The following is a 257,244-nucleotide window of genomic DNA, read 5'->3' as shown; positions in this document are numbered from 1 at the left end:
AGGAAGAGATCGGCGAGCGTTTCAATGCAGAAATGCATTATTTGGCTGCGCCTTGCAATTTTATTGTCCCCTATAGAATAATCAGCCTCTTCGCGATTGGGCTGAGTATCCAGTGCATCTGAGTATCCAGTGCAGTTTTGATCTGAATAATAAGATTTTAATGTCTCGCACCAGTTATGAATGGTGTCATAATCGTGGATGCTAAAGCACTATTTTCTGTAAATATTTCGTGGTGCTGCTAAACTGAACCGTGCCGCGGAATGGCGCGGAAGTGAACAGTCGGCTAGCCGTCAGTTTATCGAATATGTTTTAAACGTGGAGCCTTTCTCATACTCTCATCTTAAATACCTTTAATAAAAATCTAGTCTTTGCCTCTACCTTGCATTTTGCTCAAATATTCGGGAAATCAAGCAAGGTGCACTAGATTTGTAATAAGGGATTAATTACTTATTGTCATCCACCCAAGCGCAGCAACACGGCTAGAAAGGAAAGCTATACAGCTTTCTTAGAAACCTTTCTTTAACTGCGAAGTTTATGAAAAAGCTTTATAGCTTTTCTGTGTAACCACTGGCTGCACTTGAGTGGATGACTATGACTAATTACTCCCTTATTACTTTCCATTTTCTGAGCTTTTCTCTTTGGCGCAATCGTTTTCAGCGGGCGCTCTCGTAAGACGATGCCCACAGTCTCCAAACGCCTTTCGAACAGCTTGTGTAAGCTTGTATGGAGGTTTTAATGCAGGAATGAATTTATTGGCTGCATTTTCGACTCTCATCTGCCGTCACGGTTCCGTACCCCGAGGCTGAGGGCCCTGAGTATGCAACTTAGTATGCAAGTGCCCTAGCGAAGCTCAGAGGAGTTTCAAAATTGTCGTGTTATTGTATTACTTTAAAATATCGTCAAATGAAGCAGTACTAAAACCCCAGAAGAGGATAAGGAGGAAAACCATTTATTGCGTTTATCCCATATTCGTGACTTTTACAGGCATCACGTGATAATAAATTTTAGGTTTGCTGCTTGGCGACTTTTTTGGCGACTCTTGTCGATGATAATAACTCGTATGCTGTCAGTTTTTCCAGCACATCATTCACACTTTGAATGTAATTAGTAGCTGAATGAAGGTTACGCTGAAACAAGGCAAAGAATTCCGTCGGTAATGTAAATTTTTGAGAACAGGGAGATTGTCAGTGGCACTGAAAAAGGCTGTCACACGACGGATTGCGCCTGAGGGGCGCTATCAGGCCTGCAATTGAAGTTGCGCGTGAAACGGTGCAAAACGTTAGCAGCAATATTCACACCGGAGTTAAGGATGCTGATGTACGTGACGTGCGCTTTTTTAAATGCACGTGTTAGCTGAAAATGTGATTTGCGATAGTCATTTTGTATCCGTGAAAACAGTCAGATAATTACTTTCTTAAATTTTCACATTAGGTTATATGATAACAGTTGTTGTCTATTCTTTGTCCGCAGCATATAGGAGATAAAGGTTCAAATTTTTTTAGATTTCATTTTTTCAAATAAAAATTTACAGCCGTCTCGCCTTCCTATAGGGCGAACAAGTGAAAGCGATAACTGCACTGCTCTTCTCGTCTCTCCCTCCACATCCATCCTCCGCATTATATGCACTCTGACATATGCACACGACGCCTTTTCAACTACTAGATGTGCTGGGCTATAGTGAACAATGAATATGTTAATTCTAGTTCACTATACCACTGGGAGTACGGCGACGCGTTCGCGTAAGAATCTTCACTTAACCTAGTCTGAGACCAGCTTGACTAAACTCCTGGATCACTTGCTAGAAAGTACTCATAAACGAAGACGCTCATATCGTGAAAACACGGAATGGAGATCTTTACGCTGTTTCGAAATATTGCAGAACAATTTCTTTTTTTCTCAGGATAAAGTAATTAATACAGGTATTGCAGTAAACTAAAGTTGAAACTGGTCGCTTTTTTGTATCATGGTGACTTCTTCGGCGACTAATTTAAATGTCTCAAGCAGTTGGCGACGTATTTGTCTACTTTCCAAACTTTTATTCGCTTTTCTTCCCAGACGACCTGGTAACCATGGTGAGCCTCATGTTCAGGGCTATATGTGCCACCGCTATCGAGCAGGCCCATTTGAGGACCTGTCGCTTGCCTTGGCCTATGGCCAGTCACCAGTCACAAACCCTATGGCCAGTCACAATAACATTAATGATATTGCGCCGGAAGATGAGCCCCCCAGGTTGGAAGGCGTCCCACATGTTACTGGGGATGAACAAAGGGCAATTCCTAGTAGCTCCAGGACGAATGAAGCGGCTGGGCTAAAGCCAAAAGGACGCTCAGTTGTGGATGTGTCGGGAAGCGACCGGAAAGTCCGATGTTGCAAGGAGATATATCGCATATCAACATGGAATGTAAGATCTATTGCGCAAGGTAAACTGGATGTCGTCAAGCGAGAAATGGACAGATTGAACATTGATATCTTGGGTATCAGCGAGCTCGAGTGGACCGGAATGGGAGAATTCTACTCCAGCGACCATTATGTCTTTTATTGTGGGCACGAATCCAAGAGAAGGAATGGGGTCGCTCTCGTAGTAAACAGAAGAATGGGCAAAGCAGTGCTAGGGTACAACCCCAAAAACGACCGAATGATTTCACTTCGGATCCAAGGTCACCCTGTCAACATAACAGTTATCCAAGTCTATGCACCGACCACTACTGCTGAAGAAGCCGACGTTGAGAGATTTTATGCGGACCTACAATGCCTTTTAGACCGCACCCCATCATCAGACGTCGTTTTTCTCATAGGAGACTGGAATGCTAAGGTCGGAAGTGAAGAAATATCCGGAATTATAGGCAAGTTTGGTCTTGGCGAGCCAAATGAAGCTGGGCAGAGGCTTGTAGAATTTTGTCTAGAAAACAACTGACCATAGCGAATACTCATTTTCAACAGCACAAGAGGCCCCTGTACACATGGACTTCACTGGATGGTCTGTACAGGAATCAGATCGATTATATTCTTTGCCGGCAGAGATGGAGAAGCGCTATACAAGCAGTAAAAACAAGGCCTGGGGCCAATTGTGGCACCTTGTTGCCAAAATTAAGCTTCGATTGAGGAAAACGCAGAAAACTAGTAGGCCTTTCAGGTATGATCTGGATCAAATTCCATTAGAATATGCTGTGGAAGTGAGGAATGGGTTTCAAGAATTAGATCTAGAAGACAGAGAGCCCGAAGAGATGTGGACTGATGTTCGTGATATAATACAAAAAGTTGCTACTAAGGTAGTTCCAAAGCAAAAGAAATGCAAGAAAGCAAACTGGTTATCTGAAGAGGCTTTGCAAATAGCTGAGGAAAGCAGGATGGCAAAAGTTATGGGGGAAAGAGAAAGATACAAGGTTTTCAATGCGGATTTTCAGAAAATAGCAAGGAGAGATAAGAATGCCTTCCTGAACATACAGTGCCAAGCAGTTGAGGACAACAGCGAATTAAGGAACACAAAAGCTCTGCATAAGACAATCAAAGATATCAAAGGAAGCTTCTGCACTAAGCTGGGCGTGCTAAAGGACAAACGAGGCAAGGACCTCACTGAAGCCTCAGAGATAAAGAAGAGGTGGCAGGAATACACAGAAGAACTGTACAACAAGGACCCGAATGTGCAAACTCAAGACGGTTGTGATTACTGATCTCGAGCCGGGCATCCTGAAGAGTGAAGTTGAATGGGCCTTAGCCAGCCTTGCTAAGAACAAAGCTAGCGGAAATGATGGCATTCCAGCTGAGTTGCTTCAAAACTTCAGCCATGACGCTGTTAACATTCTGCATACATTATGTCAGAAGATTTGGACAACCCTGCAGTGGCCACTGGATTGGAGGAGGCCAGTTTACATCCCCATTCCAAAGAAAGGCAGTGCCAAAGATTGTTCCAACTACCGCACGACCGCGCTTATTTCGCATGCTAGCAAGGTGATGTTGAAAATCCTCCAAGGTAGGCTGCAGCAGTATGTGGATCGGGAGCTTCCGGACGTGCAATCTGGGTTTCGCAAGGGCAGAGGAACTAGAGACCAAATTGCCATCCTTCGCTGGATCATGGAAAAAGCAAGAGAGTTCCAGAAACCCATATACTTCTGCTTTATTGATTATGCGAAAGCGTTTGACTACGTAGATCACAGCAGATTGTGGCAAGCTCTCCAAGAGATGGGAGTTCCAATTCACCCCATCTGTCTCCTCAGGAACCTGTATGAAGGACAAAGAGGCCACAGTCAGAACTGAGCATGGTCTTACTGATTGGTTCCCGATTGAGAAAGTATTTAAACAAGGCTACATACTGTCGCCCTGCCTATTTAACCTATATGCAGAGTGCATCATGAGAAAGGCCGGTCTGGACGAGTCTTCAGCTGGAGTGAAGATTGCTGGAAAACGTATCAACAACCTTAGATATGCGGATGACACCACTTCAATGGCAGAAATTGAAGTGGAACTCAAGAGACTTCTGATGCGCCTACAAGAAGAGAGTGAGAAGTTTGGCCTTAAACTGAACATTAAAAAGACAAAGATCATGGCGTCTTGCCCTATCAAGTCCTGGAGCATCAATGGACAAGAAGTGGAAGCTGTGACAGATTTTCTCTTCTTGGGCTCCAAGATTACCTCGGAAGGAGACCGCAGTCATGAAATTAGGAGACGCCTGCTTCTGGGAAACAGAACAATGGTTAGCCTTGACCGCCTAGTAAAAAGCAGAGGCATTAGTCTGCCAACCAAGATCCGTATAACTCGTGCTATGGTCTTCCCAGGTGTGATGTATCGATGCGAGAGTTGGATTGTGAAAAAGGCTGACCGCCGAAGAATTGAAGTGTTTGAATGGTGGTGCTGGCGAAGACTCTTGAGAGTTCCTTGGACTGCCAGAAGATCAAATCAGTTGATATTGTCGACCATAAACCCTGACTGCTCATTGAAGGGTCAAATTCTAAATTTAAAGCTCGGCTACTTTGGTCATCTGATTAGAATAGAGGAGTCGCTGGAGAAAGATTTGATGTTGGGAAAGGTTGAGGGTCGCCGGAGAAGGGGTAGGCAACGAACGCGATGGTTAGATGGCATCCTCGAGGCACTGCAGATGAAGTTATGTGATGTTAGGAAGATAGTGGGAGACCGGAAAGCGTGGCGTGACATGGTACATAGGGTCGCGAAGAGTCGGACACGACTGAACGACTGAACTGAACCGCTTGTCTTGCGTATTGGCGCCAGTGAGAGCGGTCTCAGGAAAAGATATAGGGGTGCGCAGTCCACCGTCCCGTTCGCCACCGCTATTCTGTCAGCCCGCTCGATCAGTCGGCGCTGAATAGTTGGCTCGGTGCTGGCCAAGGCTTATTCCAGAGAACGAAGTGAGGAGATTTATAGATACGTTCCTGGGGGGTGTCGTACAGGCCCAAATAGTGTAGCTCCGTGTTGTTGAAAGCTGGGGAATTTCTCTTGGCAGCGGATGGGGAAGAACAAGTGTTTATGGTACAGGTTAGTATACGAATGATTCTGTAGCTGACGCCATGCCGCAGCTTCGGCCTTGGTGAGTATTGTGAGGTGACGGCAGTGCTCTTTGTGTGCGGTAATTTTGGGTGATGTGATTGAGTGTACAGAGCTGTGCAAGCAGCCTCTATTTCTACTTCCTCCTCCGCTTCCTTCAACAAAGATCGGAAGGCTGCTGCTTGGGCGAGCGCATATGCGCACTCTCGATGCCAGAAAGAGAGGCGGGACCAGGAGCCCATACGATACGGACGTCGGGAGATGTGTCAGAACATACTGGCGACAGCACGCGCTCACTCTGCAAAGATAATGCATTCTTCTCGAAGGTGCGGCACGCAACTTTTAAATCTGTAATTATTGTGGATATCAGACTGGTATGGTGTTCGTGACGTGTGTCCATGTGATGTATACAACGAGTGCTACCGCATTGGCGCTCTCCTAAGCCTTCCTGCTCGAGCTCCTTTCCCGAACGGAGGTAGTAATTTTCACTGAGTCATTGACGTCTGTAACCGGTAGTCCCTAATTAAGTGTCTCTGTCGGATTAATATTTCGTAGCGTCGACATATACGACGTTTCGGTCACGGCTGTATTGGCACAGGATTGCCTTGACTTTGGCTGTCCCGGAGGTAGGATTGAAAAGTTAATTCAATAAACTCAGTTAAGCAGTATGCTTGACCAGCTAGTGCTCACAACCTCCACGTCAGTGAATGAGCATCGGTGAATATTTTGATTCATTTCTATCCCTTCGAATAGAGCTCGTCTCAGGTTCCGCAGTAAAATGTAAATAAAAAGAGGATGTGATACACGAGCACTCAGCGGCACTGCTAGATTATTGATTCTACTCCGAAAAATTGCGAGTTGGCGTCAGGTGTTGATCATTGCGGTGCTCGTGGTAGCTTGACAGTGTGAATAACACGGCTCCTTAAAGGGCTCACGTCCTCGTCTCGTCTAAATTGGGCGCCATTTTTCAGGCTGCCATAATAACCTCATCAGGTCTGCCGAGGAGGTGATTGTGGCGGCCTCTGAGGCGGTGTCGCGCAAGATGTTTCCTTCATGGCAACCTACCACAATGCCTTCATGCCAAATGTGCTCGTCGTGACCGTGCGCAAGGGATTCTTCTCAGCTAAGGAATGGCTAGAGTACGTTCTGCAGTCCGTCACTTTTCTGAGCGTGGATGGTGCGTTGGCCCAAGCTCCTTGTGCCCATATATGCTTCACTCTGCGTTTTAATCAAAGTGCCCGACGACAAGAAGGGGCTGTAAAAGCTGCGGCTGCATTAACTCTTCTTGAAAGCTTTAGTTTGCTGTGCTTCTATTGAAATGACATATCTCTCTTCGTCAACTGGGTCAAAGGGTTAGCATGCGCGAGAACTTTTTTTACAAACCGTCGGTAACATGCGCAGTCAGAGGAAGCTGCACATAGCTTTCTTGTCGGAGACTGCGATATATATATATATATATATATATATATATATATATATATATATATATATATATATATATTTATATATATATATATATATATATATATATATATATATATATATATATATATATATATATATATATATATATATATCCCCCCTTCATGGATCACTGCCTTGTCGTGGCGGAGGGGCTTGCGAAACTCGATGAAGTCGTGAGCTCTGCTGTGTAGGGCCACCCAAGATAGACAGGTCACGGCAAAGAGTTCTGACAAAATGTGATTCACTGGAGAAGGTAATAGCAACCCACTCCAGTATTTCCTGCCAAGAAAACCCTATGGCCAGTCACAATACCATTAATGATATGACGCCGGAAGATGAGCCCCCCAGGTTGGAAGGCGTCCCACATGTTACTGGGGATGAACAAAGGGCGATTCCTAGTAGCTCCAGGACGAATGAAGCGGCTGGGCTAAAGCCAAAAGGACGCTCAGTTGTGGATGTGTCGGGAAGCGACCGGAAAGTCCGATGTTGCAAGGAGATAGATCACATATCAACATGGAATGTAAGATCTATTGCGCAAGGTAAACTGGATGTCGTCAAGCGAGAAATGGACAGATTGAACATTGATATCTTGGGTATCAGCGAGCTCGAGTGGACCGGAATGGGAGAATTTAACTCCGGCGACCATTATGTCTTTTATTGTGGGCACGAATCCAAGAGAAGGAATGGGGTCGCTCTCATAGTAAACAGAAGAATGGGCAAAGCAGTGCTAGGGTACAACCCCAAAAACGACCGAATGATTTCACTTCGGATCCAAGGTCACCCTGTCAACATAACAGTTATCCAAGTCTATGCACCGACCACTACTGCTGAAGAAGCCGACGTTGAGAGATTTTATGCGGACCTACAATGCCTTTTAGACCGCACCCCATCATCAGACGTCGGTTTTCTCATAGGAGACTGGAATGCTAAGGTCGGAAGTGAAGAAATATCCGGAATTATAGGCAAGTTTGGTCTTGACGAGCCAAATGAAGCTGGGCAGAGGCTTGTAGAATTTTGTCTAGAAAACAACTGACCATAGCGAATACTCATTTTCAACAGCACAAGAGGCGCCTGTACACATGGACTTCACCGGACGGTCTGTACAGGAATCAGATCGATTATATTCTTTGCCGGCAGAAATGGAGAAGCGCTATACAAGCAGCAGTGGAAACTGACCCTGGCAACGTTTAATGCTAGAACCCTAGCTAGTGAAGCTAGTTTAGCAGTGCTGTTAGAGGAACTAGAGGGCATGAAATGGGATGTCATAGGGCTTAGTGAGGTTAGGAGGCCGAATGAGGCATATATTGTACTGAAGGATGGGCATGTACTGTGTTATCGAGGTTTACCAGAGAGGCGACAACTAGGAGTAGGTTTCCTTGTCAATAACTATATAGCGGGTAATATAGATGAATTCTATAGTATTAATGAGAGGGTTGCAGGCATCGTAATTAGGCTTAATAAGCGGTATAAACTGAAGGTTGTACAGGCCTATGCACCTACATGTAGTTATGATGACCAGGCAGTTGAAAGCTTCTATGAAGATGTAGAATCGGCAATGCGAAAAGTAAAGACGCAGTATACTGTACTAATGGGCGACTTCAATGCCAAGGTAGGGAAAAAATAGGCAGGAGGCAAGGCAGTAGGTGACTATGGCATTGGTTCTAGGAATAGCAGGGGGGAGTTACTAGTTGAGTTTGCAGAGCGCAATAACTTACGAATCATGAATACCTTCTTCAGAAAACGGAAGAACCGAAAATGGACATGGAAAAGTCCTAACGGAGAGACTAAAAATGAAATCGACTTCATAATGTGTTCAACCCCCGCCATTGTGCAGGATGTAGAGGTAATCGCGAAAGTTCGATGTAGTGACCACAGGATGGTGAGGTCCCGAATTAGCCTAAATCTGAAGAAGGAACGCAATAGATTAGTAAGAAAGAAACCCATCAACGAATTAGCGGTGAGGGGGAGGGCAGAAGAGTTCAGGATCTCGCTACAGAATAGGTATTCAGCTCTAACTGAGGATGGCGACATTACCCTAGAGGCCAGGAACAATAATTTCAGAGATATCATTACTGAGTGCGCGGTAGAAGTAGGCGGTAGGATAGTTAGAGAGGATACCGGTAAGCTGTCTAAGGAGACGAAAGATTTGATTAAGAAACGGCAGAGTATGAAAGCTTCCAATCCAACAGACCAGATCGAATTGGCCGAGATATCAAAGCTAATCAATAAGCGCAAGGTGGCCGATATAAGGAAGTATAACATGGAGAAAATTGAGCATGCTGTAAAGAACGGGGGAAGCCTTAAAGCGGTAAAGAAGAAATTGGGCATAGGCAAAAACCAGATGTATGCGATAAGGGACAAGGCGGGCAACGTCATCCCTAATATGGACAAGATAGTCAAAGTAGCCGAGGAGTTCTATACAGATCTCTACAGTAGCCAAAGTAGTCAGGACCGTAATGAGATTGGCGTCAGGGAAAAACAGTCAGACGTTCCACCAGTGACGAAGGACGAGGTCAAGAAAGCACTAGAAACTATGAAAAGGGGGAAATCAGCTGGAGAGGATCAGATAACTACAGATTTGCTGAAGGACGGGGGGGATATTGTGCTAGAAAAACTGGCCACCCTGTATACGCAGTGCCTGGTGTCATCGACGGTACCGGAAGCATGGAAGAATGCAAACATTATCTTCATTCACAAGAAAGGGGACTCTAAGGACCTTAAAAATTACAGACCAATCAGCTTACTGTCTGTTACGTATAAGGTATTTACTAAGGTAATCGCTAATAGGATCAGGACAACCTTAGACTGCAATCAAGCAAAGGATCATACAGGGTTTCGGAAACGGTACTCTACTATCGATCATATCCATACCATCAATCAGGTGATAGAAAAATGCGCGGAATATAACCAGCCCTTATACATAGCATTCATTGATTACGAAAAAGCATTTGACTCAGTTGAAACCTCGGCGGTGATGCAGGCATTGCGAAATCAGGGGGTAGACGAGCCGTACGTGAAAGTGCTGGAAGATATACGTAGTGGCTGCACAGCAACCATAGTTCTGCATAAAGAAAGTAACAAAATTCCCATAAAGAAAGGTGTTAGGCAAGGAGACACAATCTCCCCAGTACTATTCACAGCTTGTTTAGAGGAAGTATTCAGAGACTTGGAATGGGAGCAGTTAGGGATAAGGCTAGATGGAGAATACCTCAGTAATCTGCGAGTTGCTGATGACATTGCCTTGCTAAGCAACTCGGGAGATGAACTGCAAATAATGATTGATGACCTAGACAGGAAAAGTAGAAAGGTAGGCTTGAAAATCAATATGCAGAAGACTAAGGTAATGTTCAACAGCCTCGGGAAGGAACAGGAGTTTACATTAGGTAGCGAAATACTGGAAGTATTAGGCGAATATATCTACTTAGGACAGGTAGTAACCGCAGATCCGGACCATGAAAAGGAAATAACAAGAATAAGATTGGGATGGAGCGCATTTGGCAAGCACTCGCAGATTATGACTAGCAGCTTACCGGTATCACTCAAGAGGAAAGTATACAACAGTTGCATCTTGCCTGTACTCACCTATGGGGCTGAAACGTGGAGGCTAACCAAGAGAGTTCTACTTAAGTTGAGGACAACCCAGAGGGCTATAGAACGAAAAATGGTAGGGGTAACTTTAAGAGATAGAAAGCGTGCAGAGTGGGTCAGAGAAATAACTCAAGTTAACGACATTCTAGTGGAAATTAAGAAGAAGAAATGGACATGGGCAGGACATGTAGTGCGAAGAGAGGATAACCGATGGTCGCTGAGGGTAACAAACTGGATTCTAAGGGAAGGAAAGTGTAGCAGGGGGCGGCAGAAAGTTAGGTGGGCGGATGAGATTAAGAAGTTCGCAGGGGTCAAGTGGATGCAGCTAGCACAGAACCGGGTTAAGTGGAGAGATATGGGAGAGGCCTTCGCCCTGCAGTGGGTATAATCAGGCTGATGATGATGATACAAGCAGTAAAAACAAGGCCTGGGGCCGATTGTGGCACCGATCATCAGCTTCTTGTTGCCAAAATTAAGCTTCGATTGAGGAAAACTCAGAAAACTAGAAGGCCTTTCAGGTATGATCTGGATCAAATTCCATTAGAATATGCTGTGGAAGTGAGCAATCGATTTCAAAAATTAGATCTAGAAGACAGAGAGCCCGAAAAGATGTGGACTGATGTTCGTGATATAATACAAGAAGTTGCTACTAAGGTAGTTCTAAAGCAAAAGAAATGCAAGAAAGCAAACTGGTTATCTGAAGAGGCTTTGCAAATAGCTGAGGAAAGGAGGATGGCAAAAGTTATGGGGGAAAGAGAAAGATACAAGGTTCTCAATGCGGATTTTCAGAAAATAGCAAGGAGAGATAAGAATGCCTTCCTGAACATACAGTGCCAAGCAGTTGAGGACAACAGCCAATTAAGGAACACAAGAGCTCTGTACAAGACAATCAAAGATATCAAAGGAAGCTTCTGTGCTAAGATGGGCGTGATAAAGGACAAACGAGGCAAGGACCTCACTGACGCCTCAGAGATAAAGAAGAGGTGGCAGGAATACACAGAAGAACTGTACAAGAAGGACCCGAATGTGCAAACCCAACATAAGACGGTTGTGATTACTGATCTCGAGCCGGGCATCCTGAAGAGTGAAGTTGAATGGGCCTTAGCCAGTCTTGCTAAGAAGAAAGCCAGCGGAAGTGATGGCATTCCAGCTGAGTTGCTTCAAAACCTCAACCATGACGCTGTAGCATTCTGCATACATTATGTCAGAAGATTTGGACAACTCTGCAGTGGCCACAGGATTGGAAGAGGTCAGTTTACATCCCCATTGTAAAGAAAGGCAGTGCCAAAGATTGTTCCAACTACCGCACGATCGCGCTTATTTCGCATGCTAGCAAGGTGATGTTGAAAATCCTCCAAGGTAGGCTGCAGCAGTATGTGGATCGGGAGCTTCCGGACGTGCAAGCTGGGTTTCGCTAGGGCAGAGGAACTAGAGACCAAATTGCCAACCTCCGCTGGATCATGGAAAAAGCAAGAGAGTTCCAGAAACCTATCTACTTCTGCTTTATTGATTATGCGAAAGCGTTTGATTGCGTAGATCACAGCAGATTGTGGCAAGCTCTCCAAGAGATGGGAGTTTCAATTCACCTCATCTGTCTCCTCAGGAACCTGTATGAAGGACAAGAGGCCACAGTCAGAACTGGGCATGGTCTTACCGATTGGTTTCCGATTGAGAAAGGAGTGAGGCAAGGCTGCATACTGTCGCCCTGCCTTTTTAACCTTTATACAGAGTGCATCATGAGGAAGGCCGGTCTGGTCGAGTCTTCAGCTGGAGTGAAGATTGCTGGAAAACGTATCAACAACCTTAGATATGCGGATGATACCACTTTAATGGCAGAAAGTGAAGTGGAACTCAAGAGACTTCTGATGCGCGTACAAGAAGAGAGTGAGAAGTTTGGGCTTAAACTGAACATCAAAAAGACAAAGATCATGGCGTCTTGCCCTATCAAGTCCTGGAGCATCAATGGACAAGAATTGGAAGCTGTGACAGATTTTCTCTTCTTGGGCTCCAAGATTACCTCGGAAGGAGACTGCAGCCATGAAATTAGGAGACGCCTGCTTCTGGGAAAGAGAGCAATGGTTAGCCTTGCCCGCCTAGTAAAGAGCAGAGACATTAGTCTGCCAACCATGATCCGTATAACTCGTGCTATGGTCTTTCCAGTTGTGATGTATGGATGCGAGAGTTGGACTGTGAAAAAGGCTGACCGCCGAAGAATTGACGCGTTTGAATTGTGGTGCTGGCGAAGACTCTTGAGAGTTCCTTGGACTGCCAGAAGATCAAATCAGTCGATATTGTCGACCATAAACACTGACTGCTCATTGGAGGGTCAAATTCTAAAGTTAAAGCTCAGCTACTTTGGTCATCTGATGAGAAGAGAGGGGTCGCTGGAGAAAGATTTGATGTTGGGAAAGGTTGACGGTCGCCGGAGAAGGGGTAGGCAGCGAACGCGATGGTTAGATGGCATCCTCGAGGCACTGCAGATGAAGTTATGTGATGTTAGGAAGATAGTGAGAGACCGGAAAGCGTGGCGTGAAATGGTCCATAGGGTCACGAAGAGTCGGACACGACTGAACAACTGAACTGAACTTATATATATATATATTATAAAAGTCTTCCAGAATCCAGAAATATGTGTAAGATGAGGTAGGGGAGCACAAACGAAAACAATGGTTTATTTCCGACGTTTCGACCCGAAACGTCAGAAATAAACCATTGTTTTCGTTTGTGTACCCCTGCCTCCTCCAATATATATACATATGTGTGCGTGTGCGTGCGTGTGCGTGTGCGTGCGTGTGTGTGTGTGTGTGTGTGTGTGTGTGTGTGTGTGTGTGTGTGTGTGTGTGTGTGTGTGTGTGTGTGTGTGTGTGTGTGTGTGTGTGTGTGTGTGTGTGTGTGTGTGTGTGTGTGTGTGTGTGTGTGTGTGTGTGTGTGTGTGTGTGTGTGTGTGTGTGTGTGTGTGAAGGAGAGAAGCCAACAGTCGGCAAGGCCAAGAAAAGTGTTGGGGATGGTACTTTTTGTATTTTTTAATGTTTACTTGGATAATCACAGAAATTAGTAATGCAATCTGTTTAGGGGAAAGATAATTAAACACAAAGTAGAAGAAAAAACAACGTGCCGATGGTGGGTACCGAACCCACGACCTCCGAATATCGCGTCCGGTGCTCTTCCAACTGAGCTACATCGGCCGCTGTCCCCCCTGCTACTTGGTTGGTTATTTATGTTGTCTCTACACGAACCTTGAGAGTGTTCACCAGCGCCACCCTCAACCATAGCGGCGGACGTGGAACGTCCTTTGTTACCGCCAGCGTCAAGTAGAACGTGATCAAGAGCGAGGGCGAAAGCTGTGCTAGAACCCTCTTACGCTACACCTATGGCTTCAAGACTGCCAGAACCGAGACCCCCGTAAGCTACAAGCAGATCAGTTAAGGGAAAATGAAGGTGCTCGTTATAATACATGAAGGAAAGGAGCCAACAGTCGGCAAGGCCAAGGAAAGCGTTGGGGATGGTACTTTATGTATTTTTTTTTAAGTTTACTTGGATAATCACCGAAATTAGTAATGTAATCTGTTTAGGGGAAAGATAATTAAACACAAAGTAGAAGAAAAACAACGTGCCGATGGTGGGAACCGAAGCTACGACCTCCGAATCAGGGGGTAGACGAGCCGTACGTGAAAGTGCAGGAAGATATATATAGTGGCTGCACAGCAACCACAGTTCTGCATAAAGAAAGTAACAAAATTCCCATAAAGAAAGGTGTTAGGCAAGGAGACACAATCTCCCCAGTACTATTCACAGCTTGCTTAGAGGAAGTATTCAGAGACTTGGAATGGGAGCAGTTAGGGATAAGGGTAGATGGAGAATACCTCAGTAATTTGCGATTTCCTGATGACATTGCCTTGCTAAGTAACTCGGGGGATGAACTGCAAATAATGATTGGTGACCTAGACAGGAAACGTAGAAAGGTAGGCTTGAAAATCAATATGCAGAAGACTAAGATAATGTTCAACAGCCTCGGAAAGGAACAGCAGTTTACATTAGGTAGCGAAGTACTGGAAGTAGTAGGCGAATATGTCTACTTAGGACAGGTAGTAACCGCAGATCCGGACCATAAAAAGGAAATAACAAGAAGAATAAGATTGGGATGGAGCGTATTTGGCAAGCACTCACAGATTATGACCAGCAGCTTACCGGTATCGCTAAAGAGGAAAGTATATAACAGTTGCATTTTACCTGTACTCACCTATGGGGCTGAAACGTGGAGGCTAACCAAGAGAGTTCTACTTAAGTTGAGGACAACCCAGAGGGCTATGGAACGAAAAATGGTAGGGGTAACATTAAGAGATAGGAAGCGTATATATATATATATATATATATATATATATATATATATATATATATATATATATATATATATATATATATATATATATATATATATATATATATATATATATATATATATATATATATATATATATATATATATATTGTGAGGAGGAAGAACTGCCCAAGGAACATGCCAGTCAGTGGCATCGTGATCGCTGCGCGTGCTGGATCTGACTGTGTTCGCTGCCGCTGTGTTCGCCGCTGACCTGCTCAGTCCTGCTGATCAAGTCCTGTTGATCTGCTGAATAAACCCCCCATTCTTACATTTGGTGGAGGTGCCGGTCAAGATCTATCCTCACGCCCTGGAACTCCGCAGCCGTACATTACCACCTCCTGCGATGCCTGAGGACGTCAACCACCAAGCCGTACAAGTTGGCTCGACCATCATCTGTCCCGGCTCCCTCCGCCAGCAAGACCCCGCCATCTTCAGCGGCACTGACGACCACGATGTCGAGGACTGGCTCACATCCTATGAACGAGTGAGCGTTTACAACAAATGGGACGCGGAAACAAAGTTAAGCAACGTCATTTTCTATCTCACCGGCATAGCAAACCTATGGTTTCGAAACCATGAAGCGGACATTCCATCATGGTCTGCGTTTAAAGTCAGCTTCTCTGAAGTTTTCGGCCGACCAGCTGTGAGGAAACTCCGCGCTGAACAGCGCTTGCGTACGCGGTCTCAGCAAGTTGGCGAAAATTTCACGAGCTATATCGAGGACGTCGTCGACTTGTGCAAGCGCGTTAACCCACACATGTCAGAGGCTGAGAAGATCAAGCATATTCTGCAAGGCATCGATGACGATGCGTTTCCGATGCTGCCGGCTCGAGATATCCGCACCGTCGCGGAAGTGGTCACACTGTGTCAAAGTTATGATGAACTGCGGAAACAATGGGCCATAACTCGCGCGAACACCATGCACTCTGAGTTCCTTGCTGGCCTGACAGATGCAGGCGAACATTCTGCGCTCCTGCCACAAATTAAGAGCTTCATTCGGGAAGAAGTTGCTCGACAGCTCTCCCTTATATCCTGCCATCAAGAACCTTCCTCACACCTAGCTCCCAGTTTGCGCCACATTATTCAAGAACAGGTAGCTTAATCTCTTCATCCAGCCCATCAATCCATGCCTGTTACAGCGCCGTTAACATATACGGCTGTTGCGGCCCGACCGCCACCTACATATGCTCCGCCGCCACCTGCCTACGTTCAGCCGCCTCCTGCGCCTGCGCGAGAACGTGCGCAGTTTATGCGAGCGGCTCCAAGACCACGTAATCCCTGGCGCACGACGAATAACCGGCCAATTTGTTACACTTGCGGGCTTCCTGGACACATTTCTCGTTATTGCCGCAACCATCTCCCGGTGTCGGCACCGCCTACTCATGGTTCTGCATACTGGTCTCCGACGCCTCAGTATTCCCCGCCTACTGAGCCTACAGCCCGCCCTCATTGCTCCCCAGACCGCTCAGCCATGTCCGACCGCCGTTCACCGTCGCCGCGACGGTGCGACGTCGACAGAACTCTTCACATGAGGAAAACTAGAGGCCGCAGTTCCTGAGGCGAGAACTGCGACCCAGTCGAACTTCCCAAGTCCTCATCTGTCGCCGACAAACCTAATTGAAGTTTTCGTCGAGGGTGTTGCTGTCATGGCTCTAATTGACACTGGTGCTGCGATTTCGGTAATGAACGCAAAACTATGCCGCACTTTAAAGAAAGTGAAGACGCCAATTGCGGGACTTTCGTTGCGAACGGCCAGCGCTCAGCATATCAAGCCTTTAGCAGCGTGCACCGCTCGGGTAGTTATCCAGAATTCCCTTTATACGATTGAGTCCGTCTTGCTGTCAAGTTGCTCGCACGCTGTAATTTTAGGCTGGGATTTCCTGTCGCGTCATGCTGCTATTATCGATTGTGCTCGAGCTGAAGTGGGGTTCTCGACTGTGCCCGATGCCTTACCAGACGCTGATCAATCAAATTCCGGTGCTAAAGCCCTCTTCGCCGAAGATATCGACCTTCCTCCCTGCTCTTCAGTGCTTGTTCGTGTCGCTTGTGCATCTATTAGCGATGACACCGTTCTCTTCACACCAGCCCATACTTTCCTGCGCCGCAAGTGCCTTCCATTGCCGTACGCAGTGCTCGCTATTTCCGCTGGCCTTTCCATGTTATGGGTCTCTAATCAAGTTACCCCTACTGCTTTGCGCCATGGCGAATGCCTCGGAAGTATCCAGCCAATCGCATCTGTTCTGATCTCTGAGGAACCTGACGACGCGCCGCACTGTGCCGTGACTGCGCTCAGCCCTCCTTCACCTGCGCCCGCTCCCCCCTCTACAGACTTGTTCCTCCGTTCCATCGATGCCGATCTTCCTCCAGAGCAGCGCACTCAGCTTTTGAACCTACTACATCACTTTCGCTCCTCCTTCGACTCTCATCAAAGTTCCTTCGGTCAAACTTCTACAGTCACTCATCGCATCGACACCGGCACCCACGCACCACTACGACAGCGCCCCTATCGTGTGTCTGCAACCGAACGCCAGGCTATTGAAGAGCAAGTCGACCTAATGATCCAGAACGGCGTTATTCAGCCCTCAAGCAGCCCTTGTGCCTCACCTGTTGTCCTTGTAAAAAAGAAAGATGTTTCTATCCGCTTCTGTGTCGATTATCGCCGCCTTAATAAGATTACGCGGAAGGATGTCTATCCTCTCCCACGCATCGACGACGCTCTCGATTGTTTGCAAGGCGCCGAACTCTTTCCTTCCCTAGATTTACGTTCCGGGTACTGGCAAGTCCCCTTGGAAGCGGCTGATCGCCCCAAAACTGCCTTTGTAACTCCCGACGGCTTGTACGAATTCACAGTTATGCCGTTTGGCCTTTGTAATGCTCCGGCAACATTTGAGCGGATGATGGACACCATTTTGCGTGGCCTAAAGTGAAAGACATGCCTCTGCTACCTCGATGACATTGTCGTCTTTTCTCGTAACTTTGACACACACCTCTACCGTCTGAAGCACGTTTTGTCCTGCCTATCTGATGCCGGACTGCAGCTGAATTTGAAAAAATGGCGTTTTGCCGCCCGCCAGCTCACCATTCTCGGCCACGTTGTTTCCAAAGAAGGTGTATCTCCATACCCTGCCAAACTTCGTGCCGTAACAGCCTTTCCCAAACCGACTTCCATCAAAGATCTATGTAGCTTCCTCGGGCTGTGCTCTTACTTTCGCCGCTTTATTAGGAAATTTGCTTCCAAATTGCTGCTCCCTTGACAGAACTTCTGTCCGGCAGTTGCGACCTTTCGTCGTGGTCACCAGCGTGCGACGATGCCTTCAATGCTTTACGACACATCCTCACGGCACCGCCTGTCCTACGTCACTTCGACCCCACAGCGCCTACTGAGGTCCACACAGACGCCAGTGGTATTAGTCTCGGCGCTGTGCTCGCTCAGCGCAAAGCAGGTTATACTGAATACGTGGTCGCCTGTGCTAGCCGTACACTCACGAAGGCTGAATCCAATTACTCTGTCACTGAAAAAGAATGCTTAGCGATTATTTGGGCTCTTATTAAATTCCGCCCTTACCTCTATGGTCGGCCTTTTGACGTAGTGACGGACCACCATGCGCTTTGCTGGCTTTCCTCACTGAAAGACCCGTCCGGCAGGCTGGCAAGATGGGCATAAGCATACAATACCTCGCATACAATACCTCAACAATAAGACGTACGCATACAATACCTCAACGCAGTCTACTACTGGCTTCTCTCCTTTTTTTCTCCTCTACGGCCGTCACACCTCTGCTACAATCGAAACAATACTCCCGTATCAGCCAGACATATCAGAGTATACACCTGCGTCTCAAGCAGCCCAGCATGCGGAAGACTGTCGACAAATCGCCCGCGCATTCACGGCTAACACCCAGTACCGCCATAAATCCAACCATGACAGCCAACACTCGACACCGCACTTCTCGTCTGGCGCGCTTGTGTGGCTATAGATACCTTCCAATGCCCCTGGACTGTCTTCAAAATTTTTTGCTATATACCATGGCCCATACCGTGTTCTGCTGGAGCGCACCTCTCCGGTTAATTATGTGGTGGAACCTGTTACGCCGTCCCATGATCTACGCCGGCGCGTACGCGAGATTGTTCACGTCCAGCGCCTCAAACCCTATTACGACCCTGCCGTCTTGCTCACGCCGTAAGTCGCCAGGATGTCTCCTCTTCGTCCCGCGGGTATTTGTGAAGAGGAAAAAGTGCACAAGGAACATGCCAGTCAGTGGCATCGTGATCGCTGCGCGTGCTGGATCTGACTGTGTTCGCTGCCGCTGTGTTCGCCGCTGACCTGCTCAGTCCTGCTGATCAAGTCCTGTTGATCTGCTGAATAAACCCCCCATTCTTACAATATATATATATATATATATATATATATATATATATATATATATATATATATATATATATATATATATATATATATATATATATATATATATATATATATATATATATATATACACACAAACATCCATCCGTTTCCTTTAGAGGACCGTGTGGGAAAGGTCCATGAAGGTCAATGCCAACTTGCTCAAACGGGGCTGTTGGAGGTGTGACTGGCTGCAGTTTTCCATGTGGGCTTGCAGTCGACAGCTTAAAGCGCTGGCATTGCACACAGCTGGCTACATATCGCTTGATCGTTGAACGCATCTTCGGCCAGTAAAATCGCTGCTGTGTGCGGTGGAGTGTTCGGGCCACTTTCAGGTGACCAGACGTGGCGTCATCATGCATCATTTCTAGAACTGTGATACGCAGGCTTTCCGGAACGACAAGAAGCATACGTGCTCCCCCAGAGGCGAAATTTTTCTTGTACTCCTTCGCGAATGCTAAATGTGTTCTTCAAAGGATCGTTGGCGGAATCCAACAGTGAAGTTAATGTTTTGTCTTTGTGTTGCTCGGTTCGGAAAACTCGGACATCGGGGAAGGTTTGTGAAATTGGAGCCAAACATTCATCGAAATTGTCTGAGTCGTTATCAGTCGTTTGAAGCGGCAAACGCGAAAGACAGTCAGCATCTGAGTGTTTATGGCCGCTTTTATGCACCACAGTAAAATTAAACTCTTGTAGGCGTAAAGCCCATCGAGAGAGCCGCCCACAGGGGTCACGAAGACTCACGAGCCAGCAAAGGGAATGGTGGTCGGTCACAATCGTGAAAGCATTCCCGTACAGATAGGAACAAAAGCGCTGTACAGCGAAAACAACGGCTAGACATTCTTGCTCCGTAGCCGTGTAATTTCTTTCACATTTCCTCAACGAGCGGCTGGCATACGCTATCACGTGCTTATCGCGTCCATACCGATACCACTTGCGTCAGTGTGTGCTTCAATTGGAGCTGATGGGCAGAAGTGGCATATGATTGGGCCCGAGGTCAAAAGAAACTTCAGATGACGGAAAGCTGAGTCACATTCGCTGGTCCAATTGAATGGTGCATTTTTATGCAGTAGACTCGTAAGTGGGTAAGCGATGTCTGCAAACCTTGGTATAAAGCGTCGAAAGTACGAGCATAGCCCCAAAGAGCTCTGCAGCTCTTTTACTGATTTGGGCACGGTAAAACTTTTGACGGCTTCAATTTTCTTGGGATCTGGTCGGACACCTTGTTTGTCAACTAAGTGATCGAGGACAATTGTTTTACGATCGCCAAAATGACATTTATTTGCATTCAGTACAAGACCAGCTCGTTCCATGCAATTAAGTACAATATTCAGATGGCTGTTGTGCTGACTAAATGTTTTGCCAAAAATTACAACGTCATCCAAATAACATAGACAAATTTGCCACTTTCGTCCACGTAGAATTGTATCCATGAGCCGCTCGAATGTGGCAGGTGCATTACATAATCCAAAAGGCATAACGTTAAATTGATAAAGTCCGTCTGGTGTTACGAATGCCGTTTTTTCTTTATCTGCAATGCGCATGGGGATTTGTCAGTAACCGGATCTCAAGTCAATAGAAGAAAAGTATGAAGTATCTAGCGGCAGTATCTAGCGATATGCCCCGCAATGCCACACCTGTAGCACACAGGTTGAGGGCGCCAGCGATCACCACAAGAGTGCTCACTAATAAAGTCGCGACGTTGGTTGTAGCGAGGCTCTCGCTGCTGACGAACCACATTTTCAGAGTAGGCGGGCCTCTTCTCCATCGGCCGGTGGTCATAACGTTGAGTACAGCTGCGCTGATCGTCCATATGCGAAGCGCCGCTAGGTTGAACCCACAGAGTGGACAGGGCGGCAACATTTGCCTGCGGTGCACAACTCTGCCGCACATATTCTTCACTACAGATGGCATCCCTAGATCTTGACAATTCCTCGCGTACAATCTCTCGTATCATATCAGCCATGGAAACTGAAGGACAGGCTTCAACACTGGCTACAGAGGTGACATTGGCCAGTCTTCCGAATTTAGGTGTAATTCGTCGCAGCTTGAGAGCCTCAAATGTTCTACAATGCTTTATAACATCAGCGGTGGTGTTCAGGTTCTCTTTGCTAATAAGAAAATTATAAACGTCTTCTGCTATTCCTTTCAGGAGGTGACCGACTTTGTCTTCTTCAAGCATAGTGGGGTTGACGAGTTTGCATAGCTTTAAGATGGCTTCGATATATGCAGTACAAGTTTCTCCGGGTACTTGCGCCCGGTGAAACAAAGTTTGTTCAGCGCGCTTCTTCTTTGCAGGTTCATCCCCAAAATTTTTCTTGATTTCGCTTGTAAAGATAGCCCATGTACTTAATGAATCCTCGTGATTATCGAACCAGTCGAAAGCAGTGGCGGCAAGGAAGAACACCACATTAGCCAGCTTAGTAGCGGCGTTCCAGTGATTGTATTTACTCACTCTTTCGTAGTGTTTCAGCCTACGATCAGCCATCAGTCATGTCTGATGGCATTGGTGGTAGGTCAGCAAAGTCTACGGCTTCCTCGGTAGATGAAACGCTCCGTGGTCGCTACCCCGCACCTCCACCAAGATGTTACGTGCTTTGTACGCACGGGGGGTTTATTTACAAGGATCGGTCCAAACAGGACTGCGGCGAAGCGTACAAACGTCCCTCTGCCCTTGCTCTTCTTTCTTCTTCACCGATCTACCCGACCGTTCTTCTCGTCGACGTTCTACGAAGGTGACATTATATACACTATATATATATATGTAGGATGCGAGAACATTTAACGTACTTGGCCGCTTAAAAAATAATAGAGCGAAGGGTACGCTTCATTCAAAGAAACATTTTATTAGACTCGACGTTTCGATCGGAGACCGATCTTTCTCAAGAGTGAATCTTCTGGTGTGGTCTATGTCCAAATGCTTAAAAAGCCGCAACACTATCCAAGAAGATTCACTCTTGAGAAAGATCGGTCTCCGATCGAAACGTCGAGTCTAATAAAATGTTTCTTTAAATGAAGCGTACCCTTCGCTCTATTATATATATATATATATATATATATATATATATATATATATATATAGTGTGTGTGTGTGTGTGTGTGTGTATATATATATATATATATATATATATATATATAGTGTGTGTGTGTGTGTGTGTGTGTGTGTGTGTGTGTGTGTGTGTGTGTGTGTGTGTGTGTGTGTGTGTGTGTGTGTGTGTGTGTGTGTGTGTGTGTGTGTGTGTGTGTGTGTGTGTGTGTGTGTGTGTGTGTGTGTGTGTGTGTGTGTGTGTGTGTGTGTGTGTGTGTGTGTATGTGTGTGTGTGTGTGTGTGTGTGTGTGTGTGTGTGTGTGTGTGTGTGTGTGTGTGTGTGTGTGTGTGTGTGTGTGTGTGTGTGTGTGTGTGTGTGTGTGCGTGTGTGTGTGTGTGTGTGTGTGTGTGTGTGTGTGTGTGTGTGTGTGTGTGTGTGTGTGTGTGTGTGTGTGTGTGTGTGTGTGTGTGTGTGTGTGTGTGTGTGTGTGTGTGTGTGTGTGTGTGTGTGTGTGTGTGTGTGTGTGTGTGTGTGTGTGTGTGTGTGTGTGTGTTTGAAAGAAGTAATTCCTTGTTTTTAGCGGCATCAGACTACAGATCGTGTGTGGGTCTGGGAGAGGCGCAGCTGCAGCTTGACCTTCGACATAACGAAAGTAGTTCCTGGAAGGGGTGCAGATAAGATGAAAGCGGCCCCTGCAGAGCCTGCACTTAGTTTTGCGAGGCCTAATAATGGTACATATGGCGCGTTGTTCTCTGCGATTGTGAGCTGAGCTTCGGTTTCTTCAACTGTGCGATGGAAGCTGTTTCTTCTACCAGCGGAAGAGCGCATAGAGGAAGTCGGACGACTACGTTATAAACGATGGTCATTCAACAATTTGTGGCATAACGAACTGAAGTGTAACAAGAATTTCAAAGCAACCCTGAACAGCCGTACGTGAAAGGTCATCGATACCGATACCCTGTACGGCCCCTATAATTTGCTTGCCCGGTCATTTGCGCCACGCCGCTGTTCAAATTTCTTATCTATACAAGTCCGGGCTGCGAGTTCCATTTCGCGAGGCGTGCCGGAAATGAAGCATTCGCATAATGAAGCGCATTTCTGAAAGGCGCTCACATCGCACAGACTTCCCGCTTCACAATTGCTCTCCATTCTTTGTGGCAATCTATGCATGGGATTTTCGCAATTCGATGCGCACGCCTCATTGTAGAGAAGCGCCTTGCTTATTCGTTTATCGCGACAGGCAGCTAGTTTAGTCGCTGGACGCGAAGCGGCGCTTTAGGTCCAGACCGCGCTTGGTTACCGACGCTCGGTGGCAGAGGCAATCCGGCAACGCCGCGAGGTGCATACAGTTTTACGCACGGCGTGGCTGCAGTGAGCATCACCGTACTAAAGGGACCTTTTTCTACGGGCGCTTTTGGCACAAGCGTTTAATTTAGACGCATATACGTATCATACTCGCTTGTTTTGAGCGCTCTTAGGCTGGACGTGCGTCCCTTTATAGCCCTGCGCTTCGAAACCTGTCTCCAGAAGCGCTGGAGTGCGACACCTTCTCCTTCGAGGACGCGTAACCGTGATGCAAAGTACAAAGCACTATTCGAACTGAGCGCATAATTATCCTCCTCTTGCTGTAGCCAAACACAAAAACATTAAAACGAGTAAATCAAGGTACTGTTCTTCAGTTGCAGCTGAAGGGAATGCGCAAGTCGATCCTGCACATCGTCATACCATAATTTGTCAGCTGAGTTACCGATTATAAAGCCAGGGCTTGCTATTCCCGACAGGAAGTTACAAACCGGTTTTTTATTTCGTCCGACGAGGCAGCCTGCCACTGGAGGTTCCTGCAGTGCCGTCTCTATCACTGCTCGAGCAGACGGCGCGTGTTTTTGTGATTGGAAAGTAAGTCATTTGGACTGTAAGAAGCGGCACCACAGCTCCTAGTTGCTTAGAATTAAGCATTTAACTAAGCAAAACAGACGTATTTTAATGTTACAGTGTTTCACCGCGCGTGCGGTTTCTTCGCAGGTGCGCCATCAGAATCAGCAGAAAATAGAACACCTATAAATACCCGGCTCCCATCCCGCTGCGCGGCGGACGCGCCGACGGAGAACAATTCTTCCTTCCATCGTGGCCTTGAACGCGACAGTCGTCATCACTAAAGCTCGGCGCGCCTATGACCGGGCATGGATAATATCGTGGCTATATGTTGATGATACAATCGAAGCTCAAGGTTCCCTGCCGGATCGAACCATCGCTCGCCGTGTAATTTTCTGCTAAAAACGGACCCCGATAATTCTCACAAAATCAAAGATTCACGATTAAAAGCATAGCTGGCGAGCGTAGCTCTGTGTTATCACTGCCATGAGACGGCATACACGAGACTTGTGCAGATTCCGTTCTTACAGATGGGTTTAGGATATATGCTACGATGACAGACGTCGAATGGAATGACCAGGCAAGGTATGAACCGTTTCAGGCAGACTTTCCCTTGCAGCCACTAATTGCTTTCCATGAGCCGCGGTTGATGTACACGTCAGAAGGGTGGCCATCTGCACGTTTTTAGCTTTACTTATTTCCTCCTATTGACCCTTCATTCCGTCGTGAGCCTGCAATAAAGGGCATAAGCCTTATTTTTGCTCTGTCCTGCAGTGAACGGGTCTAACTGCAAGTTGGGCAATTAATACTATTTCAGCTTTAAATCATGCTTTCATCTCTCTTTTGTGCATGTATTATTTTTTGTTTTTGGGTTAGCAGTTGCGCATCAACTTGTCAGGCCAGTGTCCGCATGTCGCATAGAATGCGGAATCATTACGCCGGGCGCCGACGTATACCTTGGCGGGAACCGGTGGCTTGAAGCGGAGCTCTCCAACTGGCGGCTCTGCGTAGGGTATGCCCCTATACTCCTCGATGTCCTGACCTAGTACATGGACGACGTGACCGCCCACTGGTCCCAGCCTGGTGGGTCGCTCCAAGTCGTAGGCGAGGGAGAAGAGCGCCTTCATGATCAGCCCCAGCACCACGACTCCATTCATGGCGGCGGCCTGTGCTGACTCTGCGAGCATGACACCGTGTGGTGCGAGCAAGAAAAAAAAAACAGTCAGCTATTTACGTACTGTGCGTCTCTGTACTGAAACAATTCAGATTTAGCATCGAGTCTGAGGTACGGAGTCCAAGTGATGTTGAAAAAATATGTATACGAATCACTGCACACGTTTCAAGTATTGTGTCAGTGTTGATCTCAGGCAAACAATTAGAGCCTACAAATGCAAGTGGCAAATTCCTGTTCTCCCCTAGTAGCCTTTTAGACCCATAGTCAAACTACATGTGCACGTCAACGTCGTGATACACACGCGCGATTGCCATATGAAGTTTCTAACTGCTCTCCTAGTTTTGCTAGCGCTTATTCCTTTTCAGGTTCCACTTGCTTATAATTAAATATAAAATAAAGCCCAATGGAATTGCTAGTAACTGTTCCTATGTGTGTTACGCATTGTCCAATTTGTTTACCTTTTGTTCAGTGTATATTATTATACCTTGCTTCTATTAAAGACAAACGAACATATACGTGTGCTGCTGCAGGCTATGCCTTGTTGATCTGGTTAAGTTTACGTAGTGGGTTAAACACATTTTATTTATTTATTCATTTTTTTTTACTTCCGACCGCAGCCGCATTCATGTTCTAATAAAAGAAAATATACGTGTGTTGCTATAGGCTGCAAATGGTGCAAGTGGGCGAGTGCCTTCTAAGATTTTCGAGCCTTTGATCTTCCGTCACACACGGGTGTCCAGCTATATTGATTCCTGCAAATAGTGCTATTTTCCGTTTTTCAATTTTCCCATGTATTTCGCATAGTTTTCACACAATTTCCGTATCACGTGCATGAAATCACATGGAGTCTACAAATTCTGGCTTTTCCCACTACTTATAAAGTATACTAAGCCCACATTCACTACGTTCCTTAAGGTTTCCATGTCGGCTACACATGAAACATGCAATACTATCAAAGTCATTATGTGGAATGAAAGCTTCGTCGTAGTTTCCGAAGGAAATTATCATGAAAGAAATTGTCAAATTATCACCATTCATGGTAGGAAAGTACCGGTGAAGTGCAACATGTAAACGAAAATTACAAGGCTTCAACGCTGCTGAACCAAATATTGAACGAAAGCATTAGCTGCAGATGACCGAGCGTTCTTCTTCTCTTTTTCGTCTTCCTCAGCCCACATATAAAGCCCCGCTTTAACCAAGCCGTATGAACGTGCCTTAGTGGCCTATAGGGGTAACGTGAATGCCAGGGTCCTAGCAGGCTGATTCTGACATAACCGTCCCGTGTTAAACGAGAGACGCAAGTTGGCAGCTCCTGCCATCCCGTGTGTCACGTGGGGTGTGACGTCACAGCATCACGTGGTTAAGACGTGGCTGCCGCCTGGTCACGGGAAGGCTTGAAAGTGCGAGTAGTGTTGCTTTCGCAATACAAATCATTGCCAACTAATTCGCTGTGGGGATCCGGATCTACGGTCTCTTACCTGCCATAACTATACCGCGTGCGCCCGCTAAAACAACCAAGATTTAAAAATGCAAAGTCCCCTGCCCAGTGAAAACAACTGAAGGTTGTTAAGAGTCGCGTGGCCTAGTGTGCAGCACTTTTTCTCGAACCGAAATATTTAGTAATTACCGATTTCCTGATTCTATAATTATTTCTCTGGGGAACAATGTGGCAGTTGTAGAACTTATTTAAAAATGGCTAGGGGATTGCAGCGCTTGCGTCAGGTTAGAATTTAGGGAACACATTCACTGGCCTTAACGGGGGCCTTAGCAGGTGTCTTAGAAGGTGGCTATCACAAGCTTGCATTACGTAGAGTGCAGACCACTGAGCGTTCATTCTATCCAGAAGACTTCCAAAGCGAATGGGATTTGAACGAAAGCCCCACACCCATTTTTAAATATGTTTGTACATCATAAGCGATCCACAGACATATTTAAATATCGATGCGGGGCTTTCGCTCAAATCCCACTCATGACTTCTAGCACACGCCACGACGGCAGTGGGGTGATATAATCCAGAAGTAATTGTTTCATAGGTAGTCTGTTCATGGTGCAAGATAAAAACATCCAACAAAAATGACGCTAAAATGTGAGGAAGGCTACTCAGCGATGTGTATGGGAAGTCTTCCGCACTATGTAGCGTATTTTTTGCTGGCGGTTTTCACCTTGCTATATAATTCGTTTGTCAGCGCCACACCGAAGAAGGTGGGGTACTCGGTTGTCTCGGCGGGAGACAACATGGCCGCGTCCTTTTCCACTCTGTTCTCGTGGCTTGGTAGTCTAGCTCACTGTACTTGGGTATAAGTGACAAAGAAAAAAAAGTAAACGATCCAGCTGTGTGACCTTGTGACGCTTTCGTGGGCGGAGCGCAATATCGGTCGGTTCCCTGCGTCTTTCTCGTTCTGCCCGGTGTACGCTAGGTTAGTATCCCCGCGGGTGTATGATAGGCGTGAAATGTGGATTTAATAGTTTGGTCGAACGTCTAGCGCTGCCACAGCAGGACCGAATTTCCAGCCGCAGAGCACAGCTTCAGCGCTAGAGATGGGCGCCGGAGACAAGCAATGGTGATGGCGATGCCGCAGCGCTCTCTGTTCTTCGTCTTCTTTACATTTCCCCCACGTGAAGAATTCGCCATCCTGGCTACTCAAGGGGCGATTCAATTTATATCGATCTCCAAACCTATTCTTAGCCTCGGTGGGCCCCTTTGAGTGCATGTTCAACAGGATCCTATCGCGTTATCAGTTGTTACGAAGTATCGCTCGCCTGGTGTACAGACAAAGCTCCATTGGAGAAGGCACTCCCGAAAAGAACCGATTCTGTTCTAAGAACGTGTCTTTGGACGCTGAATTACCTTTCTCATGTAATTTTATTTTTGTTATTTTAACGCAATAGTTTTAAAGGCCCCGTTCACCGAAAATCGGGCGTCAGCTTTATGAGCGAAAAATCATGAGCATTGCAGTGGCACGCGGTAGCTGGCAACTGACATTACGTTTGGTAGGAGTTATGGGAGGGTGATATGAAAATAAGCCTGCCAGGATCCTTGCATCTACATCATCCCTAGGCCACGCATGCATGTTCATACGATTTGGTTAAAGTGGGGCGATATGTGGGCTGGTAGCTTAAGCTATCGCGTCATACCATTGAGCTAAGTTTCCCCCTTAATTGTTTTTTCCGGATTATGTTTTAAGATCTGTATAAAATTAACTTACGTAAAAGGTTTGCTGAAGATATTCTACTCAGCTGTTTTTCAAAGACGAACTGAAACTTCAGCAGTGACACTTTGTTTATAAAGGAAATAATTAAACAATCAGTTTATCAGGCGATTTAAGCTCCGAGAGCGACAAAAACACTGCAGACTAAGCCACGAGGCCTGACTGGCAAGGACAGTCCTTAATTTTTAAAAAACTTCGTTCTGTTTATCTGGAACACTCAGTATGTATTCCATTACATTTTCCAGCTCTTAACTGCCTATCTTTGATTGATTGATTGATTGATTGGTTCACAGGAAAGGAAAGGCGCAGTATCTGTCACACTTGTAGCTGTGGGCACCTCAACCGCGCCGTAAGGGAAGGGAGGAAGGTGGGAGAGAAAGTGGATAGGGAGGAAAACTGCTCTTTTCAGAGACTATCAGAGATTACTTTGGTTCAATTCTTTTTATTATAATTTTAGGCCCATCGTTCTGATTCCCTTGCCTTGGCCCTTAATTAATCACGATTCGTAATTTGTATCCTGAGTTACTTACATAGCAATGCAATGCAGCTAATTACCGATTACTAGGTATATTCGCCAAACTTTGGTCCCCGACTCTTTCCAATCCAGATCTCTGAACACCTCCTGCAAACATGGTGAATATAGCACAGGACATATCTCATATCCCTGCCTAACACCGCCCCTAATTCGTATTCTGCCACTTTATTTATGGAGAACAAGGGTCGCTTTGCAATCATTGTATATATTAAGATATAGCGGCGACGGCAGTGCCACAGTGAAGTAGGCACTGAACTGCTTCTCAAAGAATTCCCTGCATTGGGATGAGTTCTAGTGGACGTTGAAAGTCCCATGGACGTCCTGCAGGTGTGTTAAACGTCCGCAGGACGTCCAGCACAGTTTGGGTGCTCATTGGGTAGCATCCGCAGAGTACCGGACAACTCGGGGCCGGCGGATCCAGCCAATATGCTCGGCGGTGTCGAAGAATAGAATTCCCGTCGCTCTCGGCCGCACTCAATTTAACCCTGACGAAGAACTATCGAGATAAGGCGCTGAGAAAAAACAGCATTCTCTAGCAACGTAGCCGTACCTGGGCAAAGCCACAAACATTGCAGATAAGTTTGGTTGCACCTATCATCACAAAGGGATAAAGTCGAGTTCCGGCAGCTCTGAGCAAAGATTAAAAATATTCGTGCTAATTTCAGTGTGAAAGCACTTATCCACCCCGAGCAAGAAATCTGTCGTCAATGGTCTTGCGGATCAGCCTGGTTGCCGTAGCACCTAGGCGCACGGGCATAACAACCCTTTATTCATATTCGATGAAAGGTTGTATTGCTAAAACACTATTGCGATGGTCAAACGCAATCAAGAATGTTGCGGCTTGGACCTGCCGAGCTCATGCGAAACGAAACCGTTGGAGCACAGTGCATTCGAACCTAGGAAATGGTCGCGGGAAGCGTGGACAGAATGTCGCAGCTATCGCAGTAACCGATTACCCTGTGCTAAGCTGCAATGAATTCTCTAGCTGTGCTCCGCAAGTCTTCTCCATCAAGCCCCATCTGTGCTCAGAAGCTTTCGCGTGTGTTTAATACCATTTTTCCAGTACCTTTACAAATTCTAGGCCGGAAATTTGCTAGTTTCGCAAATACGGAAATGGACTTTCACACATGCCTCTTGCACTCCCTATTTACGCAATGCCTGCATGAATGATGATTGATTTGGTTTGTGGTTTGCTTTGTGGGGTTTAACGTCCCAAAGCGACCCAGGATATGAGAGACGCCGTAGTGGAGGACTCCAGAAATTTCGGCCGCCTGCGGTTCATTAACGTGCACTGACATCGCACAGCACACGAGCGCCTTGCTTTTCGCCTGCATCGAAAAGCAGCCGCCGAGGCCGGGATTCGATCCCGCATTCTTGGGCACAGCAGTCGAGCGCCGTAACCAATGCGTCACACCGACGGGGTAAAATATGCAGTGTGCATCCAACCGACATTGTAATGTACATGGAAGTAGGCTCTCCCGCGGGGCTTCGTATGTAGGTCAGGTCGATGCATCAATGACCACCTCAGTGAACATATGCATCGTCCTTTGGTGACATTGTCCCCAGAAGCAACCTAATGGTTCATTACAAGCCGTGTAAAGGTTGCGTTCCACTTTTTGAACAGTGCATAATCCTAAAACATTACTCCGAGAAACGTACGAGGAAAATTTTTCAAGTCCTTAATGTTTACTACATTTGTACACGGTGATAAATCACGTTGCTTTTGCGGTCCCGCCCTTACCGGACAGCCTTTCATGCAACATAGGGGATGTAAAAGGCAGGTAAGCGTCAAGCAATTTGGCGTATTTTAAAACTGCTGCTGGAAAGCTTGCCGCCCTGTGTACACAGTCTCTCAGGGCATGGAGCGAGCTGGAAGCTTAGATGAACGCTTACCCTAATCCTACACTAAGGAGGTGTGAGTAATTTCATATGACGGATGTTTAACCCTACTACTATAACGAACGAAAGCACCCACCGCGGGGGCTCAGTGGTTAAGACATTTCGTTACTGAACCCGAAATGCCCGATTGCAAACCCGACCGGGTCGAATCTGCTCAATAAATTTTTTCATTAAAGCATATTGCATGCGAACTAGCTAAATCGCCACCAGAACGACTAAATCCAAGTTAGTTGACCTATATCGATGCTTTGAAGGTCATTCGCCACACGCGGCAAATTCGGCAGTCGCAGGGCGGAGAACAGAGTTTCCGTCCTAAAACTACAGATCGATCGGCTTAAGTCAGTCGGCTAACGTATATGTTTTCGTGTCATCGCTAATAATATTACAGCAACTCTAGACATCAGTCAACCTACCAAGGTTGTTTCCGTTAAGTACACTCGAAAATAAACCATATCACGTCATCATTCAAGTGATAGAGGAATGTGCAGAATACACTACCTGTATCCGCGCAAGCTATCATTGTCATCATCCTGGCTACAGCCACAACATGGCATATAGCCAGGGCATGGCTATATGCCGTGCTCTCCAAGTAACTAGGTTCCAAATCCGAGTACTATACTGTAACTTGTGGTGTTTAGTCTCCCAAAGTGGCAGACGGGCTAATAGTTTGGTTTGGTTAGGGTTAACGTCCCAAAGCGACACGGGCTATGAGGGACGTACGCCGCAGAGGAGGACTCCGGAAATTTCGACCACCGGGCGCCTTGCTTTTAGTCTCCATCTCTAAGCGGCCGCCCCGGCCGGGATTCGATACCGCACCATTAGGCGCAGTAGTCTAGCGCCCTAAACACTGCACCATCACGGCGGGGCACACTGGCTAAGGAAGTTCGTAGTGAAGGGCACGGGGTTAGTTTAGAACACTTGGTGTTCTTCAACGTGGGCTCACATTGCAGAGCAAACGGGCCTTCTTGCATTTCGTCTCCATCGAAATGCGGTGGTCGAGGTCCGCATCGAATCCGCCACCTTGGGATTAGCGGCCAAACGCCAAACCCACCAAGCTACCGCGGCTGGTTATAGTTACTTATTTATTATTATCATCATGCATAAGTACAGTTAGTAGATTAGACAAATAGAGAAGAGCTCCCTGTTCCACATAGGTCCCGCGGGATAGAAGGAAAGAAGAGAGATAATCAAAATAACTCAACTAGTGCCAGAACAGAAAAAAAAAGAATACAAAAAAGAGGAATACCGAGTGGTAGGGCAAGTTTAATAGACAAACATTTATATAAACATGCGATCAGTGACATAAATCAGGCACGTAAGGTTATACCTTACGTGCCTGATTTACGCGACTGATTTACGCGAATAAACCTTTACGCGACATGTCACCAAAATGTAGCATTATGAATTTCCAGCCCTGTCTTTGGGCATGCCATAGGGTGTTAGCTCCTGAATACAAGTGCAATGCTTGGACGGGACGCCGGCACCCAACGACTGCGCCGGGTAGCAGCCTTTCTCTCGAGAACATTACCTTGCGTCTCTTGTGCTGCTACAGTCGATGCACTTGATCGTCTTTTCTGCTTATGTGTGGCGCTTTTAGCATCTCAGTTCCGTTAGGCGCGAGCCAAACCGTAGCGATGTACACTAAGGGCCCCTGTGCTCCACTAAACACACGGCGCGCGCACATAAAAACAGCAAACTGAAGCCACACCACTCACCTTGGCGATCAGGCACAGCTAGCAAGATATTGATGCGGGTTATCCGGCGTGTGCGGCCAGTCGCAAGGGAGAGGAAAAACGAGATCACGTTATGCGAAGGGAAGAGACTGGGAGAAAGGAAGGGGCAGATATGGGGCTCGTCGCAACTGTTTCGTCCGCACGATGAAGCAATATGCACGCGGTGAGAGCAGGATATGACCTAGTGTCGCAAGCAGCGTACGCTGCGGCAGTTCACTTTTGCTCGCGCTTCATGATAAAGTTGAAATAACAGAGAGCAGGCTTGAATGCCATCCTGCAGGGCGTTTTTTTTTTGTTTTTCTCTCCTCCGCAGGTGCGCACCCTACTGTAACTGTTGGGACCCAACCCGCAGTCTGGCTTGGTAATTCATATATAGGACACAGACCAAAACGAGCAAATTTTGAGCAGGAGTCTCCGTGCGCGAACAAATAAACAATGAATAAGCGATATGAATAACTGAGACATGTGCATCTCTCTTGTAGTGTTCGTTTTGCATTGACCTAGCTCAAAACCTTGTTCAATGATTGATTTAGCGACAGAATATAACTAAGGGATTCCATGCTTCCCGTACAGACGTTTGTTCATTTTAATTGCAAGCTTTTTCAACTTGTGAAGAAAAATGCCTCCCTGTATTTTGCCCTCGCAGATATGCTGCCTGATTGGAGAATGGACAGTTCAAGTTCGTTGAAGCTAAAGTCAAGTCAAATTATGCTCTGAAACTACATTTGTTTCTTTTACGTGAAGGACCTTCAACCCTTTAACCAAGAACGAATCATAAAGCAGCAGCCTGAACTTAGCTCTCTTAGAGCTGTTCACTGACTTGTGAGCTGGTGTTAAATCCGCGGAAGCGCGATCTAGACCTCCTCTTCTATCCAGGCGGCACTCCATTGCCGTTCGTGTGTGTGTGTGTGTGTGTGCGTGTGTGTGTGTGTGTGTGTGTGTGCGTGTGTGTGTGTGTGTGTGTGTGTGTGTGTGTGTGTGTGTGTGTGTGTGTGTGTGTGTGTGTGTGTGTGTGTGTGTGTGTGTGTGTGTGTGTGTGTGTGTGTGTGTGTGTGTGTGTGTGTGTGTGTGTGTGTGTGTGTGTGTGTGTGTGTGTGTGTGTGTGTGTGTGTGTGTGTGTGTGTGTGTGTGTGTGTGTGTGTGTGTGTGTGTGTGCGCGCGCGCGCGTGCGTGCGTGCGTGCGTGCGTGCGTGCGTGCGTGCGTGCGTGCGTGCGTGCATGCGTGCGTGTGTTTTAACCATGCAGCGCCAGAAGTCTTCAGAGACAGGCTAGGAGAGACGTCGAAGTGAAGAGCTCCGGTAATTTCTACCGCCTTTGCTTTTTTAATCTGCACTGCTATCGCCCGGTACACGGGCGCCCTGCTTTTCGTATTCATCGGAAAGAAGCTGTCGTGGAAGCGAATCGATTTTGCATCTTTGGTTTCAGTAGTCGAGCGCCCTAACCGCTGAGCCACTGCGGCGAGGATCATAAACTAACAAACATGCAAAGACTACGCGACTGCTAGCGGTCATGCAAGGTGTTCGTACTGTATATAACACCGGTCTACTCTTTATGGCTTAATTGTAAAGGAGTGTTCAGTGTAGGGTATGATGTGTTCTCAATGAAATGTTGCAAAATCGCTAGCGAAAACTTTGAAAAACAACTCCTGTTCAAAATTAACGGCTTCTAAAAAAAGTTCAAGAAAGCCACGTGCACTATAGTTTATTGCAGTCTGAGCGAGTTTGTTTTACGACAGTTAAGTCCGATGAAAGGTACTGCAATAGTAATCGATTCAGTTCAGTTCAGCTCAGTCGTTCAGTCGTTCCCGACTCTTCGTGACACAATGGACCATATCACGCCACGCTTTCCGGTCTCTCACTATATTCCTGACATCACATAACTTCATCTGCAGCGCCTCGAGGATGCCATCTAACCATCGCGTTCGCTGCCTACCCCTTCTCTGGCGACCCTCAACCTTTCCCAACATCAAATCTTTCTCCAGCGACTCCTCTCTTCTCATCAGATAACCAAACTAGCTGAGCTTTAACTTTAGAATTTGACCCTCCAATGGGCAGTCAGTGTTTAATATCGACTGATTTAATCTTCTGGCAGTCCAAGGAGCTTTCAAGAGTCTGCTCCAGCACCACAATTCAAACGCGTCAATTTTTCGGTGGTCAGCCTTCTTCACAGTCCAACTCTCGCATCCATACATCACAACTAGAAAGACCATAGCACGAGTTATACGGATCTTGGTTGGCAGACTGATGTCTCTGCTCTTTACTAGGCGGTCAAGGCTAGCCATGGCTCTCTTTGCCAGCAGCAGGCGTCTCCTAATTTCATGGCTGCAGTCTCCTTCCGGAGTAATCTTGGAGCCCAAGAAGAGAAAATCTGGCACAGCTTCCACTTCTTTTCCCTTGGTGCTCCAGGACTTAGTAGGGCAAGACGCCATGATCTTTGTCTTTTTAATGTTCAGTTCAAGCCCAAACTTCTCACTCTCTTCTTGTAAGCGCATCAAAAGTCTCTTCAGTTCCACTTAACTTTCTGCCATTAACGTGGTATCATCCGCATATCTAAGGTTGTTGATACGTTTTCCAGTAATCTTCACTCCAGCTGAAGACTCGTCCAGACCGGTCTTCCTCATGATGCTCTCGACATACAGGTTAAATAGGCAGGGCGACAGTATGCGGCCTTGTCTAAATCCTTTCTTAATCGGGAACCAATCAGTAAGACCATGCTCAGTTCTCACTGTGGCCTCTTGTCCTTCATACAGGTTCCTGGGGAGACAGATGAGGTGAATTGGAACTTCCGTCTCTTGGAGAGCTTGCAACAATCTGTTGTGATCTACGCAGTCAAACGCTTTCGCCTAATCAATAAAGCAGAAGTAGATGGGTTTCTGGAACTCTCTTGCTTTCACCATGATCTAGCGAAGGTTGGCAATCTGGTCTCTAGTTCCTCTTGCCTTGCGAAACCCAGCTTGTACGTTCGGAAGCTCTCGATCCACATACTGCTCTAGCCTACCTTGGAGGATTTTTAGCATCACCTTGCTAGCATGCGAAATAAGCGCGATCGTGTGGTAGTTGGAACAATCTTTGCCATTGCCTTTCTTTGGAATGGGGATGTAAACTGACCTCCTCCAATCCTGTGGCCACTGCAGGGTGGTCCAAATTTGCTGACATAAGGTATACATAACGTTAACAGCCTCATCGTTAAGGTTTTGAAGCAACTCAGCTGGAATACCATCAATTCCGCTAGCCTTGTTCTTAGCAAGGCTGGCTAAGACCCATTCAGCTTCACTCTTCAGGATGCCCGGCTCGAGATCAGTGACCACAACTGTCTTATGTTGGGTTTGCACATCCGGGTGATTCTTTTACAGTTCTCTGTATTCTCGCCACCTCTTCTTTATCTCTGACGCTTCAGTGAGGTCCCTGTCTCGTTTCTCCTTTATCACGCCAAGCTTAGCACGGAAGCTTCCTTTGATATCTTTGATTGTCTTAGAGAGCTCTTGTGTTCCTGGATTGGCTGTTGTCCTCAACTGTTCGGCACTGTATGTTCAGGAAGGCATTCTTATCTCTCCTTGCTATTCTCTGAATATCCGCATTTAGAACCTTGTATATTTCTCTTTCATCTATAACTTTTGTCATCTTCCTTTTCTAGGCTATTTACAAAACATCTTCAAACAACCAGTTTGCTTTCTTGCACTTGTTTTCCTTTGGAACTACCTTAGTAGCAACTTCTTGTATTATATCACGAACATCAGTCCACATCTGTTCAGGCTCTCTCTCTTCTAGATCTAATTCTTGAAATCGATTCCTCACTTCCACAGCATATTCTGATGGAATTTGATCCAGATCATACCTGAGAGGCCTTCTAGTTTTCTGCGTTTTCCTCAATCGAAGCTTAAATTTGGCAACAAGTAATCGATTACTGTTGTGTAATTATCCGTTACTTTTCTGGGGCCGTAACTGACCGCTGTAATCACATACATTTCAGATGGACGAAAAACTTTTATTGCGTTTGTAGCTTCCTTGCCGAGTGGAGCCCTCCGTCCAGGATGTACCGCCGCTATTCTGCAGGCCCGCAAGAGCAGCTGTCGCTGGTCTTGCGGACGGATGCTGGTGAAAGCGGTCTCAGGAAAAGATAAAAGGGTTCTAAACCCAGAGTCCCGTTCGTCACCGCTATTTTCTCGGCCCGCTCGATTAGTCGGCGCTGACTGGTTGGCTTGTTCTGGCCAAGGCTTGTTCCCAGGAGGACGGAGTGGGGAGATTTATTGGTGGAGCGTTGCCAGATGGTGTTGTACAGGCCCAAACTGATTGATGTAGTGTAGCTGTATTGTTGGCAGATGATACATTTCTCTAGGTAGCGGATGAGGAAGAACAAGTGTTTGTGGTATAAGTTAGGATACGTATGAGTTTGTAGCTGACGCCATGCCACAGCTTCGGCCTTGTTGAGTGTTGGGTGAAATGGTGTCAGTGTTCTTTGTGTACGGTGTGGGTGTAAGAGTACAGAGCCGCGCAGGCACCCTCTGTTTCTTTTTCCTCCTCTTCCTTCGACAGCGCCAGCAAAATTGCAGCTCGGGCGAGCACATGCGCACTCTTGTTGCCAGGAAGGGAGGTGTGACCATGTGCCCAGGTGCCAATGTATCTGGACATGGCGACAGCGTGCGCGCAACCTATAAAAATAAACTGAAATTTTAATCGGTTACTTATTTTCTGTAACGTGTACGTCCAGTCTTTTCCTGGCGCACTAGGAGTCTACGTGCTCACAGCGGGAAATTGATCTCATGCGTTGAGGAAATACATAATCTACAATCTTCTCCAGGCACATATACGAATTGAGTCAAATATACCCGGAGGGGATGCAGTCCGAATGCAGAGAGTACAGAGGCGGCTGCAGCGTACGCTATCGTGCAGTGTTGACCGTGTTGTCGTTGTGCAAGAATGGCGCCAATCTCGTGGCCACTGGCGTCGGTGTGAAGTTCCGTCGGGGCAAAGGAATTGAAATGGGCCAGGTCATGAAGGTTGGCGAGAACAGCGATGAGGCTGGAGAAAGCGTTAGCCTGCTCTAGCCCCCAAGAGAAAGCAACGCCTTTCTTCAGCAGATTAGTGGGAGGGCGAGCGACTGCTGCAAATTTCGGGACGAAACGGCGAAAATAAGAAGTCCTAGAAAACAGCGGATATCACTGGGTGAGCGGGGAGATTGCAAAACACTGACAGCGCGAACTTTATCGGAATCGGTCTGGACGCCGGTAGCATTCACCGAATGGCCAAGCAGTATTTTAAGTTCGCGGCGACCAAAGCTGCATTTCGTTCAGTTCGGCACGGCGAGAAAGAGCCAAGAAGGACGAAAGGTGACGAACGTGGCTTTCAAACAAGAGTAATAAAACAATCACTTCATCCAAGTAACATAAACATGTCGTCCACTTGAAGCCCCATAGTAAGGAGTCAACCATCCGTTCAAACGTGGCAGGGGCGTTACAAAGTCCAAAAATGCGTTCCATTAAATTGGTGAGGTCCGCCGGGTGCGACGAAAGCAGTCTTCTCGCGGTCTTGTTCGTCAATAGAGATTTGCCAGTAAATCCGCTACGAAAGAAGATGGAAGAAAAGTAGCGGACATGTAAATAATCCAAGACATCGTCTATTCGCGGAAGCAGGTAGACATGCTGCTTTATGATCTTGTTCAGATATCAATAGCCAACGCCAAAGCGCCATTTATTGCCTTTCTTTTTAAAGAGCACAAGAGATGACCAAGGGCTGTTCGAAGGTTCGGTGATATCGTTGGCCAACATCTTGTCCGACATCCCGCTGGATAACTTGGCGATCTGAAAGGGACACACGATAAGGCCTCAGATGTATAGGTCTTGCATCGCCGGTGTCAGTGCGGTGAGTCACAACTGATGTTTTACCCAAAGTACCGGTGGCAAAGTCAAAAATATTGGTGAAAGACAAAAGGTTGTGAAGATCTTGAGCGTGCTCAAGGCTGAGGTCAAATAAATCATCGCGAAAATAGGGTCTGCAATGAAGGTAGGGAGTTCGGGATGCTCGAGAGACGCCTGAAGGTGGGCCAGGTGCGAGAGCAGAGACGATGCAGTCTGTGAGAGGGGGAAAAGGTAGCAAGGGGTATGTCTTCGGGGGGAACTTGTGGTGACACACCGAAGTTGAGGACAGAAATGTAGGTGCTATTTGGGTGACGCACACGACCAGGTGGGGAAGAACGATGTTGCGGTGGAGAAAGACCTCGGTGATGGGGCATGCAGCATAGTCACCGTAAGGCACAGCGGTAACGGTGATAGAGGTAGGTAAACAGAAGAGTCGGGGACAGGCGAGCGAACTCGGTGGAGCGAAGGCGGAGTGTAGAGTGAGGGTCACCTGAGCAGACAGGCAGGTGCAATCAAAGAAGACCGAGGCCGCTGGGGCAGTCGATAAGGGCAGAGTGGACAGTTGAAAAGTCAAGACAGAGGATCACTTGTGAAGGCACTAGTTGAGGGTGATGAAAAAAAACAGGGACGTGATAACCAGCAGCGGCGACTCTGGTAGTGCATAGGCCAGTGACGACAGCAGTACTACCATCGGCAACACAAATGGTGGGCGAAGCGGCAGGAGTGTGTAGTTTTTTGGGGCGGCGGCAAAACGGTGAACTGAGGACCGAGACTTGGGCGACAGTGTCAATGAGGGCCGAGACCGCAACACCATCCACTAAGATGTCTAGGAGATTACAGGGCGAGGAAATGGGCAGCACAGGATTTCCAGGTCGGGCTACCAATGCAGCGTCCCCTCCAGCCGGGAGCTGCATTCGCTAGTTTCCCGTGAAGCGGCCGGCGGATGAATATAAGGATCTGCGGCGAGAAAGAGGTGAACCGGAACAGCGGGCTGGCGGGGAGGGAGAGCGGCTGGACCCAGATGGCGGCGGAGCGGTCGCGATGCAAGGCGGCTCATAACGAGGCGAGAAACGGCGAAGGCAACAGTTGAAATAGCGGTCAACATAGGGGAAAGGTCGGGTTGGTAAGGACCAGCTGCTGCGGCAGTGGCGCGAGATGTGGCCAACAAGCGAACACCTGAAACAGATCGGCCGATCGTCAGGGGTACGCCACTCATCAGGATTGCGGTATCGGTAACGTTGTGTGATTTAACCTATATGCAGAGTGCATCATGAGGAAGGCCGGTCTGGACGAGTCTTCAGCTGGAGTGAAGATTGCTGGAAAACATATCAACAACCTTAGATATGCGGATGATACCACTTTAATGGCAGAAAGTGAAGCGGAACTCAAGAGACTTCTGATGCGCGTACAAGAAGAGAGTGAGAAGTTTGGGCTTAAACTGAACATTAAAAATACAAAGATCATGGCGTCTTGCCCTATCAAGTCCTGGAGCATCAATGGACAAGAAGTGGAAGCTGTGACGGATTTTCTCTTCTTGGGCTCCAAGATTACCTCGGAAGGAGACTGCAGCCATGAAATTAGGAGACGCCAGCTTCTGCGAAAGAGAGCAATGGTTAGCCTTGACCGCCTAGTAAAGAGCAGACACATTAGTCTGCCAACCAAGATCCGTATAACTCGTGCTATGGTCTTTCCAGTTGTGATGTATGGATGCGAGAGTTGGACTGTGAAAAAGGCTGACCGCCGAAGAGTTGGCGCGTTTGAATTGTGGTGCTGGCGAAGACTCTTGAGAGTTCCTTGGACTGCCAGAAGATTAAATCAGTCGATATTGTCGACCATAAACCCTGACTGCTCATTGGAGGGTCAAATTCTAAAGTTAAAGCTCAGCTACTTTGGTCATCTGATGAGAAGAGAGGAGTCTCTTGAAAAAGATTTGATGTTGGGAAAGGTTGAGGGTCGCCGGAGAAGGGGTAGGCAGCGAACGCGATGGTTAGATGGCATCCTCGAGGCACTGCAGATGAAGTTATGTGATGTTAGGAAGATAGTGAGAGACCGGAAAGCGTGGCGTGACATGGTCAATAGGGTCACGAAGAGTCAGACACGACTGAACGACTGAACTGAACTGAACGTTGTGTGAAGGTGTTGTGGGGCGTAGCGGCAGCGATCATGGGAGGCAATGAGCTTGAACTGTGGTGTTCCACGATGCGGCTTGCCCAAGTTGTCAACTTCCTGGCGGACAACAGCCTGCATAAGAGATGTAGCGGCAAGGTTGTTTTCCAACAATGGCAGGTCGGATGCAGCAGGAGTGACGGCTTTCAGTTCACAGCGCATGCTATGCAAGCCAAATTCTCAGGATTCGAGGACTGCCTCTTGTGCATTATAAAGTTAAAGCGCCGAAAAACAACCACACACAGACAACGTTGTGGGGGAAATAGGAACCGCAACACAAACAAGAAGAAAATGAGAAGTGGACAGGATGTGCCCCGCAAGTCCTGTCCACTTCTCGTCTTGGTCTTGTTTGTGCCGCGGTTCCTATTTCCCCCACAACTATATCGAACCAACTGGCCCAAACCTTTCCCCTGCTGAGACAGACTAACGACACTAAGCACAAGCGCGGGTTTCACACTTTATAAGCACTTTATAATGTACCGTCTTTGCCAAAAGTAACCGGGCTGCATGTTTGCTTCTCGTTTGTATTTTAAAGTTAACATGAATTTCCAGAGGATGACAACTTGTTGAGAAGTGAGGACAAGAGATCACCTTTACATTGGACAGATTTGCAGCTTCAGAAGTGGTACGAATTCACTGCAACCCGACTGGGAAGCAGAACGCGCAGCCTGGTTACTTTTGGAAAAGACGGTACAATATACACCAACTCGCCCAGGAAGAAGTCATACTGAGGGCTGTCTGAAGGTCAGCAGACCTTCGCACGTGGAGCTAGCAGCGGTGTTGGGGAGCCGGAGCCGGTCAAAGCGGTGCGCAGTGCGTCGGTAATATGCCACACTTTTTGCATCTCGTAGGCTTTTTCAGTTCAGTTCAGTTTAGTCGTTCAGTCGTGTCCGACTCTTTGTGACCCTATAGACCATGTCACGCCACGCTTTCCGGTCTCTCACTATCTTCCTAACATCACATAACTTCATCTGCAGTGCCTCGAGGATGCCATCTAACGATCGCGTTCGCTGCCTACCATTTCTCCGGCGACCCTCAACCTTTCCCAACATCAAATCTTTCTACAGCGAAACCTCTCTTCTCATAAGATGACCAAAGTAGCTGAGCTTTAACTTTAGAATTTGACCCTCCAATGAGCAGTCAGGGTTTATGGTCGAATATATCGACTGATTTGATCTCGCAGTCCAAGGAACTCTCAAGAGTCTTCGCCAGCACCACAATTCAAACGCGTCAATTCTTCGGCGGTCAGCCTTTTTCACAGTCCAACTCTCGCATCCACACATCACAACTGGAAAGACCATAGCACGAGTTATACGGATCTTGGTTGGCAGACTAATGTGTCTGCTCTTTACTAGGCGGTCAAGGCTAACCATTGCTCTCTTTCCCAGAAGCAGGCGTCTCCTAATTTCATGGCTGCAGTCTCCTTCCGAGGTAATCTTGGAGACCAAGAAGAGAAAATCTGTCACAGCTTCCACTTCTTGTCCATTGATGCTCCAGGACTTGATAGGGAAAGACGCCATGATCTTTGTCTTTTTAATGTTCAGTTTAAGCCCAAACTTCTCACTCTCTTCTTGTACGCGCATCAGAAGTCTCTTGAGTTCCACTTCACTTTCTGTCATTAAAGTGGTATCATCCGCATATCTAAGGTTGCTGATACGTTTTCCAGCAATCTTCACTCCTGCTGAAGACTCGTCCAGACCGGCCTTCCTCATGATGCACTCTGCATATAGGTTAAATAGGCAGGGCGACAGTATGCAGCCTTGCCTCACTCCTTTCTCAATCGGAAACCAATCAGTAATACCATGCCCAGTTCTGACTGTGGCCTCTTGTCCTTTATACAGGTTCCTAAGGAGACAGATGAGGTGAATTGGAACTCCCATCTCTTGGAGAGCTTGCCACAATCTGCTGTGATCTACGCAGTCAAACGCTTTCGCATAATCAATAAAGCAGAAGCAGATGGGTTTCTGGAACTTTCTTGCTTTTTCCATGATCCAGCGAAGGTTGGCAATTTGGTCTCTAGTTCCTCTGCCCTTGCGAAACCCAGCTTGCACGTCCGGAAGCTCCCGATCCACATACTGCTGCAGCCTTCCTTGGAGGATTTTCAACATCACCTTGATAGCATGCGAAATAAGCGCGATCGCGCGGTAGTTGGAACAATCTTTGGCACTGCCTTTCTTTGGAATGGGGAATTTTTGAAATTTTTACTTGAATGTAAAAATATGTTTGTCAGACTGGTGATTTCCAACAGGCACCTTGTATATTGCTACTTTCTATTTCGATATTGCCTTTAGAAAATTTATTTTCTTTAATGGTATGCTTATAGTTATCATTCATAACATACAATAATTTCGTTTTGAGCTTATTCCATCACAGCATGATGCATAAGGTCCTTTTTTTGCTCTGTAAAAAACGAATTGCCAGTTTCTGTAAGGCACCTCATATTTCTTTATTCACTGCATCGTGTGCATTACAAAGTAAAGATGCACGAACTGACAGTTAAGCAAATAGCTGAAGTTGATACATCTTTTTTTAGAGCGCAGCTCTTTGGCGCTCGTTCCTGGGTTTCGCGTCGGCGTCGGCGTCGTCGTCGGCCTCGTAACCAGCGCCTCCCCACTTTCATCCCCCCAGTTCGAGCCGGCGCTTGGCAACCGAAGCCTCGCAGGAAGCGCGGAGCAGCCGGAGAACACAAGGAAAGGAAGGGGGTTTTAGGGGGGGGGGGGGAGGGGTCGCCGGAGGAAGCGCTAGCAGCGACTGTCTGATGCCGCTGCCGCCGCTAGCGAGTCAAGACAACGTGACCGCGTAGATAATAATAATAATTGGTTCACAGGAAGGGAAAGGCGCAGTATCTGTCACACGAGTTTGTGGACACCTGAACCGCGCGCCGTAAGGGAAGGGAGGAAGGTGGGCGTCAAAGTGTAAAGAGAGAAAGAGGAGCCGTAGTGGAGGGCTACGGAGTAATTTCGACCACTTGGGGATCTTTAACGTGCGCTGACATCGCACAGCACACGGACGCCTCTTCGTTTCGCCTCCATCGAAACGCAGCCGCCGAGGTCGGGTTCGAACCCGGGTATTCCGGACAGTAGTCGGGCGTCTTACCACTGTACCACCCCGGCGGGGCATGACCGCGTAGAAAAACTGATTTATTTTTGATAGGAAGGGAAAGGCGCGGTAACTGTCTCACTTGTTTTCTGTGGATACCGCTACCAAGCCGTAAGGGAAGGGGGAAGGCGAGAGTGAAAGTGGAAAGAGAGAAAGAGGAGTCGTAGTGGAGGGCTACGGAGTAATTTCGACCACCTGGGGATCTTTAACGTGCGCTGACATCGCACAGCACACGGACGCCTCTTCGTATCCCGTTCCTCTCGCTCGTAACGCGTCCCACGGCTGTGACAACCTCGCGAGGCACTTGTATAGATCTCGTCTTTGGTTGGTTGGTTTGTGGGGTTTAACGTCCCAAAGCGACTTAGGCTATGAGAGACGCCGTAGTGGAGGACTCCGGAAATTTCGACCACCTGGGGTTCTTTAACGTGCACTGACATCGCACAGCACACGGGCGCCTTGCTTTTCGCCTCCATCGAACAGCTGCCGCCGAGGCCGGGATTCGATCCCGCGTCCTTGGGAACAGTAGTCGAGCGCCGTAACCACTTTTGAGAATCAAGCATTCGTGTACCAAGTCGAACATATATCAGTCTATTTCTCCGACCACAAAGCTTCCTTCATGACTGTCAAGAACTGTTAGTGGAGTCTTTGTTAAAGGAATACGTGTGAAAAATAAAAAAAAAATTCTGTGATAGCGCATGCATGTGTTGCTCGATTTCTTTGCCTCAATCTATCGAAAAGGTGAAACAGCTTATTTGCTGCGCTCAAATTTCGCATTAGGAAGTAACGTAATCGTCGGTAATTTTTTTTACCCCCAATACATCTGTTCATTGCGGCGAATTTGCAATACGCCGGCCAGGTCCTCGGGCACAAACTGCAATGTGGTGCGCTATCTAATACTGCTTTCTTTTTTCTGGTGTCTACTTTTGCAAAACCTTTAGAGTAATGCAGTTGCAACAACCTACTCCTCTGCATAAGCAGATCGGGGGCTCTTTTTTTAAGAGCTTTCCTAAGTAAAGGGCATCGTGGTTGGTCCCGTCATTACTAAAGTCCAGGTGCTGTTACTCCTCTTTAAGTCACCAGTCTTAGTATCTGCGCCGGTTTGATGCTCGTCTGATCATGACTGTGGCAATTTTTGGTGTATTTTATATTTTTACGAACGAGCAAGGAAGAAGCGGGCATAGGCGCGTGCAGGAGTGCTCGCGCTACTCATCCCATCTCATGGTCATCGTTCCTCTCTGTTCCCTATTCTCCCGTTTTCATCGGCCTGCCGCTTCGTAACATTTGGTTGGAGGTGCTGGATATGTCATTATCACCCCTATCTTGGCCCGGAGCTTCGGTGCCCTGCGATTTCTTGCGCCGTTGGCTGAAGGTTAAGAGGCATCGCATGGCTGCTCCCCAGCCTTCCGGACCCAGCAAGACCTTGCCGTTCCTCCGCCCCGTCACCCCCGCTCCGAAACAACAAGACACGACAAAGGAGAGAATAACCCGAGACGCCACACATGACCACAAGACACGAGAAGAGACCCGAATGACCATATGTGACCGCACTAATCAGATGTACCGACCAATGACCCCACGACCCAAGACACCACTACACTCGAAGACATCCTCCCCTGCCTATGCCATGCGGTGCGTGCCTTGGCCTCTGCCATCGAGCTGTGACAACGTGTGGCCCGAAAGTGTTCTGGGCCAAGGTTCATCGGGAATCATCGTGCCGGCAGGCCGTTCTATTCCTCCTTCTTCCTCTTTTTCTTCAGGCATCCAGACACACCCATCATCATGCCATGGAATCATCAATATCGGTAAACTTCTCGTCCACGATCGGGACGATCGCTCGGTGGCCCCATGTCATGTTAGGGACGAGCAAGGAAGAAGAAGCGGGCATAGGCGTGGGCAGGAGCGCTCGCGCTAAGCCCTCTAACATTTCATTAAACATCATCTCATGGTCATCGAACATCTTCTCTATGTTCCCTGTTCTCCTGTTTTCATCGGCCTGTCGCTTCGTAACAATATGTTTAAATCACGTAGTCATTATTCGCATTTCACGCCTGCGCAAAAACTTGGAGAAAAAAATTGCATTGTATGGCATGTTCGGTTACTGCAACTATAAACTGATCTTTCGGTGGCAAGCCTTATTGCTGCTGTATATTTTAAACGGTAATACCTGCCTGCAAAGGCGGTGGTCCGTTAATTACCTTTCGTGATGCCTTCGTGGTGTTGGCACTATTTATTCACTGTATGCTTTCGGGGATTCATCCATCTAAATTAAAGATATAATATGATGACATGCGAGAAAAAAAAAACTAACGTTTTCATTTCTGTTTCTGAGGAACGTTTTTAAAAGGGAGGAAAAATAACAAAAAAAAAGCTATTCTACAACCGATATATAATTCTAGTGTAATTAAAGTTCCGGCAGAGCTCTTGGTTTAGCACCTGCGCAAGATAGTACGTCGATATGTTCTGACGGACGCACATTTGCATCAGTCTCCCCGATTCATTGCTCCGCTCTTCGCTGTGCAGCGGACACACGCTCCCCTTAAGCTTAGTGTCCACATTCTCTAGCACAGACTAGTTTTGTTCACAGGCCACAGAAGACAGAGGAATCTGGGGTACGCGACACTCGACAGAACTCAAAGGCTGAATGGAGCACATTTTTTCCAGACACGTTAAAATGTTTCTAAATGTGAACCACAAACAAACAATAGAGAAATATTGAAATATTTGACTAATCCCTCTACGGCGAAGTACAAAGCAATAATCGAACCATCAGTTCAGTCGTTCAGTCGTGTCCGACTCTTCGTGACCCTATGGACCATGTCACGCCACGCTTTCCGGTCTCTCACTATCTTCCTAACATCACATAACTTCATCTGCACTGCCTCGAGGATGCCATATAACCATCGCGTTCGCTGCCTACCCCTTCTCCGGCGACCCTCAACCTTTCCCAACATCAAATCTTTCTCCAGCGACTCCCCTCTTCTCATCAGATGACCAAAGTAGCTGAGCATTAACTTTAGAATTTGACCCTCCAATGAGCAGTCAGGGTTTATGGTCGACAATATCGACTGATTTGATCTTCTGGCAGTCCAAGGAACTCTCAAGAGTCTTCGCCAGCACCACAATTCAAACGCGTCAATTCTTCGGCGGTCAGCCTTTTTCCATAGGCTTCGATATATCGAAACATGAAAGCTACAGTGCGCCATTCGAAAATTAGGATGACCAGTATTTACCAGTTTCTAAACTGGTAAATACTGGCGATTAGACAGCGAAATAAAAATCGCGGTCAAGAATGAGCTCCACTGCAACCCAAATTATTATATGCAGGAAAGTTTTCTTTTTGTAATGATATGCAGAATCTAAAAAAAAAAAAGAAGAAAAGCGTTCCTATATATTTTCATTGTTCTAATCTGACCGATTACGCCGGTAATCTAAATATATCACTTCCAGTGTCAAATACTTTTGTGGCACTATTATGCTTCCTCCTGAAAAATTCGAAAAAAAATTCAGTTGCGAAAAGAATTCAAATAAAAAGGAGGAAAAGAAAATTGAGGGGTTGGGGGAGGGGAGGGCTGGTGGTTCGCACAGGGGGTTCATTGAGGTAAGGCCGGCCCTGGTCCGGAGCGTCACTCTATATGAGGAGGAGCCGCGCCCCATTTCTGCTAGAAAATAAAAGTTTATTCCTTCTCCTCAACCATCTGGGAATCTTTAACGTGCGCTGGCATCGCACAGCACACAGTCGCCTCTCGTTTGAGAGCAATAAAAGTTTTCGCCACCACCACCCCCACCCCCACCACCTCTTCCTGGTTTCACTCGACCTCCTTCAATCCCTTCGCTTATGGTGGTGGTTGTGGGGGTGATGGTGATTGTGATGGAAAATATTGATAGATATTCCATAGTCCCGAACAAATTACCCCTTGATACAGCTTCTCTTCAGTATGCGACCTCTTACTAACACAGTTTCGTAAAAAGCAGACACCACCTGATCATATAGTACAAGAGTTCCTAGCCTTGAAGGAAAAGTACCAAAACCACACTTCATTTTATACAGACGGTTCTAAAACAATTTTTTTACGTTGGTAGTGGTGTAGATGAGTAAAAACTTGAAAAAACAGTTAGGCTACCTCTATGTGCAACAGTTTTTACTGCCGAATGTTATGCCATCTCCTTAGCTGCGGAAAAAGTAGTAATGTGCAACATCAAAAAAAGTATAATCTACACAGACTCACTTACTGTGATCACAGCACTACACGCCATAAATGCAACACAACCCTTATTAGTAAATATAATAAATTGCATAAAAACAGCTGAAACACGGAGACATGAAATTAAATTCCGCTGGGTGCCAAGTCACGTAGGTATAAATGGAAATGAAAGAGCTGATGCATCTGCTGCAGCCGCCCAGAATGCAAAAATAGAACAAGTAAATGTAACTCATATAATGTAATAAAATATATACACAAAATTGAAAGAGAAATGGCAGGATTCATGGGACGAAGGAATTAATAAGTTACACGTTACAGGAATTAATAAGCCCGTGGTAGAGGAATGGAAAACATGTAGCCACCAAGAGCGTTTCACTGAAGTGGTTCTATGTTATCTTCGTATCGGTCACACACACCTTACACATATTTTTTTTACTAACGAAACACAATCAGCCTACTTGTTAAGAATGTGGAGACGTGCTCACAATCAACCGCATCCTAATAAGTTGTACAAGACTTGAAGATCTACGACAGAAGCACTTCCCACAACTTTAAAATGAACATATATCATTCCACCCAAGCTAACTTTTAGGAGAAAGGCCACTCATTGACATTTCCTGTAGATTTTTGTTCCTAAAAGAAGCAAAGTATCTAAATAAGTTATAGAACCTATAATAACTTTTTAAAGCCCTCAAACAAAGTCCAGATTTTAAGCCTTGCTTTTGGCGCATGATGGCCTTAGTTACCTATGCGCCATAAAACACAACACACCAACACCAACCGAAAAGACACATATACAGGAGATTATGCACGAGCTGACCTTGAGGGGGCCATCCTTCACAAACACTAGGCGGAGCTAGGTCCCTAGTTCGGAACCCTACTGGCGTGACGTTCTGCCGCTCGGAGATCTGTTGAGCCTGCAGGTCACAGCAGCCGAGCAGGGGTATCCCCGTCCTCCCGGGCTGGGTTGGGGTGAGCGCAGATAACGAGTTTGGAGGGGTAGGCCCACACCATATAGTAGATGTCGGAATTAAGACACCGCCTCATAGTGCGGGCAGCTACCAAAAAAAAATATCCAATTGTCCACGAAGAAATATACATGTGACCTATACTGCGCGATTCCGTCCTTAGACCATTCCGTTGGAGGTAATTTTCATAGCCCGATTTGATATTCTGTTCCGCGCTATAGAAACATGACCTCTAACGGAATTGTTTGTAGGAAGGAATTCAAGGTGCGGTAGCTGTCACTTTTTCCGCTGACACCTAATCCGCGCCGTAAAAGAAGGCGGGAGTGAAACCAGAGAGAAAGAGGTGCCATAGTGGAGGGCTGCGGAGTAAGTTCGACCACCTGGGCAGCACACGTACGGACGTTCCTCCCCCCACCGCCCTCTTTGAAACAGCCGCCGGCGGTCAGGTTCGAATCCGCGGGTATTCGGATTCAGTGGTGGTGGTACAAACTTTATTTACGAGTCGACAAGGTGAAGCACTAGGTCTGGGCCGACTCTTGATCTCGGCAGGTGGCCGGCAGGTGGTGCCCGGCGGCGACCTTTCCCGCCCAGTCGACCAGCCTTTTTTGGCTAGCCCGGTCCGAGCTGGGGACCGCGATCTTCCATCCCTCGTGGTCCGTTAGGCCCCATTGTGCCGGAGGTTGAAATTCTCTACAGATAAACATGATGTGCTCGAATGTAGCCCTCGGGGCCCCGCAGAGGGAGCATTCGGGTTGATATTGTGTCGGGTGGAATAGGGCGAGTAGTGCTGGTGAGAGGAACGTGCGAGCCTGGAGTTGTCTCCATGTGACCTGTTCTAATTTAGTGAGTGATGAGGTGGAGGATAGTACATTCTTTGGGCACGGTAGTGGAGCGTAATCTCGTTGTATGTGAGTAGTCTGTCCCTGGCACTGCCTGGGTCCACGATACCCGCCGCTCGGTTGACGTGTGCTCGAGCAGCAGCGTGGGCCGCCTCGTTACCGGGGTTACCCGAATGGGCAGGGACCCACATTAATTGTATGGGTCGGGGCGGTTGTGAGCTAGAGGTCAGGATGCGGTGGGCCACTGTGTGTAGCCGTCCCCGGGCAAAATTTTGAAAAGCGGTTTTCGAGTCAGTAAAGACGAGTGTGGCAGTGGAGGTTGCAACAGCTAGTGCCACAGCCGCCTCCTCCGCTTCCTCGGAGGTGCGAGCTCTGACTGAGCTAGAGGTGATTTGGTCAAAGCAGCTTGAGAGAACAGAGATTGCATACGCCTGTTCATTGCGGTACTCAGCCGCATCTACGTAAGCCGCGTCCGGGTCCCCTGCATGCGCTCTGTGCAGTGCCTTAGCTCTGGCTTCCCTTCGAGCTTGGTGGTGGATCGGGTGCATGTTTTTCGGCAAAGGGTGGAAATTGAGATTTTCCATAATCGATGCCGGTATGCGGTGAGTATTCTCGGGAGGAGTTCCAATCGGCCTAATTTGGAGGGAGGAGAGAATGTCTCTGCCAGTGGGTGTGATGGAGAGTCCATTAATCTGCGCGATTCGGTGCGCCTCCGCCAGTTCGCTGAGGGTGTTATGCACTCCCATGTTTAAGAGACGCAGTGTGGGCGTGTTCCTGCGTAGTCCTAGGGCGATCTTGTAAGCTTGACGGATTAGTGAGTCTACTTTCTCTGTTTCTCTTTTCGTAAGAAACAGGTAGGGTAGAGAGTATACTACTCGGCTAATAATAAACGCCTGTACTAAGCGTCGCAGGTCGTGCTCTCGCATACCGCGGTGTTTGTTGGCTATGCGTTTGATCAGTCTAATTGTTTGCTGCGTGGCTGTAGTGAGCTTGGACAAGGTTTCTGTGTCAAGGCCATTGTCCTGTAAAAACATACCAAGCACACGGAGCCGATGCACTTCGCTTATCGGCCGTCCGCTCAGTGATACGGTCAACCGTGGTTGGTCTTGTCGCTTGGGGCCAGCATGCATGACCAGGAGCTCTGACTTGGCGGGGGAGCATGCGAGGCCCACCGTGGCCGCATATTTCACCACCGTGTCAGCCCCTGCTTGTAGGGTCTCTTCTATGTCTCCGAGATTTCCTGTGGTGGTCCACAGGGTGATATCGTCAGCATAGAGAGAGTGGGAGAGATGCGGTATTTGTGAAAGTTGTTTAGCCATAGGAATGAGAGTGATGTTGAACAAAAGCGGGGATAGCACGGAACCCTGCGGTGTACCCCTATTGCCTATAGAGAAAGTTGGGGACTGCAGCGTTCCGAACCTGAGCTCGGCCGTGCGGTCTCGTAAGAAGGCCGTTACGTAGGAGTGCGTCCGGGCGCCTACTTCCAGGTTCGTGAGTGACTCCAATATGGAGGAGTGTAGGACATTGTCAAATGCCTTTTGCAGGTCAAGAGCCAGACGAGCTCTGGTTCGTTTGCAATGTCTAGGGTGAAGTATGTCTTCTGAGATTTGGAGCATTACATCCTGGGTGGAAAGGTGGCTTCGGAAACCTAGCATAGTGTGGGGAAATAAGTCGCGGGCTCGCATGTGCTCGAGCAGGCGATTGAGTACGACGTGTTCGAATAATTTACCCAAGCACGACGTGAGTGATATCGGGCGGAGGTTGCAGAGGGCCAAGGATTTTCCAGGTTTGGGAATGAAGGTAACCTGAGCGTGCGTCCACTCCGGGGGCAGCGTTCATTCTCGCCGGTGTTCGTTAAACAGATCGGTGATGGCTTGGATGGAATTTTCGTCTAAGTTTCTAAGAGTTTTGTTCGTTACTTTATCCGCACCCGGCGCGGAGGTTGTGCGGAGTTGCAGCATGGCTGCCCTTACTTCCCATTGCTCGATCTTAGCGTCTCGATCCGGGTTGGGGGTACCTAAATACGGTGGGAGGGGCGTTTTTGGTGCTGTGTTAAGGTAGGTGTCCTTAAGAGTGGTGATTACTTCGTTGTTATCCATGTCAAGGCCATGAATAAGGCGGGCGACGTTTTTGTGTTGTATATTCTTTGTCTGCTCTGGCTCTAGCAGACATCGTAAGAAACGCCATGTATCCTTAAGGCCAAGGTTTCCCGCGAGGCGATCGCACACCTGGTTCCATTGTTGTTGTGTGAGCTGCCTTGCATAACTCTCCATCTCCCGTAAAAGGGCAGAGATTCGAAGCCTTAAGGACCGGTTTCGTTTGCACTTCAGCCATCTTTTCTGGGGGCTAGAATGTGCTTCCCACATGTGGAGAAGCCGATTATCGGTAACCTCAGCATTTTGGACGCTAGGCATCTCTTTTGTGGCCGAGTGAACGTCACCTTGGATGCCAGCCAGCCAGTCTTGTAGGTTATCTATGCGCTCTGAGGCCGCAACACGAATAGCACGAAAGCGGTCCCAGTCTGTGATTCTGAGTTGGCGGTTAGTTCGGGCGGTGATAGAAGACAAGGAGAGGGAGGTCTGAATTATGTAATGGTCGCTCCCTAGGGAGTCATAAGTGTTTAGCCAGAAGCACTCTGTGATGTTCCGCGTGAGGGTAAGATCCGGGGAGGTGTTCTTCTGAACACTATTCCCTATACGGGTGGGATGTTGTGTGTCATTGACTAGGGTGAGACCCTCACTTTGGAAGAATGACCACAGACGTGAGCCCTTCGAGCAATTCTTTGTGTACCCCCAGCTGCAGTGGCTTGCATTCAAGTCCCCTATTATCATTCCACATTCGCATGCAGAGCTGGAGGTCAAATCAGGTGTGTCTCTGCCACAGCTGTGCGCTTCCCAGCCACGTCCGCCGCAGGGTCGACCGTCGCTCCATCCTCTCGCTCTCGCCATTTTTTGTCACGTGATTCACTCAGTGACTCGGCAGGTACGTGGAGCTCGCCGCAAAGGTGTATGGTAGCGCATTTCACCAGATGCGCGCGCCGCCGAGAAGAGGGGGAGGGTACGTGCGCGGACGTTTTTTGTAGTGTAGTTGATGCATTACTGAAATTTGTTTAAAGCGCAAACACAGGAAGGAAAGAATATGCGACAGGACACAGCTTGCAGAGCTGGACAATAAAGGTTTATTCCCTCATTCACACTTTCACTTCATATTAGGCTCAGCAGCGCTGAACCTCTCTACATTTTTTCTTTGTCATGTTGTCTCGGCATGTGATAGTGTCACTTTAATAGCCAATATCTTCGCTGCTAAAGAAGCTATAGCTCACAAGTCCTTTCGGTAGTGGAAAACCAAAATTATATTGCCATTTCACATTCCCTTCAACATTCAAACCTAACGCTAGCTGTTCTACTGCTGTGTTCTAAATGCTAATGGAATATAGACACCAAAGTTTTATTGCATTTTTCTACTTGTTGGTATGCAAGACATTTATATTGTATATGGATCACTACATGGCTTTCGCCTATATGAAGGTTAAATAATTTCACCTGTCTCGCTTTCGATTTCAAAAGCCAATCGATTGCTTTTACGACAAATATCTAGGTCACGTGGTGGAATCAAAAACAGTGATATTGTTGCGGACGAGGAAGAGGTGGACAGTGGCGCGGGCAGGAGCACTCGAGCTAGGCCCGCCGCAATTCATTAAAATTAGTTGTGGTTTAGGTCTGGTTAACCCCAGTTGAATTGCGAAAGTAACGGCGGAGGTTGTTTTTGCCTGCTACTTTATTCCCCTATCACGCCCTATCAGTGTAAGGTGCTACATTATTAGGGACACTTAAGCTCATCATTTAATGGTATGACGCGAGAGCGTAAGCTACCAGCCTACATACAAAGTCACGCTTCAACCAACCCGTATGGACGTGCCTGCGTGTCGTAGGGGTAACGAGAATGCAAACGGTTCTGGCAGGCTGATTTTGATATCACCCTCCATATGAAAGGAGCGACACGAGTTGGCAGCTCCTGTCCGTTACATAGAGGTAACGGGAATTCATATGTCATGACAGGCTGATTCCACCGAGGCGAAGCGCGCTTATATCCGCGAAGCGTCACCGTCTCTCCTCTTCCCGCGGAGCACACATCATCCCCCCCCCCCCCCCCGCCGCGGAACCACCGCAGAGCGAGCGCAAGTTCGAGAGAGGAGAGAGTGAGTGAACGTCATCGCAGCTGTCAGATGTCCTTCACCCCCGCCACGCAAAGCGCACCCAAGCAATTCTTACCCTGCACCTCACGAAGGCATTTCATGATGTCCGTCACGCCGCCATTTTAGATGCACTTTCACGCTTCAAGTCGATTCGTGTGTCCACCAGTACATATCCGCCTTTCTTCGTCACCGCACAGCAGAAATCACCGTCGTCTCCCTCTCATCTCCCTCTTTCAAGCTCAGTAGCATTGGCACCCCTCAGGGCTCTGTCGTCTCTCCACTGCTCTTTAATATTACTCTTATCCCCATGGCATACACCCTCAACCAAATCCCTGCCCTGTCCCACTCCCTCTACGCCGATCATATTACACTATGGACCACCATAGGTAACATTGGCGCCATACATTACAGGCCGGAGCAGACCTTGTAGTACCTTGTGACCCAAATGTCGGCTAGCTTGTTCCCCTACCAAATTCGAGCTTCCCATTCTCCGACTTCTTGGATGTCGCACAAAGGCCCTCTTCCCCCATCTTCGTGACAATTGACGACACCCAGATACCAGAAATGAACAAAATCCGTATTCTTGGTATTCTGATACAAAACAATGGCAATAATACTGTGACCATCACTAAGCTGACGGTTATGGTTCATCAAACAATCCGCCTCATTTGCCGCATGCCAACCGCCATTGTGCCATGCTCGAGCATGACCTCAGACGCCTGTTACAGGCCTTTGTCCTGAGCCGTGTTGTATACTCCCTTCCCTACATCTTCCTCACGCGGGCGGAGGAAGACAAGGTTAACGCGCTCATATCCGACAGGCGTACAAGGCCGCCCTCAAATAACCCCGCTACACCTCCAATTAACGCCTTCTTCACATGAGTATCCATAACTCCCTAGCTGAGCTCACGGAAACCCAATGCTCAGCCCAGTTGGAGCGACTATCATCTACCCTCACCGGGCCGCTACATCCTTGCTCGAATCCATATCTCGCCTCCCGGTCACTGCTCTACACAACATACACTTCCCCCTGCGATACACCTCGCACTTAAGGTGCATCCCCTACCTACGAATATGCACCCAGAGCAACATGTCGCTCGCCGCAAGGCACGCAGAGAAGCTCTTCACAGACCTATGGCTTCCAGCCAGAGACCATTTACGTGGACACTGCCTCATACCCCTCCCGCCCTGCGTTCGCTCTCAGCGCCGTCTCGAACTCCCTGAAACTGGTCGCGGCCGGTACTGCTCTTGCTTCCACTTCTTTGGAGTCGGAGGAGGCGGCGGTTGCCCTCGACATATCTACTACCCGAGCCACCACCATTTTTAGCGACTCTAAATCCGCCATGCGGAACTTCGCCCGTGGTCGGATCTCTGGCCCAGCCTTCCGGTTCCTCGTCTTCCTCGTCCACCCGAACACCCTATTAAATTAATATGGGTGACCGCTCATACGGGTCACCCAGGCAACGAAGCAGCTCAATCTTTTGCTTGAGGATACATCAGCCGAGCAGGGACTGCCACCGCCTGGGGAGATGCTCGCGAGCGCATGGTATCCTATCACTAGATCTCTCTCCATTACCGTAATCAACGAACCATCTACTCTTCTCAAAAATCTGACTAAGCTACAACCGGTGACGTGGCGCCAGCTTCAGCCTCGTACATTCCCATCCCCTGCTTTCTTAGCTTTGATTCACTCAGGGCTGTTCTCGCCACAGTGCATCATGTGTGGGGCACCTAAAGCTGATTTTGAACATATTGCCACCTGACGGTTCGAGGTAGCGCTTGAAAGACTAAAAGGTGGTACAATCTCGCGCACTTCGGCTAGCTAGGACTGTGGACTCTTGAACCTGTGTCTCTGTGTTACCGTTTCCCGTGAACCCATGTCTTGACTGTGAGTCTCTGCCCGTGTTGCCGATTCCCATAAATCCCTGTCTTCGTGACAGTTTTGGTGGAGCCGGCTGGGTAATTGTCCTCTCAATGTCGCACAAACCTCTGCGAACCAACGACACCGAGCTTTTGCCTGTGGACACGCCAGTTCATCGCGTCAGCCGGAGGAACATGGGCCTTCCTCTCGAACACGGGCCCTTAGAGTCCACTTCAACAACGAGCCTCCGGCCAGCCACGCAAAGCTCTCCTGTTTACCTTCAAAACCCCCGAGTGCCGAAATCGTTCCATGGCACTGCGCATGAAGATGTTGACGACTGGCTAACTCAGTTCGAACGAATCACATCCTTTAATCAGTGGGACGACAACTTAAAGCTACGGAACGCATTTTCTGCCTCGAAGACCATGCTTTGACACGGTATGAGAACCGAGAAGGCACATAACATCATGGCCTCAGTTCCGCATTTTTATCATAGAGGCGTATGTCAGCCTGGATAGGCGCGAACGAGCAGAACGTGCTCTACAATCTCGGAAACAGATGCCAAACGAGTCCGTCATGATGTATGTTGAGGACATGACGAAACTATTTCGACGTGCGGATCCCAACAGGTCTGAAGACAGAAACCTGCGCCACCTGATGCGTGGGGTTAAAGCTCAGCTTTTTGCTGTTCTTGTACGTAGTCCACCAACTACAGCTACCTCATTTTTAACAGAGGCGGTCACCATGGAAAAGATCCTACACCAGCGCTCGGCTGTCTACGACGGCCCAATCCTCGCTACGGCTGCTGCCGAGCCTCTTACAGCTGCTGTAAGCAATACTGATCACCTCTGAGATCTTATTCGTGCAATTGTACACGAGGAACTGCAGAAGCTTTGTGGCACATTCCAACCCAGGAATGATTCCCTCGCGCATATAATCCGCGAAGAGATTCAGCATGTCACGCAGCCATCTCTGCATGTTGCTGAAGCTCAAGGTACCCCTGTTCCTGATTATTCTCGTCCGACTTACGCTGGCATTCTCCGACGCGCCGTTTCAGTCCAAGCTCCGTTGTCTACATTACCACCAACCCAGTGCATGCCCGTCCAGCAGCCAACAGCAACCAACGCGGTACGTGCGGCCACCGCGGTGATACATACGACGAACGGACGTCTGGCTGGCCCCTGGGAGCCGCCGCCTTAGCTACCACTGTGGGGAACCTGGTCACATTTTCCGGTGGTGCCCTTATCGGTAACTCGGACCGGAGGGTTTTTACACCAACGCACCTAGACGCACGTTCGGTCAACTACCTCGTGACATTGGAGACAACCTCGCACAAGAGAGCCTCCGGATGGCACGCCGACAATCCAGGCCTTCATCCCCACGTCGGCCATCCCCTTCAACAACTGGTGACTTCCCGCGAGCACCGCCTGGTCGCTCGCCAAGCCCCCGCCTGGAAAACTGCGTAGAGCGACCTCCGGAGGCGGGGCCGCTAAATATCAGCACAAAGATGTCCCCCCCCCCCTCCCCAATGAGAACAGATATGGATTTTGGAGCAGAAACGACAGCATTTGGTCCACGAGACCGGCTATCGCTGGACATCCTTGTATGCATCGACGGTCATTACGTCAGCGCTTTAGTGGATACCAGAGCAGACTTTTCGATTTTGAGTGGGAAACTGGCAGCGCATCTCGGAAGGTTATGACACCATGGTGTAGCACGCACGGCTGGGGGGCATCTCCTATTGGACAGTGCACGGCTAGAATCCAGATTTGTACGTCAACGTTTGTTGTCAGCTGCGTCATTCTCTGGGAATGTTCCCGTGATTTGATTCTCGATGTGGATTTCCTGCGGGAATATGGCGCCGGCATCGATCTCCGACAGCGAACGGTCTCGTTCTCAACGGAGAAAGCGGCTGCCAGCCCCACCGACGGCCAACGTACGTGCGCCCTACGAGTTTCAGCCGAGTGTATTTCAGTGCCTCCCCGCTCCAGCGCGTTTGTGAGTATTGTGTGCGACGGGCTACGTGACGGGCCGATAATTGCTGAAGGCAACCGTTCGCTTTTATTTTCTCATGGCATCTGTGCAGCTCGAAGCTTAATTATTCTCAGCAATGATCACTCTGAGCTTCTCGTCACGAGCTTCACGAATGAACCTCGCCACCACTATCGCCCTACTGCCATCGCTTTCGGCGAACTGGCAAACGAAGTTTCCTAATGCTTTGCGTCTGACATTATTGATACTCCTGGTGTTCTAGACCACATCGATGTTAGCAGTGACCTTTCTGCCTGTAAACAATGCGACATGCGTGCCTTACTGCTGGAGTACCCCCGTGTTTTGCCTCATCATCGAAAGTCCGGCAAACCTCTATCACCAAATATCGCATCTTAACGTCTGACGATGCCCGACCTATTCGACAGCAGCCGTACCACATTTCGGCCAAAGAACGTGAGGCAATTCGGACACAAATCCAGGAAATGCTTAATGATGTTATTCAGCCGTCTAAAATTCCGTGGTCGTCGCCAGTCGTGTTGGTTAAGAAAAAGGATGGCATGCTGCGTTTTTGCATTGATTACAGGAAACTGAATGACATCACACAAAAAAAAAGATGTATATCCGTTGCCCCGTATCGACGATTCGCTCGATCGACTTTGCAACGCCAAGTTCTTTTTTCCATCGATTTAAAAAGTGGTTATTGGCAGATAGAAGTGGATGAGTGCGATCGGAAAAAGACTACCTTTGTAACACCCATTGGCTTATATGAATTTAAAGTATTGCCTTTCGGTCTGTGTTCAGCGCCAGCGACGTTCCAGAGAATGATGGACACCGTACTTGCTGGTCTTAAATGGCGAACCTGTTTGGTTTATTTGGAGGACGTCATCGTGTTTTCAGAAACGTTTGACCAACATCTTAAACGGCTGCAAACGGTATTGGACGCTCTTCGCTCGGCCGATTTGACACTCAAACCGGAAAAATGTCACTTTGAATATCAGCAGCTGAAATTTTTCGGTAATGTGGTTAGCGCTGATGGTGTCCGGCCTGATCCTGACAAAACAGCCGCTGTAGCCAACTTCCCCATCCCTACCACGAAGAAAACAATCAAACTATTCAACTTCTGAAAAGGAGTATATCGCCGTCGTTTGGGCCACAATGAAATTCCGACCTTACCTCTACGGCCGTAAATTTAAAGTTGTGACAGACCGTCATGCTTTGTGTTGGCTGGCTAGTCTCCGAGACCCATCAGGACGTCTTGCACGGTGGAGTGTTCGTATGCAGGAATTTGATTACTCTATCGTTTATACATCTGGACGAAAACATGAAGATGCTGACACACTGTCTCGATCACCCGTGGAGTTGGTCCATGACAGTACGGACGACGACGTCCATTTTCTTGGCATTATCAGTTCCTCTGATTTAAAGGCCCGGCAACGGGCTGATCCAGACATCAAAACTGTGATCGATCATCTGTAGGGTTTCGATTCTACAGTATCTCGACTGTTTGCTAAGAACTTAATTGTCATCCTTCTGTACGCGCGACGGAATCCTCTACAAGAAAAGCGCCGGCAACAGTGACCGAGGCTATCAGTCATCCCTGCAGATCTCCGCGATGAAATCCTTCATGCTTGCCATGATGAACCCACCGCTGGACACTTGGGCTTTGCACGCACTCTTACCAGAGTGCGCCAGGCCTACTACTGGCCCAAACTTACCGCCACCGTTCATCGATATGTTAGAGGTTGCCGCGAGTGCCAGCGACGCAAGACACCGCCATTGAAGCCAGCGGGTTTCCTGCAGCCTATTCTCCCACCGCTAGTACCATTCGACCAAATTGGTATGGACTTTCTCGGCCCTTTTCCTCTACCGTCAGCTGGCAATAAGCGGATTATCGTGGCTACAGATTATCTGACACATTACGCGGAAACTGTGGTGATGTCACGTGCAACATCCTCCGAAGTGGCACAGTTCTTCATGACGCAGATTGTCCTCCGCCATGGCGCCCCTTCATACGTCATCACTGACCGTGGCAAGGCATTTACAGCGCGTCTTCTTGAAGAAAATTTCCAACTAAGCCAGACACATCACTGAAAGACTACTGCTTACCATCCTCAGTCTAATGGCCTTTACTGAGCGACTAAACAAAGCAATAGCGGACATTCTCGCTATGTACGTAGATGTGCGGCGTAAAACATGAGACGAAATATTTCCTTATGTCACATTTGCATATAAAACGGCCGTCCAAGAAACAACTCGATTCACTCCGTTTCGCCAAGTATACGGACGCGATGTACAGACCATGCTCGACGCTATGCTGCCATATGTGCGGTTGACGACCAGCTGCTTACCGCTGACGTAGAAGAATTCACCAACTACGCTGAGGAAGCTCGCCAGCTCGCCCGTAATCACATTACAAAACAGCAAGCAACAGATGCACGCCGATATAACGACCGACATCGCTATGTCGTGTTCCAGCCTGTTGACAAAGTCTGGCTGTGGACACCTGTCCGGCGCCCAGGCCTGTGCTCGTCTGACCTAGTGCATGTGCTTCGCATGAAGCCGTATTTCACCCTCTGAAAGCCGTATTTACCATCCGGATCAGTTTTTTCTTTGAGCTTGCGTTTGTTTGTTTGTTTGTTTGTTTGTTTCTTTGTTTGTTTGTTTGTTTGTTTGTTTGTTTGTTTGTTTGTTTGTTTTTCGAGGGGGGAATAATGCCACCTGACGGTTTGAGGTAGCGCTTGAAAGACGAAGTGGTACACTCTCGCGCGCTTCGACTAGCTAGGACTGTGGACTCTTGAGCCTGTGGCTCTGTGTTACCGTTACCGTGAACCCCTGTCTTGATTGTGTGTCTCTGCCCCTGTTGCCGATTCCCATAAATCCCTGTAGTTTTATGCTCAAATGCTCGGAATTCCCCCCTCCAGCCACTTTGCAACTCTCCGACCTCGAGCGATGGGAGGCTGCGGTGTCCAGCTCTGACCGGGCCATCCAAAAGCGGCTGACGGAGTCGCTGGGAGGCACCAGCTTCCGGCCACAACAACACGAAGCCAAGAGCCGACCTGTCATTAGGATGCAATTACTTAAGACTCCCAACATGGCACAAAGTTTTTCACCACCGCCACTGATTCTACCTAGCGTAGTATTGCTTTCGTAATAAAATAATAATAAGCTGCAACGCTCACGCTGCATCCACAGCGTTCTGAACTGCAGGTCATTGTGCCCAAGCAGTGACAATGTTTCAAATTTCTGATTGTGAGGGTTTTTTTTTTCCTTTACAGAGTGGTTATTGGCGGTTAGGAGCAGGTGTCGACATCTTCTCCTCCAGGGGACTTCCCCCTGGTCGGCCAGCCTTCCCATTGACGATCTTCCCCTGGACGCGTTCTTTCGAAGTGGCATCAGCAGAGTTCCTGTTTCGCTCGTCCCATTGGATGGAGGCGTCATTAGGTTGAACAACCCTGATTCAGTGCAGACGGCGTTGAAAGGCATATCAGCTCCACCACGGGAGTACCAGTCACTTCCTGGACTACACTCTACAACAAACAGTGATCATCTTCCAGTCAGTTTTCAAATTGTGTAACCAATATCGTGTTGAGCGGTGGACTCAGCTGCTCTCTAGTGAATTATCACAATTTTGAAGGTCACTACCTAGGGAACTGAAAACAGTCCCGAATTCCTCTAATCAATATAAAGGTTCTGAACTTGTGGTCCGGAATGGTAAAGTCAATTCTCCGAGGCCTTGGTGGAACGCAGAATGTACTAGGAATTACAGACGACGAAGGGCAGCCTGTAAAAACCTCATTCACAATCAATGCCCCCAAAATTGGATAGATAACAAATTTATTGCAGCAATGTTTAAGCGAACAGTATCTAGGGCAAAGGAAGAATATGATGAACAGAATTATGAGCATTTATCCCGATCACAAAACAAACCAGCCATGTTTCGCTTCTTGAGCTCGAGAAATATATATTGCCGATGCCGTACAATATACCCTCAATTATCCTGGCCCCGACGCAACGTGATAAGGTAGAGGTCTGGGGCGTCGCTTTTCTGCGGTTGTTCCCCGTGCCCTCACAACGGGTAATCAGTATGGCGACATTGTGAATGTATTTATTTCTGAACTCTACCAATTGTGAATAAATTACCTGCTGCAGCTCCTCGCCCTGGCAGCGTTACCTCTCGGATGATTAAACTAACATTTGACAATCACCCAGAGATTTACTGCAGCTTGTAAGTTACTCTATTAGGACCTCATGGATTCCAGATGTCTGGCGTCTATCAAAAGTTGTCCCTGTTCTTAAAGGGGCGCCGTGACGTTCGCCAGACTACTAATTCCAGCCGGCCTCGATAGTTCTTTACACCTTCCCGATGCCCCAAAGCCCAATCATAACGGCGAAATCGTAGCGCCTAATATTTTAATCCGCTTCAATAATCAGCGTTTGACACCGATGTGAGCGACACACGACGGCGAAGTGCGTTAACGGATATGACGTTTCCTTCTGGCTTGGGCGCTGCTTCGCTGATTGGTTGGGCACGCACGTTATATTTTACATTCGAATGTTCTTCAAGTTGCTATGCAAAAAACAAATAAAAGGTGTTTTAATGCCTTGTATATTCATGGAGTGCTTGTAAATATGGGAAGCGTAAACTCAGGTAAATCCGGTGTTGTCAACAAGCGCGATGGAGCGTCTGCTTGCTGTGACGATGGTGATGGTGGTTTTGCCCTTCGTAGCGGGTAGCCGCTGCCTCAGTTCGCTGTCCATTGCCTTGCTAAGCAACTCGGGGGATGAACTGCAAATTATGATTGATGACCTAGACAGGACACGTAGAAAGATAGGCTTGAAAATCAATATGCAGAAGACTAAGGTAATGTTCAACAGCCTCGGGAAGGAACAGCAGTTTACATTAGGTAGCAAAATACTGGAAGTAGTAGGCGAATATGTCTACTTAGGACAGGTAGTAACCGCAGATCCGGACCACGAAAAGGAAATAACAAGAATAAGATTGGGATGGAGCGCATTTGGCAAGCACTCGCAGATTATGACTAGCAGCTTACCGGTATCGCTAAAGAGGAAAGTATATAACAGTTGCATCTTACCTGTACTCACCTATGGGGCTGAAACGTGGAGGCTAACCAAGAGAGTTCTACTTAAGTTGAGGACAACCCAGAGGGCTATGGAACGAAAAATGGTAGGGGTAACATTAAGAGATAGGAAGCGTGCAGAGTGGGTCAGAGAAATAACTCAAGTTACCGACATTCTAGTGGAAATTAAGAAGAAGAAATGGGCATGGGCAGGACATGTAGTGCGAAGAGAGGATAACCGATGGTCGCTGAGGGTAACAAACTGGATTCCAAGGGAAGGAAAGCGTAGCAGAGGGCGACAGAAAGTTAGGTGGGCGGATGAGATTAAGAAGTTCGTAGTGGATGCAGCTAGCACAGAACCGGGTGAAGTGGAGAAATATGGGAGAGGCCTTCGCCCTGCAGTGGGTATAATCAGGCTGATGATGATGAGTTCGCTGTCCAGGCTCTACGGTCCCAAGCAAAAAGGTCACTCCCACAGGCTCTTCACATCCCAAGGCAGCTGACAACATTCGGATCTCGGAGATCGGAAAAATCGCTGGACAGGCCAAAATCACGTGGTTGATCGTTTCTGCCAACGCTCCACAGATGGCATTAGTTGTGTCGATATCGCTCGTAAAGCGCACTCGCTTCCCTACCCTGTACAGGTACAGGGTAGGCTTCGCCTTAGCTCGTGTACGCCATTCCCCCGTCTTCGCCTTTCGCACTCGTTCTCGAACTTTTGCTCAAGTAGCGCTCGAGTGATCCGTGACAGCAACAGCGATGGACACCGGCGGAACACCAAAATGGCAACGCAGATTTGCTGACCATCGGGTCCACTTCGTCGACACCACCGCAATGTATTGGAAAACATTTATTGCCAGCATGGCCAGCACATATAAATGTGGGCACTACACTTAGATGGCAAAGATGGTTTGGAACAGCGTTTGGTGGGCTAGGCTAGCTTTGAGCAGACGAAGAAGCCGGTCCTCATAGCTGTGCTTCGCAACGTCGTTACCATGGTAACGACGCTGCCAAAAAGTGCGGCTGCAGGTAAGGTTGGACAGGCAACCATGGTGGCTAGCTTCCGATATGTCAGCAGAAAGCTGCGTTAGGTTCCGCCCAAGTTGTTGGCTGGAATTAACGGCCTTAAGCACGTCACTGTGCCTCCTTAAAGAGCAAAGTGAAGGGTTAGTCTTTGATAATATTAGACCAATTCGAATCTGGTGACATTGGTGGAACATGTGTTATATGGCCGAGTCATGCCCCTAATCACCAAAAGGGGAATGCTGAGTCCCTGTCAAATTAGTTTTAAGCTGTGTTGCTCAACATGTTGTGCGCATACAGATTTAGAAAGCCATGTCCGATTATCCCGTCGACGTCATCAATATGCTGCACTGGCTTCTCTGGACAATAATAAATTGCGTACGACAGTGTTGAGCATAAGCCCCTGCTGCACAAACTGCAACTTCTAGGCTTACCAGGTTACTTTATCGCATGGGTGTCAGCATTCCTGACAGACAGGAAATTTTACTGCTGCCAACGTGGGGTATCCTCACCTAAATTCAGACAATTGCGAGGGGTGCCCCAAAGCGCAGTGCTCTCTCCCTTGCTTTTTAATATTTTACTCAGTTCTATTCCGACAACTCTTTATGTGTCCACATATGTGTATGCTGATGGCATAGCTTTCTTTGCAGCGGCAGATGACTTACATTCTCTTTGCAGGCCGGGTTTTGCAGTCACACTTAGATGCATTTGACCAATAGTTAACAGATATCCACTTATGCCTCAATATAGATACATGTGCGTCGTTAGTATCCCCCATTTCAAATAAGGCTCAGCAAGTTAACATCTCCCTATCTTATCGGCCCCATAGCGTGATACTACAGATAAGCTCATAAAAGCACCTTGGTATTACATATGACGCCTCTCTGTCAGACTCATATAGAGCAAGTTGCTGCGAAAGGATTCAGGATCGTGGGAATGCTACGCAGGCTGAGCATACCCCCGGTGCGGTATGCACAGGCATGCTCTTTTGATGATTTACAAAATGTATGTTCGCCCTACTTTAGAATTTGGTTGTGTACTGTTTTCTGGAGCCGATGCATATAAACTTCATCAGCTTCTACTCTTAGAGAGAAACTCTTCGTCTCTGTTGGGGACCTTGAAGCACGGTTGCCACTCCTTACCGCGAGGTTTCGCCGTCTGACAGTTCATTCTTAAAATTATGCGATTCGGAGAGACATGTGACCAAGTTGATTTTCCTTACTCATACAGGGGAATTCTTTAGTGTAAGGTGGTCTCAATTTCAGTCTCCTCAAATTTGTTTCGTTGAATCCTTGCTGGGACCACTAAATGTGCGAATGGCTGAACTTGTTCCTGTAGGACCAATCATATCATTTGTGAATATAATCGTAGGTGATATTTATCTACTTAATGCCAAATTAAAACCTTTTCCATTGGTAAGCGCCATACTACAGGAATACTTGAGGACCTTTCGCTCACATATTATAATTGCGACTGATGACTCGGTATGTGAAGAAAAGGCGGCACATGTGGGTCTTTTCTATCACTCCCTTGGCTGGTCTTTTTCTCTCTATCTTCCAGATTTCACCCCAATTTATTTACCAGAGTTATTAGCTGTAGTTCTTGCCCTGCGTATGGTCCCAAATTCTTATTCAACAGCTTTAATACTTCTCCGACGACCTCCGGCGCTGCATGGTTATACACAAAAAAAACAATATACACATAAGAGAATTAAACCAGGACGTTAACACAGACGTTACTACTGAGCTTTAATACTTACGGACTCATTATCGATGTGCACTTCCCTATCTGCGTGTATTGAGTCGCAGTTACTTCACACATTTAAATTTCTCATTCCTCCTCATGTTCAATCGATTAGGATAGTTTGGGTTTCTGGTCACATGGGCCTTCATGTCAATGAGTCTGCTGATGTTTTAGCGAAAGCAGCCCTTAGTGGTCCGATCTTTGACCTCCTCCCAACTTTTGCGATCGTCACGACAGCACGGTTTCGTAATTATATTTTAAGGCGAGAATTTCGCACTAATGCCCTTACTTCCCTGAATGATTTTCCTCACATTCTATTCCCTTGGAGGAGTAAAACCTGGCGGTCTCGCAAACTTGTTTCCTTTAACTAAACTTTTACCTTTACAGGCCTGATCTTGCAACTTCTCTCTTGTGTCAATATTGTGATGAGCCAGAAACAACTGAACATTTTTTGCTCTTCTGTCACCGATATACATCGCTATGAAGGCGGCTTTTAGAAATGCCATAACAGAAACTTTGCTTGCGCTTGTCATCAGCAGTTGTTCTGTCTCTTGGTGATTCGATGCTGGGACGTGCTGATGGGAATGTATGCTCAGCCGTACAAAATTTTCTACTAGAATCAAAACGTTTTCAATTATAACTGGTTGTTATGATTTTTGTAATTTATTGTTGATATACGTCTTGTTATTCCAAATTATGTATTTATTTATTTATTTATTTATTTGTTTGTTTGTTTGTTTATCTATTTATTTATTTATTATATTGTTATTATATTAACCTCATTAATAAAATTTCAGCAAACCCATGCACCACCCTCAACCATCACTGTCAGTAAACAGGATTTTATCAAAATTCTATTCTTAGTTCTTCAGAATGGAATCTCAGAAATTGTAACAGGGTGTCTAGCAAACCACTATATTCAAAATCCCCGACTTTTCCAGGTTTTCTCTGATTATTGCAGGGCGAATTCCCTGACGAGTGAAGAAGCTCAAAAATGTAGCTGCTGAGGATAATGAGCATAGACGAATAATTCCCTACAAAAAGTATTTATTAATCATAATCTCTAATTTACAGTAGTGAAAGGCTATTATTAGTGTTAATTGCGGTTAAAAACGTCGCAAGTTTACTGAAAATTAAAAGCGCACTTATACCAGCCTCAGCAGAACTCTTTGATACTAACAGTTGCAAAATTTTCTATAGGCCCCGTGTATAAAAACGCGGCGGTTTTGATTGGTCAAAATTCGGGTGTATATAGGGTGCCTCGATGCGAGACACCCTATAGGTAACGACCGGTCTCGAGGGAGAGCGCGCTCCCTCGAGACCGCGGTCGTGCTTATGTGTATAATAGTGGCGGCGCCCGCGGCCGTCAATCTAAGTTGCAAACTTTCAGCACGGCCGGTCTCGGGGGAGAGCGCGCGCTCTTTCTTACGGCCTTCTCAATCGCCGCGTGAACAATGGGAACTTTTCACCTTGAGTCACGCTCTCCGCCGCCGCAAGGGGCGCGACCTGCTCACTGTTCGCTCCGCATCTGCTTCAGTGGCGGCGGGTGGCTTTTGCCTGGTTTCGCGCTGTCGCCCGCGGGTTTCGTGGTGAGTGCAGCCCCTAAATGAAAGATTACAGAAGGTAGATGCTGCAGCGGCATCCTGTCAGCGTGCTACACACGTGAATAGAGTCTTTATATTTAAAAAACACTGTCGCTCAGCAAACGCTCGACAAGCACATGACATGTATTGCGGCATGGTGTCTACTTTTATTCATTTTAATCTGAATTTTCGCCCAAGCCTGTACAAGAAGATGAATAAAAAAAAGTGAATGAGCAGTGATCACATCGAAGCTTCTTCAAGGCAAACATAACAGCAACAATGGCAAAACCGTCTTTCAGCGCTAGATGAGAAACCATCGAGGTAACACCGGAGATGAAAATAATTTTATAAAAATGTAATGTAAGTTGCACAATGCTTACATGACATAAAGTATTAGTAGTATAACGTCAGAGTAAACGATTTTAACTTTTGTTTTCAATTTTGCTATAATTTATAGACCAGCCAATGTTTTATGTTGTAATATAAACATTATTTTAATTTTGCAAATAAACGTTGGTTTAATGAAATGTTTGCATGATATCATGATTATTTCATGAAAAAACAGGAAATATATTTCAAGCACTAATTCCTAGCAATATTTTCTTGCTTTTTCTAGTATGTTTTTGAACTAATAGTTCCTTGTAACTATCTGTGCAGTAATGCCTGCCTTAGAGAGCAATCGCTGCCCCATTATTTTGGTAGAATGTTGTGCTTATTACACATTCGCCACTGTTACTCAAGGGACACTCCTCAATAATGGATATAAAAGCTTTTCTCTGTGCTATTTATTCAGAGGTGACTATAGGAGTTGTATATGTCGCGCTGTATTGCGCGCCTAGGCACCTAGTGTCGACACCGACGAAATCATTTCAGCTCTAGCGCAATCAGTAACCGAGGAATTGAAAGAAGTGATGGTATCTCCTGTCATCCCATTACCCACTGTCACGTATTCTGGTTTAGCTTACGTCGCTGGATACATTGTGAAGTTAATCAGTGACTTCGGGTGTGACGCTTGTGCTATCCTTCTTGAAACCAGTGAAAGAAGCAGCCCCATGTACACTATTCTGCGAGGACAAGATTCTAGCGGACTGCATTATCCAAAACCAGAGTTTGTAGCCCTCTTGGACAAGGTTGCCTCTTTTTTTGAAAAAAGCTGTCGTGCACCTACCACACACAAATGTCCTTGAAGTCCTTCAAATCTTAATCCAGCCAGCACTTGAGAACTCACCTTTGCTGAGTTGCCCGGAAGGCATTGACAATAACCAAGGTCCGCTTCTTTAATATGTGAGAAATTTCTCAGACTCCTTCTTGTCAATTATGCTAAGAAGGTGACAGACAGGAAGGAAAGGCAAGCTCTTTATGTGCACAAACCGTCCAGAAAGATTTTGAGTCTTTAATTTTCTAGCCGCATGTACCGTTTTGATGAATGAGTGCAATGTGTTAACTTTGAAGGACATTTTTTTCATTGCTTGCTGCTCTTTTCAATTATGCATATCTGTTTATGCCCATTTCCTTGATTGAATGTTTTTTTCTTTTTATCACTGGTATTAAACAGACTACGACTGTCTACGTGCGCGTCAGTCGCGAGACTACGTATACATCTGCTGTCTTTCAACCTACTGATTTGTTTTAAACGAAGCTAGAACAGCCCACTTCACTAGACAACTGAAATTTTAACTGTATGCGTAAATTTTTGTTCCTTACTCTGAATCTGAGACGTGCTATGAATTTTCGTCACTGCCTGTTTTGCTCTAAACGAAAACGGCAGCGGTTGACAGAATACTTTGAATATCCACCGAACAGTTTGCCATGCACAAGCGTCAGGTCGCGCTATACCTGCTTACAGCTTTCAAAGGCACACTGCATAAAATGGTACATATAGTTTTGTGAAAAATTTAGGAGCAAAAAGTGTTGATGTAAGTGCACCCGAAACTTCATTCGTCCGTGCGCGACAGCACTGACGAAGGCGCGCGCGCTCTCTCGCGCGCATTATTGACTATTTTATTGCTCATACACGATAAATCAGACGCTGATTACGGCTTCTTCCTATAAGCCATAAGGGGTGAAATATCAGAACCTGCCGGTTGCAACCGATGCGGGCGGAGCGAAGAGCGAGCGCGCGTTTCCCTTGCGCATGAACGGCTGTAGCGGAGGAGCAGCAGTGGGGCGGTGGCGACCCCACCGAGGCGCGGCGGGCGGTGGAAACAGACCCCATTGGAGAGGCCGTAAGAGAAGAGAGAAACGCGCTCTCCCTCGAGACCGGCCGTGCTTTCAGAATGTTGATAAATGCGCAATCAGCTGAAAAATAAAATTATCTGAAGACTTGCCGTAGCGAAAATTCTTAAAAGTAACAGCCATACAGATAATTAAGAGGAGATGCTCGAAAATGGTCAAAACTCGATTTAGAGAAAAACACATTTTTGGTGGTGGTGGTGGTGGTGAACTCTTTTATTGCGCCCAAAAACAGGGGACCAGTCAAATGGCCGGTTGCGCTGACTTAGAGCGGCGGGGATCCTTTGGGATGCCGCGGCCTCCACCGCGCGTTGGATAAGCTAGCGTTGGTCTGCTGGCTCGGAAGTACACAGGAGAGACTCCCACGTCTCTGGGGTGTTTGCGTTGTCTGTGTTGTAATGTGTACAAGTCCACACCATGTGTATGAGTGTGGCCGGAGTTGAGCAGTGTTTACACATGGGGGCTATCTGATCCGGAAAGAGCCTGCTGTATAAGAGGGGGTGTGGAAAGCTGCCAGTTTGTAATTTGCGCCATTGGACGGCCTCGCGTCTTGTTAGATAGCGGTGTGCGGGAGGATATGTGCACCTTTGGAGTCGGTAGTGCTGGAGTATGTCCGTGTAAGTGGTGAGTAGAGAAGCGCGTGATATATTAGTGTCAGCGGAAGCAGGGTGGCTGATCATACTCTCGGCTCGGCAGCTGAGATCTCGAGCGAGTGTGTTTGCCTGGGCGTTTCCGCTGAGCGACTCGTGGGCCGGAGCCCAAAGAAGTAAGCGAGATGTGGAAGAGGGTGCTGTAGGACGTAGAATGTGTAACGCCTGGCAAGAGATACGGCCAGCATCGTAATTGCGAATAGCCTGTTGAGAGTCACTGATGACGACTTTGGTATTAGGGTCGGCTAGCGCTAGCGCAATGGCAACCTCCTCAGCTGCGGTGACTGTTTCTGCATTGCGAATGCTGCAGGCTGTGTACCAGCTGCGGTGAGGGGCGAGAGCTACCGCCACCATCGCTGGCCTCGATGGATGGTAAGAGGCGTCCGTGACGTCCGGACGTCCACTGAAGCGTTTCTCGAATTGACGAGCCCGATCGGCCCGTCTCTCGACGTGGTGTTCCGGGTGCATCCGTTTGGGAATGGGAGGAATGCGGAGATTTAGGCGATATTCCGGGATCTCCCCGCCGAGATCGGCCCCAAGTTACGCTGAACTAACACATTTTTGGAACGTTTATCCTTTCGAGCACCTGCACTGAAATTATTAACGCTGAATTCGGTCACGAAATGTGATAAAATCGACTTTAAAAACGTCACGGCAGCCACGAAATACCCCCCAAGATTAGGCCGGCCAATCGCCGCCATCTTGGGCTTGGTGTAAAACTATTTTCTTTGTGCGCAATTTGCGCTATCTCAAAATGGCTTAGCTCAAAAGGGATTTTAAAGAGGACTGGCTGCGCACGCCGGTTTTCCAAAGGCCGTTTATGGTCTCTGATTAGCACTCACGCGGCGCGCTTTTCAAGCGCGCCATTCCGCGTCTCCCATTGGCTGGCGTGATCGGCCCGTCGTTTTTTTTTTTTTTTTTTTTTCTTGCTGGTTTGCGTTTTACGCTGTGGCCGCCGTTCATGGAGGAAGGACAGAACTTCCGCCGTTTAAAGCGCGTCTCCGTTCGCGCCCGTGTTTCTCGGTGCACAACTTTGTGCAATGCTTTTCCTTGCGATCGAGATGCCGGAAAACAGTAGATTGTTACCGTGCGTGCAACGAGCCTTTGGAAGCCGGTAAGAAACAGGCGTGGAACAAAAGCCGGAATCGACACCGGCCACAAGCGTGCCGTCGGGACCTGAGTTACAGACGGTTGCACACTTGTTAGATGTGCAGGGAACATCAACCACGCTACCCGAACCGTGGGTTCAAATTACAGCGCGAATTGCATCCCGGGTCACGGTACGCTTAGTTGACGCCGCCGCCGCGTACCACTCTACGACAGAAAAAGTCTGTCGAGAAAGTTCGCGATCCAACGCGAGTTTCACATCAGCGTTAGCGCGGAATGCGATGCTGGTACTGAGTTTGTGATCGCGGACATGAAAGTGTTAAGCAATTTTATCGGTCAACCGCTAGAGTCTCACAACGGACCTCAGCTGTAGCTCAGCTCGCCGGTCGCTTTCTCGCTTTTCCTGCTTTTTGTCGCGTACTACTCTCACGCAGCGCTTCCACATATTTTATTAAGTACCCAACTCACGTGCGCATTGGTTCTTCTATTGTGGCAGCTCAGCCATGCGCTGGCGTCAAAGTAATATATCGCGCCTCGCCTATAGTGTGGCGCGGCCACGGCAGGTGCCGCGCACTCAGCAAGGAAAAAGATCAGTATGAATGACATACTTGCTGCGTGTGCCAGCTTAAAATGAAAATGCACCGCAGAATATATCGTGCCATTTTCCCTGACTTTGAGAAATGTTTGATGGTTTCCCTGACATTTCCCTGATTTTTCCATTTTCTGATTTTTCCGATTACACCCTGTGTAATCCCCGCCGGCCAATCCCCCTTGTGAGTATGTGCAATTTTTATGAGGACAACAACACCAACAATCTCAATGTCATCGGCCATCCTCTCTGTTCTCCTTTGTTCATCGGCTTGAAGCCGCGTAAAATGTTGGTCGGGGGTGTTGTATACGTCACCGTGATCACTCGTCATATCATGGCCCACAGATTCGGCACCCTATGTCTGCTTGCGCCGTCGGCAGCGGGTTTCATGAAGCGCCTCGCCTGACTGGATCGATCTTGACCTATCCTGCCGGCCCCCAACGCGACCTTGCCGTTCCTCCTCCCCGACAACGAGGCGCGACGAAGGAGAAACCAAATGATCCCACCGGCCCCGAGACGCCGCCCACAACACCACAGGGCAGAGATCGGACTGACCTGATGACCCCATTGCCGAGACGTTGACCGGACTCCACCGACCCGAGACGACACCACATATGGGAACATCCCCTCATCCTTGCCCTCACCCATGCCATCCGTTGCGTGCCTGCGGCTTCGGCTATCGGAGAGTGCAAAGGGAGCACCCTGCTGTTCACCGACGGCTCGGTCCTGCCTTCCACGGGCCAGGCTGCAGCGGCTATGACGGCCCCACAGATGGGGGTGTCCAGCTCCTGCAAGCTCTCCTTTCCAGGCAGCTCTACTGCAGCCGAGCTGGCGGGACTCCACCTGGAGGCAGACTACCTGGAGACAGGTCAGACCCCAGGCCTCTATGCCATCTTGTGTGACTCGAGGCCGGCACTGCAGCTCCTGCTCAAGCCATCCTGCTCCCAGCTATCGGCTTGCCACCTACGAGCGCGCCTCCAGGCCCTGGAGGATGCCGGTTTCGTTCTCTCACTGCACTGGATCCCGGATGAGGGCATCCAGGGCAACGATGAGGCCGACGCACTTGTCAAAGCGGCCCACTCCAATCAGGTAAGTATGACTAACCATGTATCTGTCTGACTTTTCCAGGCGCCCCCTCAAGAAGGCAGTAAGGGCCCTGCACCCTGATCGGCGCATCGCCGAGGGGAGGACGTTCCACCGCCTGTCCGACAAGCTCGCCCGCAGGTAGCGAGCTCTTCTCCTAAGCCTCCGCACCGAAGGCTCCTGAACGCCCACGGAGCTGTACATCCATGGCCGGGCTCCCTCCCCTGCATGCCCCTCCTGTGGCGACGCAGGAACGCTGGGGAATCTCCTTTGTGTGCCCAGCACACGCCCACCACCGTCGAAAGATGGAGGCAGGCTACCGGGCCCTCGGAATCCCTGCTGCCACAGAGGACCAGGTGTTTTTTACGGCCAGGAGTCCCCTGGCAACCCACCGGCTCCTTCTGGCCTTCCTGGAGGAGTCCAGCCTGGCTGCACATCTGTAGCCTCCCACCGGGCCTGCTGACCTGCTGACCATGGCGCTGGCGAAGAAGCTGACGACGTCGAGAGCGGCTTCAAGACGATGACCCCCCCTCCCAACATCCCATCTCCCCTTCCCCTGGACGCCAAGAGTGCCGCCACGACATAGGCCGGCATAACCCGCGTCCAGTATCCCCGCCCCAAGAATACCCCAAAGACCTCATCATCATCATCATGGTGACCTACCTGAAACAGAAACAGTGCCTCCGAGTTCTCCAGGAGGCACTGCCTGAAAGCGTCCTGGACCATGGATGGATGGAAAAACTTTATTTTCGTCAGAGAGCATGTATGGATGGTTCCGTGTTAGATGGCCATCAACCCATGGCTGACGGCGACCTGGGTGGCCCACTCCACGGCCCTGGTCTGGACGACCGGGTCTGAGCTGGCCAACATGGCCTCCCACTGCTCGAGGGAAGGGTCACGCATATCCGCCGGTGGCGGTGCTATGCTACAGCTCCATAGTATGTGGTCATAGGTTGCCAATTCCTGACACCATTTGCACTCCGGCTGAGTGTCCGGGTAGATTTTGCTCAACACGTATGGGTTGAAGAAACATCTAGTCTGCAATCGTCGCCAGACACATTCCTGCGCCTTCACCAATTGCTTGTCCGGGGGTGGGTAAATCCTCCGCTCAAGTTTGAAATGACTAGTAATGTCATGAAAGGATACCAGCCCATCTCTCGTGGACCTTCCCGGAACGTCCGGCCCACCTACTCGGCTGACGAAACCTCGAGCATTCATGTGAGCCGTCTCGTTCCCAGGATTCCCAGAGTGTGCTGGTACCCAGACAATTTCCGCCTCCGTAGTACCTCGCCTCGTGGCCCGATTCAGCAATCGCGCCGCTGTGACAGATATTCTGCCCCTCGCCAAATTTCGGATGGCTGTTTTGGAATCGCTGAAGATCAAGTCAGCATTACTACTAGTAATAGCTAGTGCTATCGCCGCTTCCTCTGCAGTTTCTGGGGAGCGGGTTTTGACTGATCCGGAGGCGATCAAGCGTCCCCGCCCGTCCACCACCGCAACTGCAAATGCGTCCTTGTCCCTATACTCGGCGACATCTACATAGACTGCCCCGTTGTACTTCCCGTACTTAACATGTCAGGCTTTGGCTCTTGCCTTCCTGCGGTACTCGTGATGTATTGGATGCATGTTCTTGGGCAAAGGTTTTATGTACAAGCCCTCGTGCATTTCCCGCCTAATCTGAATTTTAGTGTCACCAGCTGGAGCGTCAACTCCAATGCCGATCCTTTCCAAAAGCCTACCGAGCTGCATCACCAAGTGCGCCTCCCGTAGTTCTTCTAGGGCGTTGTGCACCCCTAATCCCAGCAGCCTTTCGGTAGACGCATTGTGAGGCAACCCAAGGGCCGCTTTATATGCCTGCCTAATCATAGCCTCCACCTTGCCTTTTTCTGTCGCGTCCAACTTCAAATAAGGCGTCGCATACACTATTCTACTGAGCACAAACGTCTGCACCAGCCTACACAAGTCCTTTTCCTTAACACCTCTCTTACGATTAGCGATTCTCCTGATTAGCCTCACGGTAGCATTGACTGTATTTTTAAGCCTTTTCAAGGACTAGCTATTTTTCCGTTAGTCTGCAGATACATACCCAGGATCCTGATCGTTTGGACCTCAGCGACCGGTACGCCCCCCACTTTGACCTCTAAAGGCGGTGGCGGCACACGCCCCCCACTTTGACCTCTAAAGGCGGTGGCGGCACATAGTGCCTCGCATGTATCCCCCTTGGTATAGTGCTCTAGAAGATTGCACTATACCCTTGGCTTATGTATCCCTCTTGGCTTGTCTCTCAGCACAAAAAGCTCGGACTTGGGCTGAGAGCACGAGAGTCCTGCTTCCCCTGCTAGCTCCTCAACAATATCCACCGCGTGCTGTAGAGTTGCTTCCAAATGTGCGTCACTGCCTCTTGTTACCCACAGGGTAATGTCATCCGCATAAAATGTATGTTTAAGTCCCGATATCCCTTGTAGCCTGGGTGGTATCTTGATCAATGCGAGATTAAATAGGAACGGCGATAATATGACCCTTGCGGTGTCCCCCTGCTCCTCAATGGGAAGAGATCCGATTTCATTTCTCCGACTATAATCTCCGCAGTCCTACCCTCCAGAAAGGATCTGATGTACCGGAAGGTTCTACCCCCCGGTCTTATGTCCGATAGATTCCTCAATATTGCCTCATGGGTAACATTGTCAAAGGACTTAGTTAGGTCGAGCCCCAAGATAGCTTTGGTGCCCGTGCCGTACCCAGGATCAACCACGTCTTTTTTTAGCTGTATCATGACGTCTTGCGTTGATAAATTAGCCCTGAAACCAATCATTGTTTCAGGTATCAACTCCTTGTCCTCTACATAACCCTGAAGCCTGTTCAGGACCACATGCTCCATCAATTTGGCTAAACACGACGTTAGCGAGATGGGACTCAGATTCTCAATGCAGAGCTTCTTCCCTGCTTTAGGAATAAATGTAATCCAAGCATGCTTCCACTCTGGCGGAATCTCCCCGGCCACCCAAAATTTATTCATCAAATTCGTGAGTGCCCCTACTGACTTGAAATCCAGGTTCCTCAGCATCTTATTAGAAACCCCGTCCGGACCCGCTGCTGACGTGGTACGAAGCTGACCCATTGCAAACTCCACCTCCGCCACCATAAAGTTTGCATCTAATTCAAGGTTTTCCTCTCCCGAGTAATCCGGCAAGCAACCGCCCGCCTCTGCGTTTATGTAACGTCTTCGGAGTTCATGTATAAACTCCCCAGTCGTGCCTTGATACCGATGCACTAACCTAGCCATTTGCCCCTTCTGCGCAGATTTGGTTGCCGTCGGGTCTAGAAGGTGCCTCAATAACTGCCATATTTTTTTGCATCCGAATTGCCCATTCATCCGGTCACAAATCTGTCCCCACTGTTTGCACTGCAACTCCAATGTGGTACGTTTCGATTTCTCGTTCTAACTTGGCCATCTTTCTATGGAGCACACCATTATGCTTTTGTTTCCTCCACCTCCGAAGGAGACTCGCATGTGCTTCCCACATGTGTAACAATCTGGAGTCAGCCGTAGAGCCCTCCTCCTCCGCTGGAACCTCTTTTGTGGTACTCTTCACGGCCTGCTTGAGTGCCTCAACCCAGGCTCCTAAGTCCTCGATTTCCCCGGTCCCTGTATCATTCCTGACTTCCCGAAATCGGTCCCAGTCCGTCACTCGAGTTCCTTTCACCTTGTCTTTGTGCTTAGCAGCACTAAATATCGTGGAAATGATATAATGATCACTTCCCAGTGGTTGTCCCGTGTTTACCCACTTTGCATCCCTTATACCATTCACAAATGTGAGGTCTGGAGAGGTGTCTATGCTCACGCTGTTGCCTATCCTTGTATGATCTAGCGGGTTGTTCAAGATCGTCCATCGCAGGTCCTGGGCAACCTGCCAAAGTTTATTTCCCTTCGGGCTGGCTCGAATGTAGCCCCATTCCGGATGAGGCGCATTGAAATCCCCCACCACGATGAGTTGAGACCTAGCCGCTAGCCGTTGCGTCTTTATCAGGAGGTCTGGCAAGCCCACCCCCTTATCTTTTGGAGAAGAGTATACATTAAGAGCAAAGAGACTCTTATCGCCTTTTCTTTTGGGTAAAATCTCCAGCAGGACGTAGTCCTCCCTGCTGCTATCTATGGTATGCTGAATCACTGTGGTGTTACGATGGACTAGCATGGCCGTAAAGACGCTCGATACGCCCCCTCGATCAATCTCTGGTGGTGTAAATGTCTTAAATCCCGGTAATTTAACCGAGCCGCTAGCCTCCTGCAAAGCTATAATGTCCGGCTTACTATCTAGATTTTGTATGTGCAACTGCAGGTTCCCCCGCTTGTGACGGAAGCCCCTGCAGTTCCACTGCCAAACCTCAATTTGCTGGCGAGGGGCCATGGTGAGGCACTAGGTTCATTAACATCGGCTCCTGGCCGACTACGGGAGGCAATCTAGCCTCTAGCATAGCATTTAGGTGTTTAAACATACCCATTACTTGGGTCTGGAAACCCCTTAAGTCATTGGTGAAGGCGTCAAGACGCTCCTCAATCTTGCCTAGTCTGGCTTCGATCTTGTCGACCCGACCTTCCAACCTATCCTGTCTTTCTTCCAGTTTTCCTACTCTCTCCGCAAGGGTAAGCATGTCCCTCCTAAGACTAATGACTTTAACTACTGGCTGCGGCGTGTCCGCCGCCGAAGTTTCTGCTATTCTCTTTGCATGAGCTCCCTCATTTGCCGGCGGCGGCCTTTTGGCCGTCCCCCGATTCTCCACTTCCATAGCTGTACAGTTATCGTCCACGCTAGAAGCGTTCGCCCGCGCCGCTTTCTGTGGGGCGTCCACGCTAGAAGCGTTCGCCTGCGCCGCTTTCTGGGGTGCCTGGGCCAGCGGCGTCTGTACCCTTTCTACTCTGCCGGTTTTAAGCGCGCGTTCCATCTCTGCCATCCTAGTTTCCATCTTTTTGATAGTTTTGGCTTGCTGCAACACCTGCCTTTGTAGCTCCTTCTCTCGAGCAGTCTCATTTTGGGAGCCCGCGTTTGGCCAGCTCACCTTTTTCCTTGTGGCACTTGGACTTCTTCCATAACAGGAACCTTGCCCTCCTCCTTTGCCAGGCTCGGGTCCGGGCAGTGACGGGAAGGAAGCTGACCGGTCCCTTCTCTTGCTATCGCCTCTCGCACCGCTAGATGACCGCTTCCTGGGCCTCGAACGCCGCTCTTCCTTGCCAGTTTGGCTCTTGTCCTCGTTGCTGTGCTGCGAACGTCGCTCTTCCTTGCCAGTTTGGCTCTTAACCTCGTTGCTGTGCTGCAGACCCGTCGGCTGCTGACGGGCTAGACGAAACTTGCAGTTGCGGCTTCCCGTGCTGTGCGCCCCATGGCACACGATGCAGTCCGGCATGCAGGTCAGCGACTCTCCGTCCGGTGGTGCAGGATGTTCCTTCCCGCAACGGCGACACAGATTAGTCTTCGGACGATAGCAAACGTCCGCCCGATGTCCCACTCGTCTGCAGTTATAGCAGGTCTCGACTAACTCTCTATACGGGATCACAGCGTACAGACAGTTCCAATAAATAACTTGCCGGGGAACGCGCTTCCCGCCGAAAGTGATCTGAATCGCCTTTGACTTGCCCAAAGGTTTGGCATCCAAAATGTCCATGTCTTCGTTCTTCTTCAAGAATCCTGCGCGAACTTCTGCCAATGGGCATCCGTTGTACGTATTGTAAATTACTCCGCGCACAGAGTTCTCCGGCGCCGCCACGTACGCCGAAACCTCAAGGTCACGACCGCCCAGCTTGAGCGTCTTTACATTCGCATATGCCCCACTACGATTCATACACGGCGTGCTCACCATCATCGTGTTGTTTGTCTCATTGACCCGCACCAGGTCTTCTTCCACCGCAGTCGCGTTCGTCAGCTCCGCTGCCGCTCTCGAGGCACATCCGAGCTCCCTCGGCGTCACTATACTCAAGTCCCAATTCTTGGGCCGGCAAACAACCTTGAAATCCTTGGCTGGCATCTTCAGAAACGGTCCCCGTTTCTTCCACACCGGCGCTTTCCCCCGCTTGACTTGGGCTGCTCCGTGCGTCTGGCGTCCGTCGCTGCCCGCCTGTTTCTCGGTAGGCTTACTCTCGGAGTGATCCCCGTACACAGACTTCTTGAATCGATCTTGCGCCTTCAAAACCCAGGTCCATTCTCCCGCATCGAACTCTTCGGGCGTTATAGATTCTCCCTCAACGGAGTACTCCATTGTCTTCAGCCTCGCAAAGGCCCACAACCACAAGTCACAGCCCCGGAGCCCGGTGCTGCAGGCGTCGGCTCGGCCTAATGATGGCCTGATTTGCCGCACCGTGGTCGAGTACAAATCGTGAAAAAACCCCTAAAAGGGGGGAACACTTGCCAAAATATGGTGTCCACAGGTACAGGGCAACTGCCTGCAGACGATTCCACAAAAAGCAAGTCCACGGCACAGCGCGTTCCGCCGAAAATCGGTCTCAAGGCGGGAGCTCATGCGGAACACGTCCGCACAGCGTGCGCTCTACAACAGATCTCCCGGAAGAAAACCCGTCCGGGACAAGAATTCATTGCGGAATCATGGCGACAAGCCGTTGTCTTCTTCCTGTTCTCCATCCAGTCCCGCCTATCGTCATGCTGTGGATATTATGGACATCGATAATTTTTGGATTGAAAAACATTTATTGTCAGCAAACGATGTGTGGGCGCTACACTTAGACGGCCTCGAGACCGTGGCTTTCGGCGAACTTGTAAGCCCACTCAGTAGCCCGAACTTGCGTCAACTGGTCTGAGCTCAAGATCTGGTAGTAAGTAGATCCGCTGGTGGCGGTGCTTTTTTACAGCTCCATAATATATGTGATATCGTATCCGGCTATCTCGCCGCATTCTTTGAAATTTGTATTGTGTTGGGTACACGTGTGCTAATTTAGACGGGCTAAAGAAGGCTCGCGTCTGAAGCCGACGCCAAATTACTTCCTGCCTTTTGTCAAGTTTCTTGTCGGATGGACTGTATCCGCCTTTCTAGCTTAAAGTGATTAGTATAGTCGTGAAATTATATGATTGAACCCCCGAAGAATTCGGGTAAATCAATCTGGCTCACTACTCGGCTGACAGTAACATATCGCAACTTTCACGAACAGTGTCGCCGCCACGCGGCCGCTTCCGGTACCGCCCTTGGGGGGATACTCGGAGAACGGCTCGTGCTTCTCCAGCTTGGTGCTGCGTCTCCCGCGGAACTTCTTGCGTGGAGCTCGGTCGAGCAGCGTTTGTAGTGTGTAACTGCTTTTTGAGTTGGCTTTGGCTCGCAGCCATGATAACAGATTAATAATATAGCTTCTATTTTGGTCTGTGGAGCACGCAGTACGATGGGAAAAGCAGTCGACTCTTCTATACATCGGTGGGTTCTGACTGTGCGGTCAAAGGCGGGATAAGCTTGCACATGTTACCTCCAGATTAAATGCCCAGGAAGGAGAGGATAAATAAGTTAATTAATATCTCCGTAAGATCAAGATAGTTACTTTACCGTGAAAAGCATCGTGCTAATCCTGCTCGACGAAGAAACACCCCCTTAGTGAGAGTACGAGGGGCGTAACTGTCTTATTTGTGATGTTATGCATGGGTCTCGTTTTTCCTTGCCGCTCTAAACTGAGCAGAACCAAATTTCGCAAAAAAAAAAAAAAAAATTGACCGCGACTAAATCTATGACGGTTTTCAGTGCGCATTTCTGATAGGAGATGTCATACGTGATAGTACCATTTTTTATTGCCGATCAATTCATGGCCCGCACATCTTTGAGAAATTAAGAACGTTTGTTTCCTACCGGGTTGAATGAATGCAGTGTTTTCAATCAGCAACTGTCAGATGGACGTTAGATTAGGAGCTTGTATTTAACGTTACGGAGCATACACTCGCAGTCCATATGCGGCTTGTTCTCGAAGCCGGAACTCTAGCTGTCCTGCTTGCAAGTAACTGTTCTCGAAAAAACGTTTGTGTCAGCACTGGGTCATCACTTGCGAAAGTCAATCCCTATCAGATGTACTGCAAAAAAAAAAAAAAATTATATAAATAATAAAAAAACAGGTTGGTTAAAGTGATCACAGTAGACAATCATTATTACTTTGTAGGGATGTTTTCTTGTGCCCAAACTAGGTATAGTAGGTACTTCTATGCATATTTCGAAGTGAAGGGAAAAATTAGGCCACGTAGAATGCGGGGTTGGCCGCTCGGCATGCCTGTGCTATGCGCGTGAATGCACAGCGCGACATCTTGAAATACTGCAGTTCGCGAGTGCCAGTGATCCATGGAAAAAAGTTGAAACTTTTATCTATATTCATGCTTATTCTGTCTGCGTTGAACATTTCTCCGTAGCATTAGAGTCTCCTGGGAACCTGTCTTGCTTACCGCACAACACAGTCAGCAGGATGTTTCACATACCTGACTCGCCACGCTCGAGGGATCTTTTGTATCGCACCCCTGCTACGCATGCTCACAAAGGGCTTGTACGCTGACTGACAATACCGTGCATATCTTCGCACCACAGAAACCTCGCGCGAGTATTTTAATGGAGCTTCAGAAAACATAGCCCAGCACAACGCACTTGAAGCCTGACAGCCGATCCCCTCAAGGGCAGCCATATTGGATTTCCAGTGGCGCCGCCTATAGCCCGTGAAAGCTGAGCCAACTCGTTTCCTTTGTCCCCAGAGTGTGCCGGCACCATATTATTTCCACCTCTTTTTGGTTCCAGTCTTGGTATTATAAAATTAGCTGTCTCCTTGGAGACCATGCCCCTCGCAAAATTGTTTATAGCGGCTTTGGAGTTGCTAATTATGGTAACAGCTTTAATGCTGACCATCGCCATAGCGATAGCCGCCTCCTCCGCCGTTAGTGTATTCAGAGCATTCAGAGCACAGTGTATTCAGAGCATTCTAACTTGTCTTCAAAAGCATTTGCTCAATTACTTTTCTCTCGCGTTCATAAAAAGCAGGGTGCACGTTTTTTTGGTACCAGTTTAATAGTGAGTGCGTTCCTCACTAATTCGGTCGACAGTTTTACTTAATTGTGCATTTCTTTCCTGGATTCTATCTCGTAGTCCTAGATTACCCAGGATCTTCCGTCCCGTGGATGTGGTGGCGAGCCTCCTTAACTGTGTTATATGTGCCTCGCATAGTTCCGTGGTGTTATATTGTAGACCCCTCAATTTAAGAAGTCTTTCAAACTTCCTCGTCCACGATCGAGACTATCCCTCGGGGGCCCCGAATAATGTTACAAATCATGAAGTGGGCAGTAGCGCGGGCAAGAGCGCTCGCTAGACCCATCGCGATTCATTAAATAATCTGTCATCAGTCATCTCTCTGTTCTCCTGTGTACATCGGCTTGCCGCCCCGTAACATATAATTTCACTAATTGTATTTATTTGTTCCACAGGAAAGGAAAGGCGCGGTATCTGTCACACTTGTTCTGTGGACACCTGAACCACGCCCTAAGAGAAGGGAGGAACGTGAGAGTGAAAGGGAAAGGGGAGTCGTGGTGGAGGGCTCCGGAGTAATTTCGATCACCTGGGGATCTTTAATATGCACTGTCACACTTGTTCTGTGGACAACTGAACCACGCCCTAAGAGAAGGGATTTATTTGTAGGAAGGGAAAGGCGCAGTAACTGTCTCACTTGTTTTCTGTGGACACCGCAACCGCGCTGTAAGGGAAGGGAGGAAGGTGGGAGTGAAAGTGGAAAGAGAGAAAGAGGAGCCGTAGTGGAGGGCTACGGAGTAATTTCGACCACCTGGGGATCTTTAACGTGCGCTGACATCGCACAGCACACGACGCCTCTTCGTTTCGCCTCCATCGAAACGCAGCCGCCGAGGTCGGGTTCGAACCCGGGAACTCCGGCACAGTAGTCGGGCGTCTTACCATAAGAGAAGGGAAATGTGGCAGTGAAAGCAGAAAGAGGGAAAGGGAAGCCGTAGTGAAGGGCTCCGGAGTAATTTCGAACACCTGGGGATCTTTAACGTGCACTGACATCGCACAGGGGGGAGGAGGTGGTGAAGGGCGGCTGTTTCTGGCCCTACGGGGCTGGGACTGGTAGGTCAACGCCGCCTGCGGCGGGAGCTAGCCTGCCACCGAATTTTTATCTGTAGTAAGCCGTCATTGCACCCGCCACCGCTTAGGTGGTGGACGATGGCTGTTGCGGCGCGCGTCTTCTCTCCCTCTTCTTCTTTTTCTTTCTTTACACACTCCTGTCTGCATGAGCCAGCGAAGGTGGCTCAGCTACAGAGCCAGTAGCAGGCCCGTGCCTCCATCAAAACGCAGCCGCCGACGGTCGGGATCGAACCCGGTAACTCCGGCATAGTAGTCATAACTATATAACATATTACAAATATATTTCAAACATTGCATATTCTTGAATTAACCCAATGGAATAATGTCTTGAATTAACTAGCCCTGGAGTTCGTAGAGTGAATTCTCTGCAAAGGCAGTGGTACCGTTTTCGAAACCCGGACCAGTATGGACTTTTATAGCTACTAAGCTCCTGGGAAGCTGTTTAGCTTCCCTTCGGAGCCGTATGGCAGCACTTGGGTGAATGCTATATATGAGTGATTAATTCCTTCTTACAAATCACATGCACTATGCCCACTATACATTACATATCCAGCGTCATTATATTTGGAGCGAAGCTCTACTTCTCGCATGCAGTACTGAAGGTCAAACAAGTCTTGGAAATGACTTCTAACGGGAGGCGCGCTGCAGCCACAGCTGTGCGCTTCCTTGTCACGTGGTTCGCCCAGTGACTCGTCAGGTACGTGGTAGTCGCCGCAGAGAGGAGAGCAGCTGCTTCCCAGCATGGATGGAAAAACTTTATTTTCGTCAGAGAGCATGTATGGATGATTCCGTGTTAGATGGCAGATGCGCGCTCCGGCGCGTAGAGGAGGAGGGCACTTTCCGCACTGTACGTGTGCGCACCGCTGCGGGCGGAGCTGACTGAGTGGAGTGGAAAAGCGTCTACTAGCATTGCATGTGCATGCCATGAAAGTGGGTTCTGCATAGAACGCCGGTGCATTTTGACGTGTTCAACGGAACGTTGGTTGTGTTCGATGAGACACTCGGTCACCCACAGCCAAAGCTTTCGATCGACAGCAGTGTTGAACCCCCCTAACTTTTTGATTTTTTTTTTATGGTGTGTCGGCATGAGAGTTCAAAGGGGAGCAGTGGATCACTTGCAGAACTCTTAAACCGGCTTCTCTGCAAGGCTTGTTTTCCAACTGAAAGGTCTCGCGTTTCCAGACGTCGCGTGCATTATTTGAAGAAAGCAGGGCAGTTCTCCCGAGTAAACTGAGAAATATGTCCAGTTGACTTCAAGATGACTCAGGGAGAGGTGTCCAAAGGGCATAATGTTTTAATAGCACTTCTTCAAATATGAAATAGAGGATGAATGGTGGTGGGGATTATTCAACACCTTGCTCTTCTGGTGTTATTGGGTTCCGCCCATTCGACCCGCTCCCTCCCTGTGAAACGTTCGCGACTCGCAATATTGTGAATGCGCCGTAGATAGGTGGGCGCTTTTTGTTCGAAAACTGCTTTATACTCAATCACCACAATCGCTCATGGGCCACTCCTCAATGGTAAATATATAAGCTAGTCTCCATGGAATCCATTCAGAGGTAAGTTGAATGTATTTGTTGTGCACTGCACTAGTCTGACCTTGCAGAGGATTGTGTACCTTAAGATGGTAATACTTGACTAATTTAGAGAAGGTTGCATTTATTTTGTTAAACATGTAGTTAAGGTTACAAAAGGTTATTAATTTATTTGTAAAGTTTGCTAACATTCCAAACAACACACTAATTAGATGTTTGACCAAAAAAAATGACCTTACTTTAGAGTGTTGCAGTGAAACCTTGAAAGTTTGAAAGGAAAGTCACATGCCGCAAATTTTGTGAGAAGTCGAATATACTGCTGAAGCAGAACAGTAGCGTCAACAAGATACAGCTGTGAAAGCCCTTTTAATTAGCATAAAAATACATAAATAACAAAAACATTATTAATCGCAGAACTCACCCACAGCAGCTTCACTGTAATAGCACATTTGATACAGCTAATTTCTGTAATATTTACAACCGGATCAAATCATGATGCCACCACAGTGGCATTGCCAACCTGATCTCTCCAACCACGTACCACAGCTCACACGCACAACGAGAACTAGGGGCAAAAGTGCAGCTTTAAACATCAAGCATGCTTACTGCCACAACTGATAATTTCCACATTTTGATGGTGCACAAGTCGTGCATCTTTAAGGAAAGCACCGATGTAGACTAAAATTCGGAAATACCATAATTCAGCCCATACTTGCATTCCATATCACTATACCTGTCACACGTTTCTAAAAGGGGCCATGATGTTTATTAGCACACTGTGCATGCATTCATAGAAAAATAAGCACACGAGATCAATGATGGCCATCAACAAAATAGCCACATACATTTTGTAAAAAGAGAAAAAAGCATGTAACTTTTCAGTTGACATGCATTTCACTTGATAGCTTTCTGCTGTGCTGGGTGGCTGAGGGGTGATCATGTGGTTGAGTGTGTTGGTATCTATCATGGATGTTAGTGAAACAATAAACAGTACTGGTTTTTTGTTTAAATTTACTGGATGTGTTCTACCCCCTCAATAGAAACCATTCCTTATTTGATACTTCTTAGATAATGGCAACCTGTTTTGACGTGTCTGAACACAAACTGCACATCCTGTGGATATCTGTGGTCGAGTGGGCAGTAAAGAAGGAAATGAAAGCACACACAGCACAGATGGTAGCAGAAAAGAGGCACATATCAGCAGAATTTAAACAGCACAAACAGCAAAAAGTGTTAGCTACGCAATGTTACAAAGTAAACCATGTTCATTTTTCATATATAAGCATTGTAAACAAGAAAACCTAGATAAAAATAGGCAGAAACGGTTTCCAAGTTCCTCTTTGTTATAGGTTAACAGTGAAATCTGACAACCAGCTGCACATTCAATCCAGCAAAAGTATCACTGTTTCTCTCAGTATCAAGGCCACTATAGCTACTTTGAGTGTACTGCACTAAGACAAGGTGACTTTCTATTTTCAAAAACTGCCACAATGACACTCCATCTGCCACAAGCGAGTGCTGCTTTTCGTCCCAAAATGGTTTGGTTTATGTGGTTTAATGTACCAAAGCGACTCGAGCTATGAGAGACGTTGTAGTGAAGGGTAACTGAAATTTCGACCACCTGGGATTCTTTAATGTGAACTGACATCGCACATCACACGGGCACCTTGCTTGTTGCCTCCATCGAAAAGTGGCCACCGTGGCTGGGATTCGATCCCGTATCCTTGGGCACAGTAGTTGAGCGTCCTAACCATTGCATCGTTTTGAACTTCACCACAAAACGATGCATCTTAATCATCAGCTCATCTTCCCTACGGGACAAAGGTTCCTCCCATTGGCTTCCAGCTAAATATGTTCTACACCAGCTGGAGCCATTTTACCCACCCCCCTACCACCCTTCTTGACCTTCTGCCACCTTTTGCTCTATCTGCCCCCTCCTGGAACCTGCTGCGTTATGCTGAGGGAGCATCTCTTTCCATTACAGCAAAAGTGAAGAACTAGCCCAGTTCAGGTGTTTCCAGGTTGGTGACACTCGGTGCACACTCTATAGCCAGTAAACTGAGGTATAATGCATCTGTGGCAGCAGTGACGATCTCACGTGACATAGGCGGCAGTGTCTTCCAATAAAAACGACACCAAGGAGCAGCCGATTTGAACTGCTGCCTCACTCGGTGCCTTCAGCCAATATGGCTGGCTCGGTGCAACATATCATTCACTGGCACCTCTAATATCCTGCTACTGGCCTCAGACCTGCTGACGCGGCACATTCAGCACAACACAGCAGAGCCCAGCAAAGTATTCAAAGCTAAAAGATGTGCACGAAGAAAAAAGAAAAAAGGGGACACCAAGCATTCTATATGACAATCTCAAATTCCAGCCATAAAAGATAAATTCCTTCCCAATACGTAACTTTGTTGTGAATGCAGAAAACACCTATTGAAATTATATTGCTTGGAAAGGAACGTAAAGAGAACAAAGGGAAGACAATGCATGGTTACTTGTTTGCAAAAGTCCAGAGAGGAGAACTGCTTCAACAGTTCACCTATCCTGACGAGCAGTCTCTCCTCCTAAACCAACTTCCAATCCATTCCATTACCCTTCTTTGGACAGTGTAATTGGCAACAATATGGCTCACGTCTACTTTGGAGATTTTACTGTCAGGCACAAGCAATAGGGTCTGCCTCCTTCGGCCACGTGACCCTGCTTGCTACATGGGACTGCCTCCTCTCCTTTCATGTCACCATTAACGCCTCGGTCACCTAATGTATCCCCCTGCACACTACAAAACCTCTCGTCATTGCGAGATTCTATCACATCCGCTTCAGATCCGCACATTTCCCATTCCTGCCTTCTACCATGTCATCCACCCAACTATCTATCCCTCCTCAGCTTGTCATTTCTGCCCGGCCAGAGCCAACCTCAGCCACATTGTGTGGGGATTCAAAGAAAGAGTGGCAGGCTTCCCTGCACAGCCCATTGCCTGATCTTCAAGACAAAATCCTAGATTGGGCTCAGAAGGTAGCAGAGGCCTCCTCCCTTTTAGGACAAAAAAGTTATTACTCACTCACTCATGTCAGCTCATGTTGCCTGCCTTGTTTCATTCCCCAAGCGCCACACATTTCAATCACTTCTTCACCCATGTACGCCACGATGAAGTGCGTGTAAGTCACTTCCACATGAAATCTTGCGTGAAATTAGAAGGCAGGAGGAAAAACATTTTGGAACCACAAAAAAACATTTCTGCAAATGAAAAAGCAACATCGGAAGATTTTCCGTTTCAGGAAGAAGCATTTCATAATATTTTCACTTGCTTTCATCGTATAAGCCTGATCAGTCAGGAGTCTTCAATGCACATGTGGTTGGAGTCAACATCAAGAGCAACGCAGGCCCGGCACTCATGCACTTATGACCACTGAATGAAACTGACAGGTACTCTGCCATGCCTAAGTTTCAAAGCATTAAACCTAAGTTGCATGCTTTGTGCTTCAAATTAGTACTCTGAAGTGCAAACTTGTGCGGTCATTGCCAGTGCACTAAAAGTCTTGCTGGGTGCAAATCAAGCCATGCACTGTGCATCACTCAAGCGCTAAAGCATGGCTGAAATCACTACCAAAAATGCAGCCAAGCTAGCGCTGGTGAAGTGAACTGGTGTTACCTTTTGTACCGTTGCCGTAATGTCAATTTCGGACTGTTTGATGTTTGTGCATGCACACCTTTGTTCGCGGTTGGGTGCACTCAAATTTTAATCACTTGCTTAAAGGGACCCACAGGTAATCAAAACGTGTCACGAGATTAGGGCGGAAATGAAAAACCTTGCAGTGTATTTAAAGACTGAGCCTGAATCCAAGAAACGAGGATTAGTCATTTTAATTTTGCATTCGAACTTGCATTAAATAAACAAGTACAGCCTTGACCCTGCCATTATAGCTGTATCCCACCACATGGCCACGTCTCAGTAAAATATCACCGACTTCTTTGAAGTGCACCATTTTTCAATGCGAAAGCATTTCCTTGGCTCATGAGTGGCATTAACAGAGCATCATCAGTGCGTGTCAGCAGAGTTTGTCCTCCTGAAATGGTGCGGAAAATCAAATGGATAGCACTCTATAGTATTAAAAATATCTAAACGCTGTCCAATGGGCAAGACATTAGTTCTTGGTGGATTGCGTTTGCTGACATTTCATTGCCATCGCACTCGGCAATCGTTTCCATCATTGTCTACATAACAATGGGCACATACGCTTACTGAAAAATTATCTGCAAAAGCCTACATCATTTCTAACAAAACTGTAGAGAAATTGGGCCCATTAAGCCAGCGAGTTTTACATTGTGTCAAAAAAAAAAAGTTGGCCGACCTAGTGTGAAGCGATAGCGGAAGCATGGTTATACATTATAAAGTTCCTAGACACGTGGCACGCCTCTATATATACTCGAGATCGACGTCAGCGATCACTTGTCTCATCACGCAACTGCTCACGCGTTAAGCTACTTCCCATGTCAGTTGACCTTTAGTGAGAACATAGCTGCCCAAAGTGGTTGTGGCTTAAGTTCCAACTTGACATCGAAGCTGTTTGAAGGTCATTGGAAACATATGGTGACCTTGGCTTTACCTAGCATAGTGAAGCTATTGCTAAAAAATAAACTGAGCATGAAAATTCATTGGTTGCCCCTTTAAGTATGCGGTACCCTCCTGGCTGAGTCGTTTCATTTTAGCATAGCTTTTTTTGCTCATTTAATTGAGCAAGTGATTGCACTGATATCTTGGTGGCAAACCAAGAATTGTTTTTAGTACCCGTACTGTTATTTGCTCAACAAACATTTGTTTGACTAGCCCTACAAGCTGGACCCACAAGTGCCCCAAAACACAATAACAATGGGCACATACGCTTACTGAAAAATTATCTGCAAAAGCCTACATCGTTTCTAACAAAACTGTGGAGAAATTGGGCCCATTAAGCCAGCGAGTTTTACATTGTGTCAAAAAAAAAAGTTGGCCGACCTAGTGTGAAGCGATAGCGGAAGCATGGTTATACATTATAAAGTACAATAACAGTACGGGTACTAAAAACAATTCTTGGTTTGCCACCAAGATATCAGTGCAATCACTTGCTCAATTAAATGAGCAAAAAAAGCTATGCTAAAATGAAACGACTCAGCCAGGAGGGTAGATTGCACCAGGTTTTGACAGCAGCAAAGGGTCAGTTTGAATAATGAAAGTGCATTGTAGAGCGCAAAAAGCCTTCATATGGGCCATCATTGTACGGAATGCGGTTTAACCCTCTAGCGGACAAGCAGGACTTGTCAAAAATCATCATTTCCAGCTCCCGACGAGTCCACCGCATTGTGTGTTTTGGGGCACTTGTGGGTCCAGCTTGTAGGGCTAGTCAAACAAATGTTTGTTGAGCTTCAAACACAAAACACGGGTCTGATGTTCCGTAAAACCACTCAGTCAATATGAAAAGGAAAGAGGGTCGCCCTGTGGCTACAACTGCTGCTGAACATTAGCAGGCACAACAGAACTACTGTCATGTACTGCCTTTAAGCGAAAGGTAATTTCGAAAAATTATTTTGTGTGGAATGGCTACCACAGTTCAGGACAATAGCTACACACCTAATAATACAATGGTATGCTGGGTGAGAAGTGTGTGTACGGGGCAACCTGGTTGGACATATATTTATGCGACTTTCTGCCGCCTTACAAGACCACCTCGACGATTGTTCATAGAAGCCTATGTACAGTCGACAGTCACTTTTTGCATCTTCACTGGTAGGTGCAGAGACCTCTCAAAAGCACAATTGAGATGCACACACTCGAAGTGGATAGCAATGGGCAGACACGTGGCGATACCAACAGATATGGTGTCCCAACACTTGGTGGGCACTTCCAAGGCAGTGGATGAAACCGACAATGAAATTCGCTGTAGGTGAAAGGAAGAGGCGTCCGTATGCTGTGCAATGTCAGCGCCCGTAAAAGATCCCCAGGTGGTCAAAATTACTCCTTAGCCCTTCACTACGGCTCCCCTTTCTTTCCACTTTCATTCCTACCTTTGTCCCTTCTCTTATGGCACGGTTCAGGTGTCCACAGAAAGAAGTGACAGATACCGCACCCTTCCCTTCCTGCGAACGAACAAATTATTATTTCCAAGAATGAGGGTGGGAACCCAAGCAGCAGTGACAGACAAAAGTTTCTTGACAAAGGTATTCGCAACAGTGCAGTCCACTTATGAAGATATTGAGAAAACCTGAAAATCCGATCGTCATAACCAATTATCGTTATATCTAGACTGGCAGGGGAAAAAAAAAGATTAAAAAAAAAAAAGCATACCCACATACTTTCCCATGCATGTAGGCTTGCCTACTTACTAGCGATGAGTAAATCGGGTTGAACAATGCTAACCATCGTAAGGAGCACTAAACACTTTATTACAGTATACATCAATAGCCATAAAATAACTCAAGCATACTTAAAGAAGTTGGAAATTCGCGCTGGCTTGAGCAGCAGCTGAAGCTTGACAATCGCTGAGAGTATTGCTTCCAGCAGCATGTACGGTGGAGGCAGTCCTTTTGTGTGCACGACACCGATTAGAGACTAAACTGAAGGTCATCCCCAGCCTAGATGATCATTAAAATCGTAGAGTGCGAATGTCCGTATTTTTTCACGAGGCTTCCAAACTAGAAACCCTGCCACAGATCTCGATGAATCTGCCGTTTCATCTCGTAAGCTATCGCGCCGTCCGTCAATGTGGCCACCGCCATCTTCCATGGCCGCAGAATCGGTGATGGGAAACAACTTAGGAGAGGCCCTTACCATTCCCAATGCATCGGAGAAAGTGTGGCGGAAGTGACATCGAAATTTAGGGTTAGCCAAGTCGGCTACGCTGTTGCTATGAAAACTCGGGCCACTAGCAACAGCGTTGCTAAGAGCCCTAGGTATGTGAGCGTCGCGGAGAAAGACAATGCGGAGGGTAAAGGAGGGGAAGAGACGTTGCAGCGTCCGGTCCGCACCGGCTTCAAAAAAATTACGTCAGGGCCTCTCCTAAGTTCTTTCCGTCCTCCATGATACGGCCGCAGCAGCACCCTTTGCGCGGCTGCGATTGCAATGATGATAGTGCTCATTTCCTTCCGTTTTCGCCGCATATGTAGAGTTTTCGTGTCATTGTCTCCTTAACATTTTATCTTTAATGAATATTCAGTTACATTTTCGTGGTAAACACCTACCGGGCGGCGATAAAGCGATCGTTGTATCCGTAAGAAAAAAAAATGCAATGTGTGGTCCTTGCAAGAGTATATACTTATTGCTTTTATGTGAGATGACGAAGTGGGCAGCAGCATTGAAGGAGGAGCTTATGCTCAACAATACAGCTAACTATCAAACTCTTTGTTCCCCTCGTAGTATGTATGATATGCTGGGTTTAACATCTCAAAGCAGCACATGCTAACATGTGCTCTTGTCCTTCATCTTCCTTTCCAGGGGCAACCCTAATCGTGCAACATCTGTATACACAAAACGACGTATGAAATAAACACCAATATACTTGCAATGCAAATGAACAATCCATAGGGCATGCTTCAAGGATCTGACAAGACAGTGTTAATGACTGTTTGCCTGCTCCCCTTCTCGTTTGCGTTACATGTACGTTGGTACCAGCTTAATCACTTATCTCTTAATTTGTACCTCTATCGTTCCTCGTGCACTCATTAGCGTACAGTCGTAATTTACAACATTATATGAAAAACCACCGGGCATGAAAACAAAGCCCCGCTTTAACCAAGGTGTACGATGTGCCTTCATGGCCTTCAGGCAGCTTGTCTGACTTGATCCAAGGGTCCTGGAGGGCTCTATTCCAATTTCACCCATCTCAAAAACAAAGCCTGAGCTGGCAGCACCTGCAACTTGGCCATGTCATGTGGTCTTGTGACGCTACACAACCTGACGACCAATCACAGACTGGTCAAGTCGCCTACCAACTACCACCTGCCTGAGACATGCCAGTGATTTTTCGCTCACAATACCGACACCAGATTTTCTGGAAAATCACATTAAAAGGCAACATCAAATTTCACCTTGGTAGGAACAGCTAAATAAAAAACCTTTTGTGCAAGAGCTATAAATTTATTTGATATGAGAAACATAATATATAAACCCAGAACGAGCAGTAGCTCCAAAGAGGTTTACAACTTAAAAATAGCATGACATTTCAGCAGAGAGATTGAACCAAACAAGACGACCAAAATGACCACAGCTTGCAGAAAACAGCTCTTTACAGATCAGCATGAATGATGATGGATGGCAGAACTGACAAGCAGCTCCATAACAACAGGAAACAAGTTTGGAGAGTTTGACAAACACGGGAGTGGCTAGTGGCCTTCAAACAAAATGAGATGCAGTTATAGCCTCAAAAGTAAAAAGACTGCAGCTGGATCTCCTGATCAGTTGCTGAGATCAGTTGCTGACTGTTTAATCATACTTTGTGGGATCGCAAAAGTAGTTCAAATTATTGAAGACACTGAACAATTCTTGATTGAATATTTAGGGGAATCACCCATAGTAGAGTAGGTTCGTAACAAGGGAGTAATTTTTCATCGACGTCCACCCGGATCAGGATAAATTTTTCTTTAACTACGAAGTTTCTGAGAGAGCTGCATAGCTTTCCTTTGTAGCCGTGTGGCTGCATTTGGGTGGGCATCAATGAGAAATTCCTCCCTTGTTACAAATCTACTCCACCTTGGGGGATTCCCCAAAATATTCAATCAACACAATTCCCAGTTCGAGTTATTGATCAATTCGCTCTTGCCCTAGAATATGATCTGCTGACCATCCCGGTTAGCTTAGTTAGTAGAGCGACTGTCCCAGAAAGGCGGTGGTGCCGGGCTCGATCCCTGGACCAGGACGAATTTTTCTTTAACTAAGAAGTTTCAGAGATCCTCTGTAGCCATATGGCTGCACTTGGGTGGACGTCAATGAGCCCGTATTACTAAACAATTTTTAAGCTTAAAGCGCCCACAAAAAACTACTTACTAAATTATAAAACGCACACTAGAAATAGGTACTGTATTCCATCAATCTTTTCTGCAATGCAAAAATCTTTAAGCTAGCTTCATTAGCACCAAACATATCAGCAATAAAAAATTATGCTTCTCCTTTCCCCCCTCAACTCAACCCTAGCTAGCATGCAAGAAAAAAAAGAAGTAAAGAAGCTGCGATGACGCCCTACCCATGCCTCTTCATGGCCGCGCAACTTGGAGCGTCAATGAGTGAGGTGCCTAGCAGCCCCACTGGCATTAGTGGGGAGGTTAGCACGCGGGGATGTGTCACACCAATCTATTTCAAGCAGTCGCCAGGAGCATTTTTTTTAAATTATTTGTAAACTATCGGCTCCACGAAAAACTTTAGAATTTGAAGTGCTTAAAAAGACGACCTCTCGGGATTTTTTGCGTTAGAATTTTACCGCAAGTAGCATTTCAAGCGCCCTTTAAAATTCTTGCTGAGAAAAATCGCCTAGACAATTCAAACCTTGCCATTTCTGATTTCACGTTTGCAAATAATGATATCAGCTCATATTTCAGTGCGGGTCATACTTTTGTCATGTCCGCATGACACTTGTCTGCAGCACACATTGCTTCACAGATTCCTGAATATGCACTGCAGCTATGGGTCATGCCAGCAACCACTCCAGCAACCAATCCTGTGCTGTCATGCGGTAACCCCGCCTCCTACTCCTCCTGTCCACGCTCCTTGCCCATGCAGCATGTGAAACCAAGGCAATCACCCCCCCCCCCCCCCCCCCCGCACCGGATGATGTCGCAGCCCATTATCAATGTGACTGCATGCTCTTTGCAGGCAATTCAAGGACCTACACTGGTAGCAACGAACACTGTGCTGTTAACACGAGTGACAGGAGTGCGGCTAAACCTATCTTAGCCAATCAGATGCCCCCTTCTAAGATAGCGAATAGCTGGCTGGTTGTGACAACAACGCTGGCTCACACGTCAAAACTTTTCAACTGCGCTGGATATGGCATACTGCTAACGAATATGTATACCTTCCTAAGACGTGCACAACAGTTCCTTAGAGAAGTAAACAATATCATTATCATCATCATCATACCCCCTGCAGGGCGAAGACCTCTCCCATTTTCCTCCAATTAACACATAATGCCGATCTCTCAACGGTAGAGTCCAGCAACTTCTTTCTCCTTGCTGGTTGTCTCTAGTCAAGTTCAACTGCGATTCTTGCAGAGCTGTCTCTGAACACAACCTAAAGGTAACATACACTCACTGAACGCACGAAATAATTACAGTAGCATAGTGTAACCGTTGCCATACAGTCACCTCCTGGCTCTGTTCACGGCTGTTTTTTGCATCTATTAAGAATCAAAAACATCACATACTGCAGCCTAAAAGGAGCACAGACCTCAAGAAAAGTGTTAGCAATTCATTTGATTATTGCAAATTGTAAAAAGAATATGAAAAAAAATTACAAGGGTTCAGCGCTGCTGAATCAAATATTGAGCGAAAGAATTAGCTGCGGGTGACCGAGCGTTCTTCTTTTTTTTTTCTTCCTCAGCCCACATATAAAGCCCCGCTTTAACAAAGTCGTATGAATGTGCCTATAGGGGTAACGTGAATGCCGGAGTCATAGCAGGCTGATTCTGACACAACCGTCCCATGTGAAATGAGTGACCCCAGTTGGCAGCTCCTGCCAGCCCATGTGGGGTGTGACGTCACAGCGTCACGTGGGTAAGACGTGGCTACCGGTTGCGCTACGCTGAAGGCTCGAAACCTACAGTAGTACAGTCGAACCCGGATATATCGAACTCGAACGGGATCGCGAAATAGTTCGATATATCGATAATTCGATATACAGAAATTGGCTTGGGACGGCACTTACGATGCGAAAAAACGATACCGTATTTGTAGCGTAATCAACTCACTCGCATAATGAACCCACCCTCCACTTTTGCACTCGAGAATTTGGAAGAAAAAAAAAGCGTTAAGGCCAGCTCGCTCACATGCAAGCGATTAAGCGACCTCAGCGACAAGTGGCAGTGACAGAGCAAAAAATTTCCAACTTGTTGGAACTGTGTCCCTCTGCAGTTCGAGCCACCGCGGCAGCTGAAAACAAGGTTTCTGTGTCGACATGGCAGAAATCGCCAGCGTTTTCGCTAGCATGTCAAACTTCGTTTCGGACGTCTTATCCACAGCTCATTTCTTGGCAGCGTGCCAAGATGCTGCGCAGCGATAACGTGTGTTTATCTTTTGATAGCTCCTACGGTGGCGGGGAGCGAACTTAGCAGAGTGCCCGTGATGGCTTGATTGCACAAGCCTGGTTCGATTTATCACGCCGCGCTTGGGGCGGGCACAGTCCACTGCCACAAAATCATTGGAAAGCGTGATACAGTAGCTGCAAATTCTGTTTGAAGCGATAAATGCTAAAAGCCGGTGTCATGATTGCAGCTGACCGCATGCTTTTGTCGATTCATACATGCAAGAGTAAACGACTCCCACAAAAAAAAAAAAAGAAAAGAAAAAAATGCCACTTCGTAACGCTATATCTTACGCTGCGCCGCGCGTAAAGCACACCAATAAAAATAGACAACTCTCGCAAAAAAAAAAAAATCTGCCGCTTCTTAACTTCCGCAGGTGTCATAGCCACGTCAGCCGCCGCGTGCAGAGGGTTCGCAACCCACGTACGCTGGAGAAAGCGTCCGACGTTCTGTCTGAAAACGGGCTGAGCTGGCTTGGGGCATGTGTAGCGCGTGCTACTGCGAACGAAGCCCGGGAAGGAGGAAGGAGAGAGATAGGTCGGCAAAAGAATGGGCACACCCTTGCGCTTCGCTCTGTCGCGTTTTCCCCCTCTCGTTCCCACCGGTTCTCTCTGGTTCATTCACGCACATGGCTTGCAAACATCACATACTGGCGCTCGGGAAACGATAACCGCAAATGCGCGCTCCTTTAAGGAATGGGCGCGGCGCTGCCCTAGCTGAACTGTCCCCTCTCATTACTTCCGCGCGTGGCTTGAAAGCGTCACGAAGCAAACGGCCGAGGGTGATGCGATCGTCTTTGGGAAAGGCACAGTTTCCAGTGCGTGGTGCGGAGTTCGATATATCGAACGACCGGTGAAATCGAGTTCGATATATGGCACGGCTTTCCTATACTTTTACATGGGATTTTCAAGGGGATATTCTGTGAGTTCGATATAACCAAAATTCGATATATCCGGGCTCGACTGTATTGCTTTCGCAATAAAAAAGTTACACTCAGGAGATTCGAACAGATGTTTTGAATGTTGAGATGTAATCCACTGCGCCACGGCAGCGATGGGAATGGCGGGCCTCAAATGCGGTCTTATTCGTTTTGACATTTCCGCTATTTGTCGCCAATTGCTGTTGCTCAGAGCACCCTATTGTTGAGAGAACAGTATCACACCCAATTAACCTGGTCCTGTGCTAGATGCATCCTCTTGAGCGGTGGCCTAAAGGTAAAGCATCCGCCTCACATTTGGGAGGTACCACACTTCCCACAATATCATACCTGTCCTAATTACTGGGTTAGGAAAAATTTGTTGGCTGCTACATACCCGCCTTTCGTCTTTGTTAGTTCTCTATGCGCTTCCTCTCAATGAAGTGTCAGTACCGCACGTCAGTTTTTTTTTTACCTTGTAAAGCTTGAAATGATGGAGAGCTGTGCTGATGACTGACCATAAAAAAAAAAAAAAAAAAAAAAAAAAAGGCATCTCAGTACACACAAGTGACCATGCCAGTAGGCAAAAGTGTAGCAATAAAAGTTATTGGCTGGTTTCTACAATAATGCAGTCAGACCCAATTATAACAATACTGGTTTTAATCTATATCAGATATAACAAAAGGCAGCCACTGCACCGTCGGGTTTGCCATGTGTTCTATGGTAAAGTAAACCACTTTTTACAATGGTGTCATATTGTATTATCGGTTATAACAATCAAATATAGTCACTGAAAGTCAACAAAAACGCGATGACCACAAAAGCATGCGCGTAAGCAGAGACGCCAATAATGCTGATGTAGCAACAATAAAAAAATAACAAAAAAAAAGAAATCGGGGCAGAGCGCGTCTGTGTCGTTTATAATGTTTTCTTTTGTTGTCAGCCTAACCCGGTTATAACGACATTTCCATGGCACTTCAATACTGTTATAAATGGGTTTGACTAACATAATCTGAAGAGAGTACAGACAGCATATGACAGTGTGATAAAAGTTGATAAAGCACCATGCCAAAATCTGCACTGCAGTCAGGTCAAACCATCTGTGAAAAACTGCAGTCCGAGTTGAGGGCTGTGTCAACGCCGTCTTGCGGTTAAGCGCAGAGATCCAGGATCCACAGAGAACCCCATGAATTCGGCCATGTAAGCAGAAAATCTGTGCACACAATTACACAACACAAACCATACAGTGTATATTAAAAAAAAAAGGCAGATCCCGAGAAACCTCTTTCAATTAGATGGCAGAGCTCTAAAGCATGCAGTCTTTCTGCACAGGGGCTGCCCTTATCTTTGTATACAAATTGTAAAAAAAAAAAAAAAAAAAAAACCCCTTTGACAACTTGAAACCTCAATAACATCACTATGCGACCATCTTACAAAAACCAACATCTCAAATTCCATAAAGCGCTCATAAAAAGCAGCAAACTGACCTATTTGAACTACAGTTCATGCAAAACTGTCCCACCAATTACGACAGTTGCATACTGATTTCATCGTTTCACCGTATCTCGTCGCCTTTCCACTGGCCTTGGGTTGAAAGGCACTCTGCACAATGCCTGCACCACTGTAGAGAAAATCGTGCCAGCTTGTCGACTCCACCACTTCCGAGGAGTTCCAAAATTCACTGGTTCATGTCTACACCGTCATTCCACAGTGCAATGAGCTAACGCGTAAAACGGGCACCCCACCACACTTCCTCACACTGGTGAAGACACACGCATGCCAGCACCACTCAGCTGGAGCCAAACTGACCATTATCCATGGCACAGCTGTCTTGTGCGACTGACTTGTGAAAGCTTTTGTGATGTGATTGGAGCATAATTCATCCCCTGGAGGTACCAGCTAGCAAATTAATGTTGCTCCATGCTGTTTGTTGCCGCTTCATGTCCATTGCAACGTACTGTTCAAATCCCTCTGGGACCGTTCTAGCGACGAGAATGTCATGTTAACGAGCGCTCGCCCTGGAAGATCTCGGGCGTGATGGAGAGCGGCAGAGCTGCTTCGGAGCACGACTCATCTCCGGAGCCTGATGCGTTGGCAGTGTTCCGGTTAGAGTGGTGGTTCTCCACCAGGAAGAGTACCAGCTGTGACAGTGCATGACTCTGGTCCTCTGCTGCCTGCGCCTGCCGCTCAGCCGCCTGTGCAATCCGCTGCTGGGCATTCAGAAGATCTTGCAGCAGCGCAGTTTGCTGCAAAGAGGGCATTTACAATGCTCATTACTCAAAATAACTCACAGCCGCGTTTTACATAGGAATATTGTGCGAGTGGGACATAAAAATGAAGTATCATGATGTTAGAGCAAATACAACAAATAAAGAGAACCGTTAAAGAATAACTACCACAAAGCGTTGAGCACAAAACATTAGAAGCAAGGAAACAGAACACAAATATAAGTTGAAGCTAACAAGAGCGCATTTATGTGCATTTTATACAATTTAAAAAATGTTTTTTTTTACGAGCGTATAGATCCAAGAGATTAAGGAATTACCGTATTTTCTGAAATGTAACGACACTTTTTTTTTTTTCAAGATTTTTAGCTCTCAATGTCTACCTCTGCATTATATAATCGAACACTGCGATTCAGTTGGCCTAAAGTAGTGCCAGAGTTCAGCTATATTGAATCTGTTACCACTCGGTATCGGTTTCCACAGTTTTACAATATTATCTTGGCAACCTAGATACGAAGGAAGCCAAATCAGCCAAATCCCAATCCATCCAAAGTCAAAATGTTGCCCTTTTTGGTTATAGGCTAAGGCCCACGGGCCTTTATCCCGCGCTTGCCGAATCTGTTGCCGCAGATTAGTGCAGTTATTTCTCTTATAATCGCATTTCGCACGACTGCAACGAGCCATGCACAGTATGATGCTCGCTTCGAAAGAAAACCTATTCTGATAGAAGAAATCGGAAATTCTGTTGCAGCTCGACAGCTAGACGTTAACTAATCTACCATATGTGGGTGGTGGATGCAGCTGCAGGTGATTTTTAAGTGTGAGCCTGACTACAAAGGCTTCCGATAATATCATCTGGGAGGACGACAATGAAAAAGAAGACTCGGTTGCCGAGAACTCGGCCTCCCCTTCCGACGACGAATGAGCGTTTTTGATAAAATTGCAAGGGCCACAATTTCTATTAAAGGTACTTTTTCAAGCGCTTATCTTAGGTTAGATTCGTGGTTTTATTTTTTCCCACTGGGCAATATGCGAAGTTGCCCCTCACGTTACTTCTGCGGTCGCGTAACACTGGAGTAAATACGGTATGTTGGTTAACAAATCTCTTAACGCTGCATTATCACTGATATCAGTAACATCATCAGGAAGGTTATTCAAGCTAAATACTTTGTTTGGTACGACCAAAAATGTGCATGAAGCTATAGACCAGTTGCAAAGCCTACAAGTCAGTCTTCCTGTATGGCAGAAATTCCTGCACAATGTCGACATAGAGTTACTTTGGAGTAATAATTTGGAGCAGCGCTGGACCATCGCGTGGCGGGCAGAGTAATTGCCGCATGTACCATTCGTCGCAGCATTCCGAGCGTACGCCTTGTCGCGCCGCTATTACCCTAATTAGAATAGGGTCCCCTATTCTAATGCTCCTTATCTCTGGACACACTTTCCTCATCCTCAGGGTTGCAGTGCTCTCTCTTTGTTCCTGCATCAAGAACGGCCGAAAACCTGTTCTCGCACAATGGTTTGTGCAATGGGGACTGCATCTGAAGCTGTGTGAACTGTAGTAGATGCATGCGCTGCACTTCATTATTATCCCCGAGTGAGGTTCTGCTACTGTAGTGCATGAATTTCTACCTCATAGGGAAGCTGGCTTGTGGGTTTTGCAACTGGTCTATTGTGATTGTGAAGGCAATGAGATGTACAACCTGGCTGTGACAAAGGCAACATATTTCTGTGAGGACTGAACACCATTCTAGCAAGTTAAAGTGCCTGGTGCAGGGTATATGCAGATAAGGCTGGTCACACAAATGCCATGCCTATTTTTTACAATCAAGGCTACATTTCTACATCCCACAGCAAAAACTGCACAGACAAGAGAACCTAAGTTTTGCATGATGGAACACTGTTCATGCTGATTGCTTTCAGAGCGTTTAGCAACTCTGGTAAGTAGATGATGCTGACACAATTTCTTTTCAAATGTGCCACAAACAGCTGTTGCTGAAAAAAAAAGCTTCCATAAAAAAAAAAAAAAAAAATAGAGCATCGCCTGCCCACCCGTATTGTCTGGTGCAGCATCTCTGAGTGGAAGTGCTCCTCAGCTGTGATAGGCTCCAGTACAGGGATGCTGTCTGGGTCTGGTGGGGGACCTCCATTGACCAGCACGTGTTGTTGCTGCTGTTGCTGAGGCTGTGGCTGGAGAGGCGGAGGTGCTGGAAGGGGAGCAGCCTTGGGAGGCTCCGGCTGCTGCTGGGGAGGTGCTGGTTGCTCCACCAACATCCCATTCAGCAGGGACTGCGCTTGCAGAGGAACTGCTCCTGCACAGAAGGGGTGGTGACGCCACCAATGTCCCATATTCCTTCACAACGCAGTTACTGGGTGTTCGTGCCTGGGCTGAGTAAGCACGAGACTTAATTAAAAGAGCGCAGCAGAGGGAAAATGAAAAGAGGTACTACATTTTCGGTTTATAAGACACACCTCTGCATAAGATGCACTCCTCATATTTAGAGGCTTTTAGCGAAAAAGTCTGTATATATAAGATGCCCCTTCGCATAAGACGTGCCTCAACTTACTCAATTAGGGTAACGAGAAAATTAGGGTAACGAGAATTGACTACATGATGCTTGAATGATGATCGCAAAATGCTCTGTACCAGTGAGATAGCTCATTACACGGTGCGAAATGATCGAAAAGGAGAGGCAACAATCACACCCGGAAATACTCTCGCGAAGGCAGAGCACCACTGCTATTTTTAAAGCCTTTAAAGGCTTTATCTTCCAATGCGAAAAGAAAAAGGTCACTAATTTCTGGCAGCAGCACAGCAAACATCCGCTTTGCACTCAGAACTGCTGCACTGATCGCGGCCGTGTTCGGACGTCGAGAAGTGGAAAACACACATGCAGTAGCAACCAAACACTGTTGCAATAAGCAATTGGAAAATAGAGTCTGCCTGCCTTGGCAGCGCGGGGGGTTGAGAAGAGCGCAGGTCATCATGCTGTGGCCTTTCACATTGCTAATGTTGTGAGATAACCATCAGTTTTTTAGTTGCGGAAGTCCTTACTATCGCTGTTTCACATTGAATTTTACCTTGCAATGTAGCGAAAAAAGAATGCATTAAAGATTTACCGTTGTGCAAGACGCACCAGCAAAAATTTTGTAAAAAAATATGTTGGAAAATACGGTAAGGTGAGAGCAAAAGACAGTGTGCGGTACTTTTACCTGGGGCAGCTTTCTGCTATCACCAGCTAACCTACTGCCATCTAGTAGCCCAAATGGCAAACACTAGCCATGCACTAAAGAAAACAAAGCCGTAAGCATACTGCCGGTGCATGCAACCACATCAGCTTCAGATGCCTAGCGATAGCTAGGGGGAAATCCGCGAACCGAGAGGAAAGACGGCGAGAAGAAGAAAGAGATCGTGAGACACTTTGGATTCTGTGCTCAGCCTGTCACTCGGCAGAAAGCAGATCAAAGTGTCTCAAGAAAGAAGCGTACGAGATTCCGATGGGGTGAGTTGTAGAAAACGCTGTTCTGCAAATCATACGAGATTCCGATGGGGTGAGTTGTAGAAAACGCTGTTCTGCAAATCATTATTATTTATTTATTATGATACCCTTTGTTATCATGTAGTCCTGTAAGTGTTCATTAAATTTGTTGAACTGCGATTAGTAGTCATCGTTTAAGACAACCCGCGACCAACAATACGCAGGTATAAGCGCAGGCATTGCTAAGAGCGACTCGTAGTTGAACTTCATTAAAACACATGATGGTTTAGTTTGATTTGTGGAGTTTAACGTCCCAAGGTGACTCAGGCTATGAGAGATGCCATAGAGGAGGGCTCCAGAAATTTTGACCACCTGGGGTTCTTTAACGTGCACTGACATCGCACAGTACACATTTAATTAAAACACATGAATGAGCAGACAATCTGGAATAAGGGACATCTTTCACTCAGTTGGCAGCCCTACCCTCTCTCGCTAAGCAGGACTCTTTTGTAACAGATGTAAGGTATAAAAGATATGGAGTATTAGAGGACAAGCTATGTTTAAACTTAACTTATGAGTGGCTCCTTCCTCGCTCTGCGGGTGCAATGCCATTATTTGCAAACTGCGATACCCCAGTCAACAAAAATGGCACAGAACGGGCCAGCTAGACACAAAGTATTTACGAGGACACATCATTTAAAAGTCCTCAGTGAAGAACAACTCTCAAACCTACCAGTGGAGATAAAGCCGCGAGCATGCTAGTCACAATCTATAAGTCATGATCAGGTAATGAAAAAAATATTCAGTAAGTCGAACCCGAATATATCGAATCCGGATAATTCAAATTTTAATTGTATCGAACTAAGGGAATATTCCCTTGAAAATCCCATGTAAAAGTATAGGAAAGCTGCGTCATATATCGAACTCAATTTCATCAGTCGCTCGATATATCGATCTCCAGACCACGCATTGAACGGCGCGCCTTCCCCAAAGATTGCGATCATCTTCATTGGCCGCATCATTGGCCGTTTGCCGCGTGACGTTTTCAAGCCACAAGCAGAAAAAAATGAGAGGGCACAGTTCGGCGACAGCTGGTCTAGGGCAGCGCCGCACCCTTTCACCCAAAGGCGCCCGCATCTGCGGTGATCGCTGCTGATCCAGCACGTGATGTTTGCAAGCCATGTGCGTGAAGGAACGAGAGGGAGCCAATGCAGCAGTGGTGTTCAGAAGAGGGGAAAAACGGAATACAGCGAAGCGTAAGGAGGTGCCCATTCTTCTGCTGCGCTTTATCTCTCACCTTCCTCTCTTTTTCCTGGTCTTCGTTCGCAGCAGCACGCACTACGCATGCGCGGACAAGCAAGCTCAGCCCGTGGCGGACGCTTTCGCCAGTGTGTGTTGTAAACGCTCTTTGCGCGGCGGCTGACGTGTGATGTGCGTCCATGGCGTGTCTCGTGTTGTCGTGCTGCACGTGCAAAACTACAAACACAAATGCAGCAGTTTTTTTTTTTTTTTTTTTTTTTGGAGTCGTTCATCCTTGCCGTCGTGATGAACGTGCGGCATAGCGTATGCTGTGACGGCTGCGGACGTTAAGAAGCTGCAATCTTTTTTTTTTATTTTCGTCTTACTTGTTGTGTTGAAAGTGCAGCGCAGCATAAGCAATGGCGACTGCAGATGTTAAGAAGCGGCAGGCTTTTTTTTTTTTTTGCGAGAGCCATTCTTACGTCTATGAATCGACAAAACCATGCGGTCAGTTGCGATCATGACACCGACTTTTAGCATTGTTTTCTTGAAAAGGCATTTGCAGCTATCACGCTTCCAATGATTTTGTGGCAGTGGACTACGCCCGCCAAAAGCGCAGCGTGATAAATCGATCCAGGCTTGTGCAATCAAGCCATCACGGGCACTCTGCCATGTTCGCTCCCTGTCACCGCTGGATCTATCAAAAGTATAGTCAAAAGGTAAACACGCCGTGACGTTATCGCTGCGTAGTATTTCGGTGCACTGCAATAAATGAGCTCTGGATGCGACGGTCGAAAGGGAGGGACACACCTCCGAACGCTTTTCTTTTTTTTTTCAAATTCTCAAAGGCAAAAGGGGAGGATGGGCTCTATGCGACTGGGTTGATTACGCGACAAATACCGCATCATTTTTCACAATCCTAAGTGGCGTCTCAAGCAGATTTCTGTATATCAAACTATTTTGCGATCCCCTTCGAGACTGTTATAAAAACTGCATTTATCCCAAATATTTCTGGTTTTTAAGACTTCAATTTACCATGAGCTAAGCTTAAAAAGATTTGCCAATAGTCGCAGCTACGGTAAATGGTAAGTATATGGCGTCTTAATGTGCCAGGCGAAAATAAAAACAGCTTACTTTTGCATTTAATAAGCTCTTGTAACAAGGTGTAGACTTTGTGAAACTCCTAGTCACTGGGTGACAATGTAAGCATAGTGAGAGGTCAGTTAGTGGAAACAGAAAACCCAACTAATAAGACACCTCTTTCATAGTAGAATAAAAGTCCTCTCCAGTACTTGTCTGTTGCGAAGTGGTTCAACTGTATGCTTATCTATTTGGACACACCTATGACCTGATTGCACCAAAGACAAAGTAGGACGACCAGCGCTGAATGTGCGCTCTGACACGTGGCAGCTCCTGCTCACTGATTGCCGGACATTTGATCTATGAAACGAGCAATGCCAAGGACTGTACAAGCACATTAAGACAGCTACAAAGAAAAGGTCCAGTCATGCTAACTGCCCACAACCGGCTGCTGTAAGAATTTATTATCTGTTGTTTATGATCCTTCCATAGACTGGGTGGCAACCAACGCTGCAGCCTTGAAGAGGATCAGGAGGGAACAATGAGAGAAGTAGAGAAGAAACAATGTGCGAAGGGCAGTAGCTAAAATTTAAAAGACGGCAGCATGCAAATGACGCGTTTGCAGGTGTTGACATCAGCCTGTTCCACCTGCTTGTGTCGTGCTTGCAGTCAGTGACTGAAAGCAATATACCACACCTACTGACAAGCAATATACCCACTCGTGTGCACTGTCCATTCCTATTATCGAGAATTTGTAACAATTTTTTCAACCTCAAGAGGTCCCAGTAGCTTTTAAAAGGTGCGGAGGTTTTGCACTGACGATGGAAACTGAGGATTGAGTTGCTACTCTAAAACATTGATATCGTAAGGCCTTTGTTCTTTTCGTTCCCATTCTGAGTCTTCAGGCAGGCTGCTGTTTTTAGAAGAAGAAAGTTTGTTTATTCATAAAAACAGGTATTACATATATAATACAGAAGGAGGTCCCAGAGCTCAAGGCTGTATCGGGACCTCCTATGGATGGATGTATAAACTTATGATAAATATTATTGGTACAGCAGACACAGTCAAAAGAGGCAAAACCGGCGGACACAATATGGTAAAAGAAAAAAAGTAAGAATGCAATACCAGTTCAAAAATTTCATGCGCGGCCGGTACTGTTAAAATAAATTACTTGAAAATTATATACAATTTGATACATCTTCCTAACACACATATGAAAACACTCATGAATTGAATGTGAATAAAGTCGTATATAAAGTGAAAAAACTTGTTTGAAAGTTGAGTTACACTATTGCGATAATATGAATAACAGTTGTTTTAAAACCAGACAGAGATGGGGATTGCTTGATATGAGAAGGGAGGTTATTCCAAATTTGTAAAGAAGCAAAAAGAGTTGTGTGCTTACCATAGTTTGTTCGAACGGTTGGTAATAGAAAATTGTTGTCCATAGCAAATCTTGTTTGATTATTATTGGTGAGGGCCTCCCTGTTGATTACATTTGAGGGTATGGTATTATGCACAGCTTTATAAAGTAGGATTGCGAGACTAGAGGTAATCAATGAAGCAATCGGTAAAATGTTGTGGTCGTGAAGAAGTGATAGCACATTGTTGTGGTATGAACTGCAGGTTATTATACGTATAGCCTGATTTTGAAGATGTTGCAGTTGATATAAATGTGATGGGTAAGTGTTTCTCCACAAAGTGATGCAGTAATTAAAGTGACTATGAATGAATGCGTAGTAATGAGCTATTAAAGTGTCACGATTGAAAAAGGAACGCGCTTTTAGTAGTGCTCTGATGCCAAAACCACATTTTTGTTTCAAGTTGGAAATGTACTTATTGTATTTAAAGTTAGCGTCCAGAGTAACGCCAAGAAATGTGCAATGTTCTGAAAGCTAAATGCAATAAGAATTAAAAGTACAGTAGAATCTCGGTGATACGAAATTCAAAGGGAGACGAAAATTTTCGTATCACCCGAAATTTTGTATCACCAAAAAACGAGCAAAATCCGTTTTCAAGCCTTCCAACAGGTATGAAATATTTATTTTTGTTGAAAGAAATCGCGTATATCCTTCCGCACCTTCTTTTCCACGAGATCTGATAACAGAGAGTTTTGAAAACTGAAAAATTGGGCCGCTGTCTTCTCCCGCACAGACTCGGAGGTCACGGCGCGCCGCAGAACATCGATGGCATGCATCGTTTCTGCTGCCGTCGGCGGTGGGTCATCAACGCGTTGGTCGTCGTCACCTTCGTCACTGCATGGAATGCCAGGCTGTGATGACACTTCCTCCGCAATATCTTCAACCGTGCGGAGACCACAGGTGGCGCGGTCGTCGTTCGCGGTGACGAAATCGTCGACGCAACAGTCGACGTCAAGTTGATTCCAGACATCGATGGGAATCGGGTCTGGCACTTGCGAGGCAGTAGCCACAGCGGATTTGAAAACCCCACACTGCGCGAAACAATTGGCGATGGTCGTAGGAACGACGCGATCCCAGGCAATTGCAAGAAAATGCACAGCGTCCACAAGAGTGATCTGGAGATTCGCGTCCTTCCTTTCAATCTTCGCGAGGAGGCTGCGCACCAACAAAGCTTTGAAATGGTGCTTAACATTCCTTATAATCCCAGCAAATGACTTGTTGCGTTCGGGGGCAGGAACACCACCTCAACACTCTGTAGTGTCATTTGTTTTGGATGGGTGGTGCACTGGTCCAGCAGCAAACTATTTTTCTGTTGTGGCAAGACATCTTGTGGTCAAGGTACGTGACGAATTCCATAAACAAAGAAGACGTCATCCATGCTTTTTTGTGCACCTTGTAGACGCAGGGCAATCGACCGGCTGCCTTAAAGCATCGGGGCTTTTGATATTTGCCAATGACTGTCAGCGGCATCTTTTCCGATCCGTCGGCGTTGCAACAAAACAAAACTGTGATACGTTGTTTGCTCTTTTGTCCGTCCGCAGGCATCGCCTTTAAAGCACAAGCTTTTTCCGGGCTGGAGATAGTAAAACAGCCCTGCTTCATCTACATTAAAAACATCACGTGCCTCATATCCCGCTATGTAAGACGGCAGTGTGGTTGTCATCCAGTCTTCCACGGCGGAGGCGTCGACTTTTTTTCCTTCGCCACAAACGGTCTTGTAGGAAAGATTGTGACGCACCTTGAACCGGTGAATCCATCCACCGGAGGCCTGAAAGTCACCAATTCCAAGTGTGAGTGCGATGTCCGCTGCCTTCTCACGAAGCACTTTTCCGTTGATGTTGACGCCGGCCGCCGTGACCTCTCTCAATCACGTTAGAAGAACCTCTTCCAACTTCACATGGTGGGCAGTTTTGGCTTCTTTAGAATTCATCGTGAAGTGCTGCACATTCTGCATAATTTGATTGCGCTGACCAACAATCGTTGACAACGTTGACAGCGGCAGGCCTAGCTCCTTGGCCATGTCCGTGCGCCTTTTCTTGGGCTCTTTGTCCACCTTATTTAAAATTTCCAATTTGTCTTTAAAGGTCAGCGCCTTTCTCTTCCGTGACATTGCAGTATGATGTAACTTTCCGCATTGCCGAGATGATCACAAAACGACGCGCTATCAACGTGGTGTCAGCCTCAACAAACGAGAAAACGAAGCAACGTGTTGCCGCTGCAGCGGAGACTCCGGAAAGCGGAAGAGCGTGGCCTGCGGGGCGGCGGAGAAATGTGGAGAGGGCCGCAAGGCCGTGCGCACAACGAAAACAAAAAAACAAAACAAAATACGGGAGGGGGGGCAAGATATCGCCGCCTCCTTTCGCCAACTTCGCTGCTGCCGCGGGTTGCCAAGCCGGTTTTTTCCCGCTGTAATTTTTTTTTTCTTCTTTCGCGCACGTGTGCGTGATCCGTGCTATCAGTGCTGCTCCGCTGCGCACGCTTTTCTTGCTGTGCGTGTGTGCGTGGGCCTCGACCGGTCGTGATACCGAAGTTCGTATCACCCGTAGCGAAAAGAAAAAGTGTTTGGAACATCCGATCATTTGCCCACTGAACGCAAAGCAATTCGGCCGGGGAATTTTATGAATTCGTATCACACCGAATTTCGTATCAGCCGAGTTCGTATCACCGAGATTCTACTGTAAGTGGTGGGATGTGCACGGGAGCCTTGCGATTGGAGCTGGATACCATGAATGTTGTCTTTGAAGGGTTGATCTGCAAGCAATTACGATGACACCAGTGTAAAATATTACTGAGATCAGCAATCAGCATAGATGCTAATGAGTGGATTGATTTATCAGTAGCTAATATAGTGGTATCATCGGCATAAAGAAACGGTTCTGATTTAGCAAGACAACTAGGTAGATCATTAATATATATTAAAAACAGCAGAGGGCAGAGAATAGAACCTTGAAATACACCTGTATTATATGTATTAGAAATCGACACGGCTTGTTCTCTGTATAATAAGGAACTTTTGATGAGATTGAGAGGTGGCCCTACTACCGCTACAGCTTCTAGTTTAGTTAGTAATATAGAGTGGATGATAGAATCGAAAGCCTTGGTTAAGTCAATAAATACTGTCCCAGAAAAGCATCCGTTATCAATGGCAAATTTAATTTTGTCAGTGACGGCAACCAATGCTAAGTTAGTTGAATATCCCGAGCGGAACCCAAATTGATGAGGTGAAAGTATATTGAACTTTGAGAAGTAACTAGTTAGCCACTGTGCTGTGCACCTTTCGATTACCTTGCTAAAAAAAGGTAAAATGGCAATAGGGCGGTAATTCGGGATAAAATGAAGCGACTTAAACATTGGAAGGAGTGATTACATTGAGATCTTTAGGCACATCATGTGACATCAACTCGGCCCCGATATTGCAGGCGCCGTCTCACAGTTGAAACCCATGCGACACACCAGGAAAAATTTAGTCTATTTACTGGGAAGAAGCAAATTCCCCAGAGTAGAGTGAGCGTTCAGGAAACTAAGCAGTCCACATGGCCATTCATAGCATAACAAACATGTGGATATATAGAAGGGAATTAGAGTTGTGGAACTATTGACATTTTTGAATACGAACCAATTAACAATAGGGGTAAAAAAATGCCTTCGAAAGTCGGATCAAATATCGAATGTCTGATCAGTCAAAAAAGAATGAAAAATTATAAATAGCAGACATTGTTCACCTTGTTTATTTCAAAATTCATGTGGCATTTGCAATAACCTGGGGTGTCCCCATTCCAAAATACCTACATCGAAGTCTTGCGCTGCAAGGAAAGCAGGGCATCAACTCACTAGAATTGCACAGAAGCATACAGCTGACTGAAAAATCCAGTACTACAGTGAAAGCTCGTTAATTTGAACCTCAATAATTTGAAACTTCGGATAAATCGAACTACACTACTTGATCCGGCTATGCACCATAGAGATCTGCGTACAAAAAAGCCTGTTAATTCGAACACCAGTTGATTCCACTACGGATAATTAGAACTAAGCGGCGCCGCATCTGGGCGGCTCGGCGCACAGCACGTGGCGAAGAAAAAAAAAATTGCTTCCGCAAAAGAGCGGCATAGTTAGAGGCCACGCACATCAGAAACGAAGACGGAACTAACCAGGCAAAACCATGGAAGACTGGGTGGCGCGGCGGCCGACGCCGTCGGTGGGTAGGGGCGCGGCCGCCCGCTCTCTCTTCCGCACAACCTCTGAAGCTCGCAACTTAATACTCGTTAATTCAAGCCCAGTTAATTCGAAAATATGCATAAGTACTGTCAACGCATTCCCAGGAAATGCGCATGAACGACTATAACTTTGGACAGGCGCTACAGGTTACGCATTTTTGTTTTTTGTTTTCAGAGTCATTCATCCTTCCACCCATAAGTCGTCAACGGAAGCAAGCGCGCGGCCCCGATCAATGGCGCCAGCTTTTAGCATCATTCACTAAATAAAGAGCATTTGTTGCTACTGCGCATTCCAATGACTAAGTGGTAGATAGTAGACGGTGCATGCCCTAATCGCCCATGACATGAAAAACTGAACATAGTGAAAACAAGGCTTGCACAACCGGACAAGCGCTGGCACTTTGCCAAGTTCGTTTCCCCACTTTGTTAGAGCTAATGTCAAAAGGTAAACACACTGTGATGTTGTGATGTTATCGTTACGCAGCATCTTGCCGCACTGCCAAGGGATGAGCTGTGGATAGTGACGGCGCGAAACGGAGGGACTCGCTAACGACTGACACCTTTTTTTTTGTCATATTCTTAGGCAAAAATCGAGGGTGGGCGGGTTCATCGTGCGAGTGGGTTTTTATGCGAGTAAATATGGTAAATTTACTGTAATGCAAATGGTCCTCGTCAGTCAGTTTTTTCGAGGTAGTTCAAAAATTCGAGCATGGCATAATTCGAATTTTTCCCCTGGTCCCGTGAAGATGGAGTTATACTACATACGAGCTTATACTACATATATTTTATACAGGATATTGCATCCCGATTTTAAGGCGAAAGCCTTTATCAGCTTATGAGTGTGTGCTTGTCCGTCCATGGAAAGTGTCACACTCAGCCTGTCAAGTAATGAAGATGGGGGTTCTGTTTAACCTTAAAGAAAAAAATCATCCTCCACCAGGAACCGAATTCCTACCCTTCCGATCACCAGCTGAGTTTGATAACCAAATAAGCCATGCTGGGAACGTGAGAAACTCATAATTACTCGCGTATACCCGCCCCTGCATATAACCCGCACCTCTAACTTTCAACTCTGCGAAATAAAAAAGAAAGTCCTCACATATAACCCGCACATTTATCTGAATAGAAAAAAAAGACCACTAGAAAGATACAACTGCAGACTCTATGATCATTTAGTTTTCAGAACACTTATTCAAACGACCGCCACGTCACGAGTTATCCGATTCTCAACTGTCGTTGCTCTCACTGCTACCATCCGAGGCTTCATCGCCACTCTCAAAGACGTAGTCGTCCTTGGAGCCATCTAAGCTGTTACCGATGGCACATTTTTTTGAAGCTCTTATGCACCTCGGCCGGTATCGCTTTCTACCTGAGACAGCAAATGGTTGTGCTCCTTCTGAAGTCTCATGACATGTCGTTGAAAGCTCAACAGTTTTCAGGAAGCCACTGGCACACTGTTGTTCACTGCCGCATCAAAAATTCATGTCGTGTTATAAAGCATTGAAGCCATCCACTGCTTGCACGAAACTCGTGTGCAATGTTCATTTCCCAGGCCAGCCTCAGGGCTTCCATTTGAGCCATCTCTGTCGAAACAGCGTGGCTACCACCCCTCTGCTTCTCAATGAACTTGACAAGCTGCATCTCGAGGTGGGGGCACGAGCTAGTCTTCAGACCACGAAACGCTCGCCTGTCCCAGTTTGTTGTTTCAAGACTATCTTTTTTTCTTCCTCCAGTTGCGAATGTACGACTCGTTGACATCATGTTTTGCTGCAGCTCTGTTGCCAATTTCTTCTGCAATAGCTACAATGTTTAGCTTCTCTTTCACTGTGAAAGACTGCCACCAAGTCACACTCATGGCGGCAAAACAAAGCAGGCCAACAATGCAAACTTGGTTGACGTGGTGACCTAGCGCCTGACAAAAGGCCCAACAACCACTGGCTCAACAAAGCACAACCAACGGCATGGAGAATACCGTATTTACTCGCATAATGATCGCACTTTTTTTTTTAAAATACTGACGCAAATTTCGGGGTGCGACCATTACGTGGGGTAAATTTTCTACAAAAAATTTTTGAGCACCGAAAACGCAAACAAGTTGCAGGTCAGACGTCTTAGAACATATATCTCGATTACAACCAAAAATAAAAGCTGAGTAAGGCTTACCTTCGCAATAAACACGCACATTAAGCATCACATGGAGTGCACAATGCCCATTTATTTTTTTTCGTCAGTACTCTTATCAAAGTCTGAATCCTCGCCATCCTCGTTTTCACTGCTGCACGACTCATCGGAAACGGCAGTGTCGTCGCTGGGAGCATCTTCACAATCCCACAGGAAGTCATCTTCCGTTCCATCCAAAGCGTTAGATATGCCTGTCTTCTTAAAACTTTTAGCCACTACCTCGTCGGGGATACTGCTCCACGCTTCTGTGATCCACGAGCACGGCATCTCCACGGATGGCCTTCTAATCTTTCCGCTCGGCATCAAATCATGCTGGCCCATCGCCATCCACTCAGCATAAAGTCGTCGAACGTTGTCCTTGAACGGTTTGTTCAAAGACACGTCGAGAGGCTGCAGCAGCGAAGTCAGGCCGCCAGGAATGACTGCAATGTCCGTGAGCAGCTCTTTCAGCTTGGCACGCACGCTGTCCACAAGGTGACCCTTAAAACTGTCCAAAACCAGAAGCGAGGGAAGCAGAAATGCTCCTGGTCTTCTTCTCCAAACAGTCTTGATCCAGTCGACCATCAGGTCTGCAGTCATCCACCCTTTCATCTGTGCACGTATATGGATGCCACGGGGAAAGTTTCCCTTCGGAATAGTCTTCCGTTTGAAGATCACATATGGTGGCAGCTTCCGCCCGTCGGCCGTCACAGCAAGCATGACTGTGCATCGCTGTTTTTCTGCGCCAGACGTCTTCACGAGGATGCTCCGAGCACCCTTCTCGTTCACAGTTGTATTCCGGGGCATGTCGAACGTCAGTGGAGTTTGATCGGCGTTTCCAATTTGCGACATGAGGTAACCGCATTTTTCGCGAAGCCTAGTGACGAAGTGATGGAAGTCTATCACTTTGCTTTCATACGCGGCTGGGAGCCGCTGGCACAACGACGCCCGCCGCCTCAGGGAAAGTCCATTCCGTCGCATAAAGCGAGTCGTCCAACCGGAGCTAGCGCGGAAATCCTTTGCGGCGATTCCCAGCTTCCTGGACATTGTGCGCACCTGCGTCTGTATCATTTCTAATGACACTGAACAACCATCCTTGCGCAGGTCCCTCACGTATTCTAGGACCGCCTCCTCAACACGAGGGAACTTGCCCGTTTTGGGTCTACGGAAAGCCCGCCGTGTCTTGTTCGTAGCCATCAGCTTCTCGCGCTGCTTCTTCCAATAGCGTATCCTCATTTCGTCCACGCCGAAATGCCTACTAGCAGCGCGGTTGCATGCTCCAGTGCATAGTCGACAGCCTTGAGCTTGAACGTGGCGGTGTAACTGGCATACCGCCCCATGGTGAAATGGCGTAAACTCGCACAAAAACACAAAGCACGCTACGACGCTGCCGAATTGCAAAATGGCGAACGACGCAAAGCATGGAATCATGGGAACTCCATCGTTACTAGACTAGTTTGGGAACTCGTCGGAATGCATGCGGGATGACTGCAGATCAACCACCAGGTGGCTCCATGTTCGGGGTGCGATCATTATGCTGGGAATTTAAAAAATGGAATTTTGACCTCAAAATTCAGGGGTGCGATCATTACGCGAGTGCGATCATTATGCGAGTAAATTAAACAGGCTATGCTATAGATGTGGATTTGGCTATGCCTTTTGTTGGCTCCTTATCGGCTTGACAGCCATCGATGGTGGACTACATGGGGAGCCCGAGCATTGCCATGTAGCCGACAACCAGTGCAGTACAGTGAAACTGTGGTGAATTCGAAATTCGACCACTGTCCTCCCCCCCCCCCCCACCCCAAATTATTCGCAGTTAACCCGCAACCCCACTTTTATTGCGATAGCAATACTACGCCAGGTATCGGCCCGTTGCATAGTCATTGGCCACAGTCATGAAAGACCTTGAACAGCCGTGAAGATGACGAAGAATACGAAGAAGACAACGAAGAAGAAGCAGACGACGAAGATGAAGACGAAGAAGAAAAAGACGACAATGACAACTGCAAAGAAGTAGACGAAGAAGAACGCATGGTCACCCGCAGCTAATGCTTTCGCTCCACATTCGGTTCAGCAGCATTGAACCCTGCTCATTTATATGTGGGCTGGTAGCTTACGCTCTCGCGTCATACTCTTAAAAGATGAGCTTAAATGTTCCAATAATGTAGCACCTTACACTAATAGGGCGTGATAGGGGAATAATGTAGCAGGCAAAAGAAGCTTCCGCCGTTGCTTTCGCAATTCAACTAGAGTTAACCAAAGCCAAACCACAACCAATTTTTTTAAATGCATTATTTCAAATTTTTGGTGCGGGTTATACGTGAGTAATTATGGTATCTTAGTTCTCCTTGTCTTGCGTTCTTGACAACTTCATGGCAACTTGGCATGGTAAAAGGGGGTGCCGCTAGTGTTGACGTCATGCCAATGCGCTTGCCATGGAGACCACCATCGCTGATGTCATAGACATTCTAGCAACAATGCGACGTCATGGGAGAGGGCGGCGGCACGATGACGTCGTAGGAGAGAAAGCGGTAGCACAAAGAAAAAAAAACAGTTTGTATGCGTTGCCTTTGCTTCAGGTACTCCCGGCTTGTGTCAGAATGTCATGTGCCTATGAGAGCGCCGCACGATAGAAACGACGCTGTACCGCCAATCCCACCCTTGAACGAGCACTGCAACGTATGCACACCAAAGAACACCACTCAACAGGAGTGACGACGATGTACCATCTAATCTCACACTTGCAAGAGAAAGTGTGACAGATACTGCGCCTTTCCTTTTCTGTAAACCAATTATAATTATATCAGCACTTCAACGAATGTGCACCAAAGTAAGAAAAATTACATTGTGCAGCACGAGCATGGCCTTGCTAGCAAACGCTCTGCAAGGGGCGCGCGATATACCATATGCAGCAGCAAAGCTCACGATTTCAAACTTCTTCAATGCAGATTCCGGAGCGCTCTAGGATTTTTTGTGTTTAGGGCAGACCTGCGTGAAATCGGTGGAGCTGTCAACTGCTGCTGAACACAATAAATTCTTATTAATATGGCCTTCAGGGTACAAAAAAATTCTCCTAATTAGCCGAAAGCTGAAATCATCAAATGGGCTTGAAAAATCTGTCAAAAACTGCTTGCATCACAGCAATTTTATCTGATGATTGCCTGCATTTGAGATGAAACCCTAGTGTGGACGATGTTTTTGCCTGTTTCGTCAAGTGGTTCTCTTTGCGCACACTGACGGGAAGGCCCTGTTCACAAAGCAGAAGGTTCCTCTTCACAAAATGGCCCTGTCACGTGTTGAGGATGCTCCATTGCACAGTATCAGTTGCGGTGAAGCGTGCAGTACTGTAAAACTGCGGTGAATTCGGAAATTTTGTAATATTTGAAAATTCAGAATACAGTAAAACCTCGTTGCAAGAGATGCTCAAGGGACCCGAAAAAGATGTCTCTTGTAAGCAAGGTATCTTGTAAAAAAAATTCTAAAAGCACTATATTGATCAGTTTACTGCACATCAGCATATAAATGCATTCACACGCATTACCAGGAAATTGTTCAGGAAAGCTTAAAGAAGTTATTCATATTATGTAGTATGTGCTTTTGTGAATGCAAACTGTATTCTTTCTCAGGTTCTGGAGGCAAAGCACATCACTTTGCAAGCCTTGCTGTTGGTCTAATACCTTTGAAGCACTGTTACAAGCTTGTTACCCTCAGATGCTGACACTTTTCCTCTGAAATGTCCTCATAGTCATCCTCTATGGCACATGTGCCATTTACTTGCGCGAGAATTGCACACTCTGTAAGCTCTTCGGAAGCACACAAGATCCACATCTGCAGATACGAGTTCCTCAAAAGATTCTGATACCTCAACAGTCTCTTGGATGCTGGACCAAGCTTTATCTTCAAGGAAGCTTTCCACAGTATCCATATGTGAGCCCTCTTACAGCATGTCACTACATTTAAAGGCTGCTTGTATGAAACAGTTTTTCACTGCTTCGCTTCTCAGGCCATTCCAGACACCTGAAATCACCTGAACAGCAAACTTTGCATCAATTACTATTGTACAGTCTTGCCTTGCCAAGCAACAGCCTTTCTAACAACCTTGTTTTGTACAGCAACTTGACAGAGTGCATAATGCCTGTGTCTGTTGGTTGAAGGTAGGGTGTGGAGTTCGGAGGGAAAAAATAACTTTGGTGGCATTGAGCACGAGACTTTTTTGCAGCAAGAAGCATTGTGCACAAAGAGAAAGGCATCAGGGTTCTGAGCTTTCATCTTGTGATCAAATTTTAACGATGAGGAGTTAAAAATGCTGGATGTCATTTATGCATTTTGATTTGCTTCGTAGGTGACAGTAATGCGATGCCAGTGACTGAAACAACGAGGTCGCTTTGACCTTCCAATCATGGGGAAGCGCTTCCTTCTCAGTTCCTGAGGCATTACAACACAAAGGATGCTAATATGGAACAGAATTTAGCTAAGGGAATCTAAGCGCATCATGTATGAGCTGATACTCTTAAGCTGCATTGCATGAGCCCACCTGGGTTGTGTCTCTTCTAAATAGTGAAGAATTTACTCTAGGGACTATGGGGTTGTACTAGGGGGATAAATGCGTTTTCCCCGTCTAATCGCGATTGACAGTACAAACCGCCGACCCCATCCAGTGATTGCGTGCACTACCGAGCGCACACCGACCACTGCGGGCCGTGCTCTTGGGAACAAAGGAACAACACGTGCTGACAACAAACAGGCATTTATTGCTGCAGTAACAACAAGAATACAAAGCACACTGAAGGCAAGCAGTAACAACATTGCCAGTACCAATAAAACACGCTAATGAATACAGGTCGTCTGACTCACCAGCAGGGCTACAGGCGAATGTTCGCCCACGCTAGGGCAGGGGATAAGCTCCGAGGCTAAACAAGACGGGTAAGCGGGATAAGTCCTCGCCGGCGACTGCGGAGTGCCGCGAGGAGACGTCCGCTTGAGTCCCGTTGCCGATGCCGAAGAGAACTCGCTTTCCAGCGTGCGCGACGCTGGCGCCATCTCTCGATAGTTAATGGTAACCACCAATGTTGACGCCATTTCGCGATAGCTAGTGTCACTACCACGAGGGAAAGCCGACTTTAAAGGGGAACGAGGGGGACCTGAAAAAGTTGCCCTTAGTAACCGAGTGTCTCTTGTAACCATGTCTCTTGCATGCAATGTTGTTAACATGGCAGACATAGGAAAACCAACCAAACCATTTTCAAATGTCTCTTATAACCAAGTGCCTCTTGTAACGAGATTTAACTGTATCAGTTTTTCGGATATGAATCAAATAACAAACACATTCAATTCATATTCGAAATTTAGAATATTTGCACATCCCTAAAGAGAATACAGGAAAACATGGGTGTTCATGCACTCTTTACTGTTCTGCACCTGCAGGTTTATCGCACTATATTATTTGCAGAGTCAATCGCATACGTCCTGGCCATCCTTCTAAAGGTGAAAACACAGAGCCAACAATCTGCGGTGTCCTCATTCCAACATATGCACACAGGTGTCTGGCACTGCAAGCAAAGAGGGGCATCAACTCACGAGGTGTGGTGACTTCCTTGCGGATGGCTGGCTGCGGAGGGCAGTCTGCAGCGGCCATAAACATGGTGGCCGGCTCACCGGGGGCACCCACGTGCAGCAGGACCTGGCACCAAGAACATCCAAGTCACTACCGTTATCCCAGCCAAGCTACCAAGTGAAGGACGAGGGTCTCCAGTCTACCACATCCGCTAAACTTCCTTCCTGCTTGCTTTGCGAAGTCACTCTATTATGACAAACAGCACGAGTCACCAGAACTTTCTTTAATACATAAAGTAGTCTGATATAAATAGATTGCTTAGAATGAGTTTCATTACCACATTTATTAAATACAATTGCGAACAGGCAAGAAAAAAAAAAAAACTCTGCCCTGTGGCTATCTGCATTATGTCATTTTCTGAATTGGACAACTCTCTTTTTAATACACAATACTGAACGTGTTCCTGGCAATTCTGAAGTGGCCTGTAACACCGAATTTCTTCTACTTGTGCTAGACATGGCAAGTGATATCCACTTTGCTGAAAAGTGGCATGGCCTGCCAATGCTTTATCCTCATATTAACCATGTCATGCTTGGCGCACCGAGCACCCAAAGGCAGAAGGTGCAGAAATCGGCAGCAACACAGCAACAACTGAAATCTCTATAGCTGCAGCACAGATAGAGTGCACGATAAGAACCTCAAACTATCCAGGTACAGAGCGGTCCTTAAGTACACTGACATGACTGTAGGTCATCGCTTGGCTAAGCGCAAGCCATGCGGAAGTGGTCGTGATCACAGCACCACCTCCTCACACACTACAGCGGCCACTCACAAGCCTTACACCATCAGTGGCGCAAAATGACGAGGGGAAGCGAAAACCATTGGTAGAATACAACTGGTGCTCTGTAATTTTTTTTGTACATTCTTAAAGGGTTATGAGGATTTCTCAACAAGTGTGCCAAGCACTCGTGAAAGCTTGTCCGACTATGACACAAACCTGTCGGTTCAGAACAGCGAAGCGATGACAGCCTAGACGTTGCGGAGGGTAGTACGTCTGGCACTACAACATTTATGGTGACGCGGTACTAAAGGCGAAAACTAAGAAAGTCTAGACTGATAGGTGAGTAAAACGTGGTAATAAATATGTTATTCTCACAGAGAATAAAGTTTTAATCAGCCGGAAAAATTGCGTAAAAGCAAGGTACTTGAGGCACCACCACTAGTGGATTAACGCAACTGCAGAAATGATATTTTCAACCGCTTTCCCAACGAATGCTATTCCACCACTGATGGATAACTACACCAAGCACAGCGAGTGTAGCCAAGAAGATAAAGTCTCCCGATTAAAATGACAGAAAACTGACCAGAGAGAGAAATGCTACATGCAAACACAAGCGCTGTGTTGGCCCTTGTGACACAATAAGTTCAGACCCGCAAGTTCTTAAAGGGATAGAGACACCAAATTACAAGATTGTGCAAAGCTTGTCACGCGCTTCATTTGTGTTCAAAGACCATCACAGTCAAGTATTAGGCTCAAGGAAGGCATAGAAAATATTTTAATCCTTTTTAAAGTTTGTGAAAATGCTCGCTCCCGCATTCTGGACTCATCGCTAGTGCAATGACTGTGACATAGGTTCACTAAAAAAACCATAATCAAGTATATTTGTGAAGTCATTACACAGTTTTCTGACGTAAGAGACGATGCTGCTGGTCGACTCGTTTCGACTTTTTTATTGCACCCGTACACAGCGGCTCACTGCAGAGTCGTCGTAACAGAGAACAGAGTGGCCGGCAGCGAAGCAGTGAGGCATTGTCTTCTTGGCTCTCTAAAGAGACAAATGTTATCAGGACCACTGCTAAACTCGCGTAATAGTAGTGTGCCTGCACAAGAGCGGAGCCTTCGGCAACGGCGCCTCCCGATGGTGCGCCAGGCGACGAACTGCACTGCTCTCTTCTGCCTGCCCTACTCATCGCTAGGCCTAGTCGGTTTCACCAGACGCCATTTCGTAATGGGTCAGCGACTCAACACTGTAATAAAGGTTTGCATCTGATAATAAAATAAGCTCGATAAAATGTGTGTATGAGTCCTCAATCGGCCTAATTTGCTCTCCACAAGTAGCGCCAATGACTGTTCCAGGCCGCTTGCAGCATTGCTCGGCACACCGGCGGTCACACCGGTGCTTCGTAGAGATTGTAAACGCGCTCTGCGATGTAAGCAATTGTCGATTTCAGTTCACTGTTGCCAAAACTATGCTCTACAGCCATTTTCATTCCCTAAAATTTGCTACTTTTTTTCTCAACAATCGTCAAGTTCGCACACATGAAAGTGGCCTTCAAAACGACGTACGAAAGCGGTACCTCAATCAGTGCGATTCAAACTACACACTCGAGAGCATTTACATGCACTCCTTCAAAGTCAAACCCTCTCCCTCTTTTTAACTCTCTCCAGCCGCTCGCATAGCCTAGGAATTTCGGCGAAATTGTGGCAAAGCGAGCGGCCGACATCGGCACTACTACGAACAACAAGCTGTCCGAGTTGGTGACAGCTGTTCGCAGGCAACAACGGCATGTTTCCGAATAGTTGGCGTGATGTGACAGGATCTCCAAAATGACGCAAACATCATGTTTACGCCACCGGAAGCAGTTGACCAACTGTTTCCATAGTGTGACTCTGCCATGAGAACATATGACGGAGTCGCACTGCAAAGAGAGCAAGACGATGGGCCTACTCGTTGACGTCATAGGTTTTTGGTCCGCGTGACATTTCAATGTTATGCCTTCTGTTTTTTGATGTCAAATAAAAGCCTGGCAACTACGAACCGAAACCAAAACTGCTGCAAACTAATAATAGGACAATAAAATTATGTAATGCGCTTTTGTGCTTCTAACACCATGCTCTATGCTTACAGAACCACTACGCACTATTTACAACGCAAAAGTACGGCATAAAAATTTGGTGTCCCTACCCCTTTAACAGCAATCATATCTGCTGTGCTTGACAGGCGGATGGCGAAGCGGTTTTGTTTTCACTTCAGCCGACTAATTGGCTACTTTGAGCAGGTGAAAGGCATTATGAAATCTCTAAGCAACTTCTTTTTTAGTATGCACTTATGCAGATATGTGCACGTGTGTTTGTTATCAGCACGAGAGGCACAATGTCAGCGCACAGTCTTCCCAGTTTTTGCACAGTGGAAAGGCAAATGTGCTTTCAGATATGCTGAAAAATATCACCTGCATGCTCCATCACCTCTCATTTGTCTCGTTAAAGAAAAACTTCCCAGCATGGATTAGGTGTTGGCACACAAGAGAGCATTTGCTGCAACAAAAACATTCAACCAGCTGATGGGTGTTATCAAGGTTATGGGCAATGGGTATTCGTCAAGGTTATTCCCTGCCAACAGCTACAGTCAAATCTCGATATAACAAATCCCGCGGGACCGCGAAAAATCATTCGTTATTTTGAAATATCGTAACGAAAAATCTGCGATTATAAGCCAGCGCTCAAACCTAGGTATGAAAACGATGTACCTTGGCAGTAGGCACGTGTGTAGACAAGCAAAACCTCAAGCGAAAAGGTTGCACTAACTCCAAAGCTGATTTATTTGAAGAAATCCATTGTTTTCTTCTGCCGCATGCAGCAAACACGACCGCGCACTACATTACACCACTACAGTACATACACCGTCCACTTTCCGGAACACCTCATCGCGTGCATGATTGCACCGAGCGATGAAAGTACGGACTTTGCCCATGTGCAAAAAAAAAAAAAAATGAGTTTTTTTATGTCCCCATCTTCAATGCTCCCTCAGCTTTGAAAATCTTGTCGCGGCCTTTCATAATGATTGCGGCAGTCAATAGGGCAATGCTAGCTGTCTGCAGAGGCCGAATCGCTTTTTCCCTGCGTCGATTTCTTGCAGCGAAAGCAGCTGCGTTCATATCTCCTTGGCACTTCGCTGGCTAATATCATCGCCAACCTCTCACAAACTTCGCAATAAGATAATCAGCGGGAAAAAAAAAAAAAAACCGTCCCGCACACGCGAACGCACGAACGACCGAGTCGCGTACGGCACACAACACAGGTACAGTGCTCTAGAATATTGGGCAGTGTCTCGTGCGAGGGCGGAGCATGGGCTCTTTTTGCGATGACTGCTGCGCCATCGGCCAGGGGGCGCTTCGTGTAACAGGTGTGCGCAGCGAGCCGTCCGCTGGCTGCGCTGCCGTGAGCGTCGGCTCATCGTATCTGCACTGAGTGGTGCGCTTAATTCGATATTTAATGCTTGGTGATCGCCTATTTGCTTAAGAATTTTAACATTTCAACCATAATGCATTGTTCCATGGTCTGCGCGGCTGTATGGCGCTGTAATGCCAGCGACGATATTGGTACAGTGAACTAGAATATTTCACTGTAATATTGGTGCGGTGCGCCCTATTAGCCACGAGCTAAATACAGCTTAGGTCGCACTTCGCGTGTGTTATGAGTGCATCTCCTGTTTCCGAACCTATGTGAGTCTATTGCACACAATTGGATAAATGTGTTGCACAGAAAGAAATTAATTCGAAGCCTGCGGTGTTTCGAAACTCGCGAATCTGTCTGATTAGCAAAATGTTTGCTCTTGCGTTGTGGAAAAAAAAAAAAAAAAAAAAAAGAAAACAAAAAAAAACAAGGAATGTCATTCTGCAGACAGTCATTTATTCAGGTTCCAAACATGGCACAGCATGCAAATAATTGGTAGGCCGTACCGTCATTGACCACAAGCATACACTTCTGGGAAAAGAAATTTCCGCTTAACGACGAGCACTCACCAGCAACTGGTTGTATGCCTGTACCAGCTAGGGCACTACTGTAACCCCCTAACATGTTCAATTAGTGCCTCCGCCTCTACTGGATTTGAAAGGTCTTGCGAACAACTTTTTTCCTCTTATAGAAACTTCTGCCACAAGAGCCTCCTCACCCGATTTTGTGGCCGACATATCAATTTTGACAGCCTTTTCAGGGCCAATTTGCTACTGTCTCCGGCAGCATCCACCTCACATGCACTCGGCGTAGTGGAAAGCTTTTTCTCAGCGTGGCAAGGCGATCCTTGACCACATTTCGGGTGTTTTAGTAACCAGGCGGCAGGATCTGCTTTTCAGCCATGTAGTAGTGGATTCATACTAAACTTCTGAAGCTCTAAATCTCAAATGCAAAGGCGAGCACCTGTCCTCACTTCTTAACTAGTTGTGATAAAGTGGAAATCCTCATTGGCTTTTAATACAAGTGAGAAGCAAAACATGCAGCCTGGTTACTTTTGGTAAAGACGGCACATCCGTTTTTCTTGGCAAAATCCCCCCTGTTGGGATCCTCGGGACTGTCGCCGTCAGATGCCGGCTGCTCTTCATGAGCTAGCTTGTAAACACTGTCTCCTCTTCGCTGCATGAATTGTCTGTTCACAGATGTTCCCCACTTTCATTTTCTTTGGCAGCGACTTTGAAACAAATTTTGATGCGTCCGGAAAGAAGGTCGGAATGGCGTCATCAGTTAGTGTGTGACCGGCCTCTACTCTAGTTCACCGTTGATTGTTTTATACGTGCTCTGAATGAAAACGTGTTCTAAAAAGCGCTCGCACACATTGCTTGCTTCGTTCAGCACTCTGTCTGCTTTCTTGATGTTCTGTGACCAAATCTCACAGCGATCGGCGTCGATGGATACACGGAAGAGAGAGGAACTCCCTTGCACAAGCTGTAACCGCTGTTGCAGCCCGGCACTGTCCCTTGTGTCGCGTCGTCTTTCCGTCGTCGTGCACGCATTGCTTAGATGTTCCAAGTGGAGAGCACAGACGAGGTTTCAACAACACACCAAGGAAGCGCAACAAACGGCGAAGAACATGCAGAACAACGAAACACGAATTCCTCAAATCAACGCACGAAGACGGTCTGCGCTCGTCTTTGCATGCAAGCAAATGGAGCTCGGCTCGGTGCACCGCACCCCTTGGCACACCTGTTACTGGCAGCACCCTCTGGGTGTCACGCGCGCTTTCATCGCGGCGGCGACCTCGCTCCTCTATTGTTCCCCGGCGCGGACGACACACTGCCTAAGATTCTAGAGCACTGTAACACAGGAAGAAAAAAAAACGCAGGCAGCTAGGCCTGCTGGCTACTGCGTAATAAACCATAGCTTCATGGTGGCGCTAGGAGCTGGTCCTAGATGTCCTGATGATGATAGCTACAGCCCACGGACCATACACACAGAAACGGCGGTTTCTGTTTCGTTTCACGCGAGAGTTGCATGCTGCGGTGCTGTTAATTTTAGCCAAATTCGTAATACTGATGTTCCAAAATTATAGAACAAGAAATAAAATACGTTCGTTATTCTGAAATATAAGCTATTTTGAAATTCGTAATTCTGAAATAGTTTTACGTTGAAAACATGGCAAATCTGCCGGGGATTCTTAAAAAATTCGTTAATTTGAAAAGTTCGTTAATGTGGTGTTCGTAGTAACGAGATTTCACTGTATAGCAAGCAATCAAGACTACGGTTTGTGGAACGTAAAAACTGCAATGACCACAATAGCATCAACCACAAGGGTTATCTGCCGTTATACTTATTGCATAGTTAGTCAAAAACCGTGCAATAATCGACAGCCCAATGGGCCATTCGATGAGCTGGTACTTGGAAGTTCTATGCACACTTCACAACAACGCACTGAAGGCCACATGCTCATATCATTGTTGCTGATGTATACACGAATGCGACCGTCCATTTGTTCGACAATTCGTAACTGTCGTTAATAACTTCACGTAATTTTCTTCGCATTCGAGCAGCGTATGTCTACCATGCACATGCAATGCAGCAGACAGCAGCAGTCATTATGTGGGGGCTGAGTCGTAGTGGGCCAGCTGAAACACCTTGCCATCCGATCTGTGGAAGTGGCTCTGACTGGTCACAGCTATACTGCAAATGTATCATAGACATGATGTCACTGTAGCTCATTTCTCGTGGATGCTTTGAATGAGAAAATGTTTCAACACTTTCATTTGCGATTTTGTCTGCCAATGTCGCCATCTTTGCACACCGAGAAATTCGCCAGGACTGTTCTAGACTAACATTCTATCCATTTTACTTCCTTTAATATTTTCTTTCAGCAGTCCCTTTTAAAAAAGATATGAGCTTTGAATTGTTGCTGCATGCTTTTGTTGTTTAATGTACTCAGCAGCTATTACTAAACTGATGCCTTCATGGATTTGTGAAAATATCAAATAAATTGGTTAAATTTTGGTTAATCTGGCTCTGTGGGGGGCCCTCCTGCCCTGTACCCCCAATAGAGGTAACTCGTTGACGCACATATTGTGATGGTCTAAGAATACATTGGCTCTGAAGTGACGTTCCATTTTGCACATTCCATTCTGAGGTATAGCCTTCATCAAAAGTGTAAAGCCCGGGGGGTCCGCTTCTGAGCTGTGTAGTGGCGCTGATGTAGCATTAGTGGAGGTCTTAACCATTGTAGAGGGTAAGACAGAAAATCTTCTAACCACCAAAAGATTCGGAACACTGGAAATGCATTACAAGCCGCACGAAGTAACTCAGAAGCAGGCCCCCTGGGCTCTACAATTTTGACAAAGACCGTACATTTGGCTTTTGCTAACAAAGATACAACCCCAAAGGGTGTCTAAAGTAAAAAAACTATTGAAAATTTGTTTACAACTGTTCCTATGTCATACTTCAGCTTTTACATCCAAGCAATAACAGCACCACCACCACGTTTGGCTTTCCTCACAGAGAGGGTGCAATGGAATGCATTGTGAAGTACACCAAACTTGAGCAGGAATTTCGCAAGAACAAGCAGCTAAAGGATCTTTGTCAAAGCAATAGGACACACTTCACGAGGAAGTGAACTATTTTCTTTGCAGGGGAGCAGGGTGTGGTGAGCGAGCGTCCACAAAGGTGGACGCTCCACACGCTGCTGTGGACACCTCTGTGTGCCCCTTACTGAGAGCGGTCAATCCTCACCTGATGCTGTGGTGTGGGTCCCGGCCTAGGAAGCAGGAAACGCCCTGGGGCATTGACAGTCGGTGTCCCTTCCTGCTTGACCAGCAGCAGGATCTGCTCGGTAGGTGGGCGCGGTGGTGGCGGTGGTGGAGGGGGCCGCGGCGGCTGCCGGCTCTCCTCCCTGCATGCGGTGTGGTAGCACTGCTGGGTGTCGTAGCGCCACTGCCATGCCACAAAATTGTTACCACTTGGCACCACTTGAGATGCTGCTCTGAGGTGCACGTTGCCTCCATTATGTCTGCTGCATGACACAGCTTTTCTACTAATCTACAATATTCCCAGTCGTGATGAAATAAACCTAGCCCTGTGTCACCTGCAGACCCCTTGCACCCAACACAAACCTACTACACTCATTTAGCCATCCAAATGTATGCACACCACCCTGTAAAGTCTGCAGACAAATGACCAAGCCAGCACATTACTCAACACAACTGCATACTAAAACTGAGGAAAGCAATGGCAATCCTTCAAAGGGACCATCAATGGGTTCTCTTCCTTCATTATAAAGCAATCATGAGACCAGTTCTGGAATATACTCTTCATTAAGCATTGCCCGTAATATGCCAAGCTGCTACAAAACCTCAAAGTTAGTTTAATCTGTTCAGCAGGTACTCTGAAAATGAATTTTTTTAGTTCCTTCATGAATAGCTTGCTGGTCTGGCAACTGGCGTAATCACTGCCGACATAAACCTGCTCTGCTGCATGCCACAGAAACCAGTATTGATGTAACCGCAGTTAGGCTATGTTGAGGCTCAAACCATGGTTAGGCCTCTAATTGTGGTTATCACAAATCGAACACAGCAATCTTTGTCAGCATCATTAACCAAGAATGGCGCCTTAATGCAGCCCTCGACAGCACAGCAACAATGCACTTCAGTCCCATCAGCCCCATCCTGTGCTTGCAGCATCGTTTGCATGGCGTGCTGTACAATGCAATGCGGAAAAAAGCCCGACCCAAGTGCATAATGGAAGTATAGAAGTTCACAACAATTACAACATCATATGCCACATGCTTACTACAACTATACTGGCTTGCACACTGCCTACAAGCACAGCAGACGGTGCTCTGGCCATGTGCTACTCCTTCTCCTCATTGGTAGGCCTAGACTGTTTCACATCAAAGCCACTGTGAAGAGCACTTTGGAATTGATTCGTGCTATAGTAAATGATCAGCTATTATGAAACTGCCCAACTATCAATCCAACTGTCTCGTAGTATTGGTAATTTTAGTGATGCCTAGCAGTGAAGCACATGCATAAGTATACCGGATGATTCAGCGCTGCACCACCTGCATCAGCAGCAGCTTCAATGCGGCTGCAAACAGAACTTTGTTTGCATCACAGTTATCACTCACTGCAGGTCAGTGATCCATTTATTTTTTACATTCCTTTATGGCAGAGGCAAAACGTTTTGGCACACTTTTTTGATGCTGGCGCAAGGGATCCGCCACATCAATGACGCTAACGGCTTCTAGAAGGCGTGGTAGTGCTACAATCAGACGAACACGAGACATTTAGTATCATTTTGTGTTATTTTTACTTCACTGCCCATCTCCTTCCTGCCTTAAATTGACTGTCAGCACCCACCTGTGGGCCCTTCTTCCTGTGCCTTCCCCATGCACTTTCCACTTCCCAAGTTCCTAAAATGGTTTCTTGGAGAAGTCTATTACATATTAAAGTCTCCATATGTTTCTATTGAAAAAGAATATTGAGCATTCTGGAGGCCCATCAATGCACTAGTCAGTAGGAGGCGATTTTTGGCTCTCCTCAAGGACCTGTTCCGCGAACCACATGTACAGTCTTGGTCAAAAGTCCTGAAGCCAAAAGCTTTTCGCCCCAGCCGCAAAATGGAGCATTACAGCAACATTAAAAGTCCAAGGGCTTTTAAAATGCTAGGATATGGCTTTTTTATTACCGCAAGAAACTATGCCAAAACATTTCACGGTCTTTTAGTCTTTAGCAATGCCGTGAAAGCTTCATTTTATAGTTGATACGAAAATCCTTTGGCTTCAGAACTTCTGACCAAGACTTTAGTACATGCAAACAAGCATGCAGTGAGCTGACGGGAACTCCAGAAACTTTACCTTCCTGAATGAACTACTGCTGGGATGCTTCCATCTTCAGCCCTTTTGTTCAAGTAATCAGGTATGACTGCCGCAGACAACTAGCCCAGTGACACAACTAAACCAAACTTACTGAGCCGTGATGAGCACTGTCCTTCTATTCATGGAAATTCTATGTGTAGCATCAGCTTTCCCTGGCCCTTGGTTAAGACGGAAAGCTTCACTACCTTCATTTATGCTCCCCTTGAAAGAAGTCGAGCATTCCTTGTCAAATGCACTGTGGCTCATTACTGTACTGTTAAAAGAATGTTCCAAAATATTTCAGACAAAAAAAAAATCCTTTGGTACATGTGACCGTCCTCAGGATCTTTGTGGGAGAGAGCAAAACTAGACCTCATTAAAAACGTAAAAAAATGCCATCTTTGTATCCCATGACTTAAACTTCCACTGCTTCTTTTTTTGCAAACAAACCTATCCTTTGCATCAGCATGACAAGAATGGCAGTATGCAATTTTTTATCTATCTTTAGCTCAAAAGTATTAATCACTTTTGCAATCCCTATATATTGTGAGCCTTCTGTGGACCTTCTTTCATTTCTACATGCCATCATCATCTTCTTTCATTTGTACATACGATCATCATCGTCCCGCGGCTCCGGCTCCGGCGCGTGCCTGGGTTCGTGATCGGATTAAAACGCTAGACAAGGCTTGGCTGTCCTTGCCGCCACGACCTCGCCGTCTTGACCTAGCCTTCTTCCCCAAGTGGTGGAGGTGAGAATTGATCCCCTTGCTGTTTTGTGCCCTGCCTCTCGCTGGAGCTACGTTCCGGTCACTGTTTACCGCCTGCCACCATCGTTATGTCTACCGAGAGCACCCACGAATCGGCAGGACCCTCTACCTCGGCTGCACCACCCCCTCCAACTGTGCCCACACGACAACGCGACCCGCCGCTGTTCGCTGGTCGTCGCGACGAAGACGTCGACTGGCTGGACACGTATGAACGCTGCAGTAACTACAACCGGTGGGACGATGCTCTAAAATTTCTGAATGTTTCTTTCTATCTCATTGAGGTCGCCAGAACCTGGTTTATTAATCGCGAACCCCACACCACTAACTGGACAACATTCAAGCAGCAGTTCCGCCAATATTTCGCGGACCCAGCAGTTCGGACTGAGGTCGCGAAGAACAAGCTCGCCTCTCGCCTCCAAGGTCCCGATGAGTCGTATGCGTCTTACATAGAGGCCATACTTGCACTCTGCCGGCGTGTTAGTCCCACCATGCCGGAACCTGAACGCGTACACCACATCTTAAAAGGAATTAATTCTGTGGCTTATAATACCCTGATTGCCCAGAATCCGTCTACTGTTGACGCCATTATTGCGACCTGCCAACGCATCGATCAGCTGCAGTCCTCCCGATTGCAGCCCGGCATTGCTACTGGCCCGACCTATGCTGACCTGGATCTACGGGCACTGATTCGAGCCATCATCTGGGAGGAGCTCCAAGCCTTCAAGCCTGTCTGTCGACATGGGTGCGATCATTCTTCCGTACCTTCTAATGACGCCGGTCTCCGCAACATCATTAAAGATGAGCTGGCAACAATCACGCGACCTATGGCGTCCGACCCTCCTGCACCCCGCCCAGCATCGACTGACGCGCATGTTGCAGCATCACCCCCTCCTTTTGTTCCGCCGCCCCAACTGGCATCGCCCTACAACCACATCAACGCCCTGACGACGGCTCAGCCTACGCCACCCTATTACGCACCCTGGTGCCCCTCTCGCCCAGTGTGCTACTACTGTGGAATACGAGGACATATATCCCGCTTTTGCCGTCGACGTATTCAGAACGAGCGGCGTGGTTATGACGCCTTCAAAAGTGACGTACCCTCATATTATCAGCGACGACCTATTTCCAGCCCACCTCGAAGATCATCCCCACCTCCAGAATCCTCGTCTGAGCCTCGTGGAACCCATGCATCCCGACGTCGGTCCCTATCCCTATACCGCCGCTCAGTTTCCCCTCTCCAACCCGCAACAACTATCCCTGTCCGCCATCCGGAAAACTAAACGTTGCAGTTTCCGGAGGTCAAACTGCAGTCTGCGAACTTACCAAAAGTCCTCCAGATCGCCCGTATAATGTGATTTCTGTTTTCGCTGAAGGATTACCGGTCGAAGCATTGATTGATACAGGGGCTGCAATTTCTGTCATTCACGCTGATTTGTGCTACCGTTTGCGAAAAGTTACGACACCATATGATGGGCCTGAACTCCGTGGAGCCAATGACGTCCCTTTGCGCCCTTTAGCAAAGTGCACCGTACGAGTTGTTATTGACGGCGTCCGCCATCATGTGCAGTTTGCTGTGCTCTCACCATGTGCGCATCTGATGATTTTTGGATGGGATTTTTTGTCAACCGCTTTGGCGCTAATTTCTTGTGGCGACCGCGTTATCCATATGGCAGACAGCGATTTTTCATCTGAAGTTTCTGAACGACATCATCCCCTCGTTGCCGCCGCTGATACTGTTCTGCCTCCTCAGTGCGAAAAACTGCTCACCGTTGTTTCTGACCACATCGCTGACGGGGACGTACTCATCGCACCATCTTATCGTCATCTTGCACGCGGTATTGCCTTCCCGTCTAGTCTTGTGAGGTTGTGAAGGCTCAGCGACAGTAGCGGCTACTAACACTTCACATGAATCCCTCGTGCTCCGAAAAGGAACTTCTCTCTCCTGCATGGTGGATGTTCAACCTTTGTCCTTGATGGTGCTCACCGCCCCTCAGCCTCAGCACCGTGTTTCGACAGACGTCTCTCTGTTCTCCCAATGACTATTAATCCTAACCTCACGCCGAACCAACGCCGAGAACTGCTGACATTGCTTCGACAACACCAAGCCATTTTTGATGCCACTTCCCCACCACTGGGACGGACTAGTATTGCGCACCATCGCATCATTACTGAAGGTAACTCTATCGTTCGCCGACGGCCTTATCGGGTTTCCCTCTCAGAACGAAAAGTAATTGAAGAAAATGTAAATGACATGCTCCATCGCAATATTATTCGTCCCTCGACAAGTCCATGGTCCTCCCCAGTAGTGTTAGTTAAAAAAAAGGACGGCTCGGTACGTTTTTGTGTTGATTACCGCGCACTCAACAAAATTACCCGCAAAGATGTATACCCAATGCCAAGAATTGATGACGCCCTTGACTCTCTCCAAGGCGCCGAATATTTCTTGACTTTGGACCTCCGCTCAGGTTCTTGGCAAATACCTATGCACGAGGACGATAAAGAAAAAACCGCTTTCGCAACTCCCGATGGCCTTTACGAATTTAATGTTATGCCTTTCGGACTTTGTAACGCACCAGCGACATTTGAAAGGATGATCGATACTGTGCTTCGTGGCCTAAAATGGAGAACCTGTTTATGTTACTTGGATGATATTGTCATCTTTTAGTCAACATTTAACGACCATCTCACGCGCCTGAATGAGGTCCTCACGTGTCTCGCTTCAGCGGGCCTTCAGCTCAACACCAAGAAGTGCCACTTTGCACAGAAGGAAATTAAAATATTGGGCCATCTAGTCAGCCATGACGGCATTCGTCCAGACCCTGAAAAAATCATCGCGGTCTTGAAATTTGCTCGTCCACAACGGACTACAGAATTGCGCAGTTTTCTCGGCCTGGCGTCTTATTTCGGGCGTTTTATAAAGCATTTTGCAAGTATTGTTGCTCCACTTCATCAACTACTTAAAGCACGCAGCCCTTTCGTGTGGACTGAACAGTGCGAAGCTGCTTTTAATAGCCTGAAGCACGCCCTCACATCAGACCCTGTTCTTGGCCACTTCAGTGACAGCGCTCCAACCATCCTGCACACTGATGCCAGTGGTCTCGGTCTTGGCACTGTACTTCTGCAGCGCGATGCAACTTCGCGTGAGAAAGTGATTGCCTTCGCCAGTCGGACTATGACTCCAGCTGAGAAAAACTACACTATTACCGAACAGGAGTGCCTTCTGGGCTATCCAAAAGTTTTGCCCTTACCTATACGGTCGGCACTTCACAGTTGTGACCGATCACCATGCTCTTTGCTGGTTGTCTTCGCTCAAAAATTTGACAGGCCGACTTGGCCGTTGGATCCTACGCCTGCAAGAATACAATTTCGACGTCACTTATAAATCGGGTCGCCAACACCAAGACGCCGACGCTCTTTCTCGCTGTCCACCTTCGGAATCGGCTTGCTGTTTTTCTTCCCAATGCATTTCCACCTATGACCACAGCCGACCATCTCTTTCCCCTACGTATATCACAACAGTTTCATTTGACGACTCTGAGAACAAACACGCTCTCCGCTCACAGTAATTAGCCGATGCCTACTGCCGCCCCATCATCGACCGCCTTATTGGCGCTTCGGATCCACCCAATGCTCGGCTTCGCCGACAACTTCGCAATTTCAAGCTCGAAGATGGCATCCTACTCCGCTTCGTGTATTGTCCTGATGGAACTCGCTGGATCCCAGTCGTGCCGCGTGTGCTTCGCCCACGTATACTGGCGGCTCTCCACGATGACGCTACTGCAGGTCACCTTGGTGTTGACAAAACCTACGACCGCGTGAAAAAACGATTCTTTTGGCCTGGCCTATCTTCCAGCGTTGCCAAATACGTCGCATCCTGCCCTCTATGCCAACGTCGCAAACGGCCGACTTCTTCACCCGCTGGCCTTCTACTACCTGTTCCCTGTCCCGCCACGCCATTCGACGTAGTCGGCATCGATTTATATGGTCCCCTACCTCTCTCCGATGGGGGTAACCATTGGATTATAACAGCTGTCGACCACCTTACACGCTACGCTGAGACAGCACCTGTACCGACCGGTTCCGCTCAAGAAGTAGCAAATTTCTTTTTGCGATCAATTGTATTGCGTCATGGAGCTCCTCGGGTGCTCCTAAGTAACCGCGGGACGGCCTTCCTATCGACAGGCGTTGCCGAAGTTCCTTACGCGTCATCCACCCTTCATAAGACAACTTCGAGCTACCATCCCCGGACTAACGGGCTGACTGAGCGATTTCACCGCACCTTATCGGATATGATCTCCATGTACATCACACCGGATCATCGAAATTGGGACATTATTCTACCATTCGTCACTTTCGCCTATAACACAGCAGTACAGCGGACTAAAGGTTATTCTCCATTTTTCCTCGTTTATGGCCGTCCTCCCACTACAATTCTCGACGCTTCCTTCTTCTCCACGCCCGACTACTCCACATCGGTGCCTACCCAGTTCTTATCTCGTGTGGCCAGATGCCGTCATCTTGCCCGCCTCAACACAGCAGCGTGCCAGGAAGACCGCAAGAGTCGCTACGATTCTACGCATCGCGTGGTCTCTTATCGTCCCGGTGACGAAGTACTGCTTTATACTCCACTGCGCACCCCTGGCCTTAGTGACAAATTCCACCACCGCTACCTTGGTCCCTACAAGATCATCGGCCAAACTTCTCCAGTTAACTACAAAGTCCCGCCTGTTGATCCCCCAGCCGATCGACGCCACCGTGGAACTGAAACTGTTCATGTTTCTCGCTTGAAACCGTTTGTGCGCCGCGGTACATCGGTTAGTTAGGAGCGGCCAGGCTGGCCGCTTCCGACCCCCCGGGCAGATTGTGTGAGCCTTCTGTGGACCTTCTTTCATTTGTACATGCCATCATCATCTTCTTTCATTTGTACATACGATCATCATCGTCCCGCGGCTCCGGCGCGTGCCTGGGTTCGTGATCGGATTAAAACGCTAGACAAGGCTTGGCTGTCCTTGCCGCCACGACCTCGTCGTCTTGACCTAGCCTTCTTCCACAATATATATATAACCACCTCTCGTAGTCATTATCAATAAATAAAAGAATAATGTATATACACACAAGAAAATAACTAGAAGCTGTGAAAAAGGATATTTTGCTGCATACTCGGCTGCAAAAACATAAAAGACTGCATACTTCCTTGCCAATGTTATTGGCATCTCACAAAAAAATACTTGATTAGGCAATTTTAGCATTGGGCAAGAAAAGAAATTTCTTAATTTGAGCGTCTGTACTGTCAGTCACTGTTATGCTATTATTCCCCAGCACGGTACACCCGCACCAGTTCTAGAAAGGCATCTGGTGGTATGAGAAAAGCCTGTGCTTCTTGCGTGAATTTCTTACAGCATCGAAAACTCATGCTCCTTCCTTCACAAGGGACTGAAAATGTGAACTGAAGGCAACTGAAGGCAACTGAAGGTACCTACAGTAGCTGCAGGCAAACGCTAGTGTAAGGTTTTAGGAGGCTAGCAGGAATTAACCACAGATTAACTGTGTCGTGAGAACTGGTCAACTCCACTGGCTGGAGAGAACCTTAGAGCACCACTGACAATTGCACTCGAGTTCACCCGACTGACACTGTGTGGTTGGACTTTTGTTTTTCCTTTTTTTGCTTATATCCTCCTGAGACTTGGCGACAGGAAATTTTTCCAATATTCCGAACAATGAAATCGCAGGATATGGCCTCTGCTGAGAGTCTAGTGCTGCAAAAAGCCCTGGTACAATTTTTGTGAAAAGTGCACAGACCAAGGGGTTTCCTTCTCAGCCCTGTAATGGGGCACACTGCTCATCTCCAGCGTTTGCAAAATCTCAGTCTTCTAGAACTTAGGTATTCCGGGCTTTGAGCAGCCTCGTAGAGGGGATTAAAAGCAAATCCCTTGGGCTGTATATTTCTTTAACAATGACTGTATAGCTGGTTCTACCTTTTAGTGAGCATTGCTTCAAAGCATCATTTCCCTCCTCTTTCCTACGTCAAAAACATGGTGGCGGTAGTCAACGTTAGCACAGAGTAGTATTGCCCTCTCCTCCCCCCCCCCCCCCCCTCCAGAAGGAACAACAACAATGGAGCCATGCATGATATTCAAAGTGCTAAATCCCTTTCAAGTACCTATGAGCACTTGTAACAAAGAAGCCAATTCGTATAGGCACACATATGAGCAAATAAGGGGGATCTAATTTTCTTCTGCACCTTGGCGATTCCGTTATTTTTCACAGCACTGGACACTTCCTAGTACAAAGCCCAAAGTTTAAAATAAGACACAAGATTTTTTATTCGTTGTTTAGAATGCAAGTTACTGTATCCCAAATTCGCGGGGGAAAAAAAAAAAAAAGAAGACATCAATGGTACAATTTACATTCGTGGTGTCCCAGGAGGATATAACTCACAGCACGTAGTAGCTCATCTTTAGAGGTTCCACCCCTCACGGGAAGTAGGCCTCAGGTGGGAACTCAACAGACAAGAGCGGTTCGGGGGTCGAGTTTCAGCCCCAACGGCTATGCCTGTGAAATGGACACACAGCCATTACAGCACACTACCAGGCAACACGAGCTTTAAACAAAAATCCCACCACCAAGGATTTGAGTATCCCCTGCACTGCACGCAACAAAAGGCCATGAAAGAGCATCCCTTTCAATAAAAAAAGACTGTACAAAGTGCTGACGACAGGAGACAAGGAACCAGTTCTAGTTTTAAATGCAACCAAATAGCTCGGAGAATAAGCTTTCATGACGACATGCCAGCAAAGCACGCTGTTAAATGCATTATATCCCACAAGGATACCAAATGTCACCATATTGGCACGCAACCTAAGAATGAACCCATGGCTTGAAGCAAGTATGCCCCGTATTTTCCGGTGTACAAGTTGCAGCCTTCAACAAATTTTTCCCCTGTGCATCTTGTTCAATGGTACAATGTACAGCCTAGAAATAACTTATCAGTGGGCATCATCTCTTGCCATGCCCAGTAACTATGTTTGAAAAAATAACATTCAATTTATTTATTTACAAATACTGCTATCGTGTGAAGCTAATAAAAACATGGGCAAAGAGTTTGGACAAAACATAAAAATAATGTAAAAGTGTTCATGGCTGCAGAAGTGTGTGAAGTGATTTTCACAATTACAATGAGAAAGAACATGATTACGCAAATCTTGTACGAGCTAATCCCCAGACAACTAATATAACATAGTATCTAAATTATTTCATAAGCAGAAAAAGGAAATTAAATGTAATAGAAAGGTAATAGCAGCAGCAGGGGCTGCAGTATGTAGAAATATATAAATAAATAGATACAGCACTCTAAACACAGCATAAATGGCAAGATGTTCAGCAGGTCGGAAAAGCAAGTGATTCTGAACAGCCCGCGAAAGAAATGGGGGAATCAACATATATTTGCTGGTTGATAATCATGTGAAGCAGAATAATGCATTCATTCATGCATCTGTGTAATTAGGTGTGTAAAGAGAACGCCTGAATGCGAGATGAGGGAGAAAACTAGGTATTGTAGCATTGGTACATGAACCAATGATACATGAATGCCACCGCTTTTTTCGGAACATTTTCAAGTTTAACTATTTTTTGGAAAAGTGCAGCAACCAAACTACCATACATATTCAAGCACTGGCCCAACTAAGCATTTGCCCAGCATCAACTTAAAATCCTTAGTAGCATTTTTTAGCACATATTCTAAGAACGTGTTTTTTACATGCCCTGGAGTAAGTTAAATCTATCTGCATGTTAACACACACGTGTTCTGATTAGGATAGTATGTTACACTGAGATTCTTGGCATGTGCTCTCGCATGGTCTAGTTGATGCATGCTGATGGCAAATTGAAAATAATGTTCCTTATCAATTAAAGCCACTGATGTGGCTTTGCTAAAGATTATTTTTATTTTCCTGGTATTGCTCCAATAATGCGGCATCAATATCTAGATACAGTAGTAGTCAAGGGCACATAACCAGAGTTTAGTCGATCTAGATACAGTAGTAGTCAAGGGCACATAACCAGAGTTTAGTCGATATACTTTTAATCTCAATGACATCTCATTAATATAACAGAGAAACAAAAGCAGCCCTAAAACAGATTCCAGCGGAAAGCCGGACGTTACACGGATACATGATGACCGGGAAAGATTAAAACATGACAAACATTAGATTAAGAGCACAATCTCAATCTCACCAAGGCCAGAATGAATGCAACGACCACCACATAGAGCCCAGCCACGTCCTCAAAAGTTGATTTCCATCTCACTTCTGCTTGGCTTTGTTGCCCATTGTTCTTACTGAATGTCTACACGCTGAAGAAGCTGCCCTCTGTTGAATATTTCGGGGAGCCTTGTCAGGAGTGCCTTGCACCGGAACTGGGTCAATACGTATTCTTACTGATTCCTTTGAAGCTTTCAAGGAAATCACTACTCCGGGTTCACAAGATGCAACAGCTACGGCTATACAGCGCCTCCTTAAACGCCACCAACTCGCGACCAGAACTGTCGCTATTCACTGGACCCCAGGTTACTCGGACGAATCAGGGGGCAATGTAGCGGCACACGCCGCGGCTGCCTTGGCAGGTGGTATGTCCACATTTCCTTCCCCACCCCCCTTGCTTCATCCTTATTCGACCTTGGGCGGGCAACTCACCCCTTCTCTTGCCCTTATGCACTATACTCGGACCAGTCTTCGTAGCCTCAGTCAGCATTGCATGCAGGTGGCCACACCAGACCCACCTTTTACGAGAAGAACCCACCTCACCCAAAGTCAAGAAGTATTTTTGAATAAGCTCATCTCCCATGCAGCTTACACGCCACGTATTATGGCCCGCTGGCGTCAGTATACGGAGAAAATGATTACGTGCCCCCACTGTACGACTCTAACCTGCGGCGGCATATCTCATTTACTTTGGGAATGCCCTGCTTTTTCTACTGGACGCCCCGAGATCGAACCCTACCGCCTGAACTACCGTTCCCTTCTAGAAACTGATGCTAACACACAGATGATATTTGCCAAGTATGGCTCGCTTAGTGGCCTGGTTAGAGCAATGTGATTCGAGTGACGACCTAAACAATGAAGATTATGTCTACTCCCCTTTATCCCCATCCATGGCCATGAGCCTTCCCATTCAATAAAGGACATTCAATCAATCCCTGGTAATAGAATCAAGCAGCAGGAAGACGGCTGACCGTGACAAAAAAAATATTCTGGCACTGGTGCAAAGCTCACCCAGTGCACCACTGGATAGGCAAGAAAAAAGAAAAGGCACATCACAGGAAGAAGATGTGTTAGCCAGAGCTCAAGGATCGTCTGTGTAAAACAACTGCTACAGAAGTGCATTTTTTCTTTTTGTGCATTTCAACGAAGGGATCCTCAGCACGTTTGTACAGTGCTTACTAAATTAACAAATGCGACTTCATGTGCGTTTTTGTTTTTTTAAAAAAAGCTGCGATTTTCAGGGCACACATGAACCAACTATACAATTTTTTTTTTTTCCTTTTCCCCTGTTCTTCCTCACACTTTACTATTTCATTGCTGCTCCAAAAATTTTTGGCTCCAAAATCTCTAAGTGGCTTAAAGGGATGAAAATATTTTCTTCCCCTGTGAGGCTTCGCCTTCAGAACGCAAGGCCAGAAAAATGGGACGTGGAATTGTACCCAGTACCAGGAAGAAGCTAAGTCTGGGAGGATCCCGCCGCGACTGGAAGCAGCCGCAGTGAGCGACAATCAAGAGGAGCAACTCTGGGCCGTCCAGCAGGTCATCAAGGCACTGGCCCGGCAGGGAACCAGCGAGCTGGCCACGGCGAGCGGGGACCCAGGCCGCGCGGCCGGTGCCCAGAGGACGACGTAGGCCCCGTCCGGAGCGCGCGCGTTCTACTGCAGGCCCCGAATAAACGTTTTACCAATCCAATCCAAATCGAAAAAAGTGACTAATAACACAGTTACAGCCACCGCAATCACTCTCCTGCCCGATCGTCTAGCCTCCGCAAGCTAAATTCCCCTTCCTCCTCTGCGAAAACTAAACGTGCGAGGAAGCGCGTGTCGCTGCATTCTTTGCATTCAGTCCGGCCGTGGCAAAGGAAAAGCATGCAGCGAATGGTGCACACACCTAGTCGTGTGCACCCATCCTTCACCCATCAGTCAATGAGACTGCCCAATGGATGTCGTCGCTGCTCCGACGTCAACCTAGCGGCTCGTAGAGAACGGGGAGGCTGGTTTCCCAAAGGGGAGGATAAGAGCTTCGATTTTGTATTTCTACTGCTTTGCGGCACTCATATCGCTGTAGCATTTTGCACAGACCATCTCTGGTACCTGACCGAAGCATTGGGCTCCTTTGTTAAAAAAAGTCATACCCTGGACAGTGGCTCTTTAAAGCTCATTAACTATGCCTATTATAAAGGAGACAAAAAAAAAATTTTATCCCATTTGCAAGCAAGCTTGTGTGCACACTCAAATTTTAACATGCACAATTCAGATGCAGCACCAGAGCATAAATTTACACAGACAAAAGTTATCAAAACTCTCTGGTGGGCAAAACATATGGATGCATGCATTTTGCCTTTCTTCCACTATCTGCCTTAAGCACAAGTGTCCCATTCTCCAGAAAATCTGGTGCCGACAACCTGAGTGAAAAATAACGAGCATGCCTTTGGCATGTGGTAGATGGTAGGTGACATGGCCACGCACTGAGTGGTTGCCGGATTGTGCAACATCATGACGCCATGATGTTAAGATGGGCAAATTGGCAGGAGCTGCCAACCCAGGTTGCTCTGCCGAAATGGGAATTGAGCCCTCCAGGATCTTTGGGTCCTGACATGCTACTAGTCCTAGGACAAGCGCGTGCGTCCATTTGGCATGGCTAAAGAGGAACTTTATATCTTTGTCGGGTGACCTTTCAGGTGAATTGTTGTATATATTATGCTGTATGTATTATGTATATCATCTTGTATACATTATTGTATATATTATTGTATCTGTTATATATTATGTAATACTTCCGGAAGGGGGTCTTTAAGGTGAATAAAGTGAAGTGAATGTAGTAGCTTACAACTGTACTGAGTACTGAGTAGCACAGTGCATGCACATGTACACGCATCTCCAAGCATCCAACGGGAGTGATTCTCCACATTATACTATGTGAAGTTAGGTGTCCAATAGGTGTCCTATCAGTCCTTTCCACAACACAAAGCATTTAAAGCTAATTTGATAATTGACAAGCATATAGACAGTCGAAAATGATGCTCCTCCTCTCCCCCCTCAACTCGTCCCACACCATCACGCAAGAAAGAAAGAAAACAAGTTATGACGGCACCTCCCATGCCCCATTCCACTCATGTAGCTTTTGAGCATAAAATCAGCAGGAGTTCCTAGCAAGCCCCAATGGCGTCATAGGGGAGGTTTGCATGCAGGGATGTGTTGCCCTAACTAACTGCGAGCGGCTGTCAGGAGCACTTTTTAAATATTAAGGCGAAAGCCTTTAATGCCTCATTGTCGTTGACAGAAGGTTGTCAGCAGAGGTGCCATGCTTTTGAGTGCGAGAGTTAAAAATAAATTAATGAACCTTATCTCCACCGGGAATCGAACCTGCATTCCTTGGATCTTCAGCCCAGTGCTTTACCACTGCGCCACACCCTGTATCATGAAATGCTCTTCAAAATTCCCCTTGTCTACCGTGAGGATAGCACGATCCTGCGAGTGACAGATACCGCACCTTTCCTTTCCTGTAAACGAATTATAGAGCACTGGTGAACTTTGATGGGTTCAATGAAATGCTGGTTGTGTTCGACAAGGGGTGCCCATGTACTGTCACGACAAGTCATGACGTCACCAGGCGATTCACGCATATATGAAGCTGTCCCCACCAGGCGTCCAATCCAGGCATCCGTGCAGCGCCTTTCATTTGCCGCTTCCTCGAACGCCGCATCACACAGCAAACAGAAGCAGACCCAGATGTCTAGGAGGCATTAGTACAGCAGGCATCAGCGGCGTTTGAAATTGATTTGCAGGATAGAAAAGGCGCAGTATCTGTCACAATTCTCCGGACACATGTACCACACCGTAAAGGAAGGGAGGAAGGTGGGAGTGAAAGAAGAGGAGATAGAGGTGCCGTAGTTGAGGGGTACGATGCACGGCGCTAAATGGCTTTCACCTCATTGCACTTTAGTGGTCCAAAGTGCCCTCTAGAATTTGTAAGTAAATTATAGACTCCACGCACAATTTTTGAGTTTGACTCGAACACTCACGAAGAACTCCTCTATGGATTTCTTGTATTAGATTATTACCGCAAGCAGCATTTCAGAGGTGGAGTTTAAGTGTGTCTTTAATTTCCTTTTTTACCTCCAATCACATCCTCTTCATGAGACCCTGTACCAATCATCACAACAGGAACCCTTTCTCACGATCATGCAAATCACCCAGAAAGTAGCACTTCTGTTACTAGGCTACCCAAATAATGTGTGAACTTACGCCCCAAAGAACTTGAAATGTCGGACATATTTTGTATACTTGTACGATTTTACATCAAAACTGAATTTGAAAAAGTATTTATGTGATACAAAAAAAAGAAAAAACATCATTCACAACCTGTCCAGTTAAGAACAAGTGTCGCCTTACTTTGAGAAGGATGGTGATATATAGTGATTTGCTTTTGCAATTATTTAAATTATTTGTTATATTCAAGCACCTAATGCAGGGTGGGATGGCCAAAACAGGTTTTACAGCAGCTTTTGGCACAGAAACAAATGAGCTCTGTAGCATCCTATGGAGTAGAAAAATTGGAACTTTTGGAGCTATTAAGATAACAGAGTAGATTTTTGTAAGAACAAACCAGGACACTTCTAACCACCACAGTGGATGAAATCTTTTTATGCTGCCCAATAAAAAAATATGAACACTGCATTTATCAATGCTTACTTCTGCCGGTGAAGATTCGAAGTGCAATCATCCTGTAGTGGGTGTTAATGTCAAGTCACACAGCATATTCTGCAACAAACTAATGAATTTCTGCAGCACTGCATACTTGAGACAGCTTTGGCAAATGTGCACCTCGTATATGTTCACAGACGTGGAACTAAAAGAGAAGACGCCCCTGACCCGTGACTCACGTTCAGTATTTCAGAACAAGAACCTTTGAGCTTGGGAGCACCAAATATGTTTTGTTTCGGTATAATATTATTTGCAATACGTCTGAACATGAGAAATACTGGTAGCTGAAGCAAAAATTTACCGCTTTTTTAATATTAAATATGAAAGAAGGAGAGGGGGCATACAGTAATCGTCACTACAGTTTGTGAAGTAATAACTCCAGAACAGATAGCAGAAAAATATTACTTGCACAACGAAAGTTATAAAACTTTATGTTAATGCTTACAACAAAATAGACAAAATGCTGAGCAGTTAAGTATTCGTGGAGCCTTGGATCACTTTAATGAAATGAGATATTTAATCAAAGGCATTTTTCTAAAACTCTGAAAATGGTGCAAAAAAAAAATTACGAGTAAAAAAATACACTTAAGAACTGTTAACTGCCATTCTTTTCCAGGCAGCTGATGCACCATGCCATTAAATGCTTCCATAATTCAACTATATCAGGCAAAAATGAAGATTTAAAGTGCAGGAGATTTCCATTAAGAATTTTCCAATGAGAAGATGCGTCCGCTTTTATGTATCCCAAAGCTGAATATCACAATCTGCGCAATACTTACTGCACGCGACCAACAGTAACGAACAGAAAAATTAATTCCTATCTGCCCCGCAATAATTAGATGCTTTAGAATAGAGCAGTGTCCAGTTATTTATGTTTGTTTTCTTTGCTTCAATTTTGATTCAGCAAAATTTGATACTCAATACTTAAAAACTTTTTCTTTACAAATAGCCTTAGTGGTGATAGCAGCAAACTTTCATAACAGGTATAGCCGTTCCTGAAACATGTGGTGTTGCACTGAAAATAAAATACATGCATGTGCAATGTCCTTGGCGGTTTCCTACACTTAACCATCATTATTCCTGACAGCCAGTAAATGTAAAGATACTATAAAAAATGCAGATTTTCCAAGCTGCTATAGGAAAACAAATTTGCTGGGGTTCAGCTTTAGTTAAACCCGGTAGGTTGCGTAAGCAATAGTAAGCATACTCTGAACGTCGCTGTTCTTCCAAATCGCCAGTCTGTACTGTTAAATCGGCTTTAGCAAGCGACTTCTCCCGCCTCATATTTAAACGCTCAGCCCGTTCTTCCGGTGTCACTTCTGCACGCTGTTCTCTATTGTCCTCGTTACGTTTCAACTCCCTGGCAGCCCTTTGCACTCGCTCCTTTTCAAGTCGTTTCTCCCGCTCTTCAGCAGTCTCCAGGGCACGCCGTTTTCGCTTAGTCGCATTGCGTCGTTCTTGGCTACTCTCTGAACACGATGATATGGAGTCTTCACTCTGCAAGGCAGACAATTCGGTTTCGAGAGAATCACGACGCGCTCGTCTAGCAGCGTCTTGAGCGCGCCGTTTGGCACGGCGTTGTTCGCGTTCTTCGTCCGTCTCTTGAGACCGTTGTTGCTTTCTGGCTGCAGAAAGCCGACGTAGCTTCTCTCTAAGTTTAGACAACATGTCGAATGGTCGGGCAGCGTCTGCATTGGCGTATGCCAATACAGAAAGGACTTGCTTACTTGTCTACCGTGGCCAATACAAGCAAGCCAAGCCTCGTACCCAGGTATTCAAGCGTTGTCAAGTTCCGGTACTAGTTCATCTAAATGCAAATGCTAACTCAATACAGCGCTTAAACGTTGAATACAATTATCAATTGCACATACTATCTAAACGGCCAAAAGCTTCTAACAAATTTTCATGTTGTCCATGACGATACTGGCGCGCATGAACGCTGCAGAAGCCAAAATGGCAGCGCTCATAAAGTAGTCTTCTAGGTGGTGTTGGTAGAAGACAGCTGTGCCTACAGGTCGTTTACAAGTTTCATTCGCACTAGTTACCTATGATACCGACTACAGTACGAGTGCGGAAAGGTGAGCGCTTGAAGAAACTGACAGTACGCTAGTTGGACTTACAGCGGCAAACGAAATCCCAGCCGCGGGCCGCTCGCTGCCACAAGTGTCAAGACAACTTGCAGTGCATGGAATGTGTTTTATATCTGTATTTCACCTTCCTGAGCGCACACATTTATGTCCGTCCCTCCGTCTTGGCGGAATGACTGCTCACCTGGATATCAATAAACAGCGCGAATGTACTTCGTATGCCGGTCTCGCTTTAGGAGTGCCCTTTCGCTCGAAACGGTGCATCCGCTTTCGTCCGCATTGTGTTTACCTTCATATCTCTAAGTGTACATCGAGCCGAACAGCTGCGGCGCCCGAATTCCACTAACGCGCGCACTGGAAAACGCTGTTCGATCACCCAAGCATGTGTGCCGAAGTTGTTGCATGCCTACATGGTTAATCGACGGCAGCAGAAAAAAAAAAAAAAAAAAGTGTTCATAAGCATGTGCACGTCAGCATAACATCAGATAGCAAGTGCACATTTCTCTCGCTGCAGGCTACTGTCGGACGTAGCATTATTTAGTCTGGTAGTTTTTGTGCATCTCTATCACTATTTCCTAAACTGGCCTTCCCTTAATTACCAAGTATGCCAAAATAACTAACTTGCTGTAGAATAAGAATACAAAAGTAAAGATCTTTAACTTGAAAGTGCAAATTACTGTGCATATGTATATTAGGCCACCTATGATGGGGTCCATCAGAAGAGCTCGACATTATTCAGTTTTCTCTTGTTGACATTTATACATAGCTCCTGCATGGTGCTCTTAAGCCATATACATTTAAGAAACAGTATTTCTCATAGCCTTCACATGTTGCATCTCCATTATGATAAAAGATCCCCACTGACTTCTCATTTCAGTATGCATTGCACTTACCTGTTCTAGGTATAATCATAGTCGGGGAAACTAAAGGCTTGGGAAACACGAAAAATTGTTTCCTTGCCTTCTGCACACAAAGAGAAGAGGCGGACAGCTCAAGGGAAATGTGAAATGTAGACCCTTATTTGTTCTTGCTCTCGTTTTCACACATGAAGCTTTAGCTTTCAGAATTTAAATGAGAGTTTCAGGATTGACACATGCGTGTCCAAGGCGATGCTTGCAGAATGTCTCACTGCGTCAATTAGCAGAGTCACCTGCAGCTCTACATCTGCCCTGAAACTGATATTTAAAGTTGTGATTTCTTACTATCAGGCCATCCCTGTAGCTCGCAGCCTATTGTACTCGTGACGGCTGTCTGAAGAGCCGCTGCCTGTGCAGATTCCATACACTGACTGAAAGGAGCTGTCTGAGTACCCACACCACTGAACAATAGTGATTTCCCATGATTTCATATGTAGGTCACATCAGGAAATATATAGCAGCACTGCCTTTTTTTTCCAAGTGGCACCAATTGGTTTTCCCAGTGTTTCAGCCCTAAAAGCTAAATCAGCACTATCGCCTCTTTCCGTTCGTCGTCGCATAGCCACGCTATCACTGTACCACAAAATCTTTCACACATCACTTAACCGTGCCCCCTACATCATGCCAGCATTTTACATTTCCCACCGCACTAGCCACACGTTTCAAGTGTTTCGCCCACGTGCCCGAACTGTTACTTTTTCAGCCTCCTTCTTCCCACGTGCAGCTAAAGATTGGAACGGCTTTCCCCAGCATATCGTCGACATCACCTGCCCTTTATAATTTGCTAGCAACCTAAACAACATTTTTTGTATATGATCACATATATTCCATTGTCTTGTACCTTTTCTGCTCATCCCACCACTTATGTAATACCTCGCGAGGGGGTCTTTAAGGTAATAAAATGAAATGAAATTGGTGCCAGCCAGTAGAATGCATGGCTTTTGTGCCACATATAAATACTACAGTATGCACCCTGTGCCAAGAAAGAACACAACAGCAATGAAAAGGAAGCACCTCACCTTTGAGACTTGTAGTGAAGGGCTCTGAATTAATTTTGACTCTGTGGTGTTCCTTAATGAACAAAGTACACCAGACATCCTATAGTTGCGCTCGTCCTGTACCGTCTTGTGTGTGTCTTTGTTTGCGTAACTATAAGATGTCTGAAGTACTGCACCAACTAGGCCGACAACACATCTTACTGAAACAAAGTACACATGCACTTTTCGTCTTTCCCTCACTGAAGCGGCCAAAATCCAATTCACATCTTGAGGCTCAAAAGCCAAGCGCCCTAATACTTTAGGCATTGAAGCGGGGCCATTTATGTAAGCACATGTAAAGCAAGCAGAAGAGCACGGGGGCTTAGAAATCCACATCAGCTTCATATTTTATAACAATATCTGCAAGAAATAGAGCAAGGACGGGATGTTGATGAGCTACTGACTAGTTTTTATGCAAATCACTTCTGCTTTCAGTATTTTTTTTTTAAGTATTCAGTCCACTTTTCCTTTCAGCTTTTAATTTTTGATCTGTGTCATTTTATAGTTGGTACTTCTGTAAGTTGTTTGGAATAAGTTGTAAGTTGTTTGGAATATGTGCTGAACTTTCTCAAGGCAGGTTTGTCAAGCACATCTGTACAGATCTTGATGCAGAGCAAGGAAAATGTCCTCTGGACTGCTTCATACCAGTTCCATTGCTGCTTTCACCGCACTACTTCCAGGTGCACAGAGCAGTCTAGCGAACAATATGGCAACATCCAGTGAACACCAGTTGGACAAGTGTACACTGCACAGAGTGAAAGTATCTATATAGGTCAGCCCCATCTTCATCACCAGTTCTGATAAATGGCTCAGCAGCAGGTTCGAAGTCATAAGAACTGTATCAATGTGCTTCTCAGAGAAATTGGAAATGCCTGTTTGTACAGTCTGTAGACTTGGCATTTTGCTGAAACTAGTGCAATGAAACACTGCTCAGCCTCAACTTTGTGCTCCAAAACCAAAGTGCAGTTAGAACCACTGCACAGTAGCATGAACCATTTTTAAATAGTAAAATAAAGGGCGAGCCTGCGCACACAGTCATGTATACACGCAGAAAACCTGACAAGCGGAAAGGAAGGAACTAAGGTGTTTGCACCTTCTGGATCTTCTGAGAGGTCTTGAGATAAAAATAATAGTTAGAGACGAAACACACCTCTTAAATAAAAGATGATCAGGATGGGGTCTCAAGTAAATGTTGATCCACAAGGTTCCCTGCACGAGCCATGACCATATGCTTCACCCTGTGCAATACGTTTACTTCTTCCGTCAGTTTCAATGCAACTTATACGCTCTTTATAAAGAGCTACATTAAAAAAAAAAAATGGTTTAACTCAGTTAATCACGGAATATCGTGCAGCAGAAGGGCTTTTTGTGTTTGCTGTGTCTCAATTATTAAACATTATTTTGCTGTTTTAATCAGGCCGCCATGCCTCCAGACCACACACTGCATGTGCTTCACAGATACGTTCTTAAAGTAATGCTTTCATTAGCGATGGTATTGAATACAAATCACACTTTGCACGAAAGCCTGTGCGTTGCTGCTGCACACAATACATCAAGCGCCCCTTGTCGAACACAACCGCTTCCATTGAATTCATTAAAGTTCACCGGCGTTCTATAATTGGTTTACAAGAAAGGAAAAGTGCAGTATTTGTCACACTTGTTTCTGCGGACACCTGAAGTCCCTTGGAAAGGTCAAAGGTCAAATCGGCTTCAGACATCAGGTTTTTGCGAGAATGTGGGTAGTAGTGCTGCAGCACTAAAAACTGTCACAACAGCTAAATTTTAGCAGGCATTAACACACAAAGACAAAAATGTTCTGAGCATTAATGGGTTTCGTCTGCGGCTCCTTTTGCAGATCCTCATTCAGGTACCTGGACTTTGCTACTCGCTCAGTTACTAACCCCTTAATTTGTGCCTCTATTATCTCAAAACTCGTTAGCATACTCCATGCAAAATTATATGAAAGGCCACCCAAATTAGATACTTACAAAGATCTGCTTTAACCATGCCATACATATGTGCCTGCACGGCTTAGGAGTAATGTGTCTTACTCTTTGTCCAGGAGCTCTGTAAGATTCGATTCCCATCTCATATGAGAACCCCATGTTGGCAGTGCCTCTGATGTCATGTGGTCTCGTGATGTCACACAACCCGCCAACCAATAAGTACCTGGCCATGTCGCCTGTCAACTACTACCTGTCAGAGCCAGGCCAGTAATTTCCCTCACAACACCAACAGCAGCAGATTTTCTGCACAACTGGGCCTTTAACGATACTGCACTAAAATGTGCCCCTGGTAGAAGACCTTACACTCAAGGCGTGTGGGATGCGAGGCATTTTTTAAATGAGAGCACATCCAACAAATTTACATAAAGTGCTCCAGGAGAATTGCACTGTGCATACAGGCTTTGCTGCCAAATAGCAGTTACGGCTCCATCATCAGATTGGAAGCCTTCAACGAAATGTGTGAAGGTTCTGGGAAGGTAGATTTGGGTCACGGAGCAAGAAACCATTTAGGAGGTGAAACTCCCGTCAGCGCGAGCAAGCGCGGGCGACCAGATAAGGTCACAATTGTAGCACCAACAGCACGGAGCATGACGCGGCCGTATGCAGTGGCGGCGGCATGCGGCGCATCGTAGAAGCCGCAGCGACAAAAAAGAAACCTGGACTGGTTGCTTTGGCAACCAAAACAGCGGTAATTTCTCTCCACGCCGACAGGCGCCACGAGCTTGTGACCTTTTCTGGTTGCCGCAAACAGCGTAGTTTCCACTGCTCCGTGATTTGGGTATAATGATAGAAACGGATTGATTCATGAAAAAAGCGCAGGAAGGAAGACAGTGTAAACAAACAGAACTGATTTACATGTGACTATCTATATACCACAGTTAGCATGCAATAATAATGATGGCATTGCAATGGTAATGAAAACAACAAAGTGACACCAAACAGCTGTCGACATTGTAGAGGAGAGCTATGTGCATAATTATTATAGTACCCACTTTTTCTTACACTCCAGGACTCTTTGTGGAGGTTGGAATTGTTAGTTCAGAATCCCTGCACAGTTTTTCACTTTTGTCTAAACTAAGGTGATATTAAAAAAAATTGCAACACACTGATCAATCTGACTTAGTTGGATGAAATTTATGGACATACTCCACTTGGGAAACAGTGAGGTACAGTGATGAGACACTGCATGTTGAGACAAATGAAGAACAAGCGACATACACTTGCCGTTCGTCTTCCTTCCACCCTGGTGTTTGTCAGTGCACATAACGATTAAAAAAACTCGCAAACATTTAAGCATTTTCAAGCAACATTTAGAACTTTTTCTTTGCAATACTCACTCTTATATGTGGCAGTGTAAAAAACCACTCTAGATAAAGAAGGCACGGAAAACACACTTCATTAAAAAAAAAAAGAATGTCATCTCAGAATCCAAACAACTTAGCTTTTCATATGCAAGACACTTAGATCAACGCTGGATGAAAATGAGAGCAATTTATGTGTAATACTTAACAATGCAACTTGTTCAACAACATCAAAAGATATGCGGCTAGTTTTCCTACAATACAGAAGATGGCACACAAAGGCCAGAAAAGCTATGGACACAGCAGCACATGGAATGCACAACTGAAGCGTCTCAATAGAGCCAGCAGACACTACAACAAGAAGTTTTCCCCATCAGCCATCAACAAGACGTAACGCACAGCATGACTTATAAAACAAAGGTTTGTGAAATGAACACCTTTCTGTCTGTTCCCCCCCACTTCCCACACCACTTGTGACAGTCAAAGTCGACAGGCCAAAATTCACCATGTTTCAGATACACTACTAAACTTGAAAACTGCCTTTTTTTATGTCTTCCACTGGCATGGCATAATTATCATCTCATTTTAACTCTGTTAATTGGCTCTAGTCGCCAGCCTTTTTTGCAGCTTGCACATTAGCATTCAGGAACCCCACAAACTCGCACAGGTCGCATTTCGCACATGTGCATATGTGTCTACTAAGGAGTTGCAACAGAAGGGTCCTGGGCTCACCCTTGCCTTTTCGTTGTTATTCGAGCTTCAGAGTGCAGATTTTCACCTTCCCAGTTCCCGAAACCCTGCTTGATCCTTTGCTTGATTGCAGTCTAAGGTTGTCCTGATTCTATTAGTGATTACCTTAGTAAATACCTTATACGTAACAGACAGTAAGCTGATTGGTCTGTGATTTTTAAGCTCCTTAGAGTCCCCTTTCTTGTGAATGAGGATAATGTTTGCATTCTTCCATGGTTTCGGTACCGCGATGACACCAGGCACTGCGTATACAGGGTGGCCACTTTTTCTAGCAAATCTGTAGTTATCTGATCGTCTCCAGCTGAATTCCCCCTTTTCATAGTTTCTAGTGCTTTCTTGACCTCGTCCTTCGTCACTGGTGGAACGTCTGACTGTTTTTCCCTACCGCCAATCTCATTACGGTCCTGACTACTTTGGCTACTTTAGAGAAGTGTATAGAACTTCTCGGCTACTTTGACTATCTTGTCCATATTCGTGATGACGTTGCCTGCCTTGTCCCTTATCGCATACATCTGGTTTTTGCCTATGCCCAATTTCCTCTTTACCGCTTTAAGACTTCCCCCATTCTTTACAGCATGCTCAATTTTCTCCATGTAATACTTCCTTATATCAGCCACCTTGCGCTTATTGATTGCCTTTGATATCTCGGCCAATTTGATCTGGTCTGTTGGATTGGAAGCTTTCATACTCTGGCGTTTCTTAATCAAATCTTTCGTCTCCTTAGACAGCTTACTGGTATCCTCTCTAACTATCCTACCGCCTACTTCTACCGCGCACTCAGTAATGATATCTCTGAAATTATTGTTCCTTGCTTCTAGGGTAATGTCACCATCCTCGGTTAGAGCTGAATACCTATTCCGTAGCGAGATCCTGAACTCTTCTGCCCTCCCCCTCACCGCTAATTCGTTGATGGGTTTCTTTCTTACTAATCTGTTGCGTTCCTTCTTCAGATTTAGGCTAATTTGGGACCTCACCATCCTGTGGTCACTGCATCGCACTATCCTGATTACCTCTACATCTTTCATAATGGCGGGGGTTGAACACATTATGAAGTCGATTTCATTTTTAGTCCCCCCATTAGGACTTTTCCATGTCCATTTCCAGTTCTTCCGTTCGCTGAAGAAAGTATTCATAATTCGTAAGTTATTGCGCTCTGCAAACTCAACTAGTAGCTCCCCCCTGGTATTCCTAGAACCAATGCCACAGTCACCTACTGCCTTGTCTCCTGCCTGCTTTTTCCCTACCTTGGCATTGAAGTCGCCCATCAGTACAGTATACTGCGTCTTTACTTTTCGCATTGCCGATTCTACATCTTCGTAGAAGCTTTCAACTGCCTGGTCATCATAACTACATGTAGGTGCATAGGCCTGTACAACCTTCAGTTTATACCGCTTATTGAGCCTAATTACGATGCCTGCCACCCTCTCATTAATACTATAGAAGTCATCTATATTACCCGCTATATACTTATTGACAAGGAAACCTACCCCTAGTTGTCGCCTCTCTGGTAAACCTCGATAACATAGTACATGCCCATCCTTCAGTACAGTGTATGCCTCATTCAGCCTCCTAGCCTCACTTAGCCCTATGACATCCCATTTCATACCCTCTAGTTCCTCTAACAGCACTGCTAAACTAGCTTCACTAGCTAGGGTTCTAGCATTAAACATTGCCAGGGTCAGTTTCCAATGGCGGCCTGTCCAGTGGAGCCAGGAATTCTTAGCATCCCCTGCTGCGTCACAGGTCTGACCGCCGCCGTGGTCAGTTGTTCCGCAGCCGCTGGTGACTGAGGGCCGGGATTTTGTGGAGCTTATCATTAGAGTTTGCGGCCAATTACTGCACCAGGGTGGCCAACTCCTGTTCTGGTGAGGGAGTGCGTTGTCGGAGGTGTTCACCAGCATCAGGTCGCACCCCAAACCTGTTTATGCAATTCCGTCGACACGCGGATTTTTTTTCTTCAATCCGGTGGAAAATTGCGCGGCACCGGGATTTGAGCCCCGGTCCTCTTGCATGCGAGGCGGATGTTCTACCGCTACGTCACCGCTGCACTCTACTCCACCGCAGTAGCAGCATTAGGAAACTCATAAAAAAGGAAATTGGGTTGCAAGCAGTGGAATTGAACCTCTGATCCTAGGATCTCAAGTCAGATATGCTATACCCTTATGCCACCGAGGCATATTTTTATGACTGAGTTAGAAAGCAGAATGAGATGAAAGGCATGTTCAAGTCTGCAAAATCGTGCACCAGGGGTGCAGCCGCCGGTAACTGAGGGCCAGGATTTTGTGGAGCTTATCATTAGAGTTTGCGGCCAATTACTGCACCAGGGTGGCCAACTCCTGTTCTGGTGAGGGAGGGCGTTGCCGAAGGTGTTCACCGGCATCAGGTCACACCCCAAACCTGTTTATGCAATTTCATCGACACGCGGATTTTTCTTTTTTTTTTCAATCCGGTGGAGAATTGGCCCCACTTGCAAAGAAGCAGTGATGCTATGTATTTCACAAGGTGACCTGCATATGAAATCATGAGAAATCACTTTTTAAACAGTGTGGGTACAAAAGGCTGCAAGCTACGGGGATGGCTTGCCAGGCGTAGCAGTAAGGCATCACAACTTTCAATTTCAGTTACTCTGCTAACTGAAGCAGTGAGCCATTCTGCAAGCATAATCTTAGACATGTATGTGGCAATCCTGAAACTCGCATTTAAATTCTGAAAGCTAAAGCGTCATGTGTGAAAACGAGAGCAAGAACAAATAAGGGTTTACATTTCACATTTCCCTTGAGCTGTCCGCCTTTTCTCTTTGTGTGCAGAAGGCAAGGAAACAATTTTTCGTGTTTCCCAAGCCTTTAGTTTCCCCGACTATGATTATACCTAGAACAGGTAAGTGCAATGCATACTGAAATGAGAAGTCAGTGGGGATCTTTTATCATAATGGAGATGCAACATGTGAAGGCTAAGAGAAATGCTGTTCCTAAATTAATGTGGCTTAAGAGCACCATGCACGAGCTATGTATAAATGTCGACAAGAGAAAACTGAATAATGTCGAGCTCTTCTGATGGACCCCATCATAGGTGGCCTAACATATATGCACAGTAATTTGCACTTTCAAGTTGAAGATCTTTACTTTTGTATTCTTATTGTACAGCAAGTTAGATGTTCTGGTGTACTTGGTAATTAAGGGAAGGCTAATTTAGAAAATAGTGATAGAGATGCACAAATACTATTAGACAAAATAATGCTATGTTCAACAGCAGCCTGCAGCGAGAAATGCGCGCTTGCTGTCCGATGTTATGCTGACGCGCACATGCTTATAAACACTTTTTTTATTTTTTTTTTTTCCTGTTGGCGTCGATTAACCATGTAGGCATGCAATGACTTCGGCACACACGCTTGGGTGGTCGAACAGCGTTCTCCAGTGCGCACGTTAGTGGCATTCGTTGCCGTGGTTGTTCGGCTCGATTTATCTTTTGAGATATGAAGGTAAACACAATGCAGACGAAATTGGATGCACCCGTTTCGAGCGAAAGGGCACTCCTAAAGCGAGACCGGCATACGAAGTACATTCGCGCTGTTTACTGATATCCAGGTGAGCAGTCATTCCGCCAAGACGGAGGGACGGACATAAATGTGTGTGCTCAGGAAGGTGAAATACAGATATAGAACACATTTCATGCACTGCAAGTTGTCTTGACACTTGTGGCAGCGTGCGGCCCGCAGCTGGGATTTCGTTTGCCGCTGTAAGTCCAATTAGCGTAATGTCAGTTTCTTCAAGCGCTCACCTTTCCGCACTCGTACTGTAGTCGGTATCATAGGTAACTAGTGCGAATGAAACTTGTAAACCACCTTAGGCACAGTCGTCTTCTACTGTATGGGCGCCGCCATTTTGGCTTCTGCAGCGTTCGTCCACGCTTAGTATCGTCTAGGACAACATGAGAATTTGCTTGAAGCTTTTGACCATTTAGATAATGTGGGAAATTAATAATTGTATTCAACGTTCAAGCATTGTATTGAATTTACATTTGCATTTAAATGAACTCATACTGGAAGTTACTTGACAACGCTTAAAGACCTGGGCACGAAGTTTGCTTGTACTTGCCAGGGTAGGCAAATACGGGGTCAAAGCATTGTTGTTGCGACTGTAGGAAGGAGAAAAAAAGAAAACTGAGCGAGCACGCATGTTTTATACTCAGTTTCCACCTCCTCTCCACATTCCGAAACATCTGGCGAGAGCACAGCCCCCTCCCCCCCCCTTCTCTGCGACGCCAGCGCCTTCACTCGGCAGCGGCAGCAACGCAAGCTGCGGCGCGGTGTGGCTACCGACCGGGTTTACCCGACGGCTTGAGCAGGGGCCCCATCAGCGGTCGCTCTAAAGGTCAAACGTGGCTACCGGCCGGGTTTACGCGACGGGCTGAAATCTGGCGTAGTATTGCTTACGCAATAAAAATGCCCAAGATAAATGCTTGGGGGGCCTGCATATAGGAACTTTCAGTTACAGAACACCAATGTAATAACTAGGGGGGGGGGGGGGGGTCTGAATCTGAACTAGTCGGTGCATATTAAAGATAAAACTACAGCCTAACATGAAGACACGCACAAGGGAGGCAATAGGACACAAGGCTCGCGTCGCGTTGCCTCCCTTGTGCGTGTTTTCATGTTGTGCTGTAGTTCCACCTTTATTAACTAGGAAAAAGCACTATTCATGCTCACAGTTTCGACCACAAATATGAATACTGCTTCTCAAAGGCTAGACAGTTTCCTGATCAGACATGCAGGGGTAGTACGTTTTGCAAACCTACTCTCTGATATCAACAGTTTACTGAATTGCCCTGAAGCCACCTGCAAGAATGTACCATAGCAGCATGACATTGGTTTTGGTTTCTGTTTCGTTTTCATGGACGTCATGGACAGGCTATGTGCTTATTTATGCACAAGAGTACTTGATAACTGGCTCTTTGTATCAGCCGAATTACACCACGATCATATATGAAAACTGTCGCAAGCCGATCGACTAGCCCCACTGCTATTGGTCGATTCTGACCGGCGGACCTGTCGACCAATGCGAGCGAGGGTTGATTGACAGGTTTGAACGTAATCACGCTACGATAACATCACAGAAGCTTACACAAATCTGTCAGTCAGCCTTCTCGCCGATTGGAATCGACTGACCAGATCAGAGCTAGCCGATCAGAGATTTGTGAGTTTTTGTGATATGATAGCACCTCTGGTCGAAAGCTGAATCTCTGCTCTCTTCATACAACCGCCTCGGACGATACAATCCTTGATGCTCAAGCATGCAGCTTTTATTCACAGCTGGAAGAATTCGCTGAAGCGCCGTGACCACTTGACATCTGGCTCCCTATAATTGAAATTTATGCGAGGAAGCTTTCGCATGGCCTTCTGAACGTAGAACCGCATTTGAAATTCCCGCACTTACCACGCCACGTAAACAAAGCGATTGCGGGACATATGACTCCTGCGGATTTCGGCACGACTGTTGCCTCTTGCAGCGACCAAGAACCAAACTACAACAACGCGACGACGGCTCCCACCCGCATTCCCACATTCGGGCAACAGCCAGTTTCTGGCCACACTGCAAAGCTTCTATTGGCCGCACGACGACTGACGTCAGTCAGCCCCAGTGACGCCAGGGGCGTGTCGACCAACGAGCGGCGGACAAGATTGCATCTGCGACGAAGGCTTCATGATAATGAGATTCGGCAGAGACCGAGCTACAACCACAATAATGGGGGCTGCGAAACGCAATAAACTTCGACTAGCACGGGCCTCCATCAGAAACGAATGCGACCCGCCATAGTCGGTCCCGTGAAGGACCGCGAGAGGCCCCGAGGAGGCAATTTCAAAAGCACTTGAGGACGCGCAGGGGAACGAGCGATCGCGTGGGTACCGCGGAGCCTCACCTCATCTTGGCGACACGCGCGACAGTCCTCTTGATCTGAGTCGATCGGCTGGACCAGAACTTTCGCCAGGAAGAACGGGACTTGACAGCAGGTCCCTTGGCGTTCAGCTTGCCGGCCACCTCTTCCCAAAGTCGCTCGCGCACCCACGGCTCAACTTCCTTGCTCTTCTTTGAGGTATTCGCCAGAAACGGGTTTAAGGTCAGAAAGTCCACCAGAATCTCCATTTGCCGTGGAGACACGCGTGGCCCCAGTTTGCGCGTGCCGATCTCGGGCACCGAAGGTGGCGAGGCCGGAGACGAGCCATCCTCCGCCGCCATAATGTTCTCTGATTGGCAGTCGCTGGCTTTGGTATGGATACACACTACAAGCAAGTTCTTTGGGCGGAAAATTCAAAAAATAAAAGTTACAAACATTTTATTTTTACAACAAAGTTTTTTTTATTTTGTTATGTTTCATATTTGTTTTGTTGCATTTTAATTGTCTTTGTAAGCAAACCAACAAAAAATGCTGCTGCAGTTTTGTGTATTGCAAATCGCAAATCAGCCAACTCGATCCAGCCGACAAGTTATTTTGTATTTATATGTTTATATCATTCGCATTCATGCAAATCTTGGATTAGGTGTTCTGAGCCACAGGTTTATAACTTTGGCTCTTATCGTGTTGGTTCTGGTAACGGTCGCAGGATTTGGCCATTTGTGCGCCGCCTTACTTCTGCTGCCGCGTCGGCAGTTTGCATGGTGAGTGTCAGAATATCTCTTCGAGCTGTCGTTTCCTCTGACGCGGAACTTGGAGCCATGTTTTGATCCTTTGACAAGTGTGGGTCGGTGTCACCGTGTCGCTTTAACGCCGCCGGCGCAACAGGGAAGTTTCGGGACCGTCGCATTCCTCAGGCAGCGACGGCCTTTAGCTACTTGGTCACGTCCGCTCTCGTTTCGACGCCCAGCTGTTGGTACCACAAAGCAGTTGGTGACGCGCTGACAGCAAAACATTCTTTTCAGTCTAGCATCCATTTATGTGTGGCCGCCGAATACGTGACACGCTTGGATGATTTTTTTTTTCTTGTTTGGCGTGCTGAAAGTGATAAATATATGTGTCTGATTTGTGAGTGCTTTCTTCCCTTAGTCCGAATGGCGTGATAGCGTTGTCTGCACGCAAGGAAAAGAGGCGGGGTTGACTCAGCTCTGGCGGCGGCTATCAGTGCCCCATCTGTCCGTCCTCCAAATGGGGTGTTAATCTCCAAATGCTTGGCCTTTTTCGCGTCCCTCGGAAAAAAAGAGAAGCACAGTGGTTGTCGAGACTCTCCACTTCTTCAAAGCCCATCGCCGGGACACATCAACCGAAACTTCCACAAAGGTGGGTTGCATCAGGCAGTGACTCTTTCAACGAATTTTGGTCTGAGGGCCAGTTACTTCTCTTCTGAGTAAAGTGGTAATAATGCCGACTACGTTCTCCATTAGAAATATATTTGGGTGTAGAAACTACTACGCTTGCTGATGACCTGTTGGACAGGCCATATCTTTATCCGGAATAATTGAGATGAAGTACATTTCAAGCTGTCGCGAGACAGGCAGGTAAGCTTTCGATAAAATATTTACTAAGCGCGCCAAAGCGTACATAACGAAGGATGTGCAGGCGGCGAAAGGTCACGGAGCAAAATATACAAAATGAACATGACTGATAGGAAATCAATTGCTATTGCAAAAATTGCATGTATGCAGATGGGTAACGTTAATAAGTTGCCCTGCAGTTTCATTCTTGTGTATGTGCAGTAGCTTGACATAGTGATATTTCAAACGTCTTTTGTTTAAATGAAAGAAACAGGCTGCATCGGCAGCACATCCTTCCAGCAGTGCGACAATGAAGCGAATTTTCTTGACACTGCACCTATATGATTTTCTTATTGGTGCTGTTTATTTTTTGCATGTTTTGACAGCTGTCTGTGCCACCTGTGCAGTCTTTGCTTAAAACAAAATTCAGATGAAGAGTTGCACTGTCCTTTCTGCCTCCTGATTGTATCAAATGGGCATCCCACCTTGCTGATTCTACTTGCGACAACCTGCCCAGCAATGCATCCTACTGACGCCGCCCCTAAATGTGTGAAATTGAGATGCCTCAGGGTCGTACTCTTGTGTTGGTAGTATCGGCAAAAGAACTCATCCAACCATTGTCTAATGGGGCACGTTGAAGAAAAATTATCTTGAACTCCACACACATTTGACATTTAATGGCAACTTTAATCGAAGTACACACTTGATTTGGCAAGGGTTAATCATTCATTCCTCGTCTGCAGCGACGGCAGCTCAAAACAATCAAGTTTTGCAGCCGTGGTACCCATAGTGCTATTTGCGCCTACATAGGAACGACTAATTCCACAGTGAAGGCTATGTGGATATGAGCAGATTTGACCTTTGACCTTTCCAAGGAACTTTCAGTGTAGGTACTGCGCTTTTCCTTTTCTGTAAAACAGTTATAGAACGCTGATGAACTTTGATGTGTTTAAAGAAAGACAAGGGGCGTTCCACTAAGACACATGATCGGATGCTGAGAACCAAAACCGGAAGTTGGCTGGAGGCCATCTTGGCTCCCTATTACTTAATTGGCTCTAATTAATTGCCTAATTAACCCACAACAACCATTTTGTCATGTGCATGCCTTTCCTTGATGTTCTATCCGATGATACCATTCTTTTTTTCGATATACCAATTAGTTCCTCCTTCAAAGCTCCAACAAGGTCACACCCATGCGACTCTCTTACATAGCCTATTAATGCTTTCGTGTCATTAATTGGTTGGCTGAAAAAGAAAGCCACAGTATCTGTTACACTTTTCCTGTGGATAACTCTGCTACATAGCACTAAGGTTCTCATATACAGTCATGGCTTCACTTTTTGCATCCAGATTTCGTGTCCATGTTTTTGCCCGCTTCAAGGTTATATAAGCTTGCTTTCTGTGGAGGCAGCCTTTTCATTTTTAGAATGCAATATTCTATCACCACCAACTTGACACCCGACTACTCTGCCGGACTACCCAGTTTTGATCCCGACCACTGGCAGCTACATTTCAATGGAAGCGAAACAAAGAGGCGTCTGTCCGTGTGCTGTGCGATGCCAGAGCACGTTAAGGATCCTCAGGTGGTCGAAATTACTCCATGGCCTCCGCTATGGCTTATCTTTCAATCCCATCTTCCCCCTTCCTCTACGACGTGGTTCAGGTGACCACGGAAACAAGTGTGGCAGATACTGCGCCTTTCTTTTCCAGTGAATCAATCATTGTTGTTATTATCATCATCATCAACCTGACTACAGGACACAGGCCTCTCCCGTATCCCTCCCCTTCCTAACCCCCTACTATGCCAGCTCATCATCAGTTCATCACCTTTTCAAAGCGCTAGCTTCTTCATATTGCTGATTTCTGCTGTCATCATCATTACGCAGGTTACACAGTTGCTCTAGCCCTGCTTATACGGTCTCAGTGTTCCTTTAGCATTAACAAATGGCAAGCAACCCATAATGTTTACGCCTCTGCCCAGCTAGGTGTAATGTGGTATCTAATGCATCAGGTCCATGACTAATACATCTGTCACACGGGCAAGTCCCAACTCCCTCGAACTTCTTTTCTATAAACGACCACGGAGGAAGTTCAGCCCCAAGGGAGTTGTCGCCGCGTCACACAGCTAAGAACGAACTTCTCAGAGACGCTGTCGGGGTCCCATTAGGCGCTGTTCGTTTCGTGTATGCATATAAAATAAGTTAAAAACATGTAAAAAATCTCTTAACTGCTTTCTTTTCAACAGTTTGAAAAAATTTAATATATAAATGGATTCTTCATTCATCTAAAAGGAATGCGCTGTTACTTTTACTAGCATAGCGGGTTTGTCCGTTCTGCTGGCCACAATGTGCCTGCAAAATTCTTCCATGCATGCTTGGATATTTGCACGTTTACTCTTTTCCATGCTTTGCTTTGTGCTACAGTATTAAAATTAGTTATAAACACAAAATTAATGCATATGTGTTTTTCTTTTTAAACTTGCATTGAAGCCCATGGGGAACCAGAGTACTCTCTTTGCCTGCTTGAGGGAGATGATTGCAACTCCTTACGCTAGGAAGTTCCTTAAACTTCCTTTCCGAAAGGACTGCCGTGTCACATGCCACGTATCTCCATCAGGTAAAGACTACCCTGGTTGAAGGGAGTTAAAAGGAGTTCAGCCATGGCCGTGTGACAGCAGTAGGCATTCTGCAGTGTTAAGCCACGTTCAGCTACAGTCTTATCCGTCGTGTCTTATTTATCACAGTGCTCATAGCTACTGGAACTCTCGTAGCTTGCGACCACGCATGTTCACACTGGGCCGTTCGATAAGATAAGTTCTTTACGACTAGCCAATCACCGCTCTGGGCCAACTGGGTCTCGCTTTTCTCAACATGGCGCCGGTGAGCAAGCAGCTGATAGTGGAGATCGAGGCTCTTCAAGCTCAGAATGAGCTTAGCCTCGTGTGTGCACTCAACCTACGCAGACGGAAGAATAATAGAAGAATTTTGGTTTGTCAAATCTTCTCCGATAGCGCATGTCTGTCCGCATCGTCCAACAGTGGTCTTGCACGCCAGCTTCCGTCCCGTGCTGATGGCCGCCACAGTGCAACACTCGGTCAAAGGAGCGAGGCAGCTCTTTTTTTCCAACAACCCACCTCTCACACGTAGTTCCAGCGTGCGGTCCGCCTGGATTCCTACTTGCAATATCCAGTTCACCAGTGCCCCGGAACGATCTTGGAGACGATTCGGGGCGGTGACTCAAAAGGTCATACTATTGGCTCCAAACAATGAGCCAGGGTGAGCGCGACACACGGAATCGTCTGCGGAACCTCGTCCCCCCTCAGAAGACGCTGTTTTCTTTTTCTCTTTTATGGTGAGCTTCTTCCAAACTTCGATGGGTCCGCGCCAGCTCCGTTCTGAGACCCAACCGCAACGTCGCCCCGCATCGGTCTTTCGCTGCAGGCCAATTGTTCCCTCACTTCTCAGTGGAGCCAATGGGCTGCGAGAATGCGCTGGGATGAAGCGGGCATCTCCCGCCTCTATAACCTCACTTTTCTAAACTAGAGCAAGCACTTGCTTGTTGAGAGCTTGTTCGCACATGAAAAAAGAGATTGGAAAACCGCTTACTGCTTTGACTCGGCGCACTGGCAATTTGCAGCCAGGCATCGTTTTGCACCTCTCTCTGCGATTTCAGCTACTGGTAGTAGAGAGCCGGCCTCTGCCGAATTTTTTTTTTATCTAAGAGGCTGATAATTCCACAGCGAAGAAGATTCCACACTGCACATGATCAAGCTGCGGGCAGACACAATCACTGACACAATACAAATAACACCGGCAAGCTGAGACACTGCAGCAGCGTATGAGCGTTGGATGATGTCGCCTATACCAGCTGGTTTGTGCACAAAATCTGGGAGGACCGGAAAGGGAAAACCGAAATGGCTGTGTTCATTGGTCGCACAGTAACAGACATATCTGTGCTAGTCGTAAAAGTTGCAGGTTCTCCGACATTCATGCCCACGCTGGCTGCGGGTGTTGCTTATCTTACGCTCAATTTGACAGCAGTCTGAACAGACAAATTACGCTTTTTGCACTTACGATCCTTATGAACGGTGCGTACGTTGCGCAGGTAGTCTGAACGCGGCTTTGCATGAGGTCAGGTGATCAAATCCTGACCAGCTTGTTTTCAGATGCAAATAATTGGAGGCACACTTTAGCTCCATCTTTAAGGGCATGAGATCAGAGTGTTAATGGGCCCATCTACGAGTCGTCTTGTGGATCCTCCTTCGCGTACATGCACTTTGCTACTTGTTTAATCAGTGACGCCTTATTTTGTTCTGCTATTATACTGGGCAGATTTATTGGCATGCAGTCCTAAGCTACTCAGATATTTAAAAGACCACCTACCACTGATGCCTAATAAGCCCTGCTTTAACCAAACCGTACAGATGTGCCTGCATGGCCTAGGAGTAGCGTGTCCGACTCCTCGCCCAAGAGCCCCGGAGCGATTAATTCCCGTCTCAAAGTAGAAGCCAGTGTTCGCAGCTCCTGCTATATCATGCGGTCTCGTGTTGCCACACAACCCGCCGACTATCCAGTACCTGATCATGTCACCTGCCAAATACCATAGTCAAGCCCATGCTTTTTGTTCGCAACGCCAACAGTGCAGCTTAACACTATTGTTAAAATTTCTGTGTGCAGTGCGATGCCAGCACATCCTGATGATCTCCAGCTTGTTAACGGGATTAATCTGGAGGCATAAATGTGCCTCTCTCATTGCCCAGGTGCAGGGAGCACATTCAAACCCTGAAAACTTCCAGAGCCTACAGTGTACTTCGACAGCTGCAGCCAGCAGTATCAAAGGCCTGGTGCACTGAAGGGAACACATATTGAAGCCTGCTTGTATCAACGTGTTGATGAGATTGATACTGATCAGACAGTACATTCACTGAAAATGGAGCTAAGGAGATGCCAGTGAGTGAAGTACAGTTATTGCCTTCAGGGACCATCTTCACTGGCAAACCACGCTGACATGGAGACTTTTTTTGAAGCGAAAGCTTCACTACCCCATCTCGGGCCAAGGCCAGCGACAGCTCATTTTTGACCTTCAATGAGCCAGAGGACAAAGTGTGGCTATAAGCAAAGACCGTGCTGACAGAAAAGTACTGACTGTCTTCGTCGGGAATCGAACCACTATCTCTCCAGTCCACAGCTGAGCACACAAACCATCACTTCACACTGGGCTCCTGGGAAAAATCGTAATTCTTGTCTAGCTTGAGGATAATAGTAGGATGGCAATGACAATGCAGTTATTGATAATGATGATGGTGATGCTAGCAATGATAATGATGGTGAAAATAGCAATGACAATGACGATGCATTCAGCTGATAATGATGACTGTGAGTAACAAGAAACGATGAGTAACAAGAAACGTAACCAAGCTTAACAAAGCTTTTGCTTTGTCTGGGCTTAGCAGGTTTAAACCACAGTAATAGTGTGTGTGTGTGTGTGTGTGTGTGTGTGTGTGTGTGTGTGTGTGTGTGTGTGTGTGTGTGTGTGTGTGTGTGTGTGTGTGTGTGTGTGTGTGTGTGTGTGTGTGTGTGTGTGTGTGTGTGTGTGTGTGTGTGTGTGTGTGTGTGTGCGAGCGAGCGAGCGCGCGAGCGAGCGAGCGCGCGTGCATTTGCGTGCGTGCATGCGTTGATCCCCGAGGCTAGGCTGCGCTACCATTAACTTCCACAGCATCGGTCCACACAGTACCTTCCACTCAGGATGTTGCAGCTCGTTTCGAAGGGAAAGCAGTGGTAATAAGACTACTCGATGAAGAACAAAAATTAGCGTCTTTGCCAAAAGTAACCAGGCTGCGTATTCCGCTTCTCAGACGAGTAGTAGAGAATTTGTACCACTTCTGGAACTGTAAATCTCTGCAAAGTAAGGCGAGCTCCTGTTTTCATTTCTTAGCAAGTTGTGATCCTCTGAGAATACTTATTGGCTTTACAAGCGAGAAGCAAAACATGCAGCCTGGTTACTTTTGGCAAAGACGGTACATGCTGCAAGCACTGTCTAGTAGCTGGTTTTATTCTGAAGCAAACAACATTTATCAGCTGCGAATATGCTATGTCCAGCAAGCATACAAGGCAATCGGCTTGATGCACATAATCATCATCATCAGCCTGACTATACCCACTGCAGGGCGAAGGCCTCTCCCATATTTCTCCCCGGTTCTGTGCTAGCTTCATCCACTTGACCCCTGCGAACTTCTTAACCTCATCCGCCCACCTAACTTTCTGCCGCCCCCTGCTACGCTTTCCTCTTATGATGCACAAGGCACAACTAAATTTCTGTTTGTTGTGGTCTGTGAAACAAGTGATAAACCATGTATCCAAGAGAAATGTAACCAAATAAGGTGAAAGTTCTAGCTCGGTGAATGCAACTGAAGGCTGTTGGGAGTTGCATAACCTACTCCGCAGTATATTTTTGTGTTCAGAAGTAAATTAATTTAGCTATTTTTAAAATTATTGCCCTTGGAAGCAGAATGTCAACATTTTAAATCGTCTTGAAAAGCAGCTGACTGAAATGTTTGCACCAAGCACCTTTTTTTTTAATAATGTTGTTTATTGTCTCAGGGCATACAGGAATATGTAAAAAGAAAATTAAAAGGGGTAATAAATGAAAGCATGCACGGTTAAAGGGTTCCTGCAGCATAAGCTGCATAACGAATGCATTATTATGCTTGTCGGTTGCAATTGTTGCATTATGGTAATGCTATTATCGCAGATTACCAAGGTATCTAATGTTTTAATTTACTCGAGAACCAAAATCATGGTACAACCAGTGTCGTCACACAGTAGTGGTTCTTTGCAGCGGATATGACTTCAACAAGTGAGCGTTTAACGATTGTATAAAGATAAATTAATCAATCCAACATGTTTGCTTTACGCAAAGGCACTACAAAGCAAATTACACAAAAAGTACCAACAGAGGCACTGGTTACTACTTTGCATCAAAGAATTTCACGACCTGCACACGTGAACAGCTACTTGGGGCTATGCAGCCAAAGTTAGGCACGAGAGAATTTAATGACCTTGGCAGTCACTTCTCGCTATTGTAGGACGCCTGCTGATGGAGAGAGAGGTGCGCTCGGGGAACAGGCTCAGGAGAAAAGCACAACAGTTGGCGGTACATGGTGACGAAGGAATGTCTCCTTCACCTGCCTGCTCCTGGTCTCTATTTCTCATCCTATTTTTGCGAGGCGCCCACGTGGTTTCAACCATGGAAGAGAGTTGTCAGCTTTAGGAAAAGCCTGTTACCGCGATGACAAAGCCATAAGAAGCCATCTTCCGCAACGTTGTAGTTGACATTTTTGGTTGTAGTGATGTCCAGATAGGGTCATTGTCAGTGAGCCCTTCCTTATCTTTTCTTCAAGCCCTTTTGAGCCAAAAGGAAAATAATGGAGCATTGGAGCACTCTTACCTGCATTGTGAAATCTTAATCCTGACTGATTTGTGTGCTCTTTGAGAATTCCAGGCTAAAGCTCGGTCTTCCCTCCCAGCCGCAGGTTTTCCTTGCCCAGGTGTGATTGGCAGTCAATCGACCAATGGGAGACAGCCACTGCCCCGATGGGGGCGGGTTGCCAGCATCCCTAGGTGGAGGGTCACGGGGCGGACGCCCCTCCAGCCCCACAGAAGAGCGGCTGCTTGGTGGTGGTCGTGCGGGTAGCGATGGTGCCGGTGCTAACAATGCCGGCGGGGAGTCCTCCTATGGGGAGCTGAACCATGTGGGCTGGCTGGCCGAGCACATTGGGCGCCTCTGCCTGCAGCCCGAATACAGCGACGTCACGCTGGTTGTCGAGGATGTTCGCCTGCCAGCACACCGGCTGGTGCTGGCCTCCTGCAGCAGCTATTTCCGGTAAGGGGCGCCACACTTCCACGTGACAAGAAAATATTTGCTGTGGTTGAGCTCTGGTTAAACCTGGACGGAAGCAGAAGCTTCTTTTGCTTTCTACATTATTTCCCTATCACTTCCTATCAGGGTAGGGCTCTACATTATTGAAGACACTTAAGCTCAACCTTTAAGGGTAAGTCACTGTGGGCTAAAAAAAAAGTAGTGTAATTGACACTACTTTGTGGCTTTTCCCAGATAAACACCTCTGCCGCAGTCACTGTGCCCTTATGCAAGTAATGCACTTCTCCTGGATCTTTTATTTTCAAATGTCATTAAAAACAGGCTCCTCACACGTGTGTCGCATTCTGTGAGCTCTCAAGTGTTCCATTCCTTCAGTATCATACCCGTCCTGGATCAACACAATCCTTCGCCATATATAACTGGCATGGCTGAGACAAATCCGTCAATTATCTCCAGTATAGTATTTATGCATCTTCTAATTTTGCCTCAGGAGAGCGTGGTAGCTTACACGATGTGCATTCTGGCTTTTAGTGCACTAGCACTACAGCTTCCACTCGGCCATTTATTCATAATGTAATTACTTAAACCTCCAGGATCATGCAGCAAGAGTGCTTGTGCAACGCGCTCATGTCCATGCCAGTGGCTTGTGTGACGTCATGGGACCACATGTCATGGCCAGATTGACAAGAGCTGTCAATTTGGCAGTACCTTTGAGGTGTGAATAGAACCCCTTTGGGACCCTTGGATCCCCAATCAGATGCGCTGCCCTTAGGTTATGTAGGCAGGGTTTTATGGGGCACCTTAATATCTGGGTCGACTCCGTCGAGTGCTCTGTCATGTAAAGTGTACTAGTTTATCACTCTGTCATAAAGAGTATGTGTGACCTGAAACCAAAGTGGAAATGAAGTGCCAGGGCATTTGGCCTAACTACGCTAAATCACCCATCATTTTTTTCAATCTGTGATTTCTTGCACAAAGCTTGTCAGGGCCTGTAAATATGACCTCTTGTCACATGGTGTTAACAATGCCATGGAGCACAAATAAAGACACTGAAGCATTCCTGTAAAGAGCTCTAATCTGGGATGCCTTAGGCTGACTTGTGCCTGCAAAAAAATGAACAGTTCAGTGGCCGTGGTAGCAACAGACATATTGTACAGTTGTCAAAGAACGGAATTGCCTGCCACTCTTGATTGCACTCAATTTAATGCTGGCAAAGAACTTTCAAGATAAGGCATGGCAACTGTGTACAACAATTTTGATCAACATACAGTCAATTCTGTGCTGCCAGAAGCTTTTTAAATAAATCTGGTATCATCTCTCATGAGAAACAAAGCAATAAAGTTACGTGTTTCATAGCTGGTTGATAAAGGGCCCCTTGATAGCTGGTTGATAAAAGCCCCCTTCCCCTTTTGATCTTCCTTTAGCCCTGTCCTGTGCCAGCTGCAGTTAGGTTTATTCTTACTATCTTCATCTGCACACCTGAGTTGCTATCATAGCTATTAACAGCCTATCTGCTCCTAGAATCCACCCTGTTACCCTGAAGGTCCACTGGTTATCTTTCCGTCACACTATATGGGCCCATGCCCATTTCTTCTCAATTTTAGCAGGGATGTGGAGAATACATAGTGCACAGTAGTTAGTAGTAGTTAGTGGTGGTAGGGGTGGTAGTAGTAGTAATAGTAATGGTAATAGTATTAGTAGTCTACTAATAATAGTCTATTATTAGTAGTCTACTACTAGTAGTAGTACTTAGTCTGCTGCTGGTAGTAGTAGTAGTAGTAGTAGTAGTCTACTATTAGTAGTAATAGTAGTACATGAATGCCTCACATTTTGTCTTCATTAAAACGGGAATTTAACATGCATTCTCAGGCTCAGCAGAATCCTCGCGAACTTTTTAATCTTACCTGCCCACCTGCCTTCCCTTGGAACCCAGTCAGTTACCCTCCATGACCATTGGTTACCTCGCCTTCTCATCGCATACCTTGTCCATGCCCATTTCTTCTTGTTGATTTTAACCAGGACGTCATTAACTTGCATTTGTTCCCTGACCCACTCTGCACGCTTCCTGTCTCTTGATGTTACACCTACCTTTGACCCTTTTATACTACTCTGCATTGTTGTTAGCTTGAGTTGTACCCTCGGCTCAGTGTTTCTGCCCTCTAGGTGGCTATTGGTGAAATTCAGCTGTTTTGTACTTTTCTCCCATTACTGATCTGAGGAAGCATGGGTTGGGTGCAGTGCACTGCTGTTTGGGGGCATGCGGGAGTCCCAGCAGCAGGAGGTGGAGCTGCAGGACACTCCGCTTCGGGCCTTTGAGCTTCTTCTGCGCTACATCTACACGGGCCAGTTGCGCCTGTCAGGGCTGCAGGAATGTGTGGTGCTCGAGGTGCTCGAGCTGGCCCACCAGTACGGCTTCCTTGAGTTGGAGTCTGGCGTCTCAGGCTACCTGGAGCGGGTGCTGGGCGTGCGCAACGTGTGCCGCATCTACGACCGGGCCTGCCTCTACCAACTGGCACCCCTGGCCAGGGCCTGCCGCCGCTTCGCCGACCGTCACGCACCGGCCATCCTTCAGAGCGACGCCTTCCTGCAGCTTTCACCTGTGCGTCCCATTCGCGCTTGGGTCATGGCACTAGCTGCGTGAGGTCTCGTTTTCGCTTTGTCGCCAACATCTTTAATGTCCTATCTGCATGCCCCATTTTACGAGGGAAAAATTATGGACAGCCTTATACGTATGTATAAGATGTGGGCTCTGGTGCACGTCCATGATGAGCAGAACTACACCGTCCTGCGAATGCCAACCCTCCAACCAAATTTTAGCGACCGATTCTACAAATTGTTTGCCATTCTTTATCCATTGGTGTTTGATCACTTGCAGTCATATGTGGAATTCTCAGTGTAGTATTCATTTTGCACACTACCAATAGTTGTCAACAAAAAGGCATGTCGTCCAGGAAGTGGTACAGACCAATTGTCGTAACTCCATGTCGCGGTTAGTCCACTTAAACCATGATTATTACGCCTTCTTCGTTGTTATGCCAGCAGGTGCAGAAGCATTAACCACTGTTGGGAAGCCATCTTAATCCAGCATCACTGCACATAATGCAGACTTTCTATTAAGTTTCATCAAGTTAGGCTAGTGCACAACCAAGATACAGTGCAAAACAAGTTCCGATTCTCTATATAAAACTTTCACAAAATTAGTCTTTAAAAGGAAATAAAAATTACATGAAATTCGAAATTTTAGCTTATTTTATACACTGGGTTCTATGGGGCATGTACAATGGTGTGAAAAAGTCTGAATTGTCAAGCATAGCCAGAAAATTTACTAGAGGGGCCAAATGTTTGATCCACATTACCAAGAAAATAGAGGTTTAAAATTTCTACTCAAATCTGTCGTCACTTTACATCAATACGCCTGTGAGTAAACCAGAGTGTGGTGGCCCATACATTTCTTCATTTCTTTATTTTCTTTTTTTTTTCTTTTTTTCACTTTTCTAGCTCGTATGAGCTTTAATTTCAATATAAATGGCCCATTTGTAATCGGAAGGAGCCAGTCTTGAGGTTGAAACAAGCACTCCGTGAACTAGGTAACAAGGTGCATGCAAGTAACTATGTTTAGAGGAGGGTTCCTGATGTTCACCAAATCACTTGTGCACCTGCCTCGAAGTGCTCGCGAGCGTGCTTTCCTTCTGCTTCCTGCCCGGTGTGCAGTCGGTGCTGGAGGAGATGATTGGGCGCGACTCATTCTTTGCACCGGAGGTAGACATCTTCCGGGCCGTCTGTGCCTGGGCCAGCCATAACCCCACTGTCGAGTCCCGGCCCATCCTGGACAAGGTAAGGAGACCATAACTACATTTCCCGGCAATTTGCTGTGTTTTTTTATGCTGTCTGCCAATGATTCACACTGGCTGTGCTGAAACAGTCTGATAAGCAAGTACTGATGACATTTCTTTGCCGTTTCGTTGAACACATTCTGTAAGTTTTGTAGTCTGCATCCTTTTCTGGCCTGGACAAGGTAGTTTAGATGCCAGTTGCTGTTGTACCGCATTTTAGAGGTACCTAAAGAAATTTAGTGCATAAACACCAATAATTTACAGACAGCAGATGAATTTCAGGTTGTACACCCACCCAATTTTTTAACAATATCAAGTGTTGCGTCTCTACCTGCAACATAGAATGCTTCTCTCAGCTTTGCAGGTTCCTCATTTGTACAGAAATTTAACGCATGGCGTTGTAATAACTGGTTCCTTTACTGTAATAACAAATTAGAATCGGAGGTTTGCTTGAATCCGTCAGAATTAACTAAAATCACCATCCTTTACCGCGACATACAGACAATTCAAGCAGAATATGCAGTAGCGGTTGCCATCCATTTCGCTTCATTTGGGTAAAGGATCAGTCTAAAACTGGAAGTGCCTGCGAATTTACTTTGATAAGTTATGTTAGGGTAGATGCTCTGCAAGAACCACCATCCTTTGTCGCTGCAAAGGATGGTGATTTTTAGTTAATTCTGGCGGATTCAATCCGGTGGTGTAGACAGGGAGCAGCCGCAAGAAATGTCTGCATGGACTCACACTTAAAAAAATCTGCCTCCACTGGGTATCAAACCACTATCCCTCTGATCCCCAGCCAAGTGCACAAACCACTACACCACACCGACCTCATGAGAAACTGATCATGATTGTTGTCTAGCATGAGGATAATAGTGCAGCAATGACACTGCAGATAGTGTAATGATAATGACAGCAATGACAGGCACAATGCGATTTGGGAGAACAGTCCTGTAAAGTAGCTGTTGCCTTTTCCGCTCTAACAGACTTAACTGCAGTCTTCTAATTTAAGCCTGGGTTGTATTCAATCAATCAATGCATTCATTGGGGTATGGTGCCTTACTAATGCATGCTTTGCACCTTATCTCAAAGCGATTGGCCTAACAAAGTGGGGGCCAAGATGAAAAGTGAAACAGGTTATAGTATTGGGGTGCCTTCACTTTGCGTGTGAAGGTTTCAGTTATGCGAATTCGAATGGCAAGCCCGATTGTAACGAATTTGTTTGACGTTATTTGCTCCACGGTAGTTAACGATAGCTAGTATATCAGTTACTCATGCTTTGTGAAATGGCGTCGCTGTTTTTGACTCATTTTAATGCCATCATGTAACTGTAAGGAAACAAAGAAAGGGAAGTCAAAGGAGTTCTGTTGCATACCATTTTACGTACCTTCCTGCTGGAAACTCTGCGCAATAATTTGTTGTTTCCCAGGTAAGCAAGCGACATGCCTCTGAGTATGTTATGGATGAAAAAAAAACAGTAATTGAAAAAGATGACTGTGTTCGTCGATTTGTTTGAACAGTTTCATTCGTCACAACTTCTTCCTTCTCGGTAATCATTGGCTTGCATTATTTATTTTATTTATTTACAAATACTAGTAATCCTATCCGATTTTATTGCAGGAAGGACACATAAGAGTGTCTAGTTACTAGTACATACGTATAACACGTTGTAATGTACCAAGTTGGGCAACATCTTTTTGTGAGCAGTAAGTTTGCATAAAAGGCTAACAAAGCACGAAAGAGGATGTGTTTACGCATACATTTTTGTAATATTTAACATTTTGAAATTAGAAAATTAAAATTTGCAAGCACAAATTCTGAGGAAATAATAAGTGACGTTGGGTTTTGGAATGAGTCTTCTAAAGGATTCGCAAGCAATGAAGCAAAGCTATCAATTGATGTACTGCTAAGAATTGGTAGACCTGTGCTATTCCATTCCTTTATGGCTCATGGGAAATATTAAAATTTGAAACAGTCAATATGAAGTGGTTTGAGTGCTTATGCTTGTGGTCCTTGTCATATTATATCTAATGTAATGTAATGTTGCAAGGAGATATATCACATAGCAACATGGAATGTGAGATCTATGACGCAAGGTAAACTGAATGCCGTTAAGCGAGAAATGGACAGATTGAACATTGATATCTTGGGTATCAGCGAGCTCAAGTGGACCGGAATGGGAGAATTTAACTCCGGCGACCATTATGTCTTTTATTCTGGGCACGAATCCAAGAGAAGGAATGGGGTCGCTCTCATAGTAAACAGAAGAATGGGCAAAGCAGTGCTAGGGTACAACCCCAAGAACGACCGAATGATTTCACTTCGGATCCAAGGTCACCCTTTCAACATAACAGTTATCCAAGTCTATGCACCGACCACTACTGCTGAAGAAGCTGACGTTGAGAGATTTTACGCGGACCTACAATGCCTTTTAGACCGCACCCCATCATCAGACGTCGTTTTTCTCATAGGAGACTGGAATGCTAAGGTAGGGAGTGAAGAAATATCCGGAATTACAGGCAAGTTCGGTCTTGGTGAGCCAAATGAAGCTGGGCAGAGGCTAGTAGAGTTTTGTCAAGAAAACAACCTGACCATAGCGAATACTCATTTTCAACAGCACAAGAGGCGCCTGTACACATGGACTTCACCGGACGGTCTGTACAGGAATCAGATCGATTATATTATTTGCCGGCAGAGATGGAGAAGCGCTATACAGGCAGTAAAAACAAGGCCTGGGGCCGATTGTGGCACCGGTCATCAGCTTCTTGTTGCCAAGATTAAGCTTCGATTGAGGAAAACGCAGAAAACTAGAAGGCCTTTCAGGTATGATCTGGATCAAATTTCATTAGAATATGCTGTGGAAGTGAGGAATCGATTTCAAGAATTAGATCTAGAAGACAAAGAGCCCGAAGAGATGTGGACTGATGTTCGTCATATAATACAAGAAGTTGCTACTAAGGTAGTTCCAAAGCAAAAGAAATGCAAGAAAGCAAACTGGTTATCTGATGAGGCTTTGCAAATAGCTGAGGAAAGGAGGATGGCAAAAGTTATGGGGGAAGGAGAAAGATACAAGGTTCTCAATGCGGATTTTCAGAAAATAGCAAGGAGAGATAACAATGCCTTCCTGAACATACAGTGCCAAGCAGTTGAGGACAACAGCCAATTAAGGAACACAAGAGCTCTGTATAAGACAGTCAAAGATATCAAAGGAAGCTTCTGTGCTAAGCTGGGCGTGATAAAGGACCTCACTGAAGCCTCAGAGATAAAGAGGAGGTGGCAGGAATACACAGAACTGTACAAGAAGGACCCGAATGTGCAAACCCAACATAAGACGGTTGTGATCACTGATCTCGAGCTGGGCATCCTGAAGAGTGAAGTTGAATGGGCCTTAGCCAGCCTTGCTAAGAACAAAGCTAGCGGAATTGATACCATTCCAGCTGAGTTGCTTCAAAACCTCAACCATGACGCTGTTAACATTCTGCATACATTATGTCAGAAGATTTGGACAACCCTGCAGTGGCCACATGATTGGAGGAGGTCAGTTTACATCCCCATTCCAAAGAAAGGCAGTGCCAAAGATTGTTCCAACCACCGCACGATCGCGCTTATTTCGCATGCTAGCAAGGTGATGTTGAAAATCCTCGAAGGAAGGCTGCAGCAGCATGTGGATCGGGAGCTTGCGTACGTGCAAGCTGGGTTTCGCAAGGGCAGAGGAACTAGAGACCAAGTTGCCAACCTTCACTGGATCATGGAAAAAGCAAGAGAGTTCCAGAAGCCCATCTACTTCTGCTTTATTGATTATGCGAAAGCGTTTGACTGCGTAGATCATAGCAGATTGTGGCAAGCTCTCCAAGAGATGGGAGTTCCAATTCACCTTATCTGTCTCCTCAAGAACCTGTATGAAGGGCAAGAGGCCACAGTCAGAACTGGGCATGGTCTTACTGATTGGTTTCCGATTGAGAAAGGAGTGAGGCAAGGCTGCATACTGTCGCCCTGCCTATTTAACCTATATGCAGAGTGCATCATGAGGAAGGCTGGTCTGGACGAGTCTTCAGCTGGAGTGAAGATTGCTGGAAAACGTATCAACAACCTTAGATGTGCGGATGATACCACTTTAATGGCAGAAAGTGAAGCGGAACTCAAGAGACTTCTGATGAGCGTACAAGAAGAGAGTGAAAAGTTTGGGCTTAAATTGAACATTAAAAAGACAAAGATCATGGCGTCTTGCCCTATCAAGTCCTGGAGCATCAAGGGACAAGAAGTGGAAGCTGTGACAGATTTTCTCTTCTTGGGCTCCAAGGTTACCTCGGAAGGAGACTGCAGCCATGAAATTAGGAGACGCCTGCTTCTTGGAAAGAGAGCAATGGTTAGCCTTGACCGCCTAGTAAAGAGCAGAGACATTAGTCTGCCAACCAAGATCCGTATAACTCGTGCTATGGTCTTTCCAGTTGTGATGTATGGATGCGAGAGTTGGACCGTGAAAAAGGCTGACCGCCGAAGAATTGACGCGTTTAAATTGTGGTGCTGGCGAAGACTCCTGAGAGTTCCTTGGACTGCCAGAAGATCAAATCAGTCAGTATTGTCGACCATAAACCCTGACTGCTCATTGGAGGGTCAAATTCTAAAGTTAAAGCTCAGCTACTTTGGTCATCTGATGAGAAGAGAGGAGTCGCTGGAGAAAGATTTGATGTTGGGAAAGATTGAGGGTCGCCGGAGAAGGGGTAGGCAGCGAACGCGATGGTTAGATGGCATCCTCGAGGCACTGCAGATGAAGTTATGTGATGTTAGGAAGATAGTGAGAGACCGGAAAGCGTGGCGTGACATGGTCCATAGGGTCACGAAGAGTCGGACACGACTGAACGACTGAACTGAACTGAACTTTAAGTATCTATGGTAATATGCCTATGAATTAGCTTGCACATGAATTTCGAACGTGTTAATTTGGCTCTGTTTTCGAGAGATGAATTTCAGCGTTCTAAAGTAGCTCAGTAGGGGAATTTGTTGATTTAGGTTTATTAAAAATGAATCACTGCTTTTCCTGTGAATGTGTTCTTTAATAAATGGGAACCAAGTAATCTTGGTGTACTCTCAAGAGGATCTGATGAACGTGTTGTAAACTAGTAATTTTATGTCAGACGGTGCGTGTTGTAGGCACCTTTTAAAGAATAATAGACATTTTAGGGCCCAAGATGTGATGCTATTTACATGGAAGTCCCGCCTAAAGTCTTCTAACGGTATCACACCAAGATATTCGTATTCATAGACTGCATTGAGTTCGGTGTTATTGATACTATACTGGAAACGTGACCGTTTTTTTTTTTTGTTATTCTTAATACAGCTGATATTTTTTCTTTAGTAGCATTTGCCAGTCAGTGCATCATTTTGACACCTTCTACAAGGACCTGTTTAGTGTTAAATGGTCTTTGAAAGAATGAATTTGTTGATATAATACACAGCCATCAGCAAAAAGCCTGAGGTCTGCATCGATGGAGGAAGCCAGAAGAGACCCTTTTGGAACGCCAGACTTAATGGGTACTGTGTTAAAGAGCCCCTGGAATGCTACTTTGGGGCAAAATTTTAATGCAAGCAATTCATAGAGGTGGTCTTTTTGAGTATTAGTCAAATTTGAAAGCTTTGCGTGGAGCTGATAATTTGCAAATAATTTCCAATTGCTTTTTAAAACCTGTCCTGGCAACAGCTCACAGCCGGTTTGGCCGACACTTTGCCGTATGCACACCTCTCCTCTGATGTCAGCAGGACTGCTAGGCGCGCCCGTTTATTGGACGCGAGCGGGACAGAGCAGAATGGGATGGCATCACAATTCTTTTTTTTTTTTGCTTGCGCACTGGCCTGGGTTTATTTGAGGGGGAGAGGAGGAGCATCATTTTCGATCGCCCATACCATACTTTCAATGCTAATGAAGCTAGCTTAAAGATTTTTGCAGTGACGAGAGTGTTGATAGGATACCAATTACTAATGCGCATTTTATAATTCTAGTGAATAGCTTTTCATAAGCCCTTTATTAGAGACAAGCTGCGTAAAAATGTACAAGTATCTTGATACCAATTCTGCATACCTCCAAAGAAAACTGCAGTAAAATCTCTGTGATACGAATCTGGTTGATACGAATTTCGGGATGATACGAATTCGCGAAATTCCCCGGCCGGAGTTCATTGTGTACAATGTGCAAATTTTCAGATGTTTCGAACTTACTCCCGCGCCACTGTGGATGATACAAATGCCCGAACTGCGACCGTAACTTTGAGCACTACGCATTGCCCGCACGTTGTTGATTCACGATCGCCAGCCGCTCTGTATGTACGCATCACGGGCAGTTTGCGGTGACCCCTGGTCTGCACCTCGCCGATGTCGCGATTGTTGAGCTCACGCCTCGAAAAGCTTTTACAGTGGAATCTCGTTGATACGATTCCCACGGGCTCTGACAATAAAAACGTATTATCCGAAAATCGTATTATCCAAAACGGACTCCAAAAGATCGCGAATAATACATACTTGGCACAGAGCTTACTTTTATTAAAGCAAGTTAAAATAATCCGTCACTTTGCGTTGCACTTTTTGCTTTTCGAGGTCCTGAAGAAAGCTTTTTTGGAACTCGTAGAAACGAGTAGCAGTTTCCTCACTCAGCTCCGCAGACGCGACAAAGCCACGAAGCTCGTCCAAAGCTTGGAGTGCACCGTCAGTATTTAATGGCCGACGATCGCCGCTGCAATCTCCGGCGTTTTGGTTGTCATCGTCGTCGCTCTCCTCTTCAGTGGTAACATCTGCAATGATGTCTTGGACGGTGCGCAATTCGCATGTCACCAGTTGGTTGTCCGCCGATACAAACTCTTCCGGAGACACGTCGACATCGAGGTCACCCCAGTCCGGGATGTCAATCTCTGCGCTGTCAGCTCCATGTTCCTCCGTATCGCCAGATGCAGAAAAAAAGCCACACTTCTTGAAGCAGTTGGCGATGGTGTCGGGTTTGACGCGATCCCATGACATCGCTAGAAAATGAATGGCATCAAGAAGATCCACCTTCAAGCTGGCATCTTTCCGGTCAATCTTGGCCAAAAAGCGTCTGACCAACAAGCTCCTAAAGTGAAATTTCACGTTTCTAATGATTCCTGCATCTAGGGGCTGCAAGTGGCTGGTGCAGTTGGGCGGCAGGAAAATTACTCTGACGTTTTGCAGCCACGAAGTATCGGCAGGGTGCACGGCACAATTGTCGAGCAATAGAAGAATTCTACGGTTCTCGGCACGCATCCGGGCATCCAGATGGGTGAGGAACTCTGTGAAAAGGGCTCCGGTCATCCATGCCTTCCTATTCGCTTTGTAAACGACAGGAAGGCGTGGGTTGCGCGAGAAGCAGCGTGGCTTCCAGAACTTGCCAATGACGGTAGGCTTGAGCTTCTCGGTTCCATCAGCGTTGCAGCACAACAATACGGTGACTCTTTCTTTGCTTTTTTTTCCACCTTGACACGTCTCACCTTTCATGCTGAGACTTTTCTCGGACTGGAGGTTGATGAACAACCCAGCTTCATCTGCGTTGAACACGTCCCTTGGCTGGTACTGAGCAATTACCGCCGGCAGAGTCGAAAGCCAGTTGGAGACCTGATCTTGGTCGGCAGACTTCCCTTCGCCGGAAACGGTTTTATACGACAGGCCATGTCGCGTTTTAAAACGATAGAGCCACCCGCCCGAAGCTTTAAAATCTTCAATGCCCAACGAGAGTGCAATCTCATCAGCTTTCTCGCGAACAACTGTCCCGTCCACGTTCACGCCCGCCGCCCTTACTTCCCTGAACCACGCCAGTAGAACCTCTTCCATCTTGCCATGCTGGGCGCCCCTTGTTTGCTTCACGCCAATGCCGAAGACTTGAATGTTTTTCCGAATTTCTTCTCGCCTGCCGACGATCGTGTTCAGCAAGGAGACAGGCAAACAAAGTTCGCGTGCCAGGTCGACACGTTTCTTCTGCGGATTGTCGTCGACTTTTACGAGAATATCAAGTTTTTCTTTCAGCGATAACGCTTTACGCTTCCTAGACATGGTGAAGCGCGTGGGTGAAACGCGGCACCAAAACAAAATAAACGATAAGTGCGAAGTGCAAGCTGAACGCTCGGAAAACCAAAATGGCAACGAGAAATGGCAAACACAAAGTATAGTGTTCTAGAATTGGGAAGTGGGCCGTCTTCGGCGCGCGGCTATGGAAGCGACGTGGTCGCCGGAGTGATGAAAAGCGTAGGTGGCGCTGTCAGCCGTAGGAGCGCATCACAAGCGCGCGCGCCGCAGAGCAAACGCTTGGGGCGTCTGTTTCTGCGGCTCGTTTCCTGCGTGATTTTTGTTGCATCGCGTTGCTTCTCTGGCTGTTGTACTATGGCGCGTTGTTGAGCGAAGCGCGATGATTGGTCAAGCAGGAAAACACACGTTTGCAGAGAGCACAGTAACAGTTCCGCCCGTGACTTTCGCCCCCCCCCCCCCCCCCCCCCCCTTCTTTTACTGAATGCTCTTTTCCTTCCTTTCGTTCTTTCTTCTTGCTCATTGCGCGCTCTTTCTGCTGCCTTCCCTATTCGAACCTTTCCCTTCTCGAAATACACTCAAAGCATGGTTGACTCAAAGCATGGTTTCCTAAGCAACAGCACCGGAAGGCCTTCGGGTAACTTTGCAGTTCACAGTCGACCTCGTTGACTACTTATCTGCAAAATGCGGTTTTACATACATTATCACATCGAGACTAAGCCAAGACAAACTAGCAAACCTCTTCGGCATCGTGAGGCAATTTAATGGCAGCAACGATCATCCCACGCCAGCTCAATATTTAGTGGCAGTTAATGCCCTGGCATTTTACAACTTAGCGAAGCCCCCCAAAGACAGGAAATTGTAATGCTGAAATTGTAAATGCCTTACTTGGAATTAGCCGTACAAGCGAGAAACCTACCCAGCTTCTTTCAAATCCTATTGATGAAATCTGCCAAAATACGTTTCGTCCTCTCGTTCCTGTTCTTTTGTGCTGTTTTAGAATGAAAGAACCTATTGATGAGCTTGACCATTTGGTTGACGAGGGAGGCTCGAGGATGTCGAAGCTACTTTGAATTCCCTTCTTTCAGATGACCACAGATATGTCACTAGGCACAGTTCTAGCCGTCTCATAGCTTATATTGCAGGATATATGTCGCTAGAAAGTTCATGAAGAAGTCAAAATGCAGTACTTGCTCCGCTTATCTCATTTCAAGCAAATCGTGCGCGGCACAAAAAGAGGAAAATAAATTAATTTCTCAAACTTCGACCACGGAGGTCCTCTTTATCCGTCCTCGGAGCTTGCAAAGCTCGTGCACACGCTGGAAGAGTCTTTCACGTTTTTTTTTGTTTTAGTTCAAGAAAGATTAACGCAAATAGCATGTGTGAATTTGCTTTGTGTTTGCAAAGCGCAGAGGTTTCCAAGTGTGGTTGCCCCACTCATGACAAAGAAATGACACTTAACATAGCGAAGTTCTACGTCCTCATGCGGTTGCATTTTTATGCCAAGTCGCTAAACCAAGAGCAGACCTCTAAAGCAGAGCAGGTAAAGCACCTAAAGCTGAGGAGGTGCAAGTAATCGTGTTTGAGGACTTTAATCATTTGCCTTTCTCTTGTGTGTTTTCAGATTTAGCAGCTTAATTTATTCACGGCCTAGTACAGTGCATTAATATTCTCATATAGTTCTGTACAGTTTTATACGTTTGTACCATATTCTTGCACTAAGTCGCGATTTTTTTTTCACGTCCATTATGTGGTTTCGTTCATTGGTATGTGCTCTCATTCATTCATTTCGTTTTGAGTAGGACTGCCAGTTCATATGTATTCGCCCACATTTAAATAAAGTCATCAGTAAGCGCTGGCATAATTTCTGTCTTCAAGCAATCTTCGCATACCTCTATTTACATGTGGCGCAAAAAGTACGCTAGCCTAGCCTAAAACACCATTCACTGTGTTTTCAGTACGTGCGAGCGTTGATGGAAGACTTCAGTCTAGCCCGCATAAACCGGTGCATCCAATAATAAAAAATTATGTGATCATAGAAATACGTTAGACATTCGTCATTGAACCTCCCGCTAGTGTTCGAGAAATAAAGCACCCAATACGTTCAGGAAATATATCTTGCCGTTGCTTGTCAGTTCGTCAGCAATCTGTATCTTACATTGCCTGTATTTGTATTGGCGTTTCCTGACGGCGGCCGATTATTTTATAGGGAACTAGTTGTTTTGTTCATGAACATAACCGTTTTAATACATTTAGACAATCGTGTGGGAGCTAAAGCGACACAATTTCTTGCTACGCGCCTTCGGAGTCCGATTGAACTAGCGGTGACAAAGGCGGTTCACCCAGCTGTCTGCTCTGCGCTCACTGCGCTCCTCCTGCACACAGCACCCTCTCTCCTGTCATCGCTGAAACGACCAGCTCGCCGGCGGCAGACGGCACACTTCTCAATTCTAGAACACTATACACAAAGCCTCTACAGCATCGTCAATGCATGCGCCAATCACTGCTTCTTGGTCACGTGATTTTACCGTGATTACTATGTCTTAGGATAGATGGCGCTAAAAACCTTCGGCGCGCTTCGGCGCTTTTGGTCACGGCCGGTCTCGAGGGAGAGAGCGCTTCTCTTCTCTTACGGCCTCTCCAATGGGGTCTGTTTCAACCGCCCGCCGCGCCTCGGTGGGGTCGCCACCGCCCCACTGCTGCTCCTCCGCTACAGCCGTTCACGCGCAAGGGAAACGCGCGCTCACTTTTAGCTTCGTCCGCGTCATTTGCAACTGGCAGTTCCTGACATTTCGCCCCTTATGGTTTATACAAAGTCCGTCATCAACATCGAACATTTATCGTGTACGAGGAATAAAATACAGTCAACAATCCGCCCACGCACGCGATCCTTCGTCAGTTCGGTCGTGCACGGTCGAATGAAGCTTCGGGTACACTTCAACATTTTTTACCTCTAAGTTTTGTACAAAAATAAATTTAACAGGCTATGCAATCTGCCTTTGAATGTTTTAAGCAGGTGTAGCGCAGCCTGACGTGAGTTCTTGGTGAACTGTTGGGTGGAGATTCTGTCAACCGCTACCGTTTTCGTTTAGATCAGAAGAGGCATCGGAAAAAATTCATGGCGCATCACAAATCCAGAGTAAATAACAAAAACTTACTCATAGTAAAAATTTCACTTGTCTAGTGGACTGGGCTGTTCTAGCTTCGTTCAAAACGTATCAGTCGGTTGAAAGACCGAAGATGTACATGTAGTCTCGCGACTACTTTTAATCGATGAAATGGGCATAAACAGTTAAGCAGAATCGAAAAGAGCAGCAAACAATAAAAAAATTTTCCTTCAAAGTTACACATTGCACTATATATTCACCAATTCATCAAAATGCGACCTGCGTCTAGAAAATTCAGGCTCAAAATCGTCCTGCACGGCTTGTGCACATAAGGAGTTGGCCTTTCGGTCTTCTCTGTCACTTTCCTGATATAATTAATTGAGAAGAAGAATTCTGAGAAATTTTTCAAATATCAAAGAAACGGACTTAATAACATAGCTGTTGTCAATTCCTTTCTGGCAACTCAGTGTTGAGTTCTGAAATGCTGACTGAATCAGGATCTTAGTACTTCGAGAACATTTGTGTGTAGTAGGTGCACGGCAGCTTTTTCGAAAAAAAAAAAAAAAAAAAAAAAGGTTTGTCCAATAGGGCAACAAGCTCTGGTTTCGGATAATGCAGTCCACTAGAACATTGTCCTCGTAGAAGAGGGTACTACATGGGGCTGCTTCTTTCGCTAGTTTCAAGAAGAATAGCGCAAGCGTCAGACCCGAAGTTGATTAACTAAATGATATATCCAGCGAGGTAAGGTGAACCGGAATATGTGACAATGGAAAATGGGATGGTAGGAGATGCCATCACTTCCTTCCGTGCCTTGATTTTGCTCTCAGATGAAACGTCCGTCTTGACAATGTAGTCATGTAGTCATGTGCCGCTAGCTGTTACGGCCCTCGCATCTGGCATATGTCATTCCCTTCCGCCCATTAACCTTACTTTCCCGAAGAGAACCTCAATGGGTCGCTATATAAGGCTTGAAATGAGTCTTCAGTGAGGGTGTCCTCTTTTAACGCTTTAGAAGTTTCTTGCATACTTTCGATATAGCAGGTGAACTCATTTGTAAGTCACTGCATCGAGTATCACCTTCATCATTTATTGGCCTTTTTTTACCACTTCGAGCACAAGTGGTGTCATGAATATCAACAATTTTTTGTTTTCATATTAAGCATAATATCATGTAAAAAGTTCATTAAAACAATGTTTATTTGCAAAATTAAAATAATGTTTATAATACCACATATTGCCAAGTATATGAATTCTAATAACACTTAAAACTCAACCCTACAATGTTTACTTTGACTGTTATACTAATACTTTATATCATGCAAGCATTTTGCAATTTACATTACATTTTTATGAAATTATTTTCATCTTCGGTGCTACATGAATGGTTTCGCATCTAGCGCTGAAAGACGGTTTTGCTGTTGCAGACGCGTTGCTGTCATGTTAGCCTTGAAGAAGCTTCGATGTGATCACTGCTCATTCAGTTTTCTTTTTGTTCCCATTCGTGTACAAGCTTGGGGAAAATTCGGATCAAAATGAACAAAAGTAGCTACCGTGCCGCAATGTATGACATGCTTGTCGAACGTTTGCTGAACGACAGTGTTTTTTATATCCGTTCACGTGTGGTACGTTGACGACATGCCGCTGCAGCATCTACCTTCTGTGCTCTTTAATTTCGGGGCTGCACTCACCACGAAACTCGCGAGCGACAACACGAAACCAGGCAAAAACCACCCGCCGCCGCTGAAGCAGACGCGGAGCGAACGGTGAGCAGGTCGCGCCCCTTGCGGTGGCGGAGAGCGTAGCTCAAGGAGAAAAGTTCCCATTGTTCCCGCAGTGATTGAGAAGGCCGTAAGAAAGAGCGCGCGCCCTCTCCCTCGAGACCGGCTGTGTTTTGGTGTGCGAGCTTGCGAAAATGGCTCCCAGAGGCCGCCACACTGCTGCAGACGCTGTGCTGAGGCACGGCCGGACTCGAGCCGAGCCGAGCCAGGCCAAGCCTCGAGCATACGAAGCGCATGTCGTCGCGTGTTCAGTCTTCCGTGCCTGTAGTTTCGCTCGATGCGATAATTTCAGTAGCTTTGCCCACCCTCTGCAAAGGACTGGCTCTGATGTCATCATCATAGTTGGAGAGATGTGATTCCTACACGTGTCTTGCAAAGGTCATGTCCAACATCGAAAATCGGCCACGAGTGCTAGGGGAGTTACGACCACTGCAGCTACTGTCAGATCCCGCTAGGACACTTTTGCTGCCTCCTGGCGCGAAAATCGAAACTGCACGAGATTTACGGAAGACGTTTCCACGATCGTATTATTCAAACCGACGTGGAAATACGATCGTATTAGCCGTACAAAAATGCATTACCTCTATAGGGCATCGGCCGGGAACGAAAAAAAAAACGTATTATGCCGAAAAGCGTATTTAGCCTAATCGTATCAACGAGATTTCACTGTAGTGGCGCGTAGCCTACAAACCGCATATATCACAACTAAAGCAGTTGGCGGCGGCGTGCGCGTCGGGCACGCACGGACCACACATTGCTGGCTCCGCGATTGCGATCCGCGAGCAGTGTGCGGCGCCGCGCGGCCGACACGTCACCATCTCTTGTCGTGCTGTACGCGCCGCGAGAAGTCCGCGGTGGCATGGCCCATATGTCACCGATGTCGCGATCGCCTGACACGCTTTGTGCGGTGCGAGTGGCGAGCTGTGACCGCGCAACCATAATAAACCTTCTCAGACATAAAAAAATCTGCGCAATTGCCTTTCCCATGCTTCTGCACACTTATTTTCTTTTCTTTCGTTTTGATGATACGAACGTGCGGATGATACAAATTATTTCGTTTCCTCGTGAGATTCGTATCGCCGAGGTTCTACTGTATTAGGTATGCCATCAGAACCTAGACCTTTCTTAATGTCTATGGTTATGAAGAAGTTCAAGACTCCAGTCTAGGTAATGGCAAAGTTTTTTAACTTTTCATCATATTGGTCTAAGGGCGGGAGGTTGCCGTCACCAACTGTGAAAACTGACTGGAAATATAACTTACAGGTTGGTCGTGAATCGAAGGCTTTGTTTTTGGGAGGCTTGGCTTCCTTCGTCTGACTTTGGGTTTATGTAATCCCAGAACTTTCTAAGAAAGTGTTTTAAGAGGTTACGAAGTGTACCAGAAAAGTAATTATTTTTGGCTAGAGATATTTTCACTTTCATTTTCTTGAAAACAATAGAATTATTTTAATACTTGGTTCATGTTTTACGTTTTTCTGTAGGCACTTTACTCTTAGTTTTGCATGAAATATATTGCATGTTGTCCAAGGGTTAGTGTCCTTTTTTTTCCTGTCATGATTGGTACATAGTAATGAATGCAGTAAAATGCGATGCTCTTGAATCTATGACCTAGTGTTTCAATGTCTATAGCTGTATCGTTTGCTACGTCGTAAAAAAAAAGAAATTTGTAAAAGATGGTTTACTACGTTTGTATCATCGGTGCTACTGAAATCTTGATACCTAGTTTTCGAAAGGAAGGTATCGTGCTCACATGAGCTGGCAGGGTGCAAAGTGTTAATTTGTGGTCTGATATGCCATCCATGATTGCAGTTTTTTTTTCCTCTAAAGAAAAGTGGTCGCGCAAAGAAATATCAGGTCTAGTATGTTAGATAAACGTTTTTGAACATGTGTAAGGTTCTGAAACAATCCTACTGAGGTTGCTGTCACATACAAATGGAGCATTATGTCGGAAACTATGTGTAGAGAGAAATATCATGGCCGGCCAGTCAATTTTTGGTAGATTTAGGTCCCCTAGCAACATCAGTTAGGACCCATGTATTTGGCATTGCATATATCTAAAGAGTTTGTTCAAGGTGTCGTTGGCTGATGCAGAACTACGAAAAATACATCCTGCATAGAAAGTAAGTGACCAGAGAGTTAGTTTACAAAGTAATGCCTTGGCATCTTCAACTGGAGGCATATTCACAAAACTAGCGCCCTTTTTATTTGGGATGGCTACTCTATAGATATAAACGACTATGTAACTTGGAGGGATTAATCAGGCATCATTTTGACTGCCGGTGAATAGGCCAACCGCTCATACTCAACCGGGAACAGCTGCAGTGGAGCGAGAACGAGCTGCATAAGGAACGTGAATGGATTATTAACCCGCGTGCTTGTGGTGCCGCTGTGCCCAATGGTCTCCGGGACTTTGTAGCGTGCTTTTATATCTCGTGGTGTACACTCTGCCGCCAGGGTAGGATTGACAAGGATAGGAAAGGTGCGGCCTGTCCACTTGTTCCCGTGTTTTGACCTTCGCGCGGTTTCTGTTTTAAGTTAAGAAAGGCATGTGACATGGGGGCTAACAGACAGCTCAAATAGCTATTCACAGAACAGTGAATTTTTGTCCCCCAGGAAAATGAACTAATTTTGTTTCTATGGGAATGAAATATTAAATTCCTCTAGTTATGAATAAAGATTTCAGTTAGTAATCTCTGCTTGTGTCACGAACGACTGATGTTCTCCCTCCCCACCTCTTTGTTTTGAGATATGGACACTGTGCTGGGTATCATCTCTCAAGGATTGGATTTTTGATAGCAGCATCAAGCGAGACTGCACAGCAGTTGATTCAGTATCATAGACCTCTTATCAAGGGTGCTTTAAACATTTTTGGAGATCAGTGCATGACGTCCTCATTGTTCACTGTTGCGGCCTTGCGGTCAGTGGTTCAATGCCATTTTGCGGTAAACTTGCTGGAAGTGATAGAACCAATTGTTTTTCTGGCTGAAGTTGAGAATGCGCTCTAGGAAAGCGAATTTACATATTCCAGAAAGTGTCAAGTGCAGTTATAGGGAGCAACACTGGGTGAATAGAAACCACTTTGGAGGTGAATCTTCAACATGTGCACACAGGTTACTCTCTGAAGGGGCTTTCCGTTTGTTGAGTTAGCACTTATGCTCGCACACATGCAGCCAATATTTCTGACAACTGCCAATTCATGCACAATTAGTAAGTAAGTGGCCGTCTCGACCATAACTTAGGCTTCCTCCTAGTCCGGCAATGCATCAATCTATTGTTGTTATTGTGTTTTCTTTAGTTTCACGCCAGCGTTCTTTATTATTACCAAAATTTAAATTATTACAATTTCACCATTTACGTGCCCAGAATACAGTTAATCCGGTTATAACAAAATTGTAAAATGTCCGCGATTTTTTGTTCCATGCAGTTTTTGTTTGAAGACCCAAAAGGTCAATGTAGAAAGAAAACCGGATGAAGAATTGATGCAAGGGAAATCACTTTGAAAGTTTTTACAGTAAATCAGATAAGGGGATGTTTCGCGATCGCGCTATTAGCGCATCGCAACTGCGGCGGCAGCTCCACCTCTGCCTCTGTGACTCGCGCGACGAGTCTATGAGGGAGTGAGAAAAGAGGGTGGAGGAGGAATCAGTCTCTGGAGGAGAGCACGCGCGTTGGCGCCGCCGCCCCGCATGCCATGCCACACGTGCTCGCCCACCACCGTTGCCCAAGGAAACAGACTCTGCCTCGCGTCGCCTGCGCACTCTGCTGTCCCCGCTACTGACGTGGGGGAGCCCGCGAGCAGCCGCGTGGCAGCGATGGACGCGCGCTGCTCGCCCCATGTCTTTTTTCTGTTATTTTTTGCAGCTTTTAAGCATGAACTATTGTAGTGCCATGTTCTGACAGCTAAAGCAATGGAAACTTGTGTCTGCCAAGCAGATGCAGCGTCTGCCCTGAAACACGGTGCATTGTATCAGCTGCGGTCAGTTGTTGCTGTAGTAGGTGTTCCTGTCACTTCAGTTCGTGTTTTGTCGCCCTGAAACTTGCGGAGTTCTGAAAGATTTCCCCTAACTCAGCACTAGCTAAGACAGTCGGCGCTGTGAGTTCGTTATATCAAGGTGAACTGCCGCGACATGTTCGTTACATGGAGTTTTGAAATACATACACTTCAATGGGGGTGGCGTTGGAGAATTGAAAAACTTCGTAATATCAAGGAATTCGCTACCGGGAGGTTCGTTACATAGAGGTTTAACTGTATATCAACTGAAAAACTTCCAGTTAAAAGGAAATTAACCTGTCAACTGTGAAAGAGTGCAGCTTTGTCTTCTGTCCATTTCGGGAGCCTGGGCGAGCAGTTTTGGAGGCGGCCTTTTTGGTTGCAGGTGATGTTTAGTTGAATGAAGTTAATTAGAATTGGTTAATTGTTCTGCAGTCAGGCTGTTGCTGATGGTGGTCTCTGGTCATGCAGGTGCGACTTCCCCTGCTGACAGTGCAGGAGCTGCTGAACGTGGTGCGTCCGACAGGGCTGGTGTGCCCCAACACTCTTCTGGACGCCATCAAACTGCGCACGGAGACACGCGATGCTGACCGCCCCTACAGGGGGTACCTGCGTCAGTCTCCCCTTTTGTACTCCATGTTTCTTCTCTTTTGCACACAGCCACAGTTGATCCCCAGTAGATCAGGCTAATGGCTAGTGTAAGGCAGTTTGACATGCGAGATGTGACAGCTGATAAGTTTATCTGTGACCTAGATGCCAGCATACAGTGCAGGGACGCTAGGGTGGGTTTATTATAGTGACATATCACTCTCCAGCTTACTTTGCCGTCATGCGAGATGTGACATTGTTGATGGTTGTGTTGAACATAAGCACACCTCATGGAAGCTTATACACAGCCACACTTTGCATTTACCTCTTCACAGGGTTTTTTTGTGTGGCTAGTGCTCTCAGTAGGAGCATGAGGTGGCCATGGGAGCACCGTTAAGTGAAGGGCAGCTGGTAGGGACGCAGTGCACTGTTCAGTATATATTCAGCGTTCTGCTAAACAAGAGTTCAGTAAATGCCAACATTATCAGTACAGTGCAAGCTCGTTAATTTGAACCTTGATAATCCGAACTGCACTACTTGGTTCGGCCAAGCTCTATAGAGGTCTGTATATCAAGTCGGTTCCGCTGCTGATAATTCGAACTACGTGCTGCAACATCTGGGCGGCCTAACGGCCAGCACATGGCCAAAGAAACGCCTCCGCGATAGGGAGGCATAGTTAGATGTGGCGCACATCCAAATTGGGGGACAGGAAACGAAACCTGATTGCATCGAGGTACAGCACCACGACTGTACTGGGATGAAGAGGGGGTCATTGCTGCGTTCTTGTGTGCAGTGCCCGGGGAGAATGTGGCGACGCAGCTGCACGGGGCACAGGTGCTGCAAGGGGAGATGCGGTCGGCCCTGCTGGACGGCGACACACAGGGCTACGACATGGAGCGCGGCTTCACGCGGCATCCCATCGACGAGGCACAGCCGCCACAGGGGATCCTGGTGCGGCTGGGCGCCCCCTGCATCCTCAACCACCTGCTGCTGCTGCTGTGGGACAAGGACAACCGGGCCTACTCCTACTACATTGAGGTGTCCGTCGACCAACAGGACTGGGTGCGCGTGGTCGACCACTCCCGCTACCTGTGCCGCTCCTGGCAGAGGCTCTACTTCAAACCCCGCGTGGTGCAGTACATCCACATTGTGGTGGGTGGTGGTTCGCTGTTTTGAGGCAGTTATGGCTGCACATGACAAATTCCTTGGTGTTACAAAGTTCTTTACTCCCACAGCGCAGCAACCTCTTTGATGTACATGTATTTGTCATCTCATGTAACGCATGTGGTGAGGCAGTTGGCTTATAATGAATGTGCTACTCAGGCTCTCTGTTAGCTATTATTCCATTACTAGACATTAGGCCGAAACACGCCTAAGTTTCTTGACAACAAAACACACACTGCCACGGGAGGATTCCCTACGATTGCAGCGCACGAATAAGGTTCCCAGAACATGTTGTGTTCTAGCGCCACGCACGCCTTTCTGTGGCATTCGCAACAATCTTTGTGTAGCTTCCTTTTTTGTGGTTTCACATCCCAACTACAGATGATGTTCAGAAGCAGTGGAAAAACAACGGGATGTAGCAAAGGGAGTTCGTGACGAACAGTACACGCCCATCACCACTGCTTAGTCTCGAATTTGTTTTGACAGCAATGGCAAATGCGTGGTGTGGGTGAGGGCGTCTGAGGGCGTCTACTACAGGAAGCAAAAATGGTGGTTGGTTTCATGGCCTAGGCATCGAATTCGAAACAGATTCGTCCAAGGCCCTTCGCGCCAGAAGAGTGAACACCAGGTCGGGGGAAATGTTTTGCGCATCGGAAAACTGGTGGGTACTCAGGGAATCGAAGCCACCACCTCCTGAATGTGAGCAAAATGTTCTACTATGTGAGCGAGCACACAGTAGTATATGATGATCAGCAGAGATGTGTAGGTAGTGGTGTAGGTCTCGAGCCTTGAAGCAGTGCATCAGAGGTAGCTCTGTGTGTTTGAAATTTCGACTGTGGATCAAATATAAGATTGCAAAAACCAATTTTTGAGCAAATTTTAGAATACCGCCGCAATATGTGCACCCGCTACCAAAACTCTGACCTTTGTTGTAATGCTAGAGCATTACTATGCCCACTAGGCAAACTAGTCTCGCGCATTGCGTCAACAGATGGCACTTGCGTATAGGGTGGCATCACAGCACTAACTCGGCTCATAGGCAGTCCCACTGACTCATGGCGGAGACGAGAGGCTGTGACGATATCGCTTGAGAGTTAACAGCTGCCACACTTTAATTCTTCTCCAATCATTGCTCTGCAGCTTGAAGTTGCAAGCATGTGCTAGTCTTCATGCACAACAAACCACGGACACAATCTAACAGAAAAGGCCCGTTCACACTTGCGACTTGCGGAGGTCACGCGAACGTTTTGGTCAAAAAGCAACTGTCGCAAATGGTCGCATCGGTCGAAAAGCGACAGTCGCGGGCCGTTCGGGCACTGTTCGATTTTCAGCCGCGTGACTGCTGGTCGCAAACCGTTAAACCAATCAGCGGCTCAGCTGACGTGAGCGTAAGTTAGCTTTGTGTGGTGAGCAGTCAAGGTAGGCACGATGTGCAAAGCAACCCGCAGGTCGCATTAGCAAGGGTAAACATCGATTGCGCTGCACGGCTCTCTGGTCGCATGTGACAGCCGGTCGCGTGCCTTTTGCGACTCGCTTGTGTTAACAGACTTGAGATGTAATGAAAAAAATTTGGCCACACAAAAACTAATGCTTTCGCTCTCCAAAATTTAAGCAGGCATAAGTGTCTCTGTAAAGTTTTTTTTTTCTTCTTTCCGTGGCAACGTTGTGTGGATGCTCTCTGATCGCCATTACGCTAGGGGCATATAAATATTAAAATTTTCGAATACAAATATGGGGAAGAAATGTGCCTGCAAATATTCAATATTTGAAAAGTGAAAAAAAAAGTAAAAGTAAAAAAAAAAATAATAAGACACTATTCGTCTTGTTTATTTCAGAATTCACATGATATTTGCAAATAAATTAAACTAGAATAACGCACAGGTACTGAAAAATCTAATATAAATATTATACAGGATTTCATATACATATATTATGGTGAGGCTATAAAAAAACAAAAACAAAATAATGTGCCTCTAAAACCTCGTTAATTTGGCCCCTGTTAATTGATAATTCGGCCTGCTCACTTCCTCCCTTCAAAAATGTGCATAGGTCTATGGCAGCGAACTCTTGTTAATTCAGCGCTAAATTATGTGCGTACCGGTTAATTCGTTCTGGAGGCGGGCCGAGGCTGCCGCAGAAATTAGTTTTCGGAGCACGAATTGCTACGGCCATCATTCCCAAGGACCGGACGCCACTATTTCAAAAACGCATGGAAGGCGGTTCTGCACGCACGCACGCACACATACACACAAAATAGTTGGTTTCAGGCACACATCGCTACAGCCACCATCTATCCATCCGCAACTTTGCTGCTGTGCCGACGTTCTGGCTCGTGTTTCTCCTAATACTACCGCCGCGCTTCACCCTATGGATCAAGGAGTTATCCAATTATGTGAAAAAAAGTATCGTAGGCAAGTGCTGGAGCGTATGCTTCTTTGCATGGATCGGAAACAAACATGCGTCATTATGCTTCTGAGTGCCATTCCATTCATATTCCGACTCGCGTGTGGGCACACACGCCAGGCACTGTGGATTTGTGCAGTCTGTCACAAGCTTAATTCGAGCCTGCAGTGCCAGCAGCAGAGTAAGACGACGACGATGAGTCATTCGTCAGCCTGCTGCCCACCGAAGCAAATCTCGCAGAATACACTTCCATCGATGAGAGTTGTTGTCACTGGCCAGTTACCGTGTTTACACAATTGTAAGTCGACCCCCTAAATCGCATGTCCCGAAAAAAAGAAAACATACCGCGATAGATGCTCTCGACTAAGAAAATTTATTGCCTGGCTGTACAATTCGTCTCCATTTTAAATCATGTATTTTGGCGATATAAGCGGCAAGCTTGGCCTCCAAGCTCTGGATAGCTTACCATCTGTATCCCTTGGAAGCAGCCTCTTTGCTTTGCATCAAAGTTCAAAATTTTGTCTTGCTGCCCCCGCTACCACCGCCACTCCTGCAACCCGTTTAGAAGCTTCGAACTTCGCGTCCCACAGCGCAGTTGTTTCTTCGGCATAAATGATAGCCGCCTTCTTGAACTCTGCACTGAAACAAGCGTCGAGTGCTTTTTGGACTGGAGAGCTCGTGACGAAGCATGTAGCCAGTCGTAAAGTTAAAGGTGTGAACGTGCAATGAGCCCGAACTCAAAGAATGATCGGTGTCGGCTCTTTCATCAACCATCACCATCGGCACTCCCTGGAAGTGCCGCCGTGTTATGTGACCCGACTCGACTGACTTGCAAAAAGGGAGTGTCGCTGCGATTCGAACAGCAGCTCTTCTGTAAACTATCGACACTCCCGCAGCTGTAGTTTGTGCTGCATAGTAAAAGTTAAAGAAAAATTCTTCCCAAGGAGCACGCACAGTAACTGAATGTTGCACTTAAAGCCGTAGAGCAGACAAATTCGCCGTAGCCTCCCTGATATGGTTATTGTCTTGCTCTTGTTATCAGTGCCATGCTTTGGAATCAACCCCACAATTTCGGATTTTCCAATTTTAAAAAAGAGTCTACTTACAGTCGTGTAAATGCGTAAGCGATGATGAGATGATCAGCGATGCCCTCGATGTGGCAGATGAGGCGCCCGGCGAAGAGGGCTCGCTCAATAATGATGAGCCCCCGGTGCGTCGTACCGCTACAGAGGTTGCGGATGCTATAGCAGTTTTAGAGGGCTTCTGTTATGATGCTCCTGGCAACTTGCTCACCCTGAAAGGGTTGTCCCATGTCCACAAACTGGTCCTCACTGCTCAGCTTTCCACGAAAAAGCAACTGCATTTGACTTCTTCACGAAGTAAAGGTATGCAATAACAAAAAAAAATTCACATGCAGGTTTTGTTGCTCATTCGATAATTCGACATTCGGATAATTCGGACATTTTTTTCACTTCTGTGAGATCCGAATTAACGATGTTTTATTGTACCAGTTCTTTGTACAGGGAATGAAACCAACCAATGACCATTAACTGTTTGTATGAAGTTCACGACTGTCTGATGCATGCATCATAACTGAAAGTGACTTTGATATGCGCTAACAATGCTGCTGCATGTTGATCAACATTTTGGTTATGGTGAGCATGCTGGTGATGTTGCTCTATTTTAGTCGAGGCAGAATGGACAGCAATGCAAAAATGCGCTAAAGAATGCAAAGACTAGTTTAGGCCACTGTACATTCCTGAATGTTAGATATAAAGCACTTTATATGACACTCTTCCTCTGGAGTCTAATCTGTCATGGTTGTTCATGAGCGGCCGCCATTTTGGTGTGCATGGTTAATGGCGGAAGATCGTGTGCATTTATAATTGACTTCTATACCATACTAAGTACCAAAATGGCACTCGTGGCTTGATGTGATTGCTTCCTGTGAGGCTGTCTTGTGTATTGTACCACCAGTGATACATGGTGGTTGCCTCCACCAATGCAGGGCACGCACAACACTGTGAACAGGGTGTTCCATGCGGTGTCCCTCGAGTGCAAGCATGTTGGGGGCGGCGTGGTACTGTCCCTGGAGGGTGCAGAGGAGGAGCCATTCCCTGACCTGGAGGAGGGCTTGGTGGTGCCTCGGGAGAATGTGGCCACTGTGGCCCGGTCGGCCTACGTGGTGGAGGGGGTGAGCCGCAGCCGCAATGCACTCATCAATGGGGACACGGCCAAGTATGATTGGGACTCCGGCTACACCTGTCACCAGCTGGGCAATGGGGCCATCGTGGTGCAGCTGGCACAGCCTTACCGCGTTGACTCCATGAGGTCAGTCTTCCCTCGCTGAGTGTCCTCAGTAAGCAGAACTACGCTGTGTTGCTATGTTTTGGCTGCAGCTGGCACAGTTCTGGGTTATGGCTTCACTTGACAGCACTTCACTAGGTTGCTGCTATGTTGTGACTACAGCTGGCACAATTCTAGATTATGGCTTTGCTTGGCTCTTAGCACTTAACTACGTTACTATGTTGTGGCTGCAGCTGGCACAGGATTAGGTTAATTGGAAGGATATGGAGAAACTTTTCCCGTTGCAGTTGGTGTGGCCAAGTTGATAATGATGCTGCTCTATTGTTGCTCTCATTGTGTGTTGTTTGGATTTGGTCTCAAACCCCTTCTCTTATCGTACAGCACGGTTCAAGTGGCCACCGAAACTGTCAGATACTGTGCCTTCCTATCCAAAAAAAAAATGAACTTAAAGAAAAACATCTTTAAAAAATTGTGGAATAAAAATGCGATGTTAAAGGAGGTGTCGCGTCTACTCTTTAAAAAAAAAAAAAAAAGGCTTGAGCGTCTCCTTAATTTAAACCGTCAGATTGTTACAGCCTTGCTAGCCCATGCAAAGCCATGCTTAACAGAGCTTCTGTTCATACAGTAATAGCTCGTTAATTTAAACTTCATGGGATCGGGAAGAAAGTTCAAATAATCTGACATTCGAATTATCGAATGGCCTTGAAATACTGACAAAAACCGTTTGCATTGAATTTGAAAAAAAAAAAAGAAAAGAAAGAAAGAAAAATAAGCTTTAATATTGCGCCGTTTCGTCGGCTCGCGCGACAATGAAGGATCATTACATGATTTAGCTTCATAGGAGCGCCGTATTGTGCCTTCGCTCCCGTGGAAACAAGCAGATATTACGCAGTTTTTTACTGTAAAATAAATGCCTGAAGGGCGAGTTCACCTTCACTGATATCTGAAGCCTTTCGGTTTCGTTTCTGCATCATTCATGCGAGCCTTCATACAAAACCAGCATGTAACGAGAAATTGCGAACTTTTGTCAACTTCGTTATATCCAGGTTCAACTGTAATTCGAATTTTTTTGCCGGATATGTGGCGTCAGTGTCACGAAATGCCGTTTATTAGATTTTGATAGCATATTTGGGTGTCATAGTGTCCCTTTAAATGGGCATCAGTTGGGACTGCTCCGACTGAAATACTTATCCATGTTTCTGAATTAATGGGAGTCAAAATTAAAGAGCATTTAGTTGCAAGTCTCGGAGGTCACGTAATACAGACAGCAAGCAGCCACAGGCCCGTTAAAGAACCCCAGGTGGTCGAAATTTCAGAGTCCTCCACTACGGCGTCTCTCATAGCCAAAGTCACTTTGGGATGTTAAACCCCATGAACCAAAGCAGCCACAGGCCACTGCGCCGCTCATGGCGCCATTTAAGCTTTACCCATTCTTCCATGGTTTTGCCTGGATTTATTTTTTTCCCCATTTTAGGCGTGCACAGCCTTGTAACTGTGTTGCCGTATCACAGGGGCATTTCTTTGTCTATGTGCTGGGCACACAGCCACTCCGACGCGGTGGCGTGTAATTCGAATTATTACGTAGCCTAACTGACTTTCGTTTGAATTAACAAGCTTTTTGTACAAAGACCTCTATGGAGCTTGGCTTGACCAAATAGCCTAATTCATTTTATTCGAAGATTCAAATCATCGAGGTTCGAATTAATCAGCTTTCACTGTGTAACTAGATTCAAGCCGTGCTTTAATCCGCACCATTGTTATATATATATATATATTTCATTACACCACTCAAGGCAGGGCCATTGAAATTTTATTGGCAGGGACATTTTTTTTCCTCGTGAGGCTTCTGATACTGTCGCTCTGATAATTGCTTCGAATTCGCTTTGAACCATAAAGAGCGCAGTACACATGAGCCTAATGTTCAGGTTTTATTTTATTTTAGTTTTTACAGAATATGGAGCTGCCAATAGTGAAAATGTAATCATCAGCACCATTAGTTTAGCCACTGCAAGACAAAGACCTCTTCCCGTTGAACTTCCTAGTCTCATCTGCTCACCTATTGCCACCTGCTGCTAGATTTACCTTCTCTTGGAATCCACTTTGTTATCCGTAGCAACCATTGATTATCTTGTTATTACATTACAAGCCGTGCCCATTTCAACCAGGGCGTTATTAACTAACTTGCATTTGTTACCTGAACCGGCCTGCTGTCTTTCTGTCTCCTAATGTTACGTTTGTTTTCTTTTCCAGCCTTTTTGTTTGCCTCCATGACTTGATGGGATCCTTTGATTGTTGTTTGTGCTGGGATTAAGACCCCTTCAAAACCTGCCCTGCCATGGTGGTGCACTGGTTAGGGCACTTGATTTGACTGCTGTGCTCAGATGCGGGATTGATTCCAGACCGGCTGCTTTTTGATCGAGGCGAAAAGCAAGGTGCCTGTGTGCTGTGCAATGTTGGTGGACGTTAAAGAATCCCAGGCGGCCGAAATTTCCAGAGCCCTCCACTGCGGTGATTCTCATAGCTTGAGCCGCTTTGGGACATTAAATCCGACCAACCAAACCAAGCATTTAAAACCTTGTTGCTTGCTGATTGAGGTGTGGCAGCATCCACACGTGTGGTACAGCAGTTAACTGTTGTTGGCCTGCCTTGTGCCTTGCTGCAGGCTCCTGTTGTGGGACTGTGACTCTCGCCAGTACAGCTACTACGTCGAGGTGTCCGTCGACCAGCAAAACTGGAACATGGTCGCCGACAAGCGCAACGAGCTCTGCAGGTGAGGTCCTCTTTAGTCTTATAGCTCACGCACCGCTGTGAGCGTGCGCTCATTTTACGGCGCGCGAGTTGTCATGAAAGCCCACTCTGAGCCGTCGTGTAATTAAAGTCCATTATAGTTGTAGGCTTGGCTTGCATTAGGGGCCAAGGGGACTGGTACCAAGCCACTACGAGGCAGCCAAAAGTAGAGCCAAGACATCAAGAAGAGTAAGCGGAAGAAAAAAATGGAGAGGTGGGGCTTCAGACCTGGAAGTAGGCCTGATATATCTGGCTGAATGTTTCAATTTAGTTTAGCTCAATTTAACCCTTTTTTAGCATTTTTACACAGAAAAATACGATGAATGAGGACAAAAAGGAGAAAGCTGCTTTCAGGTAACTTTGACTGGGGCCCTCGCCTCCATTACATGGCTTGCAACAGTTCTTAAATAGCCATACAGTCGAACCTGGTTATATCGAATTTTGGTTATATCGATCTCTCGAAATATCCCCTTGAAAATTTCATGTAAAAGTATAGGAAAGCCGCGTCATATATCGAACTTAATTTCACCCGTCGTTCGATATATCGAACTCCGCACCACGCACTGGAAAGTGTGCCTTCCCCAAAGACGATCGCATCACCCTTGGCCGTTTGCCGCGTGACGTTTTCATGCCATGCGCGGAAGGAATGAGAAGGAACAGTTCAGTGATGGCTGGTCTGGGCAGCGCCGCGCCTATTCCCCAAAGCCGCACGCATCTGCAGTTATCGTTTCCCGCGCACCAACACATGACGTTTGCAAGCCATGTGCGTGGGTGTGCCCATTCTTTTGCCGAACTACCGTATTTACTCGAATCTAACGCGCCCTCGATTGTAACGCGCACCCGTTTTTCGTGACCCCCACCCCCGAAAAAAAAAAAAGCTCCGATTGTAACGCGCACCCGTTCTCCGCTTAAAAGAGTACCGCGCACCTAACGCTTTCATACAGCAATACAACTTTGTCTCATTTGGAAAAGCAAAGATTTAATCTCGGTGCACTAAAAAACACACACACAAAAGGAAACGGCTTATCTTGCCAAGATTGTCACTATGCCGGCACAAGGTTCACTCGTCGTCGCTGTCAGACAACTCCTTGTCACTGCTGACGGACCAAAGCATCTCATCCTCGGTGCCGTCCATGGCATTCGATATGCCACATTTTTTAAAGGCCTTGATGACCATGGCAGACGGTATCGTGCACCACGCATCTTTCGCCCATCCAGTGAACTCTTGCAGCGAGGCACGCTTCATTCTGTTGCTGGGAGTGAATTCATGGCAGCCACTCACAAGCCATTCGGTGTAGAGCGCCCGAATCCTATCTTTCACTGGCTTGTTCAAGCAAACATCGAGCGGCTGGAGCTGCGATGTCATGCCACCTGGTATCACGACAAGGTCGGTGTTGCACGCAGCGAGCTTGTCCTTGATGCGTTGGTCGAGATGGCACTTGAAAGCGTCGAGCACAAGCATCGCACGCAGGCCCAAACTGCCGCCGGGTCTCTTGCGCCAGACGTTATCGATCCAGTCGGCGACCAAGTCCGTTGTCATCCAGCCTTTTTCATTGGCGCGCACAATCACGCCACTCGGAAACACGATTCCTTTCGGGAGCGTCTTGCGCCTGAATATGAGATACGGGGGCAGCTTGTGTCCATCCGCGGTGCAACAAAGCATTGCGGTGACGCGTGTTTTTTCGTGGCCGGAAGACAACACGCACACTTGCTTCGCCCCCTTCTTTTCAACGGTTGTGGTGGCAGGCATGTCAAAGTACAGCGGTGTCTGATCGGCATTTCCAATCTGGCCGAGGTGGTAGCCGTACTTGCGGCGCAAACTTAGAACGAACCGCTGAAAACTGTGCAGCTTTTCTTCGTACTCTTCAGGCAACTTCTAGCATATCCCTGTCCGCCTTCGAAGAGAAAAGCCTTTTCTCTTCATAAAATTAGACAGCCAGCACCTGCTCGCTTTGAAGTCGCTCCGCGTTAGCCCTGTTTGTAGGGCTAGCTGCATCGCCCGGACTTTGAGCAGGTCCGTCGTCACTGGCCGCTGCGCCGCTCGCTGCTCTAGAACATATTCTGCGAGCCGCTCTTCTATTTCGGTGAACCGGCCCTGCTTCGGTCCACCGAAACCTTTTCGTGTAGCCTTGCTGCCGAAAATCTTTTCCTTCTGCTTGCGCCAGTCCCGCACGCATGTTTCCGGAACTTCGAATGCGCGTGATGCGGCCCGATTTCCGCCCGTCTCTGCACACACGATGACTTTCCTTTTAAATGCGGCATCATGATGAACTCGACGAATCTTCGGCACGTCCATACTGGTCGGTCAATCGCAGAAAACGGGTAGGCTAACCAAAGCACATGTACCAAAGCACACGAAGGACGCTACTGCAGATAGGCATAGACAGCTAGACCAGCTAGTAGGCTCGAAGTGCATACCAGGCGGCCATTTTGAAATGCCGATGGCGATATGATATCGGAGATTTAGGGTCGTACTCGATTCTAACGCGCACCCAATTTTTGGACACGATATATCGGAAAAAAGGTGCGCGTTAGATTCGAGTAAATACGGTATCTCTCTCCTTCAGCACGCATTACACATGCGCCAAGCCAGCTCAGCCAGTTTTCAGACAGACGTCAACGCTTTCTCCAGCGAGCGTGTGTTGCGAACCCTCTGCGCGCGCGGCGGCTGAGGTGGCTATGGTGCCTGCGGACGTTAAAAAGCAGCAGCTCTCTCTCTCTCTCTTTTTTTTGCGAGTCAACCTTTCTTATCGTTGTGCTGTTTGGACGTTAAGAAACAGCAGGATTTTTTTTTTTTTTTTTTTTTTTTTTGCGGGAGTCGTTTATCCTTGCATGTATAAATCAATGAAAGTACGCGGTCAGCTGCTGCAGTCATGACGCCCGCCCCAAGCGTGGCGTGATAAATCGAACCTGGCTTGTATGTGCAATCAAGCCATCACGGGCACTCTGCCAAGTTCGCTCCCCGCCACCGCAGGAGCTATCAAAAGATAAACGCGCCCCGACGTTATCGCTGGGCAGCATCTTGGCACACTGCCAAAGAATGAGCTGTGGATGAGACGACCGAAATGGAGTGGCGCGCGCTTCCGACATGCAGCGAAAACGCTCGCGATTTCTGCCATGGCGACATAGAAACCTTGTTCCGAGCTGCCGCAGTGGCTCGAGCGGCGAGAGGATCGCAGTTCCAACAAGTTGGAAATTTTTTGCTCTGTCGCTGCCGCTCGTGGCTGAGATCGCTCAATCACTTGCATGTGAGCGAGCTGGCCTTAACGCTTTTTTTTTTCTTTTTCCAAATTCTCGGGTGCAAAAGTGAAGGGTGGGTTCATTATGCGAGTGGGTTGATTACGCGACAAATACGGTATCGTTTTTTCGCATCGTAAGTGCTGTCACAAGCCGATTGCTGTATGTCGAATTATCGATATATCGAACTATTTCGCGATCCCCTTCGAGTTCGATATATCCGGGTTCGACTGTATAGTAAATGAGTAAACCATTTTCAGCGCGAGCCATTTTCTTGCATCACAAACACTCACATTACATCATTATTAGAGACCTGAGCAATAATCATTTCTTTATTTTCATGAATGTTGGAACCAACTACGAGTAAAGGTCACTTCAAAACCAAGCGACTTCATAGTATCCTTCACAGGACAAGCAACGATAGAAGAGGATACAGACATACATAGGAATTGCCTTCATATGAAATATGCGTGAAAAATAGAAGCCACAGAAATGTGCAGATGACCTGAAAACTGCTTTTAAATTAGGATGGCAATGATAACTTGAGCAAAACTCCAGGAGAAAGATGAGAAAAAAAAAAAACATTGACTGCTCTGTCATATGCACAGCACAATCTTATGGCACATTCGGTTAAGGGGACGAGAGCAGAGGCACTGAGCATTGCAGAGCAGTACAGGAGCACACTTGGAGGAAGTATTCAGAGACTTAGAATGAGGGCAGTTAGGGATAAGGGTAGATGGAGAATACCTCAGTAATCTGCGATTTGCTGATGACATTGCCTTGCTAAGCAACTCGGGGGATGAACTGCAAATAATGATTGATGACCTAGACAGGAAAAGTAGAAAGGTAGGCTTGAAAATCAATATGCAGAAGACTAAGGTAATGTTCAACAGCCTCGGGAAGGAACAGCAGTTTACATTAGGTAGCGAAGTACTGGAAGTAGTAGGCGAATATGTCTACTTAGGACAGGTAGTAACCGCAGATCCGGACCACGAAAAGGAAATAACAAGAAGAATAAGAATGGGATGGAGCGCATTTGGCAAGCACTCTCAGATTATGACTAGCAGCTTACCGGTATCGCTCAAGAGGAAAGTATACAACAGTTGCATCTTACCTGTACTCACCTATGGCGCTGAAACGTGGAGGTTAACCAAGGGAGTTCTACTTAAGTTGAGGACAACCCAGAGGGCTATAGAATGAAAAATGGTAGGGGTAACATTAAGAGATAAGAAGCGTGCAGAGTGGGTCAGAGAAATAACTCAAATTACCGACATTCTAGTGGAAATTAAGAAGAAATGGACATGGGCAGGACATATAGTGCGAAGAGAGGATAACCGATGGTCGCTTAGGGTAACAAACTGGATTCCAAGGGAAGGAAAGCGTAGCAGGGGATGGCAGAAAGTTAGGTGGGCGGATGAGATTATGAAGTTCGCAGGGGTTAAGTGGATGCGGCTAGCACAGAACCGGGTTAAGTGGAGAAATATGGGAGAGGCCTTCGCCCTGCAGTGGGTATAGTCAGGCTGATGATGATGATGATGACAGGAGCACGCCGAGCAACGGTGTAACTGTCCTCTGCGTGTAGAGAGCACCGTGCCACGACCACTTGACCGCCCTGCTCTCCCCAGCATTCTCTGCCTGCCCACAGCGGTGGCAGTTGCAACCCGAGGAGAGGCCAACGCTCAGTGAAGAACCGCTTGTTTTAGTATACCTTTGTTCTCACAGCGCGACGATCTGCCTCCTTTGCATACAGCACCTGCATACAGCACCTGAGCAATGCTTTCCGCTCGCCGAGGGCCGACGCTTTGCAGCCGCCATTTCGAGCATCGCTGACTCGAGAGAAAAAAAAAAAAGGTTGCCTGAATATGACACTTTATGCCCTGTGACTTCCTCTACACTCGCTTTAGACGAGAGAGCAGCCCTCCTCCTCTAGAATTGGAAGCCAGTGAGTGATTCTACTCCTGCTCTCCCACTGGAGGGCGCCCGATTGTCTTAGAGCACTTTCGAAGTGCTCTCGATTGCACCTGCTCTCCCACTCGAATTCGCCATTTAGTACTGTTTGGTGAACAGTACTATTGATGGGGAATTGCGCAGATCTTGCTCATGCGGGTGGCTCACAGTGTTCAGAGTGATCAAAATGGTTGATGAGATGAAGTTTCATATTAGCCTTATATGCTGTTTGCAGGTCAGTTTTCATGGCTTTTTTTGGTGCTATAGAGCCCATGTTTTATTCTGGAGAACGGCGCATACCATGTATTTTCATCCCTTAATGTGCACATACCTCCTACCTGGGAGCTTTTTCAATTCTCATAGAAACAAAAATGCACTATTGTGGTTTTTACGCTCTGTTCAAATCTCATGTAAAGGTAGAAATTGCATAACATTGGAAATGCTGTAATTTTGCATGCATAGCATGTACAATCAAATTTATTTATTTTATTCATTTATAGACTCTAAAGGCCCTTTCAGCCCTTACATAGTGGGGGTGGAGTCACGTGACTGGAATTGGTTATAATAGGCACATAAGTAACAATTGCACTTAGGATCAGAGAGGAAAAAACAAAGTCATTCAGGTCGCTATTTTTTATATGCAGTAGAAGCAATTTTACACACTCTTAAAAAAAACGAGGTATGCGTGCGCATAATACCGAGCCCTAGGCCGAAATGAACAACAAAAAACACAGCACTACATATCAAGGAAAAAAAGTAATGAGCATCGCAAAATATAAATAAGAAAGTGAAGTCAGTTTAACATTCAATTCCCTCCAAAGCCTTGAGGAACGAACTATGGTCAGGTATGGTAGCGACATCTGCTGGCAAACTGTTCCATTGTGAAATAGCAAGTAGCAGTGGTGAATATTTAAACAGATTTGTGCGCGCATGTATGCGGTTGATTTTAAATGGATGGTCTATGCGAGCAGATATGTGGGGGGCAGGGCAAAGGAACGTTTTTCGAAAGTCTGATGAACCATGATATAGTTTGTGCATGAAAGATAGTAGACGGGCATTTCGTCGCCTAGTCTCAAGGGGCAATAAGTTAAATTGTTGCTTGAGACTGCTTACACTAGTTGGGTAGGAATAATCGTGGGCAATAAACCTGGCTGCTTTACTCTGTAGTGATTCAATGGAGTTTGCTAAGCAAGCTTGATGAGGGTGCCAAATTATGGACGCATATTCAAGCTGAGACCTGACAAGTGTTCTATAGGCTAGGAGTTTCGTTTTTTTCATTAGCTTGATACAGAGTGCGTTTTAGAAAGCCTAATATTTTAGCAGCCTTGTTGATAATGTGTTCAGTGTGAATATTCCAAGTAAGGTCAGAAGATAAATGTACTCCTAGGTGTTTTATGGATGAGACATGTTCAGTGGCATCGTTTCTAATGAAGTAGGTATGAAGGACAACTTGTCGCCTTTTACTAAACGTTTGAGCTTCAGTTTTGTCAGTATTTACTTGCATTAGCCACGTTTTAAACCAATCAGAAATCACGTTTAAGTCATCCTGTAAGATAGTGTGGTCACGAGGACTTTTAATGAGACTGTAAATGACACAATCGTCTGCAAACAAACAAATACTAAAGGCAATGTTATAACATAGGTCATTTATGTCCATGAGAAAAAGATAACACTGAGGTACACCCGATTTCAATGAAACAGGAGCGGAGGCGTTTTTGCTAATGATAACAGATTGAAAGCTATCAGTTAAAAAATCCTTGATCCAGTCAATAACCCCAGGGGATAAATTTATTGCATAAAGCTAAGCTTATGGATTAAGCGGAAGTGAGGAACACGATTGATGGCTTTAGCGAAATCAATAAAGAAGGCATCAGTGGAATGAGTCGAATGAACAGAATGGTGAAGATCAGTGACCAGCTCAAACAGCTGCGATTCGCAGGAACGTCCATGTTGAAACCCGTGCTGACTAGAAAAGATGAGCTTAGAATTCACAAGATAGTGCATGATTTGAGATGCTATAATGTGCTCAAAGAGTTTACATGAAACGCAAGTGATATAATCCCGATACAGGAAATCCCGCGGGACCACAAAAAATTGTTCGTTATTTTGAAATATCGTTGCTATGAAAAACCTGCGGTTATAAGCCAGTGGTCAAGCCTGGGTATGAAAATGACATACCAGGGCAATAGGCATGTGTGGAGACAAGCAAAACCTCAAATGAGATTGTTGCACTAACTTCAAAGCTGATTTAGTTGAAGAAATCAGTTATTTTCTTCTGCCGCGTGCAGCAAACACGACCACGCACTACATTACATCACTACATCACTACAGCGCATACACCTTCCACTTTGTGCAACACCTCATCGGGTGCGTGACTGCACCGAGCACTGAAAGTACGGACTTTCTCCATGTGCACAGAGTTCTATACGACCTCATCTTCAGTGTTCCCTGCAGTTTGAAAATCTTGCCTCGGTCCTTCAAAATGATTGCGGCGGTTTATGGGGCAATGCTAGCTGTTTGCAGAGGCCTGCTTTTTCCCTGCGTGAAGCTGCTTTCCCATTTTCTTGGCACCTTCGCTTGGTGCAATCATAGTCAAATTTCGCACAAACTTCGCAATAAAATAATCCACGACAAAAAAAGACTTCTTCCCGCACGCACGAATGGCATGAGCGACCAACCGGCAAATGACACGCAACACAAAAAAGGCAGGCAGCTAGACTTGCTGGCTACTCATATGAAACCACAGCTTTGTGGTGGTGCTAGGAGCTGACACTAGATATGCTGTTGGTGAAACCTATAGCCCACAAACCACACACATAGAAATAGTGGTTTCTGTTTCACGTGAGAGTTGCAGCGCTGTTAATTTTAGCCGAATTCGTAATACTGATGTTCCTAGACTATAGAAGGAAAAATAAAATATGTATGTTATTCTGACATATATGCTATACAGTCGAACCCGGATATATCGAATTCGAAGGGGATTGTGAAATAGTAGTATGATATATCGATAATTCGATATACAGAAATTGGCTTGTGACGGCACTTACGATGTGAAAAAACGATACCGTATTTGTCGCGCAATCAACCCACTCATAATGAACCCACCCTCCACTTTTGCACCCGAGAATTTGAAAGAAAAAAAGAATGCTTAAAGGCCAGCTCGCTCACATGCAAGCGATTGAGCGATCTCAGTGACGAGCGGCAGCGACAGAGCGAAAAATTTCAAGCTTGTTGGAACTGCGTCCCTCTCGCCACTCGAGCCACCGCGGTCACTCAAAACAAGGTTTCTGTGTCGCCGCAGCAGAAATCGCGAGCGTTTTCACTTGCATGTTGATGGCGTGCGTCACTCCTTTTCGGTGGTCTCATCCACAGCTCATTTCTTGGCAGTGTGCCAAGATGCTGCGCAGCCATAACGTTGACAACGTCCGGCGCGTTTATCTATTGATAGCTCCTGCGGTGGCGGGAAGCGAACTTGGAAGAGTGCCCATGATGGCTTGATTGCACAAGCCGCGCCGCACTTGGGGCAGGCGTCATGATCGCAGCAGCTGACCACGTGCTTTCGTTGATTCATACATCCAGGATAAACGACTCCAGCAAAAAAAAAAAAAAAAAATGCCGCCAGTTAATGTCCGAACAGCACAACGATAAGAAAGGATGACTCAAAAAGAAAAAGCAAAAAAAAAAAAACACAGCTGCCGCTTCTTAATGTCCGCAGGCGCCATAGCCACATCAGCCGCCGTGCGCAGAGGGTTCGCAACACACGCTGGAGAAAGCGTCCGTCTGTCTGAAAATGGGCTGAGCTGGCTTGGCGCATGTGTGATGCGTGCTGAAGGAGAGAGATATAGTTCGGCAAAAGAATGGGCACACCCACGCACAGGGCTTGCAAATGTCATGTGTTGGTGCGCGGGAAACGATAACTGCAGATGCGTGCGTCTTTGGGGAATAGGCGCGGCGCTGCCCAGACCAGCCGTCACCGAACTGTTCCTTCTCATTCCTTCCGCGCATGGCATGAAAACGTCACGCGGCAAACGGCCAAGGGTGATGCGATCGTCTTTGGGAAAGGCACACTTTCCAGTGCGTGGTGCGGAGTTCGATATATCGAACAATCGGTGCGGTGAAATTAAGTTCAATATATGATGCGGCTTTCCTATACTTTTACTTGGGATTTTCAAGGGGATATTTCGTGAGTTCAATATATCCGGGTTCGATATAGCCGGGTTCGACTGTATTGAAATTCGTAATTCTGAAATAATTTTACATTGAAATAAATCTAGCGGAGATTCTCAAAAAATTTATTAATTTGAAAAATTTGTTAATTTGGTCTTCATACTATCGAGATTTGACTGTATAGTGAATTGGTTGCCATTAGGAATATTAGCAACATGCTGGAAGGCTTCTTTTTTTTTTAAAAGCCTCAGTTTATTTTTCGTTCTGATGTTCCCCATTAGAGCCTGCAGTAGCCTAGTTTGGCATAAAGCAGTGCATTAAAGATTATGAACTTTAATTTGAATGAGAAAATGTAATGGATTCTGCACAGTACTTCTGACATTCTAACACAGTCGCCCAACATCTGCAGTGTGTGCGTGTTCCATGTACCTATGCTGTAACGTTCTTCAAATTTTTTAAATCTTGTTTTTGCTTTTTGAAGGCAGAAGTTCAGCAACAGCAGCATTGTTTTGCTGCACTCCATTCATGGCATCCGTGCTTCTATGTTCTCACAGGTCGTGGCAACTTCTACGCTTCCCTCGGCAGCCGGTGGTATTTGTGCGCATCGTGGGGACCCACAACACCGCAAACGAGGTGGGTGCCACAAACAACCCAGTGTTGGTTGGTGTGATGACTGTGCTCTACGAGGCGAAGTGCACAAAAGGCACGACACGCTTCTCAACCTGTCGTGTTTGTGTTACGTACGAATGGCGGATGAATGAATGGTGCGTGGCATGTGCTCAGTTTGAAGCTGGGTTGTGCCGTCTGGTGGCAGTGTGTTACACTGCTAACATAAGGCGAGGGCTGACAATTAAAACTGTCACATTGTGCAAAGCAAAGCAAAGAAGCCACAAACAGTGGCAGCTGTGTGGGTACTGACTGCACGGAGCATTCAACATGTTTACCTGCGTTGTCGCGCATTCTGGAGTTAGTAACCAGAGCCAGATCACGTCAAATTTGGTGCCGTAAGTGCTGTACCTGGTGCTGAAACATAGGCTTTATGTAACCTGAAGCAAAAAGCGAATGAGGTGATATCATGCGAGCACCAAAAACAAGTATTGTAGGTCTCTACCGTATTTTCCGATTTATAATACTCACCTTTATATAAGACGCACCCCAATTTATTTAGATAGGCTAACGAAACTAATTAAACACGGTTTTGCTACCATCGCGAAATGCACCATACCTGTTAAAAGTCCTTATGCAACGCGATGTGACACCCACCCTCCCCTTAGCAAAAAAGAAAAAAAAAACAAACTCTCTCATACGCCCAAAACATTTTATTTCTACTCAAAACCTTCGAAGTCTTCATCTTCGGACTCGCTGTCAAAAAGTTCCGCAATTTCTGGCGGCAACTCTGCTGCGACAGTCTCTTCACACTCAGAGTTGCTCAGGTCGTCGTTGTCGTCTTCATGCTCAGGCAGCGCTGGCTCAGGTGGCGATGAATGTAGCAGGCCAGCCTTGCGGAAGCCTGCAGTTATGGCTGCCACTGTAATTGCACTCCAGGCCTCATGGACCCACTTTGCAACTTCGCTAAACGAAGCGCGCCTCATGCGCCCAGTTGCGGTGTAGCTGTGCTTGCCTTCCGTCATCCATGCCTCCCAAATGCATCGCAAAACAGCTTTAAAGCTGCAGTTTACAGATATATCTAAAGGCTGTAAAATCTTAGTCATGCCGCCGGGTATTATCGTGGGCATGCTGTTCTTCGCCTTCACCTTTCTTAGTGTCAAGTCTGTCATGTGTGCCCGCATGCTATCCATGACTAGAAGGCCCTTCTGGGCATGAAAAAATTCATCCGGGCGCTTCGAAAAGCAGTTTTCGATCCAGGCTGCCATCATTTGCTCGTCCATCCAACCCTTCTCGTTAGTTTTGACAACGCCAGGCAGAAAACTTTCTTTTGGCATCATTTTTCTTTTCAAAATTAACATAGGTGGCAGCTTTGTTCCGTCAGCACAGCACGCTAGTACAACTGTGAAGTGAGACTTTTCGTGAAGTGTGACTTCCTTAGCGCCTTTCTGAGCAACACTTTTTGACATAGGGATATCAAATGTCAGGGGCACTTCGTCCATGTTCACAATGTGGCTGTCGCTGATGTTATTCTTTTCGACTTCCTTCTTCACAAATTCTTTAAACTTCTCCACTTTCTCTGCGAAGTCGTCTGGGAGTTTCTGACACATTGTCGTTCGCGCTCTGATTGACAAAGCTTTGCGGCGCATAAATCTATAACATCATGACGGCCCACCAACAAAATTGGCAACACCCATTCCACTGGCCAAAGTGCGTGCTTTCAAGCGCAACTGCACGGTTGACAGTGCCCTACCTTCGGCCCACTGTTCGAAAGCCCATTTGACGAGCCGGTCTTCAAGATCAGGCCACCACACCTTCTTTCCGCGGTCAGCCTTTTTTCCACTCTTCATCGCCTGTAGTTTGGTGGAGGACTGTCACCATGTGCGAATCATCTTTTCAGTGACGTCGAAACGGCGACCTGCAGCCCGGTTACCATGTTCCGTAGCATACTCGACCGCAGATAATTTGAATTTTGCAGTATAGCTTTTGCGCGACTTCGGTGGCATACTGAAGCAAGACCGAGCACGACACGGGCAGATAGTGGGAAAACACACGCCGACATACACAGTGCCCACAAAGATAAAAATGGCGACTGAAAAATAGCCGGCTTGTCCTGGCTTGTCTTAGCGAGAAGCATGATTGTCGCTATCTGTTGGCATCTAACATTACTGACGCTTGGGGCCTCCGCAACGGCTGCATGTTTGTAATGTTGGAGTTCACCCAAGACGTTGCACGCATATAGAAGTAGCACCGTGTTACAACCACGAGATCGCTAGTGATATTTTTTTTGTGAAACAAGCTAGAACATCAACCAAGTAAATTCCAGATTTCCGAACTCGCAAAAAAAAAAGAATTCGAATATAAGACGCACCGTTGTATAAGACGCACCAGCAGGATTTTTGAAAACAAGCCGCGTCTTATACACCGGAAAATACGGTATTTTTTTTCTATTAAGGCTAGGACTGCTTGAGTTGACCATGAGAGATCAACTGGGGGCTTAAATTATCACTGTATCTTCACATATTTTGCTTGGAAGGCTCTCTGCCAGTGACAAAGTAGGAAGGGCGTCATGGTAGGTGATCATTGAAATGGATGTCCAAGCCTGTTAGTACTATATTATAGTTGACAAAATGAGCTAGCAAAGATGGATGAATATCCACTTGTGGAGGGATGATGCAAATGCTTCTTGCTTTGCAGGGCTACCTGTTCATACATATCCCTTTTTTGTTTTTTGCCCTTTCATCGACTGTCTGAGGAGTGCTAACATTTTTTTTCTTTTGTGGCCATTAGTGTAGTATATAATGTCGGGCTAAGTGCAGGGACTTGGGAGTGTGTGTGTGTGTGTGTGTGTGTGTGTGTGTGTGTGTGTGTGTGTGTGTGTGTGTGTGTGTGTGTGTGTGTGTGTGTGTGTGTGTGTGTGTGTGTGTGTGTGTGTGTGTGTGTGTGTGTGTGTGTGTGTGTGTGCACGCGCGCGTGCGTGCGTGCGTGCGCATGTGCATGCAAGCATTTGCATGCACGCTTTTCTTGAGGGAACCCTTGCTTTTTGGTTGTGGGTTTTTGGGGTTTTAATGGAAGGAATAAATCTGTTTTCCCCGCTTGTCGCGGCTGGCAGTCCAAACCGCCAACCCACCCAGTGATCGTATGCTACTGAGTGCACGCCGACCACTGCGGGCCGTGCTTTTGGCAGCTAAAAGATATGTGCTCACAATAAACAGGCATTTATTGCTGCAATAACAATGCCAGCTAGCTATAAAACACTAATGAATCTAGGTCGTCCGACCCACCAGCAAAGCTACAGGTGACAGTTCGCCCATACTAGAGCAGGAGATAAGCTCGGAGGCTGGACAGGGCGACCAGATTGGAAAAGTCGCGCTAGGCTTCGCCTCGCCAGCGACTGCGGACTGCCGCGAAGATGCGCTCGCTCTTGTTGAGTCCTTAAGCCTAATAGCCTTGGCTTTCCCTGCATGCGCAGGGGCGAGGCCTTCCTTGATTCTCGTGCTGCTGCGATGCTGGTGCCATCTCTTGATAGTTAACATTAGCTATTTTTGCTGGTACCATCTTGTGATAGTTAGGGTAACTACCATGGGCGAAAGGCAGCTTTAAAAGGGATGATGGGAGATCATTCCCCATAGGGTAGAGTGCCAGATTTGCGTCTACTGTCTCTGAAACCCAGTAATTGTCGAAAGTGCTGCCCGTTTGTCCATAAACAAACCAAAGCTTTGCCAGGGGAAAACTGTAATGCCTGCCTCCATGCGTGATGATATGCCACTATTGAGTGTGTGCAGTTGTCCCTCTATTAGCAATTTTTTATGAGCAAAAGTTAAGTATATAATGGAGCGTTTACAAAGGAGGAGTGCAGCTTCATCGTAAGACAACTGGAATTGTGGCTCCATCATGTAGTGTATTCGGTACTTTGACAGAAATGTACAATAGAAAACCACTGTTGTGCTCCCATGTACTGCATTTTCTCGGCCGTGTTTACTTTAATGGGGCTCAGCTTGGCCTGGCCTTGAGTGTTCTAAGATTTACCCGCATGCTGCAGCAGCACATTGTGCTCCGTGTTGGGTAGCGAGTGTAAATTCGCTTTTTTGTTTTTCTTTTGCACCTTTACTTGTTTGTTTTCTTTTTTTCTTTTTTTTCTGTGCTGCTGCCTTGGTCACCATACTTTGTCACATTGCTGGCATCACTTCCTTTTGTAGCTTGCACAAATGGGATCACTTGCAGTGCGCTAACGTGACATGCAGTCTCATTTCTCTGGATGATGGCGTTATGACCTCCGCGATTCTGACTGTCGACGAGATTGTGGGCAAATGTGTCGATGCGCACAACAGTGGTGACAAAGGAGACAGTGAGCCACTGTTAGAACTGACCTTTGCATTGGCAGTAATGGCGTTAGACCTGCTCAGGTGTATGTATGCTCAAGTGAAGATTGCCTGTGTGATGCATACCCCCTTCCTGCTCTCCCCTCACCCATTTCTTCCCACCCTCTCATCAACCCCGCTGAGGTGGCGCAGTGGTTACGGCGCTAGTTCCCAAGGACGCGGGATCGAATCCCAGCCTCGGCGGCTGTTTTTCGATGGAGGCGAAAAGCTAGGCACCCGTGTGCTGTGCGATGTCAGTGCACGTTTAAGAATCCCAGGTGGTCGAAATTTCCGGAGTCCTCCGCTACGGCGTCTCTCATAGCCTGAGTCGCTTTGGGACGTTAAAACCCCCAAACCAACCAACCAACCACCCTCTCATCATCCCTCTCTTGCTCCTCTGAAAGCTGAGAGGGGAACTTTCCTCCCTGCTTTGCCACCTGGCACACCCCCTAGGTGCAGAAAAGCTGATGGCGTGTGTCAGGCAAAACCTTTATTGGCTGAGAGAGCCATCTCGTGGCATTACCAACTGGCCGCACAGTATACTTTGTTAAAGGGGCACTAAAAACACTCAAATATGCTATCAAAGGCATTTCGTGACATTGTTGCTGCATATCCGGCGACAAAAAATCGAATTATTGCTGAGATATTGTGATAAGTTAAGCTTGTTTTTTTTGTTCCCCACGGACGAATTCAAACTGGTTCGAATTCAAACTGGTTTTCTCCTACTAAGTAGTAGGGTAGAATGACGAACAATATTACGCAATAGAGGACACCGTGATTGCTGGCGTACGGGGAGCGGAGAATACTTCGCAGGTGCATGCCGAGCATGGAGAAAGAAAAAGCTAGTAGGGAGGGCGCGCAGCCTCCGCAAGCTAACCTCCTCTAACGCAAGCTAACGCCGTTCCCTTCTCTCTCGTGCGCGCAATGATTCTTGGGAATTTAGCCAACATAGTTGCCAGACTCAAAAGCAGCAGGGTACATGGTATTCTATAGTGACTGTGGATGCCCCAGCGAAATGCCTACCGGAGTGGACTACCGAAAGTTGCGCGTCTCGTTGTAACACACAAGTTACTTTGTTTACAAGCATTGCATTGTACTCGCGTGTTTATAGGCACACTGGTGAGAACCGCAGGTAGGTTTTTTCAACTACAGGTCTGAAGACTACGGATTCGAAATAACATGCGTTGCATGCTGGCTGCAGCAGTACACGTATTTGAGGTCTGCGTTTCATAAATGAAGCAGACGATCTCGAACAATATGTGCGCATACCCTAACAAGCAAACGTCTCGTTTCTCGAGGAGTGTGCATAACAGGATACTCACCGTTGGAGTGACAGCCCTGGGCGATATATCCGCCTAGCATCCCGGCACGCAGCATTTCATATGGCAGCTTTTGTTGTTGGGCTAGTTGGTTTGATTCTATGTTTTGCGAGGCTCAGCGCACAAAGGCGAAGCACAAGAACAAGAAGGACAAAGCGCCAAACAAAAGAACACGGACTACTGGACGAAGCAGATCAGCGCTTCGTCCTTTTTGTTCTTGACTATGCCAAGCCCCGCAAGTCGCAGCTCCTAGGGCATCTGCCCGTCTAAAGGTCCAAATTTCCATCCATCATCTGCGCTCGGCGCGCGCCTCAGATTTCTTGTGCAGGTGTCGCGTAGCGAAGGCATTCCTCCAGAGCGGAGCGTGCGAAACCCCAATCGAAACCAGCTGCCATCTACCGCTTGCTGTGTCACAGGACGGCGAAATTCCCATGATGCTTTCCATTATATTTTTTATAACTAGGCTTTCTTCCCAGCCCATGGCGCTCCCTCCTAGTTTTTTTCTTTCTCTGTGGTGCCAAGTCAGGATCTTCCTTCTATAAGCACTTAGGGTAGGCGCATCTGCTGCTCCGAGCTCGTATTTCAGGCGCCGCAGGTCCGAAACGAAACTATCAGAGCGCGCACGAAGTGCCTGAGCCGGAACATAACCGAAACTGAAGTGGGCACCTGTGGCACCGCCACTTATATTTTTGTATTTGCCTTGCAGCATTTACGTTGTCGTTTCGCTGTCGTTTACATGTGATAAAAAATGCATGTTATCATGTTGGAGGCAAAACCTACTACCGCATTCAAACGGGCAACGTAATTCGCATTTGTCAGCCTCCGGGATTTCTTGCGCGTCGCGTGATTTCTAGTTGCTAGTCTCAGCTGTTTCGGCTATTTCGGCTGTGGCGGCGATACCTGTATTTCTATTCTTCCTCTTTACTACCTTATAACAGCTCTGTTTTCAGTCAGAGTGGTTTTTTTGTAATCAGGAACTAGCATTCTATCGATGCAAGCCCACTTCAGGTGTTCACAGAAACAAGTGTGACAGATACGGCGCCTTTCCCTTCCTGTGAACCAATTATTAATTATTATTATGGGATAAATTATCACATCTATGTAACCGTGTTCTAATAATTGGGTCTACAAGGCTATTTTGATTTTGTATGAGATGTTTATGAGACAACGGCACAACGAACGCAATTGTCTGATCGGCCCTCGTAGCCGCGCGTACCGGTGGCTGGCTTCTGCTCCAGGAGTTGACGCCAGCGCCGCCTCATGGCAACTGCCTCAACAGCCTCACCAGGAGCGCGCTGCTTTTGCCACTAAAAAGCCTTCTAGAACACTGTAGTAATGTGAAAGCACACCGCGGCATCTTGCATTGGCTTTAGTTGACTAATGTTGCAAGTCCTTATGCACTGTCATTAAGACGTTACAGTAAAAGCTCGTTAATTCAAATTCCACGGGGCCGCCAGGCCAGTTCGAATTAACCAAAATTCGAACTAATGAAAGTGAGCAAACATGAAGGCGTTTGATGCCCGGAGGGCACGAAAAACATTTATTTAGCAAAATAGTCTGTTATCATCTTCTGCTTCTTCTCTGTGAGGGCTACCGTACTCACTCGGTCTTCTAGCATGCGAATGCGACGCAGGGAGTCTTCTTCCCCCTCTTCAAAGCTGAAGAAAAGGCGCGCGACATTCAGCGCTCCCATAACTTCTGCCGCGGATGGACGCACGGGCTCTTGCTCCTCGTCGTCGTCGTCTTCTGCCTCTTCTGGGACAGACTGCTCCCCAACAATTTCAGCGACAATGTCCTCATCACTTAGGGCACCGCACACTGCTGCATCGCTGTCTACTCCAACGTAATCATCAAAACTGACGTCCTGCAGCACAGCACGCACAGCCGCAGGCAGAGGCTCCGGACTCCCATCGTCGCCACTTTCTTTCATACTTCCGGCAGCAAAGCCACAGTGGTGGAAGCAGTTTGCAATTGTGGACGGCGTGACCTGCTCCCATGCACGCACCAACATGTGCATTGCTGTGAGCAATGTGATGGTGCTGGTCTTCTGGTTTCCAGTGCACAAAGTCATGCGCTCGATCATGTGGCGCCTATAGAAACATTTGATGTTTCTGATCACCCCCTGATCCATCGGCTGCAAGGCCGCAGTCGTGTTGGCGGGCAAAAAGACGAGCCTTGTGGCTTTCAGCTCGGCGTCAACTTTGTGTGCTGAGCAGTTATCCACAATGAGGAGAACTTGACGCTTCCCTAGCTCCATCCTCCGATCGAATTTCAAGAGCCATTTTTTAAACAATTCGCCCGTCATCCACGCCTTGCTGTTGGCGGAGTATTCCGTCGGCAGCGTCCTAATGTTCTTGAAACATCTAGGCTTATGTGCCTTGCCGACAACAAAAAGAGGGACCTTCTCCGTCCCGGTCATATTAGCAGCGACCAGAACAGTAATCCGCTCTTTGCTTCGCTTGCCGCCAGCGCAGCTGTCCCCTTTAAATGTTACTGTTCTGTCGGGCTGGAGCTTATAAAACAAAGCCGTCTCATCAGCATTGAATATATCATGTGCCGAGTAGCTTTCTAAGTACTGCTGCAGAGCACCACTTCGCCACGTGGCACAAGTTTCTGCATCCACTTCTTTGGCTTCTCCAGACAACACCCGGAAGACAAGATTATGTCTGTCTCTAAAGCGGTGAAACCATCCTTCGGAGGCGACAAAATCTTCCACATTCAAGCGCAGGGCGAAATCGGCCGCCTTCGCCATGATAATTGGGCCGCTCAGTGGAATGTCAGCGCTTCTCATTTCTTTCACCCACGTGATCACAGCGGTCTCAATTTCCAGATACTTGGCTAACCGAAGCCTTTTTCTGTTGCTGGCGAAATCTTCGGCTTCATAGGCATCCTCGATGGCCTTCCTATTTCGGACGTACGTCGACAACGTGCTTGGTGGAATCCCGTGCTTTTTCGCGATTTCCACTTTGCTGGCCTTCCGTTCATCCACCTCGCGTAAAATAGCCACTTTCTCCTTCACAGTCTTGGCACAGTATTTCCCACGCGAACACATCTCGCGGACACAAGCTCACAACAAGCGGCGTGCAAAACGAGGGCTCACGAAATGCAACACGAAACAGTGGTCGATAACACTAAAACGTCGTTCCTCGAAGGAGTCGCGGCAGGAAAGACTGTTTAGTACTTGTTCCAGCACCCTAGCGGCGCCCCGATGGTTGTGCCATCTATCGTTCTGCCGTGAAAGCTTCCAACGATGGTTTTTAACAGCGCCGCTTGGCGGCGCGCAGTTCGAATTATGGGTGGCGGCGCCAATTTTTGAGTGAATTAACGAGCTGTTACACGCATAGACTTCTATGCACTGCGGACTGGACCACGATGACTATTTCGAATTATCCAAAATTTCGAATTAACGAGTTGTGAATTAACGAGCTTTCACTGTATATCCAAATAATGACTAGATTCAGTATTGGCTTGCTGTGTGGATTCTGGATTGGACTTCTAGCTTTGACTTAAATTCAAGCTACGGCTAATGGGGTTAGTCATTATGCAGTGTTATTAAGGCATTGTAGCCAAGTTATGACTGGAGTCGATATATTGTCTTCTTTGGCTTGTTATGTGGATTGTGTTGGATTGGCGTTGTATCTATCTTTCGGTCACGCATTCCGCAGACTGTCCCTTTTTGCGCATGCCACTGATGAGCCAAGAAAGGCTTTCGTCTTAATAAAGTGGCTGCCTGGTGGCTCACGCAGGTGTTCCACTGCGTTCACTTCGAGTGCCCGGCACAGTGCCTCGAGACACCTGGCTCCACAGCTGCGCCAGCAACCTCCAAGCAAGGCAGCAACGCCAACACCGACCGGCGTAGTTCGTCATCATCGTCGAGCCATGACAGCGATCTCTCTCAGCAGAAGCAGCCACAACATCCTTGAGAGGGTGGCCAAATGGAGGATTTCGGCCTCCTCTGTTTGGCGTTTTTGGCCGGGAATCACAGCTGGCTGTGTTCTGCTTCCCTCCTCGTTTGCCCCCGTCTAGCAGTCGACCTTTCCTGGGCTCCAGGCCTGTTGTTTCAGGGGGAATATGTGCATGATGACCGCAGAACCAAGCAGTACGCAATACAGTGATATCTTTGTGTTGTCAAGCTGTAGGTGTGGACACTGGCACTTCCGCGGACATCTCGCAAGCATCTCAAACAATCTCAGGATGTCCTTAGAAGTATAAATGCCAATTATTATAGATATGCACCTGTTGGTGCCCAATTGCAATGCATGTCATGGAAGCTTGTGAAATACAGATGCTATGCTAGACGTGTAACCTCGTCTCCTCGAGGATACACTACTCCAGGGTTCTGGTGCCTCCTCCTGACTTGTATCTTTGCTTTTTAAACAGGGAGTGAATGTGAGAGTGGAGGTTCATTTGTGGCCTCCAATAGCATTCAAGAAATTTTAGGAGTAGTAAGCTTGTCATTTTTTATTTTTACTATTTATTCCTATGACAAAACTCCTACATGCCAGATGTCATGCTTCAGAGAGGTTGTCTACCAGCTGTGGAAGACGGCGGAAAGGCAACTGGAAAGCATCTCCCTTCTGTTGGAAATTTTTTTCGGTAGTACAGAAGATTACGTGTGACTAAGCTTTTCAGTATTTGGTGCAAAGTTTCAAGCCTTTCCAGAGGAAGTATGCCACTAGGGAAAGCCACTGCTGTCTTGTGAACTTTGACCTGGCACCAGAGTGGGTAGACCTCTGAACTGCTTGGCAAAACGAGAGTGTTGACAGAGAAGCATGATTGTGTTTGTGCATGTGGGCGTACACATGTTCGCGAATTTGTTATTTTGGGATTCCCTCTGCAGGGTATTTATTTCAGTGCCATGATGCCTCAGGGTAACATCAGTTGGAGGACTCTAACATGAGGTTCTCAAACAGGTGTTCCAAAGGTTCTGCGAGCTCCCACTGCACCCTTGTGACTGTATATTGCTGTGTCCTTGTTTCAAATTTATAGGTCCAAGCATGAGTGAGTAATGCTCATAAAACTGAATGGAAGGACAGAAAAAAACGAGGGCAGATAGGGAAGATCTATGCACGAGCAGCATAGTCTCCTGATCGTGACAGAAATGTTGGGGTAGGGGAGAAGGAGGTCCAGAGGGTTTCCTAGTCACATGATGGCTGTTGGTGTTCCTTGGAGCAAAAATGTTTGAGAATCCTCCCTGCTCTTGAAATTGGGCTTTTTCATCATCGCCATACTCTAATGCAAGGGAATGACGATGATGATGCATTCGCAGGCATGCTCTTGCATATTTTTGTGCAGTTTTGATCAGCAGTTTTTCATTACTTGAGGCAATTCAAAAGGCAATGATGGCATCTGCTTCCTCGGCCACACAACCATGGCCTGTGGCTCTGCATTCACTGCTTGTTCAACACTTGTCATTCAGTGCATTTTTATGCTGTACTTTCTTTTACCATTGCTGTTTTTATTTAAGCCTTTTGAGGGGTATTTTATCGGTTGAATGAAAATGTAAAGCACTAAGCCTTTTCATTTTAGTAATTGACAGAGATGAGAGAGAGAGAGCTCTGGTGTGTCTTCAGCGTCGCTTCATGCTTGTCTCTGTGTGCTTCAGTGTAATGATGAATGCACCCCAATTTACCCAGTTCAGCATGCTCCTGCATGGCTGTACATAATGTTTTGGAATTTACCACATGCTGTGACCCCTGCCTGCCGCTTGGCCACTTGTGAGCGTGACATTGACTGAGGTACTCAGTAAATTTTGAACCTGCAGTTCAGAGAAGCAGTATGCAGTTTCAAAATGTTTTAAAAGGTAATAGAAAAAAGCAGAAACGTTATACTGTGTCATATGTGGTCATTAAATACAGGGGGAAAAGAATCGAGGCACCTGAAGTTTCTTCCAAAAAAATATCTGTATTGCCCTTGATCTTGTTCATGAAATGTAGTACTACGGGTGCCCCCGAAAGTAAAACTGAGCACATTTCTATGGAAACATGGTTGCTTCACCTGCGCTGATAACAAAGGGAACATCAAAGGTACGATAGTGTTCAAGGCGATGTACCAAGGCTGTACCACTTGCTCCCTGCTGATAAAAAAAACAGTGGAAGTTAAGCTTAATACAACTCTGTGCATTCTGCTGCAGTTGCGAGCCAAGTTTTAAGACCCGATGGATCCTGCCACAGGATTAGGAAAACGTTACGAGCTGTAGAATAATAATTTGGAGTGAAGAAAAAGTTGTTTGGTTTTAATTTCTGGGCAGCTCAAGGAACCTGATTTGCTTTCTGAAAGTGAAGGACGACTATCTCGAACTGTTGCAAAGCCAGCATAACTGCACACTCCGTGGGGATTTAGTGTAATGTTCCTTCAACCAAAAATAGTGTTAGAAATTTCATTAATTAGTACTGTGCCGTTTATATTTTTCACTAGTGCAAATGAGATGAGACCGAAAAGCCAACTGCTGCCAATACTGCAGTAAAAAGGTCTGGGTCACAGAGCATGTTCTTTCAACATTGCGGTTTTCTTTTCTTTTCCCACACCACTTTAATCGAACTTGAAGCGTCAACGCCAAAAATGACCTCATGATTACCATCTTGAGGCAAGTAGCGCTAAAAAGCCAGCTGTTTTCAGTTTAGTTATGTAGAAGTGTAAAAGTAGGAGGCAAGCTTATGGTAATTGTCCTTGATGTCTCCTCTGTCTAGGTGAGGAAAGGCATTAACTGCGATTTGTTGCTGGTTTACTATGATTAACGATTAAAGATTGGCTTTCATTTTTAAAGGATTAATAATTAACTGTGATGAAAGGATAATTCATAAAGGAGAACACTCCTCTTGAAAGGAATCTGCCAGATTAATAATTACCTGTGATGAAAGGATAATTCATAAAGAAGAATGCTCCCCTTGAAAGGCATCTGCCACTTTTTTCTTGAGATGTATCTTACTGTAATTACTGAAGAGGTTTAAACAACATTTTTAAAATGGAGACATTAAGAAACTGACTTTTATACTAGCTCTTGCTGATTTTCTGCAATTGCATGATGAGCATAAACGTCCTTCATTTTTTAAATGCTCATGTTAAAAGGGGTAAGAGAATATACATCTACTTAGGACGGGTACTAACCGCAGATCCAGACTATGAGAGTGAAACAGCCAGGGAAAAAACAATGGTGTTGGCTTCATTTGCCAGGTACTCTCAAATTAAGAATGGCAGATTACATGTATCCCTCACAGAGAAAGGTGTATAAGAGCTGTATTATTGCGATAGCAATACTGCGCCAGGTTTTGGTCCCACGTGTCGTCCCGGGAAGGGCCACATTTGACCTTGAACAGCCGCGAAGAGGAAGAAGATTGCTCGGTCACCGGCAGCTAATGCTTTCACTCCACATTTGGTTCAGCAGGATTGAGGCCTTATCATTTATATGTGGGCTGGTAGCTTACGCTCTCGCGTCATACTCTTAAAGGATGAGATTAAATGTTCCAATAGTGTAGCACCTTACACAGATAGGGAGTGATAGGGGAATAATGCTGAAGGCAAAAGAAGCTTCCGCTGTTGCTATCGCAATTCAACTAAGGTTAATTAGAGTTAAACCACAACTAATTTTCTTAATGGTAGTCTGTGGGGCAAGAATATGTCTAATAGAAAAGCCTCAGCTTATATTGGGGATAGTGCAGACAGAAATGGAGGGAAAAATGGTAGGTATAACATTAAGAGATGAGAAGGGAGCAAGGTTGGTCAAGGAACAAATGAGAGTTAATGACATTCTAATCGAACTCAAGAAAGAGTGGGTATGGGCGGGACATGTAAACTGTCTGCCCTTTAAGGTAACATACTGGATTTTAAGGAAGGACAAGTGTATAGCATATAGCGGGAGGCACGAGATGCTGGCGTTTGTTGATGAGATTGCAAAGCTTGCGCTGATAAGCTGGATTTGTTGGCACAGGGCAGGGTTTAGTGAGAGGGTCTTTATTCCGCAGATAACCTAGCTAGGCTCACTAAAGTTTCAGCTTGGGCATGTTGGTCCTCGTCCTTTGTGCGCTGTTCTTTCCTGTCATGTCTAGCTAGGCTGATGATGATAATCGTGACTCTATTGCATACAGTGTCCAAACACGCCTGCAGAGGCTCAAGATAAGCACTGAAGCTTTAGATGCTCACGTGGCTCAATTTGGAATGGCCGTGTGGCTTGGGTGCCTGGCTTGGGTGCCTGGCTCGGCTGCGGGAGGTGGTTAGTTCGAAACCCACCGCTGGACACCCTCCGGCAAAAATGGCTACAAGTGACCCCCAGTGTGACGAAGAGGCTCTGCAAACCTCGCTGCACTCTTTTAGGGTCAAAATAGTTTTGAACACTTCAACCTGCAAAGGTGGTTCGAGTTACTATGTCTTACGGGATTCAAAAAGGGCCACGTATGGTCTTCTGCCGCATGAAGCCGACTTAAGGTTGCCTAATGGCGGAACAAGTGACTGGCCCATAGGCGCAACATTTTTGGTCCATGACCCCTTTTTTAAGCATTTCACCCAAGAAGAGCTGAGCATCGGGTTGGGTAAAATTTTGAACCCATTGAAAAACCGATGGGTACCTTGCGGCACCAGTACGTCCTGAATGCGTGTGTGTGTCCGCAAGAAGTGTCACACATTTTTGCGAGATTTCGTTTCTCGGATATATAATATACGGTAGCTTATACGATGCAGGAATCGGCAGCATTTCAAATTGGTTTGCAGCAAAGAAAAGGCGCAGTATCTGTCACACTCGTTCTGTGGACACCTGAACCGGGCTGTAAGGGAAGGGAGGATGGTGGGATTGAAAGTGGAAGGAGAAAGGAAGAGCCGTAGTGGAGAGCTGTGGAGTAAATTCAGCCACATGGACTAATGTGCAGTGACAGATCAAACGGTGCAGCATACAGAAGCAGATGCAGTAAAGCAGGAATCGGCGGCGTTTCAAATTGCTTTACAGGAAAAAAAAGGTGTGGTATCTGTCACACTTGTTCCGTGGACACCTCAACTGTGCCATAAGGGAAGGGGGGAAGGTGTGAGTGAAAGGGGAAGGAGAAAGAGGAGCCTAAGTGAAGGGCTGCGGAGTGACTTCAACCACCTGGGAATCTTTAATGTGCAGTGATATCGGGAAGAGGAAGTGGTGAAGGGTGGCAGTTCCTGGCCCTAACAGTAGGTCAACGCCGCTTGCGGCGGGGCCTAGCCAGCCACCGAATTTTATCTGTTGTAGGCCATCATTGCACCCGCCACTGCTTCGATGGTGGACGACTGCTGTTGTTGCGGCGCGTGTCTTTCTCTCCCTCTTCTTTTTCTTTTCTTCTCTATTTTCTCTCCTGTCCGCACAAGGCAGCGGAGGTGGCCCAGCTACAGAGCCAGTAGCAGGCCCGTGCATTTTCTTTTCCTTCTTCCTACAGCCTCAACAACTGATATCGCACATCACATGTAAGCCTTTGTGTTTTGCATCTTTTCGGTACAGAAGGTGCAGGTTGAAGCATCACAGTTTAGCAAGTGTCGTGCTAATTAACTCTGCAACCACCTTAAGTAAACATCGTGCTAAAGGCTCAATAACCACCTCATCACACTTCAGTGGTCCAAATGCCCCCTAAAATGTTTTAAAAATTTTTCTCCTTTTAATGTTTTCAATTCTCTCAATGCCTTCCAGTATCCTTACGATAGAGGAGGAAAATTAAGTACACGTTCACAGGAAGTCTGCGAAGAGTAGTAGTTAGTGTGCTCAGCTGGGACACATAAGGATGGTGGTTTGATTCCTAGCATGAACACGATGCTTTCTTCGGTTCATGAGGACACGCTTCGGCACCACGCTTTGATGTTGCCACTCATGAAGCAAGAAATGCTTTCACATTTTAAAAAACAATGTTGGTACCATCTTGACAGGTAGGCAATCTTTTTTACTGAGGTTGTGTTGATTGGCACAATTGTGGCTTTTTTTTTTTTTTTTTTTTTTGAGAATTCAGTATGCCTGGGAAACCTCTCGTGCCTTCTCTAATGATTTATGGTCATGCACGGATTGAAAAGCGATATGCAATCATGTTCGCATTTTACTGCAGTGTGGAGCAGCAAACGTGATCCAAATCTCAAGCTGCAGCCTGTACAATACACGTTTGTTAGCAGGCTGCAAAGTGTTTGTTATTGCATTCATATTTGTGTTTTGTCCTTGTTCCTGTGTATAAGCTGCCTGATCTAGCATTGTCTGGAAAGAATGTTGCTTTTGCTAATTTATTAAGTGAGCAGAAAACACCTCTTCACTTTTATTGATGGCATGTTTGTCTCTGGAAGCAGTGGTCACAAGTAGTACCAGAGTAGTTCCATTGCCTGCCTGCCTTGAATAACATATCACTGCAACAAAGCTGTGCATGTTATCTTGTGGGGCACCACGCCCCCTTAAGCAAAATATTTGGCCTGAAGCGCTGTTTCATCTCAACCAGTGTCTGTTGAACCGAACAAGTGTGAATGAGTTTTTGTGCATGGTATATGCATGGAAGATGTTTTGCTTTGCTTGTGCTGTACCACGTTAAACTAAGCTTATGTTACGTGGTATTTCCCCTAATTGAAGGTATTTGTGTTTGATTCTACTGGAGGAAGTGCAGAAGGTTTCTGTTGCTCTATTGTTCTCAAGTGCAATAAGCCAGAAATCATTTCCCTAGTCTCGGCCATATGGAGCCCACTGCGGTTGTCTGTCCACATCTGTGCTTGTAATAACACAAGTCTGGGCTGTTACTGTGTCATTACAAAGTCCAGAGAGAGCGCACACATGTGTACCATATTTTCCCCTGTATAACACACCTCTGCATTTAACATGTGCACATAATTTTGATCCCTATAATGATAGGGAAAATAACATCCCCTCATAAACTGCAGGCTTATTTTGCTTTGATTATCTGAAATAGGGATAGATCTTCTTATAATGGCACAGTAGCTGCTTCTTTTTAAATAAGTTTAGTTTACTGCAACGCATGATTAACACTATTCCGTTATCACTCTCACTCCAATCTTCTGAGACAGCGCCATCTTCCAACCAAGGATGTCAACTAATTGCACACCAGTTCTTGGGCAAATGACTGCTGCCAAGAAAATTTCAAAATGTTAAAAAAAAAATGCCAGTCAGCACACAGTGCAAATTAGGGTCTGCTAAAGACCACATTTGGTGATGGTAGGAATAGCTATGGATGGCTGTAGATTTGGCTATGCCCTTTGCGGGCTGTTCGATAATCCGACGTGCATCATTGACTATTACGATTGCGAACATGTTGCTGTGAAACCAGTCCATCCCCTGAAATCCACATGAACCCCACACCCCCACTTTTTGATTGTGTTCTGACTTTTTGGTGTTGGCCATAGGCAACAAATAATGGTATATGTGTAATTTTGATACATAACTTTTCACATTTCTACTTGATTGTTTGCCCCTTGAAACTGCATCTGTTCTGTTAATCCAGAAAATATGATAGGTCACCAGCCTTGCTTGTGGGCTGGTGTGGTTACATTTGCTTCAGCACAGTTTTAGTTTGCATTAAATAAAGTGGAGAGCTCATGGTACATTGACCTCCTTGAGTGCATTGCACTCAATGGTGTTGTGTGTTTATAAAAGTTGCCACATGTGAAATAAGGTTCTATGCCTTTGCTCTAACCACAAGTTCGTCCTGTACAGAAGGAGGAGTGTGCCTAATTGGCATGCGGTCTTCAATGAGGATGTTTGCTTTGGGACTGAGATGAGTGGCTCTATTGCGGTCTAAAAAAAAAATAAATGGCAGGAGCCAGCCTTGTGCATGTCTGAAGTGTGAAATGTGAATGTACATTTAAGTTTGTTCATTTTGCAAGTGGTGCAAGCCTTTATTCCAGTGTGTTTGTAGCACTGCAGTTTGTTTGTTTTTCTACGATTATGTCGTTATTGTAGTGCCAAAGAATTTTAGGACTGTTTTGTTGTACTTAATATCCTTGTATAATAAAACTGTGGTGTAACCCAACTGCTTTTTCTCGCATGCTTGTGCGTCTTCAAGAACCGATAGTAGTCGTAGTAGCAGTAATAGTAAAACACTTTATTTTGGAGCAGAAATCAACTGCTCAAAATGAGATTCGATAAAAGCTGAGGATAACAGTGAGTGTTTACAAAGCCCAACTCAAGGGACTGTGTTCTGTGAGCCAGATGTCTACAGCCCATTCACAATTGGTCACAGCAGCTTCTCATGTTTATGGAGAACCATCCTAGGCCGCCTCAGCGTCATTGGCTGTTGTGCTTGCTGATGCATGTGCATGCATTTTTTTCTCTGCAAGCAGTCATGCATATGTGCTTTTGTGTTTGTGAACAAAAATGATGTGGAATGTTATGGGTGATATTGCTTTTTAGTATACCAGATGTCCGAGCTAAAGTTAATGAAGCTTTTTAAAAAAGTTAATCCTTATTACAACGAAATTGGCTCAGGAGGCTTTTCATCAGAATTTTTTTTATGTTTCGAAGTTTGGCAGCTATACTCTTGGACAACTTTCTGTGGCTCTGCGTCAGAGGCTAAGCAGGAAAGGGAAGGAGACGCTCCTTTGTACCCGTCCCATGGGAAGTGGGCTATGTCATCACTATTGACCCCTCCGCACTTCTAGCACAAACAACGAATAAACTTCTCTTCTTGGAAATGGTACAAAGGCCCATCTGCTTCCCCTTCCTGCTTAGCCTCTGCTACAGAGCCACAGAAAGTTGTCTGCCGGTATAATTGCGATTAGCTAACTTTTTAATTATTGGCTTTAGGGAGAAACTGCCAATCCACAAATTGTAATTTGTTTTGTACGTTCATGTAAAGAAGATTTTATTGAAATATGTGTTCAAGAGAAATGTTCCCAATGTGACAGTGGTGCTGCTGCTCCAGCATTCTAAGGCGACTCTTCGAAATGATGATGACAATTATTGAAAGCCACATTGGCTTAGATGAAGAGTCTTGGAGAAGAAAATTTGCTTTTTTTTTTTTTTAGCACTCCTGATGGACAGGGCAGTAGGTGAGCTATATGTGCTGCAGCAGCTGGTCACATGGTAACTGTCTTCTAAAGCCAGTAAATAAAGTTCGTGCATAAACAGTACATTGCTGCGAATATTTTATATGGCTGATTTTAAGACAAATAGATTCTGAATTGGCATTGTGTTCCTAAAACTAATTAAAAAGTTGACTAATATGACCATACTAATTGGAGAAAAGTTTAGGGGACATTTAAGGTTTTCTGTTAGAAGTATGACAGGACAGTGTTAAAAGTGGCTCCCAATGCAGATCCTCATACAGATTCATGAACGATTGCTAATTTCTTAATTTACGCCTCTTAAACATACTCGTCAGCATACAGCCCATAAGCTACTTTATTATCTGTGATACACCACCCAATATCCCTGCTTGGCCAAGCTGTACAAACATGCCCGTGTTGCCTTAGGGTAGCATGTCTGACTTGGATACTGGGTTCGATTTCATCTCGCCTTCTCCAATGCTCCTGCTAACTAGACCATGTCATGTACGGTCTCGTGTCATCACGCAACCCGCCGACCAATCAATGCCTGGCCGTGTCACCAGACGGTGGCATGCTCATGATGTTTTTGCTTGCAAAGTGCCAGTAACTACAATGCCAGTGCCTTGTTTCCACTAGGAAGCCATGCATCGCGCAGAGTAGGTGCATAGACATTTCAACCGAGAGACACCATGCATTTTCTGATGGAAGATACGCCATGAACGCGCTTTCAGCACAGTAATTATCTTTATATCGTCTGCCTGAGTGATAGCAGCATTGACGACAGCAGTAACATTACTTTCTATGAAGGTAATATCATTTACTGAACTGAACTTGTGCATATATTTAATTGAGGTGTAAATGCTATTTGTATAATTTGGTTGGTATCGCTGGCACCAATTGAATGACACAAGAAAAATTTATAGAGGATGCTTACAAGTGCTTACATAATGTGAAAGCGAAAGCATTGACCATTATTCATCCACCCACTAATTCACTGCTATTCACCCTAATTCAACTGACATAACCATACTGATAGTTCAATTGGTTCAATCCACTGTTGACCTACCGCAGTCCACCCTCAAATACTCGATGTAATCCGCAGTCCACCCTTACATACCCGATGTAATCCGCTAGTGCCCCGTCGGGGTGGTGCAGTGGTAAGATGCCCGACTACTGTGGATGGATGGAAACAACTTTATTTAATAAAAAAAAAAAAAGTCTTCCAGGGTGGTCCCCTACTAGTCCAGGAGTACACGGGCTTTTGCTTCACACAGAGCCCGATCTACCAGCCATATCTGACCGGCGGGTTGAGCTGTCCGCAGAGCAGCCTCCCAGGAAGAAAAGGTGGGATGGGGGAAGGGGGGCACTGCCTGAGGGGAAGGACATTCCCACAGGTAGTGGAAAAGAGGATTTGGGCTCGCCACAGGTGTCGCAGTGAGGGGGCAAGCCAGGGTGAAGGCACGAGAGACGGTAGGGGGAAATGAAACAATCCGTCTGCAATTGTCGCCATGTTCCACTGGATAAGGGTGAAAAGGTGCTGTGGGGTGGTGGCAGTGTCACGCGTTTGTGTTTGTAGAATGTGGTGATTTGGTGGTATGTAGAAAGGACCGATGCGGCCTCCTTCGCGGAGTTGGGTGCCTGATCATCCGGGGCTCGGGTAGAGTTCTCGAGCCAGCGCATGATGTGCCGGTGTACCTGGGTGGAACGCATCAAGAGGACCACAGGAATACCGGTTTTTCCGAGGTGGGACTTTGTTTCCGATTTTTTCGGACTTTGTTCGGTGGACTACGTGCTGAAGCTAGGCCTAACGTGGCCTAGCGTCTCGCGGCGCCCTGGGATCGCGGCGGCCCCGTCGGGGACCCACCCCTAGCCTCGTGAAGCTGACTAAAGCTTAAAAAAATGGAAATTGTCGAAGGAACACCGGTAGATCCGGAGGAATTTCAAGTGCCTGGCCAATGGTATACCACCAAGAAGAAGAAATATGTGCCGCTCGAGAAGACCGTGCAACAAGTTGAGAAGCAGCGAGCTGCTGAGAAGAATGCTGGAAGAAAAATGGCTGCGAAATCGGTGGAAAGGCAGCATGCTCGCCTACCCGATGGCGCCGAGAAAATCATTTTGAGGCCACGTGGCGGCCTCGTGCGTCTCCTCAAGTTTGGCAACGCAATCTTGGCTGACGCAATAATCAGCTGGTATCCACCCAGGCGAGGCCGGGGAGGACGTCATCTCGACGAATATTAAGCAGCACTCGTGGCAACTACAAGCGCCGAAAGGAAGAGACGCTACGCGTGCCTAACCCACCTCGTGTTCGAGGGGGAGAAGATTGAATTGACTGCCTACGTGGCGACGCCGGAAGATTGCGGCAAGGGCGTGGTACATGACGTGCCACTTACTTATACTGACGAGATCATCATGGAGAGGCTGAGAATCCACGGCAACCCGCCAGTTTTGGGTGTGCGGAGACTCGGCAAAAATTCCAGAACTGTACTAATTCTCTTTGAAGAGAGAGAAGTACCACGATGGGTTCGCCTGACTCCGATGGCGCAGCGGTGTCAACTTTACCGCAAAAAATATGAGGTTTGCAATGCCTGCGGAAGACTCGGTCACAGGGAGGACGTCTGTCCGGACCCGAGCAACCTCAAGTGCAGAAGCTGCGGAATGGAGAGGCCACCGCAAGGTCACCAATGCGAGACAAAATGCCAGCTATGCGGCAAGGGCCACCTGCTTGGTGACCGAAAATGTAAGGAAATGTTCAGGACTCCGTACGAGGTGAAGAAGAAGCAATGGGAGCGAAAAGTCAAGGAGAAGCCAGCGCATGACGACAACAGAGGGCGACCGAAAGTCAAGCAAGAAGGAGGAGGAGACTTCCGCGTTAGAGAAGACTCCTTCCCAAGTTTGGAATCCACCGCTAACGAGACGCCACCGCAGCAGCGAGGGCGTTCCAGTTCTCGCTCCATGGGACGCTCCAGGTCTGGGTCCAGGAGACGGTCGAGTTCGAGGGACGCGGCCAACCCATGGACCAAGCGGAACGCCAGCGGAGACCAGAAAAATGTAAGCTTCAACAGCGGGGCCTCCCAGGCTAAACCTAGGAAAGATAAGAAAGGCGAGGAAGTCGAAATTCTTAAAAAAGAAATTGAGGAGCTTAAGGGGGTGATTAAAAAGCTAACGCAAAATCAAAATTCGAAACAGCATGCGGAAAAGCAAGGGCCTCCCACTCCCGCGAAGCAGCTGCCACCTGCTCAGCCAGTCGCCCCGCCACAAGCGGCGCCACCGGCGAAAGGGGATGAGCAAATGGCGACTGAGGCGTCTCGCCCGCCCCCGGTGAAGCGCAAAATTAATGAAACCGACCCGTTCCAAGCCCTCGAAAATAGGCTTGACGAAAAATTGAATTCATTCATGAGCCAAATGACCCAATTCATGAACCAAATTCAGAGCCAGGTACAGGCACTTGCAGGGGAAGTGCAAAGAGTTCGAAATGAACTCGTAGCCGTCAACACGTGGCAGCAGAATGTCGAGCAAACGCTAACCCAGCTGCAAAATGGCCAGGCGCGTAAATGAAAACCAAATTTGGCAGTGGAACTGTCGCGGCTTCCAGCGCAAGAGAGCGCTACTGCAGCAGTACCTTCCAATCATAACTGAGACCCCCCTCGCAATCGCCCTTCAGGAAGCAGGGAAGGGAGCCAAACTAATGGGATACCAGGTGTTCAACAGCGATAGAGGCGTGAAATCGACCGTGGCGACCTTTGTCAAGCGCAATGTAGCGGTGATAGAACACGATTTGAATTCGAGAGATATCGAGAACGTATTTCTCGAGGTATTAACGGGACGAAAGAAGGATCCCAGTCTATTCCTTCTTAACCTTTATAGCTCACCCAAGCAAAAGAAAATTAGATTTAGGGCCCTTATGCGCAAAGCCATCAAGGCGGCCGGGAATAATCCCTTGCTGATTGTTGGTGACTTTAACGCCAGACATCAAGAATGGGGCTATGCTTTACAGGACACCAAAGGTAGGCAGCTATGGGAGGACACGCACGAGCTAGGTCTCACCCTCCATACGGATCCCGATCATCCAACGAGGACGGGTAACAGCGTATGTGCGGACACATCCCCAGACCTGACATTTTCAAAAAACTTAGGCGCCGTCTGCTGCGACCCGGTTGCAGCAGCGAAATGCTTCCTACAACCGGGTTGCAGGAGCAAAATGCTTGCTGCAACCCATGACGTCTTATCCGGTTTAAGAAAAACGTCACATCCGGCTATTGTTTTGTGGGTTTTGTGTTGCTTTTAGTAGCAAAATGGCTGGTCGTCGTCGTCCATGGTGGGAGCCGTGAGAGCTGGGTGCTCTCGTGTTGTACGGTACGTAAGCAATTTTTTCTATTCTTTAGATACTTCAGTATGCATGTATTGAGTCATTGCCCGCTGTCTGGAGTTCTACATTTAGTTTTCAACTTCCGTGCGTCCGAATGTTCTGTTGACGACCATTGAGCCTGCTTGGCCGGCAGTGGGCCCGAACGGCCCAAAGGTGTATTATAGAAAGTTTCAATCGAAAGCTCAACGTAGTTCGACACCAAGGAACATGCGGTTAAATACCGTTTATTAGGCCAACCGCACGAAAGTCTCAGTCATGTAAAACACGCCTGACTACCAGTCTTGCGTGCGCCTGAAAACGGCGGGAAACTTGGGTAAGCTTTCCTCAGCGGTCTGGATGAATAATTAATGATTGTAACGTCTTTGAGCTGATGGAGGGACTTAAGGAGATACTAGGACATGACAAAACAACGCATAGAAGCAGGAAAGGTGAGGATCACACAGGCCTGTGTGGGAAGCTTTTGTTTCGGTGCACCACGACGTACTAACCATTTGTGCGACGTGACCCTTTGTGTGACCCTCATTGCTGTGACGCGGTGTAGAATAATGATTTAATACCTCATTTTATGACTGCGCACTGTCAAGTGTATGCAGGGCCACTTTCCAATTGCGGTGAGGTAAGCGATTTCGCCTTGTGTTTAAAATGCATCAACATGTACTTGTCTTAATTTCTTTTGTGTGTGTAAACATCGCTTATAAGCTGACGTCTAATATTTGGTACGCAGGGATCATCCTGATATGTGTTTTGGAGTCTAGCATGGGCTTGCTGGTTGCTGAGGCTGAACAAATGGGACTATGAAAGGCGGAGGCAGCCTATGCTCCAACGCCACAACGTGAGCCCTGTACTTAATTTCAAAACAATTGTTGTGCCACCGGGACTGGTCATTTGTTTTAACTTTTACATGGGGAACATGGCACAGGTCACCAGTTTGCATAGAGTGCATGAATGAATCAAGCAAGCAAGCATTCCTGCAGCTGCAGTGTCCAGCTTGTAGTTTGCAGCCTTTTTTTCTCAGTTGCAATCAATGCGTTGCAAACAGTGTGCAATGTAACAGTTGATTCAGACTAAGAAAACCAGACTAGCTCCAAAAACAAACAAATGTTTGCACGAGATGGAAGATCAAACCACGCTTTATTGTCTTCTCAATTTGCTGTGAAAAACTGGCAAAGCTGCCTTCTTTAACGAATGATATTCCTGCACAGATTGGTTGTGTCGCTTTTTTGTGCGTGTAACAAAGTTGCTGCAATAACTTTATAGCTTTGGAAACCACTGTGAAAGATAAAATGAGGTCTGCAAGATTGGCATCAATGGCTTGCAAGACAAGCAGCACAGAATATACACCCTGCCAATTCTTTAACAGTATCGCTTGAGCGTCGACTGTCCGAGCAGAAGCAAAGTGGAAATCAGGAGAGGGAACAAGCAGGGAGATGTAATCATGCTGCTTCAGCGAGTGTTGTCTGCTTGGCTGTTCTGCTCCATTGGCAGCAACCCCTTGAATCAAGTTTCATATCGGAGTTCTGGGAGCGCTCTGCTATGTGCTTGTGGCTTCAATCTGTGCAAACTTGTAACGTTCCAAATATTACACTTGTCCCTGGTTGTCTCAAGGGTTTCTTTTTTCTTTTTTTTTTCTTTTCTTTCTTTTTTTTTTTTTTTTTAATGCAATGAAAGTACCGATACAACAATTTTTCAAAAGTATCGATGGCAAGAGTTATGGGGCATGTTGGATTTTTTATCGGAAATGTGTGTACTTTGGAGATATTCGCATGATATGCAGATACTATTGCGGCTAAAAACAAACAATGACAGCTTCTCCGGGCACCGGCATGCCTGCCAGCCAATTGTAGCAGGGTTGCTTCACATTGATCAAAGCAGCGTAGCAAACGAGGTTCACTGCAGCAGCAAGAATTGTGAGCACGCCCTCGCACTCTATTGCTTTGTCATCTCCTGCATCTTCCGGCGCAGCAGCGCAGGGCAGTCGACGGTCGCGTGGTACTGTTAAAACATTGTCCAGGTGTACACTGCCTACGGTGGTGTCCATTTCGTAGCAGAGGCAATGCCTGCCTAATGTATATCCTCTTCACTTGACGAGCAAAGAAGCATTCTAGTTTCCCTTGCTGAGAATGGGGAATGCAGCCCAATGTCGAACACTTTCTTTCCGCTCATCAGAGATTATCCTTTTATGCCAGGGGCCTTGGCGCACAGCCCGCGGAGCTGCGTGCTGCAGTCCGCCAGCTCAAAATTTTCAGCTGACGTTTTGAAAGCATTGCCACCAGCCCTAATTTCCAACTAAAATAAACTCAGATTTTGTACCAGTTAGTACGCATTCATTTTTGAAAAGGCGTTGACCACTTAATCTGCGTGAACTTTCATTTGACATCACTATGCCTTCAAAAGCAAGGAGCCAGACATCCTGCCTTCTCTTTTATTTCTAAGTGTTCTTTTTTTTTTTTTTTTTATTTTCTTGTTGAAGATTATAAGTGTGATATTTATTAACAGGTGTACCATTTCAGTACCTCTCTCTGAGCGATCCTGAAGCTGCTTTTGTCCGGCATTGAAGTGGAAACAGCACACATTGCTTTTCTTTTGCAATAATAGGAGCGCTTGGTCTGACAAAACGAAATTTTGCTTATTTTTGTTCATTTTATTGTTATTTACTGTACTTTGTTTCCTGTTGTTTTATTACTTTCTGGCTCCTGGGTCATGAGAGAAAAAGCTTTCTCAATGCAGCCCACGTAGCAATATGAGTTTGAGACCCCCTGCTCTATGCCCATAATGGCGTGGGGATCAATGGATAATTCATAATTAGTTTGTCTGAAAGGTAATTGTTTAGCAAAAAGCGACTATATGCCACTGGTCGGCCCAGACCCACAACCTCCGCATCATGGTGTTAGAAGTGTGTGAACGGGTCGCTCCGCACCGAACAGTAAGTGGCAATACCGATGCTCTGATTTCCGTAGGCTGCCGAGAGACTGCGTTGACTGTTGGTGGCCGCGGGTTCGCTGGGTGCCGCAAGGATTGCCAGTCAGTTCTCAACTTGCATCGGTGCACATTTTGTTTTTCTCGCTGACGCCCCCGCTCCACGCCTTTCTTCGATCACGGTATATTCTAAGTTGTAATGTAATGTAATGTGGAAAAAAAAGTGCATTGTTCACCACTGCAATACAGGCTACGTATTCTGCAATGAAAAATGTCAGCTTTCTTCGGTGCGAAAAGATGTCAAACGACTTCAGCTATGGTGGCCGGCATACCAAGAAAGGACCGAGCTATACAGCCACTGTTTGTGAGGGGCGCTTGGAGCCCAGGTTTGTGTCCAAAACATGGACGACAGAGTTAAATGGGCATGTGCTGCAAAGCGTTGCGCGTTGGTAGCAAAGGAAGCGGTCCCCACGATATTCTCTGCCTGCCTTGCCTACCTTTCAGGCATCGAAAAGTAGAAAGCGACCCACTGAAAGGCAGCCCCAGGAACCGAAAAAAATTGAAGATCGTCAAACCTTCTGTAGAAGCGTCAAGTGAAGGTAGCACGCGCTTCACATGACACTGTGTGGGCATGGACAGGCCCAAAAGCTGGGTGTGGCCCAACCCACGGCCCGTCTGGTACGGGTCTGAGCCGGATTCGGGCTTGTACACATAGGGCCGATGTCCTTTATAGTCACTTTGTCAGAGTAAAATACACATTCGCGGCGTAGCTGCAGCGAAATGGATAAAATAACCATGGTACGCTCCGAGAAAGAAGTTTAGTCTTCTTGGCTTATTTATTTACTTATTACGGCACCGCGGTGGCTTGGTCATTAAAGCTCTCGAGTACTGAGCTGGGATACCCTAGTCTGATCCTAATTGGGAAACAGCATTTTGGTCGAAGCTGAAAGCATTGCAGGCATATACTTAACGATGGCAGTTTCACTGAAGAATCCCAGGTGGCCGAAGTGATCCGGAAGCCTCTGCTACTGCGTCCTCACACTTTGAGCCGATTTGGGACCATTGCTCCAGAGACATAGCCCTTTTGTTGTTTTTTTGGCGTCATGTACACTTTTTTTTTTTTTTCTCCACGTGAAAAAATTCAAAACCAAATGTGGGTATGGTTTTCATTTTAATCTGTTGATTGGAACGTCTCATAACTGAAATAGCCGCAAAGGCTTGATAGAGTTTAGAAATCTCCTTGATGATGGAATAAGATAAATCTTGAATGAGCAATTTTTAAATCGAGTCAGAGTCGTAAACAATTAGGCGTGCGCCGGCCACATTGAACGATACGAATGAATATATGAAATTACTCCCCTCGGTTACTAAGGAGCAGCAGTCAAACACCGCTCTTGCATGTTTTAAAGCGTAAAATGCCATGTGCGGGTTACGCTGGTGTGGTGCAGCGTGAAGTTCGCCTAATAAATTAGAGTAGTGCCAGGTGAGGCTGTTTCAGCTATCAGCGAGCACAGACAGTCTGGTCTGCAATAAGGCACTTCTACATATGGTCAGTTTTATACAGTCGTGCCTCGCTAATATGGACACTTTGGTTTCCGACCAAAACTGTCCATAAAGCGAGTCATCCATAATAACGAGTCATGAATAAAATGAAAAGAATTTTATTGAGAAAAAAAGAATTGTAATTAATGACTTCTTTTGTAGATAACGGTATGCACTTGACACAAAATTTGACAGAACACCGGCAATTTTGAGTGCATTATCCTTATCATTGTTGTCTTCGAAAACTGGTAGTGGAGTCTGAAGCGACTCGCGTACAATGACACACGTGATGGTGGGCTTTGTGTTGGTTTAACTTTCGAGCATGAATCGGCGTCCGATTTTCTACTCACCATCACTTTCAAAATGGGCTCGGCATTGAGCAAAGTAGCCGCTAAGTAGCTGCTTGAGATTCTTCTGAGGCGAGGAAACAGTCGAGCTGTCGATACTAGTCCCTCACGGCTTAGATTGACTGAGATGGCTTTTGCTGCTTGTGTTCACAGATTGCTTGCTTCGCGCCGACGTTCAGCTCTGTTCTTTTGCGTTTAATTCCCACCATGCCAAAATCCAGACTCCAGTTGAGGGTTACAGGCTCCTGATACTTTGCACTTTCTTGCTTAGTTAACCTTTCTGCCTTTCCGTTCTTCTGATTCTTTCTTTTTTGCCTTGTACTGTTTCCGTAAGGAAGCGAGAGAGTCAAATTGGCAAGCTGCTATGCGGAGGCTATAGAACATCCCATCTTCTTGGCGCCGTTTCTATGTGTTCGTGTAAGACAAACACTGCAAGCTGAAGTACAGTTTAGAACGACGATTAGCCGACTACGAAGAGCTCAGACCTTGTCAAGGCCGCATCGTTGACTTATAGCGAAGCCGACATGCGGACCCGCCTCAGGTGCAAAATGTGGCAGTTCGGCAGCAACAGGAACGAAAACCAGGAGCCTAAGAGGGAACCGCGCCCAGGACGGGACGCCCGGTCTCGGTTGCATGCTCGTACATCGCCTTTCTTTTGTCGCCCTACTTTGTGAGTGTGTCTTAACTCTCACCGAAAAGAGTTTACGGCTTCATGGAACACATACTGTGCTTTGGGAAAGAAAACTTCAGTTCCCACCACCACTGTATGCACTTTTCTTTCTTCCTGTCATTTCTTTCTTACGCTTTTACCGGCCTCTCTGTTCACGTCCAGCAGAATTTATTGCAACCACATGTTGCTGTTTTCCCGACTGCGGCGGCACTGCCGCTGCACCCAGAAATCTCCTGGTTCTCCCCTTTCAGGGTCTTTCTTACGCCAACCCTCGGTTTGCTGTGTAAGTTCCTCTCCGCTCTTGCGCCCCACGCTCGCTTTTATTCTTTCCAACCCCACAGGACTCGTTCAGGCATCCGGTTGTATCGGCTGTTGCGTAGGTTCGCGGGCGGCGTGCCCTTATTTAACTTGCGTTCGGACTCCTCTGCTTTTTTTTCAAGCACTGTCCATATTACCGAGACAAAAATACATGGGCCCAAGTGGGCCGTGTACATTCTTCCCCTGTCCATTGTCCAGACAGCGAGTTTCCATATTAATGAGGAATAACTACACTGAAAAAGTTTGTTCCCAGAAAAACTGTTCATAATTCGGGTCGTCCATATTAAAGGGGGAACGACTGTATACCACTGGAGGCTAGGAACTGGAAACCTTATACAAACCACTGGGAAGGGCCAACATTCGAACGCTTGATGAGGTGCAATCTTTTTCAAGGTTGGTGTTCAACACTCGTGACGCCTCAGCCACAGATACAGTCTTGCTGCCGCAGCGGCGCCATCTTCTACATGCAGAATCAGCGAAGAGCATTGCAGCCAGAACACGTGCCGGCCCTGGCGGCGGTGCTGTTGTGAGCTATGATATAACGGCACCGCTCGCACACCACAGGACGGGCACGCCACCTGAGCTTCTTGTCTTTCTTCTACCGCCGTCACCTCCAGTTCAAGATACATTAATTCGAGAAGAATATTGGCTTCCTCTTTCTTTGATGGAGGTGGTACCTACGCTTGACGAATGGCAGTTTTGGCATGGCGTGAAGGCTACATACGCACGCTATTGGCTACTTTGCGTTTCCTCCTAACCTTTCTACGACGGCACAAGAAGTCGCAGGGCGCTGATGCTCCGGACCAGGATGGGGGGGTGATGATGAAGTACCAGCACCTCCAACCAAATGTTACGATACGGCAAGCCGATGAAAACAGGAGAACACAGGACAGAGAGATGGTCGATGACAGTGAGATGGCGTTTAATGAAAAATGTTGCCGGGCCTAGCGCGAGCGCTCCTGTCCGCGCCACTGCCCGCTTTTTCTTCTTTGATGTCGTCCGTAACAATATCATTTGACTTTAGAAACGTGCTCTAAAACAATTTGAATGCTTCAAAACTTCCGTTTTATAGCTTCAAAGTGCTCGAGCCTGCTTCCACCTCTCCAAGTTGGTTTGTGGTTCAGGTCATTATTGACAGTTCTGCATGACTGAATTGATGTCTTCAGTTTGGAGTTTTGGGGAGGGTTGCATCCATTGGGAAGAGGGAAAAATGCTGGCTGAAGATAAGGAACGCAGCATTATGAAAATTCCGATTGCTATTGGGCAACCATCTCGTGGATGATGGCACTTGAAAGCGTTTTGACTGGAGGTACCCGCACTGCTTGGGCTAGGCCAGTGCAGCACTTCATCTTACAGGAGCATATGCACCTAATCTTGGTCGCATTTTGCTTGTTAACGACATGCAAGACATTGCTCTGTACAGATCATCACCTGATTTTTATCTTCAACAGCTAAATAATCTATTATTGATTTTTTGTCTTATCTGTTTCAGGGTGTGTATACTCCATTAACACACTGAATGTTGGTAGTGCTGCTACTGCACTTAAAGTCAAGTGTTGGTCTCTGTTTGCAATATTTTTTAGCTGCTATGAGAAGTAAGATGCTCGTGGACAGCCTCCTTAACAACATGAACTGGTGTATTTGTGATGGAGACCGTATATCAAAGACAGCCAGAGGTTTTATGATGCTGGCATTGTAGCAACTGTTGTGGTGCTGCAGTTCGATGAGGGATTTGGCCATCTTGTGGTTGTTGCCTGTTTGCTGTGGCCACCCTCAAAGTAAATAGCTGTGGTCCTGTCACATAGTTTGAGAACTTCTTGTTACTTGTATGGAAACTACTGTTTGGCACAAAATGACTTGTGGCTGCCATCATGTGCGTTATAGACATTTGGGTGGAACAGTTCCTCATTCTTTTTCACGGCCCATAGGAAGGATTTCGCAAGTTTAGAAAATGAAAAGTCCACAGCTGAATTAGTCGCGATTCTGGAATCATGCTGTGTAGTCGACAAACGCTACAATCCGAGAGCAATGCATGTCATCTAATGAACAGTGCAAGCGAAACTTCTTGGATGCAGCAGCAAATGAAAATGTGCACACATGGTTTTCAAGATGTCTCAACGTTTATTTATATGCTTCACAACCTACTAAAGCCTGCACGCTTGCGTTATACCAAAGCACAATCAGCTGTCTGTTCTGATGTCTGTGGCCAGTATTGATAACTTCATATCAGTTCTTTACTACCCATGGTGTCCATTTCTGCTGTGCATGTGCACTGCAGTGATACATTGTCACATGCATGCAGAGAGCACTAGTACTGGCCTTACTTAGGGTAACCTTTTCGCTGTTTTGGCTTTTCTCGTTCTTGAGCTATGCTACAGGGTGCACACTTTTCTTTTTGTTTGGTTCCTTTGACGAGTCATGAATTCAGCATTCGTGCTTCTTTCCTTTTTGAGGGTGTAGTGACCATATGCAAATCCACTATTAGAATATATGAGCTGCTGCATAGTCTGCAGTCCTGTTATCTTTTTATTTAAATTTGGTACGTCTCTGAGTTTCTCTGGGTGTTTTGTTATTGTTCTGAGCTTGCATTCTTTTGTTTTTTCTCCCCATGACAGTCGATCCTGCACGTGACTGATACTAGTCGAGAGATCACAACAGCTGCCCACCTTTCAAAGCATGGCATTCCTTGGCCCAAGTTGACTGCTCTCTGTGCTACTGGCTCAACAGTGTACTCTCAAGTCTGCACTTCACTTATGAGCGTAGTGGCAACACACACATGTTGGCCATAGCTTCCCATAGCTTCTGTGTCAAAATAAAGTATTCCTACTTATGTGCCTTTTCATTCATTATTAACGCACATGATTGGAGTAATAAACACTCCAGTGCCAAAACACCATGTTGACACACTCATTTATGTTTAGACTGCCAACCTTCTGCATTACTTCCCTTTTGTAACCTACCTAGAAAGGTAAGTATTTACTGTATGTGTCATAGAACCACATGTATTTGTTATTCCTTTTGAGACTGGAAATAATCCGCAAAACCAGTGAAGTAAAAAAAGTTCACAGATATGTTTCGTAGACAATTTTTAGAGGTAAGCCCAATGAAGATGTTTCGAACTGCAGGCAGGGACTGATGATAAAATGGCAAAGTGGGCGGTGTTTGTTGAATTGCATAAGATTGGTTTAATTCAGTATTTTGCAGATGAGCAGCAACTTTCTTAATTGCAATGCTTGCTTACACCCATACTGTCACCTCATGTAATGCTCAAACATTTGGCAGTGCTAATCACTTTACTAAAATATTGAACTCTTGGCCCTTCAAAGTGAATTGTGTTCAGTAGCGAGGTGACATGCTTGTAGCAATGAGATCAGATCTAACCTTGGATACCCGCTTAATACACTATTGCTGTGCCTCTTATGCTACTGAGATGGTGAAGCAGCATACTAAAAGGGCATAAAAAAAAAGTGTGTGCAGTAATTCTTTACATGTAACAATAGTTCAAGCCCTCGCCTAATTTAATTTGACTGCATTAAAAGGCCATATTTACCAAAAAAGGCAATTTGAGCGACAAGGATGAGTGGCAGATAGTATGACCGGATGGACTGGTCTGTGTGATGTGAGGGCCATGGTATGGTCCAGCTGCCTACCCAAGCAGCTCCTTTGACATGAGAAAAATTCATTGCCTTTCAGAATCCCGTCAGATGTGTGAGTTGGGAGTTCATTTACATAATGTGGTAATTAGTAATTTTACAAATTGGTATGTGTGATAAAAGTGCAAACAAAGATTGGTGAGTCAACAAGTAGCCAACTAAATGTACAGGGATGAGGATACAGGAGTCGTAAATGCTGTGGCATGTTTTCCTTAACAGCGGTGCTGAAGTGCCCCCGAAATATTTGTTGCATTTGCTCAATTTATGTGTATTTCAGTTTCTGGTATAACCTTTCCCACACCTTTAGGCACAGTAATTGTAAGTAAAATTGGCAGTTAAAAAAATAGCATTGTCAAGATGACAGCGTTCCAAAAAATGGAGAAATAATAATTAAGGTACGTATAGCAGCAAAAGTTGCTACACTGTACCATCAGCATACACGTGTGATCCCAGCCATTTTTGGAACCATAAATGCAGTATTAACATCAGTAGTTTATCAATTCAGTTTCGGACTATCCTCATGTTTGACAAGATTTTAATGATGAAACCTTCAGCTTAATGCCTCCAGTAGCCTGAGTATTCTGAAGCATAGCATTGTTGCCTTACTTAATTGCTTGGCACACTTTCCAATTTTGCGGTGAGAAATTTTCTTAAAGCCTAAAAAAGTGAAAACTTTGGTAGTACTCTGTGAGGGGCAAAGCAAGGTTTTGAAAAAGGAAAATAGAGTAGATGTTTCTGAGTGGACACCCCATGTGCACTGTGAATGAAACTAATGAGCAAAAAAAAAAAAGAAACATGCTTTCAAGAAAAGTATTGCAATGCTTAATATTACATAGAATTCCTCCTGGCACACATAGATTTCATATTTCAAGCTGCCAGTTTCCATCATGCAAGGACGACATCTGCTAGTTTCTATACAGCACCTTCGTGCTTTTGCACTGGCAAGCCATGTTTTGCGAGAGGGTACCTTTCTAAGTGGACTCAGCTAGGCTTAACCTGATTTCCATGAAATATATATGGAAGGGTGCTTAAATCAGATGCTATCAGGCTTTAAGTATACCTGCAGGTAAGGGCCCTGCCAACTACTATATTTAATAAAGAAAATTTGATATATCTAGTCGTCACTTAGTGTTTGTCATATATACTTCCTCAAGCACAATTAATAGTGGTCTAATCGAGCTGCTTAGTTGATACTAAAAATGAAAACACAGCACTGACACCAAACATGGACGGGCTACTGCTCAATTAAAACGCCTGGAGAGAGTGCAACGTAAGTCAACTTAATCGCTTTCACTTCTTTCTTGTCGACTGCGACATAAAGTATCGGCAGCACTTGTGCAGTGGTCACCTTTACAAACCAAGCATGCTATGCGTCTGGTCATCGACTGGCAGCTGTCGGCCGGCGCATCGTCGCCGTCAATTCTCCTAGCGACGCCACGCCCTCCGCGGCACGGATTCAACCCTCTTTCCAGTTTGGTTGCTAATGGCCATCAATTTTCGCTAATTATTGCACTATAAGCAGGTAAGCCATCTCTACTAATTGAGCACATAAATAAAATATTTTATCGAATTTAGTTTACAGCGCAGCCCTATGGCAGTCGCGTAACCGGCGAAGCGAATAAAGAGCACATCAGAGGATGAAAGTTCGGCGATTCACTCTGATGCATGTCTTACGCACTGGATTTGTTAGAGACCAACATGGAATAATTTGAACAAATTGTTCGATATAAACGGCCATTTGGCTGCTGGATATACCATTGCTTGTAAATCCGGCCGCGCAAAATATATAGTAAAAAATAATTTACTTCTTTTTCTATATTTTATGTTCACAACAAACATATGCATAACCACGCACTGAGATCAAGTGCCACATGAAAATTCGCGCTTCCACTTCAGTTCGAATAATAGCTCTCGAGGTCAAATGTTCGAATGAGTCGCGTTACATATGCTGTGTATGCGAGGTGGGTACGTGGGGGACGAATTAAACTGCACTGCAAAAGATGGCTTGGTTTGGTTTATGAGGTCCCGAAGCAACTCGATCAGGCTATGAGATACGCCGTATATAGTGGAAGGCTCCGAGAATTTCGACCATCTAGCTGGGTTTTTACCGTACCGCGCAGTACACGCGGGCGCCTTGTTAGTATTCGCTCCCATTGAAAAGCAGTCACCCCAGTCAGGATTGAATCCCACACCCTTGGACACAGAAGTCGAGTACGCCAACTGCACCAGCACAGCGGGGGAGGGGGAGGGGGGGGGGGGCTGCAGAAGACACTGTTGTGTTGTTGGGTGCTTGGTTTTGCCCGCGGCTGCTACGTTTTTGTGACATAGCCATGCAGTTCCGTTCCACCTAGCTTCCACTGGGCCATCGCAATTCAATCTCGACTTCCTATAAAATCGCAACCATGCAATTCCTGGCACGAAGTCGCCTCCTGGTCGAATTAGCGTGGCTTACCCTGCTCGAGTCGCCAGACAGTTCGTTTATGGCCAACAAAGACGTACGGGATCTGTTGGCTCTTAAATGATCACAACGGTGCACTGCAATGCCGATCGACGCCATGTACACGCTTACGGGCAGCATGCAATTCGTTGCAGCCTCCGCTGCTGCGGGTGCGGGTCGTGAAAAAAGAAACTATGCCGGGACTGCGGGCATTGCAGAATTAACATGTAGTTTCACGGGTTGGTTCGGCTGGAGGCTTTTAATTGTGCCCGTGTATGTGGTGCGATAACAATTAATTAAGCAGGCGCTGGTATATAACTGATAATACTTTTTAACTAGTCATGCGCACTAGCGCCTCATTTACTAACAGCTATAGGTTTGCTGAGGTCGCAATTATAATATCTATATCAGTTTTTTTTTTAATTTTGGAAACACCATTATCGTCTCCGCTTTTAGCACATGAATTTAGGCCGCGCATGGCAAAAAACGAAACCTCTCGGTCGAGGATAATTTCGTGCGCGCGGCATATATATGTACGGGTGTACGTTGTACGATCGCTTCGCTAGCCATTCCTTCCGGGCGCTCCCGAACATTTTGAAAGGAGTGACACCCGCGGCGGTGCGTGGCGCGTATTCAGCATGCATGACTAGCGTGGCGATTTTCGCTCACCCGCTGTATAGTTTCGGTTTCGCCTGTGTACGGCCGAAACTACCCGAGCAGGTAGCGTAGATGGCAGCGTACTGCTCCAAAGTTGTCACTTGCTCCTTCGTAGCGCACAGGAGGGACGGCAAGCTTCGAGAGCAAGGTATACCCGCACATATGAAACGGGCTCATAAGAGAGCCAGGTCATAGCCTCCTCTATTTTTTCGAAAAAATAGAGGAGGTTATGGCCAGGTACACGCTCGATCATCACAGTGGTTTCAATTTAGCCCGCGCATAAAAATTTCTTGCGCTAAATACGCCAACAGAATTATGTTTTGGGAAAGTTTACACTGATATAGGTAGAGATACTGACATGGGCGTCGGCATGACCTCCTGCATGGTGCCAACAGATTCTTATTCACTGAAACTGCATTGTCAGAACACTTAGTGACATAATTTGTTCATTCTAGAAGGACAAACTCGTGGAAGTTTAAATTTTGGGGCTTGTGTTATTAAATTAAGGAAAAAAGTATGGGAGATGGAATAAACCCTACCCTTTACAACCCCCTTTACTGATACATTATCAGAAGGTTTGATTTGGTTGTTTAATCTGATGCAAAAATTCATAAGAATAGCAATAAATGGACAGCAGAAGACAATTAAGTAGTTCAGTTTGGTAGTTAAAATCTTATGGTTCACTGTATCAAATGCTTTTTGAAGATTAAGAAAAGGCAGCTAATTTTATTTGAGTTGAACATGCCCATGCTTCTCATTTAGTGAATCAGTATATACAAAGCATTCCTCATCACCTGATGGGCCAGCTCATCAAGACACTTACAGTAATTGCTTAACTGTGGCTGCTTCCTCTTTGCATGAAATAAAAAACTAACTTGAATTTGAGGCAAAAATTTCTAAGAAAGGAAAAGGCTCAAGTACTGAGTCATCAAAAGTGCCTTAAAATTGAGATACTCGCTTAAAATCAAGAGAATTAGCTGCAGTATATGCAGCCAGAGAAGAAACAGAAAAAGGCTTTTGAAATGTCAAAACAAGTGATTTTAATAGCACCCCCAAAATTCAGCAAGAGTACTGGGCAAAGCAGAATTCATTTTACCAAAATTTAATACTCAACTTGGCTGTTCTGCCAATGCCAAATTTTTCTAAAAAATTGCAACACTTAGAAGCACAAAAAAAGCCTAGCCCTGACGGCTTTTGCTTTCTTTTCTAGAATGCATTCATACCTTCAGTTAGAAATTTTAAGGTATAGAAGCACGATCAAAAGAGACCATTCAGAGCTTCATTGGAACTATCCAAAATATAAGTTATAAACTGCAAAATAAAACGACCCACGTTTAAGGTCTTATTGTGTTTTTTAAGTTTCGCTCTCAGCTATGCTGGTCCCTGTAGACCTTTCCTCAACTCTTAAAACTGTACTTCAAGACCTAGTAGAAGTAGTAGTAATAAACTTTATTTGGCTACAAAAATGAGTGCCAAAGAGGCTTGCAACTTGTAGAACCAGGGCCATCTGTCACTTCGACATGGAGGACTCCAGCCAGGTACACCAATTAAAAGGAGGAGAGTCAAGATAAATGGGGGACTGAATGGCAGTGGTGCAAAGGAAAAGCAATGTTCCAGGTTAATGCAAATGGGAGATATAGTTGGTACAAGATGCTTTAGGTGGAAACGGTACAGAAAAAAATGCACTGGGAGAAGGAGGAAGAAACTTAAATGACACGGAGTATTAGGCACCGAGAATGTCCTGAGTACGGGTCACCAAAGCCAACCAGTCCGTCAGCTGGTGCAAGACTAGCCAAATCCACCAAGTCGGGGAAGAAAAGTGCGGAAAATGAAATGTGCCAGGATGGAGAGAAAATTTGTACCCATTTTACGTTTGACATGAGATTCATGTGACAGAGGAAAGGAAGAGGTATCAAAAGAAGAATGAGATAATCTCGAAAATTCCTGGAAAGCAGCTTCATTCATCAAACTGACAGGTTGAAAGAAGCTGGCTATCCGGAACATGGTGTCATCTCAGTTGCTGAAGGAACCTATAAAAAAATGAAAACAAACAGCAAGGAAGCTATGCCTAACACAGCGTACAGAATACAACAACAAAATCTGGTTGCAATAACCTATCTGCACAGCATATCGCATGATTTGAAACAAATAGGCAAAAAAGTAAATATCGAAGTAGTTTTTACAGCTTCGGAAAAGTTATCGAAGCTTTGTAGGATCACTCAAACTTGTGGTGTGCAGCGACGCGCATGTAGCATAAAACACCAGACTTTATTTGTACCCTGCAGCACAGGTGTGGTGTATGAGATCCCATTAAGCTGTGGGAAACGTTACATTGGACAAACGGGTAGATGCCTCAATGGACGGTTCTGAGAACACAATTATACCTATGAAAAACTTGCAAAAAAGAAACATCTGCGAAGGAAACGTTGCTTTGCACTGCAGCAGGTGCACAGGTTGTATGCCCTGGCTTCTACAGGGCTTAAAGCCAGGGGGTGTGTCAGAGACCCCCCCCCCCCGTAATATTTAAGAGGGGTCCGAGATCCCCACAAGCTTGAATTGAAGCATGAGGACTGTAAGAATACAAACCAGGTAACCATTGTTTTGTTCTTGTCAGTGGTGTAATTGGAAGATTTCTTCTCTATCGTTTTAGCAGTTTAACAGTTTCACATTGAGTATTAATAAAAACCAGAGATGGAGAAAAATAATGATTTCTCCCCTTTGTATAAAATTATTTGCAAAACAAGCAACCAGCCACTTTCTTTATTTCCCTTTCCACCAATGCTCGAACACTACAGACCCCCTCCGATTGAGCCAGACTTTAAGCACTGGGCTTCACAAAACAAGGATTATTGGTAGAAGCAACAAGCAGATTACAACAGAGATTCTGGAGGCAAGAGTCATCAAACAGAAAAAGGGCTTGTGCGTCTGTGCACCTTCGGTAATGCTCAGTGAAAAAGAACTTGAGATCCTGTAAGTAGCGTAGGTTTACTCAAAATGCTTAGTATGTTATATCTTTTCTTGTATGGCAGTTTTCGGTTCTATATCTGGTGGTTTTTAAGGCTAATGACACGACTTAATCCTGCTCATTCATACTTTACATTTTGACAACAGAAGCCCATGTACAGCTCAACCTGGCTTTTTCATTTGTCTTCATCGAATGTTTAGCGGTGAGGCATGTGCTTGCTCATGGTGTATACTACTTCACTTGCGTTTTGGATTTTTGTGATTTCTTGTTTATTGTTACTTTTTTTTTTTGTCAATGCTTTGTTAGGAGAGAAAACTGGTACACGTGTATATGACATTTTGACTTCGGCTGAGTCACATGTTATGAAAATGTGCATAAATTCCTCCGTTTTCCAATAAACCTCAGTTGACAGTCAGTGCTGTGTTCATCTCCCTACCTCTGACCACATCTATCTCAATCTCAAAGACCTGATTCCAATATAGTAACATGCACAAGTATTGATACAGTCATAAATTTATTACAATGAATAAGACTTTGCTGTCAACCATGATGAACTTGACTTTCTGCAACATCTAACGTCGAAGTGAAAGTGATCGCTCCTTCTGCTTATATGCTTCGCTTATTATTAAGGAGATTATTAAGTTGGTTAAGACCTCAAGGCAGAATATTAGTTTAAATAGTTTAGTCACACAAACAAAAAAACACGGGAAAGAAATTATAACCGAGTTTTTTCTTGGTTGAAGTGCCGTACAGGGGAAGAAAGTAATCATATTTACACAGGTGGAAACAGGCTCAAGCATTTTAGAGCAGCTCAGGGAGCAGTAATAAAGTAACTTCGGAGCAGCTTTGAAGCAATAAAGCGAGAGTTTTGGAGCAATCACATTATGTCTTGGAGCAAGATTCTTTACTCGCTTTTAATAATAGAATTCTAGCTTCCTCACTTAACTCTTTGACTGTCGAATATTCCGAAAAAAAAAAAAAAAAATCACCTCCAGTGTCGAGCTTTTTCAAACACCATGCGTTTAGCGCAATACCTGTACTGCAGATGCTGCGGGACGGCATGCGGCCGCAGCACTTGTACAGCAAAACCAGTCAAAGGGTTAAATAGCAGCAAATGGAATGCTGCCTTCTACACTTCATTGAAGATCGTTTAACTAAGAGATTTATACTGTTTTGTAAGATTCAAAGGTGGACTTCACCACTTTGATGCACTCAAGTATTGCCAATAAGTTTGAAGTCACATCAATGAACAGTACATTTCTGCTTTCTATCTTGTGCATATTCTTTTTGATCCTGCGCCTGTGCAGATAAATTTCTGGGTACTGGCCAGTAAGGCCTTCAGGGAAGATAGGTGGCACTTTAACTATAGCCTTTTTCCCCTTCAAATTCATTACTTTATGGCCCTCTGTGGCTGCTGAAATTATTGCTTGAGCTATCTTAGTTTCAACACACTGGCAATAGGCCCTGTATATGACTTTCCAACACTTTTGAAAACACATTTAGTGACTGGCACCTAAGTGGCATCACCTCCATAAGAGTTCCAAGTGTGCTTTTGTCTGTTGTAGGCATGACAGGCTAGATGGTGAAGCACCTGCTTGTATTCACAGCAGAATCGCTAGAAACAAACCGTGTAGTTCATTGCAGCTGGACAAGTTTCCAATGGCTCGTAGTCATCATCATTGGCCAGGCTATATCAACTGCAAGGTGAAGGCCTCTCCCATACTCCTCTACCTGTGCTAGCTGCATCCACTTTACTCCTGCAAACTTTTTAAACTCATCCGCTCACCTAACTTTCTGCTGTCCCCTGCGACGATTTGCTTCCCTTGGAATCGTTTATTACCCTAAGCGAACATCAGTTGTCCTCTCTACGCATTACATGCCCTGCCCATGCCCATTTCATCTCCTTGATTTCCACTAGAATGTAATTAACTCATTATTTCTCTAACTCACTCTATGTGCTTCCTATTTTTTAACGTTACACCTACCATTTTTCATTCCATAGTCATCTGCGTTGTCCTCAACTTAAATAGAACCCTTTTCATTAGCCTCCATGATTCAGCTCCATAGGTGAGTAAGTGTAAGATGCAACTGCTGTATACTTTCCTCTTGAGCAATACCGGTAAGATACTAGAATACTTACCAAATCCACTCCATCCCAATCTTATTCTTCTAGTTATTTCCCTTTCATGATCTAGATCTGCGGTTACTACCTGTCCTAAGTAAACATATTCGTCTACCACTTACAGTGCTTCGCTACCTCGTAGTAGTTTGGTGCGCCTGCTTCACTTGCTGATCTCATTTCCCTCACCACAGGCGATTCAAAAGGCCGGGAGTAGGTGCTATATCAAGTGCACAGAACATTTTCCGTAACGAATTCCTCAAATTTGCTTATAAGCAAACATTATGCTGCATACTAAAAGTAATATTAAAATTTTATATGTATTAGGCTCCGGTGACATGCATTACACCTCTGCTACCGGTGTGCTGCCATCGTTTTGACTACACCAGCCACATACCCTGTATACAGAACTCATAACAGACCATTGCCCAGCTGCGCTTCTCATAGTCGCTTAACTTAATTGTCTCGGATTGCGATTCTTGCTGTCAATACCAGTAATGGCCCACTGTGCGGCAAAACCGTGCTCCACTAAATTTAATGTCAGAACATTGATGCAGTCAAGTTGGAGCAATTTTGGAGCAGGGAAAGCAGGCTGGAGCAGAATGAAGCAGCACTTCCACCCCTGCATTGAGGATGAATGCAAATAAAGGAATACTGCAATCAAATTCTAAATTCTAAGTTCATTCTAAGTTCAAAAGACAAGCCACCATGCCAGTGTTATCACTCAGTATCCTAATTTCTAAGTTCAATATCACAGGAAAGACAGCTTAACACCGTTCAACATGATCCAGTTACATATATATATATTCCTGCCGAACATAATCACAGTTCCCATATTGTAAGGAATCTTTATCAACCATGCTTTTATTTATGTGTTTATTGATACCTCAGAGGTCCTAATGCAAGACTTTACAGAAGGAATGGGCTTGTGCACAGTGATAAATGGCGACAGGCTAGTGGTATACATGGCTATGATTAGACAGGTTCTTCGATGGCAGTATTGAAGCTTACAGGATCACTGATGAGGGATGATTCCAGTTGTGAACAGTGCTTGCGAAGAATGACTCATGAAATGTAGTTGGGCGGGCATGCGGTGAAACGCCACTTTTACGATGACCTGTGCGAGGTGTTCTATACACAGGTTAGCCGAGACGACTGCCATGAGGTCTTGTATGAAAAGCTTGTGATAAAGACAGGGGCATGAAGTACAGTGATGAGAACAGAGACTGTAACAGAGATTTCATGGCAGAGATGCTGAAGGAGTATTTGAGGGAATGAAGCTGGTGGCATGGTTTTGAACAGGCTCATAAGGTTCAGTAAAATTACAGTAGTGTGGATCAACTATATCATTGGCATATTAAAGTTGTGATCACACAAGGATTTTGTAATCTAGTAATTTTACACAAGAAGGTGCCAGCCATGGGTAGGTTACGATAGAGGTATCCAACAGTTTTATTAGAGTAATTAGTTACATGGCTTACAAGGTAAGACAATGTTAAGCCATTAGTGAGGTGAACACCAAGGTACTTAAACGAATTCTTTGAAAAAGTAATACTAGTGTTAATTTTGTAAGTAGGATGTGTTGTTTTGGCAGTGGTGAGAAGAAATCAACAGTTTAAAGCTTCTCAGGGACGGAGGCCACATAGCACATCACTATTGTATGCAAATTAGATATAGATATAAGGCAGAAGCGTCGGATGAGTTGGTTACAGAGCAGCGAAGTACACAGTCATCAACTAAAATGTGGATGGTAGAAGTTACTGAAGGGAGATTGTTAAGAGTAAGGGACAGTGCTTTGTGGAACACATAGCTGAAAGAAAACTTTGAAAAAAAGGACTGAGTATTAGCAGTATAAAAACCGCGAGCGGTCGGTCAGAAAGCCTTGGATCAAACTAGTGGATAGAGGTTTGTTCAATTCAGGCAGCTTCAGCAGAATGCGGGCAACGTGAAAAATGCGTGCAGACAGGCGACGCAACTTGAGAAAAGCGGTAAAAGAAAATCCAGTACCGAACCTGCTGGATATTTTTTTCGAAGTTAATATTGGGATATATTGAGGGCGAAAGGCACCATTTCGGCTCCATCTTAGTGCCTATACCCTGTGTGATTCAGGGAACGTAGGAACGGGTGAATGCTAAATATTTTTTACACACTCTTGTACACTACGCGAACGCGCACACCTCGTGAATAACGCGAAATAGAAGTGTCCTTTCGCTAAGGCAGTTTTGGGAAAACTGCTCGCAGCTTCGAAAAGACCCGTTTTATCTGGAGTGCCCGGCATTGCAAAAAAAAGAGCACATAAACACCCTTCCAGAATCAGCCAAGCGATCACATACGGTGATTACATAAACATCGCAACCTTCAAAACGAAAGCCAAGACCACCTACACGTTGAGAATATTTTTCTTCTATGGCAGCACAAACCAAATCACGATCCCCATACACAGGCCTTTTACATACGCTCTTGGTTTCTAGTATGCCACACTGTGCACCACTCATGCTTCAAAAATAAATCCAAGATGCCCTGTTCGTGAAGCAACACGCAAATATGATTTGTTGCAGAATGAACGGAGAGACCGACGGGGTCCGCAGGTAGGAGCACTCTTTCAACTTCCGTGGATGCACGAAGCCTCTACTCTCTACTGCGTCTATCGCCTCTGTCGTTACTAACGTAATCCATGAAGAAACTGCAAGATGAGCACTGAGGCACGAAATGTGCACGGCGCAAAAATCGCGATTCACACGACCACACATTCCAAACGTCGTTTACAAACACACGACACGTGATCTGCCTTTGGCTTTCCTGCAAAAACCCCAATCCGAAAATAATAAACAAAGCCAAGCCAATCCATGGGTTGCAATAATGATTTGCTTATTTTCACCCGGTTGCACCAAGCTTCTAGCTTATTCCAACCGGGTCGCAGCAACGCCGGCCAAAAACTTACAGGGTTTAGACTGGCAAAATTCTGAGCAAAATTTTGGCAGTGACCATTTCATTATCGTTTCGGTCCTCAAAGAGGGCGTCAAGACGCACAGGGCGTGCCAACCGGCCGTTACAGAATGGGATCAATTTAGAGAAATCAGGGCAACCGCGCAATTAGAACGAATTGAGAACATTGAGGAATGGACGGAGGCACTCAAACGCCACGTTGGTGAGGCGACAAAGACGCTGGTAGGAGACGACGCTCCTGGTATAGCAGATAGCCGACTGCTCCACATGTGGGACGCTAAACAAAGCATGGAACGCCGGCTGAAGAAACAAAAGTGGAACAAGAATCTTAGAAGACGAATCGCGAGGCATAACAAGGAAATTGAAAGCTACGCGATCAAATTGTGCGAACAAAACTGGCTCAGCAGATGCGACGAAATGGAGGGAGGCATGAATCTCTCCAAAACGTGGGGCATGCTCCGGCATCTGCTGGACCCAACAAATTCAAAAACTCAATCGGGAATAAGATTGGCAAAAGTCAGGCACGCCTTTGAAGGTGACGATGCGGCGTTTATGAATAAGTTAGTAAAAACGTACGTTGCAGACAACCAGCGTTCCCCACTCCCGAGCTACGGTGGCACGCCCAATGAGGCGCTTGACGCCCCCATCACGGAGGCAGAGGTAAGGGCGGAAATTGTAAGACTAAAAACTAAATCAGCCCCGGGCCCCGATGGGATCACCAATAAAATGCTAAGGAATCTAGACGATGACTCTATTAAGGCCCGTTCACACTTGCGACTAGCAGCGGTCGCGCGACCGTTTTGGTCGAAAAGCGACAGTCGCAAATAGTCGCATCGGTCGAAAAGCGACTGCCGCGGACCGATCGGGCACTGCTCGAATTTTCAGTCGCGCGACTACTAGTCGCAAACCATTTCACCAATCAGCGAGGTCCCGGAGTACTCGATCGAGCACCTTCTCAATGCAATTAAAGAATACCCCTACCTTTTCAACAAACGGCACCCGGAATTCAAAGGCAGGGAGCAGGATATGGCCTCGGAGGAGTTTGAGAAATGGGTTTTTCACGCAGGCGCAACATTTTACATTGACACGTCTCCTGGAAACACGAGAGCGCGGCATCCGCACGGGCTCGCCTAAAAAAGCTGAAGTGTCCGGCAAGCGGCTGTATACCGACGTTCGCTGTCATCGCCCAGCAACTCTCCTACTCTCAACTCGTTCGGAACCAGAACAGAACGAGAAGGCGACAGTCGCAAGTGTGAACATCGGTAGTGGCGAGCTCCTCTTCTCTGTCGCGCGACTACCAGTCGCGCGACCTCATCTAGTCGCAAGTGTGAATAGACCTTTAGTCTACTAACGGAATTCATTGGAAAAGTTTGGGAAACGAGCCAGTTGCCAGATCAGTGGAAAACGGCAAACATAATACTAATACCCAAACCGGGAAAACCCCCGCAATTGGAAAATTTGAGACCGATTTCCCTAACCTCATGCGTAGGGAAGTTGCTGGAGCACGTAATACAGACGAGATTAACGTGCTTCATGGAGCAAAACAACCTCCCAAGCAAAAAAAAGTGTGTGGCAAAAGATAGGGCCGACCTTTCTCGCCGACCAAAAAGTGGCCGGCCGACCTTCGGCACCCGAATGAGGGCCGGCGTCGGGGATTGACACTGACCTAACGTTGGCCGATTTTAGGCAATCGACTACGGCCCAACCTTTTGGCCCGACGTGACCGACCACCTGCCGCACGTGGGCCTGCCGTCTGCCAGCGTTACTGAATGGTTGGCCGCTCGTCTGCCCTAGCATTTTGCTGACGAAAGACCATACGTCGGCCGGTTGCTTCCCGACGCCGGTTAGTGGCCGGCATCGCCCCTCGTGCAGGTATCATGCCATGCATTTAATATATCGTGAGCCATGCATATATAACGGGGTAGCACATACAAATGCATCAAGAAAAGCAGTAGCTTTTCTGATGCCATGAAGAAACAAAAGCTGCAGTATTTGGTGAAAAATTTATTTGTCAACAGCGTTCAGAAAAAGCTCGCGATTTGCTTTTTAATAAGCGTGGATATATGACTGCGCGTGTGCCACATATGGAAGATGGGCTTGAGGCTTGGTCTCCTTCTTTTGGCAGCCTGTCGATCACTTGATGTCTGCGACTGGTCGGATCTGCGGCAGGTTCCATCTTGGTCAGCTGTACGAAGACAAGTGTTTTAATGAAATATTTCCTTTTCGCCTAGACTTTTACATTGCAGGCAAATATAGGGTGAAAGGTAGAAAAAATAATGTCTGCTCACTGCCACCAACTGCACTATCACATCAATATATTTTATGCGCTTGACTTCATGCGACCCTACTGAAAACGCATTAGCGCAAAGCCGCAATAGGTAATCAGGATCCGTGAATCCGCGAGAAAGGCGCGATCACTTCGTTTTGCTGGAGTCATGATGTTGCAATTTGAAACCGTAGCGCAGTCAAACCTTATCCTCCCGAAGCGCATTCTTGAATGCTAATGCTGCAATTTAATAATTCTAGCAAAACCAAGTGTCCGCGCTTGTCATAGAGCGCGTATGAGGGATTCCAACGCGGCTGAACAAACAGTTTCCGCGATATTTACATGAAACCTACAATAAGTTTATTCCGTAGAATACAGCTTAATTTTCTCAAACTAGATGGAACTTTTACAGCAAAAGCGACCGGATATTTAACGATAAGTCATCTGATTTATTTTCGTTATTTAACAACCGAGCATTATTTTAAAAATTCGGCTATTTAGACAGCCCAACTCTTAGAAGCTTATAGAACCCGTTGTAAATTTTTTAAGCTTGAAACAGGTTAGCTGAACACCTCATGAGCATGTAAGCACCAGGAAATAATCCGCACGATGAAAATACAACTGCTTGCCCAGAAAGCAAGCGCACAGAGCAAACTCAATGTGAAACGGCTCAGATCTGTGTGCATCACATATATAATTCCAAAATCCACAAATGAACGCACTGGCTCACTTACCTTGCCAGCATACCGCATCACTCAATCATCAATTTTCACGTATAGACATCATTACAGCAGCAAAAAAAAATAATAATAATAATAATAATAATAATAATAAACACGGCATAAACATTGTACTCAGTCCTGGCACGAGCTTGCTTGGCAGCAGCGATGATGCTTGTACAGCTTCTGATCGCTCCTATGGCGAGGGGTGCTGCAATATTTATATCAGTGATAGCATTTGACATTTAACTGGGTTGCATGCGTCCCATCGATGTGAGTCGGATAATCGAATTTTTCAAACAAAATCAGCGCTAATACCTGTCCGGCAAGTGCACCGCCAAAAAGAAGTGAAAGGCCAGCGTTTTAGTGTAGAGGAGACCAAGGACTTCGGGCTTCGGCGAAACGAGCTTCCACTGTCGCAGCCAGTTTCCAGATCAGCTGATATCGCCTCCCTGCACGATCAGCGCAAGGCGCGCATACCAATTACAAAATATGCATTTACAGTAACAAGATGCGCATAAGTCTCAAAACAATACATAATTAGTTGCAGTTCATTATCGTATAGAAGAAAATCAGCGCTAATTTGACTTACCTGATGGGTATACACGTCAGTGCATGCACTTCGATATGAAGTGAAAGACGGGCGTTTTGGGGCAGAGGAGATCGGACCTCGGACTGCAGCGAAAAGAGCTAATTCCACCGCCACAGCATCGTTTCCAAGTCGGCTCAGCACGTCTTCCTGCGCAATCAGAGCGAAATGCGCAGACATCGATTATAAAAAAAAAAAAAAAAAAAAATGCACGTAGTAACAAGATGCGCATATATATACGCGCTCCAGAAACAGTTGCAGTATATTGTCGTATCGAACAAAATATGTGCTAATTGGACTTACCTGATCGGTATAGTGAGTGTCCCTCCATGTTAAAAGGCGAGCATTTTGGGGCAGGAGATTCCGAAGGACCCAGACTGCAAAATGAGCCAATTCTGCCACCGCAGCCAGCCGCAGCCTTGTTTCCAAACGGCTCAGCAAGTCTTCCTGCGCGATCAGCGCCCACACCAATTATATATATATATATGAAGAAAGATGCAAGGGGTATATAACAAGACGAACATATGCTCCAAAACAATACATTATTATGTTCAGTATAATATCGAATCTAGCAAAAAGCTCCTCTGATCAAGACCGAAAGATCATGTACTTACGCATGTTTTGGTGACCTTCGGCACGAAGAATCAGTACAAGCGGCTGCAATCATCAGCTGCATATATGGGCTGTTCTTTTCAAACGCTGACTGCACCAGGAGGTTGAGACAGATTGAATTTGCGCGAAATAAAAGCGGACGATAAGATTAGGCAGTACGCATCGCGCCCACACGGAGGCTGGCCGTCGACTGAGTGACGCCGCGGCCGCGCATCTTAGCTCGCGCGGGATGTGTTTTCCCGCCATTTGGACATGTGACCTCAAGAAGGGAGGAGGGGGGGAGAGAAGCTGCAAAAAGCAGCGAGAATCTCCCTGTGTGCGGTGCATGCAATTCTTTTTTTTTTTTTTTCGCGCTATCTCTCTCTGCTTCGGCATTCCTGTCGCCCCCCGCGGTAGGGTGCCTCGATGCCTTTCGCCTCCCCGTGGTTCTTTCCGCTTTGCCGCAAGGAAAAGAGATGGGCCGATGGGGGGCAGCGGGTCCCGCGCAGCGAGAAGCAGTTTTCTTTCTTTTTCACGTACTCCCCCCCCCCCCCCCCCCCCCACTCCCTCGTCGTTCAAGAAGCGTCGAGGTAGTTTCTTTTCTTTTCTTTTCTTTTTTCTACGGCTTCTGTAGAACCGCCGTCTTGATACCAGCGGCTGTAGTTCTTTGCATGAAAAAAATATGGCTTAGAGTGAATGTATGTAATGTTCTTTTAACCGAATATCTTCCACATAAACCAAGTGTGGGGCAGTAGAACACCTGCAGCTTCATTTAGCCAAAATAGCAAGACCTGGCTACGTATATAGTGTTCAGTAACTTTATCGGAACCGTCTTGGAAACTTTTCCAAGACGGTTAAGTTGCAGAACACTGTATATTATGAGTGCTTTTGCAGAGATTACATAGTCCATGCGGATTTATACTTCCCAAAGCAGTACGTGGGTTATTTAGAGTCCCTCGGGCTGTCATATTAATCGCAAACCACATTTCCGTTTTCGCGTTTGGTTTCCATCATAATGCGGCTTCTGCAGCTCGACTAAAGCCCGTGACTTCGAGCTCAAGCTGGTAAATAACGATTGAATCACATAGTAACTGCTGCAAGTTTCTGACAAAAATATATTTTGTCCATTTGTTCTAGGGATGCATGAAAATCAGTAGAAGGTCGCAGGGCAAAGTGCACCGGATCCGGATGAAAGCTCATAAAAGCTCACCGCCTCTTTTCTTGACCCCGTACGAAATGTAAACTCACGGAGGCTGCGAAACGAATTTAAGGGCGTTTAGGATTGGTAGGTTTCGAGGGCACTGGCAAAAGTAATTGACGGTTAACATATAAACCTTAAAGGCACGTGATCTCTTCGGTTTACCGTGGGTTTGCTTAGAGTTATGTTATAGGTTAACTTTATGATGAGGTTGTTTAAATTCAGAGGTTACCATTTAACCATAAAAAAAATGGACAATTACATTCGTAGGTTCATAGCAGTTACCGCGCAAATCTTAGGCACTTAATACTAAGTATGCTTCAAACAGACAATCAGCGCCTACCAGTTCACAAATTCAAGCATAAGTTCATGACAACTCGCGATCAACCACAGAGTGTACCATACCCGCCGCGGCTCAATTAGCGCGCGGTTAAAGCGTTATTTCAAAATATGTATAAATAACAGTTAATTTCACCTCCTGTTGCGCAATGTATATTTCTATCAGCAGGCTCAAATGATATAGTGTCAATATATATCATGCACGCGGTATAACTCAATGTTGCATAAAAATAGCTGTTTCAATGATACGAATTTTCCACTTTTCTCCTGCTAAGCCGACTGCCTCATGGAATGTAGAGGGGAAACCTGCGGTATTGCAGGAGACTTTACTTTGATATGGACAATGTTATTTAATGATACATTATAGCAGCAGTGAATACGCGGCTGGGGAAAAGGGGATTCGAGGAACTTTATATATATTCTGGCATTTCATACCATATTTCTGCGTGTGAGGCTGACGTTGAAGAATTTAACAATGTAGACCGCCACTGGTGCAGGAGCCGATCGATCCTCGTCATGTTGCGCGGGATTCTCAAAACGCAATCCCTTTGAATTTTCTCAAAAGAACCAAAGGTTACTTTTTGCACAATGCTTGTGTTCGCAGGAAGTTACGTTCGACAGGCGAATCGTCCGGGCGATCGGCTCTTTGCGTGCCTTTCATTTTTATTTGAAAACTATCAGGACCACATTTGTGTTCTGGATAAACACAGTCGGCCTCGGCATATTGATATATCAGGAATAAAGCTTTCCTAATCCCCGTGTTTTAGCTGAGGCGGGCAAATATTTGTCCCAAGCTGTTCCATTTACCCTCATGTCGGCAATATACCCGAGTTTCGTCTATCGAGAGTGCAGCATATATATGCGAAGCGTTACAGCTCATTTGGTCCAAAAGCCACCTCGCTAACCCGGTTTTCGCTTGAGTATCGTCGAGTTTTGTCTGAAATATTCGGAATGTGGTAGTAAATATGCAGATGCGGTCCAGGTTCCCACCGGGATCTGTGACAGATGCTGCGCCTTTACTTTCCTATAACCAATTTGCAATTAACTGCGGTTGTCCACCGAAATAGAGAGATAGAGAGAAGAATGAGAAGGCGTTGTATCCCGTCAAACGTTAAGGGGAAGCTTGAGCGTCCCCCTAATTTTTATTTCCTTCTTTCAATTATTATTAACTATTCCATCGTACCACTGTGTAAGGTCGTGGAACAATTTACTCTGTGCGACTGCAGACGTGCGTAAGTGCGTGCGTGCGTACGTGCATGAGTCACAATAGTCACACTAGGGATAGATATTAACTCAATAATCTCGGACATCTTGTTCATCCTAAAGTTATAGCTAATTAACGTATGCGCGATACTTCTGATAAAGCCTAGTGCACACAGGTGCCAACTTTCCCACATCTGTGTTCCTTGATTGTTTATTGATCCAGCCTCCCAATGATACGACCCTGCATGGCTTAGCACGTGTTTTCTTGTGTATTCCTCTTGCAAAGTCAATCTACTTTGATTATATTTTCACTATAGCTAGGTGGTGGCGCCTATTTGGGTTCCGCCTTGTCTTCATTATGCCCTTTGTTGTGCGCTATTGGGTATCCGAGTTAGTGGATCACATAGGTTACGTTGGGCGGCCTTAACTTTTATACTGGCTTGGAAGTAGAAGGCAGATGTTTGTAGTGCATGGTCAGGGGAAGCAGGCGCACGTGTTCGCATAGTTAGAGGAGATGTTCGTAGACGGAGCATGGATAGCCATAGCAGTATCTAATTTCTGCGAAGCGCTCTGCTATTCTGCGCCCCTACACATATGTGCCAAAGGTATGCGAAGTGGGAGACGCCTGTTGCACCCAATCTCCCGCATGCTGTAAGAGACTTTCGGTGGCGCACTGAGTGTGGCGTATTCGATCCCCACCAAATTAAACAGGCTTTACAGCTGGCATATTGATCTGCACTGTATCAACTTTGGTCAGGTCGAGTCTCGCACACGTGTCCTTAAGGACTGCGTCGCAGCTTGGACATTCCGCTGCCTAGCGCCGTGAGCTTTTTCGTCGCACAGTGGAAGGCCGCGCGAAGCGTTCGAACAACGTGTAGTGAAGTCCGTGGGATTGATCATTTGGCAGAATAGGAACGCGGTCGATCGTATTCTTTCGGTGACCCCGTTGTCTACTGTTCCCCATGCTAGTGCGTCTCACCTAGATATAGCCATCTGTTAGCTCTTGGAGAACAAAGCTTTATCCGGAGGTTGTTGACGCGACACATCAAACTCAGGAAGGTCACTTGTACATCGAAGTGATTTGAACTCGGTTCCTGTCTTGAAAGACAAGAAAGCCTGCGGCTCACGCGTATATGTGTGAGCACAAAGGATCGAGCAATCGACTGTCTGGAAATTTGTTAGGTGGTCAGAGCTCCCGAGGGAGTCCTGTTGCAGCTGCGCATTATTGATATACAACGTGTGACCAGAAACTCACTGCATTATATATTTCTTGCCGCTACCTTATATGTTCGG

At 46.4% G+C, this 257,244-nt stretch overlaps 3 protein-coding genes and 1 long non-coding RNA gene across 9 annotated transcripts in view; 2 read left to right on the top strand and 2 right to left on the bottom strand.

The window, feature by feature from the left end:
- The window catches only part of LOC146174662 (acetylcholinesterase-like), a 57,623-nt gene extending 24,758 nt beyond the window's left edge, over positions 1 to 32,865 (bottom strand). The window contains exons 1-2 of the mRNA XM_084583859.1: positions 32,768 to 32,865; positions 25,192 to 25,412 (exon numbers count right to left, since the gene is read on the bottom strand). Coding sequence (XP_084439985.1) covers positions 25,192 to 25,392 — 201 coding nt within the window. The 5' untranslated portion in view covers positions 25,393 to 25,412; positions 32,768 to 32,865. The remainder of the gene's footprint in view (positions 1 to 25,191; positions 25,413 to 32,767) is intronic.
- A 62,357-nt stretch (positions 32,866 to 95,222) lies between these two features.
- LOC146174661 (uncharacterized) lies at positions 95,223 to 156,456 on the bottom strand. 4 transcript variants are annotated; one of them, XM_084583857.1, is made up of 6 exons: positions 156,103 to 156,217; positions 135,563 to 135,676; positions 126,236 to 126,395; positions 118,272 to 118,374; positions 101,151 to 101,410; positions 95,223 to 99,119 (listed from the first exon to the last, which is right to left on the bottom strand). In XM_084583857.1, exons 2-6 carry the CDS (start codon positions 135,577 to 135,579, stop codon positions 98,871 to 98,873), a joined length of 789 nt encoding a protein of 262 aa, XP_084439983.1. In that variant the 5' UTR covers positions 135,580 to 135,676; positions 156,103 to 156,217; the 3' UTR covers positions 95,223 to 98,870. The 4 variants fall into 4 exon arrangements, with proteins under 4 accessions (XP_084439983.1, XP_084439981.1, XP_084439982.1 ...); XM_084583855.1 differs by lacking the exon at positions 135,563 to 135,676 and having other exon boundaries at positions 156,103 to 156,456; XM_084583856.1 differs by lacking the exons at positions 135,563 to 135,676; positions 156,103 to 156,217 and adding an exon at positions 155,619 to 156,060.
- A 166-nt stretch (positions 156,457 to 156,622) lies between these two features.
- On the top strand, positions 156,623 to 223,098 carry LOC146174660 (BTB/POZ domain-containing protein 9-like). Of its 3 annotated transcripts, none has more exons than XM_084583853.1 (10): positions 156,623 to 156,839; positions 165,196 to 165,530; positions 167,766 to 168,126; positions 169,239 to 169,361; positions 186,724 to 186,865; positions 187,634 to 187,992; positions 192,416 to 192,738; positions 195,377 to 195,484; positions 205,407 to 205,485; positions 214,885 to 223,098. In XM_084583853.1, the coding sequence occupies exons 2-10, from the start codon at positions 165,220 to 165,222 to the stop codon at positions 215,059 to 215,061; spliced, it is 1,983 nt and encodes a 660-aa protein (XP_084439979.1). In that variant the 5' UTR covers positions 156,623 to 156,839; positions 165,196 to 165,219; the 3' UTR covers positions 215,062 to 223,098. The 3 variants fall into 3 exon arrangements, with proteins under 3 accessions (XP_084439979.1, XP_084439977.1, XP_084439978.1); XM_084583851.1 differs by having other exon boundaries at positions 156,624 to 156,839; positions 165,175 to 165,530; XM_084583852.1 differs by lacking the exon at positions 156,623 to 156,839 and adding an exon at positions 156,891 to 157,455 and having other exon boundaries at positions 165,175 to 165,530.
- Positions 223,099 to 228,292: 5,194 nt separating this feature from the next.
- On the top strand, positions 228,293 to 237,295 carry LOC146174659 (uncharacterized). The gene is made up of 3 exons (XR_014701940.1): positions 228,293 to 228,463; positions 229,201 to 229,308; positions 236,885 to 237,295. It is a non-coding gene; the product is annotated as an uncharacterized LOC146174659 (long non-coding RNA).
- The last annotated feature ends 19,949 nt before the right edge of the window (positions 237,296 to 257,244 follow it).

Source organism: Amblyomma maculatum, chromosome 11 (assembly GCF_055883805.1).
Source record: "Amblyomma maculatum isolate TAMU_Amacu chromosome 11, ASM5588380v1, whole genome shotgun sequence".
NCBI classification, from domain to species: domain Eukaryota; kingdom Metazoa; phylum Arthropoda; class Arachnida; order Ixodida; family Ixodidae; genus Amblyomma; species Amblyomma maculatum.
Note: the sequence above shows the minus strand (reverse complement) of the source record. Positions and strands in the feature narration are given on the sequence as shown.

Bases quoted from the DNA above. Each gene is read 5' to 3' on its own strand.
- LOC146174661 (XM_084583854.1), bottom strand. From the start codon at position 143,756: ATGTTGTCTAAACTTAGAGAGAAGCTACGTCGGCTTTCTGCAGCCAGA. The intron at 126,396-143,295 runs GTATGCTTACTA...CACCGCATGCAG, and splicing joins GAAGAACAGCGACGTTCAGA to GGAGGAGAGCCGGCAGCCGC. The intron at 118,375-126,235 runs GTGAGGATTGAC...TCTTGGTGCCAG, and splicing joins GACCCACACCACAGCATCAG to GTCCTGCTGCACGTGGGTGC.
- LOC146174660 (XM_084583853.1), top strand. From the start codon at position 165,220: ATGGGAGACAGCCACTGCCCCGATGGGGGCGGGTTGCCAGCATCCCTA. The intron at 168,127-169,238 runs GTGCGTCCCATT...CCCGGTGTGCAG, and splicing joins CCTTCCTGCAGCTTTCACCT to TCGGTGCTGGAGGAGATGAT. The intron at 192,739-195,376 runs GTCAGTCTTCCC...GCCTTGCTGCAG, and splicing joins TACCGCGTTGACTCCATGAG to GCTCCTGTTGTGGGACTGTG.